Source organism: Plectrocnemia conspersa, unplaced genomic scaffold (assembly GCF_051122295.1).
Source record: "Plectrocnemia conspersa isolate PC_06_02 unplaced genomic scaffold, ASM5112229v1 ptg000001l, whole genome shotgun sequence".
Lineage (NCBI taxonomy): Eukaryota > Metazoa > Arthropoda > Insecta > Trichoptera > Polycentropodidae > Plectrocnemia > Plectrocnemia conspersa.
The window spans coordinates 18,824,919-19,061,243 of record NW_028277165.1 but is presented as its reverse complement, the minus strand read 5'-3'; the positions used below and the strand labels follow the sequence as shown (position 1 = coordinate 19,061,243).

At 31.5% G+C, this 236,325-nt stretch overlaps 16 protein-coding genes across 25 annotated transcripts; 10 read left to right on the top strand and 6 right to left on the bottom strand.

Moving 5' to 3' along the window:
* Window positions 1-4,179: 4,179 nt before the first annotated feature.
* Window positions 4,180-51,957, top strand: sev (receptor protein-tyrosine kinase sevenless). The gene is made up of 35 exons (XM_088192075.1): window positions 4,180-4,566; window positions 11,310-11,369; window positions 36,181-36,240; window positions 36,322-36,412; window positions 36,513-36,733; window positions 36,796-37,038; window positions 37,106-37,253; window positions 39,614-39,730; window positions 39,800-40,133; window positions 40,194-40,400; window positions 40,466-40,658; window positions 40,720-40,922; window positions 41,013-41,101; window positions 41,169-41,509; window positions 41,580-41,766; window positions 41,838-41,953; window positions 42,020-42,227; window positions 42,834-43,003; window positions 44,093-44,289; window positions 44,358-44,562; window positions 44,625-44,900; window positions 44,964-45,178; window positions 45,246-45,550; window positions 45,635-46,168; window positions 46,247-46,417; window positions 46,483-46,735; window positions 47,422-47,630; window positions 47,703-47,975; window positions 48,178-48,399; window positions 48,467-48,792; window positions 48,859-49,053; window positions 49,124-49,343; window positions 49,411-49,618; window positions 49,688-49,851; window positions 50,836-51,957. Exons 1-35 carry the CDS (start codon window positions 4,444-4,446, stop codon window positions 51,315-51,317), a joined length of 7,566 nt encoding a protein of 2,521 aa, XP_088048201.1. The 5' UTR covers window positions 4,180-4,443; the 3' UTR covers window positions 51,318-51,957.
* Window positions 51,958-52,352: 395 nt separating this feature from the next.
* LOC148239091 (uncharacterized) lies at window positions 52,353-58,444 on the bottom strand. Its single transcript, XM_088192088.1, has 10 exons — window positions 58,093-58,444; window positions 55,626-55,776; window positions 55,151-55,561; window positions 54,942-55,078; window positions 54,792-54,876; window positions 54,640-54,726; window positions 53,454-53,528; window positions 53,058-53,312; window positions 52,773-52,987; window positions 52,353-52,693 (listed from the first exon to the last, which is right to left on the bottom strand). The coding sequence occupies exons 1-10, from the start codon at window positions 58,421-58,423 to the stop codon at window positions 52,470-52,472; spliced, it is 1,971 nt and encodes a 656-aa protein (XP_088048214.1). The 5' UTR covers window positions 58,424-58,444; the 3' UTR covers window positions 52,353-52,469.
* A 4,586-nt stretch (window positions 58,445-63,030) lies between these two features.
* On the top strand, window positions 63,031-66,680 carry LOC148239090 (armadillo-like helical domain-containing protein 3). The gene is made up of 12 exons (XM_088188449.1): window positions 63,031-63,524; window positions 63,590-63,750; window positions 63,812-63,979; window positions 64,040-64,151; window positions 64,211-64,387; window positions 64,450-64,585; window positions 64,653-64,732; window positions 64,792-64,924; window positions 65,180-65,267; window positions 65,331-65,690; window positions 65,761-65,921; window positions 65,989-66,680. Exons 1-12 carry the CDS (start codon window positions 63,256-63,258, stop codon window positions 66,202-66,204), a joined length of 2,061 nt encoding a protein of 686 aa, XP_088044575.1. The 5' UTR covers window positions 63,031-63,255; the 3' UTR covers window positions 66,205-66,680.
* On the bottom strand, window positions 66,227-69,542 carry LOC148239089 (coiled-coil domain-containing protein 149). The gene is made up of 7 exons (XM_088188462.1): window positions 69,377-69,542; window positions 69,056-69,310; window positions 68,820-68,990; window positions 68,478-68,750; window positions 68,332-68,413; window positions 68,128-68,272; window positions 66,227-67,550 (listed from the first exon to the last, which is right to left on the bottom strand). The coding sequence occupies exons 1-7, from the start codon at window positions 69,446-69,448 to the stop codon at window positions 67,199-67,201; spliced, it is 1,350 nt and encodes a 449-aa protein (XP_088044588.1). The 5' UTR covers window positions 69,449-69,542; the 3' UTR covers window positions 66,227-67,198.
* A 2,193-nt stretch (window positions 69,543-71,735) lies between these two features.
* Window positions 71,736-78,027, top strand: LOC148239088 (ornithine aminotransferase, mitochondrial-like). Of its 2 annotated transcripts, none has more exons than XM_088185247.1 (8): window positions 71,736-71,777; window positions 71,858-72,030; window positions 72,093-72,317; window positions 72,380-72,603; window positions 72,667-72,810; window positions 72,872-73,028; window positions 77,561-77,764; window positions 77,825-78,027. In XM_088185247.1, the coding sequence occupies exons 2-8, from the start codon at window positions 71,868-71,870 to the stop codon at window positions 77,986-77,988; spliced, it is 1,281 nt and encodes a 426-aa protein (XP_088041373.1). In that variant the 5' UTR covers window positions 71,736-71,777; window positions 71,858-71,867; the 3' UTR covers window positions 77,989-78,027. The 2 variants fall into 2 exon arrangements, with proteins under 2 accessions (XP_088041373.1, XP_088041380.1); XM_088185254.1 differs by having other exon boundaries at window positions 71,736-71,789.
* Window positions 78,028-78,826: 799 nt separating this feature from the next.
* LOC148239087 (ornithine aminotransferase, mitochondrial-like) lies at window positions 78,827-81,329 on the top strand. 2 transcript variants are annotated; one of them, XM_088185267.1, is made up of 8 exons: window positions 78,827-79,496; window positions 79,582-79,765; window positions 79,824-80,048; window positions 80,109-80,332; window positions 80,404-80,547; window positions 80,610-80,766; window positions 80,829-81,032; window positions 81,090-81,329. In XM_088185267.1, the coding sequence occupies exons 2-8, from the start codon at window positions 79,603-79,605 to the stop codon at window positions 81,251-81,253; spliced, it is 1,281 nt and encodes a 426-aa protein (XP_088041393.1). In that variant the 5' UTR covers window positions 78,827-79,496; window positions 79,582-79,602; the 3' UTR covers window positions 81,254-81,329. The 2 variants fall into 2 exon arrangements, with proteins under 2 accessions (XP_088041393.1, XP_088041401.1); XM_088185275.1 differs by having other exon boundaries at window positions 79,479-79,765.
* Window positions 81,264-81,967, bottom strand: LOC148239086 (ribonuclease H2 subunit C). The gene is made up of 3 exons (XM_088185304.1): window positions 81,765-81,967; window positions 81,467-81,696; window positions 81,264-81,392 (listed from the first exon to the last, which is right to left on the bottom strand). Exons 1-3 carry the CDS (start codon window positions 81,919-81,921, stop codon window positions 81,342-81,344), a joined length of 438 nt encoding a protein of 145 aa, XP_088041430.1. The 5' UTR covers window positions 81,922-81,967; the 3' UTR covers window positions 81,264-81,341.
* A 1,920-nt stretch (window positions 81,968-83,887) lies between these two features.
* Window positions 83,888-131,324, bottom strand: LOC148239084 (uncharacterized). The gene is made up of 12 exons (XM_088181275.1): window positions 131,217-131,324; window positions 95,418-96,092; window positions 90,375-95,343; window positions 89,252-89,309; window positions 89,053-89,182; window positions 88,872-88,983; window positions 88,734-88,809; window positions 88,531-88,671; window positions 87,639-87,788; window positions 86,932-87,165; window positions 85,062-85,220; window positions 83,888-84,996 (listed from the first exon to the last, which is right to left on the bottom strand). The coding sequence occupies exons 1-12, from the start codon at window positions 131,290-131,292 to the stop codon at window positions 84,022-84,024; spliced, it is 7,755 nt and encodes a 2,584-aa protein (XP_088037401.1). The 5' UTR covers window positions 131,293-131,324; the 3' UTR covers window positions 83,888-84,021.
* Window positions 100,992-130,482, top strand: LOC148239085 (uncharacterized). Of its 3 annotated transcripts, none has more exons than XM_088185233.1 (17): window positions 100,992-101,138; window positions 101,832-103,398; window positions 119,451-119,551; window positions 119,615-119,770; window positions 121,097-121,300; window positions 121,372-121,501; window positions 122,977-123,127; window positions 123,232-123,392; window positions 128,524-128,641; window positions 128,713-128,867; window positions 128,938-129,122; window positions 129,186-129,272; window positions 129,348-129,445; window positions 129,517-129,620; window positions 129,694-129,873; window positions 129,941-130,114; window positions 130,191-130,482. In XM_088185233.1, exons 2-17 carry the CDS (start codon window positions 101,931-101,933, stop codon window positions 130,343-130,345), a joined length of 3,627 nt encoding a protein of 1,208 aa, XP_088041359.1. In that variant the 5' UTR covers window positions 100,992-101,138; window positions 101,832-101,930; the 3' UTR covers window positions 130,346-130,482. The 3 variants fall into 3 exon arrangements, with proteins under 3 accessions (XP_088041359.1, XP_088041343.1, XP_088041351.1); XM_088185217.1 differs by having other exon boundaries at window positions 101,780-103,398; XM_088185225.1 differs by having other exon boundaries at window positions 100,992-101,190; window positions 101,780-103,398.
* A 1,466-nt stretch (window positions 131,325-132,790) lies between the features above and the next one.
* LOC148239083 (uncharacterized) lies at window positions 132,791-134,778 on the top strand. The gene is made up of 5 exons (XM_088187509.1): window positions 132,791-132,854; window positions 133,020-133,084; window positions 133,149-133,224; window positions 133,303-133,376; window positions 133,456-134,778. The coding sequence occupies exons 1-5, from the start codon at window positions 132,836-132,838 to the stop codon at window positions 134,485-134,487; spliced, it is 1,266 nt and encodes a 421-aa protein (XP_088043635.1). The 5' UTR covers window positions 132,791-132,835; the 3' UTR covers window positions 134,488-134,778.
* A 2,698-nt stretch (window positions 134,779-137,476) lies between these two features.
* On the top strand, window positions 137,477-139,011 carry LOC148239082 (uncharacterized). The gene is made up of 4 exons (XM_088187499.1): window positions 137,477-137,582; window positions 137,723-137,800; window positions 137,881-138,006; window positions 138,084-139,011. The coding sequence occupies exons 1-4, from the start codon at window positions 137,480-137,482 to the stop codon at window positions 138,530-138,532; spliced, it is 756 nt and encodes a 251-aa protein (XP_088043625.1). The 5' UTR covers window positions 137,477-137,479; the 3' UTR covers window positions 138,533-139,011.
* A 3,581-nt stretch (window positions 139,012-142,592) lies between these two features.
* On the top strand, window positions 142,593-144,927 carry LOC148239081 (pescadillo homolog). Its single transcript, XM_088186085.1, has 6 exons — window positions 142,593-142,729; window positions 142,846-143,079; window positions 143,153-143,524; window positions 143,589-144,300; window positions 144,368-144,564; window positions 144,624-144,927. The coding sequence occupies exons 1-6, from the start codon at window positions 142,706-142,708 to the stop codon at window positions 144,882-144,884; spliced, it is 1,800 nt and encodes a 599-aa protein (XP_088042211.1). The 5' UTR covers window positions 142,593-142,705; the 3' UTR covers window positions 144,885-144,927.
* Window positions 144,928-147,768: 2,841 nt separating this feature from the next.
* Window positions 147,769-175,003, top strand: LOC148239080 (uncharacterized). 6 transcript variants are annotated; one of them, XM_088186075.1, is made up of 36 exons: window positions 147,769-147,841; window positions 151,990-152,209; window positions 152,465-152,553; window positions 152,632-152,763; window positions 152,829-153,247; window positions 154,027-154,727; window positions 154,796-154,929; window positions 155,000-155,092; window positions 156,355-156,439; window positions 156,509-156,638; window positions 156,711-156,838; window positions 156,912-157,084; window positions 157,155-157,288; window positions 157,366-158,014; window positions 158,087-158,151; window positions 158,220-159,928; window positions 159,996-160,259; window positions 160,439-160,539; window positions 160,631-160,747; window positions 160,812-160,929; window positions 160,997-161,355; window positions 161,494-161,620; window positions 165,105-165,204; window positions 165,268-165,397; window positions 165,488-165,614; window positions 165,676-165,861; window positions 165,936-166,027; window positions 166,215-166,350; window positions 166,420-167,360; window positions 167,432-167,548; window positions 167,625-167,711; window positions 167,778-167,883; window positions 168,156-168,985; window positions 172,034-172,153; window positions 172,246-172,963; window positions 173,035-175,003. In XM_088186075.1, the coding sequence occupies exons 1-36, from the start codon at window positions 147,803-147,805 to the stop codon at window positions 173,238-173,240; spliced, it is 9,882 nt and encodes a 3,293-aa protein (XP_088042201.1). In that variant the 5' UTR covers window positions 147,769-147,802; the 3' UTR covers window positions 173,241-175,003. The 6 variants fall into 6 exon arrangements, with proteins under 6 accessions (XP_088042201.1, XP_088042193.1, XP_088042185.1 ...); XM_088186067.1 differs by having other exon boundaries at window positions 165,467-165,614; window positions 167,432-167,533; XM_088186059.1 differs by having other exon boundaries at window positions 165,467-165,614.
* Window positions 175,004-175,073: 70 nt separating this feature from the next.
* On the bottom strand, window positions 175,074-181,238 carry FAM21 (Family with sequence similarity 21). The gene is made up of 10 exons (XM_088186030.1): window positions 181,106-181,238; window positions 180,883-181,002; window positions 180,714-180,811; window positions 180,540-180,645; window positions 180,020-180,478; window positions 179,849-179,956; window positions 179,141-179,788; window positions 178,864-179,079; window positions 176,143-178,564; window positions 175,074-175,657 (listed from the first exon to the last, which is right to left on the bottom strand). The coding sequence occupies exons 1-10, from the start codon at window positions 181,106-181,108 to the stop codon at window positions 175,527-175,529; spliced, it is 4,311 nt and encodes a 1,436-aa protein (XP_088042156.1). The 5' UTR covers window positions 181,109-181,238; the 3' UTR covers window positions 175,074-175,526.
* Window positions 181,239-182,539: 1,301 nt separating this feature from the next.
* Window positions 182,540-184,406, top strand: LOC148239078 (arginine-hydroxylase NDUFAF5, mitochondrial). The gene is made up of 7 exons (XM_088187730.1): window positions 182,540-182,925; window positions 183,158-183,309; window positions 183,379-183,486; window positions 183,558-183,703; window positions 183,764-183,947; window positions 184,011-184,147; window positions 184,219-184,406. The coding sequence occupies exons 1-7, from the start codon at window positions 182,676-182,678 to the stop codon at window positions 184,283-184,285; spliced, it is 1,044 nt and encodes a 347-aa protein (XP_088043856.1). The 5' UTR covers window positions 182,540-182,675; the 3' UTR covers window positions 184,286-184,406.
* Window positions 184,407-184,963: 557 nt separating this feature from the next.
* On the bottom strand, window positions 184,964-203,501 carry LOC148239077 (uncharacterized). The gene is made up of 10 exons (XM_088187719.1): window positions 203,313-203,501; window positions 191,015-192,407; window positions 187,994-188,945; window positions 187,784-187,920; window positions 187,072-187,713; window positions 186,761-186,918; window positions 186,015-186,301; window positions 185,789-185,952; window positions 185,641-185,719; window positions 184,964-185,567 (listed from the first exon to the last, which is right to left on the bottom strand). The coding sequence occupies exons 2-10, from the start codon at window positions 192,395-192,397 to the stop codon at window positions 185,296-185,298; spliced, it is 4,074 nt and encodes a 1,357-aa protein (XP_088043845.1). The 5' UTR covers window positions 192,398-192,407; window positions 203,313-203,501; the 3' UTR covers window positions 184,964-185,295.
* Window positions 203,502-236,325: the final 32,824 nt, after the last annotated feature.

Genomic DNA, 236,325 nt, shown 5'->3' with positions numbered 1-236,325 from the left:
ATAATTTATGAAAACTAGCATAAGTAATGGCTTTCAAGTCGGTAACAGTTTTGTCACACCAGTAACGTGTTTCTTGGTGGTAGCTTAAATTATAAATACTAAGCTTTGTTTTAGAATATAGTGCACTCACATTTAAATAAGGACATAGCATTACAGTTTGCAATTCAGCTCTCAAAGCATGTATTTTATCTTTGATGACTACCTCTACATCTTTTTTTCTTTCCCAGTCGAGCCGTCTTTGATAAATAACCTCTGATATATCACAAACTTTATAGGCACAGCAGGTATCACACTCATCTTTTTTTGGCTGGAAAAGTGCAATGTTTTATTGTAAAAGTAAATATTTAAAAAGTTTTCTACAAGCAACAGGAGCAGAGACAGAATTCGCTTACTCTATATACAATCGGTATAACTGAGCTTTAGATTGAATTACAGGTTCCAAGTATAGTTTTTGACTAGATTTTTTACAATAGTGTGAAGGTAGTTTTGGCAATGCATAGAGAAAAATCAATACCGAGATTATTTTCATAATTTGTTCAGAGTTATTACTTATTGTTGATTCTATAGAACGTTCCTGAGTTCAGAAAAAATAATTTAATTATTATAAATTTCCATGGAGACGCTGATCTTAGAAAATGGTATCTATGTACATACATAAACAAAATATACATGGCTCACTATTGAATGAGTGTATAATGTTAACGTTGAAGTTGAAGAGCTTACAATGCATAATTATTAAATATAATTTATATAATTCACATAAAATAAAAAAAAGATGGTCGATAACGCAATTACATCTGTTGATAAAAGTATTTTCGGTTTATTTACCGATTTAATATGATTATTCAAATTGCAAATAAACCAGGTTCGTGCTAACCGTAACACTTTACACATATTTAGTACCTACAAGGATTGAAAGTTAACGTTGATCAAACCACATAAACGCTAATAAAGCATATTTTCTTATCTTTTGATATTCGGGGATCTGACATGCCGATCGCGTAACAATGATTATGAAGCAGGAGGTTATTAAACTGAATAAGTTGATTCCATTTCGGCGTAAAGTCTTTTTATTGATCGCTAATGGCTTCTGAAAAATAATTATGAACAATAAAAATTATATATAACACATGTATTTTCTGTTTTATAGTATAGGTTCTGCTCTTCTTTGTTTCATATGAAACAAATGTTAAATTTCTTGCGGATATTCCTTATGTATAGATAGTACCTAGTACGGCTAGGGCATTCAACCGATCTTGACCAGTCGAATTTCTTTAAAGTGTTTTTATACGTTTTAGAGTGCTACAACGTTCGGCATCAGCTGTGGATACAGGTGTCACTAAAATAATTTTAATTAATTTTACCACTTCGGAAAAGGTACTAATTTATTGTTTTGTATAAATCTTAAATCAGGATAAGTCGTTGATGTTGAGTATATCACTAAAAGCTTAATCTTCTTACATAACATTTAATTCGGATATCAACTTGTCTTTACTAAGCATTGGATAATTTTTTCAATAATTTTAATGTGTTCTCTAAGAAAACGTAGTCTATTAAAATTGAATTTTTTAGGGGTTACAGTATAAAATTGTTTAAATATTTTAAAGCTGCTGAAGCTGTCATAAATTTCACTAATTATTTTATAGCAGATATTTTTAGAATCTTCTATCGATCATAAGTCTGTCGTGTTTTTTTTAAGGTATTTTTTCACTATCATCTCAGGAATAAAATCAACAATGCGATTCTTAACGAGGTTAAGGGATGATTCAAATTTATTGAATTTTTCGGTAGTGCTATTGCTGCTTCTATTTGAATGCGATGTGTTGTAAAGTATAGTGACATATTTTAAAATTGAATAAAAAAGTTAAGCAGATGTTGAACTCAAAATCTTTTTGAATCCAACCGAATCCCACTCTTGGAAGTAAAAATACAATTTTTTTAAGTAAATGAAGGACGTTTATACAGCGAACTGTACAAAGTGATCCTTATGAATATCTCCTTCTGGAAGGCGTCAATGCTTATCCTTGAGCACATGTCCTGGAAGTGATTGCTTGTACAGAAAGCAAGGCGTAAGTCCGAGGTCGAAGGAATTCTTGGAGCGAAGAGGTAGTCCGAGGTTGAAGGTGACCTCACTTACAACACTTTTTTTTTTTTTTTTTTTTTATCTAAAAATATTATTAAGATATTCCAAATGTTGAACAAGTGATTTCGATAGGATTTGTGTTAGTTCGTCAAAAATGGTTTAAGGGTGAACATTATTTTGTTATATGTGTCAGCACGATAGATCCCGTTTATTGTTAATTGCCTTTAGCAAAGAGATGCATAGCTATTGCTTTATTTTTCTGCAATTATTTTAGGAAGATCGTTTTATTTTTTTAAGGGACCAAAATCCATTGGTTTTTTCAATGTTTATTTTTATTTCAATTTATTGAAAATATTCTCAGTAAAATAAATATTAGGGACTAATTTTTTATTATTATTTTTGCATTTACACTTTTTAATACTGCTAAGTGAACGCGTCAAATAGTTCTCATGATACGCTTAATATATATAATCGTGAAGTATGCGAAAAGTCAATATGGCGGCCATGTAGCAGCATGGTGATCAGCAAGTGTATTCTAAATACAAAAAGCAAGATAAAAATTATTTTAAAACACAACTTTTATTTAAATTAATTTTTTTATTTAATAAAATGCCTAGTTATCTTAAAATTACATTAAGAGATTTGCAAAATTAAGTAAAATTAATCGTTTTTATGTGTCTTTGTGTTAGGAACGACAAAATTACACTTTTATCTTTTAAAAAGTTGTATTGTTCTTTATTACGAATTTATTTGGGTACTTATTTATTAGCACGGTGCCACGCTCAAATTTCTATTTGCTGTTCAAAGCAAAACCTAACTTAAAAAAATATAATAACGGTATAATGGTTCATTTGCTTAAGTAAGGTTTGGATATGCAGCACGGTAAACGTAGAGCGGAGTAACAACTTGTGGGTTTTGAATGTGGCGCCGTGCTAACTAACAAGTACCATTAACCAAACTTTAACACTCCCCACTGCGTTTCCCGTGCTGTTCAAAGCCAAACCTAATCTAAACAAATTAACCATTATACCACTATATACACTTAGGTTAGGTTTGGGTTTGAACAGCATATGAATCTTTTGCCAGTAAGATCACGCTGGAGTCATTGGAAACGTAGTGGGAAATAACAACTATGTTTGAGCGTGGCGCCGTGCTATCTAACAAGTACAACTCGATCCAAGATGTGGATGCTCATCTACACAGTACTGGTAAGAAATATAATAGGGTGACCATGTAAAATTACACGTTCAATTACTTTTTCTTTTTGTAATGTAAAATATTACTTTCTTACTTATTTTATTTACTTATATACATATTTAACTCAAAAACATGATAGCAGTTTTGGAATCACTCTCCAGGTTGAACACCTGTTTAATATAATATTCAATAAAAATATCAATAGACTATTACAGAATTTTTTTTATTGATTGCAAAATAGTACAAAATTACCCAACATTTATAACAAAAATACGATTTTAAAATTTTTTATTCAATGATTTTTTCCAATTTCTAGCGCATGGTCACCCTACTCTTAAGCCAGCCCTGATTTAGTATTGGAAACGTTCTCATATACATATCTGTAAATAAATTCGCGGAAAAATATATATGTGTGCATATACATTAACAGATGGGGGGGGGGGAGTCTTGATAAAAAAAAATGCTTTAGAATCTAGAGCAGGGGTGGCCAACCTTAATGCTCTTACAGGCCACTTTGGAAATGCGGGCCGCGGGTTGGCTACCCCTGATCTAGAGCAACAACCTTTTATATATATTTATATTATTATAAATCCTTAAAAACTCTTTATTATTTTGCATATTTCTCATTTGAGTAAATTTTACTCAAATGAGAAATACGTCGGGACGTCTGGTCACCTTAGGTATTACGCACCTGAAAAGTAATAAATAATTAATCTATATTTTTATTTAAAAATGAAGTAATATACTGATGAGAGGATTTTTGTATCAAATGTATGGTCAAATTTTAAGCGCTTATGTCGAGCGGTCATCTTCATATGATTTAAAAAACAACGGTTTGTTTTTCGGGTATGTCAAAATAGATCGCAATCGAGACGCGTGTTTTGGTCGCGCATGAGCTTAGTGTTGTCTGAACTGTAGCGGTGTTAGGTCGCGCGGGTGTTCCCCGGTTGTCCTTGTTGCCGTCGAACAATTCTTCAATTAAAATCGACATAAAATCCCTCCAGTTTAAAAGTTAACCTTAAAAATACATTCGCATATAGACAATGATTAGTTTCGAGGGTTAATAGTCGGTTATTTCTGAGATTTTGTCGAATCTGCAGCACCATGGCTATCAGAGAGAAGTAGGGTCTTCGGATTGGCCCTAACCCTCGGTTATCAGAGATATGGCATTTTCTAAGTTTTTGATTTGTGTATGGCTAATGTTTATGTCTGCGGCTGCTGCGGAAATCTTCTACGAACTTTCCGAACAAGTTGGTCGCCAATGTCTGAACAAGTGCCCCTTTCAGGTGAGATTCGTTTTTGAATTAGATTGCCCATTTTGTTACATATTAATTACTTTTATGTAATACGTTTAAATTGCACCATTTTATGTAAATATGCATTTACGCAATTCCCTTTTTTTTACTGTAGGTAACTATGAATAATAATTTAGATTCAAATTATTCATCATTAAATTAATTTTATTTAAAATAAATTAAATTCTAAATTTTAATACCGAATGTTGCTTAATTATATTACTTTATAAACTAGGAAGCGGATATATTTTTTTACAATAATTTCAAAGTTTTTATATGCTATTTAGAATTCTATTTTGCATTCAATCTTCAATTTATTATTATCGATCTTCAAAATTTCAACATTTATAAAAAATACATGTAATTGAAAAATATATTGGGCGGATATTACGTTAGATAAAGAAACTATAATTTTTTCAAGTATGAAGACAGATCTTATTTTTATTTTTTAATCTAATTTAAATTTAGATTAGTTTTCTGGCGAATCGGAAAAATATTTTGTATTTATGTGTTGAATTATTCGAATTAGGAGTTTTGGTACTATATTTAATCGGGTGCGATTTAACAGGGAATTGTTTTAATAGATATTTGCATTTAAATAAATACGTTGTTCCATTAATCAAATTGATTGTGCATTTATATAAAGTAAATCTTCGGAAAATTATTTGCAGATTGTTATTCATAAGGTGTTCACCAATGTTCGCTCTCACCTAAGCAATAATAAAAGATCAATTCGTTTTATGGAACGCTTATTTTAAATATTGACATTTAAATTATCCTGTATTTTATTTTATATTCATTTTATAATAAAATCGGTGAATTAGTTATTAAATATAAAAAAGTAATTGAAACCGATGGATTTTGCCGGAAATTTTACGTTATGTATTTGGTATTTTTTACCTAACAAATATATTTAAAAACTTTTTTTGGACTACCACATCGCTTCCGTTTTGTATTATATGTACTATGTAATCCAACTTGGAATATATTAATACATAAAGGTTCATCTTAACTCCTACCAAACGGAGCTACTGAGATGCCCTAAAAACCCGAGAGTTGCTTTTATTTTGACCGTCCGATCTGATCCAGCAAAGCTATATTTTAATTAGTACAAAACTGTGTATGCCAGTACACATGTTCTTGTCTTGTCTTCGAATGTAATCTTATCTTTGTTGCAAAAATATTGTTGTACAATGTTAGAAAAGTCAAGCGAATTTGCAAATAGTTATATTGACATTAGTTTTTATTTACAAAATCGGTCAAGCACCCGATATTTATGACACTATATGTATCTTTTACTAAATGCAAATTTAATGATAAATAATATCTATCATAATATTCTATTGTATTTGTAAAAATCTTGTCTTGTTATATTATAATAATTTTACATATTAAAAAATGCGTATTTTAAAGTAGATTATGTTGTTTTTTTATATGAATAAATAAATTTAATTACGATTTAATGAACCTTAACCGTTAATCGTTTATGATAACCAAATGGTAAATATTGCGTGATGATACGAGTTGATTAGTTTTTTCGCAACTGAATTGATCGACCTATTTTTTAATTTATGCCACTATCTACTTGATAATGTGCTTGATATTTTAGTTACTTTACTTTTTTTAATAATAAAAAATATTTTTAACACACTTGGCTATGTAAATGGATATTTAATTATCCATACACAAACGCTGATAACTTGATTGTGTAAATAATCTATAATATTACTGTACTTAATAATTGCTTCTAACATCACATTTGTATTAACCCCTTACTTTATTTTTTTTCGTAGCGAAAAAAAATATATGAAGATGGAGAAAAAAAATTGACTATTCTTTAAATTTTTATTGAGCCATATATGGCACTGCATGCATTAAAAACTATATTTATCGAGCTATATGTGACACTATGCATTAACAAAAAAAAACTAATTAAATTAATTAAAAATGTAAACATTAAAACAAGAATAAATGTTAAATTAAAATAATAAAAAAAATATGTAAAAACCAAATTCTATCTTTGTTAATGCAAAGATGCCCTTTATAATAAAACATATTATAAACGATTTTCCACTGCAATTACATTTCACACATTTTTACCTAAATTTCTTCCACTCAGTAAATTAATATTTAACTTCTCTCCTTACTACAGCGGTTCCTTTTTTTCGTTTCTTGGATTGTTTCTTGAATTATTAAAATTAATGCTTCCTTCCTTGTCAACATTTCTGCAACCAATAGTTTAAAATTCGAGAGTGGCACAGTGATTCAAGAGTTTTTCTCCACAAAACACATCTATTTACACATGTTAAACCAATTATATAAAGCAAATAAATATGATATCACTTTTCACATCTCAATTTTATTTTGTAATACCCTAGCATTGAATCTAATAGATCAACTCCACCCATAAACTTTTATAAAAATACAGAATTAGATCATATAATTGTCTTAAATTTGTTATTCTTTCTAATAAACATCTGTGCAGTATTAGTAGAAAAAAATGTCGATAGTAAATAAATATTTTTAAAAATCAGATAGATTTTCAAGATTTGTTAGTGATTTTTTGGCAGTGTTTCATTTATTGTTATGTGAGGTACAGATTTTTTTGTTTTGCGAAAAATACCAATCTGCATCATCTGACAAATGCTTGTTACGGGTATGTTAAAATACATTTGTGCCAATAAAAACTATTTGGAACCATTTTGCCTATAAATAAAGAATACTGCATGTAGTACTATATACACATATACATATTACATATGTATAGCATTCAATGCATGAAGTGCCAGATATGGCAATTTACCCCACTTATGATATAATGATTGTAAAATAAATTTACTTACCACTAGATATATTTTTTAAAACGTGTGTTGTACACAATCAACAAAAAATGAAGTTCAAACACGTAGCAGTGTGACATTACCTACTGACGCACTTCAAATGACTACCAACGGCTAACGCATTTCTGGTTTCAATGCCTAATGACAAAATGCTTGCAATTATATTATCAAAAATGTCACTGTATGTAGCAAAAAAGAACAAAAAAAGATGTTTTAAATTAACTTGTGAGGCCATATATGGCACTGTACGCGGTAAGGAGTTAAATAATGTGCTTGTGATGAAAAATACGTAATAATGGTGCTGATTAATTAGTTAACGATTAACTATTCGATTGCTAACTAGGATAGTTATTTTAATATTGCTGCGGGTCACTTGTCGGTTAAACGCGATAACCTAAACATGTTTACTGAGCAATTGATAATCTACGTTTGATTCGTCTAGTTTATGGAAAGACAGAGTGTATTAGATTGTTTGCCTTCTAAAATTGTCTGGGATCGTTTTTTCTTAACCCTTACCGGACAAATACTTTTTTCTTATTGAATCCACTGCGGTCCAATTTATTTAAACACAAAAATTAAGCTTCTTACATATTATTTATATATCATTTATTTAGGGTAAACCCGTTCCAGATGTTATAACACCCAAGAATGCAATGACAAAAGAAAATGTTTCGCTCTATCCTTGTGAATAGTATTTAGTTAATTGTTAACTTTGTGTATTACAGTCTTGATCATACTTTTTTTTTAGCAAACCCTTGCTTTTTTACACGCGCGTATATTATATTCATACACACAACTAATTCACGAGTGCTAAATTTGCCTCTACGAATAGAACGGTTGATTACATCTCACAAAGAGCGTTTACTACATGAAAATTAACTGGATAATGACTGGTGAAACCAATTGGTGCGTCCTTCGCAGACCCGCCGTGCTCTCGTTCAGCTGACTTGCTCCATTGATGCTCACTAAATCATGTAGTATGGTATAGCACGGCTCTTTTTTTCGTACTCTGCTTTTTATTTTAACCTGTCCCTTGGTGTCCAAGCGATCCTGGGATTGTTACCGAAGGAAGTTGTTAAAAAAATAACTAAAAAAGTGATGGCATACGTTGTTTGTTGTCCAAAACCGCCGAATTGGTTTCACGTTACGTCACAGAAACCCTACAATGGTGAACCAGTTTGGTGTTAAGACTTTGAAAAAGCGAGTTACGAAAGTCGAAAGAACGTAACTTAAGTTGGACATACTTCATATAAATATTAGCTGTATCACTAAAAAACTTAGAACTAGGTCTAACTTTATTACAGAAAAAAAACAACTAATTTTATGAATGCTTATGATGGTTGCCATTATTAGCGCGTATGTGTCAATGAAATATATATGTCAAACCACGTTCTAAATCGAATGATAGTATATCTATGTATAATATACAACATATTATTCTCATGCGGTATAATCAATTGGTCGGTTTTGAAACGTTTATACACTTCCGTTAATTTTTTAACAAATGCGATAATATGGTACATATTCTTAGAAGCAAATACATCAACGTCTATTATGTATTAGCTGCTCATTTATTTCGGTCGTATTAATGTAATAGGCGTTGCTTATTTTATTTTAAATACTTGTACATCCATGGATTAAATTATAAATCTATCGTTCTATGTAAAAACACGCATTATGCTCATTAAATCTGTATCGAGATCACGGTTGTGTGACGCTTCATGTCATTTATATAATTAGTTTTGCCAACGCAGGAAGTGGACAATAATACACCTATGGAACTACCTTTTTGTACTCAACAGGTAGACGATTCTCTGCACATACAAAAAAAAAACGGATGTCGTCGAAATCGTGATACAATTTCGAGCAAACTGTTATATCAAAACGCCTTTCGAATGAAGGATATTGATCAAATGGAAGTCACTTATGGTGACCAAAATAATATACTCGTTCACACGCGTATTATATTATTTACTACCTAAAGTAGCGATCACCGATGCGTTAAACAAGCCCATCTTCCTGTTCATTATATTTTTGATAGTATGTAACTGAAGGTGAATTAAAACTACCCTTACGGAACGAAACAGTTTTGAAGATTTGTTCGTGCGTTAAAAGTGGCGATGAGACTTTTCGCTTTTGGCGAATTTGTGTAGATTTCGTTAATTGCTGTAGTTTGAAAGCCGTTTCCCCCATGAAAACAATAATTAAGCCCGCATCCTCGCCGAATCCTTGCAGCAGGTGCCCGTTGACCTTTCAAATGTCCAAATGCTGGCAAAATAGGGGGTTTCTAATTATCTTGATGCGAAATTGTATTCTTGGATTTATAGTCCGGTCAAAAAACTCATTTGTGTAAAAAATACTATTCCATTGCTTTAACTGCGAAACTATTAGATTTCATTTCATTCCGTTTCTTATTTATATAATCTCATAGCATTTGAGTCTCATGTAAACTGAGTAAAGTAAATAAATCATATAATTACTTTCTCCCCGATAAAATGTATCAAGATCTCCATACATTTTGTGTATCGAGATCAGTAGCAACAAACCTGCTATTTTTTTCGTTCTGTGACGAAAAATCTCGATAAAGGCAATCAAGTAAATGCGGTGGCATAGCTAGGGTATGTGCCGCCCCCCTCCCCATACATTTTTTGCAGGGTCATAAAATCGGCATTTTTTTAAATAATAAATTGGTTATTATTAAGCTCTTGTTATTCGTGGGTTAAGAATCACACTAGACGATCCCATCGCGAATATTCCGCCCCCAAGCAAGTGCCGCCCGGGGCGGCCCGCCCCCTCCCCATAGCTACGCTACTGAGTAGATGTCATCCTTTGATAAAATATGCCATGCTTTCTTTTCTTAAATGAATAGGTTTAAGTTTTCCCACATATTTTTTTTGAAACAAACTTTTTAAATAGTCGTCAATATGTTTAATATGGGGAAAAACAAGATTCAAGATTCTAATCGGCCCATTAAGGCTATTTGTAATTCAAAATTCTTACTTTTTAACCCTTTGAACGCGGAAATCGACTTAAGTCGCCCAATTGTTTTTTTTATCTCTTTACGCAAAAATCATTAAAAAAATACTTTTCAAAAAAAAAACTTTTTTTGTGAATAAACATAAAATATCATTTTAAATAAATAAAAATTAAAAAATCAGAACATTTAGATATTATTTTAGATTACCGCGTCCAAAGGGTTAATGATGATATTAACCTTTTTCGAATTATCAGTTACATATGTTTTAATAATTACTTTGCGGTTTAAGTTCCTTAAATATTAAATCAACAGAATTAAGTAGAATTTAAAATTCACTTAAATTTTGTATATTATTATAAATTTATAATGCAACAATTACATTATTACTGATTTTTCCATTGACCATTGAGATGGAATCGACCCATAACAATGTCATATCGACCTCTCTGGAGGCCCCTGTCATAGATGGATGCATAACAAAAATATGTATTTTAAAAATATTACTTTATTTAGCATTAAAATGCCTACTAACTAATTGATAATTTCACATATGTATTCATAACACAATATTATATTTTTAAATATTAATTTAATTTGCCACTTATTTGCTATTAAGATTGTCAATGAGTTTTGATTAAAATATAATGTTATGCATATAAATATTTATTCATACAATATGAATTTAGGTTCTCTATTGCTAACAAATGTATTGGTCCCCTAATAACGTTTATTTTTCCACCTGATTTATTTTCACGGATATTGCATCGCAAATGTGAAATTCACTTCCTTTTTACGTCCGGATCCGGATGTAGTCGCCTTCCGTTAAACGCACAGATCAATCGCATTACTTCGACAAACTATAACATATACCGTTCCTATTATAATACGAGTTTTTATATAATTATTTTTGATTTCAGAACCGAACAGACGAAGGACATTTAGATCTAGGATGCGGGAACGATTGCGGTATAGAACAAGTAAGTCAAAGTATTTTTAAACCATTTAAGTTATAGACTTTTATGTACAATTTTTTGCGTACGATGTTACAAAAAACGACGAAGAGCAAACATGGTCATCGTCTATTCTTTCCTCCACATATTTTTTTTATCTTTCGTGAAAACATCTCGAAGGTATGGTTCTTAACCGATTTTCTTACAGATAACGTAAATACACTCATAAAGGAGTGTTTAATGTATTTAACATGAGGCTAACCACGAAAATAAACACTTCGATATGTCTTAACAAATTTGTTTGCGCCCAAAAAAACCCACGAAAGGTTGTTTGTGTTATTCTCTCGACCCTAATGGTGCATATTTATTTTAACGTTTTGTAACTTAATATTTTTTGTCGAGTTCTCTGCCCATGTCTAATTTGATTTGCATTTACACCGTGCAAATGTTTGCTCATTGATTATGATCACTTTGTGGTTTTTTTTCAGAATTTTAAGTATTCGTTTAAAAAATATTTTAAAAACTGAGTAATTATTGGGTATCGGATGAGCGCTCGACGGCCATTGTCCATGTATCCGGTTCCTGTGATACTTTCCACATTCATTCACCATATTGCACAAAGGATGTTGGAAGAGTTGAATGGGTTGTTAGTATTTGGTTTATGTCGGGCGTGCTGAAACTGTTAAAACACACTTCAATATACGTACATTATTCACAAGATCTGATACATGTTGATTGATCTCTATTCTAGAAAGTATTTAATAAAAATATATGTAGTATATATATCTCCGGTACTCACTACAATAACTATTTAAAGTAAAAAGAGGGTTAAGTTTTTAATTTCTATGATTTTTTGTGATCGGAAACAAGAATTTTCCTTTCCACAGACGAACTTCTGTATTTAGCCATGACTTATTTTTTGTGCTTCAAAATGTTTATTTCTCTATATTTTTAATTTCTTGAGAAAATAATTTTACGCTACAATTCGAGGGAATTCTCGAGAAAGACATTGTTAATCTTATACATGAATCCATAAAATAATACAAATTAGTAACCAATGTACAAAAACATATTTTATTTGTCTTAAGAATTAAAAAAATAGGTATATATGTATGTATGTTACGCTGAATCTATGAAATTGCTTATTGCGTGAAATGGGCAAAAATATGTCTTATTCGTGAATTAGGCAAATTATCTGCAGAATGCATGCATTGAGCCATAGATGGTAGCGCATTGATATGGTTTTTTGTTTTTAGATCCTAGAATCTATACAACTTTTAAGATGGAAGAGTCAATTCAGTGATCACATCGATTTAGATTTTTTCGAAAAGCATATATGTATATATATTTTTATAATTCGAGTACAGTAGAAGTGCATTTACTTTAAAACTACTATTATAGTTTTTAATTTTTAATGCGCTTTGATCTGTTCAGATAGTGAACTATTTACTATGTAACAGTATAAGTTAAAAAGTTGAAATGTAGTGGTTTTTAAATTAGATTTTTGGGGAATTGTCTAGTGTTATTTTTATCGAAATATAGGAAATGTAACGGGATGTTGGCAGCCCTGTAAATCAGACAGCTGTCAATAATCACGCGTTCTCAGTGTCAAGTTGGTTTGAAACAACACATTTAGGAAATGGATCGCTTAACCACTGTTCAACTATACGAATTCTATACGAACTGTATCGAAATTTATGCGTTGAGGATAGGGTAAGGCCATTTGCATCACTGTGGCGCCAGTTCAGCCGAAAATATTACTGCTGTAAAAAGTTCGAAACTAAAGTTAAATCACCCTTTATTATATGGCTTTTATTATACTAATACAAATATTTTGCATTTAATTTTTTTTAATATGATAATTTTAGAATTATATACAATACATGTTATTGGTTTATAACCATGTTCATGATTACACTTGTGTAATTTGCTACGATAAGATTAAAAACATAGGTAAACTAAAACGTTAGTGGATACAATTTAGTAAGCAGAAAAAATTTAAAACCTTTTACAGTAAATGAAAAACAAATAGAAAAGGAAGGTACAACGAACTAAATGCTAATAGAAGTATATTCGGCTGAAGAGCTGTGTATTTAGCTGAAAAGTTTCTAAATTTAAGGTTGTGTTTTTTATCGTAATTTTCGATACATAAGATTAGTGGGTTAGGCGAAATATTTTTATGATATTTTCTGTTATGAAAACGTGAATGTTTTTTGATAGTTTGTATTTGTAGGCTATTAAGATAGTTTTTAAAATTAGTATAAATATGTCTTGCAATTCAGAAAAAATATTATTGGTGGTACATTACACCTGGTCATGTTAAAATTAGTCTGATTAATTGTTTGTTTGATAAGATTTTATTTTTTGTTTTAAGCGGGATCTTTCTAAATGGCGCGATAAGCGAAATTCCAAAATGTATTATATATTATTAAATTTTATCTTGGTGTCCAGGTATTTAACGATAGATTCCCATTCTACGTTACTGCACTATTTGTTTTGGAGAGGCGGTGGTGTCTGTACGTTTCGTTAATATAATTTGTTATTTATTTAAGTTTAAAAAAATAGGGTTAAATCTCACTGTATCATAAGCGTACATAGATAATTACATAATATTAATTTAGGGATGTCGTTCGTATACGAGATAAAGAGAAATTGTCCCACCAAACTTCTCTGAGGAACTCCAGCTGGAATTTTACGCGGTATCGAGTGATCATTATTTAGAGAAACAACTAGCTATTACTCAAGTATGATCGTATTAAGCAGATAGTCGGGCCGTCTGATATTTATATAGTTTCTGTATCAAAAGCTTTTTATATATCTAACATTAAAAGGCCTGTACTCTGTTCCATATTGAAATTAACGCATATTATCTGTCACTATTAAGCTAGTAGCTCAACTTAAATTAATCACCTCAATATTTATTCATGAAATTGGGAAAATCGTTACTTAGAGATTTCTCTGTATAATGTAAAAAATGGATAATCAAATATCTTATTGTAAAGCTATCTCGAGAACTTTTTCTGAACTGTTTTAATTAAGAGTATTTGGTTATTCGAGGATTTCAAATTATAGATTCCGATTCAAGAATGCTGCAAACTCAAGTACATACCATAGATTTTTTTTACTAATATAACCCATGACAAACTTTGTCGAATGCCTTCTCAAAATCTGTACATTATGTATTCCCGATAGGTATTTTACCAATATCAATCAGTAAGATTATGGTTACTTTGTTGTTTCGCTTGAAGCCCGAAGTTTATTCATTAAATTATTTGAATACTAAGTATCTCTAGCTGTATTCGTAAACTCGTATTTTACGCATTTATAGAAAAAAAGGGAAGTCCGAATGTTTTTTTGCTGTATTTATTTTAGTAGCTATGGACTCTGGGCATTGAATCCATTCAATTTGAAAGCGAAATCACCTCCATACAGCGAGATGAAGCCGGCGAAGATTATGAATGATGATTGATGTATTCTTTGTTAATCCGCTGGTCCATCGGCCAGCACCAATTAGCGGCCCGGCGTCAAATGAAATGCATTCCGAAAAAAACAATTACATTTATTATTAGCAATGACGAACCGACAATTATTCCTACTCTGTCGCACAACATGAACTGCGTCGGTTATACTGTTTACACACTACAACTATACGATTCAAATTTTCCAGGATGACCCTGCTTCGTTGATTCGGCAAAATACTATATAGTTTTGTCGGAGCGCTCGTTAAAAAGCCCATCATCTTAAGATTTTGACACTAATGATACTATATTTGTTCTTGGAAAAAAGAGATTGACCTCGTGCATGTTATATTATCTGCTGTTGTTCAATTCGTTTGCGCAAATCCTAAATTCAGAGCGAATTAAATAATTATATTTTTTAACCAATAAATGTAAAAAAATAATATCGAAACTATTTGGCGTAATTTAGAAAATATATAGAGATATTAACTAATGCATATTAATAAAACTACTTTTATGACTTACTCTTCCATGTCACTTTGTTTTAATACTTCTTTATCTTTATGCTTTGATTTCGCTTTCAATTTGTAAAGTACTGTCCGCAGTCTGGGAACCGAAGCCGATTACTGATCCCATTGCAGTTGACACTTGAAATTGGTTTATCATTCGTCGTGGTCAAATGTACCGAAAGTGCATCTGGTTATGGAGGAGGTTCGATGTCGGTGGTATAAACATTTAATATAATACTTCACACGGACTCTTTTGTGTCAATTGGTTTCCATGTGATGTTTTCCTCGTTGCCTTCTGTTACTCGTATATCTACACCATTTGAACGCGGAAATCGACTAAAGTCGCCCTATTGATTTTTTTATTACTTTACGCAAAAATCAGTAAAAAATTTTTTTTTTTTTTTTAATTTTTTTTTTTGGTAAATAAACATAAAATATCATTTTAAATAAATAAAAATTAAAAAACACAGAATATTTAAACAGTATCAAGGTAAATTTTGCATTTAAAAAAAACAATTTTTTATTTATTTTTGATTAACGCGTCTAAAGGGTTAATATATTATAATTTGCAGAAATGTGTAATGTTTTATATACAGGTGTGCATTAATTTCTTTCTAGATTTTTTTAAATCAAAGAATGCATTATAAATTAGACGTAGGCAGAACAGCGATCTTAAAAAGCGGTTAAAGAATTTTACAAAAAAAATCAGACTTATTTTCAGTTTCAGTGGTTGCCAACATATGATCCACGAAAGTTGGACCTTCAAACTAGGGATTCCAATCCCGGGATCCCGAACAATTTTCAACACCTGATAAGTCCTGGGATTATAAAACATAACCCCGAAATTTTCGGAATTGAGCACAATCGAATTATTATAAATAAAATCGTTATATTTTGTGTACATACTTCCGCGAGTTGCACGTGTCTTCTGTGAAACACCGATCGCGGATAATAAATTATTTACATGGAATATAAAAAATCATTGTATTTAAATTAATTTCGAGGGCGAAAATGATAAAATGTAATGGATTTGTCATCAATAAAAACGTTATTTATTACCTTTAAAACCGCCCTGGGCACCTTTGGGTTATTATTCAAAAGGTAGTTAAAAAATACATTGGGTTTTTTTTCATTAGATTTCACAATAACAATACTTGTTTACAATATAACAGAAAAAAATAAGCAATAGACTCATTTATGATCCTTTTTTGTATCCTTTGCTAGTCAGAGGTTTTTGACAAAAGATGTCGCCGATTATTTTTTTATAATACCCATACGAACGTATCACGTAGGTTCGGATGGGTAGGGCGGTTAATGAGCCCTCATTTTACAACAATAACAATCTGAAATTAAAAAATGACAAATCAACAAAAAGTTGCTCGTGTTAGGTATATTATATAACCAGAAATTTATTACTTTTGACGTGAAATTTTGTCTTCTGAGAAGTAATAAAATACGGTTCGAATATACTTTGACCACTCCTATGTCAGAAGTCCGTAGTAATATATTTTTAAAACATAATATAAAATCGAAGTGCAGACTAACTATGGAGCAATATGCGAGATGCGACGTCTGTCTGTATTTCTTCCGATTATTTCTCCTGAATGCTCTCAAAATATTAGTTGAATTAAAAACAGTAATTTAATTTATTTAAAGAAAATATGTACAAATTTTTTAAAACGAAACTTTTTAAATTGAGAACCATGGATAGCAAATCACACGTCTAGGTTTTGAGCGGCTGGCACAGACTGATCAAAACATTTGTTTCCAAAATCCAGCGATGGATTGACAGATTTTACTACGAATTTTAATAATTTGACTATTCCAGGCATTACTAAATCTTTTTACCATAATATATTGATAAATAGATCTCTGAGTTACTAATGAAATAAAATACTGTAAATTGTATAATCAAGTCATTTAAAATGGCTTAAAAAAATATAAAAAATATTGGACATGACATAGTTGCCCTTAGACAACATTAATTTCAAGTGAACCTAATATATTTTAATATCGAGTCCTACTTTTGGAGATGTAATGTGACTGCTTGGTTGGACCAAATCGAACGATCGAAATTTCTGTTTTCTTTGGCATCAAAGATTGTCTATTATAACTCACTTTGAACACAAAATATCAGTAACGTTCTTGCCTTCGAGTCATAATTTAATTCAAATATTTTTATTCTCAAGACAATATTTTGTTTTGAAATATTAGTTCTTTCCCTCAAAAATAGTGTCGTTATTAATATGGCTATCAGATGCTAATCGCTATTCCTTAGCTATAAGTTCTTTGCTTACACAATATTAATTGTATTTCTCTTTTATTCGACTTCTATATACTCGGGTAAATATAAGGATGTTTGAAAAATGTTTTCAGAATACCTCATTAACATTGCAAGGTCCGTTCTCTAATTCTTCAATTAACCCCATACGCATTGACTGTGATTGTTCCCTTTTGAGGTATGAGTGAACAATGTTAGAAGTTATTCTTGGGGGACGATTTTCAAACGGATAACTAATTGTAGTCGAACATATCGAAGGGTTGAATATCGACGCACGGTCGAGTGCGTGTGAATGTTCTGCGTCCAATGTCGTTTTCCAATTACGGATCCGCTCTTGTTTCAAACTTGGGGTCCCCATAACCATGGGCAGGACCGTTGTGCGCACTTATTCATGTGCATATGAATAAACATTATTTAAATTAAACGTTTCCTTCCGACGAATAATAAATAAATATACACCAATACAAGCGCCGCCTTCGCTCCGCGGCGGGCATTTCCGAAATCTATGCGGAAGGAGTGAAAAAAAACACCCTTTTTATACTGCCTAGTCCATATGGTGATTTTTGGACAATGCGAGTAAAAAACGGCATCCTTTCGGCGTAAAAGGAAACGAAGAAAAAAATAACTACATAAGAAAATCACATTTTGTGTATCGAGATTTGCATATTATCGTTTCAGTTCATTTGAGGTTTAATATTTAAAAATATGATAAAAATACTATTTATAAAAATATATAAAATTTAACTTCACTGATATCTTCATTTTATATTCAATATATATAATATATAATTTTATTTCATTAAACTATAAACAGGTGCAGGTTTATTTACGTTTTAACAACTTAATGTTCGCCGTGTAAAAATTTAAGCTTTAACTATAACTTTCAGTCAATGCATGCGTTAATGAGAAATATACATGTAACATACATTTTAAATGCCGTAAGGACGATTTTGTCCACTTAAATTTTTTTTGACCTAAAATGTATACATTTATGTAAAATAAATAGCTTGTTTATGTGTTGTATTTACCCAGTTATTTTTTGGCAAAAGTTTACAGGTTGATAACAACTTTGTGGGCGGTAATCAGTTAATTTAATTCAAATTAAATTAGTTATAGTCTTACGTACAACCCGATAAGGATAAATAGCGTTTTATCAGTTTATTACATTTGTATTTATTTTTCATAGTTTTTAAGTATTTCCCACCACATTTCACAGGGTGATGAGTGAGTACTTTTAACGGTAGGCGTATTAGGAAATGTATTAGAATATTTAATTCCATATAAAATCATTCAACAGGTGTTCTACTGAAGCAAGATCAAAATCATAGTTCTTCCTGTATACGATTATTGAATTATTCATGAACGACATGCGGTCGCAGTTTAATTATTCACATTGACCGTGTGAATTCATACAACTGAATTTAAAAATTATTCAATACGTTAAGGGTGTTTATTTATGCTAATTTTCGTAGTCCTGTAAAATTTGTAGGTGATGATGATAGGCAAGGCACAAAAGAGGACAGTGCCGTTGTCCTGCTGGCTGCTCTGTTCCACTTGCGATTTATTAATATAAAACGGTATATGCAAGTGGTGTGCTCTTTTATGATGCCCCGTGAACATCGCGTTGTTTTAATGAGGAAGTAAGAATTAGCTTACCATAGAAGAGGAGTTGTCAACATTGGCACATGTCTCGCCAGTTATACGACTCAATGTTTATTTGACAAACACTAATATTATCCATTTATTTATTATGGCTAAAAAAATAATCGCTAGAGGAAAAAAAGCTACACAAAACCATTTTTGGCACAAAGCTATGATGTCTTAATTACTCAATTTAGTTAAATAATTAAAATATATATTATAAATAACGAGCGTTAGTGATAGTGATATTTTCAGTGCATGTTATTTCAAATAATTCAGGTTGTTTTTAAAGAGATATTATTATCAACTAGCGCATGTTATTGATGCGGTGAAAATTATTTATTTGCTGCATTGGAAATCTTTGAAGAATATTGCTCATGGGCTAGATTTTGAAACGCAAGTGTCTAACTTAAATAATATTAAATATATTTCAACCCTTTCAATTAACATGAATATAGACTATACTTTTAAAGAGTTATCAATTTCATATTCAGGCTACTAGCCAAGATTTTTTTATCCTTATATTTATTACTTACTTTTTTCAAACAACTACGGTCAAAATGCCAGATGGTTAATTTTGATTTAAAACGACACATTATGTATGCCAGGGGTAGTTAAAACTTTTAAGCCCGGTAGAGCTATTCACTGCTTAAATCAGCAATAGTCTTAATCAAATGTTGTTCCGTCCCCCACATTAACTACTTTATGAATATTTTATTTAATGTAAATATTTTAAAATTACAAATAAATAAGTAAAAAAACAATGTTATTTAGCCGTGTATCGCAATTTTTTTATAAGTGCCGCATAAATCGTGTCATACTATCAATAGAATTTTTTTTTATATTCTGTATATACATGTCACGGTAAATGTGTATAACAAGTGAAGATATATTTTCAGTAAAACCATATACAAATACATTTTCACCGGTAAATATATATATTTCTACTAGCGCAAATATAATTTAACTGATGTGTGCTAGTCAAAATATATGCTGCTCGAAATGACTATAAAACTTAATTTGCTTTGCGAAACCTTCATTTGCTGTTCAAACCCAAACCCATATTAAACGAATTAACTAAACCTAACTTGACTTTTTTTAACTTTCATTTGGTTTTAATTTATTTGAAATATAGTATTTCGTTGAACCATGTGACGTCACAATTTTTTGAATCTGATAATATGGAAATACACGTACTGAATCAACCGTATGTCTTAGAACTTCACTGGTAATACACGTCCACTGTGATTTCATTGTAAACTACAAACGTAATCATCTGAGATATTATATTTATGAACTACATTTTTTTTGCTGTATAACGCAAACATGTTTTGTTAATAAATAAACTGCTATTTTCCTTAAGATGTGTGCATTTTATTAGGCTGCGCACATTTTTTTTCTGATTTATATGATTTTAATTGCCAAATTAAAATCATTACTACCAACTAAACCAACGGGAAATTTTTAGTAGTAGGGTTCCAAATAAAATATTTAATTATTCCAAATATTCGCCCGATTTTCAGCAATATTCGTTCATACTATCTCGAATTAAATTTAAAAAATCTTAAAAACAAATTGTATACTTGAGCAATACAGGTAGGCGTTTTCTCTCTCAATATACCCGAGTGACTAATGCCGCTCTAAAATTCATGGTCCTTTTCAACAGAAAAATGCTTTTATGCATTCGAAAAACATTTTTGAATAAAATGTTGATCATCCGTGTCTACTACGACGGAAATTCGCAGAATTCGTTCGTTGAACGAAACAAAATATTACGATGCACGCCTGTTTTTGAGATGCTTATTTCTAAAACAGGCGTGCGTCGCAAATTTTTATGAAGTTCGTGTTTTATTTTAATCAATTAAATAATTCGATCTCGGTAAATTTATTTTTAGTTATTTAATTTATATGCAAATTTGCCCAAAAAAACGACGATACTACAATTCTTTTAAAACGTTAATAGCTATTGAATATATTACAATAAATTTGCTAAAAAGATGTATTAAAAATGTTCCATAAATTTTGCTGAATTAATTCAATCGAAACTGATCTTAATTCATGTGATTTTAAAACGCTGAAATGACTAATAATAAATTAAGCATTTTCGCTTTGACATATTTTATAAAATTCAAAAACTTTAACAATTGTGAAAGTAATTTATGATTAATTACAATAATTATTAATAACATTTTTTTAATTAAATAATATTTTACAGTCAATTAATTGACTTTTTGCATTATTGGTTATTGGTTAAATAAATTAACATCGGTAAAAACCGACAAAAAAGTTACGAATATTTTCGAATACTTCCTCCATTTTTTATTTAATATTCGCATATTTGTCAAATACAAATAATTGAGAACCATAATTAGAAGCCATTTCTATTTAAATACTAATCCGATTACTGGATAGAAAAAGTTTGGAATATTTTAAAGCCATACGATAATACCATTATTTGATTTGTATATCGGAACCAATAACTAGATGTCAATAATTGATTTACATGTGTCAGTTTCAATTTAACTAGCTAGCGTGTTTTCCGGTTCAATTTCAATGAACTAAGCACGTTCAGCAGCGTACAACCTTTTATCGCGCGTCTCTTTTTATTTAAGTATATTGTTTTTAACACGTTAACATAAAATTAAAAATATTTATCAACCTTTATCACGTTACACGTTTCATAACGCATACGTTACGGTTTCGTATATATGTATTATATACATATATAAAATAATGATATTGACCTATGCCATGTTAAAATGATTTCCCCCGCACTAAACTCATGTTTACGATGATAGTATTTTTTAAATCGCAAAAACAAAACGTAAGTGGCGCTTATCAAAATTGTTCTCAAGACGTCGATAGTGTTGTGATATTTTTAAATATTAAAATAAATACTTCAGTTGATGATTGGCACTAAAAAGAAATAAAAATGGATTTAGATAGACGACGGAGTTGCTGTTAACTGTAAAGTCCTTTGCTACTGTGTTACAGTTGAACTGAGATTTGGACAAAGAACCCCTACGATCGCAATAATTTGAGTTAATTTTTCATTAATTATATTTACGGTATGGGCAATCGTTCATGTTGATTTCCGTTCCGTTGCGTACGCTAATTCCGAACGAGCTAATTAAAATTAATTCATAGTAATTATGCATCCGGCCGCTTAACAAACGACAGCATCCTTTTCGATCGTTGCGAGATCGACCAGAACAATTGGTAAAAATGACAGGTCCTTCCGCTGGACCTTTCTTCAATGAAGAAAATAATTCGTGTATTTAAAAAGAAATAATGACATTCGTCTACAGTCGAAAAATATTAATGTATGTATACGCCCCTGCACGCGTTATAAATTATAGTTCTCTCATGATAATAGGGTAGACAACTAGCGTCCCGGCGTTATCTGTCATAATAAACTGTAAATGGTAGATGCAGTGTGAATGATGAAGACATAAATTGTAGAATTGTTCGTGTTAAAAACGATTATATTAGGAAATTAGTGCTACCTAGTATCGCCCCTAAGTGTAAAACTAGGATTTTACTCATATTCGTATGTATATAGTTGATAATGTATATGTATATGTATGTATATATGTCCAATTCGAGTAACTCGAATTAAGACTATATTGTAAATATTTTGTGTAAATACTTTAGTTTGTGACCAATTTTATTTGTGTTATAATTTGCATTGATCTTTTTAGTGAATTTAATCAATAATGCCATTGGTTGACATTGACCAATATTTTTCTCAGCTGATTTTTTGTTGCTAATATTCCATAGCTTATTAGTTTTCGATTGACCCGAATAATCATTTGAATTAATTTTTAATCACAAGTTCTCTAAACCAGCGTTTCATAAACTTATTTTAACGACCCAGTTATTTATATACACCCATATCTCGCTTTACTCGCTATACGTTCCACAAAACTTGTGCCGCAAAGCAAAAAGCCGTATAACGAATCAATTATTCTAATACAAATTCATACAAATTCAATGGGATCGGTTCCAAATTTGTTAAATATGTAACATGGTTTATCATTTAAAATGCATTTTATCTTTTTATTTCATTTAAATGAAAAATACATACATAACAAGTACATACATTTGTACATAAAATAATAACAGACTCCAAAAACCAACAACAATTCATAAACAAAATTGAAACAACTTCATGTTACATAAAATATGTGTATGTATACATACATATTTTTTTTAAAAGGGCTTTAATCTGAAGACGATGAAAAAATGGTAACCTGCAGATCACTGTCGTTATCATTTTTCGCTGGTAAGGATGGGCCTGGCTTAAAAAAATTGTCCAACGTTGTTTGTATTGCTTTCTTGTCCATTTCGTTCTTCAGTGATTTATAACAGCTAATGGCTGAGTTAATTCCCCGAGAAACTTTAGCGCTACGTTCAACGTCAGGATCGTTTTCAAGGAGGATGTTTATTCCTTGTTCGAAATAGAAAAAAGTTTTTGACAATTTTTTTGATGTTAGCTGTTTGAATACAACAGGTTCTGTCTCTTCATCAAATGCCGGTTCTGCTTGCAACTGAATGAGTTCCTTATATGAAAGGGGTTCCCTATCAGCTTCAAGTAGATCAAGCACATCACGTTCGTTCAAACCTTCAAAGCCGAGATCATGTGCTAGATCGAAAATGTTTTGCCTAATTTCAGGAAGGCAATTAACTTCTGCATCAGTACTTTTTACACATTCTGGCCATATTTTTTTCCAAACATGGTTCATTGTTGTTAATTTTAATTCCTTCCACGATTCACTGATGCTGTCAACAGCATCCTTGATGTAATAGTTTTTCCAAAATGTTTTAATTGAAAATTTAACATCGGTTTCCCTTATAAGTTGTCGGAAAGTTCGGCGTAGGTAATATGCCCTAAAAGTGGCTATTGCACCCTGATCCATTGGTTGGGTCAGAGCTGTTGTATTTTTCAGAAGGTACTCAATCATGACATCTTCAGATAGTTCGGATAAATTAGTAGGATGCCCTGATGCATTATCCAAAATTAGCAAAGCCTTGTTGCTTAAGTTATTGTCTCGCAAATATTTTTTCACTTCTGTGCAAAAGTGATTTTTGAACCAATCCTCTAAAGTAGCTTTAGTCATCCAATCTTTCTTGTTGGATCTCCATATGACGGGTAATTGATTTTTATTTAGTCCTTTAAGAGGCCATGGATTTTCGGACAAAAATATATTAAAAGTGGTGTTAGCTTAAAATCACCCGCAGCATTTGCACCAAGTAGCAAAGTTAATCTTCATTAGACACCTTATAACCAGGCGCAGATTTTTCGGTTTTTGAAATGTACGTGCGATCAGGCATTCGCTTCCAATAAAGCCCTGTTTCGTCTACGTTAAACACTTGTTCAGGTTTATGACCACCTCTTTCAATAATTCCCTTTAAAATGTTGGGATATTCCTTAGATGCAGCCTCATCGGCGCTAGCTGCTTCACCTTTCATTTTAAAATTATGCAAATTAAATCTATTTTTAAATTTTTAAAAAAATCGACATCGAAAAAAAGTTTTTTTGCCGTTATAGCGAAACATTTTAGGCCGTATATCGAAAACGTGCCTTAATTGAAGAAGGCCGTTATAGTGAAAGGCCGTATAAAGAGCGGCCGTATAGCGAGGTATGGGTGTACTTTTCTTTCGTGACCCACTAAAATTGTTATCACCTTTAGGTAAAACAAAACAAATTTAAACGTTCATCAAGTTTTTATCTATTATATTATATAATAACGAGAAAACATTTACTCTACATACAATATTAAGAAATCAAACTGATGCTGCTTAATGTCAATTAAGAACTTTAGCTTTGGATATGATAACTTTTAATCGGTTTCTATATTTTTTTCCCTAGGAAAACTAGGGTTAAAATCCTGTTTTGCACTTATAAAAGGCTTTAGAAATTGTATTGCTTTTTCTGTTAAAACTAGATGTGTGATTACAGACTCAATATCTGAGTCCGCCGATACTTTTCCGGATTCAACGTTCACTGTAAAAAGGTTCCTTTTCCATGCTTTCTCGTTGTTGATTAAAGGTAAATATTCTATGTTCAATTTTCCTTCTCTCCCATTCGTCCAAGCTTCCTCGAATTACCATTATAAAAATACGACACTGCGTCAAATTTATCATCGATTGAAAACGAACCCTAAATCAGTAATTTAATAATAAATAATAGCGAAATTTATTTTACCATGAATGAAAAATATTTGAGCAGTGGATCTCGTTTTTGCCAGACTAGTCATTAATGATAGCATATGTAGGCCAATTTCAGATACATAAATTGTAATTAAAGTATAGTTTAAAGTTAGTTGTCAAGCACATGAAAGTGAAAGGTTTTAAGAATACCACCGCAGCCGTTGCTGTAATTGTGACAAATGTAATTCGGGCCATAACGGTCTCTAGTCTAGGCTTTCATTCGCCCGTGCATCGTTTATATTGGTTGAAAAATTGTCTGGTCACCGAGTGCTAGTGCGCGTGCGCCGTCGATGCTGAACGCGTCAGCGCATACTATTATTTCACAAAACTGTAAAATCGGTTACGGTGCTAATTGGTTGGCACCATCGCCCACATGCCGTTTTAGAGTCTTGTGCTTGACGCGCTTTTAATCAATTTTAATTAGTCAACTAGACTCTGCTTGGTCTGGTGCAGTGCGGTTGTTACGGTGTCGGGGTTAATTATGTTTTGTCATTTTTCCATATAAGCTACGTGCGTAATTATTCGTGACCGCGCCTGGATTTTAGCGGGATGAATCAACGTAGCTTAATCCGATAATCATGTGTGACTGAGTTGAATTATGTATATTTACTACTGTCGGCGAGTAAATGACGAGAACGTGCTTATGATTTCGTTTAAAGAAATAATTTTGAACAATCAAACTTGTGCAACATATGAGAGCTTATTTGATAAGTGCTTCTTGTTGCATTCGTAGATATTTTAGGATTTATGCAAATAGTAGTTTTGCAGGAAACGCTAGTTTATATTGTACATTATTAGTTCAAACGAATGTTAACTGTTCGACATATGGGTTATATTTTTAATTAATATGTATGTACTATTTATATATAGAGAGAAAGGATATACAATATGCTTTGTATAATATGGGTATGCACAGCCGTGCCAAAAGGGTAAGCAACCTTAGATGAGGGATTTCGAACCTATGGCAGGCTTTCTCGATTATCCGTACATAAACAAAGTTTCAGTATATTTATAAAAAAAAAATTGTATGAAAACAGTAATGGAAAACACAGTTTGTTATTTCATCAAATATGTTATTTTTACAACAGGGCTTCAGGCAGGGGTGCATTTGCCCACTCTTGAATTTGGCCAGAAAAATGCATGTTATTTAATTAAATAATATGAATCTTAATGAAATAGATGAAATGACATCCCTGATACTAAACCAAAATTCTTAGGTTATCACTTTAAGAAAATCTAAAAATATCCCGAAAATATTTTTTTAAATACATTATTATAGTGAAATCATATCGGAATACATTTTCACCGGTAGATATATATTTTTAATAGTGAAAATATATTTTATCTGGTAGGCGATGTAGTGAATGTGTATTTTTCAGTAAAGATATATTTTCACTAGTGAAATCCAAATATATTTCTACTAGTGAAAATATATTTTAAGGCGCTAGTGAAATTATATGCCGCTCTAAAATGACTATGAAACTCAATATGACAGTTGCGAAACGTCCATTTGTTGTTCTAACTCAAACCTACTCTATTAAAAGTTGTAAAACTAATTATAGTTTTAGAATTTTCATTAGGTCAAATCCAAAATACAAACTAAGCCAACTCATCTCAAGGAAAAATAGGCCTACATATAATTAAATAGATTCGTTGAAATATATTCATGTAGTGTTCACTGTTCTGAACAACGTGATCTCATCTTCATCTGCACTCCGCCACGACACCTTGCATATCGTTATATGGGTATATCTGCGACGTTTTTTTTGTTTGCTCCGATTCATTCTGAACCCGTTATGTTTTAACCTACACGTTAAGTTTGTTTATTTTTTCATACATAAGTCAGTATAAATACTATTCACGTATCATAATGATGGAGTAATACTATAATAATAACATACATATATATTTTTTACTGTTTTCCAGATATGAATGTAAATATTTTTTAAAACATGTTAAATATTCTGAATTATATAATTAAGCTACCCTAAAATATTACAAACGACAATTATAGCAATGACCTTTTTTAAACCTAGTATTATGACATCTCGCAGCGCCTATTGTATAATTCGTTAATTCGACACCAGACACGTTAGTCGGCTTCTTTTAATGCTATTTTCTACTATTTCGGAGATTTTACTATTACACACTGTTGATTCGTCGATCTCGAATTAAGATAAGCCATCTTTTTGTCTGTTTTCGTCATTCGTCGCCGAAGGGCGGGCAGGAAACGGTAATTCAAGCACGCAGGGCTTTTTGGTATAATAATTGACACCGCATCCCCCACGATTTGGTACGATTGGTACAAATTGGATTCGATGGCCTGTTTCTGAAGTAATTGCTTAAAAAGAGATATATGTGGGAGGAATTAAACGGACGTCCTATGTACCTATCTGACCTTTGAGGTGGTGATAATGATTGATCCTATTAAGGCGAGACGCCTTCGCTGATTTCTTAGTGTAAAGAAATTTTTCAAATGTTTTTTACGTTTCATATCAATTTAGGTATGTAAAAATCATTAAGTTCAACTATTTAATTTCATCTATATGTTACAGTGAATGCGTATTTTTCGGTGAAATTATATTTTCACTGGAATTTCAGTAAAATCATATCCGAATACATTTTCTACTAACTGAAAATATAATTTAACTGATAAGCGTTAGTGAAATTATATGCTACCCTTAAATGTCTATGAAACACATTAGATTTTGAACTTTCATTAAGTCAAGTTGGGTTTAGTTAATTAGTTTGGGCTAAATTTGGGTTTGCACAGCAAATATACGTTTCGCAACTGTTACAGTGAAGTTATATTTTTACTAGTATACATAATTTCACTAATTAGGCTACTTAAAATGTATCGAAATGTATGATTTATCATTTCTGGTGTTAATGTCAGTAAAACTGTTTTTATTCAGATCATTTTGGCCTTAACAGGTCGTCTTACTACTATTTTTACAGGTGTTATGGATTTAACAAGTGGCGTTGCTTTTTTTTTATATACATTTTACGTTTGTCAGATGAATTACGGCAGCATATAATTTCACTAGCACCTGTCAGATAAATTATATGTTCACTACATATATTTACCGGTGAAAATGTATTCTGATATGATTTCACTGAAATGACAGTGAAAATATATTTTCACTGGTAATAAACATATACACTGTTGTTTACGTTCTATTTACCTGTGTTTTTTTTAATCTTAAAAACATTGGTCAGGATATAAGTTGCCAGAATAAATAATAGATGGCCAGAATTTATATTTAATGGTTAGAATTAAAATTGGACTGGTCAGAATTTATATTAAACGGTAGGAATTATTTTGACAGATGGTCAGGATCATTTTTTTTATTAGAGTTCATTGGTCTGAATTTATAAAGAATAGCCAATATTTATATTATATGATCTGCATTTTATGCTCAATATCAGTTGTATATTGCCAGATGGTTACCATAAAATTACATGGGTCATTATCAATGTGTTTTAGGGCGAACTTGTTTGGTTGATCCCGCAACATTGTCAGATGTTAACACAAAAACCCAAGCGTGCTCTCCGCCCCCGCTCTGTTGTTATTCCCGCTTCGTTCGTCGCTCTAAATACCTTTGCGTCCTACATACAATTAAATATATTCGTTGAGTTATTCATGGGGTGTTCACTGTTCTGAACAACGCTCGCTCGCTACCGCTCCTCGCACCTAACATGTAACAGTTTAGGTGCTAGTGAGATATTTTAAAATAAATAAATAATTTACTGCCGATTTATATTTATAAATGTTATAATTTTTTTTAATTCTCATGATTTAATTCTGATCCTCCTATATTTTTGTTCCGACCTACTTTGTATGCTATTTTTATTCTAACCCTGAATAATATAATAAATTATGATCATTTATTATTTTAATTCTGATCGTCCTATATTTTATTTCTGATCATGCTATAATTTTATTCTGACCGTATGCGTTCAACGTTGATTTAAATTCTGATCATTTAATTGTTGCCCTTTCTTATTATAAGGAAGAAGACAATTATTTAAACAGAAATGAATAGTTCTTTCTCCAACTCAACGTGTAGAAGAATTAAGATCAATATTTACCATATTCTTGAATATTTACTATAGTTCTTTAACTGTGTGAGTTAAACCTATACTTAGATATAAGTCTAAATATATCGATACCACTTTTATGTTAATTAATACGTATGCTCTTGCCTTGTCATCATATATTTGCCACAAAATTAATTGGATAGGTTTTCAGATAAGCTTAACATATGTAAATGTGACACTTAGATTCTCTTGACACATCTCTATCTTTTCGTATTTATTCATCAATATTGTATTTAATATAATGAAAGTTATGGAATAACATTCTAAAATGATTGTATTTTAATTTTGGATATGTCTTTATTTGCTGTTAAATTATTGTTTTAATATTTAAATAAAAATAACAGCATATATATGCATAACTTTGATATTGATTTAAGGTAAGCAGACTCAAATTTATCCATACCATATGCTTTAAAAAATGTTTATCCTAAAACTGTTTAACTTTAAACTTGAAACGGGCTACTTTTAACTGAGCCACCGATCTAAATGCACCGCCCTTTTACATGTGTAGCGATATTGTTAACATCATTGACACCATCGGAAGCGTTATCGTCGACTAGCAATGTTTTACGTCAGTTAACTCGACAGTTAAAGCTCAGATTTGTTTCCCACCGTCATAGTCGGTGTTCTGCTACCACTTGACAACCACTCCGCGCGTATGGATGTTTTTTCCCTCAACCCCCGCCGACGGCGAACAGTGAGAACGTTGTGGGTCGCAATTATTGAAACTAACCATTCGCTCTCTTGCATACATGACTTGGACGCAGTTAATCAAAACCTTTGGTTAGATATTGCGCGTGGGCTTGGCGCTCTTTGTGCCCGTTGGTTCTCGGAACCGTGTTGTATGGATGTCATAGGATGGTTAATTCTGTTCATTACCAAACGGTTAGCTCCAATCTTCGCATTTAAATTGTGATTTATCGCGCACGATATCCGATGCGAATTCGTTGATAACCCTTCGAGCGACGAACTTTTTAATGTACATACAACCTTCGAATTAAAAAATAATATAAACAAACGCTACGGGATATTTTAAATCAATGTCTTTAAATGTAAATTAGTTAACTTAAGTTTTGGATAAAAATTATTAATAATGCCATTTTGATACATATGCTATGAAAATCTCATAACTGTACATACACACAGTTTTGTCTTTCCTGTAAATTTTATAATTGTGTATTTGGCCGATTGACACCATCGATATTATTAGGTATTACACCCATACCTCGCTATACGGCCGCTCTTTATACGGCTTTTCGCTATAACGGCCCTCTTCAATTAAGGCACGTTTTCGATATACGGCCTAAAATGTTTCGCTATAACGGCAAAAAAACTTTTTTTCGATGTCGATTTTAAAAAAAATTTAAAAATAGATTTAATTTGCATAATTTTAAAATGAAAGGTGAAGCAGCTAGCGCCGATGAGGCCGCATCTAAGGAATATCCCAACATTTTAAAGGGAATTTTTGAAAGAGGGGTCATAAACCTGAACAAGTGCTTAACGTAGACGAAACAGGGCTTTATTGAAAGCGAATGCCTGATTGCACGTACATTCCAAAAACCGAAAAATCTGCGCCTGGTTATAAGGTGTCTAAAGAACGATTAACTTTGCTACTTGGTGCAAATGCCGCGGGTGATTTTAAGCTAAAACCACTTTTAATATATTTGTCCGAAAATCCAAGGCCTCTTAAAGGACTAAATAAAAATCAATTACCTCTCATATGGAGATCCAACAAGAAAGCTTGGATGACTAAAGCTACTTTAGAGGATTGGTTCAAAAATCACTTTTGCACAGAAGTGAAAAAATATTTGCGAGACAATAACTTAAGCAACAAGGCTTGGCTAATTTTGGATAATGCACCATGGCATTCTACTAATTTATCCGAACTATCTGAAGATGTCATGATTGAGTACCTTCCGAAAAATACAACAGCTCTGATCCAACCAATGGATCAGGGTGCAATAGCCACTTTTAAGGCATATTACCTACGCCGAACTTTCCGACAACTTATAAGGGAAACCGATGGTAAATCTTCAATTAAAACATTTTGGAAAAACTATAACATCAAGGATGCTGTTGACAGCATCAGTGAATCGTGGAAGGAATTAAAATTAACAACAATGAACCATGTTTGGAGAAAATATGGCCAGAATGTGTAAAAAGTACTGATGCGGAAGTTAATTGCCTTCCTGAAATTAGGCAAAACATTTTGGATCTAGCACATGATCTCGGCTTTGAAGGTTTGAACGAACGTGATGTGCTTGATCTACTTGAAGCTGATAGGGAAACCCTTTCATATAAGGAACCCATTCAATTGCAAGCAGAACCGGCATTTGATGAAGAGACAGAGCCTGTTGTATTCAAACAGCTAACATCAAAAAAATTCTCAAAAGCTTTTTCCTATTTCGAACAAGGAATACACATCTTCCTTGAAAACGATCTTGACGTCAAACGTAGTGCTAAAGTTTCTCGAGGAATTAACTCAGCCATTAGCTGTTATTAATCACTGAAGAACGAAAGAGACAAAAAGGCAAGACAAACATCGTTGGGCAATTTTTTCAAGCCAGGCCCATCCTTACCAGCGAAAAATGAGAACGACAGTGATCTGAAGGTTACCATTTCTTTATCGTCTTCAGATTAAAGCCATTTAAAAAAAAATTATGTATGTATTCATACACATATTTTATGTAACATGAAGTTGTTTCATTTTTGTTTATGGATTATTGTTGGTTTTTGGAGTCTGTTATTATTTTATGTACAAATGTATGTACTTGTTATGTATGTATTTTTGATTTAAATGAAATAAAAAGATAAAATGCATTTTAAATGATAAACCATGTTACATTTTTAACAAATATGGAACCGTTCATATTGAATTTGTATGAATTTGTATTAGAATAATTGATTCGTTATACGGCTTTTCGCTTAGCGGCCAAGTTTCGTGGAACGTATCTAGGCCGTAAAGCAAGGTATGGGTGTATTGTAAATCTACCATTGTAAACTAACAGGTTACGTTTAACAGCAGTCTATGAATAGTATTAATTGTGAAGTAGTATATTTTTATAATCAACTCAAAACTCCAAGGCAAGAGTTATTCTAAACTTTTAATTTGAAAGATCATACGAAACTTAGTTTAGTGTAACGTTTTATTAAAAAAGTAATTGAATTCACCTTTTTGGATTATCAGTCTTGCAAATATTTAAAAGTTGTGAAGAAAGAATATTTAAAAAAAATAAGAAGAGTCGAAAAATATAGTTTGCATAATAAATTCAGGATCATATATCTATTTATTGAAATTAAATTAAGATCATCGTGACTTAACATGTTACCCCAATGCGTCACGAAGGTCAAAAAATAATGCATTGTATTTTTATAATAAATAAAACAAATATAAAAAATAATACATGGTAAGAAAGAGGAAAAATCATATTAAAATTAATTGATACGAATTGGACCAGCTCCTTGTAGCTGACATTAAATAGATCCATCTGCAATGCCAGCGTATGAAAAAAGCGGATGGCGATAGCTATAGGCGAGTAGGCTTGTGCGAACGTCGTCGGGTATCAAATGAGGACGCGATCGTGATTCTCGAATTCGTTCCGAAATCCGATACTGAAATTTCTAGACTCTTGAGGAACCCCCCTTGGGGTAAAATATTTTTTCGATAATCGGCCGACATAAGTTACAAACCGTAAAAAATAACAATACTATTTATTTTAATTTAAAAAATAATACAACATTAATTGTTTCAAACTTTAAATAAGTACGAAGTTCTATTTTAATTATTACTGCTGTCGAAATGACTCATTTAGTTGCTGTTTTTTTCCATTTTAGTTATTGTAGTATTGGTGTTAAGCTGCTAAGCCCTATACATATATGAACACAATAAAGAAATGTTAATTGGTAATAGTAATGGTAAATATCAGTTGATAAATTCAGGGCGTTTCTACTTATTTTATTTATTGTGTTTAATCCTCAACCCTAATTACTAAAATTCGATTATCATAGATAAACTTGCATCTTCATAGTAATTTACAATTCGTAAAATATATTTAAATGTAATTCTCAATCTTGAGCATTTTAACATTGACTACAAATCACTTACACTTTTGTCGAAGGGGTTAAAATTACAGGGTATCGCTTCCGTTCCGGTGGGGTGACTGAGAATAATCAACCTTCAGAGTCCTTGATAAACGTAACGGTTAAGGTGCATCGAATCGGACGAGCGACCACGTCGGTTACATAAAATCAAATTAAAAAAATATAAAAGACAACCGTCTCTTCCTCAAAGCAGAACAAAGAAAGGGTCGGCGACAATTAGCCAGATAACTGACCTTTTGTCGCGCGTCCTCTACGGAGGAAGTTAAATTACGCTTATTCGTTACGCGACCGAAGGAATTTCCTGCGTCAAGTTTACGCTAATTAAATACTACGATTTATTTACGAGGGAGAGACGTGTAGTGGCTCTATGACCTGAGTGCGGTTGGTCAATTCGTGAACCGTTTATTGGGTTCCAGTAGTTAAGGTCGAGGGCCTCACTTGCCGCCGGTGCTGACTTCTTGAAGCCAATTGATTAAAAGAGTCGCGTGCCCGCTCTCTGAGGCCCGCAGCGTGTGCCAAGGTCCGGAAGCGGGGGCGGACGCTTCATGATGATCAGGAAAGCCGTCGTGATCGATAAGTGGCTGGAGTGCTTATTAAAGACGACGATAACGTCTTGGATGCTCCTTACATTCGATGAAACCGGAATAAAATTAAAAATTTCTTCGTATCGAGTAATTTAGTAGTCGATGGCAAGTGATTTAGCAGCAAGTAATTAGTCAGATGAGTACTAATTAGTAAAAAGATCTTTAGAGCTATTTCACTATACTTTTAATTATTTGTATACATATACCAATAGCATACTGTAAATCTCAAAAAACTTTACAATTCCTTATTAACAATTGAACAACGTCAACTGCGAGCAAACGTGTTTTAAGCGTTGTAATTATTTTTTGTGCGAAAATTCCATGCATCATGATACATTTGATCTTTATCTGGTATGTCGTTTAATTGTTCGTGGTATTTTTTGAAGTATGTATAAAATAATAATCCATTTGTATATTTCTGGTCAAAAAATATGGTTTTGTCCATTATAATTTATTTAAAATATTTTAAATTTTTTATAATTTATAATTTACTTTGTATATAAAATAAATACTTTTTTCTTGCATTTTTTCATCTAGTTCTGGTACTTTTTGCATAATTTTAAACAAATATTTACATATATATTTTTTTAAATAAAAATTTAAAACATGTTTTAGGCAAAGGTTAAAACCGCTTAACCGGTTTTTGCTTTATAAAAAAAACGAAAATCGATTCTTTTTTTTCGGACGGTTTTTTGGAAACTTACGCTAACCATTTTTGTGTAATGCGTTAGTATATTGGATACTCATCGACTAGTGTGAGTAAACATGTTTTTGCCCCATATATTAAATTCATCTAATATTTATATGTATAATTATATTATATGAATTTTAGTTTTAGGCATGTCTTAAAATGAAAATATCTTTACTTGACTTGTTTTGAAAAAAATAAGCGACATAGCAACCAGTGGCTCTGGCCTGATTAATTGTTTTTATGTATCTGAGTTTAAATTAACAAGTTTATATTTGAAGTTAATGTGCATTTTTAATATAAAAATTGTTTGATTTAAAAAAATATATTTTTAACCACTAAACTCGCCGGTGAGTCACTTGTTGATTATTTTTTTAAAACAAATTAATTAATTATTCACAAATTATTTTTTAATTCGTAAAGATTATTGTACTAACATCATTTATCAGTAAATCAAGTGTTTAATATTTATTCTCAGAAAGATACTGACGCGTGAAGAGAAATAACACGTGACTCACTAATTAGTCGCTGGCGTTTAATGGGTTAAATCATCTACATATTATAAATAGTAACGAAATCATAAAAATGAGACTTTATTTGCAAAAGCTAAAATTGAATCTTAGTCTATATTTCGAAGAAATATATTATTTTTGTTTAAATGCCATATTTTTAAATTCAGTATAGAATATAAAAATAAAGCATCAACTAAAAATGATGTATTATACAAGAAAGATTTTTAAATCTTTATTAATTTGATTAAAATAGTACTTTAAGTGATTATCCAGTTTAGTGAATTATAAGATATCATCAACTGGCGTTAATTAGATAATTTTTTCTTAGTTCAAATATTGTAATAGCTTACTATTTTCATTGGAAAAACATTTAGATGTAGAGATTTCACTCTGCATTCTGCACCAACCATTTTTTTTCAGTCAGATATAATTATTCATATTACAATTAATGTAATGCAAGTCATTCAGACACTAATACATTTTAGCTTATTGAGATTAATGATATTATTGTTATAATGTTAATTTCTTCACACATCTTTTCCCCCTTAATTTTCTATATTTATGTTTAATTAGAATGAGCATTTAATAAGTAAACTCATGTTCTACAAATTTATTTTATTTTTTGATGTCTAGAATCAATATCAGAAATGTTTATTATTTATGGTTTCATGACTGCTTTTGATTCTATGTTTGTAATAATAGGTTCAGTTTTGTATAAAAAACTAATAATTTTATTTTATTTGTTCTTAGTGTATGCTCGGATGCAGTTTATGGAACGTCGCACTAGAAAATAACTGCAAAACAGTTTGTGTAAGTATCTCCATCTGGTTATGTGTATATTTATGTATATTAAAATAAAATATTATCTATTTATACAAAATTCTATTTTAGAATGTCACAACAGAAGTTGTACCACAAAAGGAACTATATTGTGTAGCTTCTTGTAACGGAGCTGTAAATAATTATTATCAACTATTGAAAGGTACTAATATTCACTGATTTATATTATATTAGTCACTTGCGGCTAACTTCATGTATTCTCCTTGGATCTGATTGTTTAATAGATTAATATTGTCTTACAGCCAAAATCGGAACTCCTCCAGCTCCGGCATTAGTAGCAGACACCCTCACAGCTACGTCTTTATCTTTGGAATGGGAGGGTTCTCAATATTCTAATTCCAGTTATTTAGTTCAATGGCGCTACGAAGAACTAGCGGGAGCTTGGCAATACTGCCGCAACCAAACGTGGGGCCACAATTTAATAGTGAAAGTGGACAATCTGCAGCCGTACACCAAATACAGAGTAAGTGCCCAATAGCTTTTATGAACATGTTCTTAATAATAACCAATGCATTATAATTTTAGTTCCGAGTAGCCGTGATTCTCTCCGAGCGCCATAGCGATCCGATTGTATCCGCACCCAGTGTAGTCATAAGCACTCTTCCTTACGGGTCTCCGTCATCCACTCCGATCAAATTAAGAGTCACTGTTGTGGATTCTCATCGAGTGTCTTTATCTTGGGAGCCGGGACCGTTCTCTAATGGCCCTATCCTGTCGTATGTTTTGAGGATATCTGAAGAAGTACCCAACGCCTATTCTGCAATAAAAGTATTGTGTATTATAATGCAACGTATATTAAGATTTGAAGAAGTGTTCTGATTGAATATCGTTTTAGGACTTACCGGCTTTAGAAAACACTTTGTTTTATATGTTTCAAAGCTTGTCGCCCATGAGCACTTATAAAGTGTCCGTTTCGATGAGAAACGGCGAAGGAGAAGGACCTCGGGCTTCAGTTCTGATATCGACGCCTGCACTTCCCATCGGTATGAATAAATGTTTATTCTTTTATTTTGTTTTTTATTTTTATTTGTCGAACAGGTGTCCTAGTTGTTAATCGTTAATCATTAACTCCAGGTAGTCTATGTTGTGGTACAAAAATTGAGTGTTTCTGATTTGATGGGTGGAGTGATCTTATTTTTCTATTGAATATCCAAACCACATATAGTGTTCATTGTTTGAATTATTTTGGAACTGAGTGACAGTGAGGAACATTAGAAACGCTCGGCAACAGCGACGGTATGATTTAATTTTTGACTTCTGAGAAGGGAAAATTGTTTTTTGCGTGCTCTTATTAGTCAAAATTTGGCTTAGATGTGCTTCCTTTATTCAATTCTCACTTATTGTAAGTAATAATATTGTTATAAAAGTATTAATATGAACGCTAGATAATAGGAGCGTTTCCACGGAAAAATCATAAAGTGTGTTGCAAAAATTTAGAATTAATTCTTACAGATAAATATACTACTGATGGCAATGATTTGTATGATGAAATTAAAACGTTAAGTTCATTGGTTTTAATTTTTTTAAATATGAACGAATTGCAAAAGTCTTGTCTAATCTGTGGATAGCATTGAGAATTTTAATAACTATTCCAGTAACAGTTGATTCAAGTGAACGTAGTTTTAGCAACCTTAAGTGTATTAAGACGTATCTTCGATCATCTTTATGGAATGAACGCTTAAATTATTTAGCGATTTTATCAATAGAAAATGAACAGTCCATAAATTAGATTTATCGGAGATTAAAAATACCTTTGCAAGCTTAAAGGCGAGAAAACAACATTTTAAATAGATAATTGTTATACCATTAAATGGGTACTAGTTTTTTACAGTACTACTCATCTAAAGAACTAAAAGAATATCTTTGTGTAGATCAGAGGGTCTGCGGACTGCAGACGAAATCCTGCAAAAATTGTACTGAGCGAAAAATGTATTTCACCTTATTAAAAGTAGGAGTTTTTTTTTTTTAAGTTTTTTAATAAATTTACATAAATTAAAAATATAATTAATAAAAATTAATATTTTACTTTATATCAAAATTTTAAATCAGATAAATGTGTTAAAAGAATTATATTTTTTGCTCGAAGCTTTGTATATTTTGCCAGAAATTATTTCAATAATATCGGGTTTAAATTGTTTAGATAATGTTGTCTTCAGTTCTGATTTTCAATGCTCATCTGTTAACCTCGATCTTGTGTGAAGTCTTATTAGTATTTAAAAGAAAAAATAATTGTTCACAAAGGAGGTATGTACTACTTACTACATTTTGCCAATAATTATCTCATCAAAGGAGGTATGTACTACTACATTTTGCAAATATACGCGATTTAATAAAACGTTCTGGCAATTAAAAATCAAGAAACCAACTTCATTATTTTTTTAGCACCAAGTCGCACTGAATTTTTATTAAATCCATTAAAAGGTTACTTTTTGCCTTTTTAGCGTTGAAAAAAATGGAGTACTAAATATTAAAAATAAATTTTACCGATTTTTCAACCCCTTTAAATCGGGTTTTAAATTTAAATAATAACTATTAAATATTTTAAACATTTTTCTAAAATCACAACTGATATTTTTTTGATTCATTCTTGATATTTTTTGTGCATTTATGAAAATTAATTTAATTACAATTTTGTAGTTGATTTTTCTAAATACCAAGTTTTAATTTAAATGCTTCTATGTAGTCTCACATAAAGTGACAACTTCATTTCGACCCTGAAGTTTTAAATTTATATCACTTAAGTGCTGCGTTATATTTGTAACGAAGGCCAAATTCTCAGTTTGTATCTTTAAGTTGTTTTACTGACTTACCTTTCATTTCTAAAATCATTTTAATTTCATTGCGAAATTCCCAAAATTGTAGCAAAATTTAATAACAGGAGAAATTTGTAATGTTTTTTTATATGTAATCCGTTTTTTTATTTTTTTGTGTCGCAAGTGTCAATGAAAACGGGGAGAGGTGGAGTGCAAATTTTAGTTTTTGCCTGGAGCGCTGAATATCCTCCGGTCGGCCCTAAATTTACAAATGGAACTTTGTAGTAAAAAATATACAAATTTATCAACTATATTCTATTTGCGTTAACACAGTCAGTTCGAGAGTTATCCATTTCATCATTATTCATAATTGAGAAAATGGCAAGTTTGGGTTTATGCCCCTACTATTAGCTCTAAAGCACAATACGGATATACGTGCGATATTCTTATCATTACTCAGATTGATTAAATAAAATGGACGTATACAATTTAATCTTAAATAATTTCAACATCGATTTAAAGATTTTTTTAAAAGATTTTTATTCTTATGTTCAATTTATCATATATATCCAAATTTTTTTTCATTATAGCTGTGGCAAATCAACAACCCATACTTATCCTTAACGGTGAACATAAAATACTTTGGCAAAATCCTGATATGACCACCGAACCTATTGAAATATACAAGACCAATGATACTATTAAAGGTTTGCATTAGTAATAATTTATTTAAAAGGTATGAAGTTTAGAGGTACATATACATTTTAACTCTTCAGGTGTCGGGTTGCATATCGGCAAGGAGCTGCTTTTCGTGTCCGATTCTAGCGGTTCCGTTTACAAAATATCTCTAAATCCATCCACCAAAGCATCTCAAATATCTCGACCGACGACCATATTGACTCCTGCGATGATTTCATATGCGCCTTTAGACCTATCCGTGGATTGGTTGAACGAGCATCTCTATATATTAGGCGAGGTGAACCATGAAAACGAAAACTCTTTCACCCGTTGGCAAATTGTCAGATGTGACTTTGATGGTAAATCGCAGACGATTGCCTTTGCTGGATTCCATACGAAGCCTTTACATATCGAAGTCGATTCTTATAATGGGTAAGTTGCAATTTTCATTAGATTTTTAATGGGTAATCTAAAATATTCATTTAATTTCAGGTATTTATTTTGGGTACAGAGAGGTATTGTAAGTGGAGGATTGTACCGCCTAGATCTCGCTCACATATCAAACGGTGTCAAGCATGAAGTTACGCCGAATCAAATTCTAAAGGAGACCAATTTGGGATCGTTCACAGTGGATCATACAAATTTCCGCATATACGTACCTCTAGAAAATAATACTCTACTCTCAGTGTCGTTAGATGGGTAAGGATCATCATAATAATATATAAAACGCTTCATATGAAGCTATAAATATATTTATATTGCAGTCGTGAAGTAGTGAACTTCAGAAATAACACTCAGCATCCAATGTTCAAATATATTAAATCACTATCTTTTGCGAACGGATTATTTTATTGGATAAATGGACCGAAGTTGATTATAGAAGAGTACCACAAATCGATGGATACTTACTACCACAATGAATATAATCCAGATTTATCTATAAATAGATTTAATAATGTAATTGCATTTTCACATTACTTTAGACGGACAAAGCCTGATAATAAGTCTATATTTTTAGATTCTAGTATTTATACGATCGTGTCAACCGATACCAGTTGCCGTGAATCCTCCTGTTGGACTCCAAAGTGTGATGGGTACGAACCATGCAAAAATAACGTGGCATCCGCCCCATCTCTTAGGACATCAAGGCAATGGAGCTTGGCAACAGTGGGATTATGATTTACAGATAACGAACAGCGATAATAACTCAACTGTATATAGGTAGTATTTTTAATAAACTAAATTATCTGTTATTTTTCATCTAAATATTTTCTTTTCATTTTATATATTATATATGTAATAATTTCATAGGATCGGAAGCACATCATATATAGCGAAAGGTCTTAAAGAAAATACAGTTTATGTTATAAAAGCCGCAGCCGTTACTTCATCGGGAGTCGGTGTGTACTTAATATAATATTATATTTATCATAAGATTAGATTTTAAATTAAATCGTTTATTTTAAGGTCCTTGGTCTTCTGAATTCACCGCCAAAACTTTATCGCTCTCTGAGAGCGGTTTTTCAAGTTCGATGCTTTGGTCCGCAAAAGAAGGCCTATTAAAATCTGATATGACGGGAGATAACATCCAAACGTTGATCCATAAATCTCATCTTGGAAGCACGCATATAACTGATATATCGTGGTATAAAGATCAGCTCTATTTGGTCACAAATACTTCGAATGTGATGTGGTATAACATGACTACTAAAACTAGGGGTTTGATGCACGATATGGATAATGTCGGAAGCCTAGCAGTGGATTGGATCGGAAAAAGACTGTATTGGTCGAGTCCTAAGCAGCAATTAGTAAGTCTTATGCTTGAAAACGTTAAGTATATCCTATATGTATACATGAAATAAATATTTATGTGAATAGATCACACGTGGAAATCTCAACGGTGGAAATCGCGAGAATGTTCCGATTGTGACTGTCGGTAAAGAATTGAAAATTGACTCGTTGAATGGATTTATATATTGGAATACTGGTCATGCCATTGAATGCTCTCGTTTGAATAGCGAACATAAGATCGTTTATTATCCGGCGCAATTATTTAGGAAGCAAGGTAATATATTTATACAAAAATATATTTGCATATTTTTATATAAATAATCTAATATATCGTTTATGTTCTAGTTATGGGTTTGACGGTGGACTTACAAGGAAAATTGCTGTATTGGATCGTTCATGGCTATGAAGGTTCGAATCTTTACAAAGCTCCGACAGCCGATGTTTTAACGCCCGAAATAGACGTAATTGAATTGCAATTTGGTTTTAACGTGTGTAGTGTTGCATCTAATTTGTTCTTTATTGTGCAGATATCTGGAACGCTCGTATCTTCATTGTCCAACACGGCAACAATGGGTCCTTTATGCTATTTCAGCGATCGTCTCATTTGGCTGCAAGACGATTCGCACGCAGTGATATCGGATGTTATGGGTCATAATAAAGCCAATTTGAACAGCTCTACTAAAGCTTACGTTAACATGATCGCCGTCGTGGATCCAAATCTTCAGTTTATACCTCGTAATAATATATGTTTTAAATTGTAGTTAAAGTCTAGTCATTTGTATAATGTTGCAGTGGAGTTATATATTTACTAGTATAAATATAATTTCATTAACTCAGTTAAAATATATCAAAAAATTGATTTAGAATTTTACTGCTCAGTACCAGTAAAACTTTTTCTTCTCAAACGGATGATCTGGTATATGTATTTCCATATGATAAGAGATTCACAGAATCGTGATGTCACATTGTTCGACTATACTATTTAAAACAAATTAAACCTATAGTTTTAGAACTTTCATTAGGTCAAGTTAGGTTTGGTTAATTCATTTAGGTTAGGTTTGGGTTTGAACAGCAAATGAACAATTCGCGACTTAAACTGAGTTTCATACAGATTTTAGAGCAGCATATAATTTTATTAGCACCTTCGGTGAAAATTTATTCGGATATGATTTTACTAAAATGCCAGTGAAAATATAACTTACACGGTAATATGCATCCACTGCAACATATATATAGAATAGTCGAGGAACAAGTAATTCTATTGATATGACACGATTTATGCGGCATTTAATATATGTATGTATATTTTTTTCGTTTAATTCAAATGATATTTTAAAACAGCCGATCATGAATCGTTGATCGTCATACCGGAACCTGTGAGCAACACTTCGGTGAGGGTATCCGGAAAATGGAATTCGTTCAACGTTTCTTGGGATTTAGTCACTCATGTCAATCACGGTCAAGTGTTTTATGAAGTTAAAATATTTTACAACAACAAATCGCACGTTGAGGTATGCATATTCATACTATATATACATATATTAAAGTATTGAACTCAAAGGAATATACATAAAAGTTATATTGGATTTTTCTCTATAATTATTAACCATGAAATGTATAATGCGTTAAAACAATATTGTTGTATTTTATAAAATCAAACAGTATGTTCTTACATATAGATCTATTATCAATGCATTTTTACATATTTTAAGTTTAAACTCACATTAAAGAAAAACAATTTTTGAATATAAAATATTTATAATTAAACGCTAATTTTAACTATCATTAATTTTTTCTGAAAAATCCATTTTTTTAGATATTGTCCAATTTTTTCAATCTAGATCTAGAATCAGAAAATACAAAAAAAAATATTTCAATTACATTTTTATAATTAATAACGATAGACTATGATACTTAGTATAAACTTAATTAATTTATAAATATTTTTGGGGTTCTAGATTATAAATAAACTGATAAAACTATAGCAAGAAAACTATACATTCTTACTAAAATTCATTTACACTATAATCACAAATATCATTATTTTATAGAAAATACAGAGTAATTTTTTCTGTAGTCTTTTTCCGACAATTTCAGTTTTTTTTCTTAAAAATATAATAGCCATAAACTCGGCTTTCAATTACCAATATATAAAATGTATCCATTGCGTATCCTAAAAATTCGATTAAAATTATTTTATTTTATATTTTTTTATAAATTTTAAAAATGAGAAATTTTGTCGAAAATTAAATAGATTTTATGAAAAAATAACAGTTTAATTATTGCTGTGTAGCTAAAAAGTGTATTTAACTCTTTGATTGCCGAAACCCAATATATCAGCTTTTGCCACTTTGGAAAAATTGCCAAGAAAGTTTTTGATTCCATGTCATCATTGAAAAAATAATCAAAACTTTTTAATATGCTTCAGGAGCAAATAACATTGTTTCCTAACATATGTATTTTTATTATATGATATAATATTTATATATGAGTACCGAAACGATAGTCAATTAAAGGGTTGATAAACATATATTGTTTCTAAATAAAAAAATTGTAGAACAATAAATAATGAGATTGATTGCTGTTAATTTATTTTGTAGTACATAACGACTGAAGGATACGTTAGCTATTCAAAGGGAGAAATACCGCCATTTAGCATTGTAGACGTTTTGGTGAAACCGTATACGTATTGGGGAGCTGCTTCTATCGTCCGAGCTAGTTTACAATCTCCACAAGCTTATCCAAGTCGGCCAGTGAAACCGCGAGTTTTTATACTTCATCAAAATGATTCGATAAGGTATGCCTTTTACTTAATAAGAAATACTAGCCGTAGAAAAAATATATTTTTAGATTTTTTCTATTCAGTCTCAGGTTTGAATACGAAGTCAGAGCTGTCTTTAGATGGGATAAGCCGATACACGCCAACGGTATAATCCGAGGGTACAAAGTCGATTGTTGGTTTGAAGAAGATGGAATAATTCGCGGTGTATTTAATGATGAATTAGTTCCACCGCAACAATACGAATACATAGCTAAGAACGTATTGAAAAACGTTACGTATTTCTTTCAAGTAAGTTTAAATTTTACCTATGCTCTTATTAGTTCGTTTAATAATATTTTTATTTTTATTAGGTTCGAGCTTTTAATGATGCCGGATATAGCAACGCAACAGATAAAGTTTCAGCGTTAACCGATACGGAAACATTAATTCCTAGACTCGCCATCGCTTATCACGATTCAATCAAAGTCGTTGATCTTGATCTCGGTCACAGTCATATATATACAATATCGATGAGCAGAGGAAAACCAATTGATTTCGCCGCTAACCTGAGAGAAGAAGTCGTGTATTGGATGAACGATATACAAGAGATATTTAGATCACAACTGAACGAAACCGGTTATACAAAAGTATGCTTTTTTGATATTTTTTTATTAATATATTCAATTTTAATTATATGTAATTTGTTATAGATAATGTTTATTAATGGAACGGGTGTGAGTATCACAGTGGATTGGGTCAGTAGACTCTTGTATTGGTCTCAAATGGAAAATTCACCCGAACAATACGGATGCACGATATACGAACTAGACTTGAACGTTTACGAATACGATCGTTCTTTGAAAATAAAGCAAGTATTGCAGAGAAGCGTTAGAGTACAGAAATTGCAAGTGTCGCCGATATCAAAGTAATTTTTTTTTATTTAAATGTATACATATATAATTGTTATCATAAGTTCAATTATATTATTTTAGATCTCTCTATTGGATCGAAATGAATCAACATAATTTAGGAAAGCTGATGATGGCTAACATTGACGGTTCTAGAGTCGGACCATTCTTCAAAGGCTATCCGAACAATAAAACGATCAATCATCTTAGTAAAAGGAATTGCAACTGTCCAGAAAATCCATCGGTCGATAAAAGTTTCGTATTAGATCTCACCGAAAGGGACAATAAAGTGTTTTGGGTCGATGCATGGTTGAAGCACATAGTTGTTTCTGATATAGAAGGTTGTCACTGCAAGATAGTAATAAACGCATCTAACTTCTATAATAAAGGTATGTTAATATATTTCTTTATATACAGTAGAGTGGAGCATTTCTTGAAAACAGATTTTTGAATCAATATCAATAATATTTTAGCTCTTCCTCCACAATTGATGACACTGGACAGCAAATTTATCTACTGGTCAAACACTTCGCAGAAGCAATTGCATTACTCATTAAAGAGCTTCCAAAGAATGAACAACATACATACGGTGGACATATCGACAGGTCACAAGATCGTAGCTATCGGGAATAAGATTCAACCATATCCGATGAAGATGTGCCTATCTCCCAAACAAACTGCTCTTCAAGTATTGATGGTGAATCGCTCATTCAACAGTATCACTCTAGAGTTGCCAGAACCTGTAAAATACGATGAATGTAGGAGTGTAAATATGGCGACTCCGTTTTATACAATATACTATCAGCCTTACGCGGATTTTGAGCAAAATTTCTGTAATGCAACTATTTGCACGGTTATTAAAACGTTTGACAGAACTTTGCATTTGAATGGATTGAGACCGTTTTCTGAATACATTTTTACATTGAGTGTCAGTAATTATTATGGAAACATTAGAAATATTGCTCCAGTTTTAGGACAGCCGGTTATATTAAAGACATCCGCTGGAGGTAATATTTTGTAACATATATTAAAAATATTAAATGAACCATTAAAGATCATACATTACACCGTATATTACATTTCAGCTCCGATGGCAGCGATAAATGTCAAAGCTTTAGTAGTTTCACCAAATAGAGCTATCGTAAAATGGACTACTCCAATAAAATCAAGCGATGATTCGTCTAAAGATAACGATACATGGTATGAAGTTCACTGGCGAACCGAAGGTGCCTTCGCAACCAATCAAGGAGTCAAAGGTGATTATTTTTTATATTATATTTATCAAAATGTGGTATATTTTAATTGCAATTACGCATTTTAGAACACAATACGTTCTTCCCCAAAACTAAATCTCCACATCTAAATGTAACGCAGGCCAATCTGTTTAAATTGATGCCGGCTCAAAGTTATCTAGTGTGGGTGCGTACGCATTCCAACAATAGCGATATCTATACTGACAGTGAGACAGTATCCATTGAAACGTATCCAGAACCGAATAATATTACTCTCACGTCCACCGACGCTTATATGCTGCACGTATCTTGGAGGCCTTATGAAAAGCCCAAGATTTATGAGTGAGTAATTTTAATATTATTAAGAAAGTAGTACATCTTTAAGAGATATGTCCATTTTTATCATTATGGTTAAATGTAGATTATCTATTATTATAACACCATTTGTTAGGAATACAATTAACACGTTCGTTGCGTACAAATTATTGAGACATTTATGAGGGGCTGACGAATTTTGCAAATTATAAGCACATAAAAAAGCTGCAAAAAATTATAGAATAATTTGATTTATGTCCGACTCATTTCCGGCAACTTAAGCATGTGTGGGCAAGTATTGTTTAATATCAAGGGCACTAAAGGCCAGCTTACATGCTAGACATTTTAATTTTTTGTCGAGTTTTACATAAAATACTGAAGTATTTTAACTCACTGAGATTAAAAAATGTAAGCAATACTAGCAATGCTAAAGAATTTTGAATCACATACAACATATAATTTATTTAAACATGGCTCTCGTGTTCAACGCGTGGCTATAATGTTTGTATGGACACGGGAGCCGTGTTTGACGCACTCAACGTGTTAAGTAATGTTAAATAGCAATTGATGTTATCTAAAAAATAAATACTTAAAATATAATTCTATAAGCATATAGAGTTTATTATCATTGTGTCAAAAATCTTCACCTGTAATGTACAATCTAAACATTAAAATTATTGAATTTTTTTCTTATGCAATAATAAAATTTACAGCCATTCTATCGAATACACCGAAATAAGATCGAAAAACTGGCGGAAGATTGAAAACAATGGCTCCGAGAAGCCAGATGGAAGCATCAGTTACATAGTACAAAAATTACTTCCAAAAACTCAGTACAAATTCAGATTGAGCATATCGTATGTTGAAAATTCAGTTCCGTACACTTGGCCCACTGATATGCCCTTCGTTTTTGAAACTCTAGGTACAGTTTTATTCAAAATTTCAATTATATCTCTCGTTTATTAATGTTGTAATTAATTTGTAATTATTACAGTGGATCGTCCATCAGCGCCGGGTAAACCTGTCGTTAAACAGGTGTCTTCTAGTATTAATCAGCTCGAATGGCAGAATTCAGATGCTCACGGAAGTAGTGTTTCACAATATCGATTATATGCTGATGTCCGCTCGAATTACGAAAAATTGAATAAAAAATCTGACGCTTCACTAAATATCAGCGAAATATTATCTGGGATTAGTAAGCCGTATAACTTTAAAAGCCTGGATAATAAACCCAAAAATAGATGGATTATGCTCTATAACGGAACAGGTATTTATTTATAAGTTGTGTTATTTATTAATTTATTGTTATTGCATATGTATTTTTGCATCCATCCGGATTGTAAAGATTGCTAAGTGTGTAAGTATATTCAATGATATATAATAAACATGAAATTCAATATATATATAAATCTACATCTCTTGTACAGATTTCTTTGAATCATTATTAATGTTTTAATACTATTTTTTAGTCAACTATTGGATCATCACCAATTTGACGTTGAGCGAAAAGTACATATTTTATGTACAAGCTTTAAACTCAATTGGATGGAGCAGTTTTTCAGAGCCGAGCGAAGAATTTAACTTCCATGAAGCCGATATACGATTTTCCAACAGCGATCTTTATATGCTAGCGTTGTTAATAATTATTCCATGCATGGGACTCATTGCTGGAATAATCGGTATTATGAAATGTACGTTATATTATTGTAGTGAATATATAATTTTAAGGAATGTTCTTTAATTTAAATCGTTTTTTAGGTTGTTATAAAGGAAATAAAAAAGCACCGGTTGGTCAGCCGATAGCCATAACCGGTACACTCCGCGGCTTGGACGTAGAGCTGGCTACTTTGAGAGAACTTCCTCGTTCTAGAGGAGGTGGAATATTTCAACATTCTACTAATATACTGTATAACAACGGATTTTGTAATCCTCCGACTGATGCCGATATCGCATTACTACCGCACATAATGAGAGATCATATCACTTTGAATAAATTCTTGGGTTCTGGTGCTTTTGGCGAAGTTTTCGAAGGAAAGGCTAAGAATTTAGACGAACCGGATAGTGAAACGCGAGTCGCTGTTAAGGTATTTGTTTAGATTTCATTTTTAGTGCTCGTAAATAAATTTATTAATCGGAGTTATATCATTTAGACTTTAAGAAAAGGCGCGACCGATCAAGAAAAGACTGAGTTTTTACAAGAGGCGCAGTTGATGTCTAATTTTAAGCATGAACACATTTTAAGTATGCTCGGCGTCTGCTTAGATAATGATCCTCACTTTATCATAATGGAGTTGATGGAAGGAGGAGATTTATTGAGCTATTTGAGAGCCAGGCGACCGATGCTTGTACGTAATACTAATTATATACTTATATTATCTTATAAAATTATATTTTAACATATTATATTAATTACAGTATACAAATGATTCGCTCACGTTATACGATCTTTTATCTATGATGAGAGATGTCACTAAGGGTTGCAGATATTTAGAAGAAATGCATTTTGTACACAGAGATCTTGCTTGTCGTAATTGCCTTGTATCGCAGCAAGCTAACGGACGAATCGTAAAAATCGGAGATTTCGGTCTAGCTAGAGATATATATAAAAATGACTATTATAGAAAAGAGGGAGAAGGTATGATATTATTAATAAAAAAGAAATGACATGCTTCATTGGTTTACTATATATATTTTTTGAATAGGATTATTGCCTGTGCGGTGGATGGCTGTCGAATGCTTAACTGATGGTGTATTTTCAAGAGCATCTGATGTATGGGCTTGGGCAGTACTGTGTTGGGAAGTGGCAACGTTAGGTCAGCAGCCATATTCAGCACTGCTGAACCACGCCGTGATGAGATACGTTCGCGGTGGTGGAACTCTGCAACGGCCGCCGAATTGCTCCATACTTTTGTACGTATTTACTATTATCATTAAAATTATATCCACTGATGATTAAATTATGTTTTATTATGTGTATAGATTTACGTTGTTACAAAAATGTTGGAATTATAATCCGGAACAACGACCCACTTTCAAATATTGCTTGGAAGAGTTGGACGCACTGATGGAGACAGTGGAAGAAGACGCTACGTTGATTACGGCTATCGCTGAAGAACCGCAATACATTACTGTGGTGCCAGATGGTAAGACTAATACTGTTATATCGGCATGGAATGAATCATTTCGAACTTAATAAAAGCATCAAATTCATGGACTGCATCATTTTTAATCATATTGAATTGTATGTATGTGCACGAGGGCAAATTGTGACTTCAAGTATCATTATATATCGGGCACCTACAGTGAGATACATTCCCTTTCGCTCGCTTGCGTGTTAAGTGTTGAGCGTGAGGGAGAAGAAGTGGGTGTGCGGAACGCATGTAATGCACGCCCATATCTCTCACTCACTCTCATCATTTAACACACGAGCGAGCGAAAGGGAATGTATATCACTGTACGCGCCGGTTATATATATATGCTCATTTATGTGGGTTTTCACTATATGTATATGCAGAAATTTGAAGCAAATGATTATCTATAAGACTGATTTTTTCGAGTATGACAAATATTACACCTTTTTAATGTCCTCATAAAAAAAGTCGGGAGCAGAGGTTTTTTGAGAGGAAACATGTTCATATGCTCCTAAAAAATCTAAAGCAATCCTAAAAATGAGGCATTATTAAATAAAAAAAATATTTCCTATAGCTTAAAATTTGTTTAAACAAGTCAATATCATAATCAAAACTGAAAGTCATAAAAACCATGAATTACACTGAAGTTTTAAAAATAAAACTTACACCTAATAAACAAGATCTTATTGTGACACAGTAATTGATTACCATAGTATTAAAATTAAAAATATTTTTGGTCAATTTTTTTCATTCACAAGTTTTTAGTTCACGTCTGTCGCTAATTAAAATTTTCTATTTTTCTATAACTCGCACTATATGCATGTAATCATATTTAATCATTTTACAGTTGCCGGTATTAATAATAGAATGTACTTTGTGGATGAAAACCAAAATAGCGAATGTTCAGGTAAAATCCGCTTCAAAACTATAACCTCGCATTTTAATTAACATGAAAAAAATTCTTACTCCATATACTTACAAGTGTCAATTTTATAGGTCATCCTGTAGACATCATGCCACAAAACATGCAGATGGCCATGGACATTCCAATTCCAACTCCAGTTCATCCTCCGAAGTACCTGGAATTGGTTTATGACGGTGACATTGCTCCGGTGACTCAGATCGATGGTTACGAAGTTCCTCGCTCTAGCATAAGAAGAGTGCCGAGGATCGTCAAGAGTGAAATCTTGAACGGTAACGAAGACATCAACAACACATCGAAAGTAACTACCGTCATTCCGGAAACGAACGTTCTGACTGCGGAATGCGACGAGGTCTCCAAGCTGATACCTCGGATCAGTTTCACAAGTGTGCCAAACGCGAATACTGACGTTAATCATATAAGTGATGATGAAAAAATCTGTTTGAACAATAACGTAGACGAGATGAACAAACTGTTGAACTGCAACGTCTTCGTTAAGAGTACCGGTTTATTGAATCACAATAATTTGGATTCGATCGGTAAGACTCATTGCTGACTCTGTTAAAAGTAATAATTTGTTGAAGTTCTTGATATTATTTATATTTTTGTATATGTGTATTTATTTATATAAAATTCGATTTGTGAAGGATATTATATATATTCATATTAGAATTTTTCAATTTAGAACAATTATAATCGAGTTGTTACACTCGTTAATTTGATATTATGGAACGTTCATAATATTCATGTGATATATAAAAGGATACTGCATTTTTTTTTACCAAATTGTACATACGTTAAGTCAATATTTAGTTGTATTACTACTTTATTATTTATAAATCACTTGTTAAGGCTGAGAGTCTCAGATGACTTATTTTTAAATCGAGATGTTTCTTTTTCATTTATTTAGGTTTGATAATGTTCCTATAAATATTTGTTTATACTCATTTTCTACTTGCATTACTTTGAATAACATTAAGCTAAAGTACAAAATATTCTATAAGTTTATTAGCAAATGATATTTTTTGTATATTGTTCTTTAATTTATTATTTGTTTCTAAAAGTAAATTAGAATCTCAATATTAAGTTTTTTTTATAATTTCCTTTATTAACAATTTGTACAAAATGTAATAATACTGTTGTGATTCATTTAACGTTCACATGTACGTATAATAAATATATTTTATTAAACTTGAGCATATTTATTATTAAAACCTGAACTGTATATAAATTTTCTAGGCGTGTGACTTACTGAAAAATAAATTATATCGTAACTTTATTCTAATGAGGGCGTATCAAATGAAAATCTTAAATATTTCTCATAATTTATTGAATGAAAAATTTCGTTTGTTACATGTCTGATTTGTACTGCCGCTCGTCAAACTGTACCGACCCAAACACTGCAGACAGTGAAGTGAAGTTTTTGTTGATCTCCCCATCTTGATATTGGACATTTTAAATTTAGAAACATGTCTACAATAATATTTGATTACTAATTTTTTTTTAGTTTAGAGATTAAATATAATCATAATATAGGAAATTTTACTGGGAATCATCAAACCTACTTTGTACGAAGGGAAAAATAAAAAATATAATCTATGTACAAAAAAATTGTTATAATCATTTTTTCATACAATCAAAAATCTCAAATATGACACCGACAAAAAAAAATAATAGTAACTAGTAACTTAATACCGCAACATTACTCCTAGTTATCTTCTGGCTCCGATTTAATTTTTTTTACATCGTCGTCATCTTCGGTTTTTATTGCAACGTTGACATCATCGTCCATTTCGTCTTCTTTGCTGTTCTCGTGGAGTAAAACGTACTCGCGCTGGCTAAAACCAAACTTGATCACGTCTCTCTCTAAAAGTTCAACATACTTTGCTGCTTCGATCGGCTTATTATTTACAAATGTACCATTAGCAGAGCCTGTAATTAAAAAAGTAAAACGATTAAAAACACCTATTTTATTTAATTATATATAAAATAGATTATAAATACTATATACCGAGATCTATCATATAAGGTCTGACACGTTTTCCAGTCGATCCGTCGTCTCTCGTAAACGGTACAAGTCTATATTGTAAAACTGCATGTTGTTTTGATATAGACGGATGATCCAAAGGTATATCGGCTACGGTACGATCTCTACCTAGTAAGAAATACGATTGCCTGTGTATATATAATATGGGGAGTGGTTTATCGCCTTTGAATGGATAGAATCTGAAATTTAAATCGCGATTAAAACAATAATAGTACATAAAATTTAATATAAATTCAATAAAATCAATACCTCCATCTCCTCTTTGGTTTCCTTCCTTCTGTAGGTTCAGAATATTTTATCACAACACCGTTGACCATATTCGTATCTTCAGTCAACTTGCCGGACAATCCGAAGTTTGGTTTCTCCTTATCCTTTTGAGCTTTATCCTTATCGGTTTTATTATCATTATTCGGTTGGTCCTTTTTGCCCCATTCGTACGAATCTTCATTTTCCCATTTACTGCTTTGTGGACGTCTTCTCTTATTACCGGGGCTAGAATCTCTCCTGGATTAAGAAAAATAATAATAGAAATAAACCCAATCATGTAATTAGCGATATGGGATGAGAAATTTCTTGTTTCTTACATTAAAGATTCACAAAAATTAAAAAAAAATCAGATATTTTAATAGAATTGGGAAGTCATACCTAGCGTTGGACGGCGGAGGATTCTTATCTCTAGGCGGCCCTCTTTCCCTTTCTGTTGACCTTTGCCTTATATTTCTAAACAAATAAAATATACAAAATAACATAATTGACGTTGAAACGCACATTCTTATAAGCTGTTATGTTTGTAATATATATATTTTATATTGTCAGAACACTGGAAGATTGCGAATGATGTTAATTACAAACACATACATCTCACATAAGATACAATCACAACTATATATTTCTCAAAGCTGTTGTTTTTACAATACCTACACTTCAGTATCTTCGTAAAATATGCAACTTCAATCATCGGAAAGCTTAAAAGAGAATATTAAACATCTTCGAAAATCGTATATGACTTTTTTAAGTCGCTCCATCCAATCCGGTTGCTTGTGATATAAAGCCTTGACTATTTCAAACAGGCATCAAAATTATCTATCGATCTTGTGCCGTATTTTCATTCGATTTGGTAAAATTGAATTTTATTCTTGTATTTCTTTCAATATAGTAATATGATGAATCCTTTATGAAAGTTTGTATTAATTCCAAATCTTTGTCGATTTTTATCCTCGCAAAAATGAAGTTCTTAATTTTCTATTACTGTTCTTAATATTGTTATCCACATAATTTATAAATTCCATCCATGTAACATATTTCTTAATAGTCATTCTGTGCATATATCGTTTACAGATTGTTGACTGTATTGAACGATCGTGTCTGTCCGCAATCCTTGATTCTATTCTTCCAATTTTCAAATTTACTCGAAGAGCATTTGTCAATCAGCATTATCAGGATACAAAAACATAGTTTTTAACAATATGATTAACATATTTTGTTCGTTTGAGACGCAAAAAAGACGCCGACCACCGTAACTTTATAAGAGTTTGACTTATATAAGACAACAGCCAATCAGTGTAAATGGAGCCACTGTAAAATAAACAAAATATACTTTAGCACGTCTTCTAGTTTCTCATAGGACAATATGACGGTTAGCACTTTTTAATCTTTTACGTCTGTCGCTTTTATATGAACAAGAATGAGATGTGCTAAGCGAATTGTTGCAATCGTCAGAGATACATATACTATACAAACCCCATTTTTTACGTTTCAATTCGATATAATTTCACTTCACTTACGAAACTGTTACTAAATATATAAAAAGAAAATATTTGTCTATCCCTACCTGTTTGAATTGTTTGAAGTAGTATCTTTTCGGGAAGGCGCACCCGCACCGCCTCTTTCCTCTGGAATTCTTTCATCAAATCTGCGCCTACGAATCGAACATAGAATAATAACATAATAATGGTATAGTGTTTTAAAATATATAAATCATACTTCGGAGGTCGATGCGAGTTATCTTCGCTGTCTCTGTATTCCTTCGATTGAGTTCCCCTCATTTCGTTTGACCTCGATTGATAACCTGTAATAATCATTTTTAGCACGATAATACATGGAATATGCACACGATAAAATATAAACAACTACCTCGATCGTTTTTCTGGTAAGTGTCGTTACGAGATTTTTGTTCATATTCTTCCTCGCCGTGTCTGGGTGGATGTTCTTGGCGTTCCGCATAGCGATCTTCTTGGTTCTTATTCCTCTTGTGAGGAGGAAATTCTTGCCTAAAACGATTAGTGAAGAATTTAGATTTAATATATTTTATAAGCATACTAATGCAAAATTAAAAAACGTACCTTCGATCTCCATTTCCTTGCTTTTGCTCGTGCCGTTGATACCTGTCATTATCTAAAGGGCGAGATCTGTTATCGGAACGATCGTCCCTGTTTTTGCGCTCATAATCATCGGGACGAATTCGAGAAAACTCCGGTTCGTGCTCGTGTTCAATTCTCCTATAATTGACCTTATCGTTTTTCTCGAAATCTCTGAGGTTTTTCTTTTGATGCGGTCGATCATCCATTCTCTCAAAATCGCTACGATCTTTGATTGGATAACTTCTCTCTGGTGGATATTTATCATGCCTTTGTTTCTCGAATCCTCTATCGCTCCTTTCACGACTATGATAAATTTCTTCATGAACCACTCTTTCCTTTTGGATCGTTACTTGCCTGTCTCCGTTTTTAACTTCCGGTCTATCAATATACACTCTAAAAGAACAAGTCATTATTATCGTAAAGTGCTAATTAAATAAATTTCAATTATATAGCATACCTTCTGACACTTTCTTTTTTTCTATCTATATTAATCGTAAGGTCGTGAATCATGTCTTCTTGATTTTCCTCAGCTTTTCTCTCTAAACAGATACTTCTCATTTTGTGTGTTTTGCCGCTTTCTTTCTCATGATGAACTGCAACCGTTACCGCTATATTTTTAAAACAAATAGTGAAACAATAAAAATATAGAATATCGTTCATATGTTATGCTATATAGTATTATATAAACTGGCATTATCCTATATATTTTCGCTTTATATATAAGCGTGCTTGCTCCGAACTAATGAGAAGGCACGCTTAAATACAATTTAATGATGTCAGAAAAAATATAACCCACAATACAATAAAAAATAAAAATACTCAATACAATACAAAAAAATTGAAAATTACAAAAGTATTTATAACTTTTGGTTTAATGATTTTTTCGCTTTTATTTTATCGAAATTCGTCTGCAAAACATCAATATCAAGAGAGTGGCAATTTCATTTTCTATTGAAATTATTGCCAAACCTTCCAATTTTTCTTGACTCATGCTCGATCGTAGATAGTCCTTAATAAGTTTTAATTTTGAAAAAGTTTTCTCTCCCTTGGCAACTAAAACGAGCAAAGTCGATAGTATTTTTAATACGATTAATACATTTGGAAATAATTCTTTGAGGTTAGAGTTGTAAATCCACTTTAAAATAATTCCAGGTGCATTAATTTCCTCTGCATCTACGTCTATTTTTTCTTTAAAACTAGATACTTTTTTCTAATAATTTACATTTTTCTTTTAATTGTTCGTCCTTCATTTCCGCATTTTGCTTGACTTTGATTCGGTGATCATCGGTCACAAGAGTTTTTTCACTTTGTGTCCTGTTATTATTGAAATTAAATAACTTTCCTAACACCGTGTGAGAAGTTGCCTTGTGACAATGTTCATGTGAACAATTAGTTCGCGTGAGCAATGTTCCTATGATCAGTTGCCATGTGACCAATAGTCCGTTGACCGTTGATTTTATACAAAAATTCGAAAGGTTTTAAAATATATTTAAGTAATCGAAACAACACAAAATTTGGTTTTAAATTTTATTTTTGGACTAGAAGGCTCAAGTGAACATGTCTCTTCGTCAAAGATTTTCTTTTTCTATTGCGATTTTTTTTGCTTAAGATTAAAATCGTCTCTCAAATCTGCATCTATTGCAAAGGTTTTTGCCCATAAAACGCATTTTTCGAAGAAATCTTTGTAGTAGCGAGATATGAGAAAATCTATAGTACAGTAAACCCCCCAATAACACGGTAAATTGGTAACGTGCTATTTGGGTGCGTGTAGTTGGGGGACTAGAAAATACTCATACAATTTTTTGCAATACATACATAGTACATACATACGAATCAGGTGAGTGTGATGAGATATCCTCCATTTGGCTAGCTCACACATAAAGTAATGGCCACCCAAATAGCATGTCTCCAATTTACTATGTTATTGGGGGGTCTACTGTATTCTACATCACAGTTTCTGTGGATTATGATGTTAAACGTACAATTGAATCTTTTACCTAATTAAACAACTTCTTTTAAAGCAGGATAAATGCCTTTCAATCTAGTTTTCAAAGCACTCACGGAGTTTGTAAGGCTTTGTCGATCCCGAAATAAATTGTAAATAATTTGGACGGTTGAAATTTTTTTTACAATTTTAATTGCTCCTTTTACAGCATCAACAATGACAGACACATGGAGTGAAAAACGCTCTTGGATTGATTTTTGCAATATGAGATTATATACATCGCAAATAGGCTTCATTGTCGTAGCCTTGACTACGATAAGCAATATTGGCTCAAAAAATTCAAAATGAATAGTCATTTTCGTTCCAGTCGTGTCCTCAATATTTATGAATTCTAAGAAACTTTCCTTAATTTCCACTTTTTGAGTTGCAAACTTGACATTTATTCTTGATTACTTTCATCTGGAGTACGTCCACGATTAAAGAAAAAATATAAAGCATTCATTCATTTTGCATGTGCAAAATTTTGTCTTTGATAGCTTTGGCGATCAATAAGATGATTAATGTGTTTTTCTATCGCTGGTTCAAATTTTGAAAACAGCTCGATAACTTTAAGCAATTTACCGTTAATTTCCGTCACATCCAATGAATAATTTGTGATGCATAAAAGTGTTTAATGGAGAATTACATAAGATTTTAGGCGCTTGTGTGTGCCGGGCACATTTTTATAACAACTATAATTTAAAATAAAAAATCATGGATATTTTTATAATCGGTTGTTTTAGAAAGAAAAAAAATAATTAAATATCAAAGATGGCGTGGCGTGTACTACCTATTATAAACAATAAGCGATTTTGAAAACAAAAATAATTTGACCTTATTACAAAATATAAGATCGGTATCGGTATCGGTATCGGTATCGCATGACGTCACAGGGTCGATTGACGCCGTCTTTGAAAAAAAATTAGATCGGACCGCTCACCAGCTTCCGCTTCGCGACGTTTCGCCTTCCGTTTACGCTTGGCCGAGTGTTTGCGATGACGTTTGCTGCGCTTGTGTTTCGGCGTGGATTCGTCCGAGTCGGACTCCGATTCCGACTCCGACTCGTCCGAGTCTTCCGAAGAGTCGTCCGAAGAATCGGACTCGGACGGAGATCGTCGCTTCCGCTCTTTGCGTTTCTTCCGCTGCTTGCGCTTCTTCCGCTCCAGCTTTGAGTTCTCATCCGACGAAGACGCTTCGGACTGGTCGGAATCGGCTACTTCCTCTTTCTCCGCTTCGGAATCGGAATTTTTATGCGCACGGTGTCGCCCCATCCTGACGGCAAACTTGCAACTGCTGAGATGAGGTGCCGGCCTTAACGACGAGAACGTTGCCCATAAAACTATACATTTTTTAAAACAAACACAATATTTTTTTTACTTTTGTCGGTAACAAAATATTAATTTAATAACAAAATAACAATATTTATTCTAAAATAATTAGTTGTGTATTAAAATAAACAGAATGTACACTAAAAATGAACCAAAGTTTAACCCATCACTTGCCAGATTTTTTAGATTCCCAATTGTTGTTCCCAACAGTTCCCAAGTGGGGTATGTGAAATAAAAATATATTTAACAGTGAAATTTATTCATGCTAATCCTACAATTACACTCTGAGCAATATGTTTCTTGCATTTTATTGCACACGGCACATCTTTGTTTAAAGTATTTTAGGAGAACTTTTCATTTATTTAAAAACACGATTATAAATGCGTGGAGGTCTTTCTGAATATTTCGGATTAGATATTGATGATGATCGTAAATATGTTCTCACAATACTCCTTCTATGCTTTTTTTATCCTATATTTATTTATACTCCAATCAAACTTATTACATCGGTTTAAAAAGTAATGTAAGGGAATTTTTACGTGTTTCTTCATAGTTTTGGACCATCTACTTACATTTTATAATGTAAGTATACCTTTACGAGTCGATCACATTTTAACACAATTATTGTCTTTTCATACAAATATGGTTTAGGGGTGGTGATGATGGCGGGTGGCAATGAGACACAGATTGAGCCGCTGCAGTAATATTTATTTAACGGTTTACGGTGTTTACATGGTTAGAATGGGGCGGACGCGCGACGGCACGCGTCCGAACCCTTACAAGCTTGCCGGAAGAGAGGGAGCCGTCACAACACCGCTATTTCTGCGCCGACCAGTTTTGGCCATAACAAATCTATATTGGCCCCCATACGGCTCCGGCCCTAGCAATTTACAATTGCGAACTATAACCAGGGGGAGGTATGGGGGCCTTGGCGCTGCTGTTGATTAAATGCTGGCGGCGCAAAAGTAGCAAAGTCGTGACGTATGGTGTGGCGGCGCGGCCTCCAGTGACGCGCGGCGTGCTTCGCTCCAAGCCGAGTGGAACACGCGTAGACCCGGGCGGCGCGTAGGGCTCCAGGGGGCGCGAGAAGAACGGGCATGTCCGGGAGCACCTTTCGGGGCCCTGTGGTGCGTCGGTGCAGCTACACAGGGCGCGCGCGTGACGGGCCCCGAACATGCGGTTCGAGCTCGGAGTCGCGGGGGCGTAGCCCTACGGGTGCGTGACGGGTCACGCGTGGTCCACTCGAGCCTGGTCTACGGCAGCACTTCGGTGGCTTCCCGCTGAAGGCGCGTGGCGGCGCCGGGTGCTTCCTGGGTCACGTGGTCGGTGGCGGCGTCTGTCAGTGGCGACGGTGGCTGACGATGGCGGCACATGGTCGGGGGCGCAGGCCCATCGTCTTGGTGGTCCGCCAGCTCGAGTCCGGGTCCAGGGAAGCACCGGCGGGATGGCAGCAAACAGCTCAGCAGCGGCTCGGCTTTTGTACTGCAGCGGCGTCTGTGTCTGCCATTTTGAATCTGACTCCATGTACGTGCTCAGGATCACGTCGCAGGTTACCAGTTTAGGGGTGGTGATGATGGCGGGTGGCAATGAGACACAGATTGAGCCGCTGCAGTAATATTTATTTAACGGTTTACGGTGTTTACATGGTTAGAATGGGGCGGACGCGCGACGGCACGCGTCCGAACCCTTACAAGCTTGCCGGAAGAGAGGGAGCCGTCACAACACCGCTATTTCTGCGCCGACCAGTTTTGGCCATAACAAATCTATATTGGCCCCCATAATGGCATTTTTAACATCAATCCAATAGCCATATTTACCAACATTTTTAGAGATTAAGTAATGAACTAATTTTAAAATTTTACCAGTAAATTTTCTATTGGCTTATTCGGTATTCTTTCTTTTTCTTTTTATCTCCAAATATCGGTTTCGTGCCAAACATTTCCTTACACATAGAAAGATCCTCGTACTTGCACTGGGGTAGAGAACGATATACTTCTTTAGACAGTCCTGAGAAAAAATTATACCATGACAGCTATTTTGTGAAGCACTATATATTCCATTATATTTTTGTCAGATAATATCTCAAATATTTCCACAGGAGATTTTCCTTTTCGAAGCTGTACTACCTATATATTTTTTATTATTCAAAATCTTATCCCCTTCCCCAACTTGTTTTTGAAAATTCTACTCTTATTTACACATTAATATTTTTTCAATTCAGTTTTAGTCAACAGGGGAGGGGGTAAATGTCCCCATAGATTAAGTATATGAATCATCGTTACATCGTTAAAATTTAGATCATTAACTATTTCTTTCAATTAAGCAAGCGAGTAAAATTTCCTTGTACCCAAATCTACAAAATAATAAAAAATGAAATAAGTCATAATATGCAACAAGTATTTCACACGGCATCAGCCATGATCACCAAATAGGAACAGGCAATAAAACAATAAATAACACTGGCTGTGATATTTTTTTTATATTTATGGCCGAGCACTGACGTTTAATATAACCTATAAATTAGACATGCACAAAATAATAACATACAAAATGTATATTATATGAAAGTCACTTTTTCTGTTAGTGATTTACCTCTGATTTACAATTGTAGATTATTTTGTGACAATACTGCTATACTCTTCTAAACGTAACTGTGTTGCTAGTTGCAATATATCAGGATGTACTACCAACCACAGAGCAATAAAAGTCAGGTACCCCAAATAGGGGTCATGGCAGGTAATGGGTTAAAACAAGTTTCTCGTTAATAATAATATATTTAGATCGTGGTCTATAACTATTTTTAATATTACCCACCACTGGAAAAAGTTAAAGTTAAGATTCTAAACCATAAATTCTCAGGTTATCCCTCTCAGAAAATCTTGAAAAATCACTCTTGAATATATTATATTTGTTCCGACAATTTTACATATATTTATGCATGGCCGAATAAAAGTGTGTTATGGCCGTGCGTGGTTTTGTGTGTATAAATAACCTGAAGACGCCTCGGCTGTCACGGCGTATGGTCGTGCGTCAGCAAGGATTCTGAGGATGTAAACTCTGATAATAAAGCATTTCTATGGTTAGAGGCGTTTAATTCCGTCGAAAGACGGTGGTCCTTCGAGAAGAAAAGACGGCCATCTCCAAAGGGGAGAGGTCGCAACAATATTTTTTTATAAATATGTCATTTCAGTGAAATCCTATAGAACTACATTTTTACTGGTAAATATATATTTTTACTAGTGAAAATATAATTTTCATATCAGGTGCTTATAAAATTATACGATTTCAACTTTTCTATACCTAGTCATATATACATTAACATACTTGCCATAATACATTTCTACAACTAATTATACTTTTAGAACTTTTATTAGGTCAAGTCAAAAATACAAACTAAGCCAACTCACCTATCAAGGAAAAATAAGCGGACGAATAAGTACAGACAGACGCCGTTTGCACTTCGGTAATACAACATGTTTTTAAAACATGCTTGCTATCCTTGCCGATATTACTACGGACTTCTGATGTGAGAGTATTAGTCAAAGCATATTCAAACTAAATTTTGGTCAACAGGAAGGCGCAAAAACAATTATTACTTCTCAGAAGTCAAAAATCGACATCAAAAGTAATAAAACCGTGTCGGCCCGATTTTATTGTTTTTTACGTGGATTTTTGACTTCTGAGAAAGGATAATTGTTTTTTACGCTCTTTTGTTGGTCAAAATTCGGTTTAAATGTGCTTCATTCGATTCCCACTTATTGTAAGTCATGATATTGTTTTAATTTTTTTAATATTAATTGCTAGTTAACCATTCGTTCTTACTATGACGGCGACGATTCAATTTAGGTATTTTTCATTTGATTCTCATTATTGTAAATCATAATATTGTTATACTTGATATAAACGGTAGATAATTGAGCGCTTCCACTGCGAAGGCACAATTTTATTGCTGTTTACAGTTCTACATAGAGACGTCATATTTGTGGTGGAGCAGGTGGGTGCAGCTCTCCCCTTATTGAATTTTATGTTATCTAATGAAAAACTATAAATATTAATGAAATCAAAAGATTAAAAAACAACCACTGAATAACCGAACTAAGCCTCCTCCTGGAGAATGCTGAAATGATATCCCTAATAAGGACTGTGAGAGGAGCTATAAAACTACAATATATTTTTAAGTTTCGAAGAAAAATATAATTGGGATAACCTAATAATTATATTTATTCGTTGAAACTTTAAAATATATTGTAGTTTTATCGCTCCTTTTACAATCCTTATTAGCCTTTGAGATAGTAGCATTTGTATTTTTTACATACATTTACATATACATATATGTTTGCTATTTAATTTTACATGTGGTTGCATATTATGTTACTGTTTTATTTATATATGTTGTACTTTAAAATGAAAAATATTTATTAATTTCTAATTAAACGTTTTTCGTTTGATTTTTAAAAAATTAGCGAACTATTTTTGCTTTTACATGAGTCATATATTTTATAGAATAATAGGACTCAAATGATGTTGCTAAGACCATTCGCAATTATTACGGACTGTCACTTGCGCTGTCACTTTTGACTTATCGGAGCGTGGCCGGTTTATCTTATCGCTAGTCTTCGATGCGCGTGTTAACTTTCACTCAAGTTTTTATGAATGCTTAGGGCTTATCGCAGTCGAATAGATGTAATGAATCGTTAGTCTTCCTCTAATTTACGATCGCCAGCCTCGAGCTTTGCTATTTGCCACCCTACCGAATAAAACGTATCACAGAACATATGGCGGCGCGCAAAAGAAGCGGCTCCGGCTCGAAAAGGCAACTGAAAGAAAAAGTTGTGCAAATATACGAATCTTACTTCCGTGGCGAAGATTTGACGTCGAACAATCCCACTTTTTGGGACGAACTGTTTCTTTTGAAGCCAAAAGTGAATCAGCTGGAAGCCGAAATACAAAAGTTGAACCCAGAACAGTTTTCGAGCTTAAAAGAAAACATCAACTTGCTCTTTTCAAAATGTGTGGACACGTTGAATCAGGAAAACCAATTAAGGTATATTTCTAAACCAACATTTAGTATTCGATTCGATAGTTTGCTCAATTAAGTTTATTTTAAAGGATCGTATATTCATTACAAACGATGAGCGCCATAATATCATCCGTATATAAAAAAATGAATCAAGAATCGGGCCAAGATTTGGTTAATACGTTAATCGGTCTGAAAGCGGCTGATATTGTGATGCAGAAGTTTTTAAATTCTTGCAATGATTTTTTGTCAGGTATAGTGTAAATATTTACTTGTATTGTATATTCACAGTTAAACGTATTTTTATTTTACAGGTACTGCTCCAGATAGCTTAAAAACCCACGTATTAAAACTATTACTCGTCATAATCACTGGTAAAGAAGACGTTAGCGATAACCCTTTATTAGAATATTTCATGATAACATCACTATTCGAAGCTTTAATTAAATTGTTATCGACTACGGCGGAAAGACAAATCCACGGTAAGATTTCTTAATAACATTTTGATTAATATCATATTCAATTTTATTAACTCCATCAAGGTCACGACGCTGTGTTATTACTGACGTTACTTGTGAATTACAAAAAAGATGAATCTGTTAATCCATATATCGTAAAACTATCGATTTTAGATGACGAACTCGCGTTGAATGGGTAATTAAATATGAAGTACAAGAGCATATTAATCTATTCATTAATTGTTAATTTATTAGATACGGTCAAGTTATTACTTCGGCATTGGGAGGCTTTTGTTCTCGGTACGGTAGAGAAAGAGCAGGCAGTGAAAGCGGAACTGGTAGCGGTGGATGGCTTAGTTCTTTAACGTCTATGGTCGGTGGTATGTTTTTAAGCGGCGACGATGTAAGCACGGGAAAAACTCACCAAATTAGGTTAGTTGAATACTTGGAGCATATATAGCTTGAAACATTTAAATCGTTATTTATTTATATAGAGCAAATAATGCAGTTCTACTAGCGTTATATGAAGCGGCTCATTTGAACAGAAACTTTATGACTACTTTGGCTCACACTCAAAGTGATAGACCTAGTGCTCCGCCTTCGCCTGTTAATACCCTATCGCATAATCAGGTTAATATATATATATATAATGAGTATATATTGATTTCTAGACTCATAATTTATTATTTAATTAAAGGCACCTCCTAATGCAAACGATCAGTTAGAATTGGACATGTCACAACCGACAAATCTCCTCGTCACGTTCTTCCAATATTGGTAAATATTTATTACAATTTTTATTAAAGTGTGTGTTCATGAATAAATTATATTTTCAGTTCTATTGTGATGCAAGATACTAAAACTGAACCTAGTATAAATAACTGTAAATTATGCTTCCTCATTTTGACTTGTATATCAGAAGATCAATATGCAAATTCAATCATGCACGATTGTAATTTAACTTTCAAGGTAAATATGTATTTTTTAAAGAAAATAGTTTTATTAAAAATAATAAGATGCTCTTTAATTGTGTAGTTACAATATATTATTTCATATTCAACAGTTACACAGTGTAATTGCATTCTTGTGTGGAAATTGATACAGATCTTATATAATAAGGGTTAAATAAGTCAACTTACGCTCTTTTTCCTCATATGTTTTCAATTACAACATATTTTATGGAAAACCGTATTTAATATTTTGTACTTACATATTTTTAATTAGGTTCAGTTACATAGATTACCAATGAGGCACAGAAAAATCACCGCCGATAAAGAGGCTCCATCGCAGACCTTAGCAGCAACTTTGATAGGTAAAATTCATTATATGGATCTTTAATTTTACGTTTTTTTAAATTTTTTTATCATATAAATAGATCTTCTCGTTGAATTTATAATGTCACACATGATGAAAAGATTACCAATGGAGTTATATTTGCATTGCATCGGCGTTGTTCATAGACTCTTATGCTATCAAAAACGATGCCGTGTCAGACTCGACTATCAATGGAAGGAGCTATGGTCGGCGATGATCTGTCTTTTAAAATTCATAGTAAACAATGAATCGAATCTATCCAAGAAGATGGACATATTCTTCTTGAGCTTGCAAATCATAAACATCTTCAATATATTCATTATGTACGGAGATACGTTTTTACCGACGCCGGCGAGTTACGATCAGCTGTATTACGAGCTCATTAGAATGCACCAAGTTTTTGATAATTTATATTCAATGGGTAAGACTTTATAAGTAAATAATTATGAAGACCAAATATTATAACAACCATTTGATTTATATTTTATTAGCATTACGATACTCGACGAGTGATAGTGATAGTGAATATAAAGAAAAGGCTCTAAAGTTAGCCAATTGTTTGATCAATATCAGAGCCATTATTAATCACTTTACGCCAAAAATTGAGAGTTGGTTGGCTAGTCAAAATTTATCAACTCCGAACGAAGATCAGGTATATAGTTAATTATATTATATATTTGTGTATGTGTATTGATGTTTTTTATTTTATGGTTTTTCAGATCTTGGAAGTAGTCCGGAAAAATTACGAAGGTTTGATGTTAAAGCTTCAAGAATCTCTAGATAAATTTGAGCGGTACGGGGAAAAACCAATATATAGCGAATTTCTACAAGGTGCTCTAATGCAAACTGTCAGAGACACCAGAGCGCACGTCGATTACGCAGGGACTGATATAAAAGGATTGTTGCTATTACACGAAGGAACCGTAATCTCGTAAATCGAATCATAATTGATAAAACATTTTTGAAACGTCAATTTATTCGTATATTATGTTATAACGTCCATACTGTATGTAGGTATTACATTAAATTATATTTAAAATGTTACCAGGGGGTTTAATTCAGTTATAAGTTTGTCATTTTAAGGCAATTTCTCAAATTGCACATAAGAATTTTTACTCCAAAAACGAATAATAGTTTTTACTTAGAGAAATTAATTTAAAATAATATTTTTAAGTACTTTTTTATAAAATAAATTATTTAAAGATTAAATGCCTAATGTTATTTTTTGGCTAATCAATTTGAAAAAGCAACTTTTATGCTCCGACAAATAATTAATACTTAATTGAGATCTAGTTTTGTGTTGATTTTTAAAATATGAATTTATTATTGCAGTATTTTGTACTTCTTATATTGTACTACATTATTTTTCAATTACAAGATACATGTAATAAATGTATTTTTCTTGTTTCAAGCAATGTTTTTATACAATCCCATCCTCCATTCCTAATATCCTATAACTTTTAATAGGGAATGTCAACTTTTGAGAATCTGTATATGTAGTAGGTACATATGTTAAATAAATTAAAATTAAATACATTCTTAATACCTTTAAGTACTTTTTCAATATATTACATCATTTATAAATCTTTGGCGTAAAAAAACAATAATAAAGAATGGATTTTTAAGATAAATTATAAAAAAGGTCTTTCATTTATATACATAAAACAATATATAGAAAATCTAAATAAAATCATCATCTTACAAACAGTTTATAAAAAAATAGGATTTTCATTGAGCACATTGCACTAAAAAAATTAAACGCAAAAATGGCATATACTATCATGTAACATTTTTAGACTTGATACGTCTTATTTGGTTTTTTCATTAATAAACATATATTTAGTGAATGACTAGAAATTGATTTTTAAACAAAGTAAATATTAACATATATATTGGAATGTAAATTGTACCATCAATGATTATATACTGTTATTGATTATCTTCCAAGTACATGTTGTCCAAAGCTTCCTGCACCAATTTTTGCAATTCGGGTGGAAGAGGACTTTCTTCGTTATTAGTAGAATTTTCAATTTTAAAATTGTACTCTTGAACATTTTCATTATTCTTCATCTTGCCTTTTATATTTTCGCATTCATACTCTTCATCGATGGGCTGTTGTACGTTGACTGTAATAGTTTCATCTTCGATCTTGTAACGATCGACGTCTGACGAACAATACGATTCTAAAAGAACTTTCGACGGAAAAACGGAAATCCTATCTTCAGAGTCAGTACCACACTCTAACTTTTTTTCTAAGTCTGATATACGAGTAGCTAAGATCCTATAAAAACACAAAATGTAATTGCATATTACGCTCAAAATGATTATTAATTTATATATGCGGATGATTCAAATGAAAACCATAAAATTGCGATTCATAATAACATTGCGGTGTAACATGCAGTTTGAAGGCATGAAACATGAAAACACAGCAGTAGCTTAAAATAGCCGCTACAATTGCAACATGTCTTGAAATAGAGCGGAGCTGTTATTCGTTTTATAAGGTGATGCATGTCTGTTACTGCAGCTAGTGTATGGGCGGACTAAAAAGTTTTGTAGCTGACTTTTCAATAAGGTTAGACACACTGATTAATGACATTATTAGAAAAAAAACAAGCTAGCTGACTTCAGAATTGAAAGAATGACATAACATTGCCTGCCAAGTATACTTGCTGAGCTTTTTGAAACAGAAGGTGATTGTACTGGTGATGGTACTTGAGCACCACCACCATTCGTAAACTTATACTGAACACTATGAAGACTACATAGAAAATGATGTCATTTTGTAATATTTTCCTTGAATAAATTATGAGATAAAAATATTTAAGGTTTTCATTCAGCTCTTCCTCGTATTATACCTGTTAGCTTTCTTTTGATGCGATAGAGCAAGAGATTTATCATTTAAAGCGTCCAAAAGACCGAAACTTAGTGCTCTTAGATCAGCAATAGTAGCCGCTGTGACTGGAAGTTCTTGAGTAGTTCCACTCTCCAACAGTTGTTTGACTGCAAATTACATCAATTAAAAAAATTATGTTCATAGAAACGTTTAAAATAATATTTACCTTGCTTATGACTCACAACCGAGTTGATATTATTGGTCCCGAGCTTCAATAGACCTTTTTGCTGCTTAGTTTCTAATATACTCTAAAATATACATACAAAATTTATTTAAACATATAAATATTAGAATAATTGTAAAAATAAATACTTTATATTTTGTAAGGGCGTGCGTTGCTAGCTCTTTCTCGGCCTGAGCTTGAGTAAGTCTTTCTTGGAGATATCTATTCTCCATCACGAGAGCATCAATGTCAAGTAAAAGATTCGGCTTTGTTTTTTCAGTCGATGGTGTCTTATTTTTAGATAGAGCCACCATCAATTCATGATTCAATCTGTGCAATTTACACTTATAAGCGTCCCGTTCATTAATAAGATCTTCTTTTTCATCGAGCATCGACTTTAAATCATTCTGCATTTGCTCAATCTATGACACAGAAACATTATTAAGTACAATATTTAATATTTTATATAACATATTTGAACAAAATTCGACCTTTTTATTTGCCAATTCTAATTGAAGAACAAGTTCCTCTCTTTCGAAACTTAAGGCATTGACTACATTCATGCCAAATGATTTATCTAAAGCTTTTTGAGATCCATTGCCTTTTCTTAATACTTTAATGTCTTCTTCTGCTTCTTCTAATTTATGTTTCAGCGTCTCCACCTAATAAATAATTATTTAATTCAATATTTAGTTTATATATTATTAATAATACACGTCTCACTCACTTCAATAGTTAATAATTTATTATGTTCTCTAGTATTCGCTAATAATTGTGCGCCTGACAACTTATTCGTGAAATCAGAATTATCGAAGAAAGTCGATGGATCTATTTCAGCTTTTATTATAGGTGGATGTCTCAGTTGCAATTGTTCCACCAGCAGTTCATAATTATCCTTTTCAGCTAGACACTTATCCAATTGTTTGCTCATTATCGACAGAGCTTCAACCTTACTTTGAAGCTTACTGCGTAAAATCGCATTCTATAACAAACAAAAAAAAATGTTTAATTAAAATACGACATATAGTGAAACCAACTACGAAATTACCTCAGATACGACATTTTCGAGATGTTCATCAATAAAATTAACTTTGGATTTTACTGGCGATTTATTAAACATTTGTACTTATGTGCGATATTTAAAACGACGCTCGATAAAATGACAACGTCAACATTATATTTTGACGTTTATGGAAATGTTTTTCTTAAATATTGGTCCTAGCGTAAAAAATATTTGGCATGATAAAAATATTTTATACCAAAATTTTTATTTTCTGTACAAATTGAAATTTTATTACAATTATTATTTGTATGTTATTAAAAAAAAGTATACAATAAATAATAATGAATTATTTATCTTAAATAAGCTGCTGTTTCCTTAAAAAGTAGAACTGCAATGTCCGCTTCTATATTGAGTTTGTTTTTATATTTTGTTTGTTTTTATATTTTAATGTATAACCAAAAAAACCTGCTGTTTTGCTGGAGTGCTTTATTTTCAAGTGCAGAGTAATCAAATTTAAGAAGCAACCAAAAAATTGCGAGTTCAGCTTTGTTGAATTGTAGTTTCAAAAATGTATCTTATGACAATTCTACGATAATATCATGTTTACATACAGATAAATGTCTTGCATTAGTAACTTCCATGTTGAATGCATCTCTAATTCCTAAAGCTGCAAACAAAAAAAAAATTCCTAAAGCTTCTTTTTAGAAATAAATGCTTAAAAAAATCTGCTTTGTTTCATTTAGGAAGCTCTTTGATAGAAGTTTCTATAAAATTGTTGAATTGTTGAAAAATATTCATTTATAATCGCTTATATTTTATCTTCAACTTTAAATACATTTGCAGCTGCATCTTGGATGCTCAAATTGACTTCATTACAATAAGTAAAAATATCAATCAAGTAATCTTTAAATTAAAATTGCGTATCCATTAAAAATTGTCATACTTCATCAGGAAGCTCAAAAAGGCGATTGAGTAGTTTTCCAGGTGACAACCAACGTACTACTTTATGTAATAATATATGTGTATATTGACTTCCCATCTTGAAAAACTCGGTAATTAAGTGGACGAACCTTAATGAAATTGACAACTTTAACAACTTCATCCAATATTTTTTTCAAATCTGTTAACATCTTTTGGATGCTAATAATTCCCTGTGTAAGCAGCAATGGTTCAAAGCGACCTGATGTGCGACACCTATAATGAAAACAATCAATTAATTTAATTTTTCCTGATATTGCACGAACACACTTTGACCATTCGATTTCATTTTTAGGTATAAAATGATTCAAAATATTAAATATGGCCTCGGCTATCATCCAAACCAAGATACAAAATATAGCTGAAGAACCTACAGCAGTGGTTTGAAAAGAACACTTCCCCTAAGTAAGCAAAATAAATCTAGCCAGAATGATTTATAACATCTAATAACGGATATGACTATAAATCTTAAAATTTTACGCATAACAAGACCTGATTTTTCTGACAATGTAATAGCAGTTTATAATTATCATATTCAATCTTTTATCCTGTGTGGGTTATCGTATCATGATTTTGCGAAAACTAACAGTTACAATTTTGTGCTAATTTACAAAATAAATATAGCTTTTTTATTAAATAATGTTTGACTTTATTTTCATTTCTGAAAAATTAGCAATATCTGTGTTTTTTTTAGTGATGATATTCAGATAATTTTGAAATATTTTTGTTTTTTAAAATTTCACAAAAATACACTAGAGAAACAGGCAACAACATTTTTGTCGTCGGACTGAATTCACAGGTGATTAAAATAATGATATTTGTGTAATGCTGTAAATAATTACTTAATAATTACATAATAATGAATTTTCTATAGTTTCTAATATAGACATGTAAACTTGTCTCTATTTCGCAATAGATATATATGTATATAGATATACATATATATGTGTATAAATATTTGTGTATAAGTTACTAACCGGTTTTTAAGTAATATTGAAGGTTGATTTAACAATGCTGGTATCATATATTTAACTTTATACAAAAAAATTGTGTTTTTATTGAATGCAAATATATTTAAAGCTAAACGAAATTTGAAGAAGTTAATATTTTACATTATTATAAAAAATACATTTTTTACATGTAGCATACTGTGAAAATGCTTTTAGTTCAGATACATATAATTTAGTAATTCGTCAATAATATCCATCTGTGTAAACTTGCCTATGGTATCTTCATAAAATTAAATTCAAAATGCAACAAGACGATCGCATTAAATAAACAATAATGTTTCTATATACATAGCACAAACAAGTATGTGTAGCAATCAGTATAATCGCTTATTTGTTACTAGCTCACTTAGTCACTCACACTGTATTAGAAATGCATTAGTTGCCAAATTTAAGCATGCAATACTGGTTTAATAATCATTTTAGTTCGATTCTTTGTACCCGTCGCACCTACCTATTAAGTATATTCTATCGTAAAATATTTCAGTTATTTTTTTCCATGTATAAATAGTATTAATATTGTTTTATAACACATCATTAGCTAAGCAAAAATGCTGAAAAATACGTTTCGAATCATTAAAGGTGGTAAATCTGGATTTAACCATGTTATAAAGAGACATACTAGTTTTAGCTCTCAGGATGTGATTGATAGGGAGCAAAAGTACAGTGCTCATAATTATCATCCATTGCCTGTAGCGTTATGCAGAGGAAAAGGTTAAAGATTGATTTATTAAAATATATTTATTTTATTTTAATTAAAAAAATATATTGATCAGGAGTGTTTGTATGGGACATGGAAGGAAAACGATATTGGGATTTCTTGAGCGGTTATTCGGCTACAAATCACGGACATTGTCACCCGAAGCTAATGGCAACAATGATCGACCAAATCAAGACTCTCCATCATACATCGAGAGCGTTTTATAACGACACTCTAGGAGAATTTGCAGAAATTATATGCAATTTGTTTTCATATGACAAAATTTTACCGATGAATACAGGTGAACTTCATTAAAATAATGCATTTAATTATATATATTATAATGCACATATTATGACACAGGTGTGGAGGCTTGCGAGACAGCTTGTAAAATTGCAAGAAAATGGGGCTATACTATGAAAGAAATTCCTCACAATCAAGCAAAGATAGTATTCGCTGAAGGAAATTTTTGGGGTAGAAGCTTAGCAGCTGTCTCATCTTCCACAGATCCTATCAGCTTTGAAGGATATGAACCTCTGATGCCAGGATTTGAAGTCATTCCTTACGATAATTTGGAAGCTTTGGAGGTAAATATATAATATAAATTAATTAGTTGATTTACTTATAATTAAACTTAATTTAACTTATAGCTAGCCTTGCAAGATCCAAACGTGTGTGCTTTTATGGTTGAACCAATTCAAGGAGAAGCTGGTGTTCGAGTGCCAACATATGGCTATCTTCAAGGAGTTAGAGATTTGTGCACTCAATACAATGCTCTCTGGATAGCCGATGAGGTATTGAAATAAATAATTTAGTAATTTTTTGATAATATTATATATAAACGTATATGTATAGGTCCAAACTGGACTCGGAAGAACAGGAAGGATGCTGTGTACCGACTATGAAAAAGTAAAGCCAGATTTATTGGTATTAGGAAAATCTTTGGCTGGAGGATTGTATCCGGTGTCTGTGGTTTTGGCTGACGATCCAGTTATGCAAGTTATAACACCAGGTGATATATTTATGCTAATATGGTGTTGAATCACTTCGTGAAGAATTATTGATTAGTTGTGATAGATTTTTAAAAGCGTGAACGGTTTAGTGCAATTCAGCAAATCTCATTAAAAGAAAATGTATCTAAAATTATAATTATAACCCAGTTATATCATATTCAATAAAAAAAATCAAAACAGGAAAAATACACATTCGCAAATATAGAATTGGTTATATATAAATAATTATTTTCTGGCAAAACGCTGGGCCTCAGCTGTTCGCATCTATCTTTAGAGGTTGGAAATTCTGACATGAAACCCCAATCGGTCGAGATATATTTCTGACATTTTTTAGCAATAACTTGATGAAGTGTCTCCTTCGGTCCACATGTTAAGCATCTCAGTGATTTTGAATGGAATCTTTGGACTATTTTGTCGCTGGAAGTTTTGACTGTACCCTTGTTATTAATTTAATGTATTTATATTAATACATTAACAGTTTATTTGATTATACGTTGTTTAGCTTTACGGCTGGGAATGTTAGATCTCACTTATTTTCACTCAATTATGTGTATTATTTTGGCACTTCTGCATATATTTTGACACAATTACGTGGCCCTCGTGTGATGCAAGTAGAACTGTATTATCTGCGAATATTATAGTGGGAGTATCAGCAGCAGGGGTGGGATTCGACCGTGTGTGCAGTGTAAAAAAATCGTTTATAATCTTCCAATTATAATTTTGCCAATATCGAAAAATAAAAAATCTATAGCCGAACGTCATTTAAACTATTACTTTATTTTTACGAGCGGGATTAAGTTTATTATTTTATATTTATGTTAGTGTTATATGATTTTATGTATATCGGATTTTAGCAAAGTTTTTTTACGGCTGGCAATCAGAAATATTGTGAAATATTTTTTCGGGTGTTGGTGCCAAGGAATGTGATTAATTTAACCAGTTAGAAGCCATAAGATTAATTTAATTAATATTTATTTTTTTATTGTACAAGTTTTAATAATGCCAATATACCGATGTAATTCAAGTGTCAGTATCGGGTGGCGGTGTCGAATGCGGAAGAGTTCAGTTTGAACTTGTTAATACCTTTAAATGCGCAAGTATATGGGTATCGAAGTGAGTCATTGCCTGTGGAGCTTCCTGATTTTTGATCAGTCTAAGTGAGTGAGTGAAATTAAGCCTTTTATATATTTTCTTCAGCATCGCAGAGTGTTACATTGTCACATATTCCAGATTCCTTACAGTTTAGGCAGAGGTGTTTTAAGCAAAAATACTTTAGAGTGATATTCGAGCAGGGGTAGAGATTTTGTATGCACATCGTTAAACTTTGCACCAAGCATCGAAAATGCTCGGCTTCGTTATAAGGAGCGCGTGTTATTTTAATAATGTTTTCTCAATTTGCGTTCTGTACGATACGCTAGTTCGTAGCATCATTGAATATGGTTCCATTCTCTGAAATCAACGTGAAGCGAAATACTCATACAAGAGTTTTTCGTTTTTAAGTTGTTTTTTTACAATTTATGAGAGATATTCTGTCCTGAATAAACGCATCTATAAAGCAATAATCCGGAATTGATTAATCATTTGTTATTTTACGATTTTTTATTGTGTCATTTGATATTTATTTTTATTAAATTATATTTTTTGTATTATTAAAATCTTAACTCTTTGAGAAATACAACATGTTGTATTGATTTTATATTATCGCGCATGATTGACAAAGTAGTAATGTTACCAATACTCAAAATTTAATAAAATATATCGTATAGTATTGCATTTAAATTTCATGCATGTAATAAAGTATTTATAATAGTAATTCAATCATAAATTCATGTACATATACCGTTACGCAATCAACTAAATACTTTATCTTTGGTGTTTTATACACTTTCTATAATTAAATTTATATTTTGAAATGATAAAACTCTTCTGAGTGGCTGTAATCTGGTGAGATTTTCGTTGTTATTATGTAAATATTTTAAATATCCACCCATAAAAATTAAAGTGAGTAAATATCTCGTGAAGTGATAAAACGCCTAAATATTATATTATATTAGCTAAATTAAAATAATACATTAGATCAGGTCTCGGCAACATTTTTTGGCTACTGGTCAAAATAATTCAAATGTGACTATGAAAAAGCCTATTCGGGTCAGTGAATATTTTTGGTCCTAATAACCATATATGTGGTCTAGTCGTGTCATCGTAACACATTAAAAAAATGATATTTGCAGAACTGAAATGGGTCACTTCAAATCATCAAACGGGTCACTTGGTGACCCGCGGGTCATAGGTTGCCAAGTCCTGCATCAGATCGTCATACCATTGTAATCAAAAATATCAACATGCTGGGTTAAAAATATTTATATAGTGAATTATAAAAAATAAGTGATTAGATTGAAGACTGCTTTATGAAAGCATCCGAAGCGCTCTTTTTCGTCTTTGAAAATAAAGAAGCAATCATGAAAAGAATAAAAGAAATGCATTTATTTGCGAAAACAGTGCAAGACATAACTGCCAAAATGTCTTCGAATATAACAGGGCAGCAACTGGATTCTGCAATATCTATTGCAACTGTTGAGTTATGTGATATTAATGACAACTTAAGTAACCCTCTCTTTGTGTACATATAATACATATGCACAAGGTCCCAAAGAAATTCTCGGACAGCTGGCGCTCATAGGACAAACACGCTGAGAAGATGTTGCGTTGTAGAAAAATATCTGGAACATCCTGGAACTCACCTAAATAAACTTATTTCCATTTCCACTAATGGAGCTAAAAGTATGGCAGGTGTAAACAAAGAAACAGTTTCAATTTTAAGGAGAAAAATTGACCATGAAATTCTCACGTTCCACTGCGTATTACATTTGCATAATACATATGCACCCAAACATTTTCTAAAGAAATTGTTACAGTTCGTTATCTTCAGAGGAAAATTACTTTGTCGATTTGCTTCATATTTAGAAGAAATAAAATTGTTCCTGCGCGAAAAAGGCATCAAATGTCAGGAGTCGGAAGAAGACACATGGCTACAAAAATTACAATTCATGGTCGACATTATTTCACATCTTAATACTTTAAATGTATTGTTCCAAGAGAAGGAAATGTCGCATATACTTTATTGAAAGAGGTAGAGTGAATTGAGAATAAACACAAGTTCTCGCCGGAGATATAGAAAAAAGTGAATTACTTCACTTCAAGTATTTAAAACAGTACCGCGACAAAAAATGTGTTTCTTTTAATACGAATTATTTCAGCACAGTATTAAGAAAAATGAAGAACAGTTTTGGTGACATTTTAAATAATTCAGAGCAATTAAGGTTACACTAACTTTCATCCTTTTAAAATAAACTCAACAAACTTAACTTGTTATCGTTCGATACAGATACTGCTTTACTTCAGATAGAGTAAATAGATATAAAAAGCAAGGAACTGTGAAGCAACAAATTCTCAGATCTGACCAACTGCTTGGAATAACTTGAAAGAGAGAAATCCAATTTAATTTCTCAGCACAAGTGGACAGTTATGAAACAACTGCCTAAAATAAAACAATAAAACACATGAAGCGTTAAAAAAACTAGCATTTACTGTTCTAACAATCTTTGGCTTTACATATATGTAAATATATGTATGCGAACAAACCTCTTCTATGAATAAAATAAAAAATATGCAAAGAAGCAAATCTATAGTTTATACACAAGCATGGCTAAAATTGAAAAAATGTAGCTATTTACCAGATATAGCAAAGCTTCCAAAAGCGATAGAAGGTTTTAAAATAAACAATCTTGAACTTATCTCGTTTTTTGCCCTAAATATATTGTACATATATATGGCTCTCTGATACATTTGTTATCCTGTTTTTTTGACAACTTGGCTCTTCTCACTTTCCTACGATAGACGATTGGTATGTCTCTGAGTATTGACCTGAAAGATCTGGGTTTAAATCCCATATGTTTTTGAATTTTTATCATGTCTGGGAGATTGAAATTATTAATTAGATAATTAAAATTCTGCTCAAATGCTCGTTTTTAACTACTGAAAAAATTTTTGACAAGTCTATAGAATACTAAAAATCAGAGACCACTTTAAAATCTACCTGTCGACATTGAATTCATAGAATTTAAAAAAATTAAAGATATATTTTTTAAATTATCCAGCGTTCTGATTTGTGAAATATTCCATTTTGAGTCATGAACAGCAGTACACATATTAAATACTGGGTTGGACCTATGACGCTTCCTTGTGGAACTACAAATTTATTGTTGGAGTGACGTTCGTTCCTCTCGGTAGTCGACATAGAAGTATCATTTTTCCAAGAATGATTCTTTGATATTAATAATAATTTTATGACAGGTTTTGATTCAATAAACATTTTTATGTTAATAATAAAAATACAATATATAATATTTTTTAACAATTTTCGGCGTTTTTCTCTTCATTATTAAATAAAGATTAGACCGAGTGTTAAAAATAGCTCTTTTATCTTAATTGCCTGTATTTAGTGTAATAAAAATATTTTGTCATATGATAGGTACTCATGGATCGACCTTCGGGGGAAATCCTTTAGGATGTCGATTGGCAATCGAAGGATTGAAAGTTTTGGAAGAGGAAAACCTGCCTAAGAACGCAGAAACCATAGGAATGGTTCAGAGAGAAAGGTTAAACTCTATGGTTGGAAATGTCATCAGATCGGTGCGGGGAAAAGGATTGATGAATGCAATCGAAATAAATCCAGGTAATAAAATTGAGTAGTATTTTCATTGTAGTTATTTTATATTATATTTTTATTATTTAGACGCTATCAATACGTGGGATTTGTGTTTGAAGCTACAAAAAGCCGGTATTTTGACAAAGATGACCCACAATACGATTATCAGGTTGTCTCCACCGCTCATCATCACAGCAGGGGAGATGAACAGGGCCATGGATGTACTTGAAAAAGTGTTGATTGAGATTTAATGCGATAATAAATGTAATAGAATAAAAACATTCCATAAAGATACAATCTTGTCACTTAAAAAGTTTAAGAGATAAGTTATTAAGATATTTTAATCTTTATGATTAGATAAAACGGGGAACATCTTGATAAAAGGTTAAAATTTGGCGCTAACTTTTTTTATTAGACATAATCGGATACTTAAACTTTGTTGATAATGGAATATTGATTTATGCAGAGATTATAAAGATTATATATATTATATTTATACAAAATAAAAACAATGGAAAATTCCTTTCCTACATATTCTATCCAGGGCGGGCCCTAGGTTATTTGGCGCCCCAGGCAAAAATTTAATTTGCCTCCCTCCCCCTCCTATTAATACTTAATTAACTCATTGCATGAGCTCAATAATATAATTCAAATTAAAGTAATTTAATATTATATTTGACACTATATTCTTTTTTGCGATTGTGGGTATTTAAGAATTTGTAGTTTTTTTTTCGTCGCGATCTTTTACACGTGAAATAATCTAAAAAGTACACAGTACATAGGGTGTACTACAAAAACTAATATCAGATTATATTATTTAACAATATATATTGTTCGATAATTTTAAGTGAATATTGCGCCTTTATTTGATATCAGGGCGCCCCACAAGATCTAGCGCCGCAGGCGATCGCTTGTACTGCCTGCCCTTCGGGCCGGCCCTGATTCTATCAACAAATCCGCTATAGAAGGGGAAATCGCGGCTATTGCGTTCTATAAGAAAATTCTAATCATCGACCCAGCACATAAAGTGTAAAGGTTATGAGAGAGAGAGAGAGAGAGAGACTTTTAACGAAAATTTTGAATATAAATATGTAGTTTACAGATTTTTCTTTATAATACCTGCAACTATTGCAATAAACTCCGATTAGGGTTCTTAATTATATTATTCGAATATTGAATAAGAAATAGATGAAGTATTCGAATATATTTGTAGTTTTTCTCGGTTTTTATTGATATTAATATATGGCCTTCCTAATGCGTGCCTGATTCGTACTGCCATTTGGCAAGCAATCTTCAAATAATATGTAACACTGGTGCAAATTTACAGAACTTATAGTAATATGTTAATATTACATAATAATCCCAAATGGCTTGGCAACAGATGGTTAAATGACAACCCAAAATTCTCAAATCTATTAATAGTATCTTACATCGAAGAAATAATTGAATACGTTTTTAAAGAGCTGTAGGTTTTTTGCTTCAAGGGTAAAAAACAATTTTTCAGAACATATTTTTTTATTATGTAATATGTTCATATTATATAATAATCCCAAACGGCTTGGCAACAAATGGTTAAAAGACAACCCAAAGTTCTCAAATCTATTAATAGTATCTTAAAAAAAAATGTTATTAAACATTTTTACATAAAGAATTGGGCCGCAAAACATGCATTTGTAACATCTTATCATGAACTTATATAAATAGAGGGGTTTACAATCAGTTCTTCACAATTGCTTATCATTTGTTTCGCAGTTACAATGTAAGTCTTATAATTTATACCAGTGGTCTTTATTTAATTTTTTAATACTACCATCTATTATTGTATTATTATATTTTATTTTCAGCTATTATACATATTTGATGCCATGTTGCGAACTGGAAAATATGCATTGGCACATCTTAAAAGGCCTTTGGTCAATTATAACCAATTTACCAGAGGATTAAACTCAACGGAGGTGATCGAAAGAGAACTGAAATACGGGGCTCATAATTACGACACAGTTCCAGTAGCATTATGCAGAGGAAAAGGTATGTTTTTAGATATGATTATTTAAATAAAAAACAGTATTATAATAGATTTTTTAAGGTATATTTGTATGGGACATGGAAGGCAAGAAATACTTTGATTTCTTGAGTGGTTATTCAGCGACGAATCAAGGACATTGCCATCCTCGATTGATAGCCGCTATGAAGGATCAATTAGACATTCTTTATCACACGTCGAGAGCTTTCCATACAGATGTTTTGGGACAGTTTGCTGAAAAGATTACAAAACTGCTCGGTTACGATAAAATGTTGCCGATGAATTCAGGTATGAAAATATCAATTCTTTCATAAACAATTCAAAAATAATAATAAATAAAATCTATAGGCACCGAAGCCGGAGAAGTAGCGTGTAAATTAGCTCGTAAATGGGGATACGATGTAAAGAAAATACCTGAAAATCAAGCTGTGATTCTATTCGCTGAGGGGAATTATTGGGGTAGATCTTTATCGGCTATATCTACATCCTGCGATGAAGATTGTAGAGAAGGTTTTGGACCTTTCATGCCTGGTCTGAAAAATATTCCATATAATAATATAGAAGCTTTAGAGGTATGTATGTATATAATAATATTAAATAATCGATTAATAATGATTTTTGCAAATTTATTTTATCAATTTAGGAAGCACTTAAAGATAATAACGTTTGTGCATTTATGGTCGAACCTATACAAGGCGAAGCCGGAGTTATACTTCCTAGCAAAGGCTATTTGAAGAAAGTCAGAGAGTTGTGTACAAAATATAATGTGCTATGGATAGCTGACGAAGTAAATATTTATCGATATATATTATACCATCTATAAATATTTTAATTGTATTTTTATATTAGATTCAAACTGGTCTCGGAAGGACAGGAAAATTGCTTTGTGTCCATCATGATGAAATACGTCCCGATGTTGTAGTTTTGGGTAAAGCAGTTTCTGGCGGATTGTATCCAGTATCTGTCGTACTAGCCGATGATCCGGTCATGTTGGGGATTAAACCTGGTTCGTTTTGGATTTATTATCTTATTGTATTATGTTCTATATATAATCGATTTAACTCTTAGGAACGCACGGATCGACATTTGGTGGTAATCCGCTTGGATGTCGAGTCTCAATCGAGGCACTCGATGTAATAGTAGAAGAAAATCTGTCAGAAAACTCGCACAAAATGGGACTTTTGATGAGAGAACGACTGAACGATCTTCCGAAAAAAATAATCAAGGAAGTACGGGGCAAAGGTCTATTCAATGCAATAGAGATAAACATAGGTAATTTTGATGCATTTTTTTTTTAATACAGATAAAGTAATCTTGTTTATATTATAGACGTGATAAGTGCATGGGACGTTTGTTTGGCATTAAAAAAGGCAGGCGTTTTGACCAAAATGACTCACAATAAAAATCTCAGGTTATCGCCGGCTCTAGTGATCGACGAGAACCAAATGAACGAAGCTATGGATCGAATGGAGAAGACAATCAAGTCATTATAAACTATTTAAATGTAATTAAAATTATTTTATTTTATTATTATAAAATGAGATTATGCAATATAAATATCGTTGTTAATTCGAGTTATGTTTATTTGTCAGTATCGTTTTGTTTAACTGTGGTGTCTATCGGCTCGTGTAGCTGAAACAATAAACATATATGGTAACAATACAAAAATATGGTATCTTGATTATATAAAAATATTTGTTTCAAACCGCTTCGGCGATGTCGAGCCATTCGAAGGCACGTCTAATCGGATCATTCGAAGAAGGCTTAGTATTCCAATTCCAATATGTGAATTCTTCAAACGTTCCATCGACAATGAACCGATCGTCTTCATTCTGCAAAGGTACTTTCACCTCATTAAGAACGTATCCTATGTAGCCTTCTGGTAATACCATCTTTTCGCCGTTTAACTTGCGACCTCGAAAAGACGCCACATATTCTGAAAAACATTAAATTTGCCTTTTCAACTTTTGTTGACTTTTAAATTCAAAGTTTCACACCAAATACCGGTCGAGTTGACATCATCGTTGGCAGGGCGAGGGCGCCAGTATTGTGCAGCATTAGCGCTAACACCAGCTGCAACGCCAGCAGCTTTTGCGTTGACCGGTAGTCTGTCTATTCGTCTAATTTGACGACTTTTACACGCTTGCACATAAGTCGGCATTTTTAATCGGTCTCAAGACAAATTTTTATGACCATTAACCTTAACCAATTTTACAATAAATAGTTAAAAGAAATGTACGATACTCTAATAAAATAAAGATATAACAACATGAATCAAGTAAAAATGTATTATTAAATAATAAATTAATATTTTTTTATTTTTGCAAAAACATCTTTTATAATTTTTTTATTATTAAAATATATAAAGGAACTTGTTAGTTAGCACGGCACGATACTCAAAAACCTCTAGTTGTTACTCTCCACGGTGTGTTCAAACCAAAACCTAAGATAAACAAATTAGCTATTATACCATTATATTCATTTGGATTTGAACAGAAAATATACGTTTTGAAACTGTCAAATTTGATAGCTATAAAATATTTTCATATTAATTTTCATTCCATATAATAAATTCATAAGAGCGTAAACGCTGATTGGTAAAATGCGCATGCGCACAGTAGTAAGACGACGCTAGAAAATCAAGAAACGCAGTGGGGACCAATAACTAGTGATTTTTGAGCGTGGAATCGTACTAACAAGTACCTATATAATTATTCATTTGACGTGACAAAATTAAATATGCTGAAAGAAATCTAGTATTAATTCAAAAGGACAGATTAAATGAGCAATTTATAAAATAGTTTTTTAGGGACAGTGATGGTGACGGGTGGCAATTATACACAGATTGAGCCGCTGCAATAATGTTTGCAGGAGTATATATCGAAATAAATAAAAGCAATCTACTGTAAGAAACAGAATATAGCTTTGGTGAATATCAGGGGCGTACGGTGAGATACATTCCCTTTCGCTCGCTCGTGTGTTAAGTGACGAGAGCGAGTGAGCATATAACGCACGCCCTTATCTCTCACTTACTCTCGTAACTTAACACGCGAGCGAGTGAAAGGGAATGTATCTCACCGTACGCGCCTGATCGATGTAGGTTTTGGCGAACTTTCTTTAACAAATCAATTTTCTTCTCTTGTTCTTTCGGCTTCTACAGTTTCACTCTTTCATTTGACATTGAAAGTCAATAAATCGATTTATTAAAAGCATGTCGATTATTTGTCCTTCAAATTATGCCTCGATTGATTTATTCCATACAAAAAGAAGTTATTTGTGTAGCGACTCCTATACATCAGACACGAATCTGAAGTATGCCTGATATATTTTGGTGTTCCTAGTTCTTTTGGCTGTTTGATTATTGATGATTGTTAAATTAAAGTTGTGGTTTGACTGGATTTGAGGTAATGGGTGAGGATTCGATTAGTAGTTGCCGGGTTAGGATAGCTTGTGGGGGATGGTGTTTGGGTCTAGGTTCGCTAAGTGCTATAAGCGAAGTCACCTTTTACCTCAGACTATCTCTTCGCACCAAGAACATCTTCGCTGAACCGAACTGAACATCTTCGTGTGTACCGAACTCAGAACAAGCGTACTACGATACTCGAGTCGTCGAGTATAGAATCATTTTATAATGAAAAGGAGGAGCAATTATTACACTTTTGGGTAGATTTTTTTATACTGATAAATTTTTTAAAGACTCAATTGCTATTCGGTACTTTCATTACCCGTAACTATATTTTTATGAAATTCTGTCTTGTTACAAAAAAGTGTACAATTGTTATTTTAAAAGGAGATAATTATTAAACCTCACTAAATAAAATATATGTAATGTATTTTAAAAACATTTTATTGAAGCACAAGCTATATTTTCCACAATTTTAATGCATAGAAAATATACTGAAAACTACATTTTTATTATTAAAAGATTATATATTTAAAACAAATTAAAACCAAGTTTCAATCACCGATGAATGTATCTTATATAATTTTTAACGTATGAATATATTTATATACTTATCAAAAGTGTAAATTCTGGAAATATATTCTTAATATAGCTGATGTATTTGATTATAATTGAACAATGCGATTCAGCATCTAAAACACTTTTGTGAACATCTACTCCAAAAAGGCACCAAAAAATCTAAAACTCTAAATAAACAAATAAATTATGTTTTTATTGTCATGGTGCATGAGGGTGCATTTTTGATCGAAATAGTGAAACTATATAAAGATAATTATACTAATTAACACTTATAACAATCTATTTTGTTGTATCGTTCGATGCAGATTTTTCGATGGTCGTCGATGAGGGTGTTTGACGGTCGGATTCGATTCCTATCGTAGAGTACATTTCCTTCAATATGAGCAACATGGTATCTTCAGATTCCCAATAACACACATGACTGGCCATCGCGAATATATACTCGTTGAAAAGTTCAAACGGAGCCTCTTGTAAAACATGATCAACACGGCGCCCACTGTTTAATTTTCCAAGGTGTTTGAGGAGTGTTGCAGTTTCGGCTTCAGTCGGACTATCCTGACCGTCTGATTTACTAGATTCGCTGATCTCATCGGTCACGTGTTCCGCTGCAGCCTCTTTAATTAACTCTTCCTCGATAACCTCTTTAACTCGTTCTTGCAGAGCGACCTGTCTAGGAGATATTGCAAGTTGATAGAACGAATCCCACGTACTTTTCATTGAATCGACGATTTTTTGCTTAATATCGGCGCTGACTCGGGACACCGTATCTTTTAATTCTAAATGCATCCTTTTTCTTCCTTTATGATGAGGTATTTGTACGGGACGAAGTTTAGACAACTCTGCATTTATCAACGATTCGATTCTGTACGCCACGGGATCGAACGGGTGGAAGATGTTGAAAAAATTCGGACAAGTAGGCAGTTTAAAGTCTTCGCCCAGCTCATCGATTCCCCTCACGCAAATGAACATACCGATCGGACTTCCGAGGGCGAAGAACGACATCGGTGAAAATACGAGTTGAGGATAATTGATGCTGAGTTGTCCGGTTCCGGCAGCTCCGCTTATAACAGGACTTTTTGGAACGTTATCTACTGTTATGTCTGATTGCGGTGTCTGATGAGACAGCAGATCGAATACGATGAGAGACCCTAACGAATGTCCTCCCAGAGATACGCCACCTTTGAAATTGGGATTTCTGGCTTTATACAAAGAGAAGATTCGATTCATCTCATTGGCGACTGTGTCAATTATGGTCTAAAAATACACAATTTATTATAATAATATATTTCATAAAATGATGATTTGATTAAAAAAAATACCTGACAAAATTTAGGACTCGTATAAAACAATACATCCAATAAAGTGTCGTTTGTAAAATTTCTGAATCTTGGAACTGATTCAAGTGTTATTTGAGCCATTTTCTTGTCTATCCCTGTTTCTTCTGAATGTAAATTCCAGTGCCAGGATATTGGTAATACCTAAAAATATTATTTTTTTAGTCTAAATTAGAGGTTCTATAAGTGGACAGTATCGCCCACCGGTGGACGATAAGCAAATATCAATGGGCAAAGCCAGCTCCAGGGGAATTTGGTGAGCAATAAAGGCGGGGACGTCATTTCAGCTTTTTTTCAGAGGGTGGCAAAAGTTGGTTGTATTTATTTTAAATTTCGATTCCTTTAAAATACATAGTATTTCATTAAATGCATGCATTTTTCTGAACAAATTTAATGTTTAGAATCCACATCAAAAGCAATAAAATCGTGTCGTCGCAGTCAGTGGAAACGCTCGGTTATCTAGCGTATATATTAAGTATTCTATTAAAACAATATTACGGCTTACAAAAAGTTGGAATTAAATTAAGCATATCTTAACTGAATGTTGTCAATAGGACAACATTCAGTTAAGATATGCAATAATCAACAATTATCACTTCTCGGAATTCAAAAATTCACGTCAAAAGCCCCAAAAACATGTCGGCGTCGTTGCAGTAGGAACGCTTAGTAACGAGCGTTCCCATTGCAACGGCGACGGCACGATTTTATTGCTTTTGACGTGAATTTTGACTTCTGAGAAGGGATAATTGTTTTTTGCGTTCTCCTATTGGTCAAAATTCAGTTTAGACGTACCTCATCTGAATTTCAGATATTGTAAATAATAATATTGTAATAAAAAGTCTTAATATGAATGTTAGATAACCGCTTTCATTAGGTTAGATTTGGGTTTGAACAGAAAATGGACGTTCCGCAACTGTCAAATTGAGTTTCATAGACATTTTAGAGCAGCATGTAATTTCACTAGCACTTATTAGTTAAATTATATTTTCGCTAATAGACATACAGTAGCGGTCAATGAAAGGTGTCCACCTCCAAAAAAGGGAGAAAAGCAGGTATGTTTTTTTTTATTTAACGGCTAATGTTTCCCAGAAAGAATTTTTTCAATGAGAGGATTTCTTTTTCATTATTCCGGCAGTTGACAACCAGGTTTTGAAGTATTTACGTCGTTTTACGTGATTTTGTGTTCAACATGCAATTGACAACATCGAAGAAATCGGAAATTTTGATTCTGGCTAAAGAAAAATTCAGTTCTCACAAAAATTCACTATTTTCATAACTAGCCATTCTTATTTTTATAGGTAGCATTTATTATTATATTTTATATAAATAGCAAATAATAATAAAAAGCAAATATAGCATTTTTAATTTTATAAGTAACACTGTACAAATAGCAAAAGTAAATTATTTAAATAGTAAAAAAATATTCTCCTATTTTGATATTAGTCAATAATATATGTTGTGTAAAAAATGTGCATTGTTTGTTTTATTTTTAAACTTGCTACTTGAAATTAGTGCTATTTAAAAGGGAATTATTTTAAGAGATATGTGCATTTAAATAATTCTTCGTTCGATAAAACGAATTGTTTGTGCATTTATGTAAGGTAAATGCTCATTTAAATAATCCTCTTTGAAATTTAAAATTGCACAAGCTAAATAAATATTGTGACGGAATACAAAAAATATATGGGGATTGCTTCGTTTACAATTTATTATTAAATTAGATAGAAATATGTAGATTTTCAAAGGTGGGCGAATAAAAATTTTGTCGTTGAAAAGTGGGCAATGAGTCAATTTAGTTTGAGAATCTATGGTCTAAGTCATGTGTGCATATTTATTATTTTTAAGAATAACTCACCTCAATTTTGTTAACCAATCCTTGATCGCAAGAGGATTTGTAATGAGTTTGAAGAAGTTGAGAGCTCAGTGTTCGAAAATTATCGACGACTTCTTCGACACTCCTCATTTTTAAATCGCACACTGATCCGATTCCGTGAATCAGAAGTAATAGATGATCAGATTTCTCAGCTTCACCATCCTCGGCTTCAATAAAATCAGTTCCTCGACGAACAGTCCTGGCCCGAGTAGCCCCCTAAAACAAATTTGAATCGAAATTATTTTTAATGTAACAGATAACTTCAACAATCCTAAAAGTAATAATATTTGCATTTAAATCCTGAGGAGCAAAAAATAATTAAACCCATATCTCATATTGAAAGCTTATGCAAATTTCCATGATGAAATAACAACTTCTGGACAACATTTATTTGGAAATACACGTAGAAATTTAAAAGCGAAAAATGTATCTAATGTGAGAATGATTGGATAAATCCAAAACAAAATGTAAACAGTGGACAAACAAACGTAGATTAAAGCACCATCATAAAAGTAAAATGTACAATTAATATATAACAATATACAATGACAGCAAGACATTACTTTAAAATAACACATTATATATACATAAACGTGAATTGAATATATTATTTATGTAATAGATGATATTAGTAGTGAGATCGAAATGAAATGTGTTAGTATAATGCAATTTTTAATTTGATTGCTGACTTGTTCAATGTCTGATGGGGATTTGATGTCCTTCCTGGGTTCTCCAATGCCGTGAACTATTAACAGTAAAAGGTCTGCGGTTTCTTTGGACTCGCCCGGTTCCACATCGATCCCAGACAGCCCACGGTGCAAAGTCCATTTAGGGAGGAACTGTTGGAAAATGCAAGCATCATCTTTGTCGGTCTTTGAGTATTAAGGTACCAGGAAAAATAGAACTTCCACCCCGTCGGTAAACATTAATATAACGCAATGACATTCTCAACTTGTGATGATGATGATGCATTTTCTTGATAATAATTCAGTCTTCTTCGGATTAATGTACATAAAAGAATCGATGATGTAATTTCATTCTTGCGATTTATAAGAACATGCATCAGAGTGCAGACAGATATTCATACAAATTACATTATGCTTAGTTAGTGTATATGCTTTCAAAACTAGCAATTTGAGCAAATATTTTTAGTCAAATATAATATAAGTGAGTAGAATTTATGAGATTTACTATAGCTAGTATTAATAGTATATATATATAATATAATATAAATGAGCTAAAGATTACTTTCTTTTAGAATTTTAGAAGTTATTACAGGGCTTGAAAGTTACTCAATAATGAAGCCAGAAAGTGTTCTTTAACTTATCTTATTCACATTGATAAATAATTTAATTTAGACAGTTATTAGGCATTAAAAGTATAAACATATAAAAATAAGGAAGATAATACATTCATAAGACAAATAATATAATTTATAGTATTTCTTAGATTGCAATACATTATAGTATAGCTTACCACTTCACATGACCTAAATCAAATAAAAGTACACCCAATGTATATGCAGTAAAAGTACACACATGCAAAACTGTATTTTAAAATATTTAAAAAAATAATACATACAGGAGCAGTGTTCCATGCGTCTGGACTGGAAGCTCTCATGAAACGCATCATCATCGTGGGACTGTGCAAGATGACTTCTTCGTCTTGAAGAGAAATTTTACGGTTCCATGTCGATGTAATGATTCCAAGACGATACTCCTCCTGTTTATTAAATAATTAATTAAAAATAAGCAATATTAATATAATATATATATAGATAATACCTCTAATATATCGGAAATATCTTCCGGATAAGGTACAAGTCTTGGATCACTTGTGCCTTTATAAAACCAACTGCATCTATAGAAAATAGAATTAATAATTAATAATCCATTTGATTACATAGTATATCAAATCAATACCTTCTAACTGAAGTTGGATTATCTCTCCAATAAACTGGCACTCTTTCTCGTTTCGATAAAAATACGTCGTAACGACCGCCTTCCGTTGTTACCACAGTATCAGACGATTTCGCTAAATATATACATTTTATTTGCAATTTATTATAAACAATTGTATATTTTTCATCCTAAAAATATTTACATGAATTGAACGATGTTTCAAGCTCGATCGAATCAATGTTGGAGAAAGGCTTCCAAGTGAATTCATCATCGGATTTTAATTGGTAGAACCAATGATGTTGCACCGGTTGATATGTGAGCTCTTGTTTAGGCTGAATATAAGAGTAATATAATATGCATATACTTAATACTTCAGATTATTTATTAATCAAATTCCTTACTTTTACAATTCCGTAGTCTTCCATTTCTGACCGTGATATATCAGCCAAATCTTCCATTCTGTTTTTATATTATTTTATGATGATTAAAAACAAACACTTCTATATTACTAGTTCACTTTTAAACTGTTTATTTTTTTACGTTTTTAGTACACTTTGTTAACATCTGTGTTCAATTATCTTAACAGCATAAATAAAAAATATGATTAGTTGCGTCAATTATTATCGATTAGTTAAAGGATCGGATTTCAGGGAAATTGTAATTTTTCAGCATTCAAAACTTACAGTACAAGACTTAAAATTGATGCATAATTAAAAAATAGAATTGCAAGTGTAGTATTTTATTTTGTGTATTATTGCAAAATTAAAATTGAAACAAAAAAATATATGTATAACATCCACACACAATGTATACAATGCTATATTATAATAGATCATCACTTATTATTTAAAAGAAATAGTAGATTTAATCTATTATAGGATTCATTAATATTGTAATCCTATAAATTAAGAAAAATATTAATACTGCAATTAAATTTAGTATAGTTAAATAGTATATCTACCCTGAAAAATAAGGAATTATAAATTGAATTTTAGAAGAAACAACCAAAAAAAATATTAGTTATAATAAAAAAATAGAGAATAATTATCAAGTAATAATAAATAATAAATATAAACTAAAAAAACAGCGATAAACTTATTAATATATCATTTAATAAGTTGAATTGATTTCATAAACATTTCTTAATGGAAAAAAAGTATTTTTTTTTATAATAAACACAAACTAAATATAATCTATTTGATGTTACATTATTGAAATATAAAAATCTTAATCTATTTTTATTGAATTAATTACATAAACCGTCAAAATATTTACACAATGTTGAAAAACAGTGTCTCGGTAAAAGTTTAATGTATAATACTACCTGCATTCTAAGCGTTATAAAATACAAATAAATTATATTTTATCATTAAAAATGAGTGTGTAATATAACTTAAATATTTTACCATGTTGTACCCTTTTATTATATTGTAATGTGTATATTACTAAAATTAGAATACTCGAAAAACATATGCTTGTCTAACATCGGAAGACAATGCATAGGCAAACTTGGCGACTTAAAAATTAAACTCTTGCTTATCAGACGATGAAAAAGATGAGAAATAATTGAACAATGGCACATTATCTTCATTCTTAGTCGGCGATATCTCATCGCCTCGATCGGACACTATCTCCTCTCTTTCGATATTTTTAGTTGCTTCAAAACTATCGAAATAATTATCGAACGATGGAGCGCCTACATTTTCATCTTTGATTGAGAGTGGTTTCATTAAATCTGTAATTTCTTCGACAGCTTTAAATGGATCCTTATCAATACACTCAGATATTTTATTATCTAGATTTTCATTTAACAGATCTTTGCGTGATGTACTTTCAATTTCATGTGAATATTGATTGAAAACATTTTGATTATCTTGATTAAATGGCCTCCTAAATAAGTTTAATCTTGAATCGCCAATATCCAAAGATTGTTCAGTAATACCTAAAATATTATCACTTTGGTTTTGATTGAACGAAAGATGGCTACTTTTAGGTATTTCAATATGTTCAAAATAGCTATTGATTGCAGCTGTAATGGCACTTCGATCTTCTACTGTGACGGGTTTATTTAATTCTATATTGTTATCGATAGTTTCAATTTTGCGTAAAGCGGGATTTAAATAGTTTAATTCATCAGTTGGGATTGGAATTGTATCTTCTTGAATAATCTCTTTAATCGAAGATTTATTGAAAACAGAAGTAAATAATTTTCCCTGATTAGCCTGAGTGCAAAATAGATTCATATCCGGTTCGACAATTTTTTGAGCTTCTATAATGTCATCGACTGGATTCCGATTGATTGGAAGAGAATCGCCAATCAAATCTTTACATGTTTGAATAACTGATTTCATACTTAAATTGCTTCCTTCAACTTTGTCTTTCTCGGTTACGTTTGACAATATTTCACTGACTTCAATATCGGCTCTTAATGTTTCGTCTTCTGATTCATCGTCAATATTTTTAGCTGGACTGTTATTAAAATCGTTGGAAAGCGGTGAACTAACATCTTTATCGGCACACAAATCAAAGAAGGATTTGCTTTCGGTATTTGATGGGAAATATGCAAAAGAATCGTTGTATAATTTATCTTCATTAGATATAGAAGTATTCATGAAATTAAGATCAACCTCAAAATTCATATTATCAACAGTAGACTGAGGATTAAAAATATTTTCATTATCCCTTTGAGCATTCTTGGGAACAGACGGATAATTCACATCTGCCAATTCATTTTTAGTAGAAGTGGTGAAGAGCGAAAATGGTGGTAAATCTACTTTCTTACCATCATCAACAACATTGAATATTTGGGTGTTTTCAAGATCTCCTATAGCATGTTTATTACCATCTACTTCGTTTTTGTTACAAATACCAATGCCGTCTAATGGACTATCAATTTTACTTATTATATTAGAATAATCTTTGAATATGCCATAATTGCTAGTATCATTTTTAACGACTTGTGTATCAGAATAATTTACGAAAGATGCACTTTCATTGTTAATTTCATCTTCAAATTGATTCGAAGGTTCTATAACATAATCTTCAAACGATACATTTGCAGCATTATTTCCTTCACTTGTAATAGTATTTTCATCAGAATATTTATCAATTAATGAAATTGATTCTTGGTTTTTAATATCATGATCTATTACTGATTCACCAAAGGTATGGATAAAGGGCTGTCCGGTAGATTTAATTTCAGGGATATTAGAAGATAAATCATCAAAGAAAGAGGTTGAATTGGACGTTTTCTCCAAATTATTGGAGGATACGTTTAGCATTGGAATTTGGTTTGTGATGGCTAATGAAAGATTGTCATTCATGTTTGTATTTTCAATAATCTGAGGTTGAACCCTATTAGTTTGATTATCAAAATTATAAATTGGACTGTTAACACACGATAAATTCAGATCTGATGCAAAGAAAGACATTGGATCTGATATTGGTTCCATTTTATAAGAAGATACATTCATCATTGGGATTTGATTTATGACTGCTGATATAGGATTTTCATTCACATGAGGTTGAACAGTATTTTTTTGATTTTGATAATTATGCATTGAATTGCTTTCAATTGTTAAATTTAAATCTGATGCAAAGAAAGGCATTTGATTGGATTTTGGTTCAAAATTTGGAATCTGATCTCTAACTGCTGGTGGAGAATTGTCATTCAAATTTATATTTTCAGTCATCGGAGGTTGAATTATATTTGTTTTATTCACATCAGATGCAAAGAAAGCCATTGGATTTGATTTTGGTTCAAAATTATTGGATGAAACATTCATCATTGAAATTTGATCGGTGACTACTGGTGAAGGGTTGTCATTCAAATTCGTATTTTCAGTCATCGGAGGTTGATCCGTATTTGTTTTATTCCGTAACATATGTATTGAGCTGTTTAAATTTGATAAACACAAATCAGGTGCAAAGAAAGCCACTGGATTTGAATTTAGTTCAAAATTGGATGAAACATTCATCATTGGAATCTGATCTTTGCCTACTGATGGAGGATTGTCATTCAAATTTGTATTTTCAGTCATCGGAGGTAGAACTATATTTGTGTCATTCATTGAACTGCTTAAATTTGATGAACTCAAATCTGATGCAAAGAAATCCATTGGATTTGATCTCGGTTCCAAATTATTGGATGAAACATTCATCATTGGTATTTTATTGACGACTGCTGATGAAGGATTGTTGTTCAAATTTGGATTTTCATCCATTTGTGGTTTAACTGTTTTTGTTTCAATCTCAAAATTGCGCATTTGATTATTAACAGTTGAGAAATTCAAATCAGATGCAAAGAAAGACATTGGATTTGATCTTGGTTCCAAATTATCGGATGAAACCGTCATCATTGGAATTTGATTTACTGCCAATGAAGGACTATTTACGTTTAAGTTTTCAGCAATCTGAGGATTAATTGTATTATTAAGATTCTCATAGTTATAAGTTGGACTGTAAACGGTTGATAAATTTAAATCAGATGCAAAGAAAGACATTGGGTTTGATATCACTTCTACTTTATTAGAAGAAACGTTCATCGTTGGAATTTGATTTGCGATTGCTGATGAAGTATCGTCAATAATCTGAGATTGAACTGTATTAATCGGATTCTGAAAAGTATAAATTGAACTGTCAGTAGATTCGTTAAAATCTGATGCAGAAGAAGATGTCAAGTCCAGCTTATTGGAGGATACATTTATCATTGGGATTTGGGTTGCTGACGTCAAGTCATTTACATTCACATTTTCAATAATCTGAGGCTGAACTGTACTTGAAATATTAGTTGCCATATTTAAATCCGATGCAAAGAAGGATCTTGGATTTGATTTTGGTTCCGTTTTATATGAAGATACGTTCAACATAGGGATTTGATTTGCGACTCCCGAAGAATTATTTTCAGAATATGACACATTTTCGTTCACATTTACATTTTCAATGTGAGATTGAACTATTGGACTATCAAAATTATATGTAGGTACATTGAAAGCGTTGTACGGTGGATTATAAATTTGCAGGGCACTGCCAGAATTATCTGGGAGAGCAAAGTTATAAGCGTTATTCTGATCTACTTTAGGATCATCTCCAGGCTTGAACAAGGACGATACAACATTTTGAATTTTGGTAAAACTAACTGCACTACTGAGCCTATCTAGACTAAATGTTGAACTAGATCTCTCTGGTAACGGAGATATTTTATGAACCGGGTTATTTGAAAACTGATCTTCAATAATTGGAGTAAAGTTGGATTTTATTTGTTCTTGTTGCGGCTCTAATGAACCAACGATAGGACCGGAGTAGTATTTTGGTCGCTTTTTTATTGTCGGCCTTCTGAATTTATTGTCAGTGTTGTCAATTTTAGGAGGTGCTATTGGTACATTTGTTAAATTAGTTACCGTTTGGTCAATTTTTGAGATTGCATTAAAAGCATTCGGGTCAAAAAATAATGGTGGAATTTCATTTGAAGGCGGTGCATCAGATCTGTTTAAAGAATCCAGAGTTCCTTGATTATTGATAAGCATTGAAGGATTATATGTGCTAACGTCTTCATTATCATAATTTTGTATATGCAAGTTTGATTTAGTGTCTGTAAGAATGTCCGGATTGTATATGTTATCTTTTTTGAATAAATCGTCTCTTTGAGAGTCAACAGGAATTCCTTGGTTGATGAAAAACAATGGAGGGTTTTCGTTTTGGGGCAATGTAAAATTATCAATGTTTGATTTAACATCTAGAAGAATATCTTTTTCAGATAAATCTTCAATCGGTATTATTTCTCTTTGAGGCATACTAGGAACACCCTGATTGTTAAAAAACATTGGAGAATTACTCACGCTAACATGCTCATGCTTTTGAGGTAATAGAATATTATCAAAGTTTGGTTGGGCGCCAGGAAAAATAACCGGATCGTATACATTACTTTTGGATACATTTTTAATTGGCATTGTTTCTTTTGGAGACACTATAGGAGTTAACTGAACGGAATTTATAAGACAAGCTTGAGCTTTATTTTCAGGTAATGGCATTGAATTAATATCATTTTGGTATGAATAATTAGATGCAAGCTTTGTGCTATTTCTATCTATCGATTGGCACAGATTATAAGTCGGATTCAAAAGAGCGATCCCATCTGCGGACTGTATATTATTATCATCATAAGAAGAAAATTTATTTAGTAAATCGGAGGATATTGCGAATGGTGCTTTATGTTCATCTTTTATAATATCATCTACAGTGGACACCAGTGGTGGATTTTCAGGTATTGGCGGATTAAAATCATACAAGGCTTCGGAATTTGAGGGTACGTTAATATCAACAAATTCCTCGTTATTATAAATTGGTTGAACGTTCATTAGGGGTTGCATATGCATCATCTGTGGATTATGTTCTATCTGAGCGATAGAAGGTTCCGTCTCTCCGAGAGTGAGACCCGGTACAGGAGCGTATGTCTTCCTTTTCTTCATATTCAGTCGAAATTTATTGGAAGTGGCTGTAAGCAACATATAAATAGTTAGCTTTGATTATAATTAGTTAATCTATCTATCGATAAAACGTATACCGTACCCATTGAGTTAGCGTCACTTCCAATAGTCGGTAAGCTTTGATTTATCTGTGTCGCTTGATTTGCATGACTTTGAGCGACATATTCTTCTCTGTTAAACAGTGGGACTGAGGGTAAAGGATCTCGAGTTTCTTGCGGATTCTCTGCTGGTTGAATCGCTTCAGTGAACTGTGGAATCCGAGGAGTGCTCGAATAGTCTTCTTCTCTCATGACGCTCCTGCCCAAATTGAGTATGCTAGAGAACGAGCTGAATACGGTGTTTGCCACTTGAGGCAGCACTTGGGGGAGCTGAGACAAGTTCTGAGCCAAGTCGGAAGTTATCCCCTGTATCTGTCCGGCGGCCGATTCCTCAGAGTCGTTGTGCCCTAGGGTCGACGAGTTCAAGTCGATCTCCGAGAAGGTGGACTCTTCCACGGGAGCCGGATTCTCAGATGCACTATTCGAAAAGGCTCTAGGTATCGCGTGCAGTCTGGCGTAGTACGATTCGATGTCGAAATCATCGTCGCCGCCTTTGACTGTCATCTTGTTTGTGGAGTTCCTGTTAGTGGTCATTTTGAGACACTGAGATATTGGCGAATTGGTGCTTCTGTCCGAGGGTAAATTCTTCGCGACACAGGAGATCGTATCATTTTTTAAAGCACTACTTTTAGACAATGAACTACCGAAGGGTATGATATCTGTAAGAATAAAAATACACTAATTAATATATTTCAAATGGCTATTTACAATCTATACGATAAACATGACAAATCTTGCAACTAAAACATATATACACATGGCGTACCCACTTCCGTTCGCGAAGGACTCAATACTCAAATATCCGGTTGGGTCATGAAATTGTATTATATTTTTTTTGTAAGTTGTTATATTTAAATAAACTGTTATCTATTTCAATAAGAGCCGCTCGATTTCCTAATCGAGTCACCGGAAAACCATTAAAAGTGTCCGATGACATGTCAGGGCTGACAGGCGGGTTCAAAGTCGCGAAAAAATTGTCTATGCAAGAACGATCCAAGGCTGGTTTTGGATGCTACATCAATGCTTATTATGATCGGTGTAAAAATTACAAACACAATCGAATTGCCCAACATGCAGAACTTTCTAAGAGGAATTACGATCGAGATTTGGTACAAGGGTCAAAGAACAAACGTAGCTTTAGGGCCGAAACTCGCAGTGATTGATGCCTATGAAACAGTTATATAAGAAACTTTTCTTTTCGAACGATGCGCACTTGACATCCCTGGTACGAAATAAATTATCGTTTTACTTGTTTGTAACGAAAGTGAATTTGAAAATGGTACAATCGCCTTCGAGTGTGACTAAACACATCCATTAATATTGCGAAAGAGCTTGCACGTTGAAAAACATATGTGTTTGTCTTGTTTTTCTTTTAAACATAACACATTTCAAAAATGATAAATTGATATGTACACAGTTTGTCGAAAACACTGAGATTTGGTTAAAAATTACTCTAATGACAGAATTAACCTTTTGCACTCAAGAAGTTTGTTTTATTTTTGTATGATCTAAACATCAGATAAATGACAAATATATATATAGAAAAATTACAATAACATATTTTAGCAATTAGCAAGACAAAAATGTTTTCACACTTTTTTTAAATAGTGTAATTAAATAAATAAAATATCTAAAAGTATGTGCATATACAATAAAATACAAATAACATTTTATTAGTAAAACATTAAAAATGATTCTATATATTATAGAGTATAATACTAAAAAGACGCACATTAAAAAAATAACCACATTTACAGCCTATGAATTTAAAAAGGTTACCTATTTCTGTATTTGAGTTGGTCGAAATTCACGAAAATGCCCGGGCCCATATTTATCCTTAATTCGTCCACGTATGCTTTGGAGATGCTCTTAAATTTCTCGTTCCTTAACTGATTGAATCAGAGCTAGCGCATTTATTAGTATTTCTCAAACTTTGGCTATGTAAATCGATACTAATGTCTATACTTGAGTTACGTTTTTCTGTGATAATAATGAATAACCCTTTTAAGAAATCCTGCATGATGGTATTTTATTCGAAAACGCAAACATATGAAACGACTATGAAACTAAAGAAGATTCAGACTCGTGGTGAATTTTGTTGTCTTTCTATGATATGTCCTACTCTTTCTTTTGTTTTTTTTTAAATTTATTTATCACGAATCTGACTTAATAGAGTTATCTAATGCGCCATAATAGAATTTATTCAAAATAATTCAAAATTTCATACACATCCTATGTTGGCAGCACTGTAAATCAAACACCTATCAATAATCACGCGTTTTCAAAGTGTCAAATGTTAGTTTGCAACAACACATTTACGAAATGGATCGCTTAACCACCGCTGAAACTAAAGTTGGATCATCCTTTACATATACTATACGTCAAAGATGCAATTAATGTTTTTTCTTAATGAGCATTTTTTGTTGTAAATTAAAGATACTTGTTAGTTAGCACGACGCCACGCTCAAAAACCACCAGTTGTTACTCCCCACTGCGTTTCCCGTGTTATTCAAATCCACACCTAACTTAAGCAAATTAATCATTATACCGTTATTATATTGTTTAGATTAGGCCTGTTTGTTTAAACAGCAAATGTATATTTCACGACTGACAAATTTGAGCGTGGCGCCGTGCTAACTAACAAGTACCAAATTAAATTTGTACGAATGTTTTACAACCGCTGTATTTTTTATACCACTGCATAAGAAAGGGTGGGTCCGTGCCATATGTTTGAAAATATGTATGTTTTCTTAGAAAGTATTTGAATGGCAAAAAATATTAACGAATTTCTTAACTACTCTAATCGGTCATATTTTTGCTTTGATAAACTAAGAACTGCATTATTCTGAAATCTGTATATTTCTATGCAAAAAATAATAAATGATAGATTTTTTTGGAACAATTTTAATTAACTGATACAATTAGTTTGTTTTAATGAATTTCAAATATATTTTTTATTTCAATGACATTTTTTCCATTGAATTTAAGATCTTCAATTTTTTTATTCGTTCGAAAAAAATATGTATTTCAGCAATATTATAATAGTCCAATTGATGATTCAAGAAAATATTTTGCTGTATTGTTATTTTTACAAGTTAGTACATAATTTACATGTCGATAATTTTATGAAGGAAAATGCAGCAAAATAAACAGTCGTATTTCGCGAATCAAATAATTCGGCTATTAATTATTTAAGCAAATTCAATATGCAGTTTAACCTTTTGCGAACGGTCGTGGGAAGTGCAAAATGTTAACGCAGAGCGAAAGTAAGATTATATCTAATCCTATGACACGCTGTAAAGGCGCGGTTGGTAAACTATCGAAATTTATTTTATGACATACCCGCTTATCTCCGATATCCGATCGACGAGACATCCTTTTGTCGAAAAAAAGTGAACGATACGCACAAGATGACCCCATTTTGTAGACTACGTACATCCTTATTGATAATGCGATAACATCATTAGTAAAATTAGCGCTAAAAGAAACGACCATTCATAGGTTACGAGAAAAAGAAAATACGTATGTGGTTTTTTTACTAGAAGGACTTGACCTAAATTACATGAAGATAAAAAATATATTGCTATAACGAGCGATTGTTAAAAGTACGAATGTATTCTGCTGATGATTAACATTACATATAACTTAAATGCCCTCTACAAGTAATCCATTAAGAAGTTTAAACACATATTGAAAATCAATAATAAAGATATTTATATGTTTTTAAATAAATTCTATCCACATAAATATTTGCAAAACATTCAAGAGGTTTAAAAAATGTTATTGAAATATCAAACTTCTGGCGTTGCACTCTTGAAATCAATGTCGCTAAAGGTCGTGCGCTAACGGTCAATTTAGATACACATACCCATCAATGAAAGGATCCATGCATAACAATTAATTTAAAACAAATAACCAGATTAATAATTCTAGATGTTTTAAATTATTGTAAATTCATGCGTGAATGCATTTTATTAATATTTTGAATTTGTCAAATACGAGTTTTTGTTGTTGTACTAATTTATTCGTTACGCGGATGAACAACTAAATATTTAGTATTATAATAAGTTTTGTATTATAATAATATCAAGGTCAATTTGAATAAACCCGAGGACGTGATTTACGTATTTTTTCAATTTAATTGATACCGGATAACTAATTAAAATTCTTATAAACATCAAGTTAATTTAGATTTTGATATTAGACTTTTAAAAATTTAAGGCTTAAACAAAAGTGAGCATAAAATCGCAATTGCGTAGTCCGTAAGTTCTAGACCGATAACCCAGAAGCCGCCGGTTCGAGCCACAGCAGCAGACTCGAATTTTTAATAATTAATAATTAGACAAAAATAAGATAATTCGATTTACATGTAAAATCACATTTTGATTTCTATTGAAATGTTGCTTTTTTCTCCGTAACAGCTCCTTTTTAGATATCATCGATTGTATTTTTAAGCAATGATTTTTCCACAAGATATTTTAAATTATATTATGTTTAATTATAAAATATTATCATATAGAATTGTTTTAACGATAATGTAGTTGAATGGCAAATATTAATCCTTAAAAAACATATCAGAACATTATCTGTTTGATCGTTATTTTAAATGACGAGTGAGGGTTTAGATTCAGAGGTACTTTATTAGCATAAAAATATTTGTAATATGCTTTGTTACAGTGAATATATATTACCAGTGAAGTAATATTTTCAGTAGCGTTAAATACATTTTCACCGGTAGATATATTTAATATTATATTTGTACTAGAAAAAATATAATTTAACTTGTAGGCGTAACTGAAATTATAGGTTGATATAAACTGTCGTTGAAACACAATTTGACGAAATATTTATTTGCTTTTCAAACCCACACCTAACCTAAAGGAATTAACCAAATACAACTTGACGCAATAAAAGTTTAAGAACTGCATATAATTTCACTAGCGCCTATCAGTTAAATTATATTATTAGTCACATATAATTAAACCACATGAAAAGCAAAGTGATTCCAAATGCCGGTATTTTTGAATTTAGCAAAGTTAAAATTATTGCCACAATTACATTTTGTAGCAATGTTTTAATACACTTTTTATTTGGATCTGCCGTTCATGTTTTTTTAGATTCTAAGAACGATTTTTTTCGAAAATTGTTTTTTTTTTAAAAATTGTAATTGTTTTACATGTACATTATTTTTATTAGATTATTGGGTGGTACATGAATATATTTAGAGGGTTATAATTAAAAAAAGTTTTCCGACCCCTGATAGAAGAGGTGTCGAAAAGTGTCGAGGTGTCACGAAATCGTACGTCATTGTTGGTCGAGTTTACTATCGCGTAATTTTTGCACACGCGTATTAGTAGCATCCACGATTCGACTTCTGAATGGATGTATAGTAATGAACGCGCTAGAAAAATAAAATAAAATAAGTAACATGTCGTAAACAATTCAAAACGCGCGCCCAAAACACGTGTGTGGGTGTGTGTGAGCGCGTGCTTGTGTTTACGTGTACGGACGCGTAAAAACACACGTTATAAAAAGTGAAGCGGTACAATCGTGATGTCAGTTGCAGGTGGTCCTTCGCGCGGGTTGGATGCCTAACAAAGTTTTGAATTTTCCCGCTAGTCGCGAGCCGGTGGTGTTCGACAAAACAAAACAACGTCAAAGACGAATTCGAATTTTATTCGGATTTGCGAACGCGACATGAACGAGTGCGTGAATATTGCATTTGAGCCGATAATTTCAAACATAAACAACTGAATTGTGAAAATTTTAATTTGAATTTCACGAACGCGAAAGCGGCGACATTTTCCTATCGATTTTGAAATATGTTTATTTTTAAACAGTTACAAATTAAATCATATATTACGATACTAACACATATTTGTATGAAAATTAATTATGCATTGACAGTGCGTGTTTTATACGAGAAAAACGAATGTATTCGATTAACCTTCGTGCAACATTTGTATTAATAAATAAATAAAAAGTGCTATAAAAATGCAAAACCACACAAATTAAATACTATCTATATCTAACACATCGCAATTTTGATATTTTATTACGACTGCAGTGTTTTTAATACATTTGCATAACGTATTCAAATGATTATAATTTGTATTTGTTTATTGCTAGAATGATTATTTATGATTTTTAGCCGCGCAGCCTCATTTTTAAGTAGTAATTAAACGTTAAAAATCAATTGACCGCGCAGTGAAAAATATTTGTACATTTTTTGTTTATTCTTATACTGTCATAATCGAAGGGAAATATGTCAAAGTTGTTTGTTTGATGTTTATTGCTCTTTAAAAATACTCACGTACCGTTCAATACCTTTTCATTGCCTCGGAAGAAAGTGAAACACAATTCAACTATGACTCTAATCGTCGTTATTATTATGTAAGAGCATCTTTGAGAGCGCGTGACAAAGTTTAGCATAAAAGGAGACAGTGAAGTGTATAGAAGGTAAACGAATTCCACACACTGTGTCGAAAAAGTGGATAATGGACGCCAGCGGTCGTACGATGACACGAGACGTGACGAAAACTACCTTGTTTCTCGTACTGCTAGTGATTTCGATAAGTTTAGACAATGCGAAAGCGGCGGACAGTGACGAAACCAAAGATGTCCAGTCTCAGAGGCACCATCAGAAGCTCGAACCCGAGCCCAAGACTCAACAACAAGAAGATCAAAGGAGATTACAGGACCAAAGCGAGCGATCGCACCACAGATACGAAAAACACGCACACAACCACGACAGAGCGCGGGACTATCCCAAAGAGAGACCTACGCCGACTGTCGAGGGAGTAGAATCTACGAGCGTCGAATCGAAAATTCACAAACAGAGCGGCTTCTTCGTAGCCGACGACGGCAAGTCGATCAAGCTTCCGAAGAGCGACGTCATCTACAACCCAGAAACGGGAGAAATTCTAGTCAGGAACAGGCATTTCGAAAAGAAAATCGAAGAAAGAGAGAGTCCTAATAAAGAAAGTGTCAAGACGACAATGAGCAGACAAAACTATTACAACATCAAACCCGACGACGAGGGCTTTAAAAATCTTCAAGGATTCGTAATAGCGGACGGCGATAAGGAATACGCAAAACAGTATTTATATCCGGCGTCTTCTGATTCGCAAGAAATAAGCGAAACAAAGGCGGAAGTTAGCTCCGAAAACACCAAAAGAAAGCAATATTCGATCCGAAGCGGAAGAGAGTCAGATCAAAATGTAAGCGAAGAAGATATGACTGAAGATAACGCTACAGATTATTATCCAGATCATACAGTGAGATCTCATAGTAAAACGAATAGTGATTCTTCGACTGATTCTCAACGAATCGGAAAGCAAGCTTTAAATATCGAGGACGATAAGAGTAAGAAAAGTGAGAGATCGAAGCATCACGAGAGCCATCGCCAAATAGATAACAGAAACGACAGTTTCGAACATGACCAAAGAATACTTAACAAGAAAGACGACGAGAGGTTTGCTAAATATGTGGATGAATCTTACGATAATTACAAGAGAGACAAAGAAATTATTGCAACACTGGAGGAAGTCCCCACGATCAAATATGCCGAGGAAGATACCACAATAATCCCAAAGAGCTACACAAAGGAAGACCTGACGAATGAGTCTTTAGAAAGCCTGAACGAAAATTTAGAAGTCGAAATTAACAATATATCGAACAGTGTCATATCGGAGAAGATGATCGAGGTTGACAATAATTCAGATGCCCAAAGCCTCGAAGAAGTCGAAGAACTGTTTCGGACGATGACGACGACGCAACCAGCGGATCCCCTGATGGTGCTCAGGAATTACATGGAGGACACGTACCTTCGTGGACCGATTGCCGTGGTAGTCGACACAGAAGCGAACAGTTTGGCGATGGCCAAAGAAGCGCTCAACGCCATGGAACAGGCCGGAGGAGTTTTAAACATTCCCGACATTGTTCTGATAGCTTACAACGTAAACGGTGAGTTTATTTAAATATAATAATTTGTAATCTATATGGAATTCTGAAAAATAGTTTTCTTTCCAACGAATTATGTCGATGGTATAATAATACATCAATATTAAATATAAATTAACTTTGAATAGACCATCCCTTATATATATAAAAAAATAACTATTTGGGTGGTGAGGAATGTTGATTCGTCCAGGTGCGTATAAAAAAACTTTTAAATCGTTAACATATTTTGAATTCCAAAGGATCGTGTTATTGTTATACGTGAATAGCTTAAATAACTACAGGAATTTGGATGCCAGTACAGAAAAAAAAACTTGCACTTATAGAATCTATATTTTATATAATATAATACCCATTATTATCTGTGAATATTAAAAAAAATTTAAATTAACACTAAAATATTTAAGAAAACTATTCTTGCGCAAAAAATATTTATTTTATTAGACATAATATTCTCTGAGATTGATAAAATAATAGATAAAAAAACATTAACTGTTAATCGAATACGAATGTATTTTAACAATTAAAAATAAGAGTAAATCACGAATAAAAAAATAATATTAATAAAACATACATACATAAATATAGAAATTTAATCTCTTTGAAATAAGATTTTGTTTGTATGACTTATGTTTAGCTCCCAAGTCAGACCAGGTAGCATATATTTTAGAATGAGAAAAATGGAAAATACGATTTTTTACAGAAAAATTGCTACAATTTTTTTTTCTTATTGATGTTTTTTTTGTTATACGAGATTGTACCATTTTTTATAGCTACTTGTTATATATGCATTATTTATTTTTTTGAAACAGATTATATTTTCTCATTTGTAGAAATAAAACATTAATTATTTTTATTAATTAAGATTGTATAAAATAACAAAAAAAAAACAATATAATATTAACTATAAAAAACTATACATGTAACAGCAAACCCATGATTTTACATGTGCATATGTTCATATATTAGTAGCATAAAAATAGCCACGTATTTTTCGGGTCAGAATTTTATTATAATACGGTTGTTGCCAGAATTTATGTCGAAACGCAATTCAAAAATATATTTATTTACCCAGAAAAAAATAGAGTTCAATGAAAATGTTTCATTTGTTTGCTACGTGCGGGCGCTATTTTTAATAAATTAAATTTAGGCAGAAATGGTCCGTTCCATTCTCAACGTTCACAACAAATTAGTTATATGTTGAGTAGAAATGTTATATAATAAATAGAAATAAGGCTCGTATTTTTCGGGTCAGAATTTTAACACGACTGTGGTAAAAATTTATATTAATTGTTCGAAATTTATTTTAAATGGTTAGAATTTATATTGGATTGGTCAAAATTCATATTGAATTGTAAGAATTATATCGACAAACGGTCAAAATAATTTTTGTGGTCGATCTGTCAATCGCATGTCGGGAGTTAATTATCAAGGTGTTTTAGATAGTTTTAGGTCAGATATCAACACAAGCTAAGCGTGCTTTCCGACGCTGCCAGTAGATATATATTTTTACCAGTGAAAATATAATTTATCTGACAGGTGCTAGAAAAATGATTTCAACTTTTCCATACATTTGCATACTTATTATTATTTATTTACATGCGAGATATAAATATTACAGTAAATATGTATTTTTCAGTAACGACTAGCTAAAAAATAAAGCGAATTTTTTGGTTTATGATTCGTAACAAAGTTTACTAGGCTTAAAGTCGCAGCAACGTTGTGCTTGCAGTGTGTTTAAAATAGCCGTTTTTTCTGTGCGAAATGATAAACTTTCAACTTGTTTAAATTTATGGCAATTATGTTAAATTAAAGCCGGAAAACAGGACGTTTATGGCATAAAATGAGTGAATGCTATCCGTTGTCACTGGTGAACTCATTAAAAACATATGAATTAATCGCTTTGATAAGCGTTTAACGTTTGATTCATTAAAATATGTATTATGGGGTGAAGCATATTGTATTTTTTATACAACTTTGTAGCAAACATATTTTTATGTATAAAAATAAAATATATGCAATTTAATTTTCAACTCTACTTCAAATATTTTTTCTCCTGCAAATAACCTCAGTATGGATTCTCATTTTGCAACATTCCATTTCCATATATGCAAATCGAATCAAACAAAAATGTATTCGCAACCAAATCAAGCATGAAAAAATGAATCTCAGCAGACCGCCTCCGTTGTCTTTTCAGCCGGCTGCGGCTTGAATATTGATGGCGTTTTTCCTGAAAGAAGAAAAACAGCGCAATTTTCCCAAACAAAACACGTAGCGAGAGACGAATGCGTCGATTATTGACGGTCCGCCCCGTTTTCACGGTGAAAAACAAAAATAGGGGTACGCAAAGATCTCCGTGACGAATCGCACAAGTGGAATGAACGATGAGCGTGACGCGGCGTCGCATATTTTCGCCACAGTAGTTTCAGAATACTTTGACAGCATTTTTGGCGGCACTAGACTTAAAGTCGCGAAAACTAATCTGAAGGAGAAAGAGAGACTGTTATGGCATTGTATCTGAAAACATATACTGCTATATATACAAAATTGTACATGTTTCAAAGTAAACATTGTCAAGTCAACTTTATTTTGTTATTGGTATTCTCATATTGATTGATTTGAAAGAGTAAAAGTTTCATTTGTCAAAACAGTCTTTATTTATAACGAGTTACTCAGTGACAACGGATGGCCTCGCACTCATTTCTACGTCGTAAATTCATGACGAAATTTTGTTTTAATGTAGCATTATTACTAAAAACAAAAACAAGTTTGTAATTAATTTTAACCACAGTTCATTTAATCGTAAATATACGGATTAGGAATTGATACGGCCATTTTAAACCCGCGTTACAAGAACAACATTGCTATGAAGAGCCCTAGTTGTCAATTACCAAATATCCTTAATATATAGAGATATTATAAGTATGTATTTTCCTAGACGTATATGTATGTGACAGTGGCGTGCGGTCTATAGATGCGGTAGATTCAAAACGCCATCAGCATGAACGGTTGATAGCGAGCGACTTAGCCGATCAAGTGATCGTGTTTATAGTCGATCAACCGTGCATGCTAGTGGCGTTTTGAATCTACCGCATGCATGGACGGCACGCCACTGGTATGTGAGTATATGTTCGGCATATATGCGGAATCATTTTATTTTAAAAAGTTTTTAAAACTATGTTTACGTATAGCTTAAGCTAAACATACAAGTTTTTACTGGTTAAGTAAATTATTGAAAAATAGTTCAAAACAATTCTTTTAATACAATTTGACCTCAATCTGATCAATAAAAACATATGATAGTCCATGACCATGACGGGAATGTATTTGCGGAAATGTCGATCAAACGAATGTGACCATCGTTAAGAAACCGATTATTTGAACCATAATATTATAAATTAAATACAAATACACCAATCACCGTCTAGGTTTTTATAGTTATGATAATGCTTTTGTTTGGACAAGGTTATGAAACATTCTATTTTTCTTAAAATATAATTTATAAGCTTAATTAACTTATATGAAAATAATCATGATGCTTAGATTAATAAATTGATTAGCAAAAACATTTTTGCTTTTAAATTGAAGATTAAAACTACCATATGCTATCTTGAGCTTATCTTAGTTTATCAACGACGATAATATCTTAAAATGTTTTTTGCATCGCCTTGCATCATTTTCTTTCAATGATAATTTTAATTATCAATATTGAATAAATAATAAAATATGCAACAATGCATTACAATAGTGTTGCGTAAATAGAAGCGATGGAAGCGCCGCTTCTTTAAATTCGTTGTATTTTTAACTACATGTACAGTAAAAATGATAAAAATATATAATCATAAAGATGATCGACATCGATATTACATAAAAATCGTATAAATTAATCGAAAGTTATTTTTATGTATTACACATGCAAAATACAATTTATTCATGATACATAATACATTAATGTGCATTATTCATGATATATAATATGCTATTGAATGTAGATCTAGCAACTATCAATATAAAATTAAATTATTTTATTAATTTTGTATTTACATATGTAGACATCTACATAAATAAATTTAGCCAACTTTAAAACCATTCAAATATATATATATTATTTCATTCGCGGCTAGCTTCAACACATTCCTAACATATCTTTAGCGGAAATGGTAGTGTATAAAATAATTTAGACAAACATTGCTTCGCCTTCTTTTTTTTAATCTTGGGGTTCTATTTTTCCATTTTATATATACAGTGTCACTAATGTATCTAAACATGAATGAATATATTAAAACTATAAATAATAGCATTAAATCACTAACTTTCACGAATACATCAGTATAAACACAATATTTAATATGAATCGTTAATTAATTATTATGTATTTATTAAAACTGTAATTATCTAACGGTTCAACGGCCCCTCGTTAACTAGTTTACACAACAAAACCAGGATGTATCGTTTATGAATCAACGCTCTACAGTTCCGAATCAAATTGCCATCTTTCAAAATTGAATTACAATATTAAAATAGCATAATGCCCGTTGAAAACTCAACGGATAACCAACATTACCTATAAAATAAACAATGTTTCTTAAAGTAACACATAATTTACGGCTGACCTAATAAACTCGACCATATAGCTATAATATACCACATTTTAAAAAACAAGCGAATGCGCGGGCTTTGACGCAATCGGTTAAATAAATACTCATACCATCATATTATATTATATTACCTTAACACAAAAAATAGAGTTCAAAAACCTAGGCGCATAACGGTCAGTGCACACGCGGTTAGTGACTTGACCTGGCTGAAGTTTGACCTATCCTATCCTGACCTCGTCGCGACACAAACGCAGCGTCCTTGCTTCAATATATTTATTACACCAATAAAAGAGTAAAGCATAAACATCCGACTGGACGATCACGTGTGCTATTAACTCGATATTTTAGAAGCTCCGGAAAAATCTAGTTTTGGCTGTAGATATTTTATATTTTTATTATTTTTATATAAAATTTTACCATCAAGCTTACCACCTATGTGCCACGATGGCCTAAATGCTAAGAAAAAATATTTGCAATTATAATGAAGACATATTAAAAAGGTTGAGTGAAAATCGGTCATGTGAGTTGCGTAAGAATTGTTTGTATCATTAACCAGATCATCGAAATAATATTTAGCATAAATAAAAAACGAAGAAAAGCACTAGTATATGTGTGTGTACAAACATATTTATGCTTAAAAACAATTTATTCTGTGTTACCTTGAATCATCCTAACTGCTATTAAAAATGATTGTGTACAAAGTACCACTGATTCATAAACTCGATCGTAAACCGTCATAGTATTTTATTTATGATTTACGCCTTTTTGCCTATTGCATGTAGATATGTCATAATTTATTTGTTGTCAGTGGAACCTTACAGTTGGATTTATAAACATCGAACTTATAACTGAAAAGCATTTAGTATGGGTCTCATCTTTTTCTAATTATTAGTTGAAGACTAGAAAGTTTTATCATTTTTTTCAATGTTCTAGCAAATGAAACTTCATGTATGGCAAGAATGTGTTAACTATGAAAAAATCGAATCAAAAAAGGGTGAGTTTGTGCCAGGTGTTTAAAAACATGTATGCTTTTTTGGAAGCTTTGAATAGATGTTGTTACTCCCCACTGCGTTTCTCGTGCTGTTCAAACCCAAACCTAACCTAAACAAATGAACTATTATGCCGTTATTGTATTCGTTTAGATTAGGTTTGGGTTTGAACAGCAGATGGATGTTTCGCAACTGTCAAATTTTCTGAAAATAAAATATTTTCATTCATTTCCATTCCAAATAACAACGTTTCGCAACTGTCAAATTTGAACTAACAAGTACCAAATTAAATATGTACGAATATTTTTAAACGTTTTACAATCGTTGTATTTTTTATATCGTTGCATAAAAAAGGGTGGGTCCGTGTTAGATGTTTGAAAATATGTATACTTTCTTGGAAGCTTTTAATAAAAGAAGTATTTAAATGGCAAGAAATGTTTACGAATTTTTTAACTGCTCTAATGCTTTGGTAATTTAAGAACTCCATTACTAATCAGATAAGAAGAGACTGCAGATTGCAAAAATGTATGAGGGCTTTTCAGAATTACGCTATAAAATCAGTTTTTGGAATAAATATAGTTTTTGGGATAATCCATAGAGGTTTTTTTATTTTTATCTTGTTCAAAATATAAAAAAAGATAAAGTAGCAACAATTGTTATTGACAAGATTCTCTATTTGGGTATAAATACGAGAGCCCAAAATTCATCTGTAATCAATCGAAGTAGATTGATTCGTTCTGTTCCTTCGATTATACGCGTCCATCATTAATATAAAGATATTTACAACAATATACTTTATTATTATAATCATATACTATATATTACATATATATTTTATTTATTAAAATTTTCCGAGAATTCTCATTTTTCGAAAAATAAAAAAACATTAAGAAACCGTAATTTCTAGTTTTTTTCTATAAACAGAGTTCAAGTTTTATCTAAAATTACTGCAGGAGGAGAAAAATATGTGAATGTAATCAGATCTTTTCAATTTAAAAAATGTTTATATGATTTAATCTACAATTGAAATAATACATTACAAAATGATTTAACTGTAGTGTCTGAATTAACTAAAAATTTGGTGTCATAAATCGGAAAAAATTAAAATAAATTCCAGAATTTACATTTATCTAAAAACTTCAAAAGACTGTGGATGTAGTATATGGAAAATTAGCCAAAATTAAAAATTTAATTAATTAAATTGTTGAGTTCGCCTTTAATATTCCTAACTTCTGCATCATTATATAACATCAATTGTAAATTAAAGAAAAGTACATTTGTACTATATATATTTGATTCAAATCTGTTTTACAACACTGTAAGTGGTCCATTACTAATCGTGATACCTCAATTTGACGATATAATCTAAAACAGTAGTTAGAATCTAAACGATGTTTACGTTTATTATACAGGTTTACTATGTATTACATCTTCTCAGTGATTCTCTAAAGTTGTTTACATTCCATCCATTGGTCAGAAATAAAAAAAATAAACACGTGTTGAAAATTATCGTGGGCGAACAAAATAGTGATCTTTTCGATCAAATTGTCATGACCTAACACGAAGTCTAAACAAAGCAGAAGTGAACGTCCAATTTTCCTGCGAAACAATGTACCACATGATATGCCTCTTATTACAAGCACTCATACACTAGATTAATTCAGTAAAAATAACAGGTGTTTGTGCGGTTTATCAGTAAGTTACGCGCGGTATTGTAATGCAAATTTGGTATCTCGTTAAAGAGAGTTTGAATTCTGGACAAGTTTGGGTTTGTCCGTGAAATTTGGAAACGACACAGTGGGAAAACGACCTTTCTTAATAAAAAAAAAACACTTCCTTTTATATACACAGCCTTAACGAAAATAGTGATGCATTATTTTGAAGCATACATTCAACCCTTATGGCATATTATAGACACACAAGACGTAGATAGTTTTCTTCTCTATGATATTTACTGTGATTCAGCATAGGATTTGCAATTATTTTGGACAAATTTCTGCTTTAATTAAATCAGTCCAATTCAATATCCGTCAACCCCTGTCCCTATCAGAGCAAATGAATATGCACATGAATACGAATTCTACCCCCTATTTTAAAGTCGGTTTTGTCAATTGGAGAATTTAATTGTCAAAAGTAAATCATGTCACTGATAAATAATAAAACCAAATACTCAAAAGCTGTAAATTAATATCATTATATATATGTACTGCGAGGGTTGAGCTGGAATAAATTAAATCACGTTCATAGCATCCTTTATTTCACGAAGCACGTTTCTACCATTTAAATAATGAACGATTAATGAAACCAAATCCAGAAATTAATGATCATCAATATTTATTAACTAAAAACGTTAATTATTTAATTAATTAGATTTCACATTCTTCATTGGCGAAATGTGATCAGCACCAATAGGTGCTTATATAGCGAACATCTGTTGCAACACGACATTCCGATTAAATAAACAATGAAAAAAAGTGGAAATCAAACACATACTTTGCATACAAGAAAAATATAATACAAAAGTTAAACCACAAAAGTTTCGGGCAGAAGGACAAAAAATAACACACTAGGATGTGAATGTGTTCGGTGTCCTTGGACCGGTCAGAAGATTCCACGCACGTTCTAGTCATCCTCATCGTCGCGACCTTCACCAACATTCGACCATTAGACAGGTGTATCGTCTCATTGAAAAGGTGCGTTAACTCTCTGAACGCCTTCTTAACCCGCCGTTGGTCGCGCGAGTATTGCATACGCCGTTGGTCGCGCCTGAGCGAATAGCCGCCTCTCAGTTCTTTATGTTTTTAAGTTTAAATATCGAATATTTATTATTTTTTTTTATTTTTGGTTTATTTTAGTGGTTTATATATACAATAAATAAATTCTTTAAAACTTTTATTTACATAACGAAAGAAGAAAAATAAAATAATAAATATTTTTAAAGTAAAATATAATTTTTTTTGATATATGTTTAAAACTTTAAAAATAACATGAAAAAATATATATTATTTTTAATTTTGATTATTTGAATACTTAGTTATGCAATCTGGACATAGTTCCGATGAATGTTCTTTGCATATTGGCTTTGCACATGTGGCATTTGATGGTGATTTTAAGATTTTTTTCCTAGGGCAAAAATTACATTTTGGACGATTCTATTCACTTGGTTCTGGGTGATGAATTATCGCAGTGTCAGGTTTCTCTCCTAAATACGTCTATATTTTTATTTGCAAACTTTGCGATAAATTTGTTTATATTATCTAAGGGATCGAAAAAATTTTCAAAATAGTTTTTTTATACTATGTATCAAAAGAGTTAAATAAAATAAATTAAAAACATAATAATAACAACAAAAAAGTAAATAATAATAAAAAAAAATAACAAAAAATAAAATTTCCAGCCCGAATCTAACCCGCGTAAATAACGTTCTCTCTCGATCCTTGATATAACACAACTAATACGCAAAACCAAATGTATATCGAATTAGTAAACACATGTTTGAGCATGCAATATTGAAGAAAACATAATTCTTGAAAAGTAGAGGGACCCGCAAGTTAACATGTTTCATACAAAAAAAACGGCATCAAAAAAACTGATAGGGTGAGCGCTGCGCCGCCGTGCGACCAACGGCGGGTTAAAGATCAAAGAACGACTTCCTAATACTGTGACGAAAAAACAGGCCCGTCGGCTGTTTGCTCAAGCAGAATTGCATAAGAAGATTTTTTTAAATATACTCCAAAGAGATGAGCATCGACAAGCAATGGATAGGCTTGGCACAACATATCGACTTTGGTCATGGCGAAAGGGCAACACGAGTTTTCTGAACGCAGTCTCATTTTGACGAATGTCACACGGTCGTTTCGGAAGCGAAGAACTGGATTAACTGGTATTCGCAACATCGTTAGAAGATCTAAGATACAGACGATTCAGAGTTAAATTGTACGACGGTTTTTCCAAAACCGCAAAATATACTTTTAAGCACTTTCTCAGAACGAGCCAATGAACATTTTTTTATATGTTATTAGTTTCAATGTCTTTGCCATACAACGTATATTTTTCAATACTTCTTACATAATATACTACCCATATATTGACGCAGTTTATTCAAATCGATCACAAAGAAATTGATATTCGTATTTATGCAATAATATTCATTCTTGATAATGAACACTAGTGTTCATGAATAATATTATGCCACTATATGATAATAATAATTATAATATATATTTAATTGATTGCATTAAATTATACGATAAACATTAATTATATTAATTGTATTTCATAACAAATCAGTATTTATGCACGTAATGGAAGAAATCATATTTTATTAGAGGTACTACCTATTGGTGAAAATTAAATCATACTTTAAACTAGGTCATCAGTTAAATCTAAAAAAAATACTCATACTTATATCAGAGACATTATTACTACATTAGTAGACCTGTATATTAGTTCAAAATGCAAATTTATGTAGAGTACCTAACAAAAATTTAAATTAATTAACCTGATTGTCAACTTAGCATAAATTAATCTATTACATGTGTACAACGGTATTTATATAATATATCATATTTAGTAGTATTTATAAATATTAAGAGTTTAATTAAATTATAATTAATTATATAATATTAAATCGTTCATTTTTAATGGGAAATAAATAGTTTCACTTTAGTTTAAATAGTTTCATTTTTATAGTACTATAAATTTAATACTATAAAAATAGTATTTTTTGGAGTTTGATTAATTCGTTTAGGTTAGGTTTTGGTTTGAACAGAAAATGTATGTATCGCAACTTTATGATGTAAATTTAAATTTAATACAGATGTAAATTGATTATTATAGTGCAAAGTATCAAATTTATAGTGGAAACTATTTAAATTAAAGCGCAATTAATTCACACCTATTTTTAATTATCTATATACATATTCAAGATTAAGTGTTAACGAAAATCTTCCGTTGTAACCTGACAGACGTAAGCCCAATGCGTTACAATCAGATATAATGAATACCTACAAGGCAGGTTTTTATTATTAGCGCTTTTTTATAAATAAAAATTACTGCCGGGACTCGAACCCATGTCCTCTGGGTTACCAGTCTGAAACTTACGGATTACGCTATTCCGACATTATTACATCAACTTTTACCGGACAAAAACTACTTGCTTATTGAATCCACTGCGGTTCAGTTTATTAAATCACAAAAATCAGGCTTCTTACCTGTTATTTATATTTCAATAATTTAGGGTATACCATGTTGGGACCACTACAAGAAAAAACACCCAAAAGCTAATGTTCGTTGCTCACTATTGTAACTCACACAACACCAATGGTTCTAAACATATTTTTAATTGCACGGAATTTATTGTTGTTTTTTTATTTATTACTTTTATATGTATATAAAACACCAAATATATTTATGTGTGTACATTACAATATTTGTCCATCGTATGATATTTCTCAAAGCAATCTTCCATATGAAGATATGATTTTAAATTACGTTTTTAAACATCTTCTCAGAAGTCAAAAATTCACGTCAAAACCAATAAAACCGTGTCTGCAGCGTTGCAGTGGGAACGCTCTATAATAATATGACTACTGACTTTTTATAATAATATTACTACTGAGAATCGAATGGAGAACATCTAAATCGAATTTTGACCATTTGCTGTTCAAACCCAAACCTAATCTAATGAAAGCGATTATTTAACATTCATGTTAAGAATTTTTATAACAATATCTGAGAATCGACGATCGAGAAAAAATCGACGTTTCGCAACTGTCAAATATAGTTTCATAGGCATTTCAGCAACACTATATAATTTCACTATCACCTATCAGTTAAATTATATTTTCACTAGTAGAAATATATATTTACTAGTGAAAATGTATTTGAACTTTACTAGTGAAAATATAACTTCACTGAAAAATACACATTCACTATAACATTTATACATTGCATGTGAATAAATAAATATATTACTACGTATGGAAAAGTTGAAATCATATAATATAACTTGCACCTGCCAGACAAATTATATTTTCACTAGTGAAAATATATATTCTATATAGTGAAAATGTATTCCGATATAATTTCACTGAAATGACATATTAAAAAAAAATATTTAATTACTCGAGAATTTTTGGTTTATAATCAGCGGCCAATCAGTGGTCGTTTATTTAATATTTAGACGGCCAAATTCAAAAGGGGGCAACTGACAGTCAATATCATGCGATTTAACGCCTTTGGAGCACCTAAACCCAACATCCACCAAGTTATAGCCGAGATACCGCCAGAAATGTACAAAAAGTCAGCAAAAATTACATAGAAAGAATCGGCTGCTGCAAAAGGTCCAGAGGCGACCATTTAATTGATATTATTTTTCATAATTAATGAAACATACAAATGTTTTTTTTTTTTAAAAGTTTGGAAACTTAAGTTGGATGTTCAGCGTAAATTATCCTTGCGACGTTATAGACCTATAATAGGACATAAAATAATAAATATATAATTGATTCGTCAACATTAACTGCTCAAAACATTAATGCTCTAAAAATATACTTTCTAAATATTGAGTTGAATTAAAAACAGTAATTTAATTTATTTAAAGAATATGTAAAAACAAAACTTTTTAAATTGAGAACCGTGGATAACAATTTATAGGTTTAGGTTTTGAGCGGCTGGTACAGACTGGTCAAGGAATTGCTTCCAAAATCCATCGTTAGATTAACAGATTTTACGACGAATTTTAGTAATTTAGCAATTCCAGGTAAAATAATTAGTAATTACTAAATCTTTTTACCGTGTTTTTATCGTAATAGAAGTATCTCTGAGTAACTATTGAAATAAAATACTGGAAATGTTATCATTAAGGCATTTAAAATGGCTTAAAAAAATAAACATATATATTTTGGGCATGCGATACATGCCTTTAGACTTCTAAAGGTTAAGGTACATAGACAGAAAATATTTTTACACACTTTTCTTATGTACTTTTCTAAGTTAAGGAATCGCCTATTATGTTTTCACCTTGATGGTACGAGAGTATAAGGTATCCAGAGGGGGTGAGCTAGGATGATTACATTTTCTTCATGGTCCCATAGAACAACTGAGTAAAATTTAAAACGCTTGACGTAGGATGGTAAAGGGTAATTATTTTATAAAATAGTATAAATACATACAGAAATATTTTACATTGTGAATCAGCAGTTAACATAAGGAAGATATGTACATGTATAAATCAGTAATAAACACAATGGCCGATGATGAGTTACATATTTGACATTAAGTCCCTTAGAAACAATAGGTGGCAGAAAACATCGTTTGCATGAGGTGATAAAAATCAAAGAGCACGAATTAGTAATGTCGTAATAGTTAAAAGCTTAATGGCCTTTAGAACATTTTTTATACACATTCAATAAAATATTTAGACCGCAATGTAACGCTTTTTCAAAAACGTTTTTGCTTGGTTTGACAATCCTAAGCGCGACCCTGGCCGCTTCTCAATGACTAGATTCAACTATAACTTTAATAATAATAACAAAATACTAAATTATATTAACATTTAATGCTTGAATGCACTCAATACTGTTTTTATTAACAACACTATCAGCAAATCAAGTTCAAGAGTAATTACACTGATCACATTGCGTCAACAGCAATTTATTTATTGTACTTTATATTACGTTTGGTAAATTACAACTCGCTTTTTTAATTCAAATTACAGACATTTTCTTTATATTATATTTATAAAAGCTGAAGCAAAAATTGTATGATATAGTGCTGAAATAATCAAAGGTGCCTGTCCATCTTACAACATGTTAACGGATTGCGCCGCAGAATACACAAAAGCGTTTTTCCATAGAAAAGTTTTTAAGGTTCTCGTAGAAGTAACAATATTTTTAACGATGCTAATCTCGCGGCTTCGTCAATTGACATTTGATGTGATGTAACACATATCGTGTATGTTGTATATTTAAGATGAGCAAATATGACGGCTCGGCATATGCAGGCACTGTGCGGGGCCGTGACTTTTTTTTTTGATGACCCGCATTTTGGGAGGAATTGCGAAAAAAGTGGACAAAACGCGAACCCGATATTAGCAGCTGACTTTCGAACCATAGACACGGTTGCATAAACGGAAACGTTAATTGCTCTGACAAATGAAATGTTTATTGGTTTATACTATATACTGCAATAGACTACAATTTTTGCAAGAGGCATAATTAACAGACCTCTATAATCAAAAAAGAGTTATTAAATAAGAGTTTATTATTAATATATTATTTAAAATTCATCAGATGGCAAGCAAATTAAGTCTGAAATAAAGCATAGTAATGATTTTGGTGTAAAAAATAGATTCATTTTGAATTTAGATCATCTTTCAGTGATCCGTTAAATTTGTATTGGGTCATTATATAATATAGTCCCCTAATGCGACATTAGTGGTCGGCAAAATAACGGCTCGTGAGCCGCATGCGGCTCTTCTTCTTTAAAACTATTTTTCTCATTATCTGAGGATGATGATCAAAGCTCCAAGATATATGATTTATGAATATATACATATATAGCGGTTTCCGTTGCCTTCTACACCAAAAAATAGCGTATTAAGATTATTATTCTATATAAACACTAATGTTTTTAAATTTCAATCGTTATTGAGAGATCAGAATTAATAAGTATTATATATTTGTTACAAAGATATATCATCACAAATTATGTTTTCCTACATTTGCGTAATCTTACCGTAGAATAATTAAAATAAAATCGAACTAAATCGTGCGGACATATATTATGTCACTAATTTATAGACTGACTTTAGTCGTATGTCTCACTACTTGTAGTGCTGATTATATTTAACCCGTTGTAACGCATAAGGCTAACGTCTGTCATGTTTCAAAGAAAATTTACAGTATATGAATAAATAAATATACTATTTTATAAACTAAATTTTACACTACCATTCAATTAAATAAAAGAAAAAATAAGCCGCGTGGCTAATTTGGCCTAGAGGTTTTTGTTAGATATAGCAGCACTTTTTCAATGATTTAAAAAAATTGTCTAATAAATGAGCTACGTAGAATAAAATTGCCTATAATTTGGGGCTTCACGACCTAATTGAAAATATATAGTTTTATGTTCTAATCAACGCTGCGTGTCTAATTTAATTACATATTAAAAAATATTATATTTGGTACTTCTCATATTAGTAAACCATATAAAAACTTCAATATTGTATTAAAATAAAATATAAATTTATCCAAAATTTAATTTAATTGAAGTATTAACTACTAGAATAAAAATCTGAGAATCATAGTCATCTTTATAATTAATTATAAATTATTATATGTAGTATAATTTATAATCACTATACATATGTCACTTTGCAGCTGGGGTCGGTTTTTATTAATATCGTTTTTTCATAAATGAAAATTCAAGTCTGTTCGTGGATCGAACCCACGACTTCTGAGATACCAGTCTGGACCTTACGAACTACGCTATTCCGACATTAAATGCTAATGAATGAAAAATTCACAATTTTTGTAATGCGCTACCTTACAAGCTCTGACACACTTTGTAAAGTAAAATGGCAGTTTATAAGCAAAACATCTAAATATTTCATAATACAATTTCCTAAGTCAGATTAAATGTGTGAGTATAATATCACAAAATTTTGTTTTTAAATAATAAATACCCGCCAGTTAAAAATGAAAATCTGCGTAGATTGGCAACCTATGTACTATTGGAATATTACTTATTATTTATCTGAGCGATAAAAAACTGTTCTAGATACTATATAAATTTCTGATCTCATGTGGGATTTGAACCCTGGACTTCTTAATAAATAAGCAATGACTTATACCGCTGATATAGCGCATTGTCCTATTTATTTACTTTCAATTAATTAATCATAGTGACCCTGTTCTATTGAATCTGATTTGGTTATTTATTTGAATATCAGGGAAAGTAGTATTTCCGTTTAATTTGTATTTTTTTGTCATAACTCTGACATTTATTGCACAATATTATAGAAACAGTGTATATGTTGAATTTATATAGTAGTTGTATTTTTTATATATATATTAATATTGATTAAATACTAGAAAACCGGTTATAAAAGCACACGTGAAAATATTATCACATCGGTGAACGAAACGCGAACGCTTTAGCGTACATAATACATAATTAATTTAATAAAAACGCAATTATTACCTTAATCTAAATTTTGAAGAACAATGAAAAACTCACCTGTGAACAATACAAAAAAAATCATTAGAAACATCAAAAATATAATATAAAATCAAAAACAATAAAAGTATATGTACTACCAAAATCGAAGTGTTTTCACAGTATCAGTGAAAGCGAAAGTTCTTTTAAAGTATTAACAGGTGCTGTTATAGATTCATGGACAAATATTAATTGTTGTATGTAACTGGTTTAGAGCATCGCGATTAATTTATATACATTTTTGTGTCAGGTATCACGTGGATGTCGCACCACAAAGCCACCAAGCCCCAACAGTTGGAATTCGAAGTGAAAGCCTTCAAGAAGGCGCTGAATGGCCTGAAACCGTCTCAGGTAAGTTATGCCTAAATATATGTGTATTCATTGAGATGTACAATATTTTTTTTGGTACAACAGGAAAACGGGAATCCCCTGAACGCTTTGATGAGAGCATCAAGACTTCTGCCGTACGACAGTGCCATTTTCCTTTTCAACAATGGTCAGAACGATCCGGAGATGACGCGCGAAGAAGACGGTGTATTTATTGGACAGCTGTTGTCAAAGAGAATCAAAGTAATATAAACATATATTTTTATTGTAAATACAAATTCAATCAAAAAAATCTTATCTGTAAGAGAGGAAGGCGCAATTTTATTTATACAATACGCGTGAGAGATATTTTAACTAATTTTGTTATTATTTAGGCAATGTCGCAAGACTTGTTGTTGGAGCAAATTCAATAATAATTACAAGGGAATCAATGCTATAATTCTCAAAGATTGTCCTTCTGTTTATCTCATTAAAAAAATGCGAACGGAACGCTCTAGCAATATGAAGCCAAGGCAACTTAAAAAACAACAACATATTATTATGTAGATAAGTAATATAAAAATTACAACAATATAGTATTGAATCAGTAATGGTTTTCCAGCACATAATAATTTCACCGAAAAGGAATGGCTTTAAAAACGAGCAATATGAAACATTTTAAGTTACAGTACTTGAATTTTTTAATTCCCTAAATCCCTGAAGTTGTTTATCACAGCACTATGTAATTCTCAAGGTTGGTAGCAATATTATGCTGCCGAGGAATTTGTGTCCAGCAGAACTATGCAATGGAATGCGATTAGTTGTGAAGACATTGTACACATATGTGACTGTGGCAATTATAATGACTTGGGCGTTTCAAAACAAGAATCTTGAATCTCATAAATTCCAGCGATTAACCTTTTCACTTTAATGGCATCAGTTCACAATTACCATTGCCCTCTCCATTCAATAAAAAAATAAGAACAATTGCTTAATTTGAATAGATTTGACTTGAGAGATGAATGTTTCTCTCAGTCAATTTTACGCTGCAATATTGTAAGTGGAGCGTCTAAAATGGATCAAATTCAACAATAGTAATCGTTTACGATCTGTTGAAGAAGTCGATATAACTGAGAAGTCAGTTATAAAAAAATCTAAATATTTTTTTGGATATTAAATAACAAAGCATTATTTATTTTACATTTTATTAAATCTTCCGTTGTAACCTGAGACGTAAGCCCAATGCGTTACAACGGGCAAATTTGTACCAACTGGTAAGTCAATCAGACATAATGAAAGTCTGCGAATCGGTGACATCTATATTATTAATTATTATGTGCTATATAATTTATAATCAATAGATGTCACAGCAGCTGGGCCGTTTTTTTTTTTAAATAATAACGCATTTTTATATATAAAAATTCGAGTACCGTTGCCTGGGCTCGAATCTGTAACCTCAAAGTTACTGACTTATTATATAACAAAGATCTTGGGAAACGTCTTTAAAAATGGGATGTGAACGATTAAACCAAATAAGCAGTTAAGGTAAAACGCGATAACTTATTCCTATATGTTTTTTTGTAATTTTAGTTGTATGTCATATGCGGAGGAACGGGAGGAACGTGCATTGGAGGTGCTGCTGGCGCATCTGGAGGAGGACAAGTGAAACTACGCGAACGACGTTATGAACTAGAGAGCGAACCGGTGCAATACCTTCGTGGTGAACGCGCGTTGGACGTATATTATGACGAATCTGAAGAAACCGCTGACAGTGAAACAATATTCGATCAGCAAGTATGCTCATGTCATATTAGGTTTATCATCTTTAAGAGAACCATAAGTGTTTAATTATATTTTCATTTTAGGATACGATAGCTTTAAGGAAAAGTCTGAACGGAAGTCAGTTGGTAGACATGCCTATAGATTCTACGGTGAAGACGATCACTGTTTCGATTACCGGCAGTCCTGAAAAGGCTTCTCTATATTCACCATCAGGTAATAGGCGAAAAATGAGTTTCAGTTAATTTTCGAAGTTATATCATACATACATAATACATAAATTATTTCAGACATTTATTTTTTACATTTTTAAAAATTCATACATTAGCTTATGTATATATATTTAATATATACATAAAATATATACATGTATATATTTCAATAGAGAAATTTTAATTCAGATGAACAAAACAACGAATCAGTTTGTTATCTATTTTGGTTTTGTTGGTTTTATTTTCAGGCATTTATGTATGTAAATATTGTAGTTTAATATCAAACGAACTAAAATATGGAATACAAATACGTAGATTCTACAAAATATCTATCCTATTCTGACAAATAGATAGCTGTACCATTACTTATTTCTGTAAAGCGTAAATTTTATGTTAAAAATATTAACCTTATTAACTTTGCTTTGTCAAAATACTTTAAAATAATTTGTTGATTTTCCATTGATTTGTAAAATATACAAAAATCAGGTATAAAAAAATGTTACAAAAAAGTATTTATATTATGGTATTTACATATGGTAATGATCATTTGCTGTATTTTTTTTGTTAAAGTTGATTTTATATTTTTTACGTATATATATTTTTATATAACATTTTTTTGCTACAAATATTCAATCGCCTGATTTATTTGAAAAATTAGGACTATGTGATTTTAAATATGTTATTAGTACAACGTGTATTTTTTGTTAATAAATAAAACCCCAATGCAAGAACATGTGAACTGACATTTTTGTCGAAAATTGGTCATAATATCTACTATACCCTATTTGTGTTAACACATGCATTTCGAGAGCTATCTATTTCATCATTATTCATAATTGAGAAAGAGATGGCAAGTTTGGGTTACGCAACTACTATTAGCTCTAAAGCACACGATACGGATATACGTTCGATATAGTTATCATTACTCCTGTTTATATTTTGAACAAAATTGTAGAAATTAAAATCATTTCTATATATTTTATATGTATTAATCAATCGGAGTAATGATAAGTATATCGAACGTACATCCATATCATGTGCTTTAGAGCTAATTGTAATTAAAAATTATTTTTGTCGAAAATTTTAATTGCATAATCGACCATATCTAAAAACCAAAGATACAGTTGAAAAGTTTAATTTTATAAATTAATATTATTTTTGTAGCAAAATGTATTGTACATATGATTTTTTTATTTTACTAATATGAATTTTTTAAAAATTGTCATTATAGTTCTAGTATTAAAAAGTGTTCTTTCAACCTTTATGGCCTACCAGGAAAAGAGTATTTTAAACCAAATTACAACTTACAACAATAGAATAAATTCACGAAAAGCATTATCTATGAATCATATTTAATGTAGGTCTACGTCCGAATCGTCGAATTTTGTTCCCATGACAAATATTATTACATATGTGTACACCAAAGATAATGATCCATAATCAACGGAATCATCTACGATCATGTTGTGTTATGTCTAGGCAACAAGATAAATCTGCTAGAAGAGTCTTCGGTGGAGAAGTTTTCAGAGGGTTCAGAAATACTGTCACTGTCGCCAACGGCGGCCGTCAGACTGGTCATGATGCTAGACAAGATCTACACCGACTTGCCAGATTTGGAGGATTGGAACGTGTGAGTGCCGCATATCTTTTATAGACAGACAAGCTGCCGCCTCGGCACTCTGCCATCTTGGACTAATTGGACTTATGTTTGTAATCATTTTATCCACCACCAAGGACGATGAACGAGTCTTCGAGCGAGGAGAGTCACACCATCGAAGCGGTGTCCAGCGGGGTTTGGAGACTGGCTGTCAAGGGTAACTCGACGACATATAACGTTCAAGTGGACGCTGAATCGGCAATACACGTGTTCGCCAAAGTTACCACTCAATATACAGGTGAGTCTCAGTGGTTCCAAACTTTTTGATACGCGACCTACGTTATAAATGACTAAATAGAAATCACACAGGTTCACCCTATATTTTCATTTCTGTATTGCATTTTAAGAAATTGTAAATGTATTGCATTTTGAGAAAATTAACTCTTTATGAATAATAACTAAACTTCATATAAAAGCTGTGTGAAAATCCGTTCTCAAAATAAAGAGGAAATATAAAATTTTTAGGATTGTTTTTGTAAAACAATATAATATAAAAATAATATCTTACCATAATGTTTAAAATTGCATGTTTTAGTGATGAAAATGCGAAAGTGTATTAGGCAATGAAACGATATCCATACATTTCTAGAGAGAAATATAATATCAATTAACGTAAACCACGTAGCAATAAATTTTACGATTCCTTCACTTCAAGTAAAAATACATTGGGCAACTTAGCGAAGATTTTTTTATGATTTTTGCCTAAGAAGATTTTTCCTTAAAAAATATATTTAGATGAAGGGAGTACTGAAATGTTTTTCACATAAAAATCTATACTAAGAAAATGTTTCATAGCGTGAAAATGAGCGTAAGCTTCACATCAATTTTCCCATGAAAATTTATTTACAAGAAGGTAATCTTATAATATAGATTACTAAAACTTCAAAGTGATTATTTGTGATTTTTCCTCATTAAAAACTGTCTTTTAAAAACGGTAAGAATTGGGATGAGCACTATTTTTTTAGAATATAGCTTCAAGTGTATCAATTTGCTTGATTTGGCGACAATGTAAACGCAGCTTCTGAATTTTGTGCTCACTTATGTGAATATCCTGAGCCAAAAAAACACATTATTTTTTATTTTTTAGGAATGTCTTTCTGAAAACGGCACCGGTATAGAAAGGAGAGAAAACGAACCGTTTATACTCGCGTATTGTAATTAATTTTTGAATGAAAAAAAAAGAAATGCTCCATAACGCGAACCGGTTTGTACAGAGCGAACAAAAAAACCGAGCGAATAGTAAACTTAGTTACGGTCATCCGACAGACAATCGTCGACGTGCTAAAGACAAATAATATAATACGTGTCGGCTCTTGTGTTGGGAAATTCTAAAAATATGATCCAAGTTTGAGAAGCTCTTGTCGTGTAGTGATGGAGGTATGAAGGAAAATTTCATGACCTATATTCTATTTACGCACTGTTGCTTTTTGTCCTCGAATAGGAAAAATAATAATAAAAATAGCAGGTACTATTGTCGTTAACCTTTTAATTGTCGCAAACGTGTTATGTACACATTTAGAATGCCATACACGACTCAAATCTAATTACCATCTCAGTGTTAATTATATAATGTGAATTTGGATAGTATAAAAAAACACAATATAGAGAATATTACTTTAGGATTGCAATTGGAAAATTATAAGAAGCATTTCGTAATTTTTGTAGTAAACAAGTTTTATGGTAACATTGAAATGTATGGTCCGATTGATAAGGGATAAAAATATCTAAAACATTTAGATCTGGGTCTGTCACAATCAAAACATATCACAGTGTTATATATTATTTTAAAATTAATAATTTTATTATAAAGTAAGGTCGGCTGTTAAGTTTCAAGACTTGTATATAAACCAGGGATGGGGAAACCTCCGGCCCGTGAGCCATATACGGCACGCAAGCTCAAAATTAAAAAAAAAATGATGTTGAAAAATGTGGTATTTTTTAATATCTTTAATATAAACACTTAAGGTAGTAAAAAATAACGGGTTATGCTCAGCTGACCGCTGAAGATTTATGATATTTTCGGTGAATTTTGGTGTTCATTTTGATAACTCTCTAGTTGAGATTTTTTAATGGTTTGCGGATTATTTTATAAATATCCAAGTGCCAAAAATATATATCTACTCGTGAAAATGTATTACTATATGATTTCACAGAAATGATATATTTTTAAAAATATTTTCGGGATAGATTCGTGGTTGTTTTTTCCAGATTTTCTTTGGGGGATTTCCCGAAGATTTCTGGTTTGCAATCAGGGACGTAATTTCTGCTTATTTCAGGTAGAGGGGAAGGGCAATAAATAATTTAATATTTTGATTTCATTAAAATTCATAGTATTTCATTAAATGACATGCATTTTTTTGGCAAAATTAAAGTGCCTCCACTTGTCCACCACAAATGAAGTCCCTAATTTTGGACCCTATACACATTTCACACCATTCCTTTTGATTCGAAAGCATTTTATTCCACGTTGAAAGAGTCAATTTAAAAAAAGATTGAGCTCGTGTACTTCACTAAAAACATTTGCCTGAAGATATTGATGTTCAGTTACATTTGGAGAGATGGAATTTAGGAACATGTCAATCAGACTACCATAAACGAAAGAGATATGATTAGCTGATTTTGCGAATACATTTTCTAAAAGACATCCTGAAAAAAATCCTGGTTTTCGCAGATGAATCTAATTATTAGCCCAATAAGAGCTTCGTTCAAGACCAATACAGTTTCGGCACTTTTGTTTATCAAACTCGTCGGACCACCTTTGCCACTTTTCGATCCTTCAAAATACATTGATCTGTGGTTTCTCAAATTTCATTCGGTCATAGACACCAACACTAAAAAAACGAATCGAGTAGATTTGTCAAACGAGAATTGGAAAAAACTTTGGAAATCATAATAATTTTTTATTCAAATATAGTATGATGTTTTACAATTGTTCGTTTAACTTTAGATTTGACATGTATAAAGTACATAAAAAAATATGATAAATTTTTTTAAATTTTTTATATACTTCGTGGCATAGGAATTTCATTTAAATGATATTTGTGAGTTTCGGCACCTTTTTTCCTTTAAAAAAGCCTTGTATGTACATATGTATATATACAAATGCAAAGCAAGAAAATCTCTGAATTCTTTGATTTCCTATGAAAAAATCATAAGTTACACAGAGTCGTTACATTTCAAAGATGTATGCCGATGGCCTTCAATACAAATAGGCTAACTTCACTTCATAATGAGCATTACTTAATAATACTACTTAGCTTTCACATCTTCAAAATATCAACTAGTAGTTAACAGTTGACAACACCAAAAGTAATACTGCAAAATGTCGTGGATCAGAAAAGAAAGTGGTACGTGGATGAATATGAACGAATGATGTTGCATGTGAAAATCTTATTATTAGTTAATTTCTATTAACCACACAGTTTTCTGTCATTCCTATTAAGTTGACCATAATGAAGTTGGACCATTTATAATTAACCCTTCAATTCATATTTTTTATCGTCGAAAAAAATATTAACGATTAAATATTACTCAATATAATAAGGAAAACATAATAAACATAATATATGTTGAAATTCAAATTCGAACTATTTCAGTACAAACAGTATGTTGCAAAAATGCAACATTATGAAAATAAGGAATTTATGTAGCCATATATAAATATCATTACAAATTGGATTTGTTGCAAATTTGCAACACCATGAAACGAAAGGTTAATGCCATCTAAACCTTATATAGTTCTATATATAATTTATTACTAGATCTATTAAAAAATCTAGTTGTTAACCCTCGATGTTATTGACGAATATACTGACAGGCTCAAAAATATGGATAAGAAAGTTTAGCGATATAACGCTTTAATATATCTGATTACAAGCACGAGATATCACAAGTATATCGTCTAATAAGATATGTGGTTTACGGACTGAAGATTTAAGCGATGGTCACGATAGATTTCAAATAACCTACACAATGTCATGTATTGTGGTATAAAGCATATGCCATAATTTATCGATTGTCTTCAATATTGTTACATCACAATCGCCATTTTTTTAATTTTCTATCTCTGTTCAAACGACTTTGACACTACGATGTAAAAAAAGATCCGGTTGACCATGAATGTGCGTATATACAAATATACATCGCACAGTGTCACACATTGCCGGCGAATGTATACAAATCGATCGTTTTATAAACAATGTCACTGGACATCTGAAAATTGATAAGAAAAAAATCCGATTCAAAAAAAGAGCATACGGACCACAGAAAAAAAGCACCGGAGAGATTGTGTCGTAATATCCCCTCTATGGCCAAGACCCAGTTGTAAGTTAGAGCTACTGACTTTAGATAGAATTTATTTTGAATTTCGTTACGCCTAAAACTTAATTATTATGATTGTGTTTTAAAATGCATGTGTGTTTTCGATCTTTGAACCTAGCAGATAGCTAAATTAAATTACATATATTATAATAAATATTTTATCTTGCACAATAAACATTTTTTTAAGAATCTGATTTGTAGAATATGTTTGATATGAATTAAGCATTAAGCCATAGTTAAATTAGACTGATTATTCGCAGTACACTTTATATTGTAATAAGCAAAAAATAGTACAAAACACGCCTATACCGGACGAAAACGTATATCGAACTGAATCATTCGAGGTCATGATCGCAAGAAGATACTAAGCTCTTGTTTTTAATAAATAATAGTTCAAATAAAGTAATTTATTGGCGTTGGACTATGAATTGTTTGTAGTTTGACTATTTATGTATACATAAAAAACTTCTTAAATATTGTGACAACACTACAGAGGTAGTAAGATGAACGTGATTTTTTTTCAATTCGTTAATTAGTTACTCGATATATTTGCTAGAAATAAATTAAATATTATATAATAGATTCATATTCAAATATGTATGAATATTACTTTTTCGTAATAAATTATAGATTTTTAATAATTTGTAAATATCTAGAGAAGTGATAAACTAGCTTATAAATTATAAATTTGAGTTTTTAACAAAATATTTATGAACTGCCCAAAAATATAATATTTTACAAATCGATTAGAAAGCTTGTATATAATATTAAAATAATTTATTATTTTTACATACATGTATGTATGTAGACATCTATGAACCGAAATAATATTAAAATAAATTTAGCAAACTTTGAAACCATTAATAAATATGTGTAATTTCACTCGCGACTAACTTCAAAGCGATCTACACAGATTATTGTCTCTTATATTATTACGTCAATACGGATTTTCTCCTTTTAAATTAATTAAAATAATACTTTCAATACCGTTTAATAACATTAAAGTTGATTGATCAATTGAATGCTTTTTTAACACTATTTCTTTACAGGAATACAAACCACTAAGAAAAATATCAAAATATCAGTTGGCGGACCATTGAAATCAGTCAAAGAAGCTTTAATAATCGATAAAAATGGGCAACTCATAACATCGCTTTCGACCTACACGTAATTATATATTTTAATCATTTACTTATAAATACATTACTCATAAATTTACAATCGTATTAATTACACAGCTATCAAAGGCCAATGATGTATACAAATGACGCTACCGAGATAGAAACATTAAGAGTGCAAGAATCGGGCGTATCGTCGAAAGTCATACCTCTTCCTGCCGACATAACCAAAGATCAAACATTTTACGTTCAAATAAACGGAATAAACGATAAAGGTATCATTCATTGTGTACAAAGAAATGATTGTGTAAGATTAATGTCATATGGATCATTGTATAATTTTAGACGAAGCTGTTACGCGAATTTCGCAAGAGTTGCAAATACCTCTAGACGAATTGAGCAATATTGAAGAAAAACTATCTAATGTGATCGAAAGGGAAGATAACGATGAAGGAATCGGAAGAGGAGTAGACGATATTGAAGCCGAAAGAATATCTAATTCAAATAATAATGCAACGAGACAATCTCAGGTATTTAAAAATATATATAACATTAGATTATTCAATTGGCATAATATGAATATCTAAAAACAGATTACAACAATTGATGGAGTGCCAATGACAGTTATACAAATCGGAGGCGCTACAAGGCTTCACGGAGCGCCTGGAGTTCAAATGCAAGTAAGTAAATATCCATTTACAATATCATAAACAGTAGTACTGAATGCTTTGATTATAAACTTAATATTTTACTAGATACATTTTGAAGTTACCAATAATAGAGACAATGCCGTATTCTTCAGATTCCATGCGAAAGACGAACAGTATTATTTAAGATCAATGATTCCTCAAACGTGAGTGTGTTATACATAAATTTACTAATATAATATTTGAGAAATAAACAATGCTTTTAAATATATTATAGACAATGGGTTAATGGAGGACAAACGGTCAACGTAGTGTTAACTGTTGGAATAACTTCAAATGCAGAGAATGGTTTAAGAGACACAGTAATATTTACGGCTTCAGGTAATACAATTGTAAAACGATATAATTTTAAATAAACAGTTGTTATTTAATAATATATTGGTAAACAATCTAGGTATAGATCAGACATCTATCAACGCATATGTCTATGTAGTGAGCGATGCTAGGATAGAAAACGACGGAACTCGTCCATATTTGACTTATTCGTATAGAGGCGATTGTATGGGATACTTGAACAATGGTTGTGAAACACGAACGTGGGGATTAGATATAACTGCGAGGGATTCAGAAAGCGGTATGCATTCATTTTATAGTTAGAACTAATATATTCAGTTTAAATAAAATAAACAAAACTTTAATAGGTATTTTGAGAATTGCTACTACACCCGGTGGGGTTATTTATGGAGCAAACTTTCACGCCGGAAGTCGAGAAGAAGTATACGCTCGTTATACAGCCTCTTGTTGTACACCTAGAGTTCATATATCAGCTATAGATCTGAATGGAAATTCTAAAAGTTATGATATCAACGTTTCTGGTAAGTTAAAAATCTGAATAAAGATAAATGTATTTGATAATTAAATATTTTCTAATAAAATTATTTTTATTTACAGAGTATTTAACACCAGCAACTATAGCAGCTATAGTATTAGGAGTTTTATTATTGATTGCTCTCATAATAGTTGCAGTTTTAGTAATAAGATGGATTTTACGCAAAAAAAGAGATTCCAGAGAATTGCCATCATATCAAACGCAACGAGTCACATAATTAATTTTAAAAGTTTTTGAAAATAGGTTTTAAGCATTGTATTATATATTAAAATTTAATTATTAAATATTTTCTTAATATATTTATTTTTAGTTTTATATAATATAATATATGCTATTTCGGTAATTTTCCTATGTTTTTTTTTATAATAATTTGAATAAATATTAATATTGTATGTTAATCAACGTAGTATTACATTGACTACTGATTTTATGTAATGTTTTTAGTTTAAAATAATCCAACACGTTTTTTTATCTATGTACCTGAAGGTAGTAAACAATAAACTAGGCCAACTGTGGAAACTGAATTAAAAATGACTCAATGAAATAGTTACCAATAATGCCAAAGCATCAATTATGGTATAGCAGCATAAAAATCATATTGTATTATTGTGGTAACTCCATCAACGTATCAACGTATTTTACAAATATAATTTATAATTACTTTAATTTTATTAATGCCATGTTGTATAGTTGCCATGTAATATTAGTATATGAAACTATATCAAAGAATATATTTCACTTTCAACAATGCAGTTGTGTATTTTTCACTATAACCTATCGATATATCTAATGAATATCAATTTATAAATATATGATTAAAACAGTTCAACAGATTTGAAATATTGTATTGTACCACTTCACATATTTAAAATTTGTTGCACTGTCAATATTTTAACGCAAAGATCTAAGTCGTTTACTTGATTTATCAGTGTTTTAATTGATATTTAATACTATATATACAACGTATCATTATTTTACATAGTAGATACAATAAAATAGTAAAAGCTGGTTTCAGTATCATAATTGACATTACACACAACAGTATTAATATTATGGTAAAACAAAACGGTAAAAAAAGTATAATTCACCTGCGGGTGGTAAAAGAAGTGGGGTTACGTTAGGAAGTGCCTCTAATAAGGGATTTCCGCGGGGCCTGGAACCCATATCCTCTCCCTGTCACTGTCACTGTCACTGGTGACGTCTCAGATAGACATAAGCGCATAAAAATCGCCCATGTGCTTAATTAAGTTATTAATTATATTCAAATTAAAAAATACTCATCTATAATAACTGTAAGCTAAGACTTTAAAAACATTTTTTCCATCAACAAAAGATTATCGTAAAAGACAATAAAATAATATTTTTTCATAAATTATTACTTTTATAAATATAAATATCAAACTGTTTATTCATTATACCATAGGAAATTATATTTTTTAATTCTGTATTCCTTGTGTGCAAAAATAATTTAGAGAAAATTTTTCCAGTATTTCTACAATAAAGTGTAAAATTCGTTTTAGTATTTGTATTCCGTTTATTTTATTCTAGGCGTAGCTTGAAATCAATAAAGTATTTTTTTATGTTGCTGAAGGGAGGTGTCAGCAATCTATAAATGCTTTATGGCTTTCAGTTGCGGGCTGTAGAGTATCCTAGCGAGTCGCGAGTGCGTCCCATATTTTTAAGCATCGTAACTATGATGTCGGCATTTGAATTATCAAAGATAAATATGCGGAGCTGAAATAATTTATGCAAGTTAATGTTAGTCTTTTGAGGATTGCGCAATTTATTTTTTCATATTTATTGTGTCAGTGAAAGTGTATATTTTATATGAGTATATATGTAACATATGTATTTATATGATGTATATGACCATTATGACACTGCGGAAACCTATCAAGTTATTATAGTCAGTATTAATTTCTAATAAGGTAACAAAGATTATGGGGTTTGTGATGATAAATACAAGTCACCTTAGCAATAAAGTCACACATCGAGTTATTTACAACAAATTACTCCTTAGCATATTAGAATATGGATAAAATATATATAAATCATAATAACATTTCCTTACTATTAGGATGAGTGCAAGATTTTTTAGAGATTGAATATGGATATTTTATTTTTGAATATTTAACATTTATCCAAAAGCACATTGACATGACTCAATGAGAACTTAATTTGGTTGGCTCTTAAACATTTTACGACATGAACATGCTTTTAAATTTTCTCTATCAAAAGCGACCAGATTTAGAAAATGAAAAATTGCTGTGGGAGCTCAATAAATATGATTTCGAAAATTTTTGTTCATTTATAGATGCTATGGAAGTTAAAAATGGTTACTTCGGACATATTTGTTCGAAGACGAAGAATAACAAAAATAAAACAAAGGATGGCAATATTCATTAAAGGAGGACGTCTGGTTACCTGATCTTAGCAAGAGTTATTCTATTACTAAATAAAGTATCAGCAAATATAGATTTATTTCATACATTAGATAGTATCGATTTTAACTACTTATATTATTTCATTTTACGCCAAAGCTTGGAATTTTGCGAAATGAACATTTTTTTAAATTTCTTTCATAACCATTGCAAAATAACGGCTTAAAGCTGAAACTTTTCTAATTTCCTCATTTTTCCGCCATGCTCGACCATTCATCGCATTTAAACCAAGAGTCGATTGCGAGCTGTCAACTTGGTGAGATACAATGGCGTTCATCAAAACCGGTATTATTTCATTTCTTCTGGTCGATTTTTTATGAATATGAACATACAAAACAAAATTTTCACCTAATATCACTTCATTGTTGGTTCATTTATGTTCAATTGAAATTGCAACATTGTATCATATTTACATTTCTTTACTAGTTAATTACATATTCGTATTTGTAGAAGCTGAAATTGAAAACGATCAAGTGATGGTTTCTTCCGTTGACACAATTCGATACATAATTGAGGTAATCAAATGTAACATATAACAATTCTTAGAATGAGTGATCTTAAATAGTATTGTTTTTTAAGATCTCAAATGAAGAATGCGAATACAATAGCAACGAAGATACATTAATAGACAGCATAGACGATACATTCGAAACAGGTTATATATAAAACTTAGTAATGTATGAGGTTGCAGTTTATATATTTCAATTATTGCTAATGTATTATATGATTTCAGAAACGCATGATGTTAAAAATATACTTGAAGTGAATCCTTTTAGTGTGGACGTTTTATCTCATCAAAATTACAATGTAACTAAAATAATAGTCATATAGATTTTGATCTCTATATATTTTACAACTTATCTAATGAAGAAAATTTTCATTTTAGAAACCTGTTACAGAAAAACCTACAAAAATTCAACATATGCATGATAATTCTTGTAAACTTGAGTGTAACACATGTGGAAAAGCGTTTAAAACAAGATCCGTTATTATAAAACATATGAAAACTCATAGCGATGTTCGTGAATTTGAATGTGAAAGATGTGGAAAAACATTTAATAATAGATACTATTTTTCAACACATATAAAAGCTCATAGCGATGTTCGTAACTTTAAATGTGATAAATGTGGAAAAGCATTCAAATCTAAAATGTCTATTAGACAACATATGCGAATTCATAGCGATGGTCGTAGCTATGAATGTCAAATATGTCGGAAAACATTAAAAAATAAATACTATCTTGCAGTACATATCAAAACTCATAGTGATGTTCGTTACTTTAAATGTGATGTTTGTGGAAAAACATTCAAAAGTAAATACTATCTTACAATGCATATGCAAGCTCATAATTTAAGCGATGTTGGTGGCTTTAAATGTAAAATATGTGGTAAAATATTTAAAAGAAAATATTATTTTTTAATACATATTCAACTTCATAGTAATGTTTGTGAATTTCTATGTAAAACCTGCGGTAAAGCATTAAAAACTAAAAGCTCCCTTAAACAGCATTTGCTAACCCATAGCTATGTTTGTGACTTTGAATGTGAGCTATGTGGAAAAGGTTTCAAAACTAACTCTGCTCTTTTAAGACATGCTCTAATTCATAGTGATGTTCGTCACTTTGAATGTGATAAATGTGGAAAAGCATTCAGAACAAAAGCCGTTATTTCACGACATATAAAAACTCACAGCGACGTGTGTGATTTTAAATGTGAAAAATGTGGAAAAGCATTCAAAACTAACTTGTCTCTTAAAAAACACATTAAAATTCATATTGATATTTGTAAGTTTGAATGCGAAATATGTGGAAAATCGTTCAAAATTAAATCCTATCTCACACAGCATTTCAAATCTCATGTTAATACTAATAGATATCAATGTGATGATTATAAAAATCACGAAAGACTTGACATATAGTACAGATTTTGTATGAATTATAACTTAGTGCAAAAAATACTTTGCTATTTTGAATGCAGCTATAATATATATATATATATATATATATATATATATATATATATATATATATATATCTACATATATTATAGTAGTTGTACTTTATATCATTATTGCAAAAAGGATACACATAGTAAAGGAAAAATATTTAGGTTAGTTTGACAAATCCATGTAAACATGCATTCAAATGAAATGTGACTTTAAATTATTGAGTTAACATTAAGATTTTAATTAAAGAGTTACTACTGAAAACCTGTTTTATTAATACATAGTATTCGTTCCTACATATATATATATATATATATAGGTACCAGCATCTTGGAGCGTACCACGAGTGTAAGGTAGCTTTTGAAGTATGTCGCATAGTTAGATGTTGCCAATAATTGTAATTATTTTGTTTCGAAAATTATCGAATTAAAAGGAATCGAGGTCGAAGTATTTAGTGCCTAGTAGTGGTTCGAATTCAAAGTAGAATAGAGGCGAGTGTAGATTGGTCTGATTTTCTATCTTTTTATGTGGTACGTACGCTTTTCGACTTATCTGACTACGCCATTCGAAAACCGCATTGTGATGTGTTTAAATATTGCGCGCTCGCTGATGTATGAGTCGTCACAGTACTCCCCTTTAGCAATTTATGGCACAGGCGGAAACAAATCACTTAATTATCAAGATATATACACATATATATATATGGATTTTTAGATTTTCGCGAGTATAATTATTTTTTAAATCTCGGGATTCATCGCGATTTATGCTTACTTGTATTCTATATTTCGGTTTTGTTTGCGACTACCGCTCTTGTCCTTGACCTTGACATATATACTCTTTCCCGCGGACTGGCCAACATTTACCCCCCCCCCCCACCCACGTTTCCTAGAAAAATCTGGAATGATGTATTTGTGTTGATTTACACCGTATAAGCTTGTTGCGCTGTCGGTTGAGGCTGTGACCCTATTCCTGTGATTCTAAACAGGTACGTTATTTGGGGTGGGGGGCTGGTAGAGGAGTTTGCCCCTCCATTGAGTTTTGCCAGAAAAATGCATGTCAATAAATGAAGTACTATAAATCCTAATGAAATCGAAATATTAAAAAAAACAACCACTGACTGACCAACTTTTGCCCCCCCCCCCCCCCCATCACGTTTCCTAGAAAAATCTGGAATGATGTCTTTGTGTTGATTTACACCATAGAAGCTTGTTGCGCTGTCGGTTGAGGCTGTGACCCTATTACGCGACTTGTCAACTACATAACGGGGAGAGGGGTAGTGTTTTGTTCATACAAAACACTACCCATGAACAAAATTATTATGTGCTCATGCACATAATAATTTTTTGTTCATACACATGTGTTAAAAAAAGACGAACCGCTGATTTAATTGCAAAAATATATAAATAAAAATATATTAAATAACATTTGAGGAATGTGGTTACACACAGCTGGTAACGGTTGTCACCAGATTTATTTAATTTAGTCATTTTATTTTTAAAATCTACGTTTATTGGCAATTTACTCATATTTCTTTATACTTTTAACTAATATTATTACTAAATATTTTATTATTTATTAAAATATTGATATTAAATAGACCGTCAGTGAGAATATTCTTGCTGATTTGCCTTGAGTGGAAATTTAATACGATGATTAAATTATTTCAGTTGTTGTAATGCTTAATTAGCTTGCGAAAGGAATAAATATTTTAATATATAATGAAGATAGCGATAACTTTATTTTACCTCATTACTATAAAAATCAATTACTATGCTATTACTATGTTGATCATTTAATAATAATCAATTTAAATTACGATTTACAAATATTGATTTTTAAAACTCCTAAACTATTTTTTTAAAACTCAAAGTGCAAATAATCTTATCCAGTCATAATATCACTATTATTTTGATTCAATATTCACAAAGAATAAAATATTAAAGACTTGTAATTAAATGGTCAGAATTTAAATCAAATTGTGGTCAGAATATTAATCAATTTTTGGTCAGAATTTTATTAGCAAAATGGTTAGAATAAATATTAAATGGTCAGAATAAGAATAATAAACGGTCAGAATAAAAATAATAAACGGTCAGAATAAAAATAACACATAGTCATAAAGTAACTTGCTGCCACAGTCACATATTTTACGCAGGAAACTTGAAGTTAACCTATTTTATTATCTCATTCCAATTGTGGTACTCACATATGCGTCTTCGCTTTTTGAACAAATCAATACGATATCATTTAAAAAAAGGTTAGGTTGTTTGGTTCTACAGTGAAAGTCGGCGCGAGCGGGAGCGAGTCACCATGTCGCCCTTTCCTATATTTGTAATTATTAATAAATTAAAACCATGTTATAAAATGAATTTTGTTTTATTTTAGAATGTTACACTTTGATTATCATTCACCGCAGTGGTGGTCGTAGCGAAGGTCTAATAGTTGGCGTTGACAAGAGCTGTTGATTCAGCGTTGGCGAGTCAGAACTGTCAGATGTAAACAACAGACGCCGTCGAACAGTTGTACAAATCTTAAACGATAACACTATTGCCAACTGAAAAAATTGAATCTGACCATGTGTCAGCATAAATCTTACCATTTAATATTAATTCTGACCGATCTGATTTCAATTCTGACCGATTAATATAAATTATGACAATCTAATATTTATTCTAACCATTTAATATTTATTCTGACCGCTAGTATTCTGACGGATGTTTTCTGACCATTTATTATAAATTCTGACCAAAACCATGTTAAAATTTTGACCCTAAAAATACGAGCCAATATTAAACAAGTAATCGAACGTTTGTCATAATTTATGATATCAAAATTAATGGATCAATGATTTATTATGATTTTCCTTCTGTGGTACACAATATAAAATATTTTATGATAATTTTAATAAAATATTTGGAACGATTTATTTAATTTACAAGTTGTTTTGGGATGATCAATTAAACGCATGTTACGGCCAAGAGTTAAAACTAAGGTATTCGCGCTCAAATCCATTGTTTGGCAGACGATAACGAAAATGGCAAGAACTAAGGCTTCAGTTGGGGCGAAAGGTTACTGTGTACTTTATTATTCGTATTTTTGCATTTCATATTAGTGACGTTTCTAAATAGTACGATCACTTAATAAGTATACATGACATTGCCACTTCCATTTTATTTGTAATATTGTTAATATTGATCTTTATATTTAGTAACCTGTGGCAAAAGTTCCAAAGTTCAAAAAAGTAATCCACAACCAACAGCGTCGAGTTCTTCTGGAAGATCTAAATGTATGTTTGAAAATAGAACGTACGTATTTATAATATTTATGTATCGCATATAATTTTATTTGTTTTTTAAACCCTCGAAGCCGTCGTAAAGCCCAATTGGTCCGGTGGTAATTCGTATTGCCCACGAGAGACTCCCAATTGGCAGCAACCGATAACTAGATTTTTTAAGGATAATGTTAATTCTGAGAAAAACGGTGAAGCATCAGGTATTGGTTAATTCAATATTGTAAATTTATAGGAATTGTGTTTTTTATTCATTCGTTCAAATTGGTTTGATTTATAGGAAGTTCTCATTCGAGGAAACGAGTCAACGTAATCACATCAGATACTGAATCTGACGAAGAAATAAATACAAATAAAGATAAGCCATCAGAGTCATTTTGCGAAGACAGTGTCGTCGAAGAGTCCTTTAATCGTACCATCACTAACGAATCTGATCTCGAGCCGTTAGTCGAAGATGAGTCATTGCATAAGATTGGCGAATATTTCAAGACCTTGGATTCTAACAGTATGCAAACTAACATTAATAATGATGAATCTAAAAAAACATTAAAAAATAAAGGAACAGGAAAAAGTAGTAAAAACAGATCTTCTATCAGTCCCGATAAGGAAAATTGTGAACCAATGAACGTAACCGAAAACGAAGTCACTAGTGAATCTGTAAAAAAGCGTATGCTCGATGACAGCATAAATGAAAACATAGAAAAAGAAGTTAAAAAAATCAAAATATAACTTATGTTTAAACAATACCTCTCTAAGATTCATGTTGTAATCTGTTTTTTATTAATACCTTTGATGATAATATTTTTTATGTTATTTTAATTTGATTATAATTTATTTTAATGTTTGGCTATTATTCCTTAATTGTCTCATAAATTGGAATTCTCAATATGTTAGTCTATTATATATAGTTTGTTTCACATAGAGAAATTATTTCAGTATTATTGAATGAAGAAATGTGATTGGTATTTCATTAACAATGTAGTACACATGTATGTGAAAATTATGTTACAAATATAATTACAGGTTACTCTATGTGGAATAGTGTGTTTGTTGTTTTGTATTATACATAGTTTCATTGATTTTCAATATGTTTAAAGTTATTCATTACAATGAAATTGTTTTTTTCAACGTTGTTAAGTTTATGTTCGAAATTAAAAACTCGCTGTTTGTAAATTCTAGTATAATAAAATGGCAAAATACGTGTTAAATAATATTTTTATATATTCTCCCAAAGATTTGTGCCAATATGGTATTCACCATTAAAGTAAAATCAATAAGGGCTTATTAGTATGTTATAAATGAGTAATTTTGGTATTGGCGGCGCTACAATACTACAATAAGTAGATATATTTTTAAGTCAGTCAGCGCACAAAAACATCATTTAATGCGTGATCATCATGTGTCTGAGGAGTGGTGCTGATTTGTGTAAGATGCACAGGGTATTCAGGGATTATATCATTATCTCACTGCCACTTTCGTTATAGTTGTATGCAGTGACGGCTGGTGACAATAGAAACAGGTGGTACAAGGGCTGAAAAATATTTTTATTATTTTACAAACTAAACAATATGTATTATACATATAGTGACATAATCAAAACATAATAAGTTGCATGTTAAAACAAATTAAGACATAAGAAAACAATCAAAGCACAACAATAAATACAGGTAATAATAAAAATACTTTTAACTCTAGTCGCTATGAGGTTTTTCAGTCAGAAATGTCACCATTTATAATTTAATTAAAGACATTTTATTATTTTTAAGCTCCCTACCTTTCATATTCAATAATATAAATTGAATATATTTTAAACCACTGAAACACTGCCTTAATATAATAAATTTAAACTTATTATTTATTCATTATAATTAATTTCATGTATCCTGTTATTACAAAACTATTACAGTAGCATGTAATCTGTCGTCAACAGGTCGTTGTTCAGCTTAACTTTCAACTTGAAAATAACACATTTGATTTAGAATGATAGCCAAAATGTCACGTCACTTCTTGCAAATAATCCTTATAAATAGATTGTACGGCTAGAGCAGTGTTTCCCACGGTGGGGCGTACGCCCCACCGGTGGGGCACCACGCCTCATTGGTGGGGCACCACGCTTCAGAGATGGGACACCACGCTTCAGAGATGGACACCACGCTTCAGAGATGGGACACGTCGGAAATTATCAAATATTCCACATATAAATATAATTTGCTCGTTCACAACTAAATATACCCACGTGCGTACACGCGATGGCTTCTTAAAATTAAGGAAAGACGAGAATCCAGATATGACTGTGGTGCATTGTGTTATTCACAGGGAAAACTTGGTGGCTAAATACATTTCACCTGTTCTAAATGAGGTACTAAATTCCGTTATAAAGTGTATCAATATGATTAAAACTAGTGCTAAATCTGAGCGTCTCTTCAAATTATTTTGTGAAGAACAAAATGCGGAGCACGTAAGACTGTTACTTCACACTGAAGTAAGATGGCTCTCAAAATGAAATTCCTTAAAAAGATTTATGGAATTATTCGATACCCTTTGTGATTTTTTAAGCAACCGATCTGATATGAAGTTTTTGATGACGTTTGACGGTAAAGCATTTGTAAGCTATTTAACTGATATATTTTTAAATGAAATATTTTAAATAGCCAACTTCAAGTATCGGAGAAAACACTTGTCGATGCAAAAGCAAAGATATTTGCATTTACCACTTTTATCGAATTATCTAAAAAAAATATTTTTTTATACATAACAATTTTGAAAAATTTTACTCCAAAAATGTGAAGTGACTGATAATGCTAAACGTGTTATTTTGGACCATCTGCAAACTTTATCAACTGATTTTAAAGAACGATTTGCTGATTTAAAAGAGATACATTTTCCAGCTTGGTTGACACAACCAATGCTGGTAGATATTTCAAATGAAAATTTGTATGAAGAAGAACTTACGGAAATGCAAAATGATGATTCGATTCTAAATTTATTCAATATAAAAGGAATAATGGCATGGATGTGCGAAGAAACTAACACAAAATATCCTTATATTACTTTGCATGCTAGAAATTTATTATTACCCTTTCCATCATCTTATTTAGTGGAATGTGGTTTTAGCGCCATAAGCGATTTACTCATTAAAAAAAGAAATCGATTGAATATTACAAATAGAGGGGACTTAAGACTGAAATTAACCAAGTTTGATCCAGACATAAAATTTCTTTGTAGCAAGCGTAAGTGAATTTAATAATTTAATAATGGATTAGGCATTACAATTTTATTTTATTTTACTTACATTTTTAATTTGTATTTTGTAATTATTTCAATTATAATATACGTTTTGAAAATTTACCTACTGTTTTATTAAAAAAAATGCCGGTGGGGCATATGACTTTGAAAAGACTACGGTGGGGCATGGCATAAAGAAGGCTGGGAAACACTGGGCTAGAGCGTTCAACCGATCTTTACCAGTGGAATTGTTTTTATACGTTTTAGAGCGCTACAACGTTCGGCATCAGCTGTGAATACAGGTGTCACTAAAATAATTTTGTCATCTTACAAAAGGTATCAACCAATTTATTGTTTTGAAAATTACTCGGAATAAGGCGTTGTTGGGTATTAGCTGAGTAATTTTAAACTATAGGTTATTGGGTACATCAGCCGGTTCCACATTGAACGATGTTCAATTGTATTTGATTATTTTTTACGTCCTTGAATCATTCATTAAAAGTCTCGTTTAGTTTCGCACATTCACTTGCATATTCAAATGTCTCAGAAGGCTTTTGTCCTTCCAGAGTGGGGAAATGCACCGTGTTATTTCTTTCGAATTGAACTTTCCGCAATTTTAAATTTAGCTTTAAATGATTTTACGTATGAAACCAGAGAGCTGAGAAGCTGATTATGGTCCTGATTATCATTTAATTCACGAACAGGGTTTCTCTTTATCTTCGTGAACTGTTTGACTTTATCCCGCAGTTCGTAAAATCTCATGAGCATGTTCCCACTCCACGAAACACCAAAATTCTCCGAAAACATCATAAATCTTCGTAACCCTTAACTTTTTACTGGAAAAAACATTATTCAATAATTAAATTTCATTTTTTAACGATAAAAAAATATTATTAGAAAGTGGTAAAATTATTAACTTTATAGTTCTATTTGCGGTGGCGCAACCCAAAAAGCCGAAATGATCTTATTCTTTTGTTTAGCTCCCGTATCAATTTGTTCTCATCAAACAAAATTTTCTGAGATGACCTTTTTATTTTTAGTGTCCTTTAATATTTTCAAAAATTGTTCTCCTTAGTTAAAAGATTAAGTATCAAGATAATTGAATAATTACTTAAGGATAAATTATAATTTTGCTATACCTACCCCTATTTTCACATTTCATACCACAATCTTTGATTTTACTGTCTAAGTTGCGTCACATATTTGACAACTTTCCTTCCGTTAAAAAACGTGTTTCAGATCATCGAATCAACGAATTGAAACACATTTGCTGGTTATTAATATTGTATCAATGACATTCATGCATTATTAATTACTTGAAGTGAATCAAAAACAAAACTTATTCGGAGAAAAAAAAGTTATAAATCATAATTAACTCCTTTTATTAGGATGTAACGTAAATTTAAAAATTATGCATTTGCAAAAAAGTGGGATTAGTTAGTTTAATAAAATTACCATAAACTTAATATGTAATAATTGTATATAATAAAAATAGATGTAAGATTTTTATTTATTTAATGCGTATAATGCTTGCTACTTAGGCCAACACTATTTAAAAAGCGCTCCTTGCATGTCACCTCTCGATGGATCAGTGACGTTTTGTTTTTGTCTTCACAAACGTATATAATAATACGTTTTTAACTGATAAATTTTATAATATAACAAAATCTTTTTAACATGGTCGCCAAAAAGAAGAAGAAGGTTCGTTTAACTTAATATTATTCTTGTATTTGAGACAATACTATTTTAGGTTATGTATCAACACGTGTTTTTGTATTATTATTTTGACAAAATATCATTTTTTCCCGCACTTTCAGTATTCGTCCGGAGAGGGGGCTCAGTTTATGACGAGGAAAGCCGCGCTTAAAAGACTCCAACTATCTATAAAGGACTTTCGAAGATTATGCATTCTGAAAGGAATATACCCGAGAGAACCAAGAAATCGCAAGAGAGCGCAAAAAGGACAAGGAGGTGTCAAAACTTTATATCACACGAAAGACATACAATTTTTGTTCCACGAGCCTATAATTTGGAAAATGCGAGATATCAAAGTGCGTTAAGTTTGCATACTTTACACTTTTACAATTTTATTCAAGTGTGAATTTAACATTATTTTTATTCTAGGTTTATTACAGGCGAATACAAAAAGCAAAAAGTTTAAGGGACAAGACAAATGTTAAAAGATACCTTAACAACTTTCCTGTTATTAAAATCGATCATATCGTAAAAGAGCGATATCCGACGTTCATAGATGCCTTGAGAGATTTAGACGATTGTCTAACACTATGTTTCCTATTCAGTACTTTCCCGTCTATCAAACACGTACCCAGGGAAGTGTCCATTTTGTGCAGAAGATTGACGGTCGAGTTTATGCACGCAGTCATAGCTGCAAATGCGCTCAGAAAAGTTTTCGTATCTATCAAGGGTTACTACTATCAAGCTGAAATTAAAGGACAAATCATTAATTGGATTGTTCCGCATCATTTTGGTTTCCAGGTATTATTTCAGTACATAATATTCCATAATAATTACATCTTATAACTAATTTTATCGTTTTCAGCCTCAAACAAAGGAGGAAGTAGATTTCAAACTAATGGCAACCTTTGTAGAGTTTTACACGGTGATGCTTGGATTCGTAAACTTTAGACTGTATCATTCTCTCAATCTGGAATATCCTCCGAAGCTGACTGAAGGTGTGGTCGATCATGAAAAAATATTAATCGATGAAGAAGTGTATGTGTCCGAAAGAATATCGACTTTAAACGTTCCATTGATCAAAGTCGACGACAATCCCGAGGAAGAGATGTCTCTCGATCAATTTCCAAATGAGGAAGACCCTCAAAAACTAGAAGAGGCCAGGCAAGAAGCCGAAAAAATAAAAAAATTGAAAACTTTGTTTAAAGGACTCAAGTTTTTCATTAACCGAGAAGTACCGAGAGAGCCTTTAGTGTTTTTAATTAAATGCTTCGGAGGCGAAGTCTCCTGGGACAAAATGCTATTTGTCGGAGCCTCGTTTGACGAAAACGACGAGAGCATTACCCATCACATCGTAGACAGGCCCAGTATGGATAAGAAGTTCATTTCTCGTTATTACATACAACCGCAATGGATTTTCGATTGTGTAAATATGAGAACGCTTTTACCCGTGAATAAGTATTTGATGGGTGCTACGCTTCCACCTCACTTATCGCCGTTTATTGATAAGGAGAAAGATCAAGTTTATATTCCACCAGAAGCGAGGGCGATCAATGATCCTAATAATATTGAAAAAAGTATGTATTGTGAATTATTTAAGTAAACAAATGTTTGACAATCGATTTACAATCGTCTTACTTATAGATAATACAGAAGTTGATTCTGAACCAGAGATTGAAAAAGCAACAGATGAAGAAACAGACGACGAAAATGCCAATGCCAATATGGGAGAAGCAGAATTTTTAGAAAAAGTTTACAATGACGAAATTCAAGATGATTCAGATTCTTCCGGTGGAATGAGTTCTGATGATGAAAATGTTAAAAATGTTCGCCAAGAAAAGGTATGTTATTTTATTTATTATTTTATGTAACCGTTTTATTTAAATCTTTTATTTTTTAGAAAAAGGGAATGGCTGTATTGGAAGGACAACTTGAAAAAGAAGTGCCATTTGAAAAAGAGAGGCAAAATAAATTGGAATATAGATTGAGAGAGAAAATGATCAAGAAGAAGCATCGTCGTCTCTACAGGAGTATGATGGACGGTAAGAAGAAGAGAATGAAAGAAATCTGGTTGCTTAGAAAGAAACGGCGAATTCACGACGAAAAAGCTATTGAGGAAAAACAAGGAAAAGCACCTAAAACTACAACTAAAACATCTTAATTATCTGTATTTTTCAATAAATAAATATTGATATTAAAAGAAATACGTTTTTGTATGTTTATGTTTATATATTCATAATTTAATTTGTCTGTAGATTAGCTTGTTAATACATTAGTTAGAGAAACGTCGATTCTTTAATTGAACTGAAATAAAAATTGCAATAAACTTGTATAATCATGAATAATACAATTAAACATAATTATAATTTATACTTGAATGAAAAGTTCCTTGGCTCTATATCAGGGGTGGCCAAACAAAATGATCTTGCAGGCCACTTTGGAAATGCATCATAACTCCGCGGGCCATATATAAAATTATGCATCCCCATATTAGGCTTGGATACACTATAGACATTTTTTGGAGCTTGGAAACGAATTTCTTGATTAAAATGTCATTGAAGTCTCCAGCTGGCTTTCAATGCTAGTTTTACATCCAACTGGTTTTTTGTAGCATAATCTGTGACAAATGGCCTTTCGTTGCTTTACACGTCATGAACATCACCCTATCCTGATTTAAATTTAGGACACTATTTTGGACGTTCATAACGTCATTGGCATAATTCGAAACAAATTAGGTAGTAATGAATTTTAGCAGCAGTTCCATATTTTGCACTTAAGTACCACACGCAGCAAGCGTGTTATTGCTAGGGTTTTTGAATACCCAGGACATGGGTCATACTTTTGGCGTATTCCAGAAAACTAAGCATTTTTATATTTAAAATATTGCGCAATTAACTTAAATTTATACGTAACACATATTAATTAAAATTTATAATACCACTAAAAATACTTTATTTAATTGTGAATAAACATGAAATATCATTTTAAATAAATAAAAATTAAACAATCAGAACATTTAAACACAGTATCAAGGTAAAATTTTCATTTAAAAAAAAACAATTTTATATTTATTTTTGATTAACGCGTCCAAAGGGTTAAACTTTTTCAGATAAAGGATAAATGATATTTCGACGATAGAGGAAGAACCTATTACATATATTATAAAACTTTACTTGAATATACTATTTAGAAAGACACACTTGATACCTTATTAATAATAATATTAATTATATTAGCAATTGAGTAGGAAGAAGCCTAATAAATGCCACTGTAAGACGTGATTGCAGAATTTGCAAGCGTAAAGACGAGAAAAAAGGACATTTAAAACCTGTTAGTTTATTATTTTCATTTTTGTAACAAAAAATAATAAAGGGGGGGGGGGCTTTAGTAACTTTTCCATGTAGGCCAATTTTTTTCTAGTTCCGCCATTATCGATTACTTCATAGTGGTGTAGCGTTCCGATATATTTTTTTACAACTACACCATTAAATTAGACAATTTCGATTAACTAATGCGAGGTCCAAACGTCAGTGTATTTTCTAAATTTAATACTAATAATTCTTAGCTGTAATAGTTACTATAGCATTAAAAACCTTACAGTGTAGGGGTCGTCAATTTTTTTTACTTACCACCCACTTTTATTTATTTCTTATGGAAAAATTTTCTGACTGCCCAGCAAAATTTCAGTAATTCAATTTAGTGCATATTTATTTGAGGTAGGAAGGTTTATAAAATATAGTTACTTCGATTTATATTTTTATTTATACATATGTAAAGCGAAAGATATATTCGTTTTGAAGGATTTTTTATACATAGGTATAGTCTATCCAAGATGTTAACGCTCATCGTCGTTGTATTGTAAATAAGGGTGCGTGTACGCATTCATGCACACATCTACAGTTTTCCACGAATTTTTTTACACCGATATGAGAACGTTACCAATACTAAATCAGGGCTGTTTTTAAAATAGGGTGACCATGCGTTGGAAATTGCATTAAAAACTATAATGTTTCGCGCTCAAACACGTTCGCGATGTTATTGTTCTTTGTTTACATATATTATTAAATATTTACATTCTGTTCCGTACAACCCATAAATTATGTTTTAGATGTCTCTGCGCTTATACCCGCACCCGATGGTTAACAGTATTTCTTGTAAAAATTTGTCCCTTAAGTGATTTTATGACGGGTCGTAAAATCGGGCCATTTTCGCTTGCCTTTATTATTTTGCGCCAAAGTTGCCGCCATCGGTATACGTCTTAAATAATATTTTGGTGACTGCTGTCATGTTTTTGTGTTAAATATGTATATAAATAAGCAAAATAAGTAAGCAAGTGTCATTTTACATTTTCCTCAACAAATAAAATTAAAAAAGTAAAAATTAATTGCACTTGTAATTTCACACGGTCACCCTATTATATTCTCTCACCAATACTATGACGATGAGCGTTCATATCTTGGACGGGCTGTACATACATATATAGTCAAACATGCGATTTATGGAGGAAAAATCAAATTTGTAAAACTAGACAAAAAAGCATCGCCTACTAGGTAATAGCAGTATCGAACGTAACCATTTTAATAATTAGTTTATTTTTATTTTGGTGTTATTATGTTTTCGTGTAATGCTTTGAAGCTTTTAGTCCGACTATTGTACATACCGCTTTTTGTTGTTGTAAAGGATCTATTACCTATTATTCGATAAAAAGAAGTGCGCATAGTAACTTAAATTGTTTCAGTTGTCATTAAATTATTAGTTGTTTTAATTTAATTGTAAAACAAGAGGTAAATATTATACATTTTTAAATTAGATATGTTGAAAGCAAAAAATGTAAAGATTGAGAGAAAAAACGTGTAAAAATAAGTAAGCACAAAGTTGTAATCCGCAATGAGATTTAAAAAAAATGATTTTCGTCGTCGTAATGAGTAATGTTGCTATATTGTAAAATGAAAACAGGGAGAGAAATGCAACGAGATAAATCATGAAGCAGATATTGCGTCTTTTGCTCAGGTTGGCAGCAATGTTTCGTGCGCCATATTGGGCTTGTCAGCCGCTGAGCGCCGAGCGCTAAGCAGTGCGATGTTCCACGCGCCGGGCGACCCTGGGGCCGCAGACGCTGTGAGTACCGATCTCTATACGTTTGTCTTTCCGTCGTCGCGCCGTTTTCTCCCAGCGTTCGCCTTTCGCCGCCGCCGCCGCCGGCCGTTGCACTTTTCACAATTCTTGCACAAGGAACACATCCATTTTGACGTATCTTCGCCTCTTCGTTTCCTCGCCTTCCCCGATTCAGTCACCGGATTATAATAACTGAAACACCAATCCAAACACCGATCGTCATCGTAGCCATAAGGTCATAGATGTACACTATATGCATACATTGCATCGACATATTTTTCTATTCACCAATTCAGTGTGGTCAATTAAAACTACACGAATACCACATTTTGTTCATTTTCAGTCTTTCTTACCACAATTCTGTATTTACAGATGCTTGGAAATGCACATTCGCAGACCTGTAGCTTCATTGTCAGCTCTTATTTTATTTTTTCCATGCGTCATTTTGTACATCTTTGCTTTTACTTACATTGTTGTTTATATTTAAAGGTAAAAGTGAAAAAAATACCCAAACACAATTCTAAAATAAAGTTTATTTACCGAGACAAAAACGGCTTCCATGAAAATGTTTTGTTTGTTGTTTCGTGCGGACGCTACCTATAATGCATAAAATTCAGACAGAAATTGTCTGTATCAAACTCGACGTTCGCAACAAATTACTTATATGTTAAGAAGAAATTATTCAGTAAGGATTATTTTGCCAGATGGTCAGAATCATTTTATTCAGTTGCCAATAGTGTTATCGTATAGTCGGCATTTCTTTATCATTATCATTATCAACAGGTTTTTGAGGCAACTTGTTTGGTTGGACTCTGCCGCCGCTCTGTCGTTATTCCCGCTTGGTTCGTCACTCTACATACAAATAAATTGATTCCATGAGAGTTATTCATGGGGTGTTCAATGTTCTGACTAACGGTATTGGTGCGAGCGAGATATTTTATAGGATATTTCCAAAATAAATTTATATTTATAAATGATATAATATTTTTTAATTCACATGGTCATCCTATATTTTTATTCTAACCATTGGCTATTTATTCTGACCCTGAATAATATAATTATAACCCTGCTGTTCTGACCAAGATTTAATTTTTATTCTGACTCAAAGTTGATTAAAAATTCTGACAATTTAATTTATTGCCTAATTATAATATGCATTTTTAAACGCGGCTATCTACTTAATTTATAGCTTTATTTCAAAAATGGCTTAATCGCTCTAAAAGTCAAGGTTTGACAAACTAAGGATGGAATTTACAGTTCCAACTTAGTTAAAATTTCATATGACCGACCGTCAAGTTACGAGACACGACCGTATGTGTTATTCTTATAGTTTCGCATTCAGTGTTCCATCACTGTTCTGCGACACTTTGTTTTCTATTTATTAACGTCGTATATCCATCATATCACTGTCGGAAGAGAAAAGTGGACATTGAATGTTGTGAAGTCTAGAGTGAATTATTTTACCAAATTAGATGACAAAGCAATGTCTGTTGTGCAATGCTACCATATTAAAAAAATACAATATACGTTGACATTATCAGGCTAAGCACTAGTCACAATACTCACAACAATCAGAAAAATTGGAAACTTTAAAATGGAATATTTCATCATAACTGCAACTAAAGCAATTAAAACACGTTTGATTGAAACAGTCCGATGAAAATTTATTTATTTATATCTATCAGAGCCGTTTGGTCACTTGAAAAGTCTAAGATATTATAAACAACGTCAATTAAATTACTTTGAGTGGTTTTCCTTAGTTCTGGTGAGCCGACTGGCATCACTGATATTACTCAATTGCTGCTTCAGGTGAATGAGAACCTATCCTCAGTTCCGTGAGTTTTATCAAAAATAGAAGATGAATATTGTGACTTTCTCTAACGAGTGGCAATGGTAAAGTTTTATTTAGATCTTTTGAGCTCAGAGAGGTTGAAATTTTTATCAATTAAAAACGACCTTCAACCATTATTATTGAGCATTGAATGGCTTTGGAAATTAGCTTTAGATAACCGCAGATAAATCTTGTACTGCTGCTTTTTCTCCTATTTATAAATAACATAAAAGTAGTTCACTCGGGACTTTTTGTTATATTCTAATTATTTAAAAATATTTTAATGTATTTAACCATGATTTTTCATCTTTATAAGATGATTTAGATTCATTATGTAGATGGGCTTCGGTAAAGCGTTTAATGGTTTAGTATTAATAAAAGTAAATTTTTTTAGAAATCTGAGATTTCCTCACTATCATAAGGAAATTTTTCTCAAAAAATCGACTGCAGCTCTCGTAATTAAGTGTAGAAAATATTTAAATATGTATAAACTTAATGCTTAAATGATTCAAATCGAGGCTCTTAGTTTGAAACTTCGACATTAGTAAAAACTACATTAAAACATCAATTCTGTTTCTTTGTGACTTTCGATTAACTGAGCCTCTGAATATTTCTCAATTTTCCAAAATCGACTGTTCATGTAAGAGAAGTTTTACTAGTTAAAATTAAATAATAATCATTTAAGCTTGACCATCGAACAAGATTGATTATGCATTTTTTTCAAGCAAATAATATTTGTCTGGACACTTGACTACGACTATCAAGGTACAGGATCGAACTAAATACTTATGTCTATATGTAAAGCGAAAATTAACAGCTTATCAACACTAGAATCATGGCACCTGTCAAATTTACTTTTACCCGATTTGTTTTGCAAATTTTACAAAACAGACAAGTGTTTTTGTACGACTTTTTATAATTGAACAATGCAAATACAGAAGCGTGCAAAAAAAAACATATCACTAATAAGATATTTCCGTCATCGCTTGCTGGAAATCTCTGATTTTTTTTGCGTTCATTTAGGGGTACGTCTCCATTGTTTTCTAGTAGTTACCTAGTCAGTTGACTGACAGCTTTCGTGGAGAAAATATTTTTAAAAGTTATAATGCCGAATCGCTCGCAATTAAGTGAAAATCAAAAAGCCGATATCATTGTGTATTCGACAATGGGGTTTTCGACAAGACAAATATTGCAGTCTGTTGGTTGTAACTAATCAACAGTTGGAAAATTTTTAAAAAAACATCGGAACAAGTTCAACAAATGCGCGCCGTGTTCTAAAGAAGAATTGGACAATTTCAATTGAACATATGAAGATTTTTATAGCGATTTTATATGCCAGGGAGACATATGAAGCGAAATCACTAAAAGCTTATTATTTGTGGTCAGAATAATAGGGGCCTCCTTTCTTTTCAAAAACAATGCCCAGAGATCAGTTCATGGAAATGCTTCGGTTCATACGGTTCGATAAAAAAACAACGATCTGAAAGATTGTGTATGGATTAATCAGCTTTATTGCCTGAAACCAGGAATAGATTTATAAAAAAAATCTTATTATAAGCCACACAAAAGTATTTCTAATGATGAATGATTATTCCCAACGAAAACTAGATGCCAATTCACCTAATATATGCCAAATAAACCATATTAATTTGGTATAAAATTTTTGTTGGCAGTTGATTTGCAATCAAAATATGTTTTAAATGGTTTTCCTTATTTGGGAAAAGATGAAACTCGATCCTCGACACTTTTAGGTAAACACATAGTTTTAAAATTAGCCCAACAGTATTCACGGGAAGGGAGGAACATAACAACTAATACATTTTTTAAGCATGTACAAAATGTAAAAAGATTGTGTGTGGAAAGAAAGTGTACTAAGAAAATTGAATATGTTTTTAAAAAATATTCTAAATAGTTGACTATATTATTTTTATTGTACTATTTTACTTGTAATAATGTTTCTATTTTTATATTATGTCTAATTTAGTCTTATTAAAGTTATATAAATTATTTAAAAATAAAACAATAAGTTCCGTCAATTTGACGGGTGCCCTTAAAAATAAGTATATAAAAAACCTAGTGTTGAAAAAACTTTTTTTAAATTAAAAATTATAAATTAATAATCAAGCGTATAAGTTAATAATCAAGTCGAAACGTTCACAAAAACACATGTATGGTTTAACAGTTAATGCTGAAATAGCGTTTTTTGTATTAAATTGAATACCTAGAATTAGTATTAGTATACCAGTACCTATTATATATTTGCATTGTACAATATGTTGTTCAATTATGTTACCATACTATGATACTAATCTTTTTACAGGCTGACATTGCTTGTGCACTCGATGCCCTGAGTTGTGTCGAGTCTGGCGACGAGAGCGTTTTGGATATCATCACTCGAGCAGCTTTTCCGTTGGGCGAAAATGATTCAATGTCATCGGTGTCATCGTCGAATTCGTCGTTGAGTTCCTATGACGATGCGGATTGCGAGATAGCTGCTAAAAAGGCTAGATTGTCCGACGACGAGAATGATATTTCCGAAGGTATGAAGGATCAACCCCATGGCAACAACATTAAGAGATTTACTTATTTTTTGCAAGGTAAAACTGTGAAATACTTTAGTATTCCTGCACAGTCCACTTTGAGCAATTTCATCACAATGAAAAAATTACAATTTAGTAAACAAGTACTTGTTAGTTAATTGAATCCGATATGTTTTTACCTTTGGGTGTTTGCATATAGTAATTTAATTAAAAAATAATTTTATTAATTTTTAATTTGCAATCTTATCATTTAAGATTATCCTGTAGATCCGCTAAAAGTAGCTGCGCTGTCTTCAGCTTTTTCTAGTCATCACGTAACATCGAGAAATTCGAAAATGTACAGCGTAAGTGTAACTAGTGTTTAATTTTTCTTATTTCTGTGTAATTTAAAAAAAATATTTTTTAAATAATTTATATTGAAGGGTTTTATAAATTTAAACGATGCGATGGATTCGCAGCAAATGGGACAGTTTTTATTACCGCTATTAACATCTCAGTCCGAGGAAGCATCTGGGGAGCAAAAATTCAGCATTAAACATGAAGGCATCCTGCAGGTTGATTATCTTTTTTTTATCTTCGTAAAATATCAAGTTCGATTGTAATGTGTCGGTTTTTCTAGGCTTTGGCCGAGAGCTCCAAGGATTTCCTGAAGTTGGAAAGCGAACTGTCCTTGTCCGACGATCTGACCGACTGCAAATTGAAATCGTTGCTCCTCAATTCGCAGTTATTCCAAGATCTAGAAGAGGTTCCGACGAATTACGACACTCTAGGGGTCGGAAAAATGTTTGCCTCCACTTTAGGTCACTTTTACGAGAGCGTCGATGCAAACTTTTCGAAGTGTACCGAAGCTGAATTCAACAGTTTCGTTAAGTTGTGTGACAAGCCTCTCGAGGCGAAGGACTATCATATAGGTGAACCTGCCAATATAAACATTGGCATTGATGAGGTGTTCCATCAATATTTGATCCGAAGCTGCTGTGACGACGCTTTCCTCGCCGAAGGTGGTTTGTGTTCGAAGCGCAGTTGTGATCGATTATGGTAAGTTTTTAAAATTAAAATTATAAAGAAATACGAATATCTCTTATTTTAAACACTCATGTGTATTTTTAAATGAGCATATCGCACACATAAGGGTAGTAAAATTTAAGCTCCAATTTTTGTTTAGTGAGCTTTTAAGTAGGAAACAGAACAACGCTCCCAATATTGCATCTAACAGTTTAAACACCAAGCATTATCGTTGCAGCAGTTACACCAATTGATATATAATCTTGTCAACTAGACAATGTAGTATTTTGCATGAATATTTGAATTTATTTCCATATAAAACATACAAGTTTTGCTTAAAAAAAATTATGTTTCTCACAGAATAGTGTATTTTTGGCTACCAATATTGTAAGACTTCATTACTCCTGGATTCTTTATTGGGATACTTTAGTTTTGTTCAAAATATATTATATCTTGAACTCTGCTAGTCACATTGTGACACAAATACAGCGAGGGAAGCATTCTTCTCAAATAAATTCCTGTCTATTGAGCAACTATTTTTGTGAGTTATTTATTGTCATGAATTAAAGCTGCTTAAAGATATGTGAATAGATACACTATTTCATTTAAACGTATCAGTAAGGATCGTTGTCTTACTTATGTGTTCAACCGCATTTCATTGCAGTTTCGGTGGTTCATATTCCACAGTAGCATAATAGGGCTATCAACCTAGAAGTTAGTGCTGCTGTAATTTGTCCAATTAGATTTAGGGAATTAAGGGACCTAACCTATGTAATTAAGATCAAAATCTATAACTTTTAATTATATTTCAGGAATTTTATTAAATACCGCATCGAAAAATACACGCAGACACTTAGCGATTTTGAAATTATTCCTTCTTTGGTCGAAATGGACGAATGTGAAAGCGCCGCTGAATCACTGGATCGTACTTCGTCCTTCAACCACCGTAAATTTTACGATCAAACAGTTCCTCAAGTGATATTTGACTGCGATTCGATCAACACCCGTAAGCGGTTCGTCTACGATAATCGATCGGAAGGAACGTGTCCCGGCGGTTGTGCAAACGCTCGTATTTGTAGTAAGTTTACTACGGACCATGACATACGAGCCGTTGAGCCGCCGAGCGAGTGTGACGATAAAACAAGGTGCATAGAGCGCGATATAAAGTTTGTCGACATGCAGGCCGCTTGGTGCGAGCTGAAAACTCTTACGCTGTGGTTCTATTGGGCGTTGGAAAAGAGGCTAGGTGATTTATCGCAGCTGGCTGTAGGATTTCAAGTGCCTTGCAACTGCTGTTATTGCTCGCACGTCAACGTTCTGTCGCGCCTCGAAAGACTGAAAAAATTTAACGACGGAAACGATGACTCAAATGCCCCCAACCATAAGTGCACGTGCAGGAAGAAAAAGACGATGTCGGTTAAGGCATGTAAGGTGTCCAAACCCAACACCGAGACCAATTTTGTATTAAAAGATGCTGCAAAGTGTTCTTATTGCTTAAACGCCGAGAAAAGGGGTGAGTCACTGGTCAACCGTAAGACGCATTAATAGGACTATTACACTGACCCTTTCCTTTATTTTTAGATAAATATTCACTGGCAGATTCGGTTCAGGTTAAGTTACAGCGGTATTATCGGTTTTTGGGTTTGAACGAAGCTCAGAGGTGCTGTTGTACGCAGTTGGAACCGATGGCGCCTTCTGAAGACGAACTGTATCCTGTATGAATATTAAATGTTGTTATTTTATTCTATCTTGATATACGTTTATAATAAATTTAAATTTAATTAGGTAATCGTGTGCTCGAAAAATAATGATATTCCTCCACTCTACGTAAATTTACTCACTGGTTTTGAATTATCTGATTCTGAAGTCAAACGGAAGGTATGCTTTTTGATTTTTATTTTAGATTTATTATATGAAGATGGCAAAGTAAAAACATGCTATATGATATTTTATCTTAAATTCTATTGTATCTGGATCCGAATTAATTCTAATTTCTATCGATGTAGTAAATCCCACTATTTGATTTGATAAAATACTAAAAAGTATTTTTTTAACGAGGACAATTTAAATGAGCAATATATAAAATAATTGCTCCATAAAATTATTTTTTTGTGCATTACTGTTAGACAAATTAGGTGCAAGCAAGCATAAGTCAGAACAATGAACACATGAATAACTCTGCAATTTTCCTTTTTCAAAGAAAAAATTTAAAATAATAGAATACTAAAAAACTGATGATTTGTCATGTTTTTGTAAATATATTATTCAGCTTCTCATTAAATAATAAAAATATCAGGATTTTCAAAATAAAAAAAAGGACAAAAAATTACCCAAAAAAAATCATTTACGTTTTTGATTACTTAACCCTTTGGCTTTGAAGAAAATCACACCTAATGGTGTCATGAACCATTGAGCATTGAAATATGTTTCTTTTTTGTATAATTTAAGGTTGAAAATCATTTTAATTTATTGAAATAATATTTAAATAACTTATGGCATAAATAGGTGCTCTCCACATATTAGCAAAGTGCAAAATAACGTTTCAAAATTACTAGCCGCTGGCAAAGGGTTAATAAGTTCTATGCTACGTAAAAAAGTTTAATTGCACAAAACTAAAATACCGATGATTTGTCAACATGTTTTTGAAAATATATTCCTAAGTTTCTCATTGACAAATAAAAATATCAGGGTTTTTAAAAAAAAAGGGACAAAAAATTACAAAAGAAAATCATTACGTTTTTGTTATATAAAAAGTTTGATTAATTAATTTATCAACATGTTTTTGTAAATATATTCGTAAGCTTCTTATTAAATAATAAAAATATTTGGGTTTTAAAAAAAACTGACAAAAAATTAGCAAAAAAAAGTCATTTACGTTTTTGGCTATTTAAGAAGTTCTAAAAATAATTAGATTTACCTTACATTGATTCACAAACAATTCGTTTTATGGAACAAAGTATTTATTTAAATGCACATATCTTTTAAAATATAATAATTCCCTGTTAAATAGCATTTTTTTAAACATGATTGATAGATTATGAGTACATCTTGGTATTTTTACAATATATGCCAATTAACACACTCTTTCCGTGCAATGTTAAATAAGTAAAATACCACATGTATACAATTTTTAATTCTAGGTGAATAGTTCGACCGATTCTTTTTATTCAAAATGCAGACAACAATGGATTCAGGCGGAGACTTTCAAAACTAAAGACGACAAAGGTAGTGCTGATTTCATATGAAATATGCGAAAAAAGTTTTCTTTTTAAAACTGCTTTATTTCATTTCTAGAATCGCTTTATGATAACGCCGATTATTCTAAAGTTGTTCCGCCTTGCGAACGGTGCCGGTGCACTTGCAAGAGTCCCAAGTTTTATAACTTTTTTCAAGTCATATCGAAAATGGCAGTGATTATAGATAAGTCAGTGCATTTTTGCTTTTTATTTTAAATTATCCATGTACGTGTGCTAATGTGAATGATATGTTTTTGCAGTTTTACGCGAATCTCGATGACATTCTTAGTGTATAGGATGGACGACCTTTTTACGGCTTTGTGCGCTCGGTATAGCGCACGACTGTTGGTATTTCTACATTATCACTGTGAATACACGTTTCTTTTAGGTTAGCAATCGTTTTATAACATAATTTAATTTACCTGTATTGTGTTTATAATTTTGTTTAATTTACGCTTTAGAGCTGGCTCGTACTGTGCACATTTTCAAAGATGCTAATATTTGGCTAAAATCAATGCTGGGACCGGCTCGTTCTCGCGTAGTTTTTACCCTGTTCAACGTTATTCCTGGGCAGCAATTTTTACATATGATATACAAACGTGCAGCATCCCCCGCTCTCGACATCTTTCTCAAAGTATTTGTTCTTGATTTTTTTAATATTGTTTTTAGTTATTGTATTCATTAATCGCATTATAACTGTTTAGTTATGTGTTATGCTGACTCACAATGTTCTACCCCAAGAATGGAAAAATGCAATGCTCTATTATGTAGATATCCTTCCATATATTTACGATGCGGAGATTCTAACTGGTATTGACGATAATCTTGCATATCCTAGGTAAGCTTATTATAATTATTGTTTTTTTTTTATAATAAATTATTATTAATTGATTTTTAAATATTTATTTATTTTAGGAGTGGAATTAATAATGATGAAGATTTTGTGAAGATACTCTATAGATTTTTTTCCATTAACCAAAAATTCTTGATGCGCGAAAAAGCTGGATTTCACAATTTCAATATATGCAGTAAAGAGTTCAAAGAAAACGTTTTACCGAACATGGAGAGCGAGGAAACTAAAAAATTTTACGAGGAGGTTATTAAAGAGGTAGAAAGTAAAAAAACTGAAGTTGATTTGATGAGTAAAATCCCTTTCAATGGCTGGAGGAACTTTGAGAAGTTGACTGTATACGCTATGATAAAAGCGTACGCAACCGACGATCATATATACGATTCGTTCATAAATTATCTAATTGAAAAAGCTTTCGAAAGATGCAACACAGTGTCGTATTCGTTTAAAAACGATTTCAACTCCGACAGCGTACCCATGAGCACTCCTCTGCAGTTGCTAGTAGAGTCTACGGACAATTTTAAATTGTCGAGAAGCGAACGACAATTGCACAAGGACTATATTGCCAACGGCTTGAAGAAAGTTGATTTTAAATTTATAGCTAGGATACTATATTTTAAGTTGTCTAAACGCTGCCGGAACGATTGGTTAAAATGTACTTCCATTGGCTATCATGAGTTTGTAAAGAAAAACAAACTCTCCATGGATAATCAGGTTTATAAATATTTAAATAATATATAGATTTAAGTTATCGGTGTTTACTAAATTATTTGATATTTATTATAGCTAAACCAAGACGAAAAGAATAAGAATTGTAAAAACTCATCTGTTTTCCTAAATAAAAAGTCAATGTAAGTATTTTAAGAATACTTATATTTAACGCATCGTATTTGTTATTCACCCATATGTTTATTTTCAGAGATCCTTTTTTGTATTTGTTCTATTCGGTCCACGAAAACTGTTGTCCGAATAAACCCAATCCAGCTTTGGTTCCTGAACTGGTTAAATCTTCATATGACGATATATGGACAAATTTTCATTCAGCTCTGCTGGAAATTGACAGTGAATCGAGTGATAAAGGACAGCCTTATTTGTATCCCGATATTGATATATTTACATATAATAACATTATAAAAAATATCAAACAGAAAAAGAAATTCATCGAAAATTTAACGAAACCCAGGGCCATAATTTACGATAACAATTATGACAATCTTAGGAAGAATAATTACGACGTTCTCCGTGACAAATACATCAAAAACCAAGATACCGAGAAAAGTGTCATATTAACTAAGTCTACAAACAAATTAAAAATTGCTAATATTGTTTTAGATAAACAAAAATGGATTTTGTTAACCGTTCGTACTTTAAGCGCCATCGATATGATTAAAAACAAAATAATAAGAGAGCAATTTGAAGATGTTCTAAAAAATGGCATTGAAGTTGAATTGAATGCGAAACAATTATGCGATAAAACTAGTCCCGTCGGAAAATGCATTAAAAGTACGATCGGAGTCGAAATTACTGAACAATTAAGATCCACCAGTGTCAAAAAGACTGCTTCTAAAGACGAGAGTGCAAAAAAGAGAAAAATTTTACCGACAGTCAGTTGTGAAGAAATTCTTAATATATATAATAACGGGAAAAGCGTATTGGATATACCTTATATATTCGAAAGCATGTTAGTGTTTGATCACTTGACTAAACTAGAGAAGAAAGGCAAGCTCGACAAGTATACTGCGAAAGATCTGGAGGCATATTTGACTAGCGACCGTCACCTCTATAATCCAGTTATCGAGGAAGTAGAAGAAGAATTGAGCAAAACTAAAGTTTTGAACACCAAAACAAAAGAAGAATTTGAACGCGATCTTCAGACGATTTGTTTTAAACTAGTCGCCAGACACATGGTGGAGGAATTGATCCCGTTTAACGAAAACTTGGAGAACTTGGAGAGAAGACGGAAGAAGCGCAAGTTGCGACGAACCGATCCCAAGAGAGAGAAGAAGTACTTTGACGGACATTGTGTAGACGATTTTTGGAGTTCGATCAAATCTGAATTCGTCGGCTGGAGAAGTATTGCGATGAGAATGTACTTGGACGTCGTCACAAATAATAAATTCGGTTATTGGAGCGAAAATATCGACCCGTATTGGGTGGAGCTTGAACAATGTAATGATGCCCAAAAGACGGAAGCAAAGTCAAGTTGCTGCAGTGACCCCGTAAAAGCCTTAGCGGTGAAGAAGAGCGTAGCGAGTAAAGTTGCCAATAGAGGCGTTTACAAACCGAACATATGTAGAGATATCCGGCTGTTTATTGAGCAGTCGTGGTACAAGACTTTTAATATATTTCATCTACTAGGTTCTAAAACTCTAGAGGACATGAAAGCTATTTCTTCAACGTCGGTTCCTAACCTCGCTGCTGGTGTTAAACGAAATATAGAGACCCGAGAAGCGGAGTTGTTGGCCGGTATGGGGCTAGGTAAAATATTGAGCAAATCTTCCGTTCAAAAAATTGTGACTTCACAGCCAAGCAATGGTGACTCATCGAATAGCAAAAATGCACCAAAAGAAGAAGTCCGCAGTGTTAAAACGACCGAAACATCAGTTACTGATAAAAATACAAGTAGTGGTACGTACAAGTTATTTTGCATTTTTAGGTATTTTTCATTGATGCTTAATTATAAATTGTTTTGCAGATGCTCAAGATAAGCCTCCAGTGGTTCCCGTAAGACCGGTTCCGGTTGTGAAGAAACCAGTTCCTACTGAATGCACTTCCAATACTTCTAACAAGGGCGAATCTACTCCACTGTCATATATTGGCGAAAAAATTGTGGACGTTCGTTCAAAAATTAAATACATGTGTGAGAAGAAGGCAGCGGGCGAAACCGCCTGCAAAAAAGTACTTCAAAGTAAAGAGGCTACTGCGACTAAGGAACAACCTCTTAATCGTAAGGAAAATGGTGAGTTTCTTTTATAATTGTTACGTAGAAGAGAGCCTTCACATGGATGTACATATTTGTTCTTGTGCTTTATATTTGCAGATGATATATATATTGATTTATCTAATCTTTGTGTCAAATATCTTAAACAGTGTAATCAACTTTAGTATGTGATTAAAATATTATCTTTTCATTTTAAGGGAGCTGTAGTGGAACATGTAAACAAATGGGGAAATGTACTCATGATCAACCCAATGGACATCCTTGCAATTGTTGCTATTGTACTGTTTTCGGTCACGCTGTAAGCATCTGGAGATTGTCGAGAAAATTAAAAAAAAAGATATTGTTGTAATTCTTTTTCATTTAAACTTGGAACATTTTTCCGATTCTAGCCACCCACTTCGACTCCTGTTCCACGTAACTATAATGAAAGACGCGAGAGGCTACGTACAATATTAAATAAGAAAAAGCAAAGCAGTAAATCTAATTCTTTCGATAGACAGTCATCTGTAAGGGTTTTTTTATCTCATAACTTTTAAATCTATATAGAGCTAATATTGATTTAAATTTCAGACCGGCGAAACAGAGGTTCAAGAAAATCAAAAAAATAGTCGCACTCAACAACAATCTGTCAATAGTGCCCCTAATCAAGAAAAACCAAAAGAAAAACAAAGTGTAACAAAACCAGCAGGTAGTTGATTGCACGTAGTATGGTTACTTGTGTTTACTATATGAGTGTAATATAAAATTTCTTTCAGAATCAGTAAATTCTAAGCCTGTTGAACCGAAGGTGCACGTTTCGGTGGATGTATCCAAAAATAAAGTAAAACCTGCGCAACAAAACGAAGACGCCGTCAAATCTAAGCCAAAAGAGAGCGTTCCGAATATTCAGTATGATTATAGAGCCGTCGAAGCGATCGTTAGAGAGATTGACCTCAAAAATAAGAGAGTAGTAACCAAAAAAATAACATCCGACGATCCGAAGGCTAAGAAGGTGGGACCGAAGATAGTTCCGCTACCAGTCTCGAAACTTACCCCGATCAATCCTAGTCAGATAAAGAAAGCGGTCGTCAGCAGCGAAGCGAAGGTTGAAAAGCCTGAAAGCAAAAAAGCACAGGTAACTCAAGGTAGCAGTCAGCGATGTCATTCTTGCAGTCGTGTCGAATCAAAAGGCATACAGACTGACGTGAGTCGCGTGCTCGATGATTTCAGACATGTTACAAATGTAAATCTTATGTTTTCAATTTTTTTGTAGGAATGTGTTAAACCTCAAGCACCGGCAGTGAAAAAACCTGTGGTGACGAGCGGCGATGGGGCGTCTACTGGGAAAAATGCGCCTAAACCGACAACTAATCAGCGCCCTAATGTACAACCGCCTCCACGTGAGTATTTTCAAAATTACTCCCATATTCTACTTGTATATTAGGAATTATTACTTGTGATTTTGAAAATTGTGCTTGATACTTTATGAAAAGTGACCCAATTCGAGTTTCCTATGTTGGCAGCACTGTAAATTAGACAGCTGTCAATAATCACTCATGTTCAAAGAGTCAAATGTTAGTATGCAACAATACATTTACGAAATGGATGGCTTAATCACTGCTTAAAGCGTTAATATTGTTCAATTGCTCTACAGAAATAACAATTCTGTACGAACTGTGTATTGAAATTTACGGAAAGATTATGGTCAATTTCATTGAGCTATTGAGCGAATAATTCGCAATGTAGTGAAAAAATTGAAGAGACTGGAAGCGTCAGAGATAGGGTAAGGCCTGTGCATCATCGTGGCGCCCGTTCAACCGAGAATATTGCTGATATAAGTGAAAGTGTGGCCGAAGACCTAGAATTGTCGACTCGTCAGCGTTCGCAGTTTTTATGCTTTTATTATGGCTCTGTCACTGTCGTAGTGAAACGCTCGGTTATCTAGCGTTCATTATAAGACTATATCAATATTACAACTTGCAATAAGTGAGAATCAAATGAAGCATATGTAAACCAAATTTTGACCAATAGGAGAGCGCAAAAAATAATTATCCTTAGTAGTCAAAAATCTACGTCAAAAGCAATACAATCATGTCGTCGCCGTCGCAGTGGGAACGCTCGTTACGTACTTCTCTGTACTTCTTCCGCTTGCACTATTTTATCCTGAGATGTGAGTTGGCCTAGTTTGTATTTTAGACTTGATCTAATGAAAGTTCTAAAAGTATAGAACTTTCATTAGGTCAAGTTGGGTTTAAAAATAGATACAGTTCGTTATATAAAACAAATTTATTTAAAATTACATTATTATATTATTAATTAATTCCAATTTTCTGGGTGGCTGGAGAGTTTCATCTTTCATTTTTTTTCAGTAAATAATGATAGTTTGATAGATTCACTGAGGGATTCGATTTCACTTTCATGATCTCATTCAGATATTAAAATATGCCTAACTAATTCATCTTCGGTTATTACCTCATTAGTAAACAATTCTTTGATAATATTAATATTTAAGTCATCAAACCCTTCTCAGGTCGGACTGTAAGAGTCAACGGTGAGCGCTATAGGCGCATGATCACTGATTATTTTTGGCACGAAATCGAAGATATTGACGTGGAAGACATGTGGTTCCATCAAGATAGCGCAACTTGCCACACATCGGTTGCAACGTGGAATGTTTTGCGTGAAATGTGTCCAGGTCGCATTATTTCACGTTTTGATGACTTCATTTGGCCGTCAAGATAATGCGATATAACGCTGTTGATTTTTTTTGTGGGTTAGCGCCAAGTGTGTCTTCGCCGAAAAACCCGAAACGATGGAGCATAATAAACTACATCAAATGTTAAATTAATAAAAAAATCTGAAGATATCTTTAAAATTGTGTTTTTTTTTAAAAAGTTCGGAAACTGAAGTTAGATCACGCTTTATATCTGTGATTCTCAGTACGTGACCATATGAAGCAATTTTGTGCGGTTCATAAAACAGCCATAAAATAGCATTCGTCAACCAATGATTAACACTAGTGGAACATCAGTTGGCGCTTGTGAGGAAAGAGTTAACCATGTCATTCAGAATTCAAAATGGATTGTAAAATTTAAAAAGAGGAGTATCCCCTTACATGTACAGTGGTCGATGTTTCACTGTTTTAAGGTACCCCAGATAGTAATATATTTACATCTATATATAACTGAGAAATAATAAATAAAAATCATTATAATTATATATTTTTTTATAATTTGAATTAATACGTAAAATTAACTCATTCCCAGGTGTACACTAATAAATTAATAAATGTATATAAATCAACTCATTTCTCGAAGGGTTAAGAAGAGTTTAAATTTAAAAATATATAGCATTGGATAAAATAGTGTTACTATAAATGTGAGTATTGATATAAACGATCCAGGTTTTTACATCATTTATTTAAAGCACCTTTTTTAAATATATAGTAGGTTTTTGACATACTGTCAATTAATGACTAAAATAAATAGAGATAATTTTCTCTATTGGATTTAGATCTAGTGATTGCAGGACAATCTAAAACCACAAACTGTTTTTTTTATAGAATATGTGTTAGAATTTCATACAATTTTTTTGTAATTATACTTAAGCTCCTGCAGTAAGCAGATATATTCAGATATGAATGAACAAGGGATGAAACTAATAAAATTATGAAAGCTATGAAAGTCGACTTCTGACGCTTGATAGCTGTGTATAATAATGAAAAATATCTACTTTATACTTGTGTTTCTCATACGACTATTATCTAAATTTTTGTTCATTGAATTTCTTGTATCATTCAAACATTTGGAATGTTTTCAGTTGTGAAAAAAGCTATATGTCCCAAATATGTTGGATAAATAAGAAAAAAAATATTTTAAAACTTACCTTGATACGAGGTATGGCTATTGTGTTAAGATTTGTCAGTATCAAATTTATATATCCCAATTTACATTATGTTAATTGACTCATAATTAGTCAATTTAAGCTCAATATGTAATGTCCTTTGAACTCACATTTTAATTAATTTGCAAGAATAAAATGTTACTTCAGGACGCAACACATAGTGTGAAGAACTAAATAAAATGCCGAAAACAAAAATGATTTGTAAGTTTCGATATCTACTAAATATTACTGTGTCTTACATATCTCGCGGTAGAATAAAACCATAGATCTTAAATATTATTCTTGCCGTAGTTTATAATGAATAGCAGCATTAATATAGCATTGTTGCCATTTTTTATTTCCAATCCAATTGACATTGATGCAAATCTAATTATAAGTAGATAAATACGTGCCGTTTTTAATTAGTTTGTCAGGTGCAGGAAGAATAAAAACAATAATTGAATCAATATAGTCTATACACTGTAGAATGTATTAATTCAAGTTTCTCAATCATCACATTGATAAAGAGTGGATTCATGTACACCAAATATTGAATAACGCCGTTATACAGCGTTTTAGACTTATCTGGTTTATCCACCAACGAAAAATCTGTCCAACCATTTTCTAGACATCCCTATACATGTCACAAATATTTGTTCGCACACTGGTAGGGAATTTGCCTCATTTAAAAAATAAAAAATATGTGCCGACAATGAGTTTGACACATTATCATCCTGATGGCTATTTTTTGCCGGAATATCTATATGCAGAAGCCTTAAAAGGTCTGAACTGAATAAACAATGCATGTTTTAAAACACAGCAGAAAAATGACGAAACTTGCACCTCAAGTTTTGTTGTTTCCTATTTTGAAATAATTGTTTGTTTTGAGATTTTTTGGGTTACTAGGTCATACATATGTAAATTTACACAAAAATTTCAAAATAAACTTCAATACACGTCACTTATAATTATTTGATATATTTTAAATTCATTTAATTTAAGGTGATGTAAAACCAGCGCCTACACCTAAACCTGCTGCTAATACTACTACACCAACTGCAAGTAAAGACAGTTCATTATGCTCTTCATCTGTGTGCCCAGGGTAAGTTTTAATTATTATTGAGCATAGAATGTTAAGAATATATAAAAATAATTATTATCGTAGGTGCGCCGATGATGACAATTTTATGCCGTATGACGATATTGACTCGCTGATTAAGTTCATAGAAGAGCCTTTCCACGGTGCCGATAAAGAGAAAAAACAAGCCAAGAAGGCCCGTCAAAAGATCAAAAAGGTGATTATTATCTAATTCATAGTGTATTAAAATAAATCCTATGATTGATTACATAAATACATTTCGCAGCTGGAATTGAAACTATTAAAGGAGCGCGATGTCCTACATGAGAATCTGATCTCGATGGCCGGTGAAACGAGCAGGCTGCACGAAGAAGTGGTTCGTCTAGAGCGAGGATTGTCATCGGCTTGCCGGAGACTTCCATTAGTGAACAAATGTAATGATTGATTTTGTAAGATGAATTTCTGGGAGATTTATATTTTATTGTTATTTTTTAGCACGTGGCGCCAGCGATACTATGAGTGCCAATTTAGAAGATCACGAGCGCGTTATGCTGTTGCGCCAGGCCGCCCAAGAGGCGTCTGCGCGTGCGACTAAAGCCGTTTCCCTAGCGGAGCACGCTCAGTCTCGTCTGCGTCACGTTGAATCTACACTAAACCTGCTTTCATCATCTGTGTCGAAAGGTATTTGATTATTTTAATATTGATGGGTTAGTACACGATGACAGATTATATCAAAGTGCCATTTTATATTTCAGCTTGTATGAGACAGCAAAAGATTGAAGATCAAATGGAAAGCGATCAAGCAAAATCTCAATCGCAAATAGAACAGCCGGGATATACGCGAGAGGTAATTATATTGGAAAAATACATCAGAAATTAGTTTTTTGTCTAATTTTATCAAGTTCATTACTATTTATTATTACAATAATACTTGAGTATTGCGATTAAATTATATTTCACGATTAATATAGAATACTTTCTAGTGATTTTTTAGTTTAATTCGCATTATGATATAATATAATTTGTCTTTTTAGTATGAAACTAATAAATCAGGCCAGACCATGGTTACAATCAAGCGGGTGATATTGCCATATTCCGAAGAGCCAGGCGTAACAATAACACCCCAAGGCTCTAATCAGCTCATATATACGTCTCACGACCAAGCCACCAGTAAGTTTTGATTTTACTTAATCAGTTATACTTAAAGAGCTGTTAATGAATTTATTCGTATTTTTGTAGTGATGGACAATGCTAATCTGGAAAAAAATAAACAACCCAAGAAACAAACTCCGGTGTCGTGGGAATCAACTATTGCCCAAATTAATGCTCTCGCTCAGTCTAGTAAAAAGAAAGAGCCTAAAATTATCGAAACTAAGAAGTCGAATTATAAAGAATCCAACGAACAAATTAAAGGTGCTACTAAGTCTTCTAAAAAAATGAAAGAGAATACTCAAGCGAACGATAAGAGTGCTCCTGTTGTTGCACCAATTGCCACTCCTCCGATTGTTAATAACGCTAATGTTAGCAAGAAGAATAAGAAAGCGGCTGCTCAAGTGGAAGTTGCAAAGCCAATCGAAGAGGTGCCGAAAGCAACGAAGGAGTCAAAGAAATCAAAGAAAAATGAGGAGACTATTGCTTCAAATAATAATAATAAATCAAAGGAAAAGGCAGATAATTCAGGAAATGTAGACAAAAAGAAAGAAAACGTATCTACGAATATTAAATCTACGAAAAAGGGCAAGGAGGAATTTACAGCGTCAAACGCGCAAGTGAACGATTCTAAAGCAGGACCCTTGAAAAAAACTAACAGTAACTCGTCTTGTAACACTCTGGATCAAACGACTAAAGCTAACAAGAAAAACGCAAACAAAAACAAAGAAAAAAGTAACGCCAAACCCATCGTTAATGAGAGTGTAGTCGAGATTGAGAAAGGAAATAAAAACAGAAAAATTAAAGAGAATCAAAATAATCAGAAAAATGAAAATACGCCTAAAGCGAAGAAATCTCAACCTGAAAATGTTACAAAAGGATCTGCACAACATCAGACTCAAAAACAATCGCAACAATCGAAATCCAACAATGGAAATTCACAAATGAATATCGTAAACAGTCTTTCTTCGAGCATGGATAAGATTAGATTAAACGATGATACCACAATCGAACTTGCTTCAGCAGCTAAAGTATGTTCTTTTTAAACACCTCATTAAAAAAAATATATAATACTTAATACGATTAAAATTATGTATTACAGAAAGACCAGTACTCCGATGGACGCGATTTTTATCAAGCACAAGGTAACAAAGGAGCTCCGATTTCAAGTAGCATTGTGGATCAGCTTAAATCTGGTGTTCAGGTGAATGATAAAATTGTACAGATTTTCAAATATATACTTATCTAAAATATTCCTTTATGGGATATCTTAATAAATATGGTATCGGTTACAGTTTGCTGATTTGCGACTACCTCCTGGGATTACATTGACCAGAGTGGATCCTGCAAAACAGCAGCACTATGCTCCCAAGCCGAATATTGTGAGTATTGAGATGCGTGTTTTGAGATTTCTATGGATTGAGAAATTTAACTGGATTTAATTTTAGCCGTTAATGAGCGCTTCGACTCCGGCAGCTTATAGGCCTACGCCCCCGGCGCCGCCGCCTCCTGCTGTCATCATGGTCGATACGACGAAGTTGCATGCCGATCGAGGTAATATTTTGTTGTTTAGTCATTACAAATTAATCAAAGCTATTAACATCAATAGATTACATACTTAAAAAATTAAAAAACACGTTTATTACATACAAATGAGTTAAGAGAAACAAAGCCACGTTGTTTTTAATGATTTGATTTTTTTAATGTTTAAATATAATCATCTTTGAATTGAGTTTCATTGAACAAAAGGGACTGGAGTTCCGCTGCAATTAAATGTTTAATATTTTTTCTCTTTTTGTTTTAACGTATATGAATTATTATTACAGAGTCAAAGTTACAAGGTGGCTCTCAGATGGATCAAAAGGCAGGGAAATCTAAGAAGTCCAAAAAGAAGTCTAAAAAGGGACAGTCGCAGACTCTTCAAAACTCAAATCACACAGATGAATCGACTAAAATGGTTACTCTTCGAAATCCCATGTTCCATCCAACGCTGACGCCGGCCAGCGTACCGACGTTGCAGTCGAACGGTAAACGGATGGGCGAAATGAGAATGCCAGAACCGATTGCCATGTCTCCAAATGCCTCGTGCCAAGCCACTATAACGCCGACTTCGAACGGCATGTATACGATTAGAAATCCGCTCATGTCGATTGTGCATCAGCAGAGCATGATGGGGATGAATCCACTAGAGAACGTCGCTGGGAATCCTCTGCTATTGATGGCGAATCAACATCTCATCGGCAACACGACCGAAGAGCACGCGGATAAAAAACCAAACGTGAAAGATTCCGTCGCAGATTTAACCAATAAAATATCCAATATCAATTTGGAAAATAAAAGTAATTCCGACAACAAGAAATTGAGCAACACCATCAACGCTTTCAAGCAAGAGACCCAAACGATCGATAAACCGGGAACCGTTCAGCCGATTTTAGCGGATTATAAACCAAAGCCGTGCCCGAAACCGATCGGCACTCCGTTTTCGCAAAGTGAAAAAGCTGAGATTCAACCCATCGGAAAAGTGATCGATAAAGAGCCTGTTTCTAACATGAGTGATGAACATGAACATACTACGTTTTACACTCCATTTGGACCTGCCAACAGTGACAAATCGTTTGGTTCAATGCTTTTCCAGCCGTATGTGCGAACAAGTCAAGTAAGTATAATGAAGCTTAATTTGCCAGCTATTTTGTATCCTTAGCTACTGACATTCAATTCATATCTCTATTCAATTCTCGTCACATTGAGTGGTAGTTCCTTTGGCTTATCGTGCCGTTTGAAGCAAAGCAATGGGAATCAACAAATTCCCGTTGTTCAGGATTATTGCTGTCCACATTTTAAAACCTTAACAAGCAACTGGATTCCATTGCATAGTTTTGGTAGATCAAAATTCTTTAGCAGCATAATAGTGTTACCAATTTAGAGAGTTATTTTGTGCTGTGGTAGTTCACTTGGATTCAAATTCTCAACTAGATAACTAGTAACTTATTTTTCATCTGTTCTATTGACAATTAAATTAAATGTGCTGTTAAGTGGTATTATCTCTTAAATTGTGGAATTGCTTTCATCAATGATTACCTGTGAAGTATTGCTCATTTTTGAAGCCATTCATTGTAGTATCTAAATAATTATTGCGACCGGAGAACTTCGACATATAGTCTGCAAACCACTCGTAAGCCGTTTTGCGCAATTTAAATGTCATTTTAAAAAAATACATGAATTTCGTATTTTTTTATGTTATTTAACCCTTTCCGGTCCACAAAAAAAAAATTAAATTTTCTACCAGGTCCACAAAGGATTTACAGAATTACAAAGTAAAACAATACATCTAGTTTTTTTTTTAATAAAACTATATTTATGTTTACAATTTTTTTTTTTTGAAGGTATAGGATAATGCTCTAATTATTACATTTTATACACATCCAAAGTATGACATCGGTGAAAACATTCACCGATGCAAAGGCCGGGCTTTCTCTTACAAGTTACACAAATATATCGCGTTTCTTTCCTACTCCCAGGAATTTTTCTGTTGGAGCATACCAGGCAATATTTATGCTTCCCTTGAGGGTTGAGGTATAAGAAATGACCCTTTTTGTCCAGTCTTTGCTCCCTATCGCCTAACTATAGAAACAGGAAGTAATAATCTTGATCGAAATTCGGAATCGTTATCACTGCTGCTCAAGACTCGTGGTATTGTACGACTATTTATTTCTTTATTAGAATTAGAACTCCAAGCACTCGGGGGGGAACAGATGGTCCAGGATCAGTTATAGATAATCTTCTTCATCGGTTTTGTTTGTTTTATTACACCAGAAACGTCTTCATTTTCACTTTCAACAAATAGTTCAGTCACTTCACTTCATTCATATATTCTTCATCACTTCTTTCGAACTCGTTGTTATCGCGGTTTTTTTTGTAATTCTAGGCATTTTTGAGGGGTTCGAATTATTAGAATAATAGTACAATTATAAGTATCGGTAATAATAATTATTAAACTGTTTTCACGTGCATGGGTCGAGCGTAACTGATCCGAGTGAGTGACGCGTACCAATCTAGCCACTAAAACAAACCTTTTGTATCTTCAGGTAGAAAGTTATACATTCAAATGCTCATAAAAACCATTGAATCCTCATCCCAGTATACCGTTACACTAAATACAAGTGAGAAAAAAAATATGTTTGCTTGTATTTTGACAATAAACTGATGAAGAAAAAAATGTCGAATGACATTCGACATAGGACTCATTGGAATAAAGTCGATGTCGAATGACATTCGACATAGGACCGGAAAGGGTTAAGACATTCTTTTTGTAATATGTTGAGAATTATATGTAGTACGTATAAATTCAACTAGATTTAAAAATATATTATATATCATAAAAGAAGATCATAGATAAATAGAAAAAAATAAAACAAAACTATTTTTTTATTTAATATTATTCACTTAACTGATGGGTCGTTTTTTTCACCGCATGATGTGTGACAATGGGCTGTTTCGGGAAAATTTCGCGCAACATAGATTTTTAACAAAAAATGTTATAACTTTTGAATTAAAAAACAAAAAATTCCCATATGTTTTGACATGAATTGATATCAAAATTAAAATCATAAAAAAAAAATTAAAATTAAAATCATAAAATTTGCTTTGTTTTTCCTTATTTCTAGTTTAAAAAAATATTTCAATATTAGATGACAAAATGCGCTGATTTTTTTTGCGAAAGGTGTGACGTGCGGTGCGTTCTGAGTTTATGAATATTGAACAAATTATTTAAAATTAAATATAATGACTATTACTAGCTTCAAAATGTCAGACTAATGACGTTATACATGTGTGATAAAATTAATTGTGCATCAAAACATTTTTTTCCTATAGTACAAACATTAATTCATAGATTACAACAAAAAACGCTTTAGTTTTTCGGGTAGAAACTACTTAACCCGTCATTGCACATCAGCGGTCAAAAATGGTAGATACTACTCGTCCCGTGGATTACCATCAGCGCACGTAACGGGAAGGGACTACCTGAACCGTTGGTTAAGTGTTAATATCTATAAAGTTCGAAAATATAAACGGTCTTTAAAAATTATCAACAATTTTTGTTTATGAAGATTTTCTCTTCGCTCATGCATAAATACTCCTAAGTTTCTAAAAAAGTTAAAAATAAATATGGACTATTCTTATGCATTATTGTACACAGTAAAAGTAAACTCGTCATCTCCACTACAACAATTTCAATTACTGTTTTTTTTACGTTTATTTGACAGTTTTTGGGTTAAAAAGATTTTTTTTAAAAACTAAGATGTGAAAAAGGTCCTCGAGAGCTATCACATAAATTCCTATGTTTAAAATATCAAATTTACACTGTTTATGACTCTAATGCAAAATAAAATTAAGCAAACTGATAATGAATGAACAGTAAGAATAACAGACATTTTTATTACCCGATAAAATTCGTTATCGATAAAATAAACACCATTCGTTAAAAGATAAATAATTATGTCACTGAAGTATCACATATGAAACGACGCCGCAGTGGTGGGATCCAATCGTAAAGGGTTAATTTACAAGATAATTTCCAAATCATCGTTTCTTTTCGTTCCTTTCTGTAAAATTTCATAGTTTTTAGTGAGAGAGACATACAGCAGAACAAATTTATTTAATAACACATTACAAGTTTAATTTTAAATGCTTTTTTTATTTTTAGGAAAGTGATAACTCATGGGGCACTCGACAATCTGAAAATTCATGCCATGGTGACAATATAAAAAAGAGCTTCTATTCAGATAAATGCATGATGGATCCTTCTATGGCACCTGGCCAAAAGGTATATAAAAAAAATTGTTTCTATAATCATATTCATTTTATGTATCTAAAAATTTATAAAATAAATTAACATATTTAATTAATGCATTATAGTTGGATATGAACTGTCAATCAACATCAGTCCCACAAAATCACGGCGTCGGCGACGGTGTTATTCCCGAATCCCCTAACTCCTTCATGAAAACCCGGCTGCAATCTTCTATGTACCAGTACTACCCCTCCTTCGAGTCTACCCGCGAGACGACAAATTTACCAAAATACTGGAACTCGACGGGGTATGCGCCCGGACAAGATTTTCCCAATTACTACAATAGCACGGCTCGCACCACCGGTGTACCGTCACTGTATCAACCGAGCTCGTCTTCCTCATCGTGCATTTTCAGCGGCTCTAGCTCTGTCTATGATTCCGTGTCGAATTCTAGTTCTAATTCTCCGGCTGATACGGCAAACCCGAACAATACTGGCAACATGCACGCTTATGAAGGCTTTATGCGTCCTTCGGATTATCCTTACATTCCCCATCAACCCCATAATATATCAAAGACGGGAATGTACAACAACACTCTGAACTTGGAGCAGAGCGAACTGTTCGGAAGAATGAACGCGTCGACCCAGAACGGATCGAACGAATATTCAGAGGCGAATAACGCTTGGAACGGGTGCTGTCCGCTGTTCGGAAACGCGTACGGTGCGATAGGTAGCGAAAACGGGGACAAAAACAAAGCACCGTCCAGCGCCAACAAAAACCACGGTGCGATCGGGAGTCAAAGACTCACGAACGGGCTGCAGGCCGACGCCGACTACTTTACCGGTAATTGGAATTAGTCGACATCGGCGGCGGCGTAGTGTTAGCATTATTTACAGAAGGAAATATTGTTACAGATAGCACCAGTGTGTTTGCGCCCGACCAATCCATAACCAATTTAAACGATTTGGACTCTTCCGAGAGGGACATCGAGTCGTTTAAACGATTCGATTTTTATTTTGAACCCCCGAAAAACAAACCCAAGATAAGCCTAAACGTTCAAGACTTAGCCTTGCAGAGGCCCACTTCGACGAAGTTAGCGACTGTGCGCGAAAAATTTTAACTTATCTAAAAAAAAACTAACGCTAACAAGTTTTTTGTTTTGATTTTTAGAGTAGAAAATTTTATATATTTTTTTGCTAAAGTTTTAATAGATATTTTTTATATAGTTTATGTGCTGATTATTTTAATAGCATGATTTGTTGAAAGAGATTAAGGGATATTTTTAAAACAACTCAAAGCTTCGTCTGTTCCCTCGCAATCTAGTTTGTGTCAGATTTTCACAAGTGCCAGTATAATTCGCTTACACGGTGATTATTGTTAGTTTTCATGGCAACTTGATTATGATTTATCTTTACGATTTTTGATATTAGTTTGCTGCATGAGTCCTCTTCTTTGATGTGTTGAAAATACAAGCATTATTTTAACATAAACTTGCCAATAGTCTATAAAATTTTAAATGTTTCTTTTGTGAAACGAGTCTATACAATATTTTCTACGTATTTTAAATTTATAATTAAAATAATTTAATTGGATATTAGTGAGGAATCACTACAGTAAAATTGTTTCTTAATAAATATGACGACATTTGTTACCATCCACAGTACACGAGGAAAGACGATTATCTACAATAGTAATGTCAATTGTATCACACTAATTCTTAGTGTCCAGTTAATTCAGTAAATTACATATATGAATATGACGATAGGTTTATGTTAGATACATAAACCACTCGATGTTTTTTTTCAAAATGTAGAAATCTACTATAGAATTAAGTAAAAATATATTAAAAACTTATGCAGTGATCTAATAGTTTATTTAGATTATGCTTGTATCTATGACTGTTTATATGTTGTATAAATCATTACGAGTGTTGTTTGGATTTGGTTGCTTGATGAAAAATGTCTCAAATTTTTTTGTTATTGTTTTTTTTTTTTAATAATTTTATGACTAACGAACCATAGATTCGTTATTCACGTTCTTTGACAGTATTAAATACATTATTTTGTTGTCTGATATTGTATATTATTAAGCCACTATACAATGATTGTTAAATGTTAGACTTTTACATAATTATTGACAATTATTTCGATAGTGCTATTAGTGAGTGTTAGTTTTACGACTGAAAATGTTAATATTACGTGTCTTACTGTATAAACAAAACGTTTTATTATTATTATAAAATAATATGTGTTATCGACACCATGTCTTCTTTGTGTTCCTTTTTTTTTAGTGAATAAGAAATTAAAATTTCTATTCAATGACAAGTCGCGTATCAATCGCTGAGCTAATTGATATAATATACATGAAAAACGATTCTATGAACAAAATGCAAGTCGCTTACTTGCATTATATTGAAAAAAACATGAAAATTGTACTTAACATTGATGTTATATGTTTTGATTAGACAATGTCTGAACGATTTCAATCGTCATATTAAAGTTGTGTTCACACAATATATTTGTTAGATGTTAACTCTAAAAATAATATATATTTTCTTAAATGTGTCGAATTGATAAGTTCGCTTTCTATTATTATACATGTGATGTTTGACATTCTATCATCATTTATGATATACATATGGAAAAGACTATAATTGTGTATAGGCGGAATTTAATTCCGCCTCGTATTACGAAGGACATGCTTTTTACATCAAAGTCGGTTGATGATGATGATTTTTGTATGTGTATGTACATAAAAATATATTGAAAAAGTAAAATAAAACCTTTTACGTTGAGTCGCACACATTGCAAATGCTTCAATTTGATAATTGAGGCTGGATTTGAACTCTTTAAAAGGCTAATGTAAATATATGTATACAAAATATACTTTCTTTGATTTATTAAAACCCTTATGTTCCGTTTTAATTCACACATGTAATAATAAATAAAAATAATTTTATATGAATATCTATATATTTTGGCATAATATATAACAAGTTTTAAAAATAGAAAAATACATAGTTTACATGGCATCAAACCTAAATAAATACATACTTGAAAGTGTATGTATGAATATATTTTAATTATATGAATATTTATGTATAAATATACGAATACATATAGCGAATAATAACAACTATAATACATAATTTTATGTAACATAAAAATGAGAATATAACCCAGGCGTTGATAAAATATAAATTTTATAACTTGCTTTGCAGTTAATGTAATAAGCTACTTTTAATTTTGCGTTTTAAAATTTAGATGATAAAAAATAATTAAAAAAGAAACAATAACAAACACATAAACACAAAATTATAATAAAAATATGTCATACATTTTTAATGATTTTTGTTAAATATTTAAGAATCTTAAAAAACGTAAAAAAATATAGTAGCCAAAAATAGCTAATCTTTCAAAAATGATGACAGTGGATCTTCAAATGGAGCATCGCTTGTCGTTAAAACACTTGTCTTCTTAATAATTGATGGCTTATTCACTTTTATTGTGGCTTTGTTTGTTTTTGATTTGTCAGCGTCTATAAAAAGTTAATTATTAACTGGTTTATATTATAACAATAGTTGATCACAATATTTTTAGATTAACTGAGAGGCACAAAATAAATCATTTTAGAATGAAACGATTCCAGAAAAAAAAATGCGTCATTTAGCCAGTTATCAAACACTTTACAATCAAGTCAGCAATGTAAATAAAGATGTAGAAATCACGTTAACAATCTAATAACATTATTTTAGTCATAGCAATAAACTTATACTGTTCAGCTTAACTATCAGCGTTAATACATTTCTTTCATTGTATAACTAATCGCAAGGCAGAAAAATCTAAGAGTTATTTTTTAGTCTATGAGAGGTTAAGGGCTTTACTGAATTATTAATTCAGTACGGACCTTGGAAGATTTACATTTTACAGATTCTGGTTCCAATAAAGTTATTAATGTACCTATTGTGATAACAATAATTATAAGTAGTAAATAAAATGTATAATATAAATTAACGGCTATACCTTTTTTCATTCTAAATAAATCTTCTATTTCATCTTCGTCATCGTCGAAGAGAGATTTAGTCTTCCTTTCACTAATTTTAATCGGTACTGGTGCTGTTGTTTTAACCGGTGTTTTAAAGAGATCATCAGCATCTTCAACGAACAGGCTTTTACTTTCTTTCTTTGATTGCTTTTTAAGAGGAGCGCTTGATTTTTTAGTGCTCGTAAACAAATCTGAGTCACTGTCAGAATCAAACACTTTATTCGATTGAGTCTTCTTTTTTATAGCACCTTTACTCTCAACTTTGGACGATTCACTCTTAAATATATCTTCTAAGTTATTTTTAGATTTTTTGTTAACGAAGAACAAATCTGAATCATCTGAATCGTCGAAGAATATATCTTTGGCTTTAACTAGTTTTGAAGTATTTTTAGATTTTGAAACTGCCTCAGATTTATTAATAGTTACATTCTTCGTGACAGCTTCAGTTTTTGCTGATATTTTTGAAATAGCTTCAGCCTTTGTATCAGGTTTTATAACAGCTTCGGATATTATTGTACTTTTGGAAACAACTTCAGGTTTTGTATCAGATTTTGAAACAGTCTTATGAACTTCTATTGAACTGGATGCTTTAACTATATCAAATTCTGGAATACTATTTTTGTTTAAATCTCTTGTAGGCGAGCTAGGCAAAGATGAAGTAAAATCTTTGCCACTGTTTCTAGATGCATCATTGTAAATATCGGCCACTGATAAACGAGCGGCTTCATGACGAGCTTTTCTCGAAGACGGTCTTCGCTTGACTTGAATTTTAACCCTATCTTTTATTATATCATTGCGTAAAGTCGAATCTGATGATCGAGGATCGTCGTCAAAGCTCACCGATTTGATTGTGATGCTTTCTTTTATTATATTATGATTATCGGCAATATTAGTGGTACTTTCAATCGGTTTTAAATCGCTTACGCTCTTTTTAATATTGCTGACAGTTATATTTGTAGCACCCATTAGAGCTTTAACGTTTATATTGATGTTCGATTGCAATTTTCCTATTTTTGGAACACCTATACATCCAGGGTCGTTGTCTTCCACCGTTGGCGTAATATTCATCTGTGATTCTAGATCTTGAAACAAGCTATTTATTTTACTTTCGGGTTTTTCAATACTTGATTGCAGTTTTTCTATTTTTGGAACACTTACACATCCACCGTCGTTTTCTTCTGCTGTTAATATATCCATTTGAGGTTCTGGATCTTGAAAAAGACTGCTTATTTTGCTTCTGGGATTTTCGAGATCCGATTGCAGCTTTTCCGTCTTTGGAACTCTTTTAAATCCACTGACGTTTTCTACCATTTGTGGTTCCGAATCTTGAAACAAATCGCTGATTTTACTTTTCGATTGCATTTTTTTTTCATTTTCTCTTGTCGTTGACATAGTATCAATTTGTGGTTCTGGATCTTGAAACAAACTGCTTATCTTGCTTTTAGGTTTTATAATATACGAACTTGAAACTACTTTTTCTTCATTCGCTTTCTTTGGAACAGAAAACAACTGATCGTCGTCAGATGTATCGTCAAATAATGATACTTTTTTAATTATAGGTTCACTTTTCTTCTTGATATGCTCTTTAGCGCTAAACAAATCATCTTCTGAATCTGAAAATAGACCACTTTTAATCTTCTCCTTTGCCTGAATCGTAGATGTACTTTTATCGTCGGGAATTTTAGATTTCGTGTCGATTTTGTTGATGGTTTTAAAATAAGGATAATCTTCAAACGTATCATCTTTGATTTTAAAAATATTATCTTCGATTTCTGGTGGTTCATCCATATATTCCGGTGGCTCATCGCTAAATATGTTTACATTGTGCGAACTTACTACAGGAGGTTCATCAAATAAACCTTCAGTTGACGTATTTGTTTCCCTCAATCCTTTGATATTTGCAAATATATCATCTTGAGGACTACTACTTGCACTAGAATCTTTATTTAGTGGCGGAGGAAGATCGTCAAACAAAACTTTATTTAATACATTATTTGTTACTTCTTTGATGTCGTCAAATATATTATCTTCAGCGATATCTTTATTTAATGGCGGTGGAACATCAACAAATAAACCTTCATTTGCAATATTTTTTGATTTTTTGGTGTGGGCAAATATATTATCTTTTTTAATAGTATCTTTAGTTAACGGTGGTGGATGTTCATCAAATAAACTTTTATTTGTTTCACCCAATCCTGTGACATTGTCAAATATATTTTCTTCTTGTGAAATATTTTCGCTTACATCTTTATTTAGCGGTGGCGGTAGATCATCGAATATACCTGGGATATTGTTCACTTCAGTTTTTTCAGATACTACACTAATAATTTCTTTTTCATTTTTCAATGGAACTGTAATTTGATCTTGAATTTTGATTTTTACTTTCTCGTCAATTAAGACCTATAACGATATATTAATTAGTAAAAAAGTACATAAGTTATAGCATTAAACAATAGAGCTTTACAAAAAGTACTCAGAATCGTATATACATAGATGAATTTGATTGTTTCAAATGATCATCTATAAAACAATGAAAATATCACATATCGTAGGGTACGTTGCAACACTAAGGTAACACTTCGTTCCAGCCTGTAGGCGAAAGATGTTGATTCTCAAGATATAATTATTCAATATAGATTCTTATTATTATTTAATTTAACCCGATTCTGAAAACTTGATAAACAGCTCTGAATAATTACTTTTGGTTTTTGTGAATTTGGAATTTCAACTTTAGTATCTCTTTTAATAATGTCATCTTTTCTCTGTGGCGTTGAAGTGACTTTCTTAAATATTTTTTTCGATCCAAACAAATCATCGTCGGAATCGGAAAGATCGTCAAATAATTTACTAGCTTTGGTAATATTCTTTTTAGAAACTTCTTTTTGTTTGGCGGAAGCAAAAAAATCATCATTGTCCTAAAATTATAAATATGATTAAATTCAAATACATCTAATGATAAATCACTTTGATCAATACCTGTTTATTAACTGTAACTTTACTCTTTGATTTATTAGAAAAATTAAATATATTATCATCGCTGTTATCCGAATCGTCAAATAAACCTTTGTTAATTTTACTTTTATTGTCCGACACGATAGTTTTCTTAACATTAAGACTAGACGGTTGATTGATTTTCTCGATTTTTTTAACAGGTTCAACATTTGATATTGGCGTTTTTACTTTTTCAGTCTTTTTAACGCTAAATAGATCGTCATCATCAGGTACATCGTCAAATAATCCAGCATGAGTGGGTTTTGATTTGTTAAAGTCTTGATAACTCTGTGATGATTTAAAGAGACCTCCAGGTGCATCGTCTCCGAATAAGCCGCTCGATATGTAATCATCGTCATTAAATATCGAAGGTTTGATTTCTTCCTTTGAATCTATAGGCGGCGGTTCATCTAAGAATATGTTACCCGTGACTCTGCTTGTCGGTTTGTTGCTCAATACTGGATCGAATAAAGATTTTGGGGTCATATCCTTATCTATAGATCTAGGTGCTGCTTTGGGTATTTTGTCAATTTTATCGACAACCGGTTGTTGGATATTATGGGGTGTGCCTAACTTTCTGGCTAATTCGGCAGCAAAATCTGAAGGCTTCACTAAAGTTTGAGGTGCAGGATCCTAAAAAAGTATTTTTTTTTAGATAATATGTAGATTTTATATTGCTATTACTATATTTACTTGAGTAGGAAGTGTTTCTGCAACGACTGTAGATCTGTTATCGTGAACTAATATTTTTTTGATCGCCTCGGAATCTACTGTGTCTGAACTATTTTGAGTAGAAGAATTCTAAAAAAAATAATCAATACAATTATTAATTAGAATATAAATATATTTATATTTATTCATTACTGCAGATTGATTATCAGTAAAAATCGGTTTCGGTATAGGAAGATTCATAGTAGCTTTCTTCTCGATCATTCTTCCTCTCGCTGACAAGTCTCCATCGCTAGATTCGCCCGAGCTAGACAGATCAGCTTCATTTTCAGATTGTATTTGATTTTCGTCTTCGCTCTCAGACGAACACTCTTGTAGGCCGATATGAGATTTATTTTTCCATTTTTGGGTACCGATTATATAAGGCAAACGCTTTTTTGTATAAATATCTTTAGGTTTTAAAACTACGCTGTACCCTAGATCGTTATCGTCATTCTCAGATCCACTCTCGGTATCGGAAGATATGTTAATCTCTTCACAGAGTCCTTCTAATGCTTTCAAACTCTTAGCTACAGCGCTATATATGCGTTCTTTGATTTTCAACTCCTCATTCTCTTTATTTTCAATTTTATTTTCGATACTCTGATGAGATTTCTAAAAAATCATCATATAAATATAATATTTATATTAATCAAAATACTTGTAATATATTTACATCTATAATTAATGAATCGTCAATATTTTTATCTTCTTTGATGATGACTACGTCGTCTTCTTGTACTTTATTTTCAACGAATTGCGTATTACAAAGCCCAGATAACCTTAAAATAAAATATATGTGTATAATTAATAGCATAAAATCAATATTATTATAAAATATAACGCATACCTATTGTTAACATTCATTAACGAAACACATGCTCTGTTTAATTCATCCAATTGAGCTTCATATTTATCATTGGTTTGATTGACTTTTGATATTACATCCTGAAAACAGATCAATTATTATATATACATATATATTTATATAGTATGTAGCGGTTATCGGTTTTACACACCTTATGAATAGTTTCCAATACGTTTAGTAATGCTTTATCGCCTTTTAGGTTCCAGTTTGAAGATGCGCCTCGAATCTCTTGTATTTTTTTTGTTATACATTCTTGATCGATTGGAACGTCCTAAATTAATATGATATACGGGAAAAGTTTTTAAAAGTAAGTTTAGAGGTTGTATTAAAGTTGTCAATGAAACACATAACCACGAAAGTTGAAAATTGCTTACCATTTGTGAAATATGATTCTAAATATTTGCGTTGTGGTTTAAATAGCTTTATAACTAATGATTCGTCGATTTTAGATTCATTTTGGTATGAAACAAGCAGATGTCAAAGACAGCTGACAGTTCGGTGGTCAATGAATGAAACGCAAATATTGTGACGTCATAATTATACAACAAATATTTTAACATAATCTAAAAGCAAAAGAATATCTTATATACAAAACTATTATGAAAATCAAAATAAGTAATTAAAAAAATAGCGACAACAAAATTGTCGTGTTATGGCCAAAATAAAAAATCGCATTTATGCATTTACGTGTAAAAATGAAATTGAATTATTAAATTATTTTACTCATTTAAAACAAGTTTTTGGTACTTGCTAATTATATCGGATTATTAGGAACATCTTCTCTGGCTTGTTTTGATAACGACCTCGATAATACTGAGTAACACACAACACTGATAAGCGGTTAATTGCGATTCTTATCTGATATCTGAGAAATAAACACGTGCATGGCGTTAAAAAACAATGTTTTAAATTTTAAAACGTATTTATATAGCAAAACATTGTTGGCCACTTTCGCAGACGTTAAGGCCAAAAGCAGAACATATGTTCATAACTATTGGTTTCTGAACGTGGCACCGATATTCTTAGCAAGTACCGAGTATTTGTTAGACAATGCTGTCATAAGAAACATACTATTAAGTTGGAAACTCAAAAGATCGCAACAAAACTGCAATATCTAATTTGGCGCTAGCAGAAATAATTACAAATATTGATGAACATTTTTTACGTTCCGCTGTAATAGTTAAAAGTCTGGCAATCATGCGCTGGGTAAAATTATATTTTTTGTAAGAAAATGGCAACCCTGTAACCAAGTATGATTTTTACCAGTGTCATGGGCTCCACGAGCTAATGCCACCATTTAACTCAGCCATGAGCTATTATCTTCGACACACTATGGCTCTTTATACCCAATGCAGTCTTTGTTTTTCAAGGGTCGATGATGATAATGGTCATCATCTATATTAAATTTGTAATAATATTTAAAACATATTTATTTCCGATTATATTTTAAATGTTAGTTCAACATAATAATTTTTATTTTAAATTTATCGTTACGTGCTGTTTTTTTACAACTTCTTAGTATTTTCCCTTAAGTCTTTCATAAAATCCAAAAATTAATAGCAACAAAAATAGTTAATAAAAGTTTAACTAGATTTTTTTTAACTTTCATACGCCCAGCGGACTTTGTCGTTTGCTGCCCTATGGTCCCACGAAAAACAAAGAATATACAAAATATTGATATGAGATTACATAAGTAATGATTTAAACTTTGATTAATTCAATGAATTGAGCACGTGTAAAGACCAACACAATCATTAATTTTAAATAAATAATTATTTTAACGATAAAGAGATCTGGGTTAAGCAAATGGACTGAAGTTGGACACATTTGATTTAATTATATATTTGATATTACGTTAAAAATTGTTGTACTATGGCCAAACTTAAGAATAAATATTGTCATTCGCTAATGTCAAACTTGTAAACATAACCTATACCTAAGAAAATGTCCACCGCAAAGAGATTTGCGCAAATTTGCGCTCGCGGCATATCGAGTATGCCTTCTCTCATGTCTCCTATGCCGCAAGTTCCTACCATGAATATTTTCGACCGTAACGCGAAAGTAAAACAACGAGCCCGTGCATCTGATGCTGTTGAACCTAATGTTTGTAATTATATCAGAGAAGAAATTGGATGGCGACTGGCAGATAGGATCTTTGATATTAAAAGAACCTTTAAAAACGCTGCTGATATAGGTATCCATATTTGTAAATTGAGTTTTCAGTAAAATTACCCCAAGGCAAAAACAAGTTTTTAGATTTAACTCACATTTTGGTCTAAAAATGAGTTATACTATCCATTGGCATAAGTTTTGTTGACAAATTACTGAAAAGCGACTGAAATTACGTTTATGTTAGTTAACATGTTCTTGTCTTGGAGTCTCAAATAACAAATAGTTATTATACTATGTATGTATATATAATTTAGGTTGCTTTAGAGGCCATGTATCAAAACATCTGGATTTAGACAATGTAGAAAATTTAATGTTGTGCGATACCAATCAACATCATTTAGATGAAGCGGAAGTGCCTGCCGGAGTAAAAGTTACTAAGCGAATAATGGACGAAGAAAATATCGACGTAACAATCTTGCTTTGTTAAATATTAATTTTATAAATAAAAGTTTGATTAATGCTTTTAATATTACAGTTTGAACCGGAAAGTTTAGATTTAATTATGTCATCTCTGTGTTTGCATTGGGTGAACGATTTACCTGGATGTTTTGATAAGATAATAACAAGTTTAAAGAACGACGGCGTAATTTTTTATATGCATATTTTTTAATATTATACATTTTATTTATTATTTAGGTTGTTATATGATTTTAGGCATTTATGGCTACATTGTTTGGCGAAGATACTTTATATGAATTAAGATCTTCGCTTCAGCTTGCCGATCTTGAAAGGAAAGGTGGCATAGCACCACATATATCACCATTTGCTCGTATAAGAGATATAGGAGGCTTATTGAATAGGTAAATCATAATTATATTTAGATTAATTTCATGGATAATGAATGTCTCTGTATATTCAAGATCAGGATTCACTTTACAAACAATCGATACGGACGAACTAGTGGTTGGATATCCTAGTATGTTTGAATTGATGTTGGATTTGAAAGGAATGGGCGAAAGTAATTGCGCATTTAGTCGACAATTGCATTTGACAAGGGACACACAGTTTGCTGCTGCGTCTATATATGAAGATTTATATGGAAAAGTTATTTATTTTATAGTATATGTTTTATATATATGGAATGAATTATTAAAAAATATTATTTAGGTGGATGAAAATACTAAGGAAAAGAGTATTCCAGCCACCTTTCAAGTAATATATTTACTCGGATGGAAACCAGATGTTTCACAACCAAAGCCATTAAAAAGAGGCAGCGGAAATGTTTCATTGAAAGATCTGCATAAGTATGTATTTAAATTTCATGTTTATATTCTATTATTAATGTGATTTATTCATATATTTTTATAATTCGTAGATTAGACGAAGTGGCTGTGAAAACTGGAGAAATTCAATTACCGGACGAAGACGAGCGAAAGAAGTAATTTGCATCGATCGTTGTAGAAATAATTATGAAGTGTTACGTTTATTTTTAATAATATTTATTGTACATATTAGATTATAATAGTTGTTTTAATTAAAAGAGCCGTTAAAAATTTATCACAGTATGAGCATTTTTATTTTGTCTCATTAATATTTTAATCATGCAGTACACAAACAATTACAATATCTCATACATTTCGTGTCTTTTAATATAAAATACAAAAATATTCCACATATAGCTGTTTTACAGTGTTGCGATCTAAAAAAATGTTTGATGTTAAGAATTAAGGTAAAGAAAACGTGAACGTAATAAATAAATTTAATTGATTTCATACACAATTGGAATGATTCATAAAAATATCTAATAGTGGAATGTTGCTTAAATTTACTTTTAAACCTTAAACTCTAAATATGTAATAAAATTATATAATACATGTATCGGAGCAGATTTTCAACATAATCTTATAATTTATATAAAAACATTTTTGCTCGTGAGGAGTAACGCAAGTAATAAATGATTTAATCTTTACATATTTTTAAAGAGAATTGTAGTATAGATCTATTTACTGGATATAAATAGAATTTATATATATATTCGCATATATATTTATAAAAAAATAATATATAATAAAATATAAAATGATACTGTGCGTTAAGCACAATTTCTTTCAAAGATAAAATTTTTGGTATGAGTAATTGTTAATAATGTTTATACAACATGTTGACGTTCGTATTTCTGCTAAAATAATATGACACCGAATACTTTAAACGTTTAACTGATAATAGCTTTCATAAATCTATTTTAGTTCACACAGATTTTTATTACTCGAATAATAAATAAATAAATAAATGCGTAATATCTTTAGAGAGTCATACTATAATTTGGTCTGTTTAATGGACCTCTGTTCGATTGATATTAATATAAAAAGAAAACATATTTACATTATTATAGTGTCATTATTTTAGTTTAACGAAAAAACGTTCGTAAATGTCTTTCATCGTATTTTGCACTTCATTTCTTTCCGTTTTCAAGACAGTGACACTGGGGGCCTGTGTGGACGTGACCTGTGGCTTTCTGGAATGCCTGATGTCCTGAAACGGCGTAACTCTTATTGTTGGAAGCTTGAGCTTGAACTTGAACTTGAGCTTGAGCTTGAGGCGCCAACTGCTGACTTTGATACGTCTCGTGTATTTGACTTTGACTGGTGATAGACTCCATTGTGGTTTCATACCACGCCATATCGAACTTGAAGAATGAAGCGATTTGATTCTGCGACGTGCATCCTAAATTTAAAAAAATAATGAATTAATAATGAATTAAAAGAGATTTATTATATTATTTTTAAAATAATCATACCTGAATCCCATGAATATACACCTTCCATGTAATATACTCCATCGCCGTTTGTGCAAGCTAAAGCGCTTCCAATATCAACCTATAAATAGCAATAATTTATTAAATTGCATTATACGATTGGATATAATTTATTTGTTATATAATTTACCTTGCAAACATTAGCTCTAACGTTGCTGGGTTGTCCACAAACACACGTGTTAGAATTGTATTGTTCTAATAAATGTGGATAGTTCTGTGATATTTGAGCTTGGCATTGTGTCGGTGGTATGAGTGACATGTCCATGGTATGCATGATACTATTCGGGATGTGAACTGCAATAGAATATTATATTAAAGCAAATTCTTTATGATTTTATAAAAAATATATTTTTTACCTTGAAGGACTTGTTTTCCCCATCCAGTAACAATGCATTGAGTCTGTCCATTGTATAGTCTCTGATCACTCTGTCCGTTCTGTGGGAGGCAAATTGGAGCAATGTGTTCGGCGAAGTTAAGCTTTTCAGCTAATAGCAACACGGCAATGTCATATTGCAAGTTTCCTGGTTGGTATGCAGGATGATTGATTATCTTCGATACTTGAACGATCTGGAACGTTTTTGGCTCATCGTCGACACCCAATTTATATTCTCCGCCTTTGATGAGGATGTCCCTGGCGTTGAATCTGTAAATTTTATATATTTAGTATCGATTCGTTTTTAGTTTCTTTTAAAGCTCTATGACGTCAATACATTAAATTTAATTTAAAATCTTGAAATTCAATAACATATATTTTTTATATAAATCGTAATTTAAGACATGTTTTTGTTTGATATTAAAATATGCATATGCATGAGATAACAAGCAGTGGTAATATAGATTATTGGAATTTTATACATAAGCAATTTACTTATGAAAATGTAGATGTCCAGTTAAGGATATTTTTCAAAAACTTTTCAATTGGTCGCCTTACTTGTAGAGGCTTGATAGCTTGGGTCGAATATAATGTTGTTCAACGTGCTGTTGGTGAGCCTAATTTGACACTATATTCGAATTGTACTACATTTTAATTTATTTACCAGTATGTTCACTGATACTAGAAGTTTCTTAGTTCGTGTAAATATTAAAAAAATGCTCAACATACCCATCAACGCAGTGTGCACTGGTGACAACGACATCTGGAGAGGTGATAACACCTCCACATAGCAAAGATCGGTTAGTTTGTAACAAAATCATCGTCTGCCATGGGATTTCTCCAAAATCGGCTTCAAACTTCTCCTTGTTGCCAGCAGGTCTTCCAGGCTATAAATTAAACATACATTTAATTCACAGTCAAGTTAGTATGTAAAATCAGCGGTGTAGTGCTACATATCATGGGTATTTACTTCGCCAAAATGGCGAAGCGTCAATATGGCCTCACTACGCCTCTGTATTAAAGTATTAAAAAATACACACCCTTCTAATTCCGCAACTTCCAGCGCCTCCAAAGATCGTGGAGAATCCGGAGTTACCCGTGAATTGAGAGTTTCCTCCGAATTGAGAGTTTCCTGCGAATTGAGAGTTTCCGGCGAACTGAGATTGTCCGGCGAATTGAGAGCCTCCAGCGAGTTGACCGTTTCCAGTGAGCCCAGTATTACCGTTTTGGAAGTTGGATAACTGGAGTTGACCGGTCGTATACGATGGATTATTGCTTATTTGCGCTGACACTGTAGGATTGGGGGAATAATTGTTGGATTGCTTGACTGGATTCTTGACCGGGTTCTTCGTGTTCTGGAATCCGTTGAAGTTGTTGTTGGGTTTGTTCGTGTTTTGGAATCCGTTAAAGTTGTTGACCGGTTTGTTGGGGTTGGACGTGAATATCGGAGTGTTAACTGATCCTTCGGGCCTCACTGCCCCGAGATTGATTCCTCCGCCGCTGATGATCGGTCTTTGGGCTGGTTTGTTGTTGTTACCCTTGTTGTTGTTACCCCTGTATTCTCCAGTGTCTCCGAAAGCACCGGGCACCCAGAGGCCGAGCTGATTAGTGGGCCACGGGTCAGTGTAAGTTGAGTCGCGACAACACTTGCCAACTATGCCTGTCGTGGCATCTTTGCAATCCTATAACAAGATTGATCATTGTAATACAAAGCTAACTAAACGCAATGTTTATTTGATGGTTGATGCTTACTGTCATTGGAACTCTGTATTCTTGCTGTTCTTTCGTTAGAATTACAGTAGTGTTTGAGATTACAGCGTCGGCTGTACAGAATTCGATTGGTGTGCATTTTAAAGCAGCGGCGCAAGCAGTCGGTATAAGTTGTATGTCTAGATTATAAATTATAATATATTAATGATAAAAAATACATTGAAATATTTTAAGGAATTGTATGGTACAAACTTTGCACTGGTGGCAATCTGGTGTTGTCGAGTAAAATGCTTCCTTCACTATCGGGACGAGGACCAGGCACGATCTGTTGACTTCCAATCGACGATTGCGGCCTTTCGTCTTCTTTAGGTGGAAGGTACGGGGCTGGAGTGGTGGTGGTTCTTGTCGTGGGTTGGTATGTTGTCGGTTTTGGAGTCGGCCGTTGATAGGGTGGTACGTAGGGAGTTGGTTTTGGCGTAGGTGGTTGATATGGAGTCGGTTTAGGCGTTGGTGGTTGATAAGGTGGTACATATGGAGTTGGTTTTGGCGTCGGTGGTTGATAAGGTGGTACGTATGGAGTTGGTTTTGGCGTCGGTGGTTGATAAGGTGGTACATATGGAGTCGGCTTAGGCGTTGGTGGTTGATAAGGTGGTACATAAGGAGTCGGTTTAGGCGTGGGTGGAACGTAGGGAGTCGTTCTTTGGGTAGGTGGTCGATATGTGGTAGTTTTGATCGTCGGGATTGGTTTAGGTTGCTCGACTGGAGGCAAATATGGGATGCCCGGTTTTAAGCCAGAAGGAGATCCGGGTCTGGTGGTGAATGATGTTTGGCCCGAGTTGACTTGCCCGGCGTTCGCTTGACCGAATCCGGTTTGGCCAAATCCGACTTGGTTAAATCCGCCCTGACCAAGGAGGGTTTGGTCGTATGTGCTTTGTCCGAAGTTGTTTTGTTCATATTGGGATTCGTCGAAGTCGACGGTGAGCTGATCTTTGGTGTTGGGTACGAATTGAATGCCAGGGCTGAAGTGAACGCCTGGCGGAATGAAGTTGACAGAGGAGGCGCTATCTGCCGTTTGCACAACGTTGGCAGACAACGAAGATTGAAGAGTAGCGGAATCGACTAAATTGCCAGTAACTGAGATTTGATTGTCAGACTTGGGCTTTAGCCTGCAGCACACTTCTGTAGCTGCATTGCATGAAGTTCCCTGGAATAAAAAAAGGCATAGGCGGTTATATATATATATATGCGTAAAATAAAATAGATTTCTTAAACTATGTACACGTTATATTATATTTAGAAAAATAATTTATATATATATAGTCAGGTAATCTATCATCGGCTTATATAAAGGTGATCCAACGTCCTTTTCCAAACATTTTTAAAAAAAAAACACAAATTGAAAGATATCTTTGGATTATTAATTAATATTTGAATTATTATTTCTATAGAACAATTTAACAATTTTATCGCATTAAGCGGTGGTTAAGCGATCCATTTCGTAAATGTGTTGTTGTAAACTAACATTTGACACTTTGAACACGCGTGATTATTGCCAGTTGTCTGATTTACAGTGCTGCCAACATAGGAAACTCGAATTGGATCACCCTATTATTCTAAAAGTTGGATGTATTATTTTATACTCGATGACGTCATAGACGTCCTTTTACTTGTAAAAGGGTAATCTAAAATGTATCATAAATATCTTATAATTGGATACTGCCGAACGGGTAAACGATGATATAGTTACATTATAATATCTTCAGTTGCTGATATAGTTAAGCGAGTCGTGAACTACGAGCATTGCATGACCTTTGGCCATTAAGATCAAATTTTCCGTCGAGAGGGATAATTCAAGCTAAAAAGTGGCGTTGCCAGTCGAACGAGAAGTATCTGAATAATGAACAACTTACATAACAAACAACATTACTTTATTGAGATAAACCAGCGTTGTCGTCCTAAAATTATTATCTATCTAAATCCGATCAAATTTAAATAATCCCAAATTTATTAAGCAATTTGATTATTTTTTATCTTAGCCGGTATGATTAATATTCGTGCTAAATGTTTGTGCTGATCTCCAAGCTTCGATGAAAACCTTGTTTATATAATATCGTACTCAAGGCGAGCGAGACGCGTTCATGAAAATCGATAAGAAATTCAATACTAACCTATCAGTGTTATAGCGATACAAAAAGTTTCCATCGACTTCAAAAATACAACAACATGTGTTAGTCACGTTACGTGTGCGTAAATATTTACACCAACTCTCAATAAACAAGAGGAAACGTTAGAGTTCGATAATAATAAATAAATTACGTTATGATTGATGAATCTTAAACTCGTGTCAGAGGTCGTCCATTAGGAAAGTCGTTTTATTTCGCGGCGAGTGGAATGCTACTCGTTCGGTCGACGCAATCGTTAAAATATATTGTGTGATATAAAAATTCTCAGACTGAACGAACGATTTGAGATTAGGCTTTGGAGTGGTTAGAAAACCCTTTATCTTCAGCTCCTTAGCAACGATCGTAAACAATCATTAAATGGGCTTTTAATTTTATTAAGTAATAAAAGACAGGCTGAGTGATTTGTGTTGAATTTTGAGAAGAGCTGGTTATTATATTATTATTAAATATTATTTTGATTAGAACATGTACAATAATTTTCTTGACACAAATATAATATTATTGAATAGCAAAATTAAAAAATACGTACGATAGGGGAGAAGGGTGGCTAGATTTTCTTTATGGTCTCAGAGTATATTCGAGCAAATTTGGAACATACTAATATATACATATTTATATCAGTGGAAGAGAATATATTGTACAGAGAGTAAACTTATAGACGTACATATGTATAATATATACATATATGTAGATATATGATGCAACACTATTGAAAAGTGTTACGGCAAAATAAAATTAATAACGAAGGTGACAATAATTGAGAGCTGAAGAGCGAAGGCTAACACACTAATTTGTTTAAAGGGAACCATTGCTTATTTTAGAGATCGCTACAAGGAGATGACCTTTGTCTCTGGCTACTGAAGAACCATTATTTTAAAGGAGATAAACGCGCTAAAATTATGCAATAGCATTCTTATTTTTAATGATCGCCGACGATGGAATTAGCATGATGTCATTGTCAACAGTTTTGGGCAAATGCGGAATTGTCAACCATCATCGAATTCCTCGGAGACAAAGGTGTTTGCGTGGGCAGGGAAATTCCTAGACGACCACGGAATATATTTATTTTTGTGATAATCTCGTAACTCACCGATACAAATCTGGATTGTAGTATGCCTTCGCCGTTCTCGTTGACGTAGCCGTTGATGCAAAGGTATTTCTTAATGCAGATGTATCCCTGTCCGCTGCAGGTGACGCTCAATACTCCCTCAGTGTTGCCCGATTCACCGCGGAATCCTCCTGTCGTTCCTCCAGGTGGATGTGGCAAATTTACGTTGTGTGTCGTTGTAGGTTTATTCGGTATGGATTGAGTTGGGAAGACTTGCTCTTGTTGTTGTCCGCAGAAGGGTCCAGTGCAACTAGTTTGCTGGACAAACTGCGTTTGTCCTTGAGTGTTGCATGATCCAGAAGCACCACCGCTGCATCCAGATCCGGTAACAGCACCGCTCAGGAAGGGATTGCTGGCTATATTAATATCAGTTCCGGTTGTTTGTGTAGCTCCGCATCCACCGCTCAATCCACTGCATCCAGATCCAGTTACGGCACCGTTCAAGAAGGGATTGTTAGCTAAATTGATCTGTGTAGGCTTAGTTGATTGCCCGCATCCATTTGATCCGCATCCAGTTCCAGATATGGCACCGTTCAAGAAAGGATTATTAGCTAAGTTTATGTTTGAACCGCTACTATGTTGGAAACCACCAGATGAACCGCTACTGTGTTGGAATCCACTGGATGAGCCACCAGTTTGTTGGAAACCTCCAGTAGTATGCGTAGGGAAAGAGGGTAGTTGAATTTCTCCGTTAAGGAACGGATTTCGCGATATGTCTACGTCTTTAGAGCCAGTGCTTGTGAATCCATTAGATCCTGTCGATCCACCTGAGAGGCTAGATGAAAACTGGCCGTTCAAGAAAGGATTTCGCTGAATCATGTTATCGATACTGTTGCTGGATAAGCCTCCTTCTGCGTTAACTTTATTAGCATTGCTGAGGGCACAGACGGCGCACGCGTTGGGTAGTTGGATTCCGCTGAATCCATCCTTGATCCATTTCATGTAGGCTTCGTTAGCATTTTTGAAGGGCGAGTTGGGTGCGGCCCACCAGAAGGGTCCGTCCGTGGGGAGATTGGCGGAGAAAGCAGAATTTATGTCAGACGCTTGCTGAGTGAACTTTGTGTGGAGCTGGGCCGGATCCAAACCTGCTGCAGAGGGTCCGGAAATTCCAATGGCTGCTGGATTTCCATACTCGTGGGTCACTTGGCCGTTTTCTAGCGTGACGCCCCCGCAGCCGGTACTAGACGAACAACCATTGTACGTGGTCTTGCTTTGAACTACTGGAGCTTGGCCGTTGGATAGAGATCTGCTTGCGAAATTCGATCCGAATGACGCTGAGTGCTGGAATCCATGAGGGTCTGATGATGAGGCGAGCTTCGTCGAACAGACGAGAAAGAGCAGCAATGCCGCCCTTCCGCGTAACATCTTGAGGTTTCTGGAATAAAAGTAACATATATTAATAAAAATATATTTCACTATGATTAAACATAAAAAGTGCGCATGTTATAGAAAAATACAGAAATAGAATCTCTTTGTAGAAAAATGTTTTCTTTAATACATCACCACATATATATGTAATACATTAAGATGGAAGTGATTGCGAAAGTTATGCGCATTGAAGTAGACTCTTTAAAGGCGTTCTATTTCTTATTAAATAAATAATAAAAAACTAACAATTTTATTAGACATCTTAATCGATAAGCTGAGCGAGCGCCTGTGAATAATAATTAAGAAGTCGAAAGAAGAAGCATTGGCATTTTTACAGTGTTACGATACGGTGACCAGTAGTAAATGGTTTCCGTATTAATTTGGAGGTTGCGAAAGGTTTGCGAGATGAATTTATTTGCGAAATAAGGTTGCATAACCCCATCGAGACCTGTCTATTGTGACCATCTTCGCCACTGGCAATAATCGATAGCTGGGAGCTTAGTTTTTATATTCTCTTTCTCTTACAAAAACAACATATCGTAAACAGTATAAACATAATAAAACACATTTTTTATTTGTAATTTGATTTAACGGTATGGCGCCTATACTAATATTATATATTAGATCGTGGAACATTGCTTAATCGGGAAAATTAATGACCACACACCTTGAATTCTCGCGGTGTCGTCGTATCAAAACGGATGTCCCATACAATCGAAATGTTCACGGATATGTGTAGTATAACAATTTTATATTTTTAGACATGCCATTTTCATAGATGCATCGTTCGATCTTCTATTAGCCAATAAATGGATTTTTCATTGTAAAATAATGTTAAAAAACTGGTAAAGAATGACATTGAAAAAAAAACGTTCGACGATGACATAAGAGTTAAATCCGTTTAACGATTAATAAACGAATTTTTAGATAATTATATAGTGTGATATGAATTTTATGATCGAATCAAATTTAATTTTAGAAAAATCATAAAATAATATAAGGTTTATATGAAATAATTAAACTTCTGATTGCAATTAATTTTATTATATTTATTTTTATTAATAAATCACGTTTAAATAAATATTTTGATTGAAAAATATCTTAAGAATGAACTTCGCGATGGAGAATGAAAAAGAGCAAAGGCTATTTGCTTTAATATTATATTATAAGGTTAAGGCCGGCCACTTAAATTCAGAAGGTGTTAAATGCAAGAAATTCAACTTATTGGCGATCGGCATTTTTGAGATAAAAAAATCTTATCTCAATCTTTTGATTAATTGTCGGATTTAACATTATTTAATTTATGTTCCATATTGCTTATATTTATCTATCGATGAATATATTAAAATAAAATAGATTATCGATTCTCAAGAATTAAATAATTAAATATCAATAATATCATATTTTTGAGAAAGAGTTTTTATAGAATTTCGACATTTTTTATTGAAATATTAATGATTATTTTACATATATTAATCATTATTAAATCAGTCAGAAAGAGATAAGGAAAATACTTGTTTTTATTAATGTAGAAGTACAACAATAAAATAAATTTATAAATACATAATATTTTTGTTTAATAAAATTCATATATAAGTATAATAAGGAAATACTGAATAATTGTGTTATATTTTAAACATTAAAATTTATTTTAAAATTATAAAATATTATTTTAGAATAGTAAATATAATTATTAAACATTTAAGAAAACAGTTATGGTGTTCACATATAATAGATGAGCACCATCCCGCATATTTTTTTCAGCTTCTTGAAAACATCCATGCGAAGCTGAATGGCTCGTGCGAGAGGAGCGTTCTCAAGCGTTGACGTCCTAGCCGCGACGAGCAAGAATAAGGAACGCGATCACGACTCGCTAGGGCACTCTAAATTTAGCAGCCGAAAGTCACCAAGTATTGACCGCCCTTTACCAACTTTAAAAAGTACTTCATTGAGTAGACGCTACACTAAGAATCCAATGAATTGCACCCCAATGCTCACAGCCAAGAGGCACTATGAGCCGTACTCCCTATTGTAATGGAATCTCAGAAATTTTCATTGAATTCTCTCCAATAACAGTGAATACTTTTCTTAAATGCTGGATTATTTGAGGACGCTACGATCTAAAGTAAATCGGTAATAAAAAATTGAAGTGACACCGAGCATTCGCTTCACATTTCGACGCCTTATCGCAACTTTGGCGATGTGCATCTTAAATCCCTGCTCGCACGTCACTCCCAAGACCTTCATCCAAATACATGTAAGATAATTCTGCCGAGCAAAGATATCTATTACATGTGACAACGAGTAAGGTAGTCGATTGTTGAATGATATAATACATATTTCGAGTTATTAATTGTCACATATATGTCGTTAACAAAGAGCAAAAATAAAAGAGGTCCCAGATTGGATCCCTGTGGTACTCCAGAATGAGCTAAATAATCATAGTAGCGAAGATTGTCATAGTTCACATATGCCTTTTTAAAGAAAATTATATTTGTTTCATTACTTTCTACATACTATTGATAATAAATTAAGGTTGTTAAAAATCATTGTAAACTATAAATATAAATAAATATAATATTTAAAGATCATTACATATATTGAAAATACAACATTAATATTTTATGCGGCTTTCTTTGTTTTTGAACAAGTATTTTTATTTTTTTACAAATATTATATTTTTAAATTAGTAATTTCGATTTTTTTTATTATATTAAAAGAATTTTTGATTAATTAGGCGATACGTGAATTTATTTATAATTATTTCTATTTTACCGAAAATATATAAATTTATGATAAAAATATCTGTAGCATTTCTAATGAAATTTAGTTTATTAAATTTAAGAAATGAAAATAAATACAATAGAAGACATATAAAATAATTTAGTTAAAATCTAAAAAATGTGTAGTAAAGATAAATACATATCATTTTTTTGTTATAAATTATTAAAATACAGTTCAATAAGCAAATATTTTAATACATTGAAACTATGCTTATGCCATTTATGTAACATATACTTAGATTATTTTATTAGTTGCTATGTATTGAGGTGAGATGTGCCATACTATTCCCAAAAACGTTTCAGGATTCCATATTTTTTTGTGCTTTTGAATAAGCTCGCAGCAAAATAAAAAATTATTGTTGAAAGCTTACTATGAACACCACTAAATTTATTGATTGCATTATTTTTCTTAGAAGATTAAACGTGGTTAATAAATTATAATTAAAATCAATAGAACTAAATTGATACACGTTTCGTACACTTGTTTTTCCATAGTTTCGTCACGTGAAAGCGATAATGTTTAATCAAACATGTGTATTTTTGTAATATGAAATTAAAGAACAATTTATCATAATATTCGTTTACGGCTTGCGGAAACCGAGCTTATAGATTAGCCGCGGGCCCAAACTTGCGAAACGGTCCCCGTGACCGTTGCTCTACGGAGCCGATAAATTATATTTATATGAATTAATAGAAGAAGATTCAATTTTTACGTAACTGGATTTCGACACGCGTCAGCAATGCGGAAAAACGAGCATATGTTGTAGGCGAGACCCACCCCAGGTGACACGATAATTGAAGATTCTAACCAAGGTGTGATGCAAAGCGTGCTAAAAGCGCTGGTTATAATTGTGCAGAGAGACAAAAGGATCGAGTGAAAGTCTGACGAGAGGCTTATTGTGGTTCACTGATAACGGTCAATCGGTAGTTTTAATTTAAACTAGCAAATGCTCGCACATGTGTGACGTAAGTATAAGGCATGGAGATTTAATCTATAGGAGGTTAGAAGGTCTCGATTTCGGCGAGTTATGCAATGGTACATATCAGAATTGAGAGAAAAGGTTTGCCGCATGCACCAGCGTTTGAATCTAATGATTGGATTACTAAAAATAATATAGAACAAGTATGTTTTTATTATCATTAAGTTATAAAAAATGAGCATCTATAAAAATAGTATTTTAAAGTCATATCCATTGTACATTTTCTTTAAAAAAAACATATAGTTATACGTTACTTACATAAGTTTTATATATGTATGTAAGACAAGTAAGTCATATTTTACATACGAAAGTAGTATGTGATAATAGTACGATTGATTAGCTAAGCTCTTACTTTTATTTTTTACAAGCATTTAAACATATGTATTAATTAATAAATTGGAATAAAAAGATAATATTGAGAAAAATGAATATTATTAAATTTTTAATTTATTGTTTAGTTAATTAGTTTAAGAGTCAACGTACATATTATTAAATTAACAATAAACACAATTTCACACATTTATAATTTATTAGGAATTAACGCAAAAAGCTCACGATTTTTGCAATAAAAATATGATAATTAAATTAATGTTATTTTATGTAAATTGTCACATAATTTACGAGATTCTAAAACTAATTCGCCATAAAGACAAGGATCCACCAACACCTATTCAAAACAATCCATAAATCATAATTTGCGTACATAAATTGTTAGTCTGGAAAATAAATTAATTCTTCAGCGATCAATAAGTTTGATTAGCGCTATCCGAAAACATCCTGTTTCTCAACGTGTCCTATTCGAGGATATAAGAAAAAAAATCATCACACGTCGAAAGTAAACAGACGATGAGGTCACTATGCAAAACTGCGCATAGCCGTCAATAATTCGTTTCATGATCTTACGATGCCAAATATTGTAAGATACTTCAGCCAAGGACGAGCAATATTCAAACTACACACATGAGCTTGGAGCGTGTTGAAACTATAAATTAAACGCACACGAATTGAGACAAAACGTATACTTTTTGCGGAAATTGCACTGCTATTGGGAAATTCGTTTTTACTATTGACGCTATCGGCGAAAAAGTCATTGCGAAATTGTGATTTATTGGATGTTTTCTTTATTCGCACAAGATTGAGTGTTTTGATAATGATAAAAAATCACAACACATTGTTTTTGTCACACTGTAGAATATTTGTATCTTAAAATTCTTATATCTCGATTAATAAGTGAAAACATGTTATGAACAGCAAATAGTAAGCTAAACAATTCATATTTAAATAATGTTTTTAAGCTTTTTATTTATCTGTATATATAGTTTTATAAGATAAAACATTATTATCATAACGCGTGATAATCAATTTTGTTTTTTTATACAACAATATTTTTGAGAAGCTTATATGTATTTAGAATATATAATTTAATGTATTCAGTATACTTGTTAAAAATCAATAAAGAAAAATAAATGCTATATATAGCAAAAGGGAAATATATAGAACGATAAAATATTTACAAACTACCCTTAGAAAATAGCGAATTAAGCAAAATAAATATTTTTGCTACCAAGTGATACTGTGGCTTTGTAAATAATATATTAATGTTTACAATTTATCGTTGAATCTGAACCTCGTCTTTAATTATTTATATTTTTAAACTGAAAATAGGTAAAAGTTTTAGAAGATCTCAATTATTTTACTACTGATTCTATCACTAAAAATATTAATAAGGAATATTAAGAAAAATGTGCCAACATGAAGCCAAGACAAAATATGATCCTCGTTACACTTATAATACATGTGTTTCGATTCATATTTTTCAGTCGAATTAAATTCCATATTTATAAAAAAAATTATAAAATATTTCTCCATTATATAATTATGTACAAATTTAACCGAATTTATAAACTAGGGATATTTTAGAATATGTGCATTTATTTATATTATTAATATAACTTAATTTATTTCATAGTCGTAGAAATCTCGCGGTTGTTCTTTTTTTCGTTTCCAGTATTCATACAATTTATCAATTGCTAAAAGCCTATTAAAGCTAATATTTACTTATTTTTTTAATAAGTTATCAGTGATAACAAATGCGCTACTCGTTACTTCTTCTTAATTTAAATTCAATATATAAGTTAGCTTAGTTTAAAACAGTTTCTTCACACAGATGAAACGGATCACTGAGTGCACCTCGAACTTGTTGGTATTTAGAATTGATACTATGTCTATTTTAAACACACATTGTAAGTAGAACATTTGCATTAAAACTTCTGCTATGATACGCATATCAGTGTTGCTAATCGCTTATGTATTTATTTTATGTAAAAGTGACAATCGTCAAAAAAAAAAATACATAGGGTGAACTCGTTACTTTATTTTTAGCATTAAGAGTATATTACTGTATTTATAAACAAAATAATCTTGACTTTTTATGCAATATTTTTCGGAACGCACTCAGTACACACGAGGCAATAAAAAAACCACACAGAATATTTGCAATAGGCGATGAAACATCAAAGCGGGTTGTCCATCGGCGCGTTACCGTGACTAATTAAAGACAGGTTTACTTTTGTCACGTATAATAATTTTTATTAGCATTTTTTGAGAAAAAAAGACATGAAGAAGCCGATGTCGCAATCACCGATGATATTGTCACCGGGCCCGATCAAACAAAAAGAATCTAATAAATCGGGGTCATGGTAGTTGGGGCTATGGCGCCAGAGACATTTTCGTGCGGTTGACTTTCTTGTAAGAAGACGTTTGACATCTCGCAATTGCACGGGCGACAAATGAACTTGGCCTTTCGATCTCGAAAGATGAGACGAATGTATGTGTGCGTGAGTGATGAAATCGAAATTTTTATATCTGGCCAATTATTGTTACTACACATGGCAGTAAAATGTGGAGGTTTATCGTGAAAACGAATACCTAGCTAATTAGTATAATTGCTAAAGCTCTATCAACACGTGCATTTCAAGTATCTAGATTCGGCAATCAAGCACTACATATATATTTTAAATAATTCAGCAGGTGTAAAACACATTCTTATAAGTACAAATTTGTTTAAATTAAGAACATGTAATTTCCTGTTACTGAGTCCACAGATATCATTGAAATGGCTATAAATCAAGACAGCGAAGTAAGAGCTTTCAAATTAAAGAGATAATTAGAGGCAAATGCATCTACAATTAATTTATATAAAAGTTGTATTATAAAAACAGAATGTCTAATTATATGTATGAATAATGTTTATAAATAAAACTTTGAAACTAAATTTCTTTAAACTAAATGACAATCTATACATAAAATATATAAATAATTGTCTTCTGTAAAATAATATATTGCTACTTTTTCTGGAGAAAAATGCCAAATCGAACATTCTCATATCAATAAAAATTTACTGGTTTCTCAAGAATTTTCATACAGCCATTTTTTGTTAAAAAATAAATTTTAACAAATATTTTAATTTTTTTTACAACCGCTGCATGAAAAAGAACGGGTCCGTGCCAGATGATCAAAATATGCATGCTTTTTCATAAGTCAAAAGTTTTCGAATGGCAAAAAAATGTTTTATGATTTTCTCAACTTAGCTCTGGTAATTTAAAAAATACATAAATGAACAATCAGACAATATTGAAATGAACAGATTGAAAAAGTGTTTGGGGGTTATCTACAGAGTTACGCCATAAAATTTTTTTGGCGTAACTCTGTTTTTTTAATCTTTATCTTGTTCAAAATATGAAAAATGTAAAGTAGCAACAGTTGCTATTGCAAATTTTGTCTACGATACGATATGGGAGCCTAAAATTCCTTCGTAAATCGAAGTAGATTGATAGAAATCAGCATTCCTCTTCAAAAATGATCCAATTCTCTGTTTATCAATAATATACTGTAACTTAAATATATTCGAGAGAAGTGTAAATAATAATGCTCATTTCTCGAAAAATAAAAAATCATAAAACAAAATGCTTATTTGTGCCAATTTATGCAAAAAACATTGATATTTAGTTTTAAAAGCACAAAAAAACTTCTAAAGCGATAGTTCCAAATCTAAGAAAAGGGTGTGTTAAGTTCGCGGAATTGGGTCAAAGAAAATAGTTTAATCAATAAATAATAACTAGCAAGTAAACACGTCAATGCCTAATTGAGTTTCATAAATTATGTTTATTATAAAGCATTAAATCATCAAGGAAAATATGCCAGTCGTTCATGTTGAATGTTCTTTTTGCAATAAAAATATATACAGTGATAAAATAGATACGAGAAGGTTAAACTTGGTTATGTGATTTTACAGATGACTGTAAGATATTTTTCAATTAGATCTGGCAGTCAATGATACTGATTATGAAACATGTGCTTAAGATCCTATTAAATATTAAGAGTATCCTGTTTATTGATTAAAATGAAAATATAGGAAAATTACATAAAATAGGGAAAAAATAAAGCCAAATAGTGAACTGTAAGTACTATTAATTTCACTATCTATATTATAGTACAGATTAAAAGTTTTCTATATATTATATGATTCAAATCTGAAAAATTTTGGGGACGATGATGACACCAAGAAAATTTTATTTATGTTAAATAATAATAATTAGGATAAGTTTGTGTCAGGCTTTACAAACTATTTATGGTATTTATGTGAAAATATAATAACCATAAATACTAAATCAACATTGTATGATGTAAAGAATGTGATTTGTGGAGCAGAAAATAACAAAAATGCTGTCCTGCAAAGTTAAGAAGTAAACTGTTACAAGTGAGAAAATGTCAATCGAATACAAATTTGTATTTATAGAAATGCAAAATAGTGAGTCAAATATTTTTTTATAAAAATTAAGTGAGTAGCTGTCGTCAACCGTATGGGTCAAAAGGCAGGATTAAAATACATTATATCATAATAAAAAAATGCGCGGAGAAAGTTTATCGAGAGATTTGTCAAATGCAAAAAAAAAACATTCGATTGCAACAGAAAAACCTAAAAAGCGAAAACTTTATTAGCATACTTTGCTCGAAGATTTAATAAAACATTTGCTTGACCCGACACAATAAAATTTTATAAATATTAAAGTAAACAGTATTTTGTGCGAATATTTTGTCATTATCACCATTCACCAAAAAAATGTTTGTTCACAAATAAATGATACGCTTGGAAATTGCTGTCAAATTGTACTAAATGCTATGTACCTAGTATTGTGTAACGCGATACTAACACTAGTGAGAGAGAGGTTAAAAATCAGAATAGAAATGAAGACCAAGAAGAAGACCATATCCGAAAAATTAGCAAACACTCTTTCGCTAAATCCGCGATACCGGAAAAACCTGATTTTAGAATGACGACAAAGAAGTGCCGAGACCGGACCGATGCGATCCAAAAAATACTTTTTATGAGAACCGTTGCACATTATACAACATGGGATTAAAATCGTACAGATCCGCTTCTAAATTGAGAATTTTTTCGTATGTGTGTGCGCGCGGTTTTTTGCCTTCGATTTACTCATCGTCGAATTTTAATATATTAGTGGAGGAGAATAGCGGAAAGAATTTATCTTAGGAGGCGTTTGTATTATAAAACATATTAAGTAATACATCCGTTCGTATTTAATACCATAAAAAAAACGTATTTTAAGTATATTATATTTTTGATAAAAAAATATTAAAATATATACCTAATATATTAAAACGTTACAGTTAATAATAGAATAAATTTATTTTAAATAATATTATTGTTATCATGAATTATAATTTTATTCTCATGAATTTAAAAAGCGTAGTATTAATTACTTAGTTTACTAGAACATTATTTATGTTTAATATGAAGGAATTCTTGATATTTGATTGCAGTTATTTAAAACACATAAAGTAAATCAGAATGTTTTTTTTTAATAAATATATATCACTAAATATATTTACAAATTCACACAAAAAATCAATAGTAAATGATCATTATTTTAAAAGGAAGAGATTTTTTAAAATATGTGTATTGTTTTTTTATTAGCCTCCTAAGATTTCCAACTAAAGATTAAAAATAATAATTTTTCAAGCAAGATTTTATTGATACACAAAATATAGATTAATAATCCATAAATTCTGTAATGTTTAAAAATATTTAAAATAGGCTAAATTTGCACAATTGTTACAAATTATAAGTTCAATGTAAAAAAATCTTAAAACATGTTTTTGCTTCATAAATATATATTTAGTTTGTATTTTAGTTGAATGATAAATTTTGTAATTTTATTGATAGACAAAATATAGATTAAAAATCCATAGATTCTGCAATATTTGAAACAAAAAATACTGTAAAAGATGCTAATTTTGCACAATAGTTACAAATTATATTAAAAAATATCATTAATAAATAAACAAAATTGTAAGAATACGAAATCACTAAGTTTAATATAAAAAAACTTACAACAGGTTTTCGCTTTATAGATATATTTTGGATGATTTATTTAGTCATTAGCTTTGTTTTTTGGTAGATTTTATTTTGGATAACATTTATGGTTGAACGATAAATTTATTCTTGACATTTTTAAACACTAATTTTATTTTATCAAAATGAGGTGTTGATGTTTTTAGTTTTTATTATACATTTTCATTTATGACGATTAATGTGAAATATTCGATAACATAATCGACAAGCAAAAATAAAATTAATGTAATTCTAAAAATATCTACAACATATTTTATATGATAAATTAATCTCATCTATAGATGTAAATGTAATCTTATTTTAAAAAAAACTCTATGTAGCTTTAATAAATTATTAAATTGACTCTAATATAGTATATGTATGTGGCTTAAACAAAAAAGTATAGAATATGCAAATAAAAATTTTGATAAGAAATCACTGTTTTATACCACAGATTTTTAATGTAATTATTTCGTAGCTTTAATTCAATTTAATATGTACTATGTTTTAAAATCAATTAAAAAAATATCACAGTAAATATTTTATCAAAGCAAAATCATGCCTTTAGATCAAAATAAAAAAATCGAAAAAATACATGTCTATAATAAACATATATATTACGAAATATCGATGTTTTATCACTAATTTAATTCACTTATAATTCAACATAGATATTAAAATATATTTTTTTCAGGAGGGTATCATAGAAAAATTATGACTGAAAGTTCACTCACTTTTCGATGCTCAACACGTAAAAATATTCACAATCTCCTTATCTCCGCTTCGATACGTTAAGTTCACCACTTGTTTATAACACTAGTGCACTACTGGTATACACCACTTGTATTGTATATGTCTATCGTGGCTAAGTTCGCGTTTCGCGTATCGTTTCGTCCGCCGCTCGCCGACGCTGAGTGGCGATTGAACCGAAGAGCACACTGCCCCGCGTTTATATCCTACCCCGGGAGGCCGTGCACACTCATGATGCGCGTCGTCATGGTAATTTCGACTATGGGAAAACCACCCCAACTTCAAGAGTGAAGGTTCACTTTATCATAGTATTAGTGTTGAAATACCTTTTATTAAATATTTACTTCCATGATCGTTTTAAGAGAGAATTACTACTGGGCGATGGTCAAGTTTATAAAAGTTGTAATATTGTAGAAATACAACTATAATTATAAAAATATTAAAACGTGACTAATGGGAAGTGCATGAATCACACAACTTCCCATTAGTTTAAAACTGCTTCAAGAAATGTGAGATAGCTGAAGTGATTATGATACACACAGGAAAATCTACAGAATGTCACTTCATAATGTTATTTAAAAGCATTTGAGAAACTGTTTCCTAAGCATCTATAACCAATACTTGAGAACAAGCAGCTAATTCCGTGTCACAAGTATGGCTTCCGGAAGGAGCACTCAACCACAGAGCAAGTTCATCGCATCACAAGTGATATTGATTTAAGAATTTTAAGAAAAAAAAAATTGTTTATAAAAATAGCTTCTACATAAACCGCATAGCTTGTTTTTAAGTTCCATCCAATATAATATGCTTGGATTTATGTACAAGCGGAATAAAATTTTAGCAATAAACAATAAACTAATTTTACAAATAGAAGGGCCGCCGAAAGCGAACCCGGGCCCTTAAAAAACAATGATTCCGGACCTCATGACATGGCTTAGTTTGTATTTTAGACTTGTCTTAATAAAAGTTTATGAATTTTCATTAGGTTAGATCTGGGCTTGAACAGAAAATGGACGTTTCGCAACTTTCAAATTGAGTTTCATATATATTTTGGAGTAGCATATAATTTCACTAGTGCCTATCAGTTAAATTATATTTTGCTAGTAGAAATATATACCTACTGGTGAAAATATATTTGGACTTTACTAGTAAAAATATAACTCTATCAAAAAATACACATTGGATGTAAGTAATTAATGATAATTATGTAAATGTATATATTTATTACTACATATGAAAAAGTTGAAATCATATAATTTTACTAGCACCTGCCAGATAAATTATATTTTCACAGGTAAAAATATATGCTTATTGGTGAAAATGTATTCCAATATGACTTCACTGAAATGATATATTTTAAAAATTATTTTAGGGATAAACCGAGAATTTATGGTTTAGAATCAGGGATGTCATTTCAACTTTTTTAAATATTTTTATTTGAATAAGATGTAGTATGTATATCAAATATATCAAATTTAAGGAGGTAAATTAGTAAGTAAGTAAGCAAAATTAAAATTAGCTTGAAGAAAAAAAATAAAACATTATTTCTTACGCAGTGTAAGTTTCATTTATCTGTAGCAAACGATAATTTACTAAACCATTTAATTTTTGATAACAATAGTAAAAAGCTGGTAGGGCAAATGTTGGGCTAAAATTACCATTACTGAGCCATTGAACACTATATGGTAGAGCATGTCCATTTCTGATAAAAAAATTCACGGAACTGATGACGGTTAAGTTCATCGCTGACAGAACTGGTTCAATAGCACACGATAAATTGAGATATTCCCACAAAGTACTTGCTGGTGAAAAAAAGCAATGTATTATTATAGGCTTTAAGCACCATGCATTTTCACAAGCCTCATATTATTTTTTGACTTCGCCTGAATTTTGACTTCACCATCAAATGTGGCACATTTTAATCGATTTACTTCGGATGAACTTTGTTAAAATATTTCCACTGTAGTTATTTTATACAAGCTAATTCTTCAGTAATTTAAAATATAGCTTTGAATAGGCAACTAAGCAATGTGGTGCAAACCAGTAAGCTTTCAAAAACGGATACTTATTGTTAATATTTTTTTTAACCTTTCAAGTATTAAAAAAAAAAATATTTTGCAACGGGTTCTAGTTTTTTTTAACATTGAAAAATCTAGATTCAAGAAGAAAGTTGAGAGTCGAAAAAATATAGGAACCACTGGGCGAGCATAAAAGCACCGCTTTAATTGGCTATTGATGTTACTCACAATGTGCTCAACTTTTCTAGCCGAAAGACTGATTGATTCTTTTTTCAGACACATTTCTTCGCATGCAATAAGCAAACATTTAATTATTAAAAGAGCTACACGTAAACTCACTTTAGTTTTAACCAATTTTTTTTCGCGAAATATATGAAATATTGTGATAAAAAAATGTGAATATCGTGCTAGTGTTTAATATAGTAATGACGACATATATTATTTTAGTACAGACATAATGTCATTGCACAACATATATATGCCATATAATTTGACAACAAAATAATTCATACTACGCTCTGCTTTAATAACAAGATAAAAATAATAGAAATTTTGGACACATGTTTTATAGAAAAAAACACATGCAAATTGCTACTTAAACGTTAATTCTCACTCTCATCCTTCACAACTAAACTCTATAGCAGCCTTCCTATTTCATACAGCAGACAAAAATAAAATTAACGAATTTAAAAATGTCAAAGAAGCATTAAAATTCAATAGCTTCACTAATGTTTGCGATAGAAAAAATAATAATAATAAAAAGTATACATATATCGTATGTTCCAAGGATTTCAGAAAAAATAGGATGAGTACTTTTCAAAGAATGTGTTAGGACCATTTTTAAATCGCAAAATAAAATAGGAAATGGAAAAAACAAAATTTATAATTAATCAGAAGTATACCAAATTTCTTGTAACGGTTGTGACAAAATTTACACTGGTCAGACAAACCGTAGGATTTCACAAATAAATTAAAAACGCAATTGTAAAAATTATTAAGAAACAATTGAAATCGAAATTAAAGAAATAATAGCACTAAATAAAATAAACGACACGAAAGCAATTTCGAATACTTGGTTACGGGTTTAAAAACAAACTAAATTAATTTTTAACAAAAGACATATAAATATAAATTCATTCGAAAATTTGTTTGTTACCTTAGTAACAAACAAACGGAAAAATAATAAAACACAAGATCGAAACAAGGACGACGTAGTTCAAATATCTGCGGTGGCTGAGATAAGGTCAAAATTACTCCCAAGATGATAACCTCAACATCGGTGGTCGAAACGTAGGCGAGGAAAGGCGCGACACTAAAGCCCTCACATCTGAAAAAGCTAAGTAACTTGTTAAATAAATCCGGTAAAAACTTAAACAAAAATATAAAACCACAGGTTAATTTATGTATTTTTTTTTGGAAATAAATATAATTATATAACATAAAAAGCAGTTGTAAAATATAGTAAATAGTGTTTAAGTTGCTTTTTTTTCGTTAATGCATATTAAAAAATACTTAAATTGAAGTTTTGTATGATTCAAAACAGTTATTTTATTTAAAAGGGTATAGATTAGCCATTAAAGTAAAAAAATACTCTAGCGCATCTGAACGTAATTCAGTAAATAAAATAATATGAACAGTATATCTGTAAATATTTTAGAGTTTTAAGTTTCTTTTATCTTAAATATTTTACAATCAATGCTAAAATTATTTAATTGATAATGCTTACCTTCTTAATATAGAGTTTAAATACTTTTATGAAAATCAAGCAATTTTTCCATAAAGTATTATAAATAAATATTTTTAAGCACACACGTACGGATGTAGTATTTTAATCGTTTAATCGTTTTTATGTGCCCTGTGTGTGAGGTTTTATTTTGAAGCTGTCGTGAATTATATTAAATACATCATGATAATTAATATATTTTATAATATTATATTCATGAAAATTATAGAAAAATTAAATAATCGTTTATATCCGAAGGTCTAAATAAAATAATTCCGAATTAATTTGTGCTTGCTAATATTTCTCTCGACATGACTCATAGCATCAGGAAGACATATATAATACATACATATATTTGGAAAGCAACGATGATATTTGGATATGACTCAGTTAATCGAAGGTCATCTGAAGAACTACAATAGTGTAGTTCTAGTTTTAATATTTTACATTAGTGTCGAGGCTTTAAACATGTCACATTTGAGTTCGTTAATTCTTTGCTTTACTTAATAGCGAAATCTGTGGCTGAATTTGGAAAATCACCATCGCTTATAGATTCTAAAGACGAGCCGTAGAGAAAGCAAAAGTCGTCTTAGATAATAGAATTCTTAGCTGTTCATAACGCCAATCTATTCGAGACAATACGCTGTAAATTTAAATTTTAAATAATTCTTCAGATTTCATGCCACTTTTTTCGTTTGGTGCTTCTTTTATTTATATTATCTTAATTCATATCTTTCGTTTATTACTTTCTGAAAATTTGGTTCTAAATCACTTAGTTTGTTACATGGTCTATCGGAACATATTTTCACTGTAATGCTTTATTTGTTGATATTGAGTTTTATTAAAATAAAGCAATATTTAATTTGAAAGCAATTTATACCTGAAAAACTCTTATTGTAAATTTTGAGGAACTACAATCTTTTATGTATCATTAATGGTATCATTATAACAGTATGTCTACTAGGAAATAGAGTATAGCACAGTAGCAGTTGACTCTATTGCCATCCTGTTATTCCAGGATATAATGACTTAAAGGAAGCTTAACCACAATACGACCTTGTTGGTGATGTCACTGGTGTCGCATTGCTGAAATGTATATAGAATCCGTTATGAAATTGCGGTGTAGGTTTTTTATTAACTTTATGTCATAACTTGAAAGAGGAGAATAGCATAATAAGTTATGTTATAAGTTTAAGCCACTTAAACACAGTATTTTGAAGTCTGTTTTATGAAATACTAGGAATTAAAAAAAAAAATATGTACACAACGCGAAATTTTAGGCTATTTATTTATTTATTTATTTTTATTAATTCTTCCGTTGCAACCTGAAAGGCGTAAGCCCAATATGTTACAACAGGCAAATCTGTACTAGCTGAGTAAGTCAATCAGACTTAATGAATACTTACAATTAAGTGTTAACCATCATACTGAAAGTCTATTAATCGATGACATCTATATTAATAATTATAAATTATTATTTGCTATACGATTTATGATCAATATATGTCACTGCAGCTGGGGTCGTGTTTTTTAATAAACAATTAATTTATTTCCCGAAATTATTTTAGGATTTTACCGAAATGACATATTTAAAAAAATATTTTCTGGATAGATTCGAGACTGTTTTTTAGATTTTATTTTAGAAATAACCATATGAAACTGAATGTATTATTGATTTATTTTGCTTCATTAAACCTAGTTGTCAAATTACCGATAATATAATCTATAAAAACATTAAATTTATATAATTTAGCTCGTGTTGCTGTTGATTTTTCGTTTTTTCTTTTGCTTCTTTCTTAGTTTATTGTGAAAGTACTACCTAAATTCTAGAAAGTAGGTGCTTTTGAAGGCGATGCTCTGCTCTTTTTATTTCTTGTATGTAGAAAAAAGCTGAAAGAACTTATACCTGAAATATTTCAGTACATATATCTCAAATACCTGTGGTTTAGTTCATATTTATTATTTGAGTTCAATTTTTACTTTTTTTGTAAATATACTCATGCTATGATTTTGTATAAAGTCGGACTTCTCAAAGAAAGTGGGCTCTGTGAATTTGTCCCATCCCCTCTCCTTCTCGGCAGGCATGGCTGACACTCGCGACAGCCTAGGTAGGAAGTCGGGCCTAGCCTCGGTCCATGCAGTATACTGAAACGAAGCCCGACTATGCAAGGATCGTAGTTAAAGTAGGCTGAAACTATGATTTCACTATTCACCTTCTGAGATTTAGTATAAAATTGAATAAATCAAATAATTTTTTTAAACACATTTATTCCGCAGAGTAATTTGTTATTTTTTTGCTTGTCAGGAACGTATACATCTACTATATATGTTCCTGAAAAAGTTAACGCCGTTAGTGCTAGCACAACGTTAAAATTTTTTTAAGAAAGACTATCTTATATACTATATATGTAAGTCTTCTTCAATTTATCTATATGTCGTTCAATTTATATCGTCCTTATTTTGCGTATGCTATTTTATAAGATAATGATTAGTTATTGTCTGTAGATCAAACAATACATGTGCTATTATTTTGCTCCTGTAACAGCTGTAATGTTACTGTAAAATACTGATTAGATAATGTTACACACAATAACTAACTTTGTTACATTATAGCTGGTATACAGTTGAATTAACTGCTTATATTATTTATTTAATATTGAATGTCTGATTTCGAATCAAATGTTTGGTTTATTATATCTTAAAGAAGAAACAGTATAATTAATCAAATTATGCGCCTAAACTATTGACACAGTTTTGCTATTTTAACGGTAGCTTGTTTATGCCGGTAGCGAAGAAGTCTGACGATGAAATCGCAAATGGCGTTATTCACAACTTGTTTAGGACATAATATGTATCATTGTAGCAGAGTTATCTTGTGAGAGGATTAAGCTTTCCATATTGAACAATCTCGACTAGTTAATCATAAGCTTCCTTATTATTTTGGCCAATTAGTTGCAGTAAACATCAGCTGTATTTGATTGACTAGGTTTCATGAAGCTGTAATGAATAATACCTTTTTTGGACTGTATTTCGGCAGTTTATATTATCCAATTATTGTGCTTTTATGACCGTAAGGATTTTTTTTATCACATGAAATAATAATATGCAGAAATGGTTCATTTTTATGTCTAGTGTAACATCAAAGAAAAATAAGCTTTCTGTTTGATATTTGTTTAATGCGTATGGCACTCGACTGTCTAGATTTTTTTACTTGATATTATTGAAATAGTAATGTAAAAATTTGATGCAAAAGCAAGTTTAATTTGGGATTTATCAGCTTTCAGTCCAACATTATCCACGTTGGTTTTAAGTCACATAAGTGACTCAATTTCACCATTAAATAGCAAGAAACGAACCTCGCAAACCATCGACAAACATTAATCATATTCTAACTAAATACCTCATAAATATTTGTGCAGTTTATGTTACATTGGCTTCATGAATTAACTCCTTTGAAAATAGCACATTTCTTTATTTATCAATGTATTAAGAAAAACGTACGTAAACGTGAAAATGTGGTATTGTAGCTTTACAGTATTAACAAGAACTGTCAAATATAAATGTCAGAGATATCAACTATCAAACTTAGTAATTACAGAAATCAGACATGTCATACTATATTTTATAATACACTGTTCCTAAATATGAAGGTAAGTATTGAATTCACCTTTTTTGAACTATTACATACAAAATTTAGAATAAGTGATGCTTTCACAACAGTCAAGCTACAATTACCATGTGACTTGGTTTCTCAGTCGAAAATTCGATTATTCGAATTATTCGCTCAATTTTCACTTGTACGAATGTTCGTGAAAGATTGGTTTATACTATCTCAAATTAAATTTAAAAAATCTTAGAATAATACAATTTGTATACTTGAGCAATAGAGGTAGTTGTATGTTCTTTTAATATACCCAAGTGACTAGTGCCGCTCTAAAATCCATGATCCATGCGCATTTATGTTGTTTCAAAATGCGAGACAATGCAATGCTTCTTCTCAACAAAAAAATGCTTTTAAATGCTTTCGAAAAATATTTGTGGCTGTATTTACTATGACCGAATTCGCAGAATTCGTTCGTTGAAAAAAATAAAATCATGGTATTTACTCGTTAATAAAATAATAAATTTAAGCATTATCCTTTTGCCGCCCTCACAGTAATTCGCATAGCACTGAATTATGTATATTTTTCCAAATTAAAAAAGTTTAATGATTGTGAAGGTAATTAATATTATTATTCAATTTGTATTTTTTTTATAAAATAATATTTTAAATGTAATTAATTGATTTTTTGCACTAATTAAATACATAAATTAATATCAGTAAAAATCGATAAAAAACGAATTTATTCGAATACGTCATCCATTTTTTATTGAATATTCAAGTAGTTGAAAAATACGAATAATTGAAAACTCTATTTGTGACACTCTTATTTAAAGATGGCGTTAAATAGCTGTCAACACAAACTGTCAAAGCGTTATTTTACATATAAGAATAGAACATTTCAAGTTGTTTTTATTATAATGGTAATCTGTTTCATGACACTTTCTTTTAATTTTTCTCACCTTGCAAAAACCTGTATTTGGATATTCATAGCTATTTTTAAGCGTTTAAAAGGAGAGCATAATATTTTTTTGTAGCAAAACCGATTATGTTACTATTACAACAAATACAATTTTGGTATTATATTTTTTTAATACCTTTAAAACATCCTGTTTTATGAAAAAGAAAAGAAATGCAATAAATTAATACATATTTATTTAGATACACATTATCTACGTTTACGGTAAAATTGAAAATGAAAAACAGCGCCAAGAGGCATTTTTGACGTATGCGGACATGACTATTAAATTTATGGGCATATTTTCCTAGACGTCTCATCTATGGTTTATGTTCTTGAAATAGCATAATATTTTGTTTACGCTTGCGTCTTTGATAATTAAAAAAATATACTACTAGCCATATACTTTATATTATACGTGCAGATAATTTCTAAGAAAAGGTTGAACATTTTTTAAAAAGTTCGACAACAATAACAAGATCCGCCTGAGCCGGATCTTGGGTCAGGTATCCCGAGAAGACCTTAGGTTGAATTTAAATTATTGCATTTTTTTCCTTCTACGTAGACTTCATTGACGATACGCCTCGATTAAGCATAACCAGTATGTCCTTTTGTGTTTATGTAAAATTTTCCGCTCGTCTATAACCACCATAGGTTATATTTATATCTAATATTTTAGTTAAAACTAGTGTTGCCAAGTCGTTTAAGTATTTATATTTTTTGGTTGTATAATTGTAGATTAGCTTACATCAATGACGATAGCGCTTTCCCGACAAATATAAATCATTAAGATTTTTTTTATTAATAATATTATTTATTAATATGTAAGTAATCCTGTTTATTTATTTTTAATTTCAGGTTATCATTAGTAAATATAATTATTATTTTATTAAGCTATCATTATCAATAGACATATTACGTATTTTACGCCCATGATATTTTTTTAATTATCTATGTAATACATTTTATTAATCATCGCTTCGAATTCTGAATGGTATTTGCGTAAAATTTTCGAATGGAAAAAATGTATTTGAACATTTCCTATAATAAATAATTTAAGACGCTTCTCGTCGAGGTCAGTCGTTTATTGGACGTTTTCTAGCACTTTGAATCAAGTTTAAGGACAGACGCAGACCACAATCTGAAATTATTAATATAATCTATTTATAATGTTAGTCGATTACGTATAAATTTTACCATTATCGTTTATGCGGCAATTTCCGACATGTTGAAATTAAGTTTTTGATAAATTTCTCGTTCCCGGTCACCTTCGACTAGAATACTGTCGTAAATCAAACGGGATGTTTCTTCAAATAGATACATAAAAAATTATGTTCATATGTATGTATATATCTCACACATACAAGTAATATATTGAAATATTATCTAAGCAAATTATGATATGCAACTAAATAAAATAATAAGAATGTACATTTGTATTAAATACAGTTATTTTCCTCTTAATAAATCAATTTACATTTTACTAATCACAACCATATCATTTTATCAGGGCCGCCGAGAGCGGGTCCTGTGAAAACAATGATTCCGGGCCTCATGACAAAAAAGCATTTTATATATTTTTTAGCATCGTAATATAATTTCTAATAAGGCATTAAAAATTATTAAAAATATTTATCTGATTTTTATTCGCGTTTTCTAAGCTGCTCAGTGTTGTCATATATTGAATATCGAGTTCACGTCAAAAGTAATAAAATCGTGCCATCGCGGTGAAAACGCTCGATTATCAAGACTTTAACAATATTAGTGAGGATCGAGGAAAGCACATCTAAACCGAATTTTGACCAATAGGAGAGCGCAAAAAACAATTATCCCTTCTCAAAAGTCAAAAATTCACGTCAAAAGCAATAAAATCGTGCCGACGCCGTCGCAGTGGGAACGATTTTATTGCTTTTGATGTGAATTTTTGCCTTCTGAGAAGTGATAATTGTTTTTGCGCTCTTCTATTGACCAAAATTTGGTTTAAAAATACTTTTATCAGTCCTCTTATATTATAAGTCCATAGTAATATAGGTAAGGATAGCATCATGTTTTTAAAACATAGTGTAATATCGAAATGCATACAAACTGTGTAGCAATATGCGAGATGCTAAATCTGTCTGTATTTATTCTTCAGCTTATTTTACCCTGAGAGATGGGTTGGTTTAGTTTGTTTTTCAGATTTGTCCCTATAAACGTTTTTGAATTCTTATTAGGTTAGATTTGGGTTTGAACAGCAAATGGACGTTTCGCAACTGTCAAATTAAGTTTCATAGACATTTTATTAGCGCCTATCAGTTAAATTATATTTTGCTAGTAGAAATATATATCTACTGGCGAAAATGGTATTTGTACTTTACTAGTGAAAATAAAACTTTACCAAAAAATATACATTTATACATCGGATGTAAATAAATATATTTAATTTTCATATAATTTTACTACCTGCTAGATAATTTATAATTTCACTGGTAAAAATATATATCTACTGGTAAAAATGCATTCCGATATGATTTTACTGAAATGACATATTTAAAAAAATATTTTTGCGATGTATTCGAGACTGTTTCTTCCTAGATACACTTTTAGGAATAACCACATGACACTGAAAGTATTATTTATTTATTTTGTTGTATAAAATTATCGATAATACAACCTATAAAAACATTAAATTTATATAATTCGGCTGGTGCTGTTGTTCCATAGGTATTCCATATTTATTCCATAGGTATTCGATCTGAAAATTCAGATCAAATACCTAAATTTACTGCTATTAATTTACATTCGTTGAATATTTCCTCTCAGGTCTAATATTTTTTAAACGTTCATAAAATAGTTAAATCAACAATAATATGCAAACAAATTTGAACACAAATGTTTATTGTTAAAGTACCACCTAGAAAGTGGATGCTTTTGAAGGCAATGTTCTGTTCCTTTTATTTCTTGTATGTATAAACATGGCTGAAGAAACTTATATTTGAAATACGTCAGTACATACAATTTAGTTCAGATTCATTATTTGAGGTCAGTTTTTATTTTTTTAGACATTTATTCTTGCTATGATTTTTTCAGAACCGGCCCCTTGAGGAGAAGGGGTCCCGGTAATTTGTCCCCTCTGATTATATGTATGTGTTTATTATTATAAATTGTTTTTATTAAGTCTCTATTGACAAATTAAAGTTCCTTAAAAACGTGAATCAAAAAATTTACTTCAATAAAAAATTCAATGATGAATTATAATAGACAAATGGCATTCAATTTTATGGACCAACCTGTATATTATTACTTTTTTTAGATTAGAAAAAAGACGTACTCTTACTTCCTTCATATACATAATACATATCTCTCATTTGCATTTTTATTAAACTGCAATTCTTCCTCATTCTCGAACTAGTGCCATCTCACTTTTGACCAACTTTGTAACGAAAATTCGTATATTTTAACACACAGATTATTTTATTGCCTTCTCCATAAATCATGAACGGTAGTTTTGCTTCCAGATACGCGTCATTTTTTCACATTTTTTATATAATTTGCATCAGAAGAAATTTGATACGGTTAACTCTGTTTCAGAAAAACCCGACAAATAAAATTTAAATATATCATAATTATTTAGCGCATATCCTCGATCGGTAAAAAAATACATTTATTATTTATTGTTTTTTTAACAATTTTTTTGTGCATCCGCATATATTTATATTCATATAATAAGTGTATCAAATTGATAATTATATTAATTTGCTTATTATCATTAAGAAAAGAGCGAGAATTTTTTTTACTTAATATCATAAAGATATTTTGAGTTATATTGATTTTACAATATATCATATATGCTTTAATTAAATATTTTTTCTGTAATTATTGAACGTAAAAAAATAATACAATAATACTGAGCATCTTTAATATAATAACTCAAATATGCTATACACGAAATGGATGCATGTATTGCGAATTGTATAAAAAATATTAGCTAAAATGTTACTTGAAACAATAACAAAGCAAAATTTAACGATCCAAATCTTGTTAGAATTTATATTACTAATAATATAATAAACTGTGACCTTGCAAAAATATATTGTATTAAACAGTTTATAGCGGAACGTTCCAGGCATCGTTTTCGGCGCCATTGCAGCAATTCGTAGAAATGACCTTTATGATAATAAAATCGGTAAAGGAATATTTAAACTATAATCTTACTGTTCTAATATTTAATTAGGTACTTAAACATACTTTTGAAGATAGCTAAATATAGTAATAATGGACTTAGTTCATTTCGATAGCCTAATAATTATTTACTACGTGGTTACTTCTATATTTACCAATATGTTTTAATATGTATAGGCAAAATGTTATTAGAACATTTTCCTGTCTGGTAGTTCGCGAAAATAATGTGGAAAACAAAATTTTAATAGGTATTTTTAGTGAAAATGCATATGATTTTTTTTTGAAAAACTTTTTATGCTATTTTGGAGTTGTGATACTTTCAAAGTAGTGTTAAAATTTATTTTCACACAAATATGTAATTATTTAATTTAAACTTAAAACATATAATATATGTTTTAAAATTGCTGTAATCGAGTTTATTGTATAGCATATAAAATAATTTTATTAATATTTTTTATAGGTGTATATCTACTGATGTAACATAACATCAGGCGCGTACGGTGAGATACATTCCCTTTCGCACGCTCGCGTGTTAATTGACAAGAGTGAGTGAGAAGAAATGGGCGTGCGGAGCGCACGTAACGCACGCAACTATCTCACACGAAAGGGAACGTATCTCACCGTACGCGCCTGCTTAACAGCGTGTAATAAAGTTCTAAAGAATCTAAATTATGTAATTTATATTCATTAATAACTAATATACCTGGCGTTGCCGTTGTTTTACACTGAATTAAATTGAACCATTGCACTATTGACTATATACACATGTTTATTAATTTAATTATTTACTTTGACAGAACATGTCAATGATTAAAATTGACAATTAAAAATACATTCGTTCCCTAAGTAAACCATCACATTATGTGACTGTGTTTTTATGTTATTTATTGATAAATAAGAATCAATTTTTTTCTTGAACTATACACATTTTCTATTAAATTTTGCTTCAATTGTAAATAGATGTATGTAAAAATTTCAGAATAATAGGACTACCAACTTTGTAGATTAGCTAATGCTGCGATAATTCTCATGGATTCAGGCAACTCTCAACTAGTTTATTTTGACTATTAGGTGTATATGACTCATGTTTTACTCGTTTTTAAAGACGTATATTTTACATATTAGTGATTTGAAAAGAAATATTTGTAGAATTAAGACAGAAAATCTATTTTTTACTCGGTTTCGCTTAGATGCACAAAATATTATAGACGTGTCATTTCTATATATTAGTAAGGTCGAGCTTCATTATGTAATTCGTTTCTATTGTATGAAAGATATTTGTGCTAAAATTCGTACAGGCATATTATGTCAAATATGGCAATTCTAAATTGTGAAATGCCGTCTGTTATCACTGATAAACCCATTCAATAATAAGCAAATTAAAGGCGCTTTAAAATCGTTGTGCTTTTGAAATGTTTTTATAAATTTATTTATTGTAAATATTCTGTTGTCACATAACAAACGTAAGCCTAATGCATTACAACGGGGTAAGCACACTCAATATTTACTAAGTAAGTAGTCAGACACTTGACCGAAAAATCGGTCTGTATATTAGTGACTATTTTATTAATTTTCTATTATTACAGGCACGATTTTATTTAATATATTTATCATCGGTGAGAATTATATTATTTGTAAAATCACTAATTTCGATCTTTCAAACACGATAAAAATTTAAAAACACTAGGGTTTATGTAAGATTCGTACTCGGGTAGTTTATGTGTTATTTCGACTATACCATTATCGTGCTGGTATTTTAAACGGACGCTCAAATATTAGGCAATCTAAAACTTTTCGCGCGCTGGGTGCCGTGAAAAAGAGTTTTGCAAGTCAATCACAAAATTAAACGCTTTAGATATACTTGCAGGTCTTTGTAGCTTTATTTATAGAATATTCCTTGTATGGTGACTTTTATATGTGTAATATTTTTCATGTTAAAATCATTTATTTTTTTAAAATAATATTATGAAACAATTGATGAAAACTATGGGTTTCGAAATTTTATAGAATATCTCTAGTAAATCATTATTTAATTACTGAAACCCGTTAATTTAAAACAATAGTAATCTCAATACCTATTTACAAATACGTATGTAAAATAATATTGAATGTTACATAAAATACAAGCAGAACAAGCTTTTAGAATTGCTGTGTAGACTGTAGATTATTTATAATGTAATTTCAATAAAAAAATTACATTATTAGCATAATTTGTAATGCAAAAACTCGATTCTTCTGTGAGAATCGATTATAATCTCTCAGTATATAAGCCGGTACGATATTACGGCCACTATTATTTTTTATTAAATTATCATAAATGCAAAAAATACATTTACACAGAGACACAGTGTGCACCATCTTAGTGTGCGGCGACTCTAGTGGGATCACCGGCCTTTTTCACGTGACCGGTCACCGACAGACGTAATCGGATCATGCATCAGTCAAATCTTAAAATCTCAACAGTTCGCTAATTCATTTAACGCTGGCATTGGGGTCAATTCGCGCGTCAGTCGGATTCATGGCGCTGATTTTGGCAATGTTTGTAGACCTCACCGCGGATTTGAGATCCGGCATGCAAATATCGTAAGGAGATCTTCGCATAATTCTCCGTCCGGACTGACATCACTGAGGCAATCAAATTATACGGAGTGGCCACTCGGCGGAATATGCGAAAAATTCGGCATTCGAGAGCCATTGTGTGTGTACATAATGGCTGAGATAATTTGATCAATGGATGTGCGTGTATAATGAACGTGTCGTGCTTTATGACTGCCAAATATTGTGAGAATAAATATACCTCTTATTTTTAGATTAGGATGGAACACACACGTTGAATTATTTAATCTTTAGTGTTTAGTGGTTGGGACACATTGGCGAGTCAACCAATAGATACTGAATCATGTAAAAAATAAACAATATAATTCAATACAGTACAATAAAATAGCAATTTAACATATATATTTAGGTTAATAGAAAGTAATCAAAATTACAAATGTGAACTAATATTGTCATATAAACAGTCAGGGCAATGGGAAAACAATGATTCCGGACCTCATGACAAAAATGGCACTTTATATAATTTTTAACATCGTAATTTAATTTCTTGAATAAATAATAATAGGTACGAGTTAACCATTTTTATGCTACAAATAAATATATTAAAATTAGCCACTGTTGTGACATATTTTCTGAATCATATTTTATGCAAAATAGTTTAATTAGGCATTCAAAATCATTATCATAATTGATGATTAGTCGTGATTTATTTGCTGCTCAGTGTTACCATATAAAAAAATTGTAGTCCAGGTCCAAAGCAATAAAATTGTGCCATCGCGGTGAAAAATTAAGACTTTTTATAACAATATTACGAGTGAGAATCGAATAAGGCGCAACTAAACCGAATTTTGACCAATAGGAGAGCGCAAAAAACAATTATCACTTCTCAGAAGTCAAAAATTCACGCCAAAAGCAATAAAATCGTGCCGACGCCGTCGCAGTGGGAACGCTCGTTGCCGAGCGTTCCCACTGCTACGGCGCCGACACGATTTTATTGCTTTTGACGTGAATTTTTGCCTTCTGAGAAGTGATAATTGTTTTTTGCGCTCTCCTATTGACCAAAATTCGGTTTGAATATACTTTGATCAGCCCTCTTATATTAAAAGTCCATAGTAATATTGGTGAGAATAGCTATTATATTTTTAAAATATAGTGTAATATCGAAATACAGACAAACTGTGGTGCAATATGTGAGATGCGATATCAGTCTGTACTTATTTTTTCGTTTATTTTTCCCTGAGACTTGATCTAATAAAAATAAAATTTTTTCTTGGGTTAGGTTCGGGTTTTAACAGTAAATGGACATTTTGCAACTGTCAAATTGAGTTTCATAGAAATTTTAGAGCAGCATGTTAGCGCCTATCAGTTAAATTATATTTTCGATATATCGATTGGTGAAAATATTTTTGGACTAATGAAAATATTTATGTTAATGTAAATATTTCATGAAAATGAGTATGTAAATGTTTATATTTATTACTACAATACATATGAAAAAGTTGAAATCACATAATCTTACTAGCACCTGCCAGATAAATTATATTTTCACTGGTAAAAATATATATTTATTGATGAAAATATTTTTCAATATAAAAAATATTTTCTAGATAGTTTTTTTAAATTTGCTTTTAGGGATAACCTGAGAATTTCTGGTTCAGAATCAGGAACGTCATTTCAATAATTTTCATATTTAAAAAAAAAAAGAAAATACATGGTATTTAATAATATGACATGTATTTTTCTGGCCAAATTCAAGGAGGGGGCAAATGTCCCACCTACCCCCGAAATGACGTCCCTGCTGGTATTGCACAAAATAATCTTTAACCAAAAACAATATTAGGAAATATTGTTTAATTTTATTTAGCATCTGTATGAGTAAAATATTTGTAATTTTATTATTTGCGTAATATATTGATTTTAAATGTAATATTTCTTTGGATACCAGCTCACCAAGATCACTGTTATATTTGTTTTGTAGTTTTTTGCCTTTTTCCGAATCTCGTTGTCACACAAGTTGCGAAATAATCATATAAACTGAATGTGTTAGTTATTTATTTTGCTGCATTAAATCTAGTTGTCAAATTAATGATAAAACAATCAATAAAAACATTAAATTTATATAATTCATCTCGTGCTGTTGTTAATTCTTCGTTATTTCTTTGCTTCCTCCTTTTTCGTCGATCTGAAATTTAGATCGAATACCTAAATTTACTGCTACTAATAAACGAAGCTGTGTCAAAAAACAACAATCTGTCCCTTTGAATAATAATGTTTATTGCGAAAGAAGTACCTAAAAAGTTGGCGCTTTTGAAGGCAATGTTCCGCTCCTTTTATTTATTGTATGTATAAAAACTCATATCTAAAATACATCTCAAACAACTGTAGTTTAGTTCAGATTCATCATTTGAGGTCGGTTTTTACTATTTGTATGAATATATTCTTGCTATGATTTTTCCAGAGTTGGGCCCCTCAAGGTAAACGGGCCCTTGAAATTTGTCCCCTCTCACCACTCTCGACAGGCCAGTAAAAATATTATAATCAAATTATATTTTGAATTCAAACTGAATTTAATTAAGAGTAACACATCCATATAATACATTTAACTATTGTAACTATGTAACAATATATGGTTTTAAGCAGCTTTTGATTATCATATTTATCGTAATAATTTGCAACTAGCAACTAATGGATACATTACGTAATGTTTAATAAAATATATTTGTTTCGGTTAAATATCAATAATATTTAAATTTTAAACCTCTTCTTGCTAGCTTGAGAATACATTACCAACTGCTTAAGCAGATTCAAAGTAGCACTTGAGAACTGCATTTTAAGAATCTGACATGTCACAAAATGCAAATTATACAAGATAATAAAAACTGTTTGTCATTCGTCATTAAATAAATACTGCTATATACAATTTATGTTGAAACATAAACTTACTGGTACATGAATCAAATGTGTAACATTTAATAGATTTATAGCAAACATTTATTATTACATATAAAGCAAATTAAATTGGTTGCTTAATATATTTTTCATTATTGTGAATCTTCCGTTGTAACATGGCATGCATTAGTCCAATGCGTTACAGAATCAACAACTATTAAATAAGTAGTGAGACACCAAACTGAAATCAGTCGGTAACTTAGTGACATCTATTATGTTAATTATAAACCACTATTATAGCACAATCAAAAACATTAACACTAAGCTTTATTTTGTGATAATCCGTGAGATTAAGAACATCTGTCATGATCGATCAGAATTATAACTATAAAATAATCACTAATTTTATCTTAGCTCAATAATATTCAAAACAATATATTCGTAGTTTATTTATTTATTACGAATTTGGCAATCCCTAATAAAATAAAATAAATATTTAATATCTTTATACGTATCTGTAATTCTGATAAAAAGTCAAATGGACCGCGGGGCAAATAGGAGATAGGATCGCATTTGATTAACATGTTTTTTAACATTTAAAGCCAAATTAAATCGCGTCTCTAAATTTCATTATTTGTGCAATGATAAAAAACTGTACCAAAAATAAGTATCTCCTAAGGATGCTGAAGGACATCTTCAGCGAAATATCAAGATTATAAAAAACGCGAGCGCGAAGACAAAACGTAAATACATATAAAAAAGATAATATATGTATATATATATTTACATATATACAGGTTTTACACCCCAAATTCAAGATTTTTACAAATAAATCAAATTAAACCACCAGAAATGTATTTATTTAAATATATAGATATAACTATTAGTTAAGGTAATATGAACGTCTATCAGACAAATAAAATGCATATTTTTGTTGTTTAGATAACGTTTACGTTACTTTTTCTATATTAAATTAAATCATTAAATTAAAATGAAAAGCATATTAAATATAAATTTATTTTTAAGAAATTATTATTATACTAGGTGTACCTTATTTTGTATTTATTTTTATACAAGATGACACCGCGCTATTATGTTCAGTGCGCATATGACGCTGCGCGCTTATGTCGGGGTATCGTTGGGACCCTACCGCTCATGCGGTCTCGTTTCCTGTGAAAACACTTGTCGAACACACCGTAAATTTTGTCATTTAATACCGTAAGGGAATTCGAAAGATTTATATATTTTTTTTCGATTGGTTTAAGGCCGTCATTTTTTTTGAATATAGTTTGTATAAAAGATAAAGAGGAGCGGCCCGAGCAAACTTCTCTGAAGAACTCCAGCTGAAGTTTTTTGCGGGATCGAGTGTTATTTTATCAATTCAAAAGTGTAAAATTCCTTCCGTTGCATCGTAGCAAAATCCAGGTATATTGTTGCCGGCAGCCTCGCTTGTGCTCAAAATAGATTCATTGTCATTTTAGATGTTGACTTTTAACAATAATTAGGAGTGGCAAAAAACAATAACAAAAAGCAATTTGTAGAAGGACCTTTAAAAACATGGGTACCAATGCAACTGCATACTTTGAACCGGCTCTTTTCGGATTTGCATGAATTACAAGTGAGTTGTTATAATTGAATTTTATTCACAGCGCATGACAAACTTAAAAAAATGTTATGTTGTAATTTTAAATAATATACTGCGCATACGAGTACACTAATCAAATACTTTATGGTCAGTTAATTGATAAATTATATTGAAAAGTTAAATATTTCAATGATTTTATTTCCAGAAAATTTGTACTCAAATTTCCCCACAATCTTCAATGACGCACTCGATTTGACGAATATCATAATTATTAATTTAAACGCTCGTTAAAGCGTACATCGAAGGTCGTGTTTTTTTTGCTCAGGCTAAATGTAAATAAGAAAAAAAATCACTTTCATCGATCGATTGGCAAATCTCTAATCCTCGAGATTTGATGCGACACGCATTGCGCGCGAATGTCAAAACACTCATACGACCTTGAAATGTCACGTGGTTTTTTAAAATATTTTTACGTAATGTACAAAAATATTGAAAAAATCGTTTTATTTATTTATATAATATATATATAAAATATATATATACTTATAGAATTGTAGACAACTTGTTACGACACACAACCCACTGTTTATAATTTTATATGTGTATTGATCAGACAATTATTGAAGTTTTTAATACACTTATTGTAAGTTAGTTGTTAAACAAATGTAGATATGCAACATATACCATACAAGACATTGAAAAGACGCCCTGATTTATGAGTTATAGTTAAAATATATTCTCAACTGCAATATTAATAAAGAATATCAGAAATATTACTTGAAATCATTTCTAAAATTTATAACAAGATCAATGTGAGATTCTTGTTTTTCACTACCTTTTCCACTATACATATCCATCTCTTCCGACTCGCAACTGCTTCCACATTCAATTAAATGTTTTTCTTCCCGAACGACTTTAATCTTTCCGCAACAAATTTCTCCAAATTGTCATCCACATAGTCGAATCATTTTTGCGATTTTTTTAAACTAGGTGACAATACTGTCGTTTCTGCTAGAAAGTGACAGATATTTACTGGCCTTAATTACTGAAACGTTATGTTTTCAGTATGTGTTTGAAATAGCAGTGTAGATTTCTAATCCCTTAGTGATCAGTTTCTCGTCAACTTGTTTCTGTTTATGGCAATGATGTTATGTTATTGGCAAGCAACATGTTATGATAAAACTAAAATAAAAATTGTTTAGTTAGGCGTATCGATCGATGAACTTTAGGAACAAGAAGTTTCCAGAAAGTATGTGAAAAACTGCGGGGATTGCGTGTCAACATAGTAGGCGTATAAAGAAACTTGTTTCCTGATGCTCAAAAAAATACTATGATATGAAAATGTTGTTGTTTTTTACGGATTCGATTTTTATCTCTACTTTCCGGATACATTTCGTAATTAAAACTACTATTATTATTTATGTACATAATTGAACATGTTCATGACAAAGACATGACATATCCTTTGAAGCGTGTGTGTCGTGATCGAGAAGTTCATTTTTAATTATTATTGATTATCACATACGTGACTTACAGATCCTTATGATTCATAAATGTCATTACATTGAGATCATGCATAGGTGCGCTTGGCCCACGTTTCATAAAAAGATCCCTGAAACGCCTAGTTTCAAGATGTGAATCATTAGTACAGAATTCAGATTGACGTAAACAAGGTAGGTGAATTTTATAGGCGTTTGACCTTATACAAAAGGTGTGTAATACTCTTGAACTGTTTAAAGTTGAACGTTTCCTGTTGCGAAGAAATGATGTAATGTAATAGGATCACACAATTTCTTAGAACAAATTTTAAGTTGTCACGCAAACCATTGTTTTGGCGGAGGCCGAACTTGTTTCCATCTTTCAGTTTGTTGTTAGTATTCAAGGTCAGAGCGATAGCGATGAAATTGTTAAAGACATACCGTGAGTTCGCTTGTTGTGAACTTCAAAGGTTTAATTATTCAACGAATTTTAGTATCCGGTTTCACTCATATATTATCAATATTAAATATTGGAGATGTTTTTTTGTAAAAATATTTAGCGTTTTCAATGCTCCGTAAGTGACATTGTAATAAAAAATGCACATGAGAGAAGCGTACATCTATCAATTATTATTAATTGAGTATTAAAATAAAATATTAGACTTTTTTCTTAAATAATACGAATATATAAAAAAGGTTTAGTAGAATTGAAGTGAATATTTTACTCGCTTGGTAGTAATTTTTTAAACATTTGCAGGTACTATGATAATTATTTTACCATTTTAAAAAATACAATATAATAATAAATTTGTGTTATTGTAATTTAAATATTTACATACATTACATAAGTATTATTATTTTAAAATTTTATGCATTAAAACGTTATGCTAGAGTGTAAACATATGTATATTATTGTATTATTAAGTAACATCATAGACACAGATACACCAATTTTAAGAATTTAATATGTAGGATTAGGTATACATATAGTATTATGTAATGTTTAATGTGTATCTAGTAATAGAAGATTAGTCAGTAAGGAAAATAAATGGGTCAGTGGGAAACAAGCGCGCGGTCAGGATCGGCATTTACCTTTTCTATTTAAACGACGCTTTTGACTTTTATTTCGTTGCTTTAAAAATGCTATAAACATTAACAAACTGCATTTTTTTTCGGATCATATTTATATATATAATCATATATTTATATAATCAAGTAAAATAACTCTAAGATACCATCGATGTCGGTGAAACAATATATGATTTAAATATCGATTTAAGTCTATGCCGAAAATAGGAGACTTAAATGTGAATGTGTTCTTACGATTTTGCAAAATATTTTCAATATAAATATTTATTCTGAAATACGATTAAGGAAAACGGTGTTTAATTTATTCATATGTCGGATTAATCTGCTTCCATTAAAGCTTCAAAAATAGCAAATGCTCAGCGCCGTTTCAGCTTTTATGCATATGAACGCGAGGAATTGCACAACTACATGCCACGCCAAATTTATTATACAATAAATAATGCGTTTATTTGTTTAACGACCAGATAATGAATATAAATGCGTTAAAATTGAATTATTAAGACGAGATTAAATATTTTAAAATTATTTATGCGTACGTTTCTATATTCACACGCGAGTATTTATGAAAAAGAAAAAATGTCCAACGGGAGAGAGAGAGAAAGAGATGGAGATTCGACCATAAATTTGTGTGTTACACAATGGTATTTTTTGCTGGCAGTGGACCTCCGAGGCCACATTGTCGCTCCGGTGGAGGAGGAGTCGGTGTTGGAGGAGACGTCGGCCGCGTATTTTGTAAACATATTGACTTTTTTATAATATAAAATTTATTTATTCATTAACGACGCTGTGACGTTTCGCAAGAAGCGCGCGCGCGCGAGGCATAGAGCAAGGAATGCAAGGTCGGCAGGCGGCCGGCCATCTTCAGCCCGAATTTTCACACTCGGTGTCACTTTTCCGCTAGACGGTCATTCGCGGACTGTGACTCATTTGACTGGCGATATGACTGATGCCCGATAAGGTCTGCTTCTTGCGTAATTGGTTATTGGTTGAAACGAGGAAAATTTTGATGAAACTCAGGCATACTCTTGTTATTTAGATTTAGATGAAAGAGCTGGTCTATATACTCTTATTGCATGGTTAGCGTACATGTTCTTATCATGAACTGAATTGTGTTAACATAAATGTTTTTATTGCTCTTTCGAGATGTGACTAAAATACAGTTCAAAGAAACTGACCAAATAAGGATAAAAATATTTGGGAAATAAAGAACATAAAAATTATTAAAATATTTATTTAAATGAGATATTTATATCATATATTTTGTGAATCACTTTCATGAAACATATTAATGTAATGGACCAAAATTTCTTTTCAATATAATAACCCAAGATATTTATATATATATATATATATATATATATATATATATATATATATATATATATATATATATATATATATATGGTTAATATTTCTAGGAGTCGGATTACTCCGCGTACTTTTTTGATTCCGTGTGGAATCATGGTCCCTACGTTTCGGCCAGATTCGCCCAGCCATCCTCAGGGGAAAATTGAGAATATGAACATCCGGTGTGGGCAAAGCCCAGCATGTGGTTGTTCAGATCTACCACATGCTGGGCTTTGCCCACACCGGATGTTCATATTCTCAATTTTCCCCTGAGGATGACTGGGCGAATCTGGCCGAAACGTAGGGACCATGATTCCACACGGAATCAAAAAAGTACGCGGAGTAATCCGACTCCTAGAAATATTAACCAAATATTTCTCCGCGAAAACGCATTCAACCACATATATATATATATATATATATATATATATATATATATATATATATATATATATATATATATATATATATATATATATATATATATATATATATATTGTGAATCACTTTCATGAAACAAATTAATGTAATGGAGCAAAATATTTTTTTAATATAATAACCCATAAATTTATATCATAATTGTGATTTTAGTTTGCCAGACAATCGCAAGCCCATCGTCGCCGTAAACACCATATAACTATTATATGTGTAATACAAGCACTGCTATGTGTTGTGTGGCACATGCCTTACATTTGGCGATACGTAATGCTATTTTCGTTTGGGAATATTTAAGGCGATTATCACAGATTACAAAAAGTAGTGTAAAGAAACTTGCGATAAAATAGTACTTCATGATCTAACAGGCTACAACTAAGGTTCTCAATAAAATATTCGATTATTCGGATTATTCGCCAGATTTTAAAATAATTAATCGAATATTCAATGTAAAATAAAATCGCTTTAAAGTCCATGATCCTTTATTTTATTTCACAAGTTTTCCCATAATAAATTGTTTGGCTGAATGACTCATCCACAAATTTTCATGAAAAACTCCCCACTGAGATATAACTTTTTACTAGAACACAGCGGATCATAGCTTATGATTAATAAAGGCGCTGGGATAGTGGAAAGTATAATAACCAAATTCTTATCAAATTTTTCCTGGATTTTCTCAATCAAGTTAGAATATTTGACCTCGCTAAATTTACAACTTAAGACCTTGTTACAAGATTGCTACAGACTAAAATATTATAGAGAATGCGAATCACTGATGGATTATCAAAGTGAAACGCGTTCTTTATAATCAAGCTAAGAATCTTAAAAGATTATTGAAATATAGAGAAACATTTTACTTGCTCTCAAACGTTATTCTAAGGTATTTAGTGTAGATTTTTACACCCAATTTATTAATATGACAACTTAACATAAATACTGACAACAAGGATATGGAATATGACACCTCATATTTACTGATACTTAAAAGGCAGCAACACAGCTTTATAAGCAATTTAGAACGGTATGCTAAGACAAGTCAGAAATTGTTCATATGCTTTTTTGATAGGAAGTAAAATGCCATGAAAAACTTTGTCAAAAGCTTTATAAATATACATATCATATTCACTTAAACTGTTCTATCAATTATGAAAATATGGTGATACTGGATTGTTAAAGATGAAAGCCACGCTGTTGGTCAACAGTGAGCGTAAATATAGCTCTGAAAAATGTTTTAAAATAATTTAGCAGGTGTTTTACGTTCAATATTTAAAATATTACATTTTTATGACTTTTGTACATTTTGTACTGAAAAATAATTAATGATCTAATGATAATATTTAAAAACATATGTTTATGATGTAATATAAGATATACAAAGCAACACGTGTTTTCTTTATTATTCCACTTCTTATTATGTTAATATGAAAATAAAATGAAAACAACAAACAACACATAAGTCTAAATCTTTAATGTTGATAATATTGAAACAGGTAAAATATAATTATGCGATTTTTGCTTGAAAATATCAGCAACAAATTCACATTCTAGAGATTATCTTGCATCAACATCAACTGACGCTTCTCCGATAATTCAAGTTTATAATAATAAGAAATATGTAATAAGCCAATTTTATATTTGTTAGTAACTAAATAACAATTAAAAAATAATATATTTAAAATGTTCTTTTAAAGCAGCATAAAAAAGTATTAACGCTTAGGTAGAAAAATTATAGCTTAGTTATTTTATCAACTTTGGGGGTCATTATATATTAAATAAAACGTTTGCATATGTCATTCTGACTGATATTTTTAAGTCAACTGCTATATTTTCAAGTTGAAAGTTGATCTGAACAGCAACGTGCTGACCATCGATTATGTGTTATACTGCCATACGTGGCAATGAAACCCTGAAGAAACTGAACAACGACGTGCTGAAGTGAATACAAAATACAAAAGACTAAAAATATTGTATATAGCTAAGTATTGAAATACATTTGTAATAACAGGATGAATGAATGAAGAATAATAAACTGATAATTGAATGAACTTTGCACTTTGCAAGATTAGGAGCTAACATCAATCTTTACACACGTTTCTGCGAGTTTACTACAAGTGGAGTTTATTCACACCCATTTTCTCAGGCTTCCTCCTGTTTCTCTAAACATTAAACACTTAGATGCCAATACAAATAACTCACCAGATTATATTTACAATACATTTACTTATACAAATATTGAAAAAAAATATTGTTGAATAAAATTTGTGTCTCATATACCCAGTAGTAATTATCAATCGCAAGAAGTAATTTAAACAAATATTTCATAATGATACTTATATTATATTTAAGGTAACATTCTTACTTCTTCGTCATTAATTGTTCCTAAGAATAATATTGACATTTTCATAACATTATATCATCGTTCTACATACAATTCGCTTAGATAAGCATCATCGGTTCGTCATTCTAGAGCCAAGTTAATTCCCTCATTTGCTATTCAACATTTGAGCCACTTTTAAATTAATTAGTTCAGCATTTTAAATCACCGATCTATTAGTGGAACACGACTCACAAGTCTGGGACAAAGAAAAACCTGAAAGGAAACTTGACGCATTAATAATAAAAAATATTGCGAACATGTCATGATGTGCATTTTAATTCCATTTACATATATTAAAAAAATGACGTTGATAATAATTCATATTTGGGTATAAAGCACGCGATGATGATTTATTTTTCGACGAATAAAACTGCAAAAATGTATTTTTATCATTTAATGTCAAGGATTATGTTAGATTATCTATTTTATAGATTTTATAGCACACGTGACAATCAGCTGTTTATGTATAATACATATACAAATTTGTATAGAAACAGTCTCTCTCAGCATGACCTGACTTAATAACGAGATTATATTAATATTTATTAAAACGGTGAAGATTGCTTTATTATAATATAAAAAGTATGTTATGCTATGTCTGAAATGAAAGATTGTATTATTTTCTGGTGAGATGTTGTAGATAATGGAAGTCAAACAATGATATATTATATCCGGGATAGTGATTAAATGAGCTCTTGTGTGATGTTTGTTCGATCCACTGGGTTTTTTCCAGGCGGTTATTAAAATATTTGCAGCTCAAGATCAGCGGTTACGAACATTTTTACCTTTGCACTATTTGACTGTTAATATTCAGGGAATAGATCTATTTATTATTATAAAAGATAATATGTATAAAGATCTAGTATTATACCTATTTGTAAAATTAGCTAATTTAGCACTATTATTGTGAGGCTAACTATATGACCATATTAGCTTATAATAAACATACAATTTTAAAAAGAAATAGGCATATTCGTATTTAAAGTATGTTCGTGCGAATTTTTGAGGGTCATTGAAAATGCTAAACATATAGGAAACTACATTCTTTTGAATTTGAAGAGCATATAGTAGCAAATGGAATTTAAGTAGTATTACCACGTTACTATTATTTATCTTTATAGTCTTGATATAAAAATTGGCATTTCCTTGCAGTTATATATAATATATTTATCGTTTAACTATTATATATTGAGTCATTCAAACAATGAAAGCTTTAAATTATTTTCTTGAATCAATATAAAAATTCTATTTCTAATTTTTATTTGCTCAAAAGTGTATCGTCATTTTTTTTTATCAATTCCGATCACAATTTCTACATATTATATTTTAATTGAACCATGCTACTTCAGATTAGTTAATAAAGGTATTTTAATCGATCAGCCCAGATATAATCATTGCATACTTCCTTCATAAGAACCTAAATTGCGCAATCGATTCCGGTCATAAATTTAATATATTTTATTGAACCATATTTTTATATAAATAATATTAGGTGAGAAAATGTTTTGAAGTGCTTTAATGGCAGTTATTTTTTATACATCCTTGTACAACGGTAAATTAAAAACTAGCTTGCGAGTCAGTTTTAAGTCTCATCAAGTTTTTTATGCAAATAATCCAATCTTATTTTTTATTTTGAAACATTTCAACTAGCTATTAAGGCAAAAAATCTAGCTCAATCTTTTTTGTAGATGCTTATCAGCGGCTGCGTCATCATTGAATTTTTAATGAATATATATTTTATACCTAATGATCATGATTCTTGTAGGAAATTAGGAAACGGCTTAAGTGACACAATTTGGTCAAGGGTAGTTGCCTTAAGGTTCGTCAAGAATTTTCTACAGAAACAGACGTTCGACATTCCTCTGACTCGATTTTGCCCGAGAATTCCGCCATAGGTTTTAATGATGTTCAGATTAATCACTCAGCCTTGTTCGACTGATTGAAACGAATCTCCTTGACCGTGATGTTGTTTTTTTTATTATTTTATAATACGAGGAAAGTCGCGACGGTACCAATTTTCATATAGATGTTAACAAGCCTTCGACTATACTCATCCCAAATAGGCAATTCATGAAAATTTGCTATATAAACACATCAAAAGTATATTTTATATAATATTTTTCATATAATTCTAAGAATAAATAAATAAACTACAGTATAACAAAAAATACTGATATAACTAAAATTGATAATTAATTAATTATGATAATGTACTAATTTTATATGTTTGCTGTCACTTCAGTGTGTCAACGAACAAAGATTAATATTTATATATAAATTAATTTAAGCAAAATTTCTCAATTGAGTATCATGGTCACACAAGTATTAAGTGACTATTAATTCTTTGGATTTAGATACATAGGGTGGGGCAAACAATAATATTTTAAATGCTGGTATATTGCGGTTACAAAAAAACTAAAATCGCAAAGAATGTTGATTTAATCAATTATTTTTTTACAAAACATCTTTAGATCATTATAAGTATAGATATTTTAAAATATTTTTAAATCGTTTAATTAGCGTAGAACAGACTAGAATATATTATAAAAAAAAATATTACGTATTTTATTAAATATGTATTATAATATTCTTTCAAATTTAATAATTATAAAATAATAAATATACAAAAAAAATATTATGAAATTTTTTATAATAAAAAATAATAACTTTTAAATCACTTTGTGGTAAAATATAGTAAAGCAGAGATTTTTTTTATGTGTGCATCACACCTATAGTTATTAAATATATTTTAATAAAAATCAATATTAAAATATACATATCAGAAATAAATAATAATGATCAATATATTAAAAATCTACATTTTTTACTGTCAAATTCCAAATTTATAATCTTTAGTTTTAAGCTTACCTTTAAATAAGTTCGATATATAATGTTTTAAATGAAAAAATTGATGTTGATTAATATTCCTGATATCCTGATATTAATTTGCCATAACTACTATATTTTTTATTCTATGACTTATAAATTTAGTAGTTCTTATCTATCAATATTGAAATAACCACAGAACCGTATAAAAATTACGTCACCAAGGTCGCTCAAGGAAAGACGTGGTTTTGGTGGCATCAACCATGACGACGACATTTTTACGAGAAACTATTATCAATTTCGATTTTATTCACATGCAAATCGTTTTTGATTATAAGAAAAAATTCTCCAAAATCGTATTGTTAACGAAATTCGCAAAATTAGCGTGTCGCGATTAGCTCACTTTCATTGCGTGATAAATCGCTTTGTTGTATTATACTTTTAAAACCGATTCGATGAAGTAATTCCCATTCCCAACGTGGAAAAGGTTGGATAGTGAGTCAGTGGTGCCGGAACTTATTCGAGCCTTGGGTCTAGCCCACATTCAGATAGCTCTCGAAGCCTTCATCATCGTTTCTACGAGAGTCGTTTAGTGTTTATGTCTTTTTAACAAGTTTAGTACTGACAGGTTTCGCCCATGAAAAATACAGTCATGGTCGAGTGTTTAATTATAATCGAAACGTATGTGTATTCAATAAGGAATTGATAGTTAGTTTATCATATTTTTGCGATAAATATCAAAGAGTTTAACGGTCGTTGATAGACATTGTAGCAACGACACAAAACTATGTAATATATTAATTGAAGACATACATATCTAAATAATAAATAATTAAAAAACTTTAATCAATATATGGAATTCGTAAAATAAAATAATTACATTTTCATGTTTTCAACACTTTTTAAAATACTAAGGGCCCAATAATTAAGTAAAGACTATAATATAAACTTACTTTTTATCTCCTTAATATTAAATATCTAAAACTAAAAGTTTTATATTTTTTTCATAACAGGTTTGTTTGTCTGTCTTCATATATTTTTCCAGATGAACTAAAAAACTGTTGTGTTGACAAATTCTTCACTGAAGCTGATCGTAGTAGACGATTTAGACTGGAATGCAAATAAACATGTATCAGTAACCCGTTGCAATCTAACCTTTCCTAAATAACGTATAAACTAATAAGCCAATATATTAACTCTTAAGATGAAATTATTATTCATAATAATCAACGTCTTAAAGTTGAAAACGTTGCAAATTTTTGTAAATATCTTAACATAGTTAATGTGGTAAAACGAGAGGTATTGTTCATAAATTATTACATTTTTTATTTTAGTGCAATTTCTAACATCATATTCAACCGAACGATTAGTGAAATACATGTACCGGTAATACCGGTATTTGGGCAAAAATTGCCATTCGGTGCTACCGGTATTACAAAATGAAATACCGGTAGAACCAAAAATATTTTATTTTGGTAATATGCAGTAGATTAATATTATATTTTTCAGTTTAAGAGGGCCGAAATATTTACCTACCCTACCCATACAAAAAATACTACCAGCCGATATTTCGACGCAATTTTTTAAAATTTGATTTAGCGTGTATTTTTGTATGTAGTATATGCACGACGTGTCAACATAAAATGAATATATTTGCTTTATTTAAGGGAATTATAACGGTATCTATAAGTAATGGAACAGAGAAATGACCGCGTCCTGTTTATGACAGGGATAACTGGCGAAGTGAAATCAAAAGAAAGTATTGCATACACGAAATTATTTTTACTATTTGTACATTTTTATCTCCATTCATACATTTTTTTTACCAAAATGGTTTAAGGAATATGCCTCACCAAACACTGATGTTAAATATTGGCAATAATTATATTTAAATGCAGGAAATATATGTTTTTTTTTAATAAAACATTGTTCATTGTAAAATAATGCAATATTATTTTTTTGTTACCAACTGAAAATTGGTTTTACTAAACGATATAATTAAAATGATTTGAGAGGTGTCTTTCGAAATCAGGTTTAATTAAATAAATATAATTTTTTTAATTATTGCTAAAATTAGATAGTTTTGCTTTTTATTATCTTACATCATTGAGAGTATACAAAAAAATAAAATTTTTAAAATACATATGTTTAACATTTTTTATATAAAAATGCAAATCAATGTTTTTTACCAAAATAACTTTTGCATATGTTTGGCCAAATTGTCTGGAACTTAAAAGGTTATTCAGTCTTTTTTATTCTATAATATTTACATAAACATTTATAGCACAAATTTAATAAATGTTGCTTTTAACAATAGTAGAAATAAATAAGTACACGGGAGATAAATCTTTCGAAAATAAATATTATTGCGATATTCCAAAATAATTATAAAATGTGCAATAATTAAAATAAAATAATATAAATAAATCACATCTCAATCACAAAAATTATAACAGCAAAGGAAAGAAAAGATCACAAAAAAATTTTCGCTTAAAATAAATGATATTTTATTATTTTTCTTTAGCATTCTATTATTATCTTATATATTGCCATAATAAATTGAAAGTCATGCAAACTAACTCTAAATTAATGCCTTATGTGTCCTATTCTAGAAATCTGCTCCATAAAAATGGCAAAATACGAAGCAAAATACAAAATAAAGAACGACGCAATTCAAGAATATATTAAAAGCTTTACTGCTACAGAGCCACATAATAATAAGAAACCATCAACAATTTTCTTCCCCAATCAAATTTAATAACGGAAAATGGGTACAAAGAAGAAACTGAAGCATTCGACGATCACTTACCTAATACATTTAAATCCTTTTACATGAAAGACTAAAAATTTACGATATTTTAAATGCACCTCTTTAAAGAAAAAATAAATAAAATACATCAGAGAAAAATATAGGAATGTTATGAAGACACCGAGATGTGACTCAATAAGATTAATGATTATCTTATTGAATTCAGTTATAAGATTTAACTACTTTCCAACCCAATGAAAGGTTGCTCAAATTATAACCTTACTAAAACCAGGAAAAGAACCAGACGATATTGCCTCATACAGACCGATAAGTATTTTACCAGTCAAAAATATTAGAAAAATTACTATTAAAAATAATCAAACCGGTAATAGAGAAACTTAATCTCTTACCAAATCAGCAATTTGGTTTTATACATAAACGTTCTACAATAAATCACGTGCTTTGGTGGGCAAAATATGCCATTAAGACTTTGAAAATAAAAAATACTGCTCAAATGTATTCTTAAATAGAAATTATGTCAAAATGTGCACCCTCAACTACATTGTTTCTTCACATATTTTTAATAACCATTAACTTATAAATATTGGATTGGAAACTAAATTAATAAATAGCACATAATTGCATTGTATCATATGTTGAAAGATAAATATGTGCTACATACACAACCTATAGCAGTAAATTAAATTATTACGTAATTAATATATAGGAAAATATTTTTTTCAAAATTAAATACAAGCTACATATTTATGACTATTTTCTAATTTATAAGAGAATATCAAAAAATAAGTTAAAAAATATTATTTTATCGTTACGCATTTTTTTGACAGCTGAATGGTACCACACAACCCATTGCAATGTATGTTGCGCTTTTATATTAGTAGCATTGTCTATGATTGTGAAAGTAGGCTGCTTTTATGCGTTAGGATTTAAACTAAATAATTTTAATTATGTTTTTTGGAAACTTGACTTCAACTTTGTGTTACTAGTAAGTCATTTAAAAGGCGCGTTAGTCTAGAACAGATATTGCGAATATTTTGAGCTCGGTGTTTAAGAATTATGGAAAAATCTAGTTTAATTTGGGTGCCGTGTCACGTCTCAAAATATATTTATTATTTTGTGATATTTGCAGTCTTAGTAGAAAATCAAATTATGCAAAATAAAAATGCAAAAACAAATAATTCTTT

Excerpts from the sequence above, each read along its gene's own strand:
- sev (XM_088192075.1), top strand. The coding sequence starts at position 4,444 with ATGGCATTTTCTAAGTTTTTGATTTGTGTATGGCTAATGTTTATGTCT. Across the intron at positions 41,954-42,019 it reads TTTTAACGCCCGAAATAGAC|ATATCTGGAACGCTCGTATC; the intron begins GTAATTGAATTG and ends TTTATTGTGCAG. Across the intron at positions 46,736-47,421 it reads GAAAAGCCCAAGATTTATGA|CCATTCTATCGAATACACCG; the intron begins GTGAGTAATTTT and ends TAAAATTTACAG.
- LOC148239091 (XM_088192088.1), bottom strand. The coding sequence starts at position 58,423 with ATGGGGCGACACCGTGCGCATAAAAATTCCGATTCCGAAGCGGAGAAA. Across the intron at positions 55,777-58,092 it reads ACGTCGCGAAGCGGAAGCTG|CGGTAACGGTTGCAGTTCAT; the intron begins GTGAGCGGTCCG and ends TTAAAAATATAG. Across the intron at positions 54,727-54,791 it reads AACTCGCATCGACCTCCGAA|GCGCAGATTTGATGAAAGAA; the intron begins GTATGATTTATA and ends TTCGATTCGTAG.
- LOC148239090 (XM_088188449.1), top strand. The coding sequence starts at position 63,256 with ATGGCGGCGCGCAAAAGAAGCGGCTCCGGCTCGAAAAGGCAACTGAAA. Across the intron at positions 63,525-63,589 it reads AATCAGGAAAACCAATTAAG|GATCGTATATTCATTACAAA; the intron begins GTATATTTCTAA and ends TTTATTTTAAAG. Across the intron at positions 64,925-65,179 it reads ATTGTAATTTAACTTTCAAG|GTTCAGTTACATAGATTACC; the intron begins GTAAATATGTAT and ends ATTTTTAATTAG.
- LOC148239089 (XM_088188462.1), bottom strand. The coding sequence starts at position 69,448 with ATGTTTAATAAATCGCCAGTAAAATCCAAAGTTAATTTTATTGATGAA. Across the intron at positions 68,414-68,477 it reads ACGCCCTTACAAAATATAAA|AGTATATTAGAAACTAAGCA; the intron begins GTATTTATTTTT and ends TGTATATTTTAG. Across the intron at positions 67,551-68,127 it reads CATCAAAAGAAAGCTAACAG|GATCTTAGCTACTCGTATAT; the intron begins GTATAATACGAG and ends GTGTTTTTATAG.
- LOC148239088 (XM_088185247.1), top strand. The coding sequence starts at position 71,868 with ATGCTGAAAAATACGTTTCGAATCATTAAAGGTGGTAAATCTGGATTT. Across the intron at positions 72,318-72,379 it reads AATTTTACCGATGAATACAG|GTGTGGAGGCTTGCGAGACA; the intron begins GTGAACTTCATT and ends ATTATGACACAG. Across the intron at positions 73,029-77,560 it reads TATGCAAGTTATAACACCAG|GTACTCATGGATCGACCTTC; the intron begins GTGATATATTTA and ends GTCATATGATAG.
- LOC148239087 (XM_088185267.1), top strand. The coding sequence starts at position 79,603 with ATGTTGCGAACTGGAAAATATGCATTGGCACATCTTAAAAGGCCTTTG. Across the intron at positions 80,333-80,403 it reads ATAATATAGAAGCTTTAGAG|GAAGCACTTAAAGATAATAA; the intron begins GTATGTATGTAT and ends TTATCAATTTAG. Across the intron at positions 80,548-80,609 it reads TGCTATGGATAGCTGACGAA|ATTCAAACTGGTCTCGGAAG; the intron begins GTAAATATTTAT and ends TTTTTATATTAG.
- LOC148239086 (XM_088185304.1), bottom strand. The coding sequence starts at position 81,921 with ATGCCGACTTATGTGCAAGCGTGTAAAAGTCGTCAAATTAGACGAATA. Across the intron at positions 81,697-81,764 it reads CGATGATGTCAACTCGACCG|AATATGTGGCGTCTTTTCGA; the intron begins GTATTTGGTGTG and ends AATGTTTTTCAG. Across the intron at positions 81,393-81,466 it reads GGCTCGACATCGCCGAAGCG|CTACACGAGCCGATAGACAC; the intron begins GTTTGAAACAAA and ends TTATTGTTTCAG.
- LOC148239085 (XM_088185233.1), top strand. The coding sequence starts at position 101,931 with ATGGACGCCAGCGGTCGTACGATGACACGAGACGTGACGAAAACTACC. Across the intron at positions 103,399-119,450 it reads GATAGCTTACAACGTAAACG|GTATCACGTGGATGTCGCAC; the intron begins GTGAGTTTATTT and ends TTTTTGTGTCAG. Across the intron at positions 119,552-119,614 it reads ATGGCCTGAAACCGTCTCAG|GAAAACGGGAATCCCCTGAA; the intron begins GTAAGTTATGCC and ends TTGGTACAACAG.
- LOC148239084 (XM_088181275.1), bottom strand. The coding sequence starts at position 131,292 with ATGGGTTCCAGGCCCCGCGGAAATCCCTTATTAGAGGCACTTCCTAAC. Across the intron at positions 88,810-88,871 it reads AATCCAACTTCAGTTAGAAG|ATGCAGTTGGTTTTATAAAG; the intron begins GTATTGATTTGA and ends TATTTTCTATAG. Across the intron at positions 85,221-86,931 it reads GATTGGTTAACAAAATTGAG|GTATTACCAATATCCTGGCA; the intron begins GTGAGTTATTCT and ends TAATATTTTTAG.
- LOC148239083 (XM_088187509.1), top strand. Across the intron at positions 133,085-133,148 it reads CAATTCGATACATAATTGAG|ATCTCAAATGAAGAATGCGA; the intron begins GTAATCAAATGT and ends TTGTTTTTTAAG. Across the intron at positions 133,377-133,455 it reads TATCTCATCAAAATTACAAT|AAACCTGTTACAGAAAAACC; the intron begins GTAACTAAAATA and ends TTTTCATTTTAG.
- LOC148239082 (XM_088187499.1), top strand. The coding sequence starts at position 137,480 with ATGTTACGGCCAAGAGTTAAAACTAAGGTATTCGCGCTCAAATCCATT. Across the intron at positions 137,801-137,880 it reads TTCTTCTGGAAGATCTAAAT|CCGTCGTAAAGCCCAATTGG; the intron begins GTATGTTTGAAA and ends AAACCCTCGAAG. Across the intron at positions 138,007-138,083 it reads GAAAAACGGTGAAGCATCAG|GAAGTTCTCATTCGAGGAAA; the intron begins GTATTGGTTAAT and ends TTTGATTTATAG.
- LOC148239081 (XM_088186085.1), top strand. The coding sequence starts at position 142,706 with ATGGTCGCCAAAAAGAAGAAGAAG. Across the intron at positions 142,730-142,845 it reads TCGCCAAAAAGAAGAAGAAG|TATTCGTCCGGAGAGGGGGC; the intron begins GTTCGTTTAACT and ends CCGCACTTTCAG. Across the intron at positions 144,565-144,623 it reads AAAATGTTCGCCAAGAAAAG|AAAAAGGGAATGGCTGTATT; the intron begins GTATGTTATTTT and ends TTTATTTTTTAG.
- LOC148239080 (XM_088186041.1), top strand. The coding sequence starts at position 147,803 with ATGTTCCACGCGCCGGGCGACCCTGGGGCCGCAGACGCT. Across the intron at positions 152,554-152,631 it reads GAAATTCGAAAATGTACAGC|GGTTTTATAAATTTAAACGA; the intron begins GTAAGTGTAACT and ends TTTATATTGAAG. Across the intron at positions 157,085-157,154 it reads CTCTCGACATCTTTCTCAAA|TTATGTGTTATGCTGACTCA; the intron begins GTATTTGTTCTT and ends ATAACTGTTTAG.
- FAM21 (XM_088186030.1), bottom strand. Across the intron at positions 180,646-180,713 it reads TTAATGAATGTTAACAATAG|GTTATCTGGGCTTTGTAATA; the intron begins GTATGCGTTATA and ends TTTTATTTTAAG. Across the intron at positions 179,957-180,019 it reads TTACTGATAATCAATCTGCA|AATTCTTCTACTCAAAATAG; the intron begins GTAATGAATAAA and ends TATTTTTTTTAG.
- LOC148239078 (XM_088187730.1), top strand. The coding sequence starts at position 182,676 with ATGTCCACCGCAAAGAGATTTGCGCAAATTTGCGCTCGCGGCATATCG. Across the intron at positions 183,310-183,378 it reads TGGACGAAGAAAATATCGAC|TTTGAACCGGAAAGTTTAGA; the intron begins GTAACAATCTTG and ends TTAATATTACAG. Across the intron at positions 183,948-184,010 it reads ATGAAGATTTATATGGAAAA|GTGGATGAAAATACTAAGGA; the intron begins GTTATTTATTTT and ends AATATTATTTAG.
- LOC148239077 (XM_088187719.1), bottom strand. The coding sequence starts at position 192,397 with ATGTTACGCGGAAGGGCGGCATTGCTGCTCTTTCTCGTCTGTTCGACG. Across the intron at positions 186,919-187,071 it reads GAAGTTGCGGAATTAGAAGG|CCTGGAAGACCTGCTGGCAA; the intron begins GTGTGTATTTTT and ends TTTAATTTATAG. Across the intron at positions 185,953-186,014 it reads GGGAAAACAAGTCCTTCAAG|TTCACATCCCGAATAGTATC; the intron begins GTAAAAAATATA and ends ATTCTATTGCAG.